This window comes from Taudactylus pleione, unplaced genomic scaffold (assembly GCF_031769625.1).
Source record: "Taudactylus pleione unplaced genomic scaffold, aTauple2 ptg003137l, whole genome shotgun sequence".
Classification (NCBI taxonomy): domain Eukaryota; kingdom Metazoa; phylum Chordata; class Amphibia; order Anura; family Myobatrachidae; genus Taudactylus; species Taudactylus pleione.
Window position 1 is genome coordinate 2,239,788 of NW_028287496.1, and position 243,793 is coordinate 2,483,580.

General features: G+C 53.7%; 1 protein-coding gene across 3 annotated transcripts; it reads left to right on the forward strand.

Annotated features, from left to right (window-relative positions):
- The first annotated feature begins 99,046 nt into the window (after window positions 1-99,046).
- INPP5F (inositol polyphosphate-5-phosphatase F) lies at window positions 99,047-243,531 on the forward strand. Of its 3 annotated transcripts, XM_088466446.1 has the most exons (20): window positions 99,047-99,265; window positions 131,760-131,840; window positions 158,485-158,621; window positions 172,878-173,006; window positions 197,449-197,616; window positions 205,292-205,348; window positions 210,320-210,518; window positions 211,392-211,571; window positions 213,944-214,011; window positions 214,097-214,221; window positions 218,996-219,073; window positions 219,177-219,297; window positions 223,415-223,543; window positions 225,509-225,626; window positions 226,707-226,905; window positions 230,939-231,010; window positions 238,077-238,150; window positions 239,206-239,334; window positions 239,708-239,795; window positions 241,552-243,531. In XM_088466446.1, exons 1-20 carry the CDS (start codon window positions 99,049-99,051, stop codon window positions 242,588-242,590), a joined length of 3,408 nt encoding a protein of 1,135 aa, XP_088322572.1. In that variant the 5' UTR covers window positions 99,047-99,048; the 3' UTR covers window positions 242,591-243,531. The 3 variants fall into 3 exon arrangements, with proteins under 3 accessions (XP_088322572.1, XP_088322574.1, XP_088322573.1); XM_088466448.1 differs by lacking the exons at window positions 99,047-99,265; window positions 131,760-131,840; window positions 158,485-158,621; ... (3 more) ...; window positions 210,320-210,518; window positions 211,392-211,571 and adding an exon at window positions 211,618-211,681; XM_088466447.1 differs by lacking the exons at window positions 99,047-99,265; window positions 131,760-131,840; window positions 158,485-158,621; ... (3 more) ...; window positions 210,320-210,518; window positions 211,392-211,571 and adding an exon at window positions 211,690-212,891.
- The last annotated feature ends 262 nt before the right edge of the window (window positions 243,532-243,793 follow it).

The window sequence follows — 243,793 nt, forward strand, 5'->3', positions numbered from 1 at the left end:
GCCCATGTTACATCTGTATCTCTGTATAGGAAGGTACAGATCACCTAGGCTTTATACAGGGCAGCCCATGTTACATCTGTATCTCTGTATAGGAAGGTACAGATCACCTAGGCTTTATACAGGGCAGCCCATGTTACATCTGTATCTCTGTATAGGAAGGTACAGATCACCTAGGCTTTATACAGGGCAGCCCATGTTACGTCTGTAGCTCTGTATAGGAAGGCACAGATCACCTAGGCTTTATACAGGGCATGTCATGTTACGTCTGTATCTCTGTATAGGAAGGCACAGATCACCTAGGCTTTATACAGGGCCGCTCATGTTACATCTGTATCTCTGTATAGGAAGGCACAGATCACCTAGGCTTTATACAGGGCAGCTCGTGTTACATCTGTATCTCTGTATAGGAAGGCACAGATCACCTAGGCTTTATACAGGGCAGCCCATGTTACGTCTGTAGCTCTGTATAGGAAGGCACAGATCACCTAGGCTTTATACAGGGCAGCCCATGTTACATCTGTATCTCTGTATAGGAAGGCACAGATCACCTAGGCTTTATACAGGGCAGCTCGTGTTACATCTGTATCTCTGTATAGGAAGGCACAGATCACCTAGGCTTTATACAGGGCAGCCCATGTTACGTCTGTAGCTCTGTATAGGAAGGCACAGATCACCTAGGCTTTATACAGGGCAGCCCATGTTACATCTGTATCTCTGTATAGGAAGGCACAGATCACCTAGGCTTTATACAGGGGAGCTCGTGTTACATCTGTATCTCTGTATAGTAAGGCACAGATCACCTAGGCTTTATACAGGGCAGCCCATGTTACGTCTGTAGCTCTGTATAGGAAGGCACAGATCACCTAGGCTTTATACAGGGCAGCCCATGTTACGTCTGTATCTCTGTATAGGAAGGCACAGATCACCTAGGCTTTATACAGGGCAGCTCGTGTTACATCTGTATCTCTGTATAGGAAGGCACAGATCACCTAGGCTTTATACAGGGCAGCCCATGTTACATCTGTACCTCTGTATAGGAAGGCACAGATCACCTAGGCTTTATACAGGGCAGCCCATGTTACATCTGTATCTCTCTATAGGAAGGCACAGATCACCTAGGCTTTATACAGAGCAGCCCATGTTACATCTGTATCTCTCTATAGGAAGGCACAGATCACCTAGGCTTTATACAGAGCAGCCCATGTTACATCTGTATCTCTCTATAGGAAGGCACAGATCACCTAGGCTTTATACAGAGCAGCCCATGTTACATCTGTATCTCTCTATAGGAAGGCACAGATCACCTAGGCTTCATACAGGGCAGCTCATGTTACGTCTGTATCTCTGTATAGGAAGGCACATATCACCTAGGCTTTATACAGGGCAGCTCATGTTACGTCTGTATCTCTGTATAGGAAGGCACAGATCACCTAGGCTTTATACAGGGCAGCCCATGTTACATCTGTATCTCTGTATAGGAAGGCACAGATCACCTAGGCTTTATACAGGGCAGCCCATGTTACGTCTGTAGCTCTGTATAGGAAGGCACAGATCACCTAGGCTTTATACAGGGCAGCCCATGTTACATCTGTATCTCTGTATAGGAAGGCACAGATCACCTAGGCTTTATACAGGGCAGCCCATGTTACATCTGTATCTCTCTATAGGAAGGCACAGATCACCTAGGCTTTATACAGGGCAGCCCATGTTACATCTGTATCTCTGTATAGGAAGGCACAGATCACCTAGGCTTCATACAGGGCAGCTCATGTTACATCTGTATCTCTGTATAGGAAGGCACATATCACCTAGGCTTCATATAGGGCAGCTCATGTTACATCTGTATCTCTGTATAGGAAGGCTTGGTACTGCTGCGGTTTAGCCAGTTATGCTCCATGCTTGGTACTGCTTCGCTTTAGCCGGTTACGCTCAATGCTTGGTACTGCTTCACTTTAGCCAGTTGCGCTCAATGCTTGGTACTGCTTCACTTTAGCCAGTTGCGCTCAATGCTTGGTACTGCTTCACTTTAGCCAGTTGCGCTCAATGCTTGGCACTGCTCCGCTTTAGCCGGTTACGCTCAATGCTTGGTACTGCTTCACTTTAGCCAGTTGCGCTCAATGCTTGGCACTGCTCCGCTTTAGCCGGTTACGCTCAATGCTTGGTACTGCTTCGCTTTAGCCAGTTGCGCTCAATGGTTGGTACTGCTTCACTTTAGCCAGTTGTGCTCAATGCTTGGCACTGCTCCGCTTTAGCCGGTTACGCTCAATGCTTGGTACTGCTTCACTTTAGCCAGTTGCGCTCAATGCTTGGCACTGCTCCGCTTTAGCCTGTTACGCTCAATGCTTGGTACTGCTTCACTTTAGCCAGTTGCGCTCAATGCTTGGCACTGCTCCGCTTTAGCCGGTTCCGCTCAATGCTTGGTACTGCTTCGCTTTAGCCTGTTACGCTCAATGCTTGGTACTGCTTCACTTTAGCCAGTTGCGCTCAATGCTTGGTACTGCTACGCTTTAGCCGGTTACGCTCAATGCTTGGTACTGCTGCACTATAGCCAGTTATGCTCAATGCTTGGTACTGCTGCGCTTTAGCCGGTTACGCTCAATGCTTGGTACTACTTCGCTTTAGCCGGTTACGTTCAATGCTTGGTACTGCTTCGCTTTAGCCGGCTACGCTCACTGCTTGGTACTGCTGCGCTTTAGCCGGTTACACTCAATGCTTGGTACTGCTGCGCTTTAGCTGGTTACTCTCAATGCTTGGTAGTGCTGCGCTTTAGCCGGTTACACTCAATGCTTGGTACTGCTGCGCTTTAGCTGGTTACTCTCAATGCTTGGTAGTGCTGCGCTTTAGCCAGTTATGCTCAATGCTTGATACTGCTGCGCTTTAGCTGGTTACTCTCAATGCTTGGCAGTGCTACGCTTTAGCCGGTTACATTCAATGCTTGGCACTGCTGCGCTTTAGCCGGTTACTCTCAATGCTTGGTACTGCTGCGCTTTATTTGGTTACGCTCAATGCTTGGTACTGCTGCGCTTTAGCCGGTTATGCTCAATGCTTGATACTGCTGCGCTTTAGCTGGTTACTCTCAATGCTTGGCAGTGCTACGCTTTAGCCGGTTACATTCAATGCTTGGCACTGCTGCGCTTTAGCCTGTTACGCTCAATGCTTGGTACTGCTGCGCTTTATTTGGTTACGCTCAATGCTTGGTACTGCTGCGCTTTAGCCGGTTATGCTCAATGCTTGGTACTGCTGCACTTTAGCCTGTTACGCTCAATGCTTGGTACTGCTGCGCTTTAGCCGGTTACGCTCAATGCTTGATACTGCTCCGCTTTAGCCGGTTACGCTCAATGCTTGGTACTGCTTCGCTTTAGCCAGTTGCGCTCAATGCTTGGTACTGCTTCACTTTAACCAGTTGCGCTCAATGCTTGGCACTGCTCCGCTTTAGCCGGTTACGCTCAATGCTTGGTACTGCTTCACTTTAGCCAGTTGCGCTCAATGCTTGGCACTGCTCCGCTTTAGCCTGTTACGCTCAATGCTTGGTACTGCTTCACTTTAGCCAGTTGCGCTCAATGCTTGGCACTGCTCCGCTTTAGCCGGTTCCGCTGAATGCTTGGTACTGCTTCGCTTTAGCCAGTTGCGCTCAATGCTTGGTACTGCTGCGCTTTATCCGGTTACGCTCAATGCTTGGTACTGCTTCGCTTTAGTGGGTTATGTTCAATGCTTGGTACTGCTTCGCTTTAGCCTGTTACGCTCAATGCTTGGTACTGCTTCACTTTAGCCAGTTGCGCTCAATGCTTGGTACTGCTACGCTTTAGCCGGTTACGCTCAATGCTTGGTACTGCTGCACTATAGCCAGTTATGCTCAATGCTTGGTACTGCTGCGCTTTAGCCGGTTACGCTCAATGCTTGGTACTAATTCGCTTTAGCCGGTTACGTTCAATGCTTGGTACTGCTTCGCTTTAGCCGGCTACGCTCACTGCTTGGTACTGCTGCGCTTTAGCCGGTTACACTCAATGCTTGGTACTGCTGCGCTTTAGCTGTTTACTCTCAATGCTTGGTAGTGCTGCGCTTTAGCCGGTTACGCTCAATGCTTGGTACTGCTGCGCTTTAGCTGGTTACTCTCAATGCTTGGTAGTGCTGCGCTTTAGCCGGTTATGCTCAATGCTTGATACTGCTGCGCTTTAGCTGGTTACTCTCAATGCTTGGCAGTGCTACGCTTTAGCCGGTTACATTCAATGCTTGGCACTGCTGCGCTTTAGCCGGTTACTCCAATGCTTGGTAGTGCTGCGCTTTAGCCGGTTACGCTCAATGCTTGGTTCTGCTGCGCTTTAGCCGGTTACGCTCAATGCTTGGTACTGCTGCGCTTTAGCCGGTTACGCTCAATGCTTGGTACTGCTGCACTTTAGCCTGTTACGCTCAATGCTTGGTACTGCTACGCTTTAGCCTGTTACGCTCAATACTTGGTACTGCTTCGCTTTAGCCTGTTACGCTCAATGCTTGGTACTGCTTCGCTTTAGCCGGTTACTCTCAATGCTTGGTACTGCTGCGCTTTAGCCGGTTACTCTCAATGCTTGGTACTGCTGCACTTTAGCCTGTTACGCTCAATGCTTGGTACTGCTGCGCTTTAGCCTGTTACGCTCAATGCTTGGTACTGCTTCGCTTTAGCCTGTTACGCTCAATGCTTGGTACTGCTTCGCTTTAGCCGGTTACTCTCAATGCTTGATACTGCTTCGCTTTAGCCTGTTACGCTCAATGCTTGGTACTGCTGCACTTTAGCCTGTTACGCTCAATGGTTGGTACTGCTACGCTTTAGCCTGTTACGCTCAATGCTTGGTACTGCTTCGCTTTAGCCTGTTACGCTCAATGCTTGGTACTGCTGCACTTTAGCCTGTTACGCTCAATGCTTGGTAGTGCTGCGCTTTAGCCTGTTACGCTCAATGCTTGGTACTGCTGCACTTTAGCCGGTTACGCTCAATGCTTGGTACTGCTGCGCTTTAGCCGGTTACGCTCAATGCTTGGTACTGCTGCGCTTTAGCCGGTAACGCTCAATGCTTGGTACTGCTGCGCTTTAGCCGGTTATGCTAAACGGGGGTAACGGGGGTGATGAGGTAAATGCAGTCATGTCGGAACCGTTTAAACGCTGTATCATGGACGTAAATAAATTAGTCATTGTGATCTCATTTGCAGCACGAGAGCGCTCAGCATGTCAGGAGAGGCGCAGTGTACGACACAGGTCAGACCTGACTTACAATCTGCGTCGCTGCCAAATCTGCATCCATGTTACTGATGTTGGCGCTGCTGTACGTTGTCAGACGGGTATGAGAAGGCAGTAGTGGGCGGGGCTATGCTCGGGTGCGCTTTGGAAGACATTAGTATATTTTCGGTAATGCGATCTATAACATATTATAGTTGTGACTGCATTAGCGTAAATCTGGGTATCAGGCCCCAGTGTCTGACCCTCGTCACTCTGCTAATAATAGCTCATGTCCGTCATTGCGGTGCTGGCGCTGTGCACAGTTGTAGTATAATACCTGATGAGGAAATGCGCTTTTACAAATCACACTACCACGTCTGATATGCAGATAATAACAATATCTCAGGACATGTTACAGTATGTATGTTATGTATGTTTGTATGTTATGTACAGTATGTTATGTATATTATGTATTTATGTAATGTATGGTTGTTTAGTATGTATGTGTTTGGTATGTATGTTTAGAATGTATATATGTTTAGAACGTATGGTATGTTATGCAGTTATGTATTTTATGTATGTAATGTATAGTATGTACAGTATGTTATGTCAGTATGGTATGTATGAGTGAGGTTTAGGCCAAATTTCAGAAGAAATATCGAAAATTCTGAAGGGTTCACAAACTTTCAAACACCACTGTATCTGTGTAACTGTATGTGTATGTATGTATACATGTATGTGACTGTATGTATATATGTATGACTGTATGTATATATGTGTGACTATGTGTGTGTGTATATATATATATGTGTGTGTGACTGTATGTATATATGTATGACTGTATGTATATATGTGTGACTATGTATGACTATGTGTGTGTGTATATATGTATATATATATATGTGTGTGTGACTGTATGTATATATGTATGACTGTATGTATATATGTGTGACTATGTATGACTATGTGTGTGTGTGTGTATATATGTATATATATATATGTGTGTGTGACTGTATGTATGTATGACTGCATTTATATGTGTATATATATATATGTGACTGTATGTATGTATATGGGTGACGCTATATATATATAAAAATGTGTGTGTGTGACTATGTATTTGTATATATGTGACTGTATGTAGGTATATGTGTTACTGTATATAAAGTGTGTGTATTTATATAATATATATCTATATGTGACTGTATGTATTTGTGACTATATGTGTGTGTGTATATATATATATATATATATATGTGTGTGTGTGTCTGTATATATATGTGACTATATGTATATATGTGTGACTGCATGTGTGTGTGTATATATATATATGTGACTCTATGTATGTGTATAAGTGCAGGACTATGTACAGCCATGGCCAAAAGTTCTGAGAATGACACAAGTATTGGTTTTATCGATTCCTACCTATCGATTCCTACCTATACACTCTAAAATAATTGTCGCTGTTTAGCGTTATGAGTCGCACAAGAAATAAATGCTTTCAGACTTTGAGTGTGGTTCCAAAGCACAAAAAGTTATTATTCAATATAAAAACAGATGGTTACACGCTGTGATCTAAATACAATTAGCGCAAATAAATTATACAGACCCAAGCTACAGTCGCTACATACGCAGGCGCTCTGGACCCAGATCCCGGCATCAAAGATGAAACCTCCATCGACATCAAAGCAAGTAGACTGGCATCCAGGTTTAGAGAGCCGACATATATACACTAGCAGAGATAGGCAATACAAAAGAACAGTTTGGCATGATTCCATTGGTTCTTCTTCTTGGTTCTTCTGTTACAGGATAGTTCATAGGTCAGTTCGTATGGACACAATCCAGCCTCCAACAGGCCTTTGTTTCCTTTTTCCCGCTGCATAATAAATCTAAGCTGGTTACATTACAGAGTACATTTTAATGTGTAACTCTCTATGGTCCATAGTTTGCAGACACATTTTGCGATCTCCTCACCGATGGTACCAGAAATCTGCAAAGACACAGTGGATCAGAACAACACCAAACACTGTCTGCTTATCATGTACTAAATCTTAGCTATCAAATAACATTTATTTCACAACATTAATAATACTGAATAAACCTTGAATATTACACCTTATTGCTAGGGGACCTTTTTATGTAAGTGTACAGTATGTAAGTATTGGGGTATTGAGAAAAGACGCTAGTTAGCATTGTGCGACTACGTGTTTATGGAGTACGCCATGGTACGTGTTTTGCAGGGTTGATCATTTCTTCATATGCTTTAGTGACTGTCTGTATTTATACGGTGAGGACTTTTAACTTCTTTCTATTGTCTGGGAATCGCACAACGCTAAATAATAGCATCGCCGTATGTATTTATAATGGGCGAGATTCATTAAAAATGGCGTTGGGCGGCCATTCGCAAAATGGCGTCTCATTGCCATTCGCAAAATGGCGTCATGCAGATTTAATTTTAAACCGATTCTGTCTCAGCAAATTATCCGGCTTTGACAGTTTTCACAAAGTTTGCGGCTTCAGTGTTTTTAGACCTTTTTGGCAGATGTTACTATGGTATAATGAAGTCAAATTACAGCATTTCATAATGTCAGAGGCTTTTGTTGACAATTACGTTAAGTTTATGTAAAGAGTCAATATTTGCAGTGTTGACTCTTCTTATTTAGACCTCTGCAATTTGCCCTGGCATGCTGTCATTCAACTTCTGGGCCACATACTGACTGATTGCCGCCCATTTGTTATGGAATGGGTATTATCTTTGGAGAATATAGTCCTGCAACAGCCTTGAGGGCTGGAACACTTGGCTAGCTGTGGCCATGGAGCAGCTTTGAGGGCTGGTAGGGTCTTAACTAGAGATCTGCGCTGACCCCCGTGTTTTGGTTTTGGATCTCCCATAGTTTTGGTTCTGGATTAGTTTTGCCAAAACCTTACCTCCTGTAATTTATTTTTCGGTTTTGGATCTGGATTTTTTCTTTAAAAAAAATCATAAAAACAGCTAAAATCACATAAGTGGGCCTGTTTTTGATACAACAGTATTATTAACATCAATAACATTTATTGCCACTGGTTTCCAGTCAATTTTGACCACCTCACAGCTCACTATATTGTTTTCATCCAGTTTAGGCCCAAAATGTGCACCAAGCTAGCTGGCTGACTAAGCTAAGTAGCAGCAGTGGGCGGCACAAATACATGGCAGTTCAACTTCCAACTTGACACATCAGGAAACACATTTTTTTATAATTCAAGAGAGGCCTGAGGGAGTTGGAGTATGTATGTAGTTGAAGGCAGAGCAGGGACAGGAAGGGTTGATTGGTAGTAAATTTCATTTCATTTTTTGATTCCGAAGAAAATTTATGAGGGAGAAGGGGAGGGGAGGAGGCATTTAAAAAAAAATATATTTGACACATTCACATCAGTCCTTGCCCCAGAAGAATCATTGAGCGCCATGCCTGCTGCTGGGAGAGGATTTTCGAATCCCAGAAGGGGACCAGGAAGACTTCTAGTAGTGCTTTCCACTTGAAAAAGCATTTCCCAACCTGTACAGGGACACTTAACCAGCACAGATATGTGGACAAGCGTAAGATCTATTATTTTAAGGCAGGGGTAACCAACCCTGGTCCTCGAGAGCTACCAACAGTGCATGTTTTCCAGGTCTCCTCACAGAATCACAAGTGTAATAATAAATAATTTACTCCACCTGTGGATCTTTCCAAATGTGTTTGTGAGTAATGAATACACCTGTGCACCAGCTAGGTGGTCTGGAAAACGTGAACTGTTAGTAGTTCTCAAGGACTGAGGTTGTTCTCAAGGACTGAGTAGTTCTCAAGGACTGGCTACCCCTGATTTAAGGCCTTAGGTTGTGTCCTTCTTGAGATTCCTGTGCCTGCTTCTGCGGCTAGGAGTGGATTTTCATCCCAGAAGGGGACCAGGAAGAGTGCTTTCCAAAAACATTTGATTTAAATAATCCTTTGCAAACCTTCCGTAAAGGCATTTCCCAACATGTACAGGGACATAAAAAAAAACATAGTTAGTTAGGGGCCTTCAAACTGCTGTTGTTCCCACTGTCCACTTAACCATGTCAGATATGTGAACAAGTGGAATAGAGCATTAAATGCAACATTTCAGATTTAAGTTTACGTTGTATCTTTCTTGGGAATTCTTGAGCGCCATGCCTGCTTGCTGGGAGTGGATTTTCATCCCAAAAGGGATGAAGACATTGTTTTTTCTTCCCAATGGGCACAGATCTGAAGAGAAAGAGATACGTGTAAATAACTACTAGCAGGAAAAAGAGGAATTTTGGGGGTATATTAATATATATACTAAAGTTTCTAAAAATGCAAAGTGTTCATGCTGTCCATAGCAACCAAAAAGATTGTAATTATCATTTCTCTATTGCAGTCTAGAAAATGATAAACAGGATCTGACTGGTTGTTATGGGCAACATGAACACTTATCATATTTAGAAACTTTAGTAAATATACCCCTTGGACGCCCTTACACAAAACTGCCTTTGCTTTACTTGAGCTGCCCACCTTCCAGTGCGTACTCAGAGTTTTCAACACAGCCGTGAACCTTGTCAGTGATCAGCCTGAGACTACTTCCCCAAAATGTGGAAAAGATGATGTCCATCAAAATGAACTACAAATTCTACGAGAAAGACCTTTACCGTCAATTACGTGCAAAAATTACAGCGGTACCTGTAATGGTGGATTCCAGTGGGGACAAATTAATATTGTGAAGAGGATGATGTATACATCACCCCAGATTATACCATCAACCAAGCCTATATCGTCATCCCATCCTGTGTTGTGTATAAATTACAGCTGCCCTCCCTGTTAGATTGGGGATTCATTGTCCACTTTAGTGGATGTGAGCTTCATTTTAGTCCATATCATCACCACAAGCCCTTACACATCTTCTGACCTGGCCTACAGGAGGAACAGCTGCACTCTGGATTACGGATGCATGGAGTTGCCCCTCTGCCTTGCTGAAATTCAGGTAGAGGGGTCATAGGTAGGGAGTAGGAACACTATAGTCAGAGAACGCAGTTTTAGCTGCTTTATTCAATTTTTTAAACCATATCCTCTATTTTCACCTTTGGAAATGTTTATGCAAATCTCAGCAGAGGCACGCACACAAAAAACACCCCAGATTGATTGGGAGGGAGGACACCCTAACGAGGCAGCAGCCTCTTGATAAACAACACAGGCAGCACAGCACCCCTGCACACCTATGTTGCTGATAAATGTGGCTAACGCGCACACACACATGAAAAAAACATTGATGGATTGAATTCATTTTTGGAGGAGAGCACCCGAACAAGGCAGCAGCCTCTTGATAAATGACACAGGCAGCACAGCACCCCTGCGCATCTATGTTACTGATTAACACGCAAACACAAAAAATAGTTTTTGTTTTTTTTCACACTGGTGGGGAAGCACCCCTTAACGAGGCAGCAGCCCCTTGATAAATGAGACACAGACAACAAGTTTAGGTGGGTTCAGTTCTCAGGGAATCGAACGTGCTCATCTTTACTTTTAACTAGTTGTGGCCCGAGGGCAGGAGAAGTTGATGTAGCCTTTGGCAGTCTTGAGGACTGGTAAGTCTTTGACTAGTCATGGCCCGAGGGCAGTGAGATAAGATGCAGCCTTTGGGCCATGCAGTAGCCTTGAGGGCTGGTAAGTTTCGGCTTGTTGTGACCTGTGAGCCGTAGGACAAGATGCGGCCTTTGGGCCATGTAGCAGTCTTGGCAAGCAGTGGCCTGTGGGCTGTAGAACAAGATGCGGCCTTTGGGCCGTGTAGCAGCCTTGTGGGCTGGTAAGCCTTCGCAAGCTGTGGCCTGTGGGCCATAGAACAAGATACGGACTTTGGGCCATGCAGCAGCCTTGGTGGCGGTGGTCTGATGAAGGACCTGTGCCACCAGGTTGACACAGGTGGTATTATGCTGGATTGTGTTCTTTGGATGCTGAGTTGTGGCCTATGCTGCCAGGCTGACACAAGCAGTGGTATGCTGGATTGTGTTCTTTGGATGCTGGATTGCAACCTGTGCCGCCGGGTTGACACAAGCAGCTAGATGCAGAAGTGTGCACTCTAGACACTGGCCCTGATTCAGAGCTGGATGCTCTGACAGAGCGCTCGCTCTGAATCAGGGCTGGGCTATATTTTTTGTTAGAACGGCCTCCTGGCCGCTCGCATAGCTGTGGGTGACCACCCACAGCTATAGCGAGCGGCCAGGAAGATGGTCGCGATGGTCAAGACCATCGCGACCTTCGGGCTTGCGATGAGACCCTTGTGGTAGGGACTCGTGGCCACAAGCCGCAGAGAGATTTCGGCTCTAACAGAGCCGAAATCTCTCCCACTGACGTCACTCGTGATGTCAGTGGGGCCGCCCCCAAACGGAGGCGTTCACATGGGAAAGCCTCCATCTGGGCAGCCACTCCCCCGCCCTGCCCACCAAAGGGGGCGTGCTGTCACTCAACATCGACAGCACGCCCCCTTTGGTACGAGACCCGGAGCGACGGATTGCCCGGGTCTCACGCATGCGCACGACGGAGCCGGCTCCGTCCAGAAAATGGTGGTTGTAGAGCTGCCCAGTACTTTAATCCCTGGAAAATGAACACAGCAGGAATGGCCTATTTCTATAAACACAACACTGTCAGCAACCCCTGTGCTCACCAGCCCATGTCTGATCCATCCCATGTCTAATACGTGGCCACATGAGCCACCAGAATACAGTTTAGGATGGGATGTATTCAGCATCCCGACAGTCAGGATACAGACGGTCACAATACAGATTGCGGAGGTAAGTCCCAATTTGCATCACCCTCTTTCAATTGGCCGACCACAGTATCTGGTCTCTCAGTTGGTATGGCCATCAATGGCTCACGGATGTAAAATACAGATGGTCCCATCGATGGTGAACTCCTTGTTCTGTAGCGTAGAACGTAACGATACTCCTCGTTTATGGAGTATAAATTAACTCTACTCTGTTGTATGAATGCCAGTCATTTCAAAGAGATGTACATTGGTGCGGTTTGGTTAATAGCCTTATGTGTAAAATTTGTAAATAGATCTATTTTATATTGAATACTGTAGAAAACGGTAACCAATGGAGGGGCTGACAGAGCGGGGCAGCAGAAGAACGTTTAGCGAGGAAGATCAGATTCACAGCTGTATTTAGTGTAGATTGTAGTGGTGAGAGTCTTTTATTAATTGTTTTGGATACTGTATATTAAGTTTGAGGTAGTGAGAAGACATCCAAGATGAAATGGCAGAAAGACATTCAGTAATTTGGACCAATACAGATGGTGACAAATCTGGGGAGGATAGATAGATTTGAGTATCATTCACATACAGATGATAGCAAAATCCGAAGGAGCTGATAAGTTTGCCAAGAGAGGCGGTATAGATTGAGAAAAGCGGTCGGAGCTTTGCCGTCTCCAACTGATAGAGGTAGCGAAGAGGAGGCAGATTCAGAGAAACAATCAGTGAATGAGCGATTAGATAAGTAGGATAAGAACCAGGATAGGGCTGTGTCCTCAAGACCAAATGATTGTACACTATCTATAGAAAAGTGATTGGACACCCCCGTGCAAGCGATATGGTGTGCTCCTGCAGCAGACACGTATACATGACGGTATAACGACAAGGCCAATGACGGACGACAATGCCACCTGTCCTGTTTCCAGGGCATCGCTGTACTGGTACATAGAAAATTCTGTAACCCAAATGGACTGGCCAGCTCGGGGTCCAGTTCTTAACCCCATTGAGTACCTCACAGATGAATTGGAGTGACGGGTGCATTCTAGGCCGACTCGACCTTCTTCAATGTCAAAATTGGTCACTGTACTTAACACGGAATAGTAAAACATACCGCCTGCTGCTGTCCAGGAACCTGTGTAAGTTTGCCAAGAAGGGTGTCTGCAGTAATCACTGCACGTGGTGACCTAGAGTACTGACATCAATAACCTCTCACTAATCTATTTGCTGTCAGTGTCCAATCACTTTTGTCTACATAGTGTAAGTTGCTTTACTTTCACTGTTCGGTCCAGTTCTTCACAACCCAGCCGGATGGGTTGTAAGTCACGAGACTGTGCGGCCATTCCATGATGTGAGGCTACCGTCTTATTCTTTTCCTGAAAGGTAGTTCTGACATAGCCCGGAGGTATGTTTTGGGTCATTATCTTTCTGTAGGAGGAACCCTTGATCAACTAAATGCTGACTCGTAATCCAACAAAAGAGCCCCAGACCTTCACACTTCTACCTCCATGTCTAAAAGATGGCATCACAGGGATTTATTTGCTAAGCGGCAGCTTTTCCTGGGGTTTAAGCCTGCAATTTAAAAGGGAAATTAATTTAATAGCAAAACATTTTTTTTAGTAACTAAACTCCACACTCTAAGGAACCTTACTTTCACCTATTCAGCTCCGTACAAAAACCCTGTGTGATGAGCATAACATTTAATCTTTTGATTCATTGTCCCACCTTCTCCCAGTCTTGCGTAGCCCACTGGTGGTGCCTCATGGCCCAGGTAGCCTCCTTATCATTACTGCAGGACAGCTGGAAGTTCTTATTTAATTTCTTGTTCCCTGAAAAACATGTTACTGACATGTACAGTATATGTTCTACAACCAGTGCAGTCAGCGGGAAATATGGAATCAGGACAATGGGCCTAATTCAGATTTGGGAAGAGAGTAAGAAATAGTAAGTAACTGTGACAATGCAAGGGGTGCAAATAATTTTTTTTTGCATTCAGGGTAAATACTGGCAGCTTTTGCTTGTAGCCCACAAATGCTGGACAGCCTTATTTTTACACTGCAATTTAGATGTCAGTTTGGACTCACCCCTCCTATATCTAAATTTCTCTGCACATTTTAAATCTGCTTCACCTGCAGTGTAACATGGTATTACCAAGAAGTAGGGATGTGCGCTGACCCCTGTGTTTTGGTTCTGTATCTCCTCGTGTTTTGGATCTGGATTTGGTTTTGCCAAAACCACCCATTGCGTGTTTTGGATCTGTATTTAAAAAAAAAAATAAAAAAATCATGAAAACCGCTAATATCACATAATTTGGGCTTTTTTTGTTCCTACAGTATTATTAACCTCAATAACATTAATTTCCACTCGTTTGCAGTTAATTTTGACCACCTCACATCTACAATATTGTTTTCATCCAGTTTAGGCTCACAATTTGCACCAAGATAGCTGGCTGACTAAGCTAAGCGGCAGCAGTGGGCGGCACAAACACATGGCAGTTCAACTTCCAACATGACACATAAACATGTTTTCATTAATTAAGAGGCCTGAGGGAGTTGGAGTATGTATGTAGTTGAAGGCAGGGACAGGAAGGGTTGATTGGTAGTAAATTAATTTTTTTTATTCCAAAGCAAATTTATGAGGGAGGTGAGGGGAGGCATGTACAAAAACTATTTAAATCATTCACATCAGTCCTTGCCCCAGAAGAATCCTTGAGCACTATGTCTGCTGCTGGGAGTGGATTTTCATCCCAGAAGGGGACCAGGAAGACTACTAGTAGTACTTTAAAAAACAATTGACTGTTAAACAATTCTTTGCAAGGAGCAAATATGACAGCAGCCACCCATTTGCACAGCGGATCACTGACGCCATATCATATATGCATGTATGGTGTAATGGTTAGCATTACTGCCTCACAGCACTGAGGTAGTTGCTTCGATACCCATTATGGCCCTAACTGTGTGGAGTTTGTGTATTCTCCCTGTGCTTGCATGGGTTTCCTCCGGGTGCTCCAGTTTCCTCCCACACTCCAAAAATACACTGGTAGGTTAATTGGCTCCTAACAAAAATTACCCCTAGTGTGTATGTGTGTTAGCATGTTGTAGGGAATATAGATTGTAAGCTCCACTGGGGCAGGGACGGATGTGAATGGCCAAATATTATCTATAAAGCGCTGCAGAATATGTGTGCGCTATATAAATAACTGGTAATAAATAAATAAAATGTGCATCTAATAATTCAGTGGGTTTTAGACAGTCAATTGAGGTCCTGTGTCCCCGCTACCAAATCCCATCAAGATTCCACTTCAATAGAAAAGCAATTCTCAGCCTGTACAAGTACATTAAGAAAGACTTAATTAGTGGCCTCCAGAATGTAGATGTACCCACTGTTCACTTTACCACAAATATGTGGACAAGCTGAACAGAGAAAACGCAAGATTTAAGTCATACGTTGTGTCTTTCTTCCCAACAAGCACGGATAAGAAGAGATGCTAAGAGCTGTTGGTAAGCAAATTGTCAGCTCAAGTGGCACATGATGCAGCGATGGCTCCTCCTTCAGTTTCTCCAGCAAGAGCATGTGCCAAGAAAAAATGAAACTTTCCCGAAAGACCCACTGGTGATGCAGATGAGTCAACACAACCAAGTTTTGACATCTGGTTGGGTCTAAAGGAATTGCCTACAATTAGTGAGAGCTCTACCACGATTCTATCTGATATGGTCACCATTCAAAGAATGACAGAGAGCAGCTAAGAAAGGACAAAGGGCCTGATTCAGAGCCGGACGCTCAGAACGAGCGCCCGCTCTGAATCAGGGCGTTTTTTTTTGTGTGCGTCCTCCTGGACACTCGCATAGCTGTGGGTTACCACCCACAGCTTATGTGAGCGTCCATGATGATGGTCGCGATGGTCAAGATCATCGCGACCATCGGGCTTGCGACGGGACCCTTGCAGTAGGGTCTCGTCTGCCACAAGCCCTGGAGTGTTTTTGGCTCTATCAGAGCGTTCCCATGGGAACGCCTCCATCTAGGCAGCCACGCCCCCGGCACACCCACCAAAGGGGGCGTGCTGTCACTCACCATTGACAGCACGCCCCCTTTGTAGCGAGACCCAGAGCGACGGATTGCCCGTCGCTATCCAGGTCTCGCACATGCGCACGACGGAGCAGCCTCCATCGTGCGCACTTGTACAACATCGACCCGCTTGTGAGCGGGTCTGAATCAGATCACTGTTTAGTTATGTGACCAAACATACTTAATCCTGAGTCAACATTGTGTTACCTTCAGTTTATCTAAGATATACACCATAAATAGTTGTTGTTGAGATCTCCAACATTCATAATTGAGGAAACAGTGCCCCTACAGTCTATTAATATTTATGTATATTTCCAAAAATGACCTGTATACCTGTTAAAATGCTTATGCAGAGGTTTTTCTTAGAGAGCAGCCTATATAAGCTGAAATTTGTCAGTATAGAATCAGCCTTTGCCATTCTCTCGATGTACAAGATTCCAGCTCCAAGGTATTGGAGGGGCTCCTGGGAATTAAACCATTTATGCCCTGAGTAGATAATCTGACAAGCAAGTTAAGGGTTCATAATTGACTTTTTCTTTTACTTTGTAATAAATATATTTTTAACTGATATTTGTGTGGCTTAACATCTTTGTATCCAAGAATCTTATCTCATTCGACCGAGAACACAACTGTTTCTTCCACTGGTGCCTGATTTACACAAACAACATCCTCATCAACGGCATCCTTATTAGCGTCAGCTACACAAATATCCTCCTCATCCTGGTGCACTTCCATAGAAGCATCCTCGATTTCTATGTCAGCATGTTCACTTGTGCTTACATCATGGGTCTCCAGCTGCTGTGGAACTACAGATCCCAGGATGCCCTGCCACTGTTTTAGCATGCCGTTATATCAAAACGGTGGCAGGGCATGCTGGGATGTGTAGTTCCACAGCAGCTGGAGAGCCAAAGGTTGAAGACCCCTGGCTTACATCATAAGAGGCAGAATCACCAGTCATAAATAAAGGCCAAGGCCTTAGCCTTTTCCTTGCCACTTCGTGTGGTGAAACTGGCATATTGCCAATTGTATATCTTTCTGCAGCTAACTTTCCCTTTGATGCTTTTCTTTACCACTATAAAAGATTGGTTCTTGATTTTATTTGCCCTGACTTACGCCCTGTATGCCATTGGGCATCGGCTTTAGTAGATAATTTAGTTAGACTAGTATCGTCATGACTGGTGGCACTGGCAGCAGCTCCAGCATTGGTATGCATCGACGAACGATGCGCGTTCCCACGTGACAGATAACGATCTCTGAAATCTGATGTTTGCAGTCAGATTTTAACGATTCCATTCATTTTAATACTGTCAGAAATCGTTCGTTGATGAAATCATTCAAATCGTTGTAAAAATCGTTCATCTAACAAATCTGACTGTGTATGCGCCATTAGTGTCAGAAGATTTTTCTTATGAAGAAAATAACCTACTGTACCAGGGCCGGATTTACCGCTTGGCAACCTAGGCGCCCGCCTAGGGCCCTGCGGGTCCCATGGGGCCCGCAGACAGGCCCCTGAAATCCGGCCCTGATCATCTGGCAAGCTCAGTTGCGGTGTCCGCTGCAATGAAGGTGGCCACACAGCAGCATTGACAGCGGCCAGCCATAACAAAGAAGTAGGGAGCGGTCCAGCACGCCTCTTCTCCTCCCCTATAGTCTCTTCTCCTCCTCCTACCTCATACTCTTTGCGGTGGGGCGGCCGGTGATGTCTGAGGGGTGGAGGCTTTACAGCCCGGGGGCTGCGTGGTCTGAGTGGGCTTAGGTGGTTCCTGAGCGGTGGGCTCCATCTCCGGTGCAGCTTGTTGCGGTTTGTGCTGCTGGTGCCAGCCGGCCTGTGATTCGAGTCCATGTCTGCCCCCTGGCTGCGATAGTTGGACTTGCGGTCATTCCTCGGCTGCCACTGCCCCAGATGTAAATATTTAGTCCCATTCCTCCGCATGCCCTAGTGACCGTCCCAGGCGTGAAAACCAGAGGAGAGGAGCGCTACAGCCTACAGTCAGACTGCGTGAAAGGTCAGTTCTTCCCTCACAGTTAACTCCTGCTGGGTGTGTGTTGTTCAGAGAGATATATAATCCTTCATTTCCACAGAGCCTAACAAAGGGTTGGCCCCAAACCGGCTTCATGCCTAGGGCCCCATGATGTCTAAATCCGGCTCTGCACTGCACAACCACTTACAGTGTCACAAGACTTTTTATGAATAAGAATAACACTGCGCTGTCACTTACAGTGATGTCATTATGTTTTATGTATAGCATGTTATTTAGCACTCTGTTGTGGTCTTGTAGTCAGCGTGTAGACTAATCATTTATGCACGATTGAGGAAAGAAGTGAAAAGCTGAATATTACACTGCGCTACCACTTAGTGTCACAAGATTTTTTATGAATAAGAATAAACACACTGCGCTATGACTTATAGTGTCACAATACGTGGACGATAAACTGCGGTCTGGCCGGTAGTGTCACTAAACAATAATAGCTTAGATAAGTTGCTAACGCACAGACACCCAAAAAAAACAGCACCCCTTTATAGACTGCAGCCCTAGCCCCTTGATTGACAGGACAACACAAAAGCAGCCCTTATGTATAACAGAGTAGGAGCCCCTTGACTGACAGGACAAGTGACACAGCAGCTGCAGCACCCACTGAAGCTCCATCCCCTTTATATACTGCAGCCCCAGCCCCTTTATGGACAACACAGCAGCAGCCTTCAGTCCCAGACTCCGACAGGACAAGTTGGACAACACACTGACACAGTGACAGCAACACGTCCGTTCAGTTCACCATCCACATCCGGAGTGAAAATGGTGCTGATCACCGGGACCTTTACAGAAACCAAAACCCGCGAGAATCGGACAGCAGGAGGATGACGTTTTGAGATCCGAGTCAGGCGGGAAAATCCGAGCCAGTCTTGTATTCAATTCGGAATTGCAATGTTTGGGTGGGTCTGGTTCTCTGAGAACTGGACCCGCTCATCTCTACCAAGAAGCACAGTTACTTGCTCTTTCTTGCTCTATTCCCATATCTAAATCAGGCCCATTATCTCCCAAATTAATTTAATCTGATCATAGACAATGTTTCTGTAAAAAGTTCTTGCCAAGGAAGCCAAAGCTGCCTGGTAACACCAACCCCCAGATACGCAGCTATGAGAAGTCATGCTCTTCCCACCTTATATACGCAGTGTTCCCGGTAACGCTTCCCACTCTCAGATACTCCACCTTCCACTCCCTCACCCAGATAAACACCACTGCCCAGTCATGCTGCCCTCATTCCTTATATGCCAAACCCCTTTCACACTCTCATATGGATATTCCACACTCTTTTCTTGAATACATACTTCAAAGCCACTATACACCCTTTTCTGATTATTCTGTGCTCTCCAGTCACGTTCCCTGTCCCCTGGGTACACCACCATCTCCTCCCCCTCCCAGATAAACAGCACTGCCCAGTCATGCTGCCCTTATTCCATATACTAGAGAGGGCATTGGAAACCAATTGTTAATGTGACTGGATGACATCACTCTGCCAGATCACAAATAATTTTGATGTCACTCCCTCTTGGAATATTAGAGATTCCCTCTTACCGTCAGTAATCACTTGTTACTGACTCTGCACACTGTGCAATGGACGTGTAACTTGCTGAACAACCAAGCTCTATCAGGACTTGGAACCACTTACTTGCACCCAGGCTCCTACACTGGCTGCTGGAACCAATTCTCCCAGGCTCCTATGTTGGCACCTGGAACCACTTACTTTTGGGTATGTGTGGACATGCTGCTGCAGCACTTCCTGGATACTGTTGGCTAATTTCCATTGGTCCAGTCTCTGCAGGGTAGCTGGCAGAGGGTTTTAGCTTGGTGACACTGGGCTCAATCCAGAACAGCCCGAGAACAGAACGGCGGTTTGCGCTAAGATGTTGGTCACAGGATACAAGCAGATGCGTCATCTTAAAGGCAGGAAGTTTATTGCTCAATGTCTGGAAAAAGACTTCTCCTTGCTGAAGGTACTTTGGGGATCACAGAATACAGATGTTACAGAAGTACAATCCTTCCTGATGTTCAGAAGATTCACACACTTTTGGGCTTGCAGGCCCCTTTTTATCCTGTTCTTGCATGCAATACCACAAGGGGTAAACGCACCCCGTGTCCCTTACCCAAATAAATGATTTCACAAAATATAAATACAACTTACACTTCAAAAAGCACTTACCAAATTTCCTCCTTCCTTTCATACATAGATCACCCAAACCAGTTTGTCTTAGACACAATTGATTTACATATAACAGTCTCTTAAAATTTAAATAAAACTCATAATTCAATTGCATTTCCCCTTTCATACATCTGACTCAGTTTGGCTTTATCACAATCATAATACCATCCATTAGCAGTAAACAAAGGTTTGGCCATCTCACACTAGGGGCTATATTGACTAAAGTGAGAGTTTTAGCAAAAGGTTTTTCCAGTTCTGTAATTCAAACGATGCTTAGGGCACGGAAGCCTGCCTCTGCCCGCATCTATTACAGAGTTTGGTATTTTTTTGGTCAATGGTGTTCCCATAGGAAGTATGATCCGAAGATATTCAGGATTTCCAGGGTACTGGCTTTTCTCCAGGCAGGATTAAACAAAGGTCTTACGCCTGGCCACTTTGAGAGTGCAAGTTTCTGCACTGTCAGTCTGGTTCCAGAAGAAGATTACTTCATTACCAGATGTTAGAAATTTTTTCCAAGGAGTTTTGTGAGTTCAGCCTCCTTTTTGTTCCACCGGTAGCACCGTGGGATTTGTCTTTGGTTCTTAAGGGACTACAAACTTCTCTATTTGAACCTTCGCAATGATAGATCCACAATCTTGTTCTCTGGTAGAAACACCCTTTATGCCCGAGAATCCAGAAACGCTCCCAGATGTACCATCTGCTGTGTTGGAGAAAGCGATGATTTCTTCCAATTGATTATCCAGCCATGCCGTTGTAGGCAGGCTATGGTCATTTGACGATGGTTTTGTAACATAAGTGGAGTCTGCGCCAATATCAGAAGGTCGACCAGATATAGCAAAATTCTGACTCTCTGATGCCTGATATAGGCCGTCATGACTGCCATTTTTCTGGTAAATACCCGGGGAGCTGTAGATAGGCCAAGGGCATAGCCTGCAATTCGTAATGTCGCTGAAGGACAGCAAACCGTAAAAATTGTTGGTAGGATGGTATAATAGGAACATGCAGATATGCATCCTGAATGTCCAGGGAAACCATGTAATCCTCCGCCTCCATTGCCAAAATAATTGACCGGAAAGTTTCCATACGAAACTTGGGTACATGGATAAAATTGTTGAGGGTTTTTAGATTTAGTATAGGACGATAAGCCCCATTTGGTAACTGAACCAGATTGGAATAACCCCTTCCTTGTTGAGACACAGGAACTGGGACTATTACCCCTGCCTGCAGCAGGGAGTGAATGGCTCCCTGAAAATCTAAGGCCTTGTCGGCATCAGATGGAGGAACTGTGCAAAAAAACCTTCTAATGGAGATGTCCCCTGCAAGTGAGGGCATATCCCTGAGAGACCGCTTCTCAGACCCAGCCATGTTGTTGACGCTAACAATACGCAAACTGAAGTCAGCCTCCCACCCTGGGATCCCCCCCCCAGGATGAGGCCCACTCCATGAGGATAAGGGCTTGTTGTCCGGCTCAGAAGCTGGACGTCTCGCCAGGCCAGACCCCTTAGTTTGTCGCTTAGACTTGCGAAAACTAGAGGAAGACGATTCTTTCGCTCGTCCCTGACGGAAAGACTGAAAGGAGACCTGCCTAGATTTAGCATTTGACCAAGATGGCAGACCTGCAGATTTTGAAGCCGCCAGAGTAGTGATTATATTATCCAACTCTGCTTCAAAAAGTTATTTTCCATAGAAAGCCAAGACGTCCAGCGCCTTCTTTAATCCTATATCAGCTTTCCAAGATCTTAACCAAAGGGCCCTGCGTACCACTATTGATGCTGCTGATGACCTAGAAGCTTATATTCCAGCATCCACAGCAGCTCCTCATAGATAGGAAGCTGTTTCCTGTATGTGGGATATATACATCATCTGTTCTCTGGTAGCATTTGGTAGAGAATCTTCCAATGCTCCTTTTCATTCTTCAACAGCTTTGGCTACTCAGGCTCCAGCCATAGCTGGACAAGCAACCAATCCAGATGCTGAAAATATTGCTTTAAGACATGGGTATGCAATCGGGAAGCCGGCAGACGTAAGCCCGACAGCCGGCTTCCCGACTGCTTTATCCCGGCGAGGGTTAAATGACATGCGTCTAATTCTAGACACCTGTCGTTTTACTGATGCTGGGAGACCGGCGCTCGGCATCCCGATCGAAGTGATGCCAGGCGCCGCTGCAGACAGCCGCGGGGGGGGAGGGTTAGGTTTAGGGCTCCCAGGGGGGACTTAGGGTTAGGCATCCCCCCAGGAGGTTAGGCTAGGGGGAGGGAGGGTTAGGCACCCCCCCGGGGGACTTAGGTTTAGGCGGCAGGGAAGGGGGGTTAGGTTTAGGCACTTAGAGGGGGGATTAGGGTTAGGTACCTCTAAGGAGGGTTAGTTAATACTTACCTGGGGACGATCGGGATTTTCAGTTGTGCCGGCCTGCCGCTGTCGGGATTTGAACCTCCGGACTTGTGTCCGGCAGTAATTCGTATGTATTCCAAGACATGATTCAATCTTTTTATCTGTGGAATCCTTCAGCGAAGATGCTAATGGAATAGGCAATGTACCATTAAATCTGATTAAATGTGTTACATGAGCATCCACAGTAGGAGGTACCTACCACTTAGTACATACAGAAGGTGGGAACGGATACAATGTTATTCCATTAGTCACATAAAATCGTTTATCAGGGTTACACAAGGTAACTCCATGCCTCATCCATAAGCTCAGTGAGCTGTTCAGATACAGGGAACTCCATTTTAACCACCTTCGGGTGGTGACTAGACATTGGAGCCTTCTTACTATGAGCTGGTTCATCATCCTGAATATCTAGGACTGATCTAACTGCCCCCACCAAAGAAGTCACATCCACCGTGGACGAATGATCCTCCTCCCCAGAACTAGGTACTGGAGAGGAACCCTGTGCATCACCTAATTCCCCTGATGATGCGTCTGAATCCATATGTTGGGCAGATTGATAGAAAGATAACTTGCGCTTAGGCACTTTGGTCACTACCGGTCTGTTATCAACATTAGATGGTGCCATACTCTGACTAGAATGGCCATAAACAGCCTTCCATGAAGGATGCAAAGAAGGTGCAAACATAGGATACTGTGGACACCCCATCCAAAGAGGCATCGTGGGAGCAGCCATACGATCCACAACCTTCATCATAACCTGGGACAAAGAGGAAACCCAAGATGGCTCTTGTCCAGGAACAGGTAAACTGGACTGGTGAGGTGGCTCTTTATAAACAGCCAATACACAAACCATCCTTTACCTCGTGAGGGGACACATAAGCCGTACATGATTTACATGGAACCAGCACAGTCTGCTCCCCCTCCTGTTTCCCTTTATCTTCAGACATGTTCAAAGTAAAGGTAATAATTGCAAAGTTATGCGACAGCCTTCACAAAATCTTAATGAATGTGAAGTACTCAGAAAGAAACCTCCACCCCATGACATCCGATGCAGTCCAGGTCGCAACATTGCTGCTAGCTAAGCTCAGCAGCGACCTGCCGAAATCACCAGCACAATTACTGATGTTACGGCCCGGCAGATGGAGCCGCAGTACGTGCGTCTTAATTCAGATGCTTGTTACTGCCAACTCAGGAAAACATAAAAGCTTAGGACTGCTCTAAGCAGTCCTCCTGTTACAAAGGTGCGTATTGATCCTGCTGCACCAAACGAACAACTGAAGTCCTATGGCTAGGGGTGGGGTATATATGGGGGAGGACCTGGGGCATTCTGGGAGCAGAAGCTTTAACTGATTGGTGCCTGGTCTTCCAACCATAATACCCCATAGTATCCCTGTGGATCCCTATGGACCCCAAAGAAATCCATACATTTACACACATGTTCCTCCAATTCTAGAACTGTGCACAGCGCATTAAATATAGATTTGCAGTACACATAATATGATAGTTAATATAAAAATAGTGCTACAACACAAGGAATTGACCCACTCGGTGCCACAGCCGCCATCTTGGCTATGTGGTCTGAGTCTTCGGCAACAGTTGGCTTTTTCCATTACCGGGATTGTGAAAATTACCACCATGACATGCTTATCCAATGCTTGATGAAGTCTATTTAACTGCGTACACTCGCAAGTTATGCTCACTAACCATAACCTCCCACCCTTAATGTTTTGGTAAGAAGTCCTCACCAAGGAAGCCATAACTTCCCAATTACACTCACTCCCAGATACACAGCGATTACCAGTCATGCTCTTCACACACCATATATGCTGTGATGCCCGGTCACATCCTCCCTTGGGTATGCCACCTTCCCCTCCCATGCCCGATTACAAATACTTTGCAATTTCTGTCATGCTCTCCTCCCCTCCCCTAGGTAATAAATGCTCCCAAATAATGCTTAACTCACATATGCTGTGTGCTCCTCAGTCATATTCCCCTATACACTGCCCCGTTCCACGGTGTCTCCCTTCCTGTATGTGCTCCTCCCAGTCACGTTCTCCCTTCCTGTATGTGCTCCTCCCAGTCACGCTCTCCCTTCCTGTATGTGCTCCTCCCAGTCATGCTCTCCCTTCCTGTATGTGCTCCTCCCAATCACGCTCTCCCTTCCTATGTGCTCTTCCCAGTCACGCTCTCCCTTCCTATGTGCTCCTCCCAGTCAGGTTCTCCCTTCCTGTATGTGCTCCTCCCAGTCACGCTCTCCCTTCCTGTATGTGCTCCTCCCAGTCACGCTCTCAATTCCTGTATGTGCTAATCCCAGTCACGCTCTCCCTTCCTGTATGAGCTCCTCCCAGTCACGCTCTCCCTTCCTGTATGTGCTCCGCCCAGTCACGCTCTCCCTTTCTGTATGTGCTCCTCCCAGTCACGCTCACCCTTCCTGTATGTGCTCCTCCCAGTCACGCTCTCCCTTCCTATGTGCTCCTCCCAGTCACGCTCTCCCTTCCTATGTGCTCCTCCCAGTCACGCTCTCCCTTCCTGTATGTGCTAATCCCAGTCACGCTCTCCCTTCCTGTATGAGCTCCTCCCAGTCACGCTCTCCCTTCCTATGTGCTCCTCCCAGTCACGCTCTCCCTTCCTGTATATGCACCGCCCAGTCACGCTCTCCCTTTCTGTATGTGCTCCTCCCAGTCACGCTCTCCCTTCCTGTATGTGCTCCTCCCAGTCACGCTCACCCTTCCTGTATGTGCTCCTCCCAGTCACGCTCTCCCTTCCTATGTGCTCCTCCCAGTCACGCTCTCCCTTCCTATGTGCTCCTCCCAGTCACGCTCTCCCTTCCTATGTGCTCCTCCCAGTCACGCTCTCCCTTCCTATGTGCTCCTCCCAGTCACGCTCTCCCTTCCTGTACGTTCTCCTCCCAGTCACGCTCTCCCTTCCTGTATGTGCTCCTCCCAGTCACGCTCTCCCTTCCTATGTGCTCCTCCCAGTCACGCTCTCCCTTCCTGTATGTGCTCCTCCGTCACGCTCTCCCTTCCTATGTGCTCCTCCCAGTCACGCTCTCCCTTCCTATGTGCTCCTCCCAGTCACGCTCTCCCTTCCTGTATGTGCTCCTCCCAGTCACGCTCTCCCTTCCTGTATGTGCTCCTCCCAGTCACGCTCTCCATTCCTATGTGCTCCTCCCAGTCACGCTCTCTCTTCCTGTATGTTCTCCTTCCAGTCACGTTCTCCCTTCCTGTATGTGCTCCTCCCAGTCAGGTTCTCCCTTCCTGTATGTGCTCCTCCCAGTCACGCTCTCCCTTTCTATGTGCTCCTCCCAGTCATGCTCTCCCTTCCTGTATGAGCTCCTCCCAGTCACGCTCTCCCTTCCTATGTGCTCCTCCCAGTCACGCTCTCCCTTCCTATGTGCTCCTCCCAGTCACGCTCTCCCTTCCTATGTGCTCCTCCCAGTCACGCTCACCCTTCCTGTACGAGCTCCTCCCAGTCACGCTCTCCCTTCCTGTACGTGCTCCTCCCAGTCACGCTCTCCCTTCCTGTATGTGCTCCTCCCAGTCACGCTCTCCCTTCCTGTATGTGCTCCTCCCAGCCACTCTCTCCCTTCCTGTATGTGCTCCTCCCAGTCACTCTCTCCCTTCCTGTATGTGCTCCTCCCAGTGACGCTCTCCCTTCCTGTATGTGCTCCTCTCAGTCACTCTCTCCCTTCCTGTATGTGCTCCTCCCAGTCACACTCTCTGTCAGGACTGCGACTATTTCAGTACATAAAGATAGACTACTTTTGCCAAAGTTCCATTGTGGTCGTTGGAGGAGCTATCCTGCTTGCTGGCATGCTTCTCATTCAGGGGAATAGAGTGTTAACGTGATCATCTGGTTCCCAGGTGTCGTCAGGTTGTGGGATTCCTATATTGCTCATTATTTCAAACCTGATTCCATTTGGGTCACATGTTCTGAACCTTCCTATAGATCACAGACCTCTAGTATAAAGCTTGTCACTGTCTCAGTGTCTGTGCAACGTTACTTTCAGGTCTTATCTTGGACTCCTGCCAGATCCCCGCTGTGCCTGTGGATTGCTGTGGACTTTGTTATATTCCAGATGAACTTCTGATGCCAGTTATCCGCTGCACTACAGAGCCCAGCATTCCTATTGTCTAAGTATTGCTTTTTGCTCCATCATTGTGATTTCATTATTTTGCTGCACTTTACCTGTTGTTTTTCTGTTCCTGTGGATATTGAACTCATCCTTGTTACAGTTGTCAACTGCACCGTTACAGTGTCATCTGCGCATCACGGGGCTGAACCCTGCTCCGTACTTTAGCCACACTACAGGGCCCAACCCTGCTACAATCTTCTCTGCATCACGGGGCTCAACCCCACTACAATCTTCTCCGCATCACGGGGCTCAAGTCCGCTTCAATCTTCTTCGCGTCACGGGGCTCAACCGCTCTACAATCTTCTCCACATCAAGGGGCTCAACCCTGCTACAATCCTTTCTGCATCACGGAGCTCAATCCGCTCCGAACTCTAGCCACGCTGCAGGGCTCAACCCTATCCTGGAATCTCATCTTACAGGGCTTAACCCTGCTCCGACTTCACTAATCCACAAGGCTCTCACTGCACTGCACGGCCCTGTCCCGGAACTATACTATTCTACAGGGGCCGCTCTGCTCCGGATTGCAATTACTACAGGGTTCTACCCTGGCAAAGGTCCTTAATGTCATCCTGAGGTGTTAGCCTCATTCTGGACTCGGGGTTCCCTACCACGTTAGTTCTTATATACTAAAGACTGCTTTTATATATTTGGGGATTCACTCCTATACATATTATTGCATATGTGAACCTCTGTGCTGTTTGAGACTTTATATGAGACCTTGCTGTTTATAATTCTTATGTGAATAAATTCTATTTTACTTTTATCCTGTGCTACTGAGTTTCATGGAAAGGTCATTCCTAAGACCACCCCAGTTTATTGTGCCTTGTAGGCCTGCCTCCCTCCAGGAGTCTCAAGTGTCGGCAGCCGTGACACTCTCCCTTCCTGTATGTGCTCCTCCCAGTCACGGTCTAGCCCTTTCCATTATGTGCTCCTTCCAGTCGCTCTCTCCCTTCCTGTATGTGCTCCTCCCAGTCACTCTCTCCCTTCCTGTATGTGCTCCTCCCAGTCACGCTCTTCCTTCCTGTATGTGCTCCTCCCAGTCACGCTCTCCCTTCCTGTATGTGCTCCTCCCAGTCACGCTCTCCCTTCCTCTATGTGCTCCTCCCAGTCACTCTCTCCCTTCCTGTATGTGCTCCTCCCAGTCACGCTCTTCCTTCCTGTATGTGCTCCTCCCAGTCACGCTCTCCCTTCCTGTATGTGCTCCTCCCAGTCACGCTCTCCCTTCCTGTATGTGCTCCTCCCAGTCACTCTCTCCCTTCCTGTATGTGCTCCTCCCAGTCACGCTCTCCCTTCCTGTATGTGCTCCTCCCAGTCACGCTCTCCCTTCCTGTATGTGCTCCTCCCAGTCACGCTCTCCCTTCCTGTATGTGCTCCTCCCAGTCACGCTCTCCCTTCCTGTATGTGCTCCTCCCAGTCACGCTCTCCCTTCCTGTATGTGCTCCTCCCAGTCACACTCTCTAACTTCTTTGTATTTGCTCCTCCCAGTGGTGATCTCTCCATTTTGAGCATCTTCTCCTTCCAGTCGCGCTCTCCACTGCCCCTGCATTGGCTCCTTCGAGCCACACACTTCTATCCTCACGTGTCTCAGCCAGTCGCACTCTCCCTCTTCTCTACATGTTCTCCACCTCCTCATTCTACCCATCTCCATATCTGCTTCTCCTTTTCCAAGTTGCACATTCCCCCTTTCCTTCATGTGCTCTGCTTCCTCCAAGTCATTCTCTTGCCGGTGCCTCCCCGCTCCCATACTTACCCCTCCCCTACAGAACCCTTGTCAAACTCCTCACTCTCACGTATAAAGCACTCTCCAAATCCACTGCTCCCTACATCTCTAACCTCATCTCTCCACACACTCCCTCCTGCCCATTCCAGTCAGCCAATGACCTCACCTTTCTTTCCCTCAGGGCAGGAGAGCCCAGCACCATGAGCACCTCCATCTTACTCCCACCATAGAGAAGAGCCCAGCACCATGAGCGCCTCCATCTCACTCCCACCATAGGGCAGGAGAGGCCCTCCCACCATAGGGCAGGAGAGGCCCAGCACCATGAGCACCTCCATCTCACTCCCACCATAGGGCAGAAGAGCCCAACACCATGAGCGCCTCCATCACACTCGCGCCATAGGGCAGGAGAGGCCCAGCACCATGAGCGCCTCCATCTCACTCCCACCATAGGGCAGGAGAAGCCAGCACCATGAGCGCCTCCATCTCACTCCCACCATAGGGCAGGAGAGGCCAGCACCATGAGCGCCTCCATCTCACTCCCACCATAGGGCAGGAGAGCCCAGCATTATGAGCACCTCCATCTCTCTCCCACCATAGGGCAGGAGAGGCCCAGCAACCCCATAGGGCAGGAGAGTCCCAGCACAATGAGTGCCTCCATCTCACTCGCACTATAGGGCAGAAGAGCCCAACACCATGAGCGCCTCCATCTCACTCGCACCATAGGGCAGGAGAGGCCCAGCACCATGAGCGCCTCCATCTCACTCCCACCATAGGGCAGGAGAGCCCAGCACCATGAGCGCCTCCATCTCTCTCCCACCATAGGGCAGGAGAGGCCCAGCAACCCCACCATAGGGCAGGAGAGGCCCAGCACCATGAACGCCTCCATCTCTCTCCCACCATAGGGCAGGAGAGGCCCAGCAACCCCACCATAGGGCAGGAGAGGCCCAGCACCATGAGCGCCTCCATCTCACTCGCACCATAGGGCAGAAGAGCAAAGAGCCCAACACCATGAGCGCCTCCATCTCACTCGCACCATAGGGCAGGAGAGGCCAGCACCATGAGCGCCTCCATCTCACTCTCACCATAGGGCAGGAGAGGCCAGCACCATGAGCGCCTCCATCTCACTCCCACCATAGGGCAGGAGAGGCCAGCACCATGAGCGCCTCCATCTCTCTCCCACCATAGGGCAGGAAAGGCCCAGCAAACCCACCATAGGGCAGGAGAGGTCCAGCACTGAGCGCTTCCATCTCACTCCCACCATAGGGCAGGAGAGGCCCAGCACCATGAGCGCCTCCATCTCTCACTCACCATTGGGCAGGAGAGGCCCAGCACCAAGAGCACCTCCATCTCACACCCACCATAAGGCAGGAGAGGCCAATCACCATGAGCACCTCCATCTCACTCGCACCATAGGGCAGGAGAGGCCAGCACCATGAGCGCCTCCATCTCACCCCCACCATAGGGCAGGAGAGGACCAGCAACAAGAGCACCTCCATCTCACCCGCACCATAGGGCAGGAGAGGCCAGCACCATGAGCGCCCCCATCTCACTTCCACCATAGGGTAGGAGAGGTCAGTACCATGAGCACCTCCATCTCACCTCAGCAGGGACGTGCAGTTTGGCCCTTTCCTGGCTCGCCATGTCATTGCCCCGCTTCCTCTGGCTGGCTTATATAAGCCCGCGTGAGAGAGCGGTTGGCAGTCCGTCAGCAGGGAAGCCAGCTCCCTGTACCCCCAGCACCGAGAGTGTGCACAGAGCCGTACGCTGGGGAAGCCGGCAGCAAGGGGAGGCCGGAGCTGAGCGCCAGGCACTACATGCGTTGCAGAACGCTGGGGGCCGGGAGAGTATGAGCGCCGGGCACTACATGCGCTGCAGAACGTTGGGGGCCGGGAGAGTAGCTGAACGCCGGGCACTACATGCGCTGCAGAACGTTGGGGGCCGGGAGAGTAGCTGAACGCCGGGCACTACATGCGCTGCAAAATGCTGGGGGCCGGGAGCGTAGCTGAACGCCGGGCACTACATGCGCTTCAGAATGCTGGGCGCCGGGAGCGTAGCTGAGCGCCGCTCACTACATGCGCAGCAGAATGCTGGGGTCGGGAGCGTAGCTGAGCGCCGGTCACTACATGCGCAGCAGAATGCTGGGGTCGGGAGCGTAGCTGAGCGCCGGTCACTACATGCACTGCAGAACGCTGGGAGCGTAGCTGAGCGCCGGTCACTACATGCGCTGCAGAACGCTGGGGGCCGGGAGCGTAGCTGAGCGCCGGTCACTACATGCGCTGCAGAACGCTGGGGGTTGGGAGCGTAGCTGAGCGCCGGTCACTACATGCGCTGCAGAACGCTGGGGGCCGGGAGCGTAGCTGAGCACCGGTCACTACATGCGCTGCAGAACGCTGGGGGCCGGGAGCGTAGCTGAGAGCCGGTCACTACATGCGCTGCAGAACGCTGGGGGCCGGGAGCGTAGCTGAGCGCCGGGGTCACTACATGCGCTGCAGAACGCAGGGGGCTGGGAGAGTAGCTGAGCGTCGGTCCCTACATGCGCTGCAGAACGCTGAGGGCCGGAAGCGTAGCTGAGCGCCGGTCACTACATGCGCTGCAGAACGCTGGGGGCCGGGAGAGTAGCTGAGCGCCGGGCACTACATGCGCTGCAGAATGCCGGGGGCCGGGCGCTACAGAACGCCGGGGGCTGGGAGCGTAGCTGAGCGCCGGTCACTACATGCGCTGCAGAACGCCGGGGGCTGGGAGCGTAGCTGAGCGCCGGTCACTACATGCGCTACAGAACGCCGGGGGCTGGGAGCGTAGCTGAGCGCCGGTCACTACATGCGTTGCAGAACGCTGGGGGTCGGGATCGTAGCTGAGCGCCGGTAACTACATGCACTGCAGAACGCTGGGGGCGTAGCTGAGCGCCGGCCACTACATGCGCTGCAGAACGCTGGGGGCCGGGAGCGTAGCTGAGTGCCGGTCACTACATGCGCTGCAGAACGCTGGGGGCCGGGAGAGTAGCTGAGCGCCGGTCACTACACGTGCTGCAGAACGCTGGGAGCGTAGCTGAGTGCCGGTCACTACATACGCTGCAGAACGATGGGAGCTGGGAGCGTAGCTGAGCGCCGGTCACTACATGCGCTGCAGAACGCTGGGGGCCGGGAGCGTAGCTGAGCGCCGGTCACTACATGCGCTGCAGAACGCTGGGGGCCGGGAGCGTAGCTGAGCGCCGGTCACTACATGCGCTGCAAAACGCTGGGGGCCGGGAGCGTAGCTGAGCGCCGGGCACTACATGCGCAGAACGCTGGGGGCCGGGCACTACATGCGCTGCAGAACGCAGGGGGCCGGTAGAGTAGCTGAGCGCCGGTCACTACATGCGCTGCAGAACGCCGGGGACCGGGAGCGTAGCTGAGCGTCGGTCACTACATGCGCTGCAGAACGCTGGGGGTCGGGATCGTAGCTGAGCGCCGGTAACTACATGCACTGCAGAACGCTGGGGGCGTAGCTGAGCGCCGGTCACTACATGCGCTGCAGAACGCTGGGGGCCGGGAGCGTAGCTGAGCGCCGGTCACTACATGCGCTGCAAAACGCTGGGGGCCGGGAGCATAGCTGAGCGCCGGTCACTACATGCGCAGAACGCTGGGGGCCGGGCACTACATGCGCTGCAGAACGCAGGGGGCCGGTAGAGTAGCTGAGCGCCGGTCACTACATGCGCTGCAGAACGCCGGGGGCCGGGAGCGTAGCTGAGCGCCGGTCACTACATGCGCTGCAGAACGCTGGGGGCCGGGAGCGTAGCTGAGCGCCGGTCACTACATGCGCTGCAGAACGCTGGGGGTTGGGAGCGTAGCTGAGCACCAGTCACTACATGCGCTGCAGAACGCTGGGGGCCGGGAGCGTAGCTGAGCGCCGGGCACTACATGCGCTGCAGAATGCCGGGGGCCGGGAGAGTAGCTGAGCGCCGGGCACTACATGCGCTGCAGAATGCCGGGCACTACATGCGCTGCAGAACGCCGGGGGCTACATGCGCTGCAGAACGCTGGGGGCCTGGAGCGTAGCTGAGCGCCGGGCACTACATGCGCTGCAGAATGCTGGGGGCCGGGCACTACATGCGCTGCAGAACGCAGGGGGCCGGGAGAGTAGCTGAGCGTCGGTCCCTACATGCGCTGCAGAACGCTGGGGGCCGGGAGCGTAGCTGAGCGCCGGTCCCTACATGCTCTGCAGAACGCTGGGGGCCGGGAGCGTAGCTGAGCGCCGGGGTCACTACATGCGCTGCAGAACGCTGGGGGCCGGGAGCGTAGCTGAGCGCCGGGGTCACTACATGCGCTGCAGAATGCCGGGGGCCAGGCGCTACATGCGCTGCAGAACGCTGGGGGCCGGGAGTGTAGCTGAGCGCCGGGCACTACATGCGCAGCAGAACGCTGGGGGCCGGGCACTACATGCGCTGCAGAACGCAGGGGGCCGGTAGAGTAGCTGAGCGCCGGTCACTACATGCGCTGCAGAACGCCCGGGGACCGGAAGCGTAGCTGAGCGCCGGTCACTACATGCGCTGCAGAACGCTGGGGGCCGGGAGCGTATCGGGAGCGTAGCTGAGCGCCGGTCACTACATGCGCTGCAGAACGCTGGGGGCCGGGAGAGTAGCTGAGTGCCGGTCACTACATGCGCTGCAGAACGCTGGGGGCCGGGAGAGTAGCTGAGCGCCGGTCACTACATGCGCTGCAGAACGCTGGGAGCGTAGCTGAGCGCCGGTCACTACATACGCTGCAGAACGCTGGGGGTTGGGAGCGTAGCTGAGCGCCGGTCACTACATGCGCTGCAGATCGCTGGGGGCCGGGAGCGTAGCTGAGCGCCGGTCACTACATGCGCTGCAGAACGCTGGGGGTTGGGAGCGTAGCTGAGCGCCGGTCACTACATGCGCTGCAGAACGCTGGGGGCCGGGAGCGCAGCTGAGCGCCGGGCACTACATGCACAGCAGAACGCTGGGGGCCGGGAGCGCAGCTGAGCGCCGGGCACTACATGCACAGCAGAACGCTGGGGGCCGGGCACTACATGCGCTGCAGAACGCTGGGGGCCGGGAGAGTAGCTGAGCGCCGGGCACTACATGCGCTGCAGAACGCTGGGGGCTGGGAGCGTAGCTGAGCGCCGGTCACTACATGCGCTGCAGAACGCCGGGGGCTGGGAGAGTAGCCGAGCGCCAGGCACTACATGCGCTGCAGAACGCTGGGGGCTGGGAGCGTAGCTGAGCGCTGGTCACTACATGCACTGCAGAACGCTGGGGGTTGGGAGCGTAGCTGAGTGCCGGTCACTACATGCGCTGCAGAACGCTGGGGGCCGGGAGAGTAGCTGAGCGCCGGGCACTACATGCGCTGCAGAATGCCGGGCACTACACGCGCTGCAGAACGCCGGGGGCTACATGCGCTGCAGAACGCTGGGGGCTGGGAGCATAGCTGAGCGCCGGTCACTACATGCGCTGCAGAACGCCGGGGGCTGGGAGAGTAGCCGAGCGCCAGGCACTACATGCACTGCAGAACGCTGGGGGTTGGGAGCGTAGCTGAGCGCCGGTCACTACATGCGCTGCAGAACGCTGGGGGCCGGGAGAGTAGCTGAGCGCCGGGCACTACATGCGCTGCAGAATGCCGGGCACTACATGCGCTGCAGAACGCTGGGGGCCGGGAGCGTAGCTGAGCGCCGGGCACTACATGCGCTGCAGAATGCTGGGGGTCGGGCACTACATGCGCTGCAGAACGCTGGGGGCCGGGAGCGTAGCTGAGCGCCGGGCACTACATGCGCTGCAGAATGCTGGGGGTCGGGCACTACATGCGCTGCAGAACGCAGGGGGCCGGGAGAGTAACTGAGCGTCGGTCCCTACATGCGCTGGAGAACGCTGGGGGCCGGGAGTGTAGCTGAGCACCAGTCACTACATGCGCTGCAGAACGCTGGGGGCCGGGAGCATAGCTGAGCGCCGGGCACTACATGCGCAGCAGAACGCTGGGGGCCAGGCACTACATGCGCTGCAGAACGCAGGGGGCCGGTAGAGTAGCTGAGCGCCGGTCACTACATGCGCTGCAGAACGCCGGGGACCGGGCACTACATGCGCTGCAGAACGCAGGGGGCCGGGAGCGTAGCTGAGCGCCGGTCACTACATGCGCTGCAGAACGCTGGGGGTTGGGAGCGTAGCTGAGCGCCGGTCACTACATGCGCTGCAGAACGCTGGGGGTTGGGAGCGTAGCTGAGCGCCGGTCACTACATGCGCTGCAGAACGCCGGGGGCTGGGAGAGTAGCCGAGCGCCAGGCACTACATGCGCTGCAGAACGCTGGGAGCGTAGCTGAGCGCTGGTCACTACATGCACTGCAGAACGCTGGGGGTTGGGAGCGTAGCTGAGCGCCGGTCACTACATGCGCTGCAGAACGCTGGGGGCCGGGAGTGTAGCTGAGCACCAGTCACTACATGCGCTGCAGAACGCTGGGGGCCGGGAGCATAGCTGAGCGCCGGGCACTACATGCGCAGCAGAACGCTGGGGGCCGGGCACTACATGCGCTGCAGAACGCAGGGGGCCGGTAGAGTAGCTGAGCGCCGGTCACTACATGCGCTGCAGAACGCTGGGGGCCGGGAGCGTAGCTGAGCGCCGGTCACTACATGCGCTGCAGAACGCTGGGGGCCGGGAGCGTAGCTGAGCGCCGGTCACTACATGCGCTGCAGAACGCCGGGGGCCGGGAGCGTAGCTGAGCGCCGGTCACTACATGCGCAGCAGAATGCTGGGGTCGGGAGAGTAGCTGAGCGCCGGTCACTACATGCGCTGCAGAACGCTGGGGGCCGGGAGAGTAGCTGAGCGCCGGTCACTACACGCGCTGCAGAACGCTGGGAGCGTAGCTGAGCGCCGGTCACTACATACGCTGCAGAACGCTGGGGGTTGGGAGCGTAGCTGAGCGCCGGGCACTACATGCGCTGCAGAATGCTGGGGGCCGGGCACTACATGCGCTGCAGAACGCAGGGGGCCGGGAGAGTAGCTGAGCGTCGGTCCCTACATGCGCTGCAGAACGCTGGGGGCCGGAAGCGTAGCTGAGCGCCGGTCACTACATGCGCTGCAGAACGCTGTGGGCCGGGAGAGTAGCTGAGCGCCGGGCACTACATGCGCTGCAGAATGCCGGGGGCCGGGCGCTACATGCGCTGCAGAACGCTGGGGGCCGGGAGTGTAGCTGAGCACCAGTCACTACATGCGCTGCAGAACGCTGGGGGCCGGGAGCGTAGCTGAGCGCCGGGCACTACATGCGCTGCAGAACGCTGGGGGCCGGGCACTACATGCGCTGCAGAACGCAGGGGGCCGGTAGAGTAGCTGAGCGCCGGTCACTACATTCGCTGCAGAACGCTGGGGGCCGGGAGCGTATCGGGAGCGTAGCTGAGCGCCGGTCACTACATGCGCTGCAGAACGCTGGGGGCCGGGAGAGTAGCTGAGTGCCGGTCACTACATGCGCTGCAGAACGCTGGGAGCGTAGCTGAGCGCCGGTCACTACATACGCTGCAGAACGCTGGGGGTTGGGAGCGTAGCTGAGCGCCGGTCACTACATGCGCTGCAGAACGCTGGGGGCCAGGAGCGTAGCTGAGCGCCGGTCACTACATGCGCTGCAGAACGCTGGGGGCCGGGAGCACAGCTGAGCGCCGGGCACTACATGCACAGCAGAACGCTGGGGGCCGGGCACTACATGCGCTGCAGAACGCTGGGGGCCGGGAGAGTAGCTGAGCGCCGGGCACTACATGCGCTGCAGAACGCTGGGGGCTGGGAGCGTAGCTGAGCGCCGGTCACTACATGCGCTGCAGAACGCCGGGGGCTGGGAGAGTAGCCGAGCGCCAGGCACTACATGCGCTGCAGAACGCTGGGGGCTGGGAGCGTAGCTGAGCGCTGGTCACTACATGCACTGCAGAACGCTGGGGGTTGGGAGCGTAGCTGAGTGCCGGTCACTACATGCGCTGCAGAACGCTGGGGGCCGGGAGAGTAGCTGAGCGCCAGGCACTACATGCGCTGCAGAACGCTGGGGGCTGGGAGCGTAGCTGAGCGCTGGTCACTACATGCACTGCAGAACGCTGGGGGTTGGGAGCGTAGCTGAGTGCCGGTCACTACATGCGCTGCAGAACGCTGGGGGCCGGGAGAGTAGCTGAGCGCCGGGCACTACATGCGCTGCAGAATGCCGGGCACTACATGCGCTGCAGAACGCCGGGGGCTACATGCGCTGCAGAACGCTGGGGGCCGGGAGAGTAGCTGAGCGCCGGGCACTACATGCGCTGCAGAATGCCGGGCACTACATGCGCTGCAGAACGCTGGGGGCCGGGAGCGTAGCTGAGCGCCGGGCACTACATGCGCTGCAGAATGCTGGGGGTCGGGCACTACATGCGCTGCAGAACGCTGGGGGCCGGGAGCGTAGCTGAGCGCCGGGCACTACATGCGCTGCAGAATGCTGGGGGTCGGGCACTACATGCGCTGCAGAACGCAGGGGGCCGGGAGAGTAACTGAGCGTCGGTCCCTACATGCGCTGGAGAACGCTGGGGGCCGGGAGTGTAGCTGAGCACCAGTCACTACATGCGCTGCAGAACGCTGGGGGCCGGGAGCATAGCTGAGCGCCGGGCACTACATGCGCAGAAGAACGCTGGGGGCCGGGCACTACATGCGCTGCAGAACGCAGGGGGCCGGTAGAGTAGCTGAGCGCCGGTCACTACATGCGCTGCAGAACGCCGGGGACCGGGCACTACATGCGCTGCAGAACGCAGGGGGCCGGGAGCGTAGCTGAGCGCCGGTCACTACATGCGCTGCAGAACGCTGGGGGTTGGGAGCGTAGCTGAGCGCCGGTCACTACATGCGCTGCAGAACGCTGGGGGTTGGGAGCGTAGCTGAGCGCCGGTCACTACATGCGCTGCAGAACGCTGGGGGCCGGGAGCGTAGCTGAGCGCCGGTCACTACATGCGCTGCAGAACGCTGGGGGCCGGGAGAGTAGCTGAGCGCCGGGCACTACATGCGCTGCAGAATGCCGGGGGCTACATGCGCTGCAGAACGCCGGGGGCTGGGAGAGTAGCCGAGCGCCAGGCACTACATGCGCTGCAGAACGCTGGGAGCGTAGCTGAGCGCTGGTCACTACATGCACTGCAGAACGCTGGGGGTTGGGAGCGTAGCTGAGCGCCGGTCACTACATGCGCTGCAGAACGCTGGGGGCCGGGAGTGTAGCTGAGCACCAGTCACTACATGCGCTGCAGAACGCTGGGGGCCGGGAGCATAGCTGAGCGCCGGGCACTACATGCGCAGCAGAACGCTGGGGGCCGGGCACTACATGCGCTGCAGAATGCAGGGGGCCGGTAGAGTAGCTGAGCGCCGGTCACTACATGCGCTGCAGAACGCTGGGGGCCGGGAGCGTAGCTGAGCGCCGGTCACTACATGCGCTGCAGAACGCTGGGGGCCGGGAGCGTAGCTGAGCGCCGGTCACTACATGCGCTGCAGAACGCCGGGGGCCGGGAGCGTAGCTGAGCGCCGGTCACTACATGCGCAGCAGAATGCTGGGGTCGGGAGAGTAGCTGAGCGCCGGTCACTACATGCGCTGCAGAACGCTGGGGGCCGGGAGAGTAGCTGAGCGCCGGTCACTACACGCGCTGCAGAACGCTGGGAGCGTAGCTGAGCGCCGGTCACTACATACGCTGCAGAACGCTGGGGGTTGGGAGCGTAGCTGAGCGCCGGGCACTACATGCGCTGCAGAATGCTGGGGGCCGGGCACTACATGCGCTGCAGAACGCAGGGGGCCGGGAGAGTAGCTGAGCGTCGGTCCCTACATGCGCTGCAGAACGCTGGGGGCCGGAAGCGTAGCTGAGCGCCGGTCACTACATGCGCTGCAGAACGCTGGGGGCCGGGAGAGTAGCTGAGCGCCGGGCACTACATGCGCTGCAGAATGCCGGGGGCCGGGCGCTACATGCGCTGCAGAACGCTGGGGGCCGGGAGTGTAGCTGAGCACCAGTCACTACATGCGCTGCAGAACGCTGGGGGTTGGGAGCGTAGCTGAGCGCCGGTCACTACATGCGCTGCAGAACGCCGGGGGCTGGGAGAGTAGCCGAGCGCCAGGCACTACATGCGCTGCAGAACGCTGGGAGCGTAGCTGAGCGCTGGTCACTACATGCACTGCAGAACGCTGGGGGTTGGGAGCGTAGCTGAGCGCCGGTCACTACATGCGCTGCAGAACGCTGGGGGCCGGGAGTGTAGCTGAGCACCAGTCACTACATGCGCTGCAGAACGCTGGGGGCCGGGAGCATAGCTGAGCGCCGGGCACTACATGCGCAGCAGAACGCTGGGGGCCGGGCACTACATGCGCTGCAGAACGCAGGGGGCCGGTAGAGTAGCTGAGCGCCGGTCACTACATGCGCTGCAGAACGCTGGGGGCCGGGAGCGTAGCTGAGCGCCGGTCACTACATGCGCTGCAGAACGCTGGGGGCCGGGAGCGTAGCTGAGCGCCGGTCACTACATGCGCTGCAGAACGCCGGGGGCCGGGAGCGTAGCTGAGCGCCGGTCACTACATGCGCAGCAGAATGCTGGGGTCGGGAGAGTAGCTGAGCGCCGGTCACTACATGCGCTGCAGAACGCTGGGGGCCGGGAGAGTAGCTGAGCGCCGGTCACTACACGCGCTGCAGAACGCTGGGAGCGTAGCTGAGCGCCGGTCACTACATACGCTGCAGAACGCTGGGGGTTGGGAGCGTAGCTGAGCGCCGGGCACTACATGCGCTGCAGAATGCTGGGGGCCGGGCACTACATGCGCTGCAGAACGCAGGGGGCCGGGAGAGTAGCTGAGCGTCGGTCCCTACATGCGCTGCAGAACGCTGGGGGCCGGAAGCGTAGCTGAGCGCCGGTCACTACATGCGCTGCAGAACGCTGGGGGCCGGGAGAGTAGCTGAGCGCCGGGCACTACATGCGCTGCAGAATGCCGGGGGCCGGGCGCTACATGCGCTGCAGAACGCTGGGGGCCGGGAGTGTAGCTGAGCACCAGTCACTACATGCGCTGCAGAACGCTGGGGGCCGGGAGCGTAGCTGAGCGCCGGGCACTACATGCGCTGCAGAACGCTGGGGGCCGGGCACTACATGCGCTGCAGAACGCAGGGGGCCGGTAGAGTAGCTGAGCGCCGGTCACTACATGCGCTGCAGAACGCCGGGGACCGGAAGCGTAGCTGAGCGCCGGTCACTACATTCGCTGCAGAACGCTGGGGGCCGGGAGCGTATCGGGAGCGTAGCTGAGCGCCGGTCACTACATGCGCTGCAGAACGCTGGGGGCCGGGAGAGTAGCTGAGTGCCGGTCACTACATGCGCTGCAGAACGCTGGGAGCGTAGCTGAGCGCCGGTCACTACATACGCTGCAGAACGCTGGGGGTTGGGAGGGTAGCTGAGCGCCGGTCACTACATGCGCTGCAGAACGCTGGGGGCCGGGAGCGTAGCTGAGTGCCGGTCACTACATGCGCTGCAGAACGCTGGGGGCCGGGAGCGCAGCTGAGCGCCGGGCACTACATGCACAGCAGAACGCTGGGGGCCGGGCACTACATGCGCTGCAGAACGCTGGGGGCCGGGAGAGTAGCTGAGCGCCGGGCACTACATGCGCTGCAGAACGCTGGGGGCTGGGAGCGTAGCTGAGCGCCGGTCACTACATGCGCTGCAGAACGCCGGGGGCTGGGAGAGTAGCCGAGCGCCAGGCACTACATGCGCTGCAGAACGCTGGGGGCTGGGAGCGTAGCTGAGCGCTGGTCACTACATGCACTGCAGAACGCTGGGGGTTGGGAGCGTAGCTGAGTGCCGGTCACTACATGCGCTGCAGAACGCTGGGGGCCGGGAGAGTAGCTGAGCGCCGGGCACTACATGCGCTGCAGAATGCCGGGCACTACATGCGCTGCAGAACGCCGGGGGCTACATGCGCTGCAGAACGCTGGGGGCTGGGAGCATAGCTGAGCGACGGTCACTACATGCGCTGCAGAACGCCGGGGGCTGGGAGAGTAGCCGAGCGCCAGGCACTACATGCACTGCAGAACGCTGGGGGTTGGGAGCGTAGCTGAGCGCCGGTCACTACATGCGCTGCAGAACGCTGGGGGCCGGGAGAGTAGCTGAGCGTCGGGCACTACATGCGCTGCAGAATGCCGGGCACTACATGCGCTGCAGAACGCTGGGGGCCGGGAGCGTAGCTGAGCGCCGGGCACTACATGCGCTGCAGAATGCTGGGGGTCGGGCACTACATGCGCTGCAGAACGCTGGGGGCCGGGAGCGTAGCTGAGCGCCGGGCACTACATGCGCTGCAGAATGCTGGGGGTCGGGCACTACATGCGCTGCAGAACGCAGGGGGCCGGGAGAGTAACTGAGCGTCGGTCCCTACATGCGCTGGAGAACGCTGGGGGCCGGGAGTGTAGCTGAGCACCAGTCACTACATGCGCTGCAGAACGCTGGGGGCCGGGAGCATAGCTGAGCGCCGGGCACTACATGCGCAGCAGAACGCTGGGGGCCGGGCACTACATGCGCTGCAGAACGCAGGGGGCCGGTAGAGTAGCTGAGCGCCGGTCACTACATGCGCTGCAGAACGCCGGGGACCGGGCACTACATGCGCTGCAGAACGCAGGGGGCCGGGAGCGTAGCTGAGCGCCGGTCACTACATGCGCTGCAGAACGCTGGGGGTTGGGAGCGTAGCTGAGCGCCGGTCACTACATGCGCTGCAGAACGCTGGGGGTTGGGAGCGTAGCTGAGCGCCGGTCACTACATGCGCTGCAGAACGCTGGGGGCCGGGAGCGTAGCTGAGCGCCGGTCACTACATGCGCTGCAGAACGCTGGGGGCCGGGAGAGTAGCTGAGCGCCGGGCACTACATGCGCTGCAGAATGCCGGGGGCTACATGCGCTGCAGAACGCCGGGGGCTGGGAGAGTAGCCGAGCGCCAGGCACTACATGCGCTGCAGAACGCTGGGAGCGTAGCTGAGCGCTGGTCACTACATGCACTGCAGAACGCTGGGGGCCGGGAGTGTAGCTGAGCACCAGTCACTACATGCGCTGCAGAACGCTGGGGGCCGGGAGCATAGCTGAGCGCCGGGCACTACATGCGCAGCAGAACGCTGGGGGCCGGGCACTACATGCGCTGCAGAACGCAGGGGGCCGGTAGAGTAGCTGAGCGCCGGTCACTACATGCGCTGCAGAACGCTGGGGGCCGGGAGCGTAGCTGAGCGCCGGTCACTACATGCGCTGCAGAACGCTGGGGGCAGGGAGCGTAGCTGAGCGCCGGTCACTACATGCGCTGCAGAACGCCGGGGGCCGGGAGCGTAGCTGAGCGCCGGTCACTACATGCGCAGCAGAATGCTGGGGTCGAGAGAGTAGCTGAGCGCCGGTCACTACATGCGCTGCAGAACGCTGGGGGCCGGGAGAGTAGCTGAGCGCCGGTCACTACACGCGCTGCAGAACGCTGGGAGCGTAGCTGAGCGCCGGTCACTACATACACTGCAGAACGCTGGGGGTTGGGAGCGTAGCTGAGCGCCGGGCACTACATGCGCTGCAGAATGCTGGGGGCCGGGCACTACATGCGCTGCAGAACGCAGGGGGCCGGGAGAGTAGCTGAGCGTCGGTCCCTACATGCGCTGCAGAACGCTGGGGGCCGGAAGCGTAGCTGAGCGCCGGTCACTACATGCGCTGCAGAACGCTGGGGGCCGGGAGAGTAGCTGAGCGCCGGGCACTACATGCGCTGCAGAATGCCGGGGGCCGGGCGCTACATGCGCTGCAGAACGCTGGGGGCCGGGAGTGTAGCTGAGCACCAGTCACTACATGCGCTGCAGAACGCTGGGGGCCGGGAGCGTAGCTGAGCGCCGGGCACTACATGCGCTGCAGAACGCTGGGGGCCGGGCACTACATGCGCTGCAGAACGCAGGGGGCCGGTAGAGTAGCTGAGCGCCGGTCACTACATGCGCTGCAGAACGCCGGGGACCGGAAGCGTAGCTGAGCGCCGGTCACTACATGCGCTGCAGAACGCTGGGGGCCGGGAGCGTATCGGGAGCGTAGCTGAGCGCCGGTCACTACATGCGCTGCAGAACGCTGGGGGCCGGGAGAGTAGCTGAGCGCCGGTCACTACATGCGCTGCAGAACGCTGGGGGCCGGGCACTACATGCGCTGCAGAACGCAGGGGGCCGGTAGAGTAGCTGAGCGCCGGTCACTACATGCGCTGCAGAACGCCGGGGACCGGGCACTACATGCGCTGCAGAACGCAGGGGGCCGGGAGCGTAGCTGAGCGCCGGTCACTACATACGCTGCAGAACGCTGGGAGCCGGGAGCGTAGCTGAGCGCCGGTCACTACATGCGCTGCAGAACGCTGGGGGCCGGGAGCGTAGCTGAGCGCCGGTCACTACATGCGCTGCAAAACGCTGGGGGCCGGGAGCGTAGCTGAGCGCCGGGCACTACATGCGCAGAACGCTGGGGGCCGGGCACTACATGCGCTGCAGAACGCAGGGGGCCGGTAGAGTAGCTGAGCGCCGGTCACTACATGCGCTGCAGAACGCCGGGGACCGGGAGCGTAGCTGAGCGTCGGTCACTACATGCGCTGCAGAACGCTGGGGGTCGGGATCGTAGCTGAGCGCCGGTAACTACATGCACTGCAGAACGCTGGGGGCGTAGCTGAGCGCCGGTCACTACATGCGCTGCAGAACGCTGGGGGCCGGGAGCGTAGCTGAGCGCCGGTCACTACATGCGCTGCAAAACGCTGGGGGCCGGGAGCATAGCTGAGCGCCGGTCACTACATGCGCAGAACGCTGGGGGCCGGGCACTACATGCGCTGCAGAACGCAGGGGGCCGGTAGAGTAGCTGAGCGCCGGTCACTACATGCGCTGCAGAACGCCGGGGGCCGGGAGCGTAGCTGAGCGCCGGTCACTACATGCGCTGCAGAACGCTGGGGGCCGGGAGCGTAGCTGAGCGCCGGTCACTACATGCGCTGCAGAACGCTGGGGGTTGGGAGCGTAGCTGAGCACCAGTCACTACATGCGCTGCAGAACGCTGGGGGCCGGGAGCGTAGCTGAGCGCCGGGCACTACATGCGCTGCAGAATGCCGGGGGCCGGGAGAGTAGCTGAGCGCCGGGCACTACATGCGCTGCAGAATGCCGGGCACTACATGCGCTGCAGAACGCCAGGGGCTACATGCGCTGCAGAACGCTGGGGGCCTGGAGCGTAGCTGAGCGCCGGGCACTACATGCGCTGCAGAATGCTGGGGGCCGGGCACTACATGCGCTGCAGAACGCAGGGGGCCGGGAGAGTAGCTGAGCGTCGGTCCCTACATGCGCTGCAGAACGCTGGGGGCCGGGAGCGTAGCTGAGCGCCGGTCCCTACATGCGCTGCAGAACGCTGGGGGCCGGGAGCGTAGCTGAGCGCCGGGGTCACTACATGCGCTGCAGAACGCTGGGGGCCGGGAGCGTAGCTGAGCGCCGGGGTCACTACATGCGCTGCAGAATGCCGGGGGCCAGGCGCTACATGCGCTGCAGAACGCTGGGGGCCGGGAGTGTAGCTGAGCGCCGGGCACTACATGCGGAACAGAACGCTGGGGGCCGGGCACTACATGCGCTGCAGAACGCAGGGGGCCGGTAGAGTAGCTGAGCGCCGGTCACTACATGCGCTGCAGAACGCCCGGGGACCGGAAGCGTAGCTGAGCGCCGGTCACTACATGCGCTGCAGAACGCTGGGGGCCGGGAGCGTATCGGGAGCGTAGCTGAGCGCCGGTCACTACATGCGCTGCAGAACGCTGGGGGCCGGGAGAGTAGCTGAGTGCCGGTCACTACATGCGCTGCAGAACGCTGGGGGCCGGGAGAGTAGCTGAGCGCCGGTCACTACATGCGCTGCAGAACGCTGGGAGCGTAGCTGAGCGCCGGTCACTACATACGCTGCAGAACGCTGGGGGTTGGGAGCGTAGCTGAGCGCCGGTCACTACATGCGCTGCAGAACGCTGGGGGCCGGGAGCGTAGCTGAGCGCCGGTCACTACATGCGCTGCAGAACGCTGGGGGTTGGGAGCGTAGCTGAGCGCCGGTCACTACATGCGCTGCAGAACGCTGGGGGCCGGGAGCGCAGCTGAGCGCCGGGCACTACATGCACAGCAGAACGCTGGGGGCCGGGAGCGCAGCTGAGCGCCGGGCACTACATGCACAGCAGAACGCTGGGGGCCGGGCACTACATGCGCTGCAGAACGCTGGGGGCCGGGAGAGTAGCTGAGCGCCGGGCACTACATGCGCTGCAGAACGCTGGGGGCTGGGAGCGTAGCTGAGCGCCGGTCACTACATGCGCTGCAGAACGCCGGGGGCTGGGAGAGTAGCCGAGCGCCAGGCACTACATGCGCTGCAGAACGCTGGGGGCTGGGAGCGTAGCTGAGCGCTGGTCACTACATGCACTGCAGAACGCTGGGGGTTGGGAGCGTAGCTGAGTGCCGGTCACTACATGCGCTGCAGAACGCTGGGGGCCGGGAGAGTAGCTGAGCGCCGGGCACTACATGCGCTGCAGAATGCCGGGCACTACATGCGCTGCAGAACGCCGGGGGCTACATGCGCTGCAGAACGCTGGGGGCTGGGAGCATAGCTGAGCGCCGGTCACTACATGCGCTGCAGAACGCCGGGGGCTGGGAGAGTAGCCGAGCGCCAGGCACTACATGCACTGCAGAACGCTGGGGGTTGGGAGCGTAGCTGAGCGCCGGTCACTACATGCGCTGCAGAACGCTGGGGGCCGGGAGAGTAGCTGAGCGCCGGGCACTACATGCGCTGCAGAATGCCGGGCACTACATGCGCTGCAGAACGCTGGGGGCCGGGAGCGTAGCTGAGCGCCGGGCACTACATGCGCTGCAGAATGCTGGGGGTCGGGCACTACATGCGCTGCAGAACGCTGGGGGCCGGGAGCGTAGCTGAGCGCCGGGCACTACATGCGCTGCAGAATGCTGGGGGTCGGGCACTACATGCGCTGCAGAACGCAGGGGGCCGGGAGAGTAACTGAGCGTCGGTCCCTACATGCGCTGGAGAACGCTGGGGGCCGGGAGTGTAGCTGAGCACCAGTCACTACATGCGCTGCAGAACGCTGGGGGCCGGGAGCATAGCTGAGCGCCGGGCACTACATGCGCAGCAGAACGCTGGGGGCCAGGCACTACATGCGCTGCAGAACGCAGGGGGCCGGTAGAGTAGCTGAGCGCCGGTCACTACATGCGCTGCAGAACGCCGGGGACCGGGCACTACATGCGCTGCAGAACGCAGGGGGCCGGGAGCGTAGCTGAGCGCCGGTCACTACATGCGCTGCAGAACGCTGGGGGTTGGGAGCGTAGCTGAGCGCCGGTCACTACATGCGCTGCAGAACGCTGGGGGTTGGGAGCGTAGCTGAGCGCCGGTCACTACATGCGCTGCAGAACGCCGGGGGCTGGGAGAGTAGCCGAGCGCCAGGCACTACATGCGCTGCAGAACGCTGGGAGCGTAGCTGAGCGCTGGTCACTACATGCACTGCAGAACGCTGGGGGTTGGGAGCGTAGCTGAGCGCCGGTCACTACATGCGCTGCAGAACGCTGGGGGCCGGGAGTGTAGCTCAGCACCAGTCACTACATGCGCTGCAGAACGCTGGGGGCCGGGAGCATAGCTGAGCGCCGGGCACTACATGCGCAGCAGAACGCTGGGGGCCGGGCACTACATGCGCTGCAGAACGCAGGGGGCCGGTAGAGTAGCTGAGCGCCGGTCACTACATGCGCTGCAGAACGCTGGGGGCCGGGAGCGTAGCTGAGCGCCGGTCACTACATGCGCTGCAGAACGCTGGGGGCCGGGAGCGTAGCTGAGCGCCGGTCACTACATGCGCTGCAGAACGCCGGGGGCCGGGAGCGTAGCTGAGCGCCGGTCACTACATGCGCAGCAGAATGCTGGGGTCGGGAGAGTAGCTGAGCGCCGGTCACTACATGCGCTGCAGAACGCTGGGGGCCGGGAGAGTAGCTGAGCGCCGGTCACTACACGCGCTGCAGAACGCTGGGAGCGTAGCTGAGCGCCGGTCACTACATACGCTGCAGAACGCTGGGGGTTGGGAGCGTAGCTGAGCGCCGGGCACTACATGCGCTGCAGAATGCTGGGGGCCGGGCACTACATGCGCTGCAGAACGCAGGGGGCCGGGAGAGTAGCTGAGCGTCGGTCCCTACATGCGCTGCAGAACGCTGGGGGCCGGAAGCGTAGCTGAGCGCCGGTCACTACATTCGCTGCAGAACGCTGGGGGCCGGGAGAGTAGCTGAGCGCCGGGCACTACATGCGCTGCAGAATGCCGGGGGCCGGGCGCTACATGCGCTGCAGAACGCTGGGGGCCGGGAGTGTAGCTGAGCACCAGTCACTACATGCGCTGCAGAACGCTGGGGGCCGGGAGCGTAGCTGAGCGCCGGGCACTACATGCGCTGCAGAACGCTGGGGGCCGGGCACTACATGCGCTGCAGAACGCAGGGGGCCGGTAGAGTAGCTGAGCGCCGGTCACTACATTCGCTGCAGAACGCTGGGGGCCGGGAGCGTATCGGGAGCGTAGCTGAGCGCCGGTCACTACATGCGCTGCAGAACGCTGGGGGCCGGGAGAGTAGCTGAGTGCCGGTCACTACATGCGCTGCAGAACGCTGGGAGCGTAGCTGAGCGCCGGTCACTACATACGCTGCAGAACGCTGGGGGTTGGGAGCGTAGCTGAGCGCCGGTCACTACATGCGCTGCAGAACGCTGGGGGCCGGGAGCGTAGCTGAGCGCCGGTCACTACATGCGCTGCAGAACGCTGGGGGCCGGGAGCGCAGCTGAGCGCCGGGCACTACATGCACAGCAGAACGCTGGGGGCCGGGCACTACATGCGCTGCAGAACGCTGGGGGCCGGGAGAGTAGCTGAGCGCCGGGCACTACATGCGCTGCAGAACGCTGGGGGCTGGGAGCGTAGCTGAGCGCCGGTCACTACATGCGCTGCAGAACGCCGGGGGCTGGGAGAGTAGCCGAGCGCCAGGCACTACATGCGCTGCAGAACGCTGGGGGCTGGGAGCGTAGCTGAGCGCTGGTCACTACATGCACTGCAGAACGCTGGGGGTTGGGAGCGTAGCTGAGTGCCGGTCACTACATGCGCTGCAGAACGCTGGGGGCCGGGAGAGTAGCTGAGCGCCAGGCACTACATGCGCTGCAGAACGCTGGGGGCTGGGAGCGTAGCTGAGCGCTGGTCACTACATGCACTGCAGAACGCTGGGGGTTGGGAGCGTAGCTGAGTGCCGGTCACTACATGCGCTGCAGAACGCTGGGGGCCGGGAGAGTAGCTGAGCGCCGGGCACTACATGCGCTGCAGAATGCCGGGCACTACATGCGCTGCAGAACGCCGGGGGCTACATGCGCTGCAGAACGCTGGGGGCTGGGAGCATAGCTGAGCGACGGTCACTACATGCGCTGCAGAACGCCGGGGGCTGGGAGAGTAGCCGAGCGCCAGGCACTACATGCACTGCAGAACGCTGGGGGTTGGGAGCGTAGCTGAGCGCCGGTCACTACATGCGCTGCAGAACGCTGGGGGCCGGGAGAGTAGCTGAGCGCCGGGCACTACATGCGCTGCAGAATGCCGGGCACTACATGCGCTGCAGAACGCTGGGGGCCGGGAGCGTAGCTGAGCGCCGGGCACTACATGCGCTGCAGAATGCTGGGGGTCGGGCACTACATGCGCTGCAGAACGCTGGGGGCCGGGAGCGTAGCTGAGCGCCGGGCACTACATGCGCTGCAGAATGCTGGGGGTCGGGCACTACATGCGCTGCAGAACGCAGGGGGCCGGGAGAGTAACTGAGCGTCGGTCCCTACATGCGCTGGAGAACGCTGGGGGCCGGGAGTGTAGCTGAGCACCAGTCACTACATGCGCTGCAGAACGCTGGGGGCCGGGAGCATAGCTGAGCGCCGGGCACTACATGCGCAGCAGAACGCTGGGGGCCGGGCACTACATGCGCTGCAGAACGCAGGGGGCCGGTAGAGTAGCTGAGCGCCGGTCACTACATGCGCTGCAGAACGCCGGGGACCGGGCACTACATGCGCTGCAGAACGCAGGGGGCCGGGAGCGTAGCTGAGCGCCGGTCACTACATGCGCTGCAGAACGCTGGGGGTTGGGAGCGTAGCTGAGCGCCGGTCACTACATGCGCTGCAGAACGCTGGGGGTTGGGAGCGTAGCTGAGCGCCGGTCACTACATGCGCTGCAGAACGCTGGGGGCCGGGAGCGTAGCTGAGCGCCGGTCACTACATGCGCTGCAGAACGCTGGGGGCCGGGAGAGTAGCTGAGCGCCGGGCACTACATGCGCTGCAGAATGCCGGGGGCTACATGCGCTGCAGAACGCCGGGGGCTGGGAGAGTAGCCGAGCGCCAGGCACTACATGCGCTGCAGAACGCTGGGAGCGTAGCTGAGCGCTGGTCACTACATGCACTGCAGAACGCTGGGGGTTGGGAGCGTAGCTGAGCGCCGGTCACTACATGCGCTGCAGAACGCTGGGGGCCGGGAGTGTAGCTGAGCACCAGTCACTACATGCGCTGCAGAACGCTGGGGGCCGGGAGCATAGCTGAGCGCCGGGCACTACATGCGCAGCAGAATGCTGGGGGCCGGGCACTACATGCGCTGCAGAACGCAGGGGGCCGGTAGAGTAGCTGAGCGCCGGTCACTACATGCGCTGCAGAACGCTGGGGGCCGGGAGCGTAGCTGAGCGCCGGTCACTACATGCGCTGCAGAACGCTGGGGGCCGGGAGCGTAGCTGAGCGCCGGTCACTACATGCGCTGCAGAACGCCGGGGGCCGGGAGCGTAGCTGAGCGCCGGTCACTACATGCGCAGCAGAATGCTGGGGTCGGGAGAGTAGCTGAGCGCCGGTCACTACATGCGCTGCAGAACGCTGGGGGCCGGGAGAGTAGCTGAGCGCCGGTCACTACACGCGCTGCAGAACGCTGGGAGCGTAGCTGAGCGCCGGTCACTACATACGCTGCAGAACGCTGGGGGTTGGGAGCGTAGCTGAGCGCCGGGCACTACATGCGCTGCAGAATGCTGGGGGCCGGGCACTACATGCGCTGCAGAACGCAGGGGGCCGGGAGAGTAGCTGAGCGTCGGTCCCTACATGCGCTGCAGAACGCTGGGGGCCGGAAGCGTAGCTGAGCGCCGGTCACTACATGCGCTGCAGAACGCTGGGGGCCGGGAGAGTAGCTGAGCGCCGGGCACTACATGCGCTGCAGAATGCCGGGGGCCGGGCGCTACATGCGCTGCAGAACGCTGGGGGCCGGGAGTGTAGCTGAGCACCAGTCACTACATGCGCTGCAGAACGCTGGGGGTTGGGAGCGTAGCTGAGCGCCGGTCACTACATGCGCTGCAGAACGCCGGGGGCTGGGAGAGTAGCCGAGCGCCAGGCACTACATGCGCTGCAGAACGCTGGGAGCGTAGCTGAGCGCTGGTCACTACATGCACTGCAGAACGCTGGGGGTTGGGAGCGTAGCTGAGCGCCGGTCACTACATGCGCTGCAGAACGCTGGGGGCCGGGAGTGTAGCTGAGCACCAGTCACTACATGCGCTGCAGAACGCTGGGGGCCGGGAGCATAGCTGAGCGCCGGGCACTACATGCGCAGCAGAACGCTGGGGGCCGGGCACTACATGCGCTGCAGAACGCAGGGGGCCGGTAGAGTAGCTGAGCGCCGGTCACTACATGCGCTGCAGAACGCTGGGGGCCGGGAGCGTAGCTGAGCGCCGGTCACTACATGCGCTGCAGAACGCTGGGGGCCGGGAGCGTAGCTGAGCGCCGGTCACTACATGCGCTGCAGAACGCCGGGGGCCGGGAGCGTAGCTGAGCGCCGGTCACTACATGCGCAGCAGAATGCTGGGGTCGGGAGAGTAGCTGAGCGCCGGTCACTACATGCGCTGCAGAACGCTGGGGGCCGGGAGAGTAGCTGAGCGCCGGTCACTACACGCGCTGCAGAACGCTGGGAGCGTAGCTGAGCGCCGGTCACTACATACGCTGCAGAACGCTGGGGGTTGGGAGCGTAGCTGAGCGCCGGGCACTACATGCGCTGCAGAATGCTGGGGGCCGGGCACTACATGCGCTGCAGAACGCAGGGGGCCGGGAGAGTAGCTGAGCGTCGGTCCCTACATGCGCTGCAGAACGCTGGGGGCCGGAAGCGTAGCTGAGCGCCGGTCACTACATGCGCTGCAGAACGCTGGGGGCCGGGAGAGTAGCTGAGCGCCGGGCACTACATGCGCTGCAGAATGCCGGGGGCCGGGCGCTACATGCGCTGCAGAACGCTGGGGGCCGGGAGTGTAGCTGAGCACCAGTCACTACATGCGCTGCAGAACGCTGGGGGCCGGGAGCGTAGCTGAGCGCCGGGCACTACATGCGCTGCAGAACGCTGGGGGCCGGGCACTACATGCGCTGCAGAACGCAGGGGGCCGGTAGAGTAGCTGAGCGCCGGTCACTACATGCGCTGCAGAACGCCGGGGACCGGAAGCGTAGCTGAGCGCCGGTCACTACATTCGCTGCAGAACGCTGGGGGCCGGGAGCGTATCGGGAGCGTAGCTGAGCGCCGGTCACTACATGCGCTGCAGAACGCTGGGGGCCGGGAGAGTAGCTGAGTGCCGGTCACTACATGCGCTGCAGAACGCTGGGAGCGTAGCTGAGCGCCGGTCACTACATACGCTGCAGAACGCTGGGGGTTGGGAGGGTAGCTGAGCGCCGGTCACTACATGCGCTGCAGAACGCTGGGGGCCGGGAGCGTAGCTGAGTGCCGGTCACTACATGCGCTGCAGAACGCTGGGGGCCGGGAGCGCAGCTGAGCGCCGGGCACTACATGCACAGCAGAACGCTGGGGGCCGGGCACTACATGCGCTGCAGAACGCTGGGGGCCGGGAGAGTAGCTGAGCGCCGGGCACTACATGCGCTGCAGAACGCTGGGGGCTGGGAGCGTAGCTGAGCGCCGGTCACTACATGCGCTGCAGAACGCCGGGGGCTGGGAGAGTAGCCGAGCGCCAGGCACTACATGCGCTGCAGAACGCTGGGGGCTGGGAGCGTAGCTGAGCGCTGGTCACTACATGCACTGCAGAACGCTGGGGGTTGGGAGCGTAGCTGAGTGCCGGTCACTACATGCGCTGCAGAACGCTGGGGGCCGGGAGAGTAGCTGAGCGCCGGGCACTACATGCGCTGCAGAATGCCGGGCACTACATGCGCTGCAGAACGCCGGGGGCTACATGCGCTGCAGAACGCTGGGGGCTGGGAGCATAGCTGAGCGACGGTCACTACATGCGCTGCAGAACGCCGGGGGCTGGGAGAGTAGCCGAGCGCCAGGCACTACATGCACTGCAGAACGCTGGGGGTTGGGAGCGTAGCTGAGCGCCGGTCACTACATGCGCTGCAGAACGCTGGGGGCCGGGAGAGTAGCTGAGCGTCGGGCACTACATGCGCTGCAGAATGCCGGGCACTACATGCGCTGCAGAACGCTGGGGGCCGGGTGCGTAGCTGAGCGCCGGGCACTACATGCGCTGCAGAATGCTGGGGGTCGGGCACTACATGCGCTGCAGAACGCTGGGGGCCGGGAGCGTAGCTGAGCGCCGGGCACTACATGCGCTGCAGAATGCTGGGGGTCGGGCACTACATGCGCTGCAGAACGCAGGGGGCCGGGAGAGTAACTGAGCGTCGGTCCCTACATGCGCTGGAGAACGCTGGGGGCCGGGAGTGTAGCTGAGCACCAGTCACTACATGCGCTGCAGAACGCTGGGGGCCGGGAGCATAGCTGAGCGCCGGGCACTACATGCGCAGCAGAACGCTGGGGGCCGGGCACTACATGCGCTGCAGAACGCAGGGGGCCGGTAGAGTAGCTGAGCGCCGGTCACTACATGCGCTGCAGAACGCCGGGGACCGGGCACTACATGCGCTGCAGAACGCAGGGGGCCGGGAGCGTAGCTGAGCGCCGGTCACTACATGCGCTGCAGAACGCTGGGGGTTGGGAGCGTAGCTGAGCGCCGGTCACTACATGCGCTGCAGAACGCTGGGGGTTGGGAGCGTAGCTGAGCGCCGGTCACTACATGCGCTGCAGAACGCTGGGGGCCGGGAGCGTAGCTGAGCGCCGGTCACTACATGCGCTGCAGAACGCTGGGGGCCGGGAGAGTAGCTGAGCGCCGGGCACTACATGCGCTGCAGAATGCCGGGGGCTACATGCGCTGCAGAACGCCGGGGGCTGGGAGAGTAGCCGAGCGCCAGGCACTACATGCGCTGCAGAACGCTGGGAGCGTAGCTGAGCGCTGGTCACTACATGCACTGCAGAACGCTGGGGGCCGGGAGTGTAGCTGAGCACCAGTCACTACATGCGCTGCAGAACGCTGGGGGCCGGGAGCATAGCTGAGCGCCGGGCACTACATGCGCAGCAGAACGCTGGGGGCCGGGCACTACATGCGCTGCAGAACGCAGGGGGCCGGTAGAGTAGCTGAGCGCCGGTCACTACATGCGCTGCAGAACGCTGGGGGCCGGGAGCGTAGCTGAGCGCCGGTCACTACATGCGCTGCAGAACGCTGGGGGCCGGGAGCGTAGCTGAGCGCCGGTCACTACATGCGCTGCAGAACGCCGGGGGCCGGGAGCGTAGCTGAGCGCCGGTCACTACATGCGCAGCAGAATGCTGGGGTCGAGAGAGTAGCTGAGCGCCGGTCACTACATGCGCTGCAGAACGCTGGGGGCCGGGAGAGTAGCTGAGCGCCGGTCACTACACGCGCTGCAGAACGCTGGGAGCGTAGCTGAGCGCCGGTCACTACATACACTGCAGAACGCTGGGGGTTGGGAGCGTAGCTGAGCGCCGGGCACTACATGCGCTGCAGAATGCTGGGGGCCGGGCACTACATGCGCTGCAGAACGCAGGGGGCCGGGAGAGTAGCTGAGCGTCGGTCCCTACATGCGCTGCAGAACGCTGGGGGCCGGAAGCGTAGCTGAGCGCCGGTCACTACATGCGCTGCAGAACGCTGGGGGCCGGGAGAGTAGCTGAGCGCCGGGCACTACATGCGCTGCAGAATGCCGGGGGCCGGGCGCTACATGCGCTGCAGAACGCTGGGGGCCGGGAGTGTAGCTGAGCACCAGTCACTACATGCGCTGCAGAACGCTGGGGGCCGGGAGCGTAGCTGAGCGCCGGGCACTACATGCGCTGCAGAACGCTGGGGGCCGGGCACTACATGCGCTGCAGAACGCAGGGGGCCGGTAGAGTAGCTGAGCGCCGGTCACTACATGCGCTGCAGAACGCCGGGGACCGGAAGCGTAGCTGAGCGCCGGTCACTACATGCGCTGCAGAACGCTGGGGGCCGGGAGCGTATCGGGAGCGTAGCTGAGCGCCGGTCACTACATGCGCTGCAGAACGCTGGGGGCCGGGAGAGTAGCTGAGCGCCGGTCACTACATGCGCTGCAGAACGCTGGGGGCCGGGCACTACATGCGCTGCAGAACGCAGGGGGCCGGTAGAGTAGCTGAGCGCCGGTCACTACATGCGCTGCAGAACGCCGGGGACCGGGCACTACATGCGCTGCAGAACGCAGGGGGCCGGGAGCGTAGCTGAGCGCCGGTCACTACATGCGCTGCAGAACGCTGGGGGTTGGGAGCGTAGCTGAGCGCCGGTCACTACATGCGCTGCAGAACGCTGGGGGTTGGGAGCGTAGCTGAGCGCCGGTCACTACATGCGCTGCAGAACGCTGGGGGCCGGGAGCGTAGCTGAGCGCCGGTCACTACATGCGCTGCAGAACGCTGGGGGCCGGGAGCGTAGCTGAGCGCCGGTCACTACATGCGCTGCAGAACGCTGGGGGTTGGGAGCGTAGCTGAGCGCCGGTCACTACATGCGCTGCAGAACGCTGGGGGCCGGGAGCGTAGCTGAGCGCCGGTCACTACATGCGCTGCAGAACGCTGGGGGCCGGGAGAGTAGCTGAGCGCCGGGCACTACATGCGCTGCAGAATGCCGGGGGCTACATGCGCTGCAGAACGCCGGGGGCTGGGAGAGTAGCCGAGCGCCAGGCACTACATGCGCTGCAGAACGCTGGGAGCGTAGCTGAGCGCTGGTCACTACACGCACTGCAGAACGCTGGGGGTTGGGAGTGTAGCTGAGCGCCGGTCACTACATGCGCTGCAGAACGCTGGGGGCCGGGAGTGTAGCTGAGCACCAGTCACTACATGCGCTGCAGAACGCTGGGGGCCGGGAGCATAGCTGAGCGCCGGGCACTACATGCGCAGCAGAACGCTGGGGGCCGGGCACTACATGCGCTGCAGAACGCAGGGGGCCGGTAGAGTAGCTGAGCGCCGGTCACTACATGCGCTGCAGAACGCTGGGGGCCGGGAGCGTAGCTGAGCGTCGGTCACTACATGCGCTGCAGAACGCTGGGGGCCGGGAGCGTAGCTGAGCGCCGGTCACTACATGCGCTGCAGAACGCCGGGGGCCGGGAGCGTAGCTGAGCGCCGGTCACTACATGCGCAGCAGAATGCTGGGGTCGGGAGAGTAGCTGAGCGCCGGTCACTACATGCGCTGCAGAACGCTGGGGGCCGGGAGAGTAGCTGAGCGCCGGTCACTACACGCGCTGCAGAACGCTGGGAGCGTAGCTGAGCGCCGGTCACTACATACGCTGCAGAACGCTGGGGGTTGGGAGCGTAGCTGAGCGCCGGGCACTACATGCGCTGCAGAATGCTGGGGGCCGGGCACTACATGCGCTGCAGAACGCAGGGGGCCGGGAGAGTAGCTGAGCGTCGGTCCCTACATGCGCTGCAGAACGCTGGGGGCCGGAAGCGTAGCTGAGCGCCGGTCACTACATGCGCTGCAGAACGCTGGGGGCCGGGAGAGTAGCTGAGCGCCGGGCACTACATGCGCTGCAGAATGCCGGGGGCCGGGCGCTACATGCGCTGCAGAACGCTGGGGGCCGGGAGTGTAGCTGAGCACCAGTCACTACATGCGCTGCAGAACGCTGGGGGCCGGGAGCGTAGCTGAGCGCCGGGCACTACATGCGCTGCAGAACGCTGGGGGCCGGGCACTACATGCGCTGCAGAACGCAGGGGGCCGGTAGAGTAGCTGAGCGCCGGTCACTACATGCGCTGCAGAACGCCGGGGACCGGAAGCGTAGCTGAGCGCCGGTCACTACATTCGCTGCAGAACGCTGGGGGCCGGGAGCGTATCGGGAGCGTAGCTGAGCGCCGGTCACTACATGCGCTGCAGAACGCTGGGGGCCGGGAGAGTAGCTGAGTGCCGGTCACTACATGCGCTGCAGAACGCTGGGAGCGTAGCTGAGCGCCGGTCACTACATACGCTGCAGAACGCTGGGGGTTGGGAGCGTAGCTGAGCGCCGGTCACTACATGTGCTGCAGAACGCTGGGGGCCGGGAGCGTAGCTGAGCGCCGGTCACTACATGCGCTGCAGAACGCTGGGGGCCGGGAGCGCAGCTGAGCGCCGGGCACTACATGCACAGCAGAACGCTGGGGGCCGGGCACTACATGCGCTGCAGAACGCTGGGGGCCGGGAGAGTAGCTGAGCGCCGGGCACTACATGCGCTGCAGAACACTGGGGGCTGGGAGCGTAGCTGAGCGCCGGTCACTACATGCGCTGCAGAACGCCGGGGGCTGGGAGAGTAGCCGAGCGCCAGGCACTACATGCGCTGCAGAACGCTGGGGGCTGGGAGCGTAGCTGAGCGCTGGTCACTACATGCACTGCAGAACGCTGGGGGTTGGGAGCGTAGCTGAGTGCCGGTCACTACATGCGCTGCAGAACGCTGGGGGCCGGGAGAGTAGCTGAGCGCCGGGCACTACATGCGCTGCAGAATGCCGGGCACTACATGCGCTGCAGAACGCCGGGGGCTACATGCGCTGCAGAACGCTGGGGGCTGGGAGCATAGCTGAGCGACGGTCACTACATGCGCTGCAGAACGCCGGGGGCTGGGAGAGTAGCCGAGCGCCAGGCACTACATGCACTGCAGAACGCTGGGGGTTGGGAGCGTAGCTGAGCGCCGGTCACTACATGCGCTGCAGAACGCTGGGGGCCGGGAGAGTAGCTGAGCGCCGGGCACTACATGCGCTGCAGAATGCCGGGCACTACATGCGCTGCAGAACGCTGGGGGCCGGGAGCGTAGCTGAGCGCCGGGCACTACATGCGCTGCAGAATGCTGGGGGTCGGGCACTACATGCGCTGCAGAACGCTGGGGGCCGGGAGCGTAGCTGAGCGCCGGGCACTACATGCGCTGCAGAATGCTGGGGGTCGGGCACTACATGCGCTGCAGAACGCAGGGGGCCGGGAGAGTAACTGAGCGTCGGTCCCTACATGCGCTGGAGAACGCTGGGGGCCGGGAGTGTAGCTGAGCACCAGTCACTACATGCGCTGCAGAACGCTGGGGGCCGGGAGCATAGCTGAGCGCCGGGCACTACATGCGCAGCAGAACGCTGGGGGCCGGGCACTACATGCGCTGCAGAACGCAGGGGGCCGGTAGAGTAGCTGAGCGCCGGTCACTACATGCGCTGCAGAACGCCGGGGACCGGGCACTACATGCGCTGCAGAACGCAGGGGGCCGGGAGCGTAGCTGAGCGCCGGTCACTACATGCGCTGCAGAACGCTGGGGGTTGGGAGCGTAGCTGAGCGCCGGTCACTACATGCGCTGCAGAACGCTGGGGGTTGGGAGCGTAGCTGAGCGCCGGTCACTACATGCGCTGCAGAACGCTGGGGGCCGGGAGCGTAGCTGAGCGCCGGTCACTACATGCGCTGCAGAACGCTGGGGGCCGGGAGAGTAGCTGAGCGCCGGGCACTACATGCGCTGCAGAATGCCGGGGGCTACATGCGCTGCAGAACGCCGGGGGCTGGGAGAGTAGCCGAGCGCCAGGCACTACATGCGCTGCAGAACGCTGGGAGCGTAGCTGAGCGCTGGTCACTACATGCACTGCAGAACGCTGGGGGTTGGGAGCGTAGCTGAGCGCCGGTCACTACATGCGCTGCAGAACGCTGGGGGCCGGGAGTGTAGCTGAGCACCAGTCACTACATGCGCTGCAGAACGCTGGGGGCCGGGAGCATAGCTGAGCGCCGGGCACTACATGCGCAGCAGAACGCTGGGGGCCGGGCACTACATGCGCTGCAGAACGCAGGGGGCCGGTAGAGTAGCTGAGCGCCGGTCACTACATGCGCTGCAGAACGCTGGGGGCCGGGAGCGTAGCTGAGCGCCGGTCACTACATGCGCTGCAGAACGCCGGGGGCCGGGAGCGTAGCTGAGCGCCGGTCACTACATGCGCTGCAGAACGCCGGGGGCCGGGAGCGTAGCTGAGCGCCGGTCACTACATGCGCAGCAGAATGCTGGGGTCGAGAGAGTAGCTGAGCGCCGGTCACTACATGCGCTGCAGAACGCTGGGGGCCGGGAGAGTAGCTGAGCGCCGGTCACTACACGCGCTGCAGAACGCTGGGAGCGTAGCTGAGCGCCGGTCACTACATACGCTGCAGAACGCTGGGGGTTGGGAGCGTAGCTGAGCGCCGGGCACTACATGCGCTGCAGAATTCTGGGGGCCGGGCACTACATGCGCTGCAGAACGCAGGGGGCCGGGAGAGTAGCTGAGCGTCGGTCCCTACATGCGCTGCAGAACGCTGGGGGCCGGAAGCGTAGCTGAGCGCCGGTCACTACATGCGCTGCAGAACGCTGGGGGCCGGGAGAGTAGCTGAGCGCCGGGCACTACATGCGCTGCAGAATGCCGGGGGCCGGGCGCTACATGCGCTGCAGAACGCTGGGGGCCGGGAGTGTAGCTGAGCACCAGTCACTACATGCGCTGCAGAACGCTGGGGGCCGGGAGCGTAGCTGAGCGCCGGGCACTACATGCGCTGCAGAACGCTGGGGGCCGGGCACTACATGCGCTGCAGAACGCAGGGGGCCGGTAGAGTAGCTGAGCGCCGGTCACTACATGCGCTGCAGAACGCCGGGGACCGGAAGCGTAGCTGAGCGCCGGTCACTACATGCGCTGCAGAACGCTGGGGGCCGGGAGCGTATCGGGAGCGTAGCTGAGCGCCGGTCACTACATGCGCTGCAGAACGCTGGGGGCCGGGAGAGTAGCTGAGCGCCGGTCACTACATGCGCTGCAGAACGCTGGGGGCCGGGCACTACATGCGCTGCAGAACGCAGGGGGCCGGTAGAGTAGCTGAGCGCCGGTCACTACATGCGCTGCAGAACGCCGGGGACCGGGCACTACATGCGCTGCAGAACGCAGGGGGCCGGGAGCGTAGCTGAGCGCCGGTCACTACATGCGCTGCAGAACACTGGGGGTTGGGAGCGTAGCTGAGCGCCGGTCACTACATGCGCTGCAGAACGCTGGGGGTTGGGAGCGTAGCTGAGCGCCGGTCACTACATGCGCTGCAGAACGCTGGGGGCCGGGAGCGTAGCTGAGCGCCGGTCACTACATGCGCTGCAGAACGCTGGGGGCCGGGAGCGTAGCTGAGCGCCGGTCACTACATGCGCTGCAGAACGCTGGGGGTTGGGAGCGTAGCTGAGCGCCGGTCACTACATGCGCTGCAGAACGCTGGGGGCCGGGAGCGTAGCTGAGCGCCGGTCACTACATGCGCTGCAGAACGCTGGGGGCCGGGAGAGTAGCCGAGCGCCAGGCACTACATGCGCTGCAGAACGCTGGGGGCTGGGAGCGTAGCTGAGCGCTGGTCACTACATGCACTGCAGAACGCTGGGGGTTGGGAGCGTAGCTGACTGCCGGTCACTACATGCGCTGCAGAACGCTGGGGGCCGGGAGAGTAGCTGAGCGCCGGGCACTACATGCGCTGCAGAATGCCGGGCACTACATGCGCTGCAGAACGCCGGGGGCTACATGCGCTGCAGAACGCTGGGGGCTGGGAGCATAGCTGAGCGCCGGTCACTACATGCGCTGCAGAACGCCGGGGGCTGGGAGAGTAGCCGAGCGCCAGGCACTACATGCACTGCAGAACGCTGGGGGTTGGGAGCGTAGCTGAGCGCCGGTCACTACATGCGCTGCAGAACGCTGGGGGCCGGGAGAGTAGCTGAGCGCCGGGCACTACATGCGCTGCAGAATGCCGGGCACTACATGCGCTGCAGAACGCTGGGGGCCGGGAGCGTAGCTGAGCGCCGGGCACTACATGCGCTGCAGAATGCTGGGGGTCGGGCACTACATGCGCTGCAGAACGCTGGGGGCCGGGAGCGTAGCTGAGCGCCGGGCACTACATGCGCTGCAGAATGCTGGGGGTCGGGCACTACATGCGCTGCAGAACGCAGGGGGCCGGGAGAGTAACTGAGCGTCGGTCCCTACATGCGCTGGAGAACGCTGGGGGCCGGGAGTGTAGCTGAGCACCAGTCACTACATGCGCTGCAGAACGCTGGGGGCCGGGAGCATAGCTGAGCGCCGGGCACTACATGCGCAGCAGAACGCTGGGGGCCGGGCACTACATGCGCTGCAGAACGCAGGGGGCCGGTAGAGTAGCTGAGCGCCGGTCACTACATGCGCTGCAGAACGCCGGGGACCGGGCACTACATGCGCTGCAGAACGCAGGGGGCCGGGAGCGTAGCTGAGCGCCGGTCACTACATGCGCTGCAGAACGCTGGGGGTTGGGAGCGTAGCTGAGCGCCGGTCACTACATGCGCTGCAGAACGCTGGGGGTTGGGAGCGTAGCTGAGCGCCGGTCACTACATGCGCTGCAGAACGCTGGGGGCCGGGAGCGTAGCTGAGCGCCGGTCACTACATGCGCTGCAGAACGCTGGGGGTTGGGAGCGTAGCTGAGCGCCGGTCACTACATGCGCTGCAGAACGCTGGGGGCCGGGAGCGTAGCTGAGCGCCGGTCACTACATGCGCTGCAGAACGCTGGGGGTTGGGAGCGTAGCTGAGCGCCGGTCACTACATGCGCTGCAGAACGCTGGGGGCCGGGAGCGTAGCTGAGCGCCGGTCACTACATGCGCTGCAGAACGCTGGGGGCCGGGAGAGTAGCTGAGCGCCGGGCACTACATGCGCTGCAGAATGCCGGGGGCTACATGCGCTGCAGAACGCCGGGGGCCGGGAGAGTAGCCGAGCGCCAGGCACTACATGCGCTGCAGAACGCTGGGGGCTGGGAGCGTAGCTGAGCGCTGGTCACTACATGCACTGCAGAACGCTGGGGGTTGGGAGCGTAGCTGAGCGCCGGTCACTACATGCGCTGCAGAACGCTGGGGGCCGGGAGTGTAGCTGAGCACCAGTCACTACATGCGCTGCAGAACGGTGGGGGCCGGGAGCTTAGCTGAGCGCCGGGCACTACATGCGCAGCAGAACGCTGGGGGCCGGGCACTACATGCGCTGCAGAACGCAGGGGGCCGGTAGAGTAGCTGAGCGCCGGTCACTACATGCGCTGCAGAACGCTGGGGGCCGGGAGCGTAGCTGAGCGCCGGTCACTACATGCGCTGCAGAACGCTGGGGGCCGGGAGCGTAGCTGAGCGCCGGTCACTACATGCACTGCAGAACGCCGGGGGCCGGGAGCGTAGCTGAGCGCCGGTCACTACATGCGCAGCAGAATGCTGGGGTCGGGAGAGTAGCTGAGCGCCGGTCACTACATGCGCTGCAGAACGCTGGGGGCCGGGAGAGTAGCTGAGCGCCGGTCACTACACGCGCTGCAGAACGCTGGGAGCGTAGCTGAGCGCCGGTCACTACATACGCTGCAGAACGCTGGGGGTTGGGAGCGTAGCTGAGCGCCGGGCACTACATGCGCTGCAGAATGCTGGGGGCCGGGCACTACATGCGCTGCAGAACGCAGGGGGCCGGGAGAGTAGCTGAGCGTCGGTCCCTACATGCGCTGCAGAACGCTGGGGGCCGGAAGCGTAGCTGAGCGCCGGTCACTACATGCGCTGCAGAACGCTGGGGGCCGGGAGAGTAGCTGAGCGCCGGGCACTACATGCGCTGCAGAATTCCGGGGGCCGGGCGCTACATGCGCTGCAGAACGCTGGGGGCCGGGAGTGTAGCTGAGCACCAGTCACTACATGCGCTGCAGAACGCTGGGGGCCGGGAGCGTAGCTGAGCGCCGGGCACTACATGTGCAGCAGAACGCTGGGGGCCGGGCACTACATGCGCTGCAGAACGCTGGGGACCGGGAGCGTAGCTGAGCGCCGGTCACTACATGCGCTGCAGAACGCCGGGGGCCGGGAGCGTAACTGAGCGCCGGTCACTACATGCGCTGCAGAACGCCGGGGGCCGGGAGCGTAGCTGAGCGCCGGTCACTACATGCGCAGCAGAATGCTGGGGTCGGGAGCGTAGCTGCGCCGGTCACTACATGTGCTGCAGAACGCCGGGGGCCGGGAGCGTAGCTGAGCGCCGGTCACTACATGCGCTGCAGAACGCCGGTCACTACATGCGCAGCAGAATGCTGGGGTCGGGAGCGTAGCTTCGCCGGTCACTACATGCGCTGCAGAACGCCGGGGGCCGGGAGCGTAGCTGAGCGCCGGTCACTACATGCGCTGCAGAACGCCGGTCACTACATGCGCAGCAGAACGCTGGGGGCCGGTCACTACATGCGCTGCAGAACGCCGTGGGCCGGGCACTACATGCGCAGCAGAACGCTGGGGGCCGGGCACTACATGCGCTGCAGAACGCTGGGGGTTGGGAGCGTAGCTGAGCGCCGGGCACTACATGCGCTGCAGAATGCTGGGGGCCGGGCACTACATGCGCTGCAGAACGCAGGGGGCCGGGAGAGTAGCTGAGCGTCGGTCCCTACATGCGCTGCAGAACGCTGGGGGCCGGAAGCGTAGCTGAGCGCCGGTCACTACATGCGCTGCAGAACGCTGGGGGCCGGGAGAGTAGCTGAGCGCCGGGCACTACATGCGCTGCAGAATGCCGGGGGCCGGGCGCTACATGCGCTGCAGAACGCTGGGGGCCGGGAGTGTAGCTGAGCACCAGTCACTACATGCGCTGCAGAACGCTGGGGGCCGGGAGCGTAGCTGAGCGCCGGGCACTACATGCGCAGCAGAACGCTGGGGGCCGGGCACTACATGCGCTGCAGAACGCTGGGGACCGGGAGCGTAGCTGAGCGCCGGTCACTACATGCGCTGCAGAACGCCGGGGGCCGGGAGCGTAACTGAGCGCCGGTCACTACATGCGCTGCAGAACGCCGGGGGCCGGGAGCGTAACTGAGCGCCGGTCACTACATGCGCTGCAGAACGCCGGGGGCCGGGAGCGTAGCTGAGCGCCGGTCACTACATGCGCAGCAGAATGCTGGGGTCGGGAGCGTAGCTGCGCCGGTCACTACATGCGCTGCAGAACGCCGGGGGCCGGGAGCGTAGCTGAGCGCCGGTCACTACATGCGCTGCAGAACGCCGGTCACTACATGCGCAGCAGAATGCTGGGGTCGGGAGCGTAGCTGCGCCGGTCACTACATGCGCTGCAGAACGCCGGGGGCCGGGAGCGTAGCTGAGCGCCGGTCACTACATGCGCTGCAGAACGCCGGTCACTACATGCGCAGCAGAATGCTGGGGTCGGGAGCGTAGCTGCGCCGGTCACTACATGCGCAGCAGAACGCTGGGGGCCGGTCACTACATGCGCTGCAGAACGCCGTGGGCCGGGCACTACATGCGCAGCAGAACGCTGGGGGCCGGGCACTACATGCGCTGCAGAACGCTGGGGGTTGGGAGCGTAGCTGAGCGCCGGGCACTACATGCGCTGCAGAATGCTGGGGGCCGGGCACTACATGCGCTGCAGAACGCAGGGGGCCGGGAGAGTAGCTGAGCGTCGGTCCCTACATGCGCTGCAGAACGCTGGGGGCCGGAAGCGTAGCTGAGCGCCGGTCACTACATGCGCTGCAGAACGCTGGGGGCCGGGAGAGTAGCTGAGCGCCGGGCACTACATGCGCTGCAGAATGCCGGGGGCCGGGCGCTACATGCGCTGCAGAACGCTGGGGGCCGGGAGTGTAGCTGAGCACCAGTCACTACATGCGCTGCAGAACGCTGGGGGCCGGGAGCGTAGCTGAGCGCCGGGCACTACATGCGCAGCAGAACGCTGGGGGCCGGGCACTACATGCGCTGCAGAACGCTGGGGACCGGGAGCGTAGCTGAGCGCCGGTCACTACATGCGCTGCAGAACGCCGGGGGCCGGGAGCGTAACTGAGCGCCGGTCACTACATGCGCTGCAGAACGCCGGGGGCCGGGAGCGTAGCTGAGCGCCGGTCACTACATGCGCAGCAGAACGCTGGGGGCCGGGCACTACATGCGCTGCAGAACGCTGGGGACCGGGAGCGTAGCTGAGCGCCGGTCACTACATGCGCTGCAGAACGCCGGGGGCCGGGAGCGTAACTGAGCGCCGGTCACTACATGCGCTGCAGAACGCCGGGGGCCGGGAGCGTAGCTGAGCGCCGGTCACTACATGCGCAGCAGAATGCTGGGGTCGGGAGCGTAGCTGCGCCGGTCACTACATGCGCTGCAGAACGCCGGGGGCCGGGAGCGTAGCTGAGCTCCGGTCACTACATGCGCTGCAGAACGCCGGTCACTACATGCGCAGCAGAATGCTGGGGTCGGGAGCGTAGCTGCGCCGGTCACTACATGCGCAGCAGAACGCTGGGGGCCGGTCACTACATGCGCTGCAGAACGCCGTGGGCCGGGCACTACATGCGCAGCAGAACGCTGGGGGCCGGGCACTACATGCGCTGCAGAACGCTGGGGGTTGGGAGCGTAGCTGAGCGCCGGGCACTACATGCGCTGCAGAATGCTGGGGGCCGGGCACTACATGCGCTGCAGAACGCAGGGGGCCGGGAGAGTAGCTGAGCGTCGGTCCCTACATGCGCTGCAGAACGCTGGGGGCCGGAAGCGTAGCTGAGCGCCGGTCACTACATGCGCTGCAGAACGCTGGGGGCCGGGAGAGTAGCTGAGCGCCGGGCACTACATGCGCTGCAGAATGCCGGGGGCCGGGCGCTACATGCGCTGCAGAACGCTGGGGGCCGGGAGTGTAGCTGAGCACCAGTCACTACATGCGCTGCAGAACGCTGGGGGCCGGGAGCGTAGCTGAGCGCCGGGCACTACATGCGCAGCAGAACGCTGGGGGCCGGGCACTACATGCGCTGCAGAACGCTGGGGACCGGGAGCGTAGCTGAGCGCCGGTCACTACATGCGCTGCAGAACGCCGGGGGCCGGGAGCGTAACTGAGCGCCGGTCACTACATGCGCTGCAGAACGCCGGGGGCCGGGAGCGTAGCTGAGCGCCGGTCACTACATGCGCAGCAGAACGCTGGGGGCCGGGCACTACATGCGCTGCAGAACGCTGGGGACCGGGAGCGTAGCTGAGCGCCGGTCACTACATGCGCTGCAGAACGCCGGGGGCCGGGAGCGTAACTGAGCGCCGGTCACTACATGCGCTGCAGAACGCCGGGGGCCGGGAGCGTAGCTGAGCGCTGGTCACTACATGCGCAGCAGAATGCTGGGGTCGGGAGCGTAGCTGCGCCGGTCACTACATGCGCTGCAGAACGCCGGGGGCCGGGAGCGTAGCTGAGCGCCGGTCACTACATGCGCTGCAGAACGCCGGTCACTACATGCGCAGCAGAATGCTGGGGTCGGGAGCGTAGCTGCGCCGGTCACTACATGTGCAGCAGAACGCTGGGGGCCGGTCACTACATGCGCTGCAGAACGCCGTGGGCCGGGCACTACATGCGCAGCAGAACGCTGGGGGCCGGGCACTACATGCGCAGCAGAACGCTGAGCGCCGGTCACTACATGCGCTGCAGAACGCCGTGGGCCGGGCACTACATGCGCAGCAGAACGCTGAGCGCCGGTCACTACATGCGCTGCAGAACGCTGGGGGCCGGGAGCGTAGCTGAGCGCCGGGCACTACATGCGCAGCAGAACGCTGGGGACCGGGAGCGTAGCTGAGCGCCGGTCACTACATGCGCTGCAGAACGCCGTGGGCCGGTCACTACATGCGCTGCAGAACGCTGGGGGCCGGGAGAGTAGCTGAGCGCCGGGCACTACATGCGCTGCAGAATGCCGGGGGCCGGGCGCTACATGCGCTGCAGAACGCTGGGGGCCGGGAGTGTAGCTGAGCACCAGTCACTACATGCGCTGCAGAACGCTGGGGGCCGGGAGCGTAGCTGAGCGCCGGGCACTACATGCGCAGCAGAACGCTGGGGGCTGGGCACTACATGCGCTGCAGAACGCTGGGGACCGGGAGCGTAGCTGAGCGCCGGTCACTACATGCGCTGCAGAACGCCGGGGGCCGGGAGCGTAACTGAGCGCCGGTCACTACATGCGCTGCAGAACGCCGGGGGCCGGGAGCGTAGCTGAGCGCCGGTCACTACATGCGCAGCAGAACGCTGGGGGCCGGGCACTACATGCGCTGCAGAACGCTGGGGACCGGGAGCGTAGCTGAGCGCCGGTCACTACATGCGCTGCAGAACGCCGGGGGCCGGGAGCGTAACTGAGCGCCGGTCACTACATGCGCTGCAGAACGCTGGGGGCCGGGAGCGTAGCTGAGCGCTGGTCACTACATGCGCAGCAGAATGCTGGGGTCGGGAGCGTAGCTGCGCCGGTCACTACATGCGCTGCAGAACGCCGGGGGCCGGGAGCGTAGCTGAGCGCCGGTCACTACATGCGCTGCAGAACGCCGGTCACTACATGCGCAGCAGAATGCTGGGGTCGGGAGCGTAGCTGCGCCGGTCACTACATGTGCAGCAGAATGCTGGGGGCCGGTCACTACATGCGCTACAGAACGCCGTGGGCCGGGCACTACATGCGCAGCAGAACGCTGGGGGCCGGGCACTACATGCGCAGCAGAACGCTGAGCGCCGGTCACTACATGCGCTGCAGAACGCCGTGGGCCGGGCACTACATGCGCAGCAGAACGCTGAGCGCCGGTCACTACATGCGCTGCAGAACGCTGGGGGCCGGGAGCGTAGCTGAGCGCCGGGCACTACATGCGCAGCAGAACGCTGGGGACCGGGAGCGTAGCTGAGCGCCGGTCACTACATGCGCTGCAGAACGCCGTGGGCCGGTCACTACATGCGCTGCAGAACGCTGGGGGCCGGGAGAGTAGCTGAGCGCCGGGCACTACATGCGCTGCAGAATGCCGGGGGCCGGGCGCTACATGCGCTGCAGAACGCTGGGGGCCGGGAGTGTAGCTGAGCACCTGTCACTACATGCGCTGCAGAACGCTGGGGGCCGGGAGCGTAGCTGAGCGCCGGGCACTACATGCGCAGCAGAACGCTGGGGGCCGGGCACTACATGCGCTGCAGAACGCTGGGGACCGGGAGCGTAGCTGAGCGCCGGTCACTACATGCGCTGCAGAACGCCGGGGGCCGGGAGCGTAACTGAGCGCCGGTCACTACATGCGCTGCAGAACGCCGGGGGCCGGGAGCGTAGCTGAGCGCCGGTCACTACATGCGCAGCAGAATGCTGGGGTCGGGAGCGTAGCTGCGCCGGTCACTACATGCGCTGCAGAACGCCGGGGGCCGGGAGCGTAGCTGAGCGCCGGTCACTACATGCGCTGCAGAACGCCGGTCACTACATGCGCAGCAGAATGCTGGGGTCGGGAGCGTAGCTTCGCCGGTCACTACATGCGCTGCAGAACGCCGGGGGCCGGGAGCGTAGCTGAGCGCCGGTCACTACATGCGCTGCAGAACGCCGGTCACTACATGCGCAGCAGAACGCTGGGGGCCGGTCACTACATGCGCTGCAGAACGCCGTGGGCCGGGCACTACATGCGCAGCAGAACGCTGGGGGCCGGGCACTACATGCGCTGCAGAACGCTGGGGGTTGGGAGCGTAGCTGAGCGCCGGGCACTACATGCGCTGCAGAATGCTGGGGGCCGGGCACTACATGCGCTGCAGAACGCAGGGGGCCGGGAGAGTAGCTGAGCGTCGGTCCCTACATGCGCTGCAGAACGCTGGGGGCCGGAAGCGTAGCTGAGCGCCGGTCACTACATGCGCTGCAGAACGCTGGGGGCCGGGAGAGTAGCTGAGCGCCGGGCACTACATGCGCTGCAGAATGCCGGGGGCCGGGCGCTACATGCGCTGCAGAACGCTGGGGGCCGGGAGTGTAGCTGAGCACCAGTCACTACATGCGCTGCAGAACGCTGGGGGCCGGGAGCGTAGCTGAGCGCCGGGCACTACATGCGCAGCAGAACGCTGGGGGCCGGGCACTACATGCGCTGCAGAACGCTGGGGACCGGGAGCGTAGCTGAGCGCCGGTCACTACATGCGCTGCAGAACGCCGGGGGCCGGGAGCGTAACTGAGCGCCGGTCACTACATGCGCTGCAGAACGCCGGGGGCCGGGAGCGTAGCTGAGCGCCGGTCACTACATGCGCAGCAGAATGCTGGGGTCGGGAGCGTAGCTGCGCCGGTCACTACATGCGCTGCAGAACGCCGGGGGCCGGGAGCGTAGCTGAGCGCCGGTCACTACATGCGCTGCAGAACGCCGGTCACTACATGCGCAGCAGAATGCTGGGGTCGGGAGCGTAGCTGCGCCGGTCACTACATGCGCTGCAGAACGCCGGGGGCCGGGAGCGTAGCTGAGCGCCGGTCACTACATGCGCTGCAGAACGCCGGTCACTACATGCGCAGCAGAATGCTGGGGTCGGGAGCGTAGCTGCGCCGGTCACTACATGCGCAGCAGAACGCTGGGGGCCGGTCACTACATGCGCTGCAGAACGCCGTGGGCCGGGCACTACATGCGCAGCAGAACGCTGGGGGCCGGGCACTACATGCGCTGCAGAACGCTGGGGGTTGGGAGCGTAGCTGAGCGCCGGGCACTACATGCGCTGCAGAATGCTGGGGGCCGGGCACTACATGCGCTGCAGAACGCAGGGGGCCGGGAGAGTAGCTGAGCGTCGGTCCCTACATGCGCTGCAGAACGCTGGGGGCCGGAAGCGTAGCTGAGCGCCGGTCACTACATGCGCTGCAGAACGCTGGGGGCCGGGAGAGTAGCTGAGCGCCGGGCACTACATGCGCTGCAGAATGCCGGGGGCCGGGCGCTACATGCGCTGCAGAACGCTGGGGGCCGGGAGTGTAGCTGAGCACCAGTCACTACATGCGCTGCAGAACGCTGGGGGCCGGGAGCGTAGCTGAGCGCCGGGCACTACATGCGCAGCAGAACGCTGGGGGCCGGGCACTACATGCGCTGCAGAACGCTGGGGACCGGGAGCGTAGCTGAGCGCCGGTCACTACATGCGCTGCAGAACGCCGGGGGCCGGGAGCGTAACTGAGCGCCGGTCACTACATGCGCTGCAGAACGCCGGGGGCCGGGAGCGTAGCTGAGCGCCGGTCACTACATGCGCAGCAGAACGCTGGGGGCCGGGCACTACATGCGCTGCAGAACGCTGGGGACCGGGAGCGTAGCTGAGCGCCGGTCACTACATGCGCTGCAGAACGCCGGGGGCCGGGAGCGTAACTGAGCGCCGGTCACTACATGCGCTGCAGAACGCCGGGGGCCGGGAGCGTAGCTGAGCGCCGGTCACTACATGCGCAGCAGAATGCTGGGGTCGGGAGCGTAGCTGCGCCGGTCACTACATGCGCTGCAGAACGCCGGGGGCCGGGAGCGTAGCTGAGCGCCGGTCACTACATGCGCTGCAGAACGCCGGTCACTACATGCGCAGCAGAATGCTGGGGTCGGGAGCGTAGCTGCGCCGGTCACTACATGCGCAGCAGAACGCTGGGGGCCGGTCACTACATGCGCTGCAGAACGCCGTGGGCCGGGCACTACATGCGCAGCAGAACGCTGGGGGCCGGGCACTACATGCGCTGCAGAACGCTGGGGGTTGGGAGCGTAGCTGAGCGCCGGGCACTACATGCGCTGCAGAATGCTGGGGGCCGGGCACTACATGCGCTGCAGAACGCAGGGGGCCGGGAGAGTAGCTGAGCGTCGGTCCCTACATGCGCTGCAGAACGCTGGGGGCCGGAAGCGTAGCTGAGCGCCGGTCACTACATGCGCTGCAGAACGCTGGGGGCCGGGAGAGTAGCTGAGCGCCGGGCACTACATGCGCTGCAGAATGCCGGGGGCCGGGCGCTACATGCGCTGCAGAACGCTGGGGGCCGGGAGTGTAGCTGAGCACCAGTCACTACATGCGCTGCAGAACGCTGGGGGCCGGGAGCGTAGCTGAGCGCCGGGCACTACATGCGCAGCAGAACGCTGGGGGCCGGGCACTACATGCGCTGCAGAACGCTGGGGACCGGGAGCGTAGCTGAGCGCCGGTCACTACATGCGCTGCAGAACGCCGGGGGCCGGGAGCGTAACTGAGCGCCGGTCACTACATGCGCTGCAGAACGCCGGGGGCCGGGAGCGTAGCTGAGCGCCGGTCACTACATGCGCAGCAGAACGCTGGGGGCCGGGCACTACATGCGCTGCAGAACGCTGGGGACCGGGAGCGTAGCTGAGCGCCGGTCACTACATGCGCTGCAGAACGCCGGGGGCCGGGAGCGTAACTGAGCGCCGGTCACTACATGCGCTGCAGAACGCCGGGGGCCGGGAGCGTAGCTGAGCGCTGGTCACTACATGCGCAGCAGAATGCTGGGGTCGGGAGCGTAGCTGCGCCGGTCACTACATGCGCTGCAGAACGCCGGGGGCCGGGAGCGTAGCTGAGCGCCGGTCACTACATGCGCTGCAGAACGCCGGTCACTACATGCGCAGCAGAATGCTGGGGTCGGGAGCGTAGCTGCGCCGGTCACTACATGTGCAGCAGAACGCTGGGGGCCGGTCACTACATGCGCTGCAGAACGCCGTGGGCCGGGCACTACATGCGCAGCAGAACGCTGGGGGCCGGGCACTACATGCGCAGCAGAACGCTGAGCGCCGGTCACTACATGCGCTGCAGAACGCCGTGGGCCGGGCACTACATGCGCAGCAGAACGCTGAGCGCCGGTCACTACATGCGCTGCAGAACGCTGGGGGCCGGGAGCGTAGCTGAGCGCCGGGCACTACATGCGCAGCAGAACGCTGGGGACCGGGAGCGTAGCTGAGCGCCGGTCACTACATGCGCTGCAGAACGCCGTGGGCCGGTCACTACATGCGCTGCAGAACGCTGGGGGCCGGGAGAGTAGCTGAGCGCCGGGCACTACATGCGCTGCAGAATGCCGGGGGCCGGGCGCTACATGCGCTGCAGAACGCTGGGGGCCGGGAGTGTAGCTGAGCACCAGTCACTACATGCGCTGCAGAACGCTGGGGGCCGGGAGCGTAGCTGAGCGCCGGGCACTACATGCGCAGCAGAACGCTGGGGGCTGGGCACTACATGCGCTGCAGAACGCTGGGGACCGGGAGCGTAGCTGAGCGCCGGTCACTACATGCGCTGCAGAACGCCGGGGGCCGGGAGCGTAACTGAGCGCCGGTCACTACATGCGCTGCAGAACGCCGGGGGCCGGGAGCGTAGCTGAGCGCCGGTCACTACATGCGCAGCAGAACGCTGGGGGCCGGGCACTACATGCGCTGCAGAACGCTGGGGACCGGGAGCGTAGCTGAGCGCCGGTCACTACATGCGCTGCAGAACGCCGGGGGCCGGGAGCGTAACTGAGCGCCGGTCACTACATGCGCTGCAGAACGCCGGGGGCCGGGAGCGTAGCTGAGCGCTGGTCACTACATGCGCAGCAGAATGCTGGGGTCGGGAGCGTAGCTGCGCCGGTCACTACATGCGCTGCAGAACGCCGGTCACTACATGCGCAGCAGAATGCTGGGGTCGGGAGCGTAGCTGCGCCGGTCACTACATGTGCAGCAGAACGCTGGGGGCCGGTCACTACATGCGCTACAGAACGCCGTGGGCCGGGCACTACATGCGCAGCAGAACGCTGGGGGCCGGGCACTACATGCGCAGCAGAACGCTGAGCGCCGGTCACTACATGCGCTGCAGAACGCCGTGGGCCGGGCACTACATGCGCAGCAGAACGCTGAGCGCCGGTCACTACATGCGCTGCAGAACGCTGGGGGCCGGGAGCGTAGCTGAGCGCCGGGCACTACATGCGCAGCAGAACGCTGGGGACCGGGAGCGTAGCTGAGCGCCGGTCACTACATGCGCTGCAGAACGCCGTGGGCCGGTCACTACATGCGCTGCAGAACGCTGGGGGCCGGGAGAGTAGCTGAGCGCCGGGCACTACATGCGCTGCAGAATGCCGGGGGCCGGGCGCTACATGCGCTGCAGAACGCTGGGGGCCGGGAGTGTAGCTGAGCACCAGTCACTACATGCGCTGCAGAACGCTGGGGGCCGGGAGCGTAGCTGAGCGCCGGGCACTACATGCGCAGCAGAACGCTGGGGGCTGGGCACTACATGCGCTGCAGAACGCTGGGGACCGGGAGCGTAGCTGAGCGCCGGTCACTACATGCGCTGCAGAACGCCGGGGGCCGGGAGCGTAACTGAGCGCCGGTCACTACATGCGCTGCAGAACGCCGGGGGCCGGGAGCGTAGCTGAGCGCCGGTCACTACATGCGCAGCAGAACGCTGGGGGCCGGGCACTACATGCGCTGCAGAACGCTGGGGACCGGGAGCGTAGCTGAGCGCCGGTCACTACATGCGCTGCAGAACGCCGGGGGCCGGGAGCGTAACTGAGCGCCGGTCACTACATGCGCTGCAGAACGCCGGGGGCCGGGAGCGTAGCTGAGCGCTGGTCACTACATGCGCAGCAGAATGCTGGGGTCGGGAGCGTAGCTGCGCCGGTCACTACATGCGCTGCAGAACGCCGGTCACTACATGCGCAGCAGAATGCTGGGGTCGGGAGCGTAGCTGCGCCGGTCACTACATGTGCAGCAGAACGCTGGGGGCCGGTCACTACATGCGCTACAGAACGCCGTGGGCCGGGCACTACATGCGCAGCAGAACGCTGGGGGCCAGGCACTACATGCGCAGCAGAACGCTGAGCGCCGGTCACTACATGCGCTGCAGAACGCCGTGGGCCGGGCACTACATGCGCAGCAGAACGCTGAGCGCCGGTCACTACATGCGCTGCAGAACGCTGGGGGCCGGGAGCGTAGCTGAGCGCCGGGCACTACATGCGCAGCAGAACGCTGGGGACCGGGAGCGTAGCTGAGCGCCGGTCACTACATGCGCTGCAGAACGCCGTGGGCCGGTCACTACATGCGCTGCAGAACGCTGGGGGCCGGGAGAGTAGCTGAGCGCCGGGCACTACATGCGCTGCAGAATGCCGGGGGCCGGGCGCTACATGCGCTGCAGAACGCTGGGGGCCGGGAGTGTAGCTGAGCACCAGTCACTACATGCGCTGCAGAACGCTGGGGGCCGGGAGCGTAGCTGAGCGCCGGGCACTACATGCGCAGCAGAACGCTGGGGGCCGGGCACTACATGCGCTGCAGAACGCTGGGGACCGGGAGCGTAGCTGAGCGCCGGTCACTACATGCGCTGCAGAACGCCGGGGGCCGGGAGCGTAACTGAGCGCCGGTCACTACATGCGCTGCAGAACGCCGGGGGCCGGGAGCGTAGCTGAGCGCCGGTCACTACATGCGCAGCAGAACGCTGGGGGCCGGGCACTACATGCGCTGCAGAACGCTGGGGACCGGGAGCGTAGCTGAGCGCCGGTCACTACATGCGCTGCAGAACGCCGGGGGCCGGGAGCGTAACTGAGCGCCGGTCACTACATGCGCTGCAGAACGCCGGGGGCCGGGAGCGTAGCTGAGCGCTGGTCACTACATGCGCAGCAGAATGCTGGGGTCGGGAGCGTAGCTGCGCCGGTCACTACATGCGCTGCAGAACGCCGGGGGCCGGGAGCGTAGCTGAGCGCCGGTCACTACATGCGCTGCAGAACGCCGGTCACTACATGCGCAGCAGAATGCTGGGGTCGGGAGCGTAGCTGCGCCGGTCACTACATGTGCAGCAGAACGCTGGGGGCCGGTCACTACATGCGCTGCAGAACGCCGTGGGCCGGGCACTACATGCGCAGCAGAACGCTGGGGGCCGGGCACTACATGCGCAGCAGAACGCTGAGCGCCGGTCACTACATGCGCTGCAGAACGCCGTGGGCCGGGCACTACATGCGCAGCAGAACGCTGAGCGCCGGTCACTACATGCGCTGCAGAACGCTGGGGGCCGGGAGCGTAGCTGAGCGCCGGGCACTACATGCGCAGCAGAACGCTGGGGACCGGGAGCGTAGCTGAGCGCCGGTCACTACATGCGCTGCAGAACGCCGTGGGCCGGGCACTACATGCGCAGCAGAACGCTGGGGGCCGGGCACTACATGCGCTGCAGAACGCCGTGGGCCGGGCACTACATGCGCAGCAGAACGCCGTGGGCCGGGCACTACATGCGCAGCAGAACGCTGAGCGCCGGTCACTACATGCGCTGCAGAACGCTGGGGGCCGGGAGCGTAGCTGAGCGCCGGGCACTACATGCGCAGCAGAACGCTGGGGACCGGGAGCGTAGCTGAGCGCCGGTCACTACATGCGCTGCAGAACGCCGTGGGCCGGGCACTACATGCGCAGCAGAACGCTGGGGGCCGGGCACTACATGCGCTGCAGAACGCCGTGGGCCGGGCACTACATGCGCAGCAGAACGCTGGGGGCCGGGCACTACATGCGCTGCAGAACGCCGTGGGCCGGGCACTACATGCGCTGCAGAACGCTGGGGGCCGGGAGCGTAGCTGAGCGCCGGGCACTACATGCGCAGCAGAACGCTGGGGACCGGGAGCGTAGCTGAGCGCCGGTCACTACATGCGCTGCAGAACGCCGTGGGCCGGGCACTACATGCGCAGCAGAACGCTGGGGGCCGGGCACTACATGCGCAGCAGAACGCCGTGGGCCGGGCACTACATGCGCAGCAGAACGCTGAGCGCCGGTCACTACATGCGCTGCAGAACGCTGGGGGCCGGGAGCGTAGCTGAGCGCCGGGCACTACATGCGCAGCAGAACGCTGGGGACCGGGAGCGTAGCTGAGCGCCGGTCACTACATGCGCTGCAGAACGCCGTGGGCCGGGCACTACATGCGCAGCAGAACGCTGGGGGCCGGGCACTACATGCGCTGCAGAACGCCGTGGGCCGGGCACTACATGCGCAGCAGAACGCTGGGGGCCGGGCACTACATGCGCTGCAGAACGCCGTGGGCCGGGCACTACATGCGCAGCAGAACGCTGGGGGCCGGGCACTACATGCGCTGCAGAACGCCGTGGGCCGGGCACTACATGCGCAGCAGAACGCTGGGGGCCGGGCACTACATGCGCTGCAGAACGCCGTGGGCCGGGCACTACATGCGCTGCAGAACGCTGGGGGCCGGGAGCGTAGCTGAGCGCCGGTCACTACATGCGCAGCAGAACGCTGGGGGCCGGGCACTACATGCGCTGCAGAACGCTGGGGACCGGGAGCGTAGCTGAGCGCCGGTCACTACATGCGCTGCAGAACGCCGGGGGCGTAACTGAGCGCCGGTCACTACATGCGCTGCAGAACGCCGGGGGCCGGGAGCGTAGCTGAGCGCCGGTCACTACATGCGCAGCAGAATGCTGGGGTCGGGAGCGTAGCTGCGCCGGTCACTACATGCGCTGCAGAACGCCGGGGGCCGGGAGCGTAGCTGAGCGCCGGTCACTACATGCGCTGCAGAACGCCGGTCACTACATGCGCAGCAGAATGCTGGGGTCGGGAGCGTAGCTGCGCCGGTCACTACATGTGCAGCAGAACGCTGGGGGCCGGTCACTACATGCGCTACAGAACGCCGTGGGCCGGGCACTACATGCGCAGCAGAACGCTGGGGGCCGGGCACTACATGCGCAGCAGAACGCTGAGCGCCGGTCACTACATGCGCTGCAGAACGCCGTGGGCCGGGCACTACATGCGCTGCAGAACGCCGGGGGCCGGGAGCGTAGCTGAGCGCCGGTCACTACATGCGCAGCAGAACGCTGGGGGCCGGGCACTACATGCGCTGCAGAACGCTGGGGACCGGGAGCGTAGCTGAGCGCCGGTCACTACATGCGCTGCAGAACGCCGGGGGCCGGGAGCGTAACTGAGCGCCGGTCACTACATGCGCTGCAGAACGCCGGGGGCCGGGAGCGTAGCTGAGCGCCGGTCACTACATGCGCAGCAGAATGCTGGGGTCGGGAGCGTAGCTGCGCCGGTCACTACATGCGCTGCAGAACGCCGGGGGCCGGGAGCGTAGCTGAGCTCCGGTCACTACATGCGCTGCAGAACGCCGGTCACTACATGCGCAGCAGAATGCTGGGGTCGGGAGCGTAGCTGCGCCGGTCACTACATGCGCAGCAGAACGCTGGGGGCCGGTCACTACATGCGCTGCAGAACGCCGTGGGCCGGGCACTACATGCGCAGCAGAACGCTGGGGGCCGGGCACTACATGCGCTGCAGAACGCTGGGGGTTGGGAGCGTAGCTGAGCGCCGGGCACTACATGCGCTGCAGAATGCTGGGGGCCGGGCACTACATGCGCTGCAGAACGCAGGGGGCCGGGAGAGTAGCTGAGCGTCGGTCCCTACATGCGCTGCAGAACGCTGGGGGCCGGAAGCGTAGCTGAGCGCCGGTCACTACATGCGCTGCAGAACGCTGGGGGCCGGGAGAGTAGCTGAGCGCCGGGCACTACATGCGCTGCAGAATGCCGGGGGCCGGGCGCTACATGCGCTGCAGAACGCTGGGGGCCGGGAGTGTAGCTGAGCACCAGTCACTACATGCGCTGCAGAACGCTGGGGGCCGGGAGCGTAGCTGAGCGCCGGGCACTACATGCGCAGCAGAACGCTGGGGGCCGGGCACTACATGCGCTGCAGAACGCTGGGGACCGGGAGCGTAGCTGAGCGCCGGTCACTACATGCGCTGCAGAACGCCGGGGGCCGGGAGCGTAACTGAGCGCCGGTCACTACATGCGCTGCAGAACGCCGGGGGCCGGGAGCGTAGCTGAGCGCCGGTCACTACATGCGCAGCAGAACGCTGGGGGCCGGGCACTACATGCGCTGCAGAACGCTGGGGACCGGGAGCGTAGCTGAGCGCCGGTCACTACATGCGCTGCAGAACGCCGGGGGCCGGGAGCGTAACTGAGCGCCGGTCACTACATGCGCTGCAGAACGCCGGGGGCCGGGAGCGTAGCTGAGCGCTGGTCACTACATGCGCAGCAGAATGCTGGGGTCGGGAGCGTAGCTGCGCCGGTCACTACATGCGCTGCAGAACGCCGGGGGCCGGGAGCGTAGCTGAGCGCCGGTCACTACATGCGCTGCAGAACGCCGGTCACTACATGCGCAGCAGAATGCTGGGGTCGGGAGCGTAGCTGCGCCGGTCACTACATGTGCAGCAGAACGCTGGGGGCCGGTCACTACATGCGCTGCAGAACGCCGTGGGCCGGGCACTACATGCGCAGCAGAACGCTGGGGGCCGGGCACTACATGCGCAGCAGAACGCTGAGCGCCGGTCACTACATGCGCTGCAGAACGCCGTGGGCCGGGCACTACATGCGCAGCAGAACGCTGAGCGCCGGTCACTACATGCGCTGCAGAACGCTGGGGGCCGGGAGCGTAGCTGAGCGCCGGGCACTACATGCGCAGCAGAACGCTGGGGACCGGGAGCGTAGCTGAGCGTCGGTCCCTACATGCGCTGCAGAACGCTGGGGGCCGGAAGCGTAGCTGAGCGCCGGTCACTACATGCGCTGCAGAACGCTGGGGGCCGGGAGAGTAGCTGAGCGCCGGGCACTACATGCGCTGCAGAATGCCGGGGGCCGGGCGCTACATGCGCTGCAGAACGCTGGGGGCCGGGAGTGTAGCTGAGCACCAGTCACTACATGCGCTGCAGAACGCTGGGGGCCGGGAGCGTAGCTGAGCGCCGGGCACTACATGCGCAGCAGAACGCTGGGGGCCGGGCACTACATGCGCTGCAGAACGCTGGGGACCGGGAGCGTAGCTGAGCGCCGGTCACTACATGCGCTGCAGAACGCCGGGGGCCGGGAGCGTAACTGAGCGCCGGTCACTACATGCGCTGCAGAACGCCGGGGGCCGGGAGCGTAGCTGAGCGCCGGTCACTACATGCGCAGCAGAACGCTGGGGGCCGGGCACTACATGCGCTGCAGAACGCTGGGGACCGGGAGCGTAGCTGAGCGCCGGTCACTACATGCGCTGCAGAACGCCGGGGGCCGGGAGCGTAACTGAGCGCCGGTCACTACATGCGCTGCAGAACGCCGGGGGCCGGGAGCGTAGCTGAGCGCTGGTCACTACATGCGCAGCAGAATGCTGGGGTCGGGAGCGTAGCTGCGCCGGTCACTACATGCGCTGCAGAACGCCGGGGGCCGGGAGCGTAGCTGAGCGCCGGTCACTACATGCGCTGCAGAACGCCGGTCACTACATGCGCAGCAGAATGCTGGGGTCGGGAGCGTAGCTGCGCCGGTCACTACATGTGCAGCAGAACGCTGGGGGCCGGTCACTACATGCGCTGCAGAACGCCGTGGGCCGGGCACTACATGCGCAGCAGAACGCTGGGGGCCGGGCACTACATGCGCAGCAGAACGCTGAGCGCCGGTCACTACATGCGCTGCAGAACGCCGTGGGCCGGGCACTACATGCGCAGCAGAACGCTGAGCGCCGGTCACTACATGCGCTGCAGAACGCTGGGGGCCGGGAGCGTAGCTGAGCGCCGGGCACTACATGCGCAGCAGAACGCTGGGGACCGGGAGCGTAGCTGAGCGCCGGTCACTACATGCGCTGCAGAACGCCGTGGGCCGGTCACTACATGCGCTGCAGAACGCTGGGGGCCGGGAGAGTAGCTGAGCGCCGGGCACTACATGCGCTGCAGAATGCCGGGGGCCGGGCGCTACATGCGCTGCAGAACGCTGGGGGCCGGGAGTGTAGCTGAGCACCAGTCACTACATGCGCTGCAGAACGCTGGGGGCCGGGAGCGTAGCTGAGCGCCGGGCACTACATGCGCAGCAGAACGCTGGGGGCTGGGCACTACATGCGCTGCAGAACGCTGGGGACCGGGAGCGTAGCTGAGCGCCGGTCACTACATGCGCTGCAGAACGCCGGGGGCCGGGAGCGTAACTGAGCGCCGGTCACTACATGCGCTGCAGAACGCCGGGGGCCGGGAGCGTAGCTGAGCGCCGGTCACTACATGCGCAGCAGAACGCTGGGGGCCGGGCACTACATGCGCTGCAGAACGCTGGGGACCGGGAGCGTAGCTGAGCGCCGGTCACTACATGCGCTGCAGAACGCCGGGGGCCGGGAGCGTAACTGAGCGCCGGTCACTACATGCGCTGCAGAACGCCGGGGGCCGGGAGCGTAGCTGAGCGCTGGTCACTACATGCGCAGCAGAATGCTGGGGTCGGGAGCGTAGCTGCGCCGGTCACTACATGCGCTGCAGAACGCCGGGGGCCGGGAGCGTAGCTGAGCGCCGGTCACTACATGCGCTGCAGAACGCCGGTCACTACATGCGCAGCAGAATGCTGGGGTCGGGAGCGTAGCTGCGCCGGTCACTACATGTGCAGCAGAATGCTGGGGGCCGGTCACTACATGCGCTACAGAACGCCGTGGGCCGGGCACTACATGCGCAGCAGAACGCTGGGGGCCGGGCACTACATGCGCAGCAGAACGCTGAGCGCCGGTCACTACATGCGCTGCAGAACGCCGTGGGCCGGGCACTACATGCGCAGCAGAACGCTGAGCGCCGGTCACTACATGCGCTGCAGAACGCTGGGGGCCGGGAGCGTAGCTGAGCGCCGGGCACTACATGCGCAGCAGAACGCTGGGGACCGGGAGCGTAGCTGAGCGCCGGTCACTACATGCGCTGCAGAACGCCGTGGGCCGGTCACTACATGCGCTGCAGAACGCTGGGGGCCGGGAGAGTAGCTGAGCGCCGGGCACTACATGCGCTGCAGAATGCCGGGGGCCGGGCGCTACATGCGCTGCAGAACGCTGGGGGCCGGGAGTGTAGCTGAGCACCAGTCACTACATGCGCTGCAGAACGCTGGGGGCCGGGAGCGTAGCTGAGCGCCGGGCACTACATGCGCAGCAGAACGCTGGGGGCCGGGCACTACATGCGCTGCAGAACGCTGGGGACCGGGAGCGTAGCTGAGCGCCGGTCACTACATGCGCTGCAGAACGCCGGGGGCCGGGAGCGTAACTGAGCGCCGGTCACTACATGCGCTGCAGAACGCCGGGGGCCGGGAGCGTAGCTGAGCGCCGGTCACTACATGCGCAGCAGAATGCTGGGGTCGGGAGCGTAGCTGCGCCGGTCACTACATGCGCTGCAGAACGCCGGGGGCCGGGAGCGTAGCTGAGCGCCGGTCACTACATGCGCTGCAGAACGCCGGTCACTACATGCGCAGCAGAATGCTGGGGTCGGGAGCGTAGCTTCGCCGGTCACTACATGCGCTGCAGAACGCCGGGGGCCGGGAGCGTAGCTGAGCGCCGGTCACTACATGCGCTGCAGAACGCCGGTCACTACATGCGCAGCAGAACGCTGGGGGCCGGTCACTACATGCGCTGCAGAACGCCGTGGGCCGGGCACTACATGCGCAGCAGAACGCTGGGGGCCGGGCACTACATGCGCTGCAGAACGCTGGGGGTTGGGAGCGTAGCTGAGCGCCGGGCACTACATGCGCTGCAGAATGCTGGGGGCCGGGCACTACATGCGCTGCAGAACGCAGGGGGCCGGGAGAGTAGCTGAGCGTCGGTCCCTACATGCGCTGCAGAACGCTGGGGGCCGGAAGCGTAGCTGAGCGCCGGTCACTACATGCGCTGCAGAACGCTGGGGGCCGGGAGAGTAGCTGAGCGCCGGGCACTACATGCGCTGCAGAATGCCGGGGGCCGGGCGCTACATGCGCTGCAGAACGCTGGGGGCCGGGAGTGTAGCTGAGCACCAGTCACTACATGCGCTGCAGAACGCTGGGGGCCGGGAGCGTAGCTGAGCGCCGGGCACTACATGCGCAGCAGAACGCTGGGGGCCGGGCACTACATGCGCTGCAGAACGCTGGGGACCGGGAGCGTAGCTGAGCGCCGGTCACTACATGCGCTGCAGAACGCCGGGGGCCGGGAGCGTAACTGAGCGCCGGTCACTACATGCGCTGCAGAACGCCGGGGGCCGGGAGCGTAGCTGAGCGCCGGTCACTACATGCGCAGCAGAATGCTGGGGTCGGGAGCGTAGCTGCGCCGGTCACTACATGCGCTGCAGAACGCCGGGGGCCGGGAGCGTAGCTGAGCGCCGGTCACTACATGCGCTGCAGAACGCCGGTCACTACATGCGCAGCAGAATGCTGGGGTCGGGAGCGTAGCTGCGCCGGTCACTACATGCGCTGCAGAACGCCGGGGGCCGGGAGCGTAGCTGAGCGCCGGTCACTACATGCGCTGCAGAACGCCGGTCACTACATGCGCAGCAGAATGCTGGGGTCGGGAGCGTAGCTGCGCCGGTCACTACATGCGCAGCAGAACGCTGGGGGCCGGTCACTACATGCGCTGCAGAACGCCGTGGGCCGGGCACTACATGCGCAGCAGAACGCTGGGGGCCGGGCACTACATGCGCTGCAGAACGCTGGGGGTTGGGAGCGTAGCTGAGCGCCGGGCACTACATGCGCTGCAGAATGCTGGGGGCCGGGCACTACATGCGCTGCAGAACGCAGGGGGCCGGGAGAGTAGCTGAGCGTCGGTCCCTACATGCGCTGCAGAACGCTGGGGGCCGGAAGCGTAGCTGAGCGCCGGTCACTACATGCGCTGCAGAACGCTGGGGGCCGGGAGAGTAGCTGAGCGCCGGGCACTACATGCGCTGCAGAATGCCGGGGGCCGGGCGCTACATGCGCTGCAGAACGCTGGGGGCCGGGAGTGTAGCTGAGCACCAGTCACTACATGCGCTGCAGAACGCTGGGGGCCGGGAGCGTAGCTGAGCACCGGGCACTACATGCGCAGCAGAACGCTGGGGGCCGGGCACTACATGCGCTGCAGAACGCTGGGGACCGGGAGCGTAGCTGAGCGCCGGTCACTACATGCGCTGCAGAACGCCGGGGGCCGGGAGCGTAACTGAGCGCCGGTCACTACATGCGCTGCAGAACGCCGGGGGCCGGGAGCGTAGCTGAGCGCCGGTCACTACATGCGCAGCAGAACGCTGGGGGCCGGGCACTACATGCGCTGCAGAACGCTGGGGACCGGGAGCGTAGCTGAGCGCCGGTCACTACATGCGCTGCAGAACGCCGGGGGCCGGGAGCGTAACTGAGCGCCGGTCACTACATGCGCTGCAGAACGCCGGGGGCCGGGAGCGTAGCTGAGCGCCGGTCACTACATGCGCAGCAGAATGCTGGGGTCGGGAGCGTAGCTGCGCCGGTCACTACATGCGCTGCAGAACGCCGGGGGCCGGGAGCGTAGCTGAGCGCCGGTCACTACATGCGCTGCAGAACGCCGGTCACTACATGCGCAGCAGAATGCTGGGGTCGGGAGCGTAGCTGCGCCGGTCACTACATGCGCAGCAGAACGCTGGGGGCCGGTCACTACATGCGCTGCAGAACGCCGTGGGCCGGGCACTACATGCGCAGCAGAACGCTGGGGGCCGGGCACTACATGCGCTGCAGAACGCTGGGGGTTGGGAGCGTAGCTGAGCGCCGGGCACTACATGCGCTGCAGAATGCTGGGGGCCGGGCACTACATGCGCTGCAGAACGCAGGGGGCCGGGAGAGTAGCTGAGCGTCGGTCCCTACATGCGCTGCAGAACGCTGGGGGCCGGAAGCGTAGCTGAGCGCCGGTCACTACATGCGCTGCAGAACGCTGGGGGCCGGGAGAGTAGCTGAGCGCCGGGCACTACATGCGCTGCAGAATGCCGGGGGCCGGGCGCTACATGCGCTGCAGAACGCTGGGGGCCGGGAGTGTAGCTGAGCACCAGTCACTACATGCGCTGCAGAACGCTGGGGGCCGGGAGCGTAGCTGAGCGCCGGGCACTACATGCGCAGCAGAACGCTGGGGGCCGGGCACTACATGCGCTGCAGAACGCTGGGGACCGGGAGCGTAGCTGAGCGCCGGTCACTACATGCGCTGCAGAACGCCGGGGGCCGGGAGCGTAACTGAGCGCCGGTCACTACATGCGCTGCAGAACGCCGGGGGCCGGGAGCGTAGCTGAGCGCCGGTCACTACATGCGCAGCAGAACGCTGGGGGCCGGGCACTACATGCGCTGCAGAACGCTGGGGACCGGGAGCGTAGCTGAGCGCCGGTCACTACATGCGCTGCAGAACGCCGGGGGCCGGGAGCGTAACTGAGCGCCGGTCACTACATGCGCTGCAGAACGCCGGGGGCCGGGAGCGTAGCTGAGCGCTGGTCACTACATGCGCAGCAGAATGCTGGGGTCGGGAGCGTAGCTGCGCCGGTCACTACATGCGCTGCAGAACGCCGGGGGCCGGGAGCGTAGCTGAGCGCCGGTCACTACATGCGCTGCAGAACGCCGGTCACTACATGCGCAGCAGAATGCTGGGGTCGGGAGCGTAGCTGCGCCGGTCACTACATGTGCAGCAGAACGCTGGGGGCCGGTCACTACATGCGCTGCAGAACGCCGTGGGCCGGGCACTACATGCGCAGCAGAACGCTGGGGGCCGGGCACTACATGCGCAGCAGAACGCTGAGCGCCGGTCACTACATGCGCTGCAGAACGCCGTGGGCCGGGCACTACATGCGCAGCAGAACGCTGAGCGCCGGTCACTACATGCGCTGCAGAACGCTGGGGGCCGGGAGCGTAGCTGAGCGCCGGGCACTACATGCGCAGCAGAACGCTGGGGACCGGGAGCGTAGCTGAGCGCCGGTCACTACATGCGCTGCAGAACGCCGTGGGCCGGCCACTACATGCGCTGCAGAACGCTGGGGGCCGGGAGAGTAGCTGAGCGCCGGGCACTACATGCGCTGCAGAATGCCGGGGGCCGGGCGCTACATGCGCTGCAGAACGCTGGGGGCCGGGAGTGTAGCTGAGCACCAGTCACTACATGCGCTGCAGAACGCTGGGGGCCGGGAGCGTAGCTGAGCGCCGGGCACTACATGCGCAGCAGAACGCTGGGGGCTGGGCACTACATGCGCTGCAGAACGCTGGGGACCGGGAGCGTAGCTGAGCGCCGGTCACTACATGCGCTGCAGAACGCCGGGGGCCGGGAGCGTAACTGAGCGCCGGTCACTACATGCGCTGCAGAACGCCGGGGGCCGGGAGCGTAGCTGAGCGCCGGTCACTACATGCGCAGCAGAACGCTGGGGGCCGGGCACTACATGCGCTGCAGAACGCTGGGGACCGGGAGCGTAGCTGAGCGCCGGTCACTACATGCGCTGCAGAACGCCGGGGGCCGGGAGCGTAACTGAGCGCCGGTCACTACATGCGCTGCAGAACGCCGGGGGCCGGGAGCGTAGCTGAGCGCTGGTCACTACATGCGCAGCAGAATGCTGGGGTCGGGAGCGTAGCTGCGCCGGTCACTACATGCGCTGCAGAACGCCGGGGGCCGGGAGCGTAGCTGAGCGCCGGTCACTACATGCGCTGCAGAACGCCGGTCACTACATGCGCAGCAGAATGCTGGGGTCGGGAGCGTAGCTGCGCCGGTCACTACATGTGCAGCAGAACGCTGGGGGCCGGTCACTACATGCGCTACAGAACGCCGTGGGCCGGGCACTACATGCGCAGCAGAACGCTGGGGGCCGGGCACTACATGCGCAGCAGAACGCTGAGCGCCGGTCACTACATGCGCTGCAGAACGCCGTGGGCCGGGCACTACATGCGCAGCAGAACGCTGAGCGCCGGTCACTACATGCGCTGCAGAACGCTGGGGGCCGGGAGCGTAGCTGAGCGCCGGGCACTACATGCGCAGCAGAACGCTGGGGACCGGGAGCGTAGCTGAGCGCCGGTCACTACATGCGCTGCAGAACGCCGTGGGCCGGTCACTACATGCGCTGCAGAACGCTGGGGGCCGGGAGAGTAGCTGAGCGCCGGGCACTACATGCGCTGCAGAATGCCGGGGGCCGGGCGCTACATGCGCTGCAGAACGCTGGGGGCCGGGAGTGTAGCTGAGCACCAGTCACTACATGCGCTGCAGAACGCTGGGGGCCGGGAGCGTAGCTGAGCGCCGGGCACTACATGCGCAGCAGAACGCTGGGGGCCGGGCACTACATGCGCTGCAGAACGCTGGGGACCGGGAGCGTAGCTGAGCGCCGGTCACTACATGCGCTGCAGAACGCCGGGGGCCGGGAGCGTAACTGAGCGCCGGTCACTACATGCGCTGCAGAACGCCGGGGGCCGGGAGCGTAGCTGAGCGCCGGTCACTACATGCGCAGCAGAACGCTGGGGGCCGGGCACTACATGCGCTGCAGAACGCTGGGGACCGGGAGCGTAGCTGAGCGCCGGTCACTACATGCGCTGCAGAACGCCGGGGGCCGGGAGCGTAACTGAGCGCCGGTCACTACATGCGCTGCAGAACGCCGGGGGCCGGGAGCGTAGCTGAGCGCTGGTCACTACATGCGCAGCAGAATGCTGGGGTCGGGAGCGTAGCTGCGCCGGTCACTACATGCGCTGCAGAACGCCGGGGGCCGGGAGCGTAGCTGAGCGCCGGTCACTACATGCGCTGCAGAACGCCGGTCACTACATGCGCAGCAGAATGCTGGGGTCGGGAGCGTAGCTGCGCCGGTCACTACATGTGCAGCAGAACGCTGGGGGCCGGTCACTACATGCGCTGCAGAACGCCGTGGGCCGGGCACTACATGCGCAGCAGAACGCTGGGGGCCGGGCACTACATGCGCAGCAGAACGCTGAGCGCCGGTCACTACATGCGCTGCAGAACGCCGTGGGCCGGGCACTACATGCGCAGCAGAACGCTGAGCGCCGGTCACTACATGCGCTGCAGAACGCTGGGGGCCGGGAGCGTAGCTGAGCGCCGGGCACTACATGCGCAGCAGAACGCTGGGGACCGGGAGCGTAGCTGAGCGCCGGTCACTACATGCGCTGCAGAACGCCGTGGGCCGGGCACTACATGCGCAGCAGAACGCTGGGGGCCGGGCACTACATGCGCTGCAGAACGCCGTGGGCCGGGCACTACATGCGCAGCAGAACGCTGGGGGCCGGGCACTACATGCGCTGCAGAACGCCGTGGGCCGGGCACTACATGCGCAGCAGAACGCTGGGGGCCGGGCACTACATGCGCTGCAGAACGCCGTGGGCCGGGCACTACATGCGCAGCAGAACGCTGGGGGCCGGGCACTACATGCGCTGCAGAACGCCGTGGGCCGGGCACTACATGCGCTGCAGAACGCTGGGGGCCGGGAGCGTAGCTGAGCGCCGGTCACTACATGCGCAGCAGAACGCTGGGGGCCGGGCACTACATGCACTGCAGAACGCTGGGGACCGGGAGCGTAGCTGAGCGCCGGTCACTACATGCGCTGCAGAACGCCGGGGGCGTAACTGAGCGCCGGTCACTACATGCGCTGCAGAACGCCGGGGGCCGGGAGCGTAGCTGAGCGCCGGTCACTACATGCGCAGCAGAATGCTGGGGTCGGGAGCGTAGCTGCGCCGGTCACTACATGCGCTGCAGAACGCCGGGGGCCGGGAGCGTAGCTGAGCGCCGGTCACTACATGCGCTGCAGAACGCCGGTCACTACATGCGCAGCAGAATGCTGGGGTCGGGAGCGTAGCTGCGCCGGTCACTACATGTGCAGCAGAACGCTGGGGGCCGGTCACTACATGCGCTACAGAACGCCGTGGGCCGGGCACTACATGCGCAGCAGAACGCTGGGGGCCGGGCACTACATGCGCAGCAGAACGCTGAGCGCCGGTCACTACATGCGCTGCAGAACGCCGTGGGCCGGGCACTACATGCGCAGCAGAACGCTGAGCGCCGGTCACTACATGCGCTGCAGAACGCTGGGGGCCGGGAGCGTAGCTGAGCGCCGGGCACTACATGCGCAGCAGAACGCTGGGGACCGGGAGCGTAGCTGAGCGCCGGTCACTACATGCGCTGCAGAACGCCGTGGGCCGGTCACTACATGCGCTGCAGAACGCTGGGGGCCGGGAGAGTAGCTGAGCGCCGGGCACTACATGCGCTGCAGAATGCCGGGGGCCGGGCGCTACATGCGCTGCAGAACGCTGGGGGCCGGGAGTGTAGCTGAGCACCAGTCACTACATGCGCTGCAGAACGCTGGGGGCCGGGAGCGTAGCTGAGCGCCGGGCACTACATGCGCAGCAGAACGCTGGGGGCCGGGCACTACATGCGCTGCAGAACGCTGGGGACCGGGAGCGTAGCTGAGCGCCGGTCACTACATGCGCTGCAGAACGCCGGGGGCCGGGCACTACATGCGCAGCAGAACGCTGAGCGCCGGTCACTACATGCGCTGCAGAACGCTGGGGGCCGGGAGCGTAGCTGAGCGCCGGGCACTACATGCGCAGCAGAACGCTGGGGACCGGGAGCGTAGCTGAGCGCCGGTCACTACATGCGCTGCAGAACGCCGTGGGCCGGTCACTACATGCGCTGCAGAACGCTGGGGGCCGGGAGAGTAGCTGAGCGCCGGGCACTACATGCGCTGCAGAATGCCGGGGGCCGGGCGCTACATGCGCTGCAGAACGCTGGGGGCCGGGAGTGTAGCTGAGCACCAGTCACTACATGCGCTGCAGAACGCTGGGGGCCGGGAGCGTAGCTGAGCGCCGGGCACTACATGCGCAGCAGAACGCTGGGGGCCGGGCACTACATGCGCTGCAGAACGCTGGGGGCCGGGAGCGTAGCTGAGCGCCGGGCACTACATGCGCAGCAGAACGCTGGGGACCGGGAGCGTAGCTGAGCGCCGGTCACTACATGCGCTGCAGAACGCCGTGGGCCGGGCACTACATGCGCAGCAGAACGCTGGGGGCCGGGCACTACATGCGCAGCAGAACGCCGTGGGCCGGGCACTACATGCGCAGTAGAACGCTGAGCGCCGGTCACTACATGCGCTGCAGAACGCTGGGGGCCGGGAGCGTAGCTGAGCGCCGGGCACTACATGCGCAGCAGAACGCTGGGGACCGGGAGCGTAGCTGAGCGCCGGTCACTACATGCGCTGCAGAACGCCGTGGGCCGGGCACTACATGCGCAGCAGAACGCTGGGGGCCGGGCACTACATGCGCTGCAGAACGCCGTGGGCCGGGCACTACATGCGCAGCAGAACGCTGGGGGCCGGGCACTACATGCGCTGCAGAACGCCGTGGGCCGGGCACTACATGCGCTGCAGAACGCTGGGGGCCGGGAGCGTAGCTGAGCGCCGGGCACTACATGCGCAGCAGAACGCTGGGGACCGGGAGCGTAGCTGAGCGCCGGTCACTACATGCGCTGCAGAACGCCGTGGGCCGGGCACTACATGCGCAGCAGAACGCTGGGGGCCGGGCACTACATGCGCAGCAGAACGCCGTGGGCCGGGCACTACATGCGCAGCAGAACGCTGAGCGCCGGTCACTACATGCGCTGCAGAACGCTGGGGGCCGGGAGCGTAGCTGAGCGCCGGGCACTACATGCGCAGCAGAACGCTGGGGACCGGGAGCGTAGCTGAGCGCCGGTCACTACATGCGCTGCAGAACGCCGTGGGCCGGGCACTACATGCGCAGCAGAACGCTGGGGGCCAGGCACTACATGCGCTGCAGAACGCCGTGGGCCGGGCACTACATGTGCAGCAGAACGCTGGGGGCCGGTCACTACATGCGCTGCAGAACGCCGTGGGCCGGGCACTACATGCGCAGCAGAACGCTGGGGGCCGGGCACTACATGCGCAGCAGAACGCTGAGCGCCGGTCACTACATGCGCTGCAGAACGCCGTGGGCCGGGCACTACATGCGCAGCAGAACGCTGAGCGCCGGTCACTACATGCGCTGCAGAACGCTGGGGGCCGGGAGCGTAGCTGAGCGCCGGGCACTACATGCGCAGCAGAACGCTGGGGACCGGGAGCGTAGCTGAGCGCCGGTCACTACATGCGCTGCAGAACGCCGTGGGCCGGGCACTACATGCGCAGCAGAACGCTGGGGGCCGGGCACTACATGCGCTGCAGAACGCCGTGGGCCGGGCACTACATGCGCAGCAGAACGCCGTGGGCCGGGCACTACATGCGCAGCAGAACGCTGAGCGCCGGTCACTACATGCGCTGCAGAACGCTGGGGGCCGGGAGCGTAGCTGAGCGCCGGGCACTACATGCGCAGCAGAACGCTGGGGACCGGGAGCGTAGCTGAGCGCCGGTCACTACATGCGCTGCAGAACGCCGTGGGCCGGGCACTACATGCGCAGCAGAACGCTGGGGGCCGGGCACTACATGCGCTGCAGAACGCCGTGGGCCGGGCACTACATGCGCAGCAGAACGCTGGGGGCCGGGCACTACATGCGCTGCAGAACGCCGTGGGCCGGGCACTACATGCGCTGCAGAACGCTGGGGGCCGGGAGCGTAGCTGAGCGCCGGGCACTACATGCGCAGCAGAACGCTGGGGACCGGGAGCGTAGCTGAGCGCCGGTCACTACATGCGCTGCAGAACGCCGTGGGCCGGGCACTACATGCGCAGCAGAACGCTGGGGGCCGGGCACTACATGCGCAGCAGAACGCCGTGGGCCGGGCACTACATGCGCAGCAGAACGCTGAGCGCCGGTCACTACATGCGCTGCAGAACGCTGGGGGCCGGGAGCGTAGCTGAGCGCCGGGCACTACATGCGCAGCAGAACGCTGGGGACCGGGAGCGTAGCTGAGCGCCGGTCACTACATGCGCTGCAGAACGCCGTGGGCCGGGCACTACATGCGCAGCAGAACGCTGGGGGCCGGGCACTACATGCGCTGCAGAACGCCGTGGGCCGGGCACTACATGCGCAGCAGAACGCTGGGGGCCAGGCACTACATGCGCTGCAGAACGCCGTGGGCCGGGCACTACATGCGCAGCAGAACGCTGGGGGCCGGGCACTACATGCGCTGCAGAACGCCGTGGGCCGGGCACTACATGCGCAGCAGAACGCTGGGGGCCGGGCGCTACATGCGCTGCAGAACGCCGTGGGCCGGGCACTACATGCGCTGCAGAACGCTGGGGGCCGGGAGCGTAGCTGAGCGCCGGTCACTACATGCGCAGCAGAACGCTGGGGGCCGGGCACTACATGCGCTGCAGAACGCTGGGGACCGGGAGCGTAGCTGAGCGCCGGTCACTACATGCGCTGCAGAACGCCGGGGGCCGGGAGCGTAACTGAGCGCCGGTCACTACATGCGCTGCAGAACGCCGGGGGCGTAGCTGAGCGCCGGTCACTACATGCGCAGCAGAATGCTGGGGTCGGGAGCGTAGCTGCGCCGGTCACTACATGCGCTGCAGAACGCCGGGGGCCGGGAGCGTAGCTGAGCGCCGGTCACTACATGCGCTGCAGAACGCCGGTCACTACATGCGCAGCAGAATGCTGGGGTCGGGAGCGTAGCTGCGCCGGTCACTACATGTGCAGCAGAACGCTGGGGGCCGGTCACTACATGCGCTACAGAACGCCGTGGGCCGGGCACTACATGCGCAGCAGAACGCTGGGGGCCGGGCACTACATGCGCAGCAGAACGCTGAGCGCCGGTCACTACATGCGCTGCAGAACGCCGTGGGCCGGGCACTACATGCGCAGCAGAACGCTGAGCGCCGGTCACTACATGCGCTGCAGAACGCTGGGGGCCGGGAGCGTAGCTGAGCGCCGGGCACTACATGCGCAGCAGAACGCTGGGGACCGGGAGCGTAGCTGAGCGCCGGTCACTACATGCGCTGCAGAACGCCGTGGGCCGGTCACTACATGCGCTGCAGAACGCTGGGGGCCGGGAGTGTAGCTGAGCACCAGTCACTACATGCGCTGCAGAACGCTGGGGGCCGGGAGCGTAGCTGAGCGCCGGGCACTACATGCGCAGCAGAACGCTGGGGGCCGGGCACTACATGCGCTGCAGAACGCTGGGGACCGGGAGCGTAGCTGAGCGCCGGTCACTACATGCGCTGCAGAACGCCGGGGGCCGGGAGCGTAACTGAGCGCCGGTCACTACATGCGCTGCAGAACGCCGGGGGCCGGGAGCGTAGCTGAGCGCCGGTCACTACATGCGCAGCAGAACGCTGGGGGCCGGGCACTACATGCGCTGCAGAACGCTGGGGACCGGGAGCGTAGCTGAGCGCCGGTCACTACATGCGCTGCAGAACGCCGGGGGCCGGGAGCGTAACTGAGCGCCGGTCACTACATGCGCTGCAGAACGCCGGGGGCCGGGAGCGTAGCTGAGCGCTGGTCACTACATGCGCTGCAGAACGCCAGTCACTACATGCGCAGCAGAATGCTGGGGTCGGGAGCGTAGCTGCGCCGGTCACTACATGTGCAGCAGAACGCTGGGGGCCGGTCACTACATGCGCTGCAGAACGCCGTGGGCCGGGCACTACATGCGCAGCAGAACGCTGGGGGCCGGGCACTACATGCGCAGCAGAACGCTGAGCGCCGGTCACTACATGCGCTGCAGAACGCCGTGGGCCGGGCACTACATGCGCAGCAGAACGCTGAGCGCCGGTCACTACATGCGCTGCAGAACGCTGGGGGCCGGGAGCGTAGCTGAGCGCCGGGCACTACATGCGCAGCAGAACGCTGGGGACCGGGAGCGTAGCTGAGCGCCGGTCACTACATGCGCTGCAGAACGCCGTGGGCCGGTCACTACATGCGCTGCAGAACGCTGGGGGCCGGGAGAGTAGCTGAGCGCCGGGCACTACATGCGCTGCAGAATGCCGGGGGCCGGGCGCTACATGCGCTGCAGAACGCTGGGGGCCGGGAGTGTAGCTGAGCACCAGTCACTACATGCGCTGCAGAACGCTGGGGGCCGGGAGCGTAGCTGAGCGCCGGGCACTACATGCGCAGCAGAACGCTGGGGGCTGGGCACTACATGCGCTGCAGAACGCTGGGGACCGGGAGCGTAGCTGAGCGCCGGTCACTACATGCGCTGCAGAACGCCGGGGGCCGGGAGCGTAACTGAGCGCCGGTCACTACATGCGCTGCAGAACGCCGGGGGCCGGGAGCGTAGCTGAGCGCCGGTCACTACATGCGCAGCAGAACGCTGGGGGCCGGGCACTACATGCGCTGCAGAACGCTGGGGACCGGGAGCGTAGCTGAGCGCCGGTCACTACATGCGCTGCAGAACGCCGGGGGCCGGGAGCGTAACTGAGCGCCGGTCACTACATGCGCTGCAGAACGCCGGGGGCCGGGAGCGTAGCTGAGCGCTGGTCACTACATGCGCAGCAGAATGCTGGGGTCGGGAGCGTAGCTGCGCCGGTCACTACATGCGCTGCAGAACGCCGGGGGCCGGGAGCGTAGCTGAGCGCCGGTCACTACATGCGCTGCAGAACGCCGGTCACTACATGCGCAGCAGAATGCTGGGGTCGGGAGCGTAGCTGCGCCGGTCACTACATGTGCAGCAGAACGCTGGGGGCCGGTCACTACATGCGCTACAGAACGCCGTGGGCCGGGCACTACATGCGCAGCAGAACGCTGGGGGCCGGGCACTACATGCGCAGCAGAACGCTGAGCGCCGGTCACTACATGCGCTGCAGAACGCCGTGGGCCGGGCACTACATGCGCAGCAGAACGCTGAGCGCCGGTCACTACATGCGCTGCAGAACGCTGGGGGCCGGGAGCGTAGCTGAGCGCCGGGCACTACATGCGCAGCAGAACGCTGGGGACCGGGAGCGTAGCTGAGCGCCGGTCACTACATGCGCTGCAGAACGCCGTGGGCCGGTCACTACATGCGCTGCAGAACGCTGGGGGCCGGGAGAGTAGCTGAGCGCCGGGCACTACATGCGCTGCAGAATGCCGGGGGCCGGGCGCTACATGCGCTGCAGAACGCTGGGGGCCGGGAGTGTAGCTGAGCACCAGTCACTACATGCGCTGCAGAACGCTGGGGGCCGGGAGCGTAGCTGAGCGCCGGGCACTACATGCGCAGCAGAACGCTGGGGGCCGGGCACTACATGCGCTGCAGAACGCTGGGGACCGGGAGCGTAGCTGAGCGCCGGTCACTACATGCGCTGCAGAACGCCGGGGGCCGGGAGCGTAACTGAGCGCCGGTCACTACATGCGCTGCAGAACGCCGGGGGCCGGGAGCGTAGCTGAGCGCCGGTCACTACATGCGCAGCAGAACGCTGGGGGCCGGGCACTACATGCGCTGCAGAACGCTGGGGACCGGGAGCGTAGCTGAGCGCCGGTCACTACATGCGCTGCAGAACGCCGGGGGCCGGGAGCGTAACTGAGCGCCGGTCACTACATGCGCTGCAGAACGCCGGGGGCCGGGAGCGTAGCTGAGCGCTGGTCACTACATGCGCAGCAGAATGCTGGGGTCGGGAGCGTAGCTGCGCCGGTCACTACATGCGCTGCAGAACGCCGGGGGCCGGGAGCGTAGCTGAGCGCCGGTCACTACATGCGCTGCAGAACGCCGGTCACTACATGCGCAGCAGAATGCTGGGGTCGGGAGCGTAGCTGCGCCGGTCACTACATGTGCAGCAGAACGCTGGGGGCCGGTCACTACATGCGCTGCAGAACGCCGTGGGCCGGGCACTACATGCGCAGCAGAACGCTGGGGGCCGGGCACTACATGCGCAGCAGAACGCTGAGCGCCGGTCACTACATGCGCTGCAGAACGCCGTGGGCCGGGCACTACATGCGCAGCAGAACGCTGAGCGCCGGTCACTACATGCGCTGCAGAACGCTGGGGGCCGGGAGCGTAGCTGAGCGCCGGGCACTACATGCGCAGCAGAACGCTGGGGACCGGGAGCGTAGCTGAGCGCCGGTCACTACATGCGCTGCAGAACGCCGTGGGCCGGGCACTACATGCGCAGCAGAACGCTGGGGGCCGGGCACTACATGCGCTGCAGAACGCCGTGGGCCGGGCACTACATGCGCAGCAGAACGCCGTGGGCCGGGCACTACATGCGCAGCAGAACGCTGAGCGCCGGTCACTACATGCGCTGCAGAACGCTGGGGGCCGGGAGCGTAGCTGAGCGCCGGGCACTACATGCGCAGCAGAACGCTGGGGACCGGGAGCGTAGCTGAGCGCCGGTCACTACATGCGCTGCAGAACGCCGTGGGCCGGGCACTACATGCGCAGCAGAACGCTGGGGGCCGGGCACTACATGCGCTGCAGAACGCCGTGGGCCGGGCACTACATGCGCAGCAGAACGCTGGGGGCCGGGCACTACATGCGCTGCAGAACGCCGTGGGCCGGGCACTACATGCGCTGCAGAACGCTGGGGGCCGGGAGCGTAGCTGAGCGCCGGGCACTACATGCGCAGCAGAACGCTGGGGACCGGGAGCGTAGCTGAGCGCCGGTCACTACATGCGCTGCAGAACGCCGTGGGCCGGGCACTACATGCGCAGCAGAACGCTGGGGGCCGGGCACTACATGCGCAGCAGAACGCCGTGGGCCGGGCACTACATGCGCAGCAGAACGCTGAGCGCCGGTCACTACATGCGCTGCAGAACGCTGGGGGCCGGGAGCGTAGCTGAGCGCCGGGCACTACATGCGCAGCAGAACGCTGGGGACCGGGAGCGTAGCTGAGCGCCGGTCACTACATGCGCTGCAGAACGCCGTGGGCCGGGCACTACATGCGCAGCAGAACGCTGGGGGCCGGGCACTACATGCGCTGCAGAACGCCGTGGGCCGGGCACTACATGCGCAGCAGAACGCTGGGGGCCGGGCACTACATGCGCTGCAGAACGCCGTGGGCCGGGCACTACATGCGCAGCAGAACGCTGGGGGCCGGGCACTACATGCGCTGCAGAACGCCGTGGGCCGGGCACTACATGCGCAGCAGAACGCTGGGGGCCGGGCACTACATGCGCTGCAGAACGCCGTGGGCCGGGCACTACATGCGCTGCAGAACGCTGGGGGCCGGGAGCGTAGCTGAGCGCCGGTCACTACATGCGCAGCAGAACGCTGGGGGCCGGGCACTACATGCGCTGCAGAACGCTGGGGACCGGGAGCGTAGCTGAGCGCCGGTCACTACATGCGCTGCAGAACGCCGGGGGCGTAACTGAGCGCCGGTCACTACATGCGCTGCAGAACGCCGGGGGCCGGGAGCGTAGCTGAGCGCCGGTCACTACATGCGCAGCAGAATGCTGGGGTCGGGAGCGTAGCTGCGCCGGTCACTACATGCGCTGCAGAACGCCGGGGGCCGGGAGCGTAGCTGAGCGCCGGTCACTACATGCGCTGCAGAACGCCGGTCACTACATGCGCAGCAGAATGCTGGGGTCGGGAGCGTAGCTGCGCCGGTCACTACATGTGCAGCAGAACGCTGGGGGCCGGTCACTACATGCGCTACAGAACGCCGTGGGCCGGGCACTACATGCGCAGCAGAACGCTGGGGGCCGGGCACTACATGCGCAGCAGAACGCTGAGCGCCGGTCACTACATGCGCTGCAGAACGCCGTGGGCCGGGCACTACATGCGCAGCAGAACGATGAGCGCCGGTCACTACATGCGCTGCAGAACGCTGGGGGCCGGGAGCGTAGCTGAGCGCCGGGCACTACATGCGCAGCAGAACGCTGGGGACTGGGAGCGTAGCTGAGCGCCGGTCACTACATGCGCTGCAGAACGCCGTGGGCCGGTCACTACATGCGCTGCAGAACGCTGGGGGCCGGGAGAGTAGCTGAGCGCCGGGCACTACATGCGCTGCAGAATGCCGGGGGCCGGGCGCTACATGCGCTGCAGAACGCTGGGGGCCGGGAGTGTAGCTGAGCACCAGTCACTACATGCGCTGCAGAACGCTGGGGGCCGGGAGCGTAGCTGAGCGCCGGGCACTACATGCGCAGCAGAACGCTGGGGGCCGGGCACTACATGCGCTGCAGAACGCTGGGGACCGGGAGCGTAGCTGAGCGCCGGTCACTACATGCGCTGCAGAACGCCGGGGGCCGGGAGCGTAGCTGAGCGCCGGGCACTACATGCGCAGCAGAACGCTGGGGACCGGGAGCGTAGCTGAGCGCCGGTCACTACATGCGCTGCAGAACGCCGTGGGCCGGGCACTACATGCGCAGCAGAACGCTGGGGGCCGGGCACTACATGCGCTGCAGAACGCCGTGGGCCGGGCACTACATGCGCAGCAGAACGCTGGGGGCCGGGCACTACATGCGCTGCAGAACGCCGTGGGCCGGGCACTACATGCGCTGCAGAACGCTGGGGGCCGGGAGCGTAGCTGAGCGCCGGGCACTACATGCGCAGCAGAACGCTGGGGACCGGGAGCGTAGCTGAGCGCCGGTCACTACATGCGCTGCAGAACGCCGTGGGCCGGGCACTACATGCGCAGCAGAACGCTGGGGGCCGGGCACTACATGCGCAGCAGAACGCCGTGGGCCGGGCACTACATGCGCAGCAGAACGCTGAGCGCCGGTCACTACATGCGCTGCAGAACGCTGGGGGCCGGGAGCGTAGCTGAGCGCCGGGCACTACATGCGCAGCAGAACGCTGGGGACCGGGAGCGTAGCTGAGCGCCGGTCACTACATGCGCTGCAGAACGCCGTGGGCCGGGCACTACATGCGCAGCAGAACGCTGGGGGCCGGGCACTACATGCGCAGCAGAACGCTGGGGGGCCGGGCACTACATGTGCAGCAGAACGCTGGGGGCCGGTCACTACATGCGCTGCAGAACGCCGTGGGCCGGGCACTACATGCGCAGCAGAACGCTGGGGGCCGGGCACTACATGCGCAGCAGAACGCTGAGCGCCGGTCACTACATGCGCTGCAGAACGCCGTGGGCCGGGCACTACATGCGCAGCAGAACGCTGAGCGCCGGTCACTACATGCGCTGCAGAACGCTGGGGGCCGGGAGCGTAGCTGAGCGCCGGGCACTACATGCGCAGCAGAACGCTGGGGACCGGGAGCGTAGCTGAGCGCCGGTCACTACATGCGCTGCAGAACGCCGTGGGCCGGGCACTACATGCGCAGCAGAACGCTGGGGGCCGGGCACTACATGCGCTGCAGAACGCCGTGGGCCGGGCACTACATGCGCAGCAGAACGCCGTGGGCCGGGCACTACATGCGCAGCAGAACGCTGAGCGCCGGTCACTACATGCGCTGCAGAACGCTGGGGGCCGGGAGCGTAGCTGAGCGCCGGGCACTACATGCGCAGCAGAACGCTGGGGACCGGGAGCGTAGCTGAGCGCCGGTCACTACATGCGCTGCAGAACGCCGTGGGCCGGGCACTACATGCGCAGCAGAACGCTGGGGGCCGGGCACTACATGCGCTGCAGAACGCCGTGGGCCGGGCACTACATGCGCAGCAGAACGCTGGGGGCCGGGCACTACATGCGCTGCAGAACGCCGTGGGCCGGGCACTACATGCGCAGCAGAACGCTGGGGGCCGGGCACTACATGCGCAGCAGAACGCCGTGGGCCGGGCACTACATGCGCAGCAGAACGCTGAGCGCCGGTCACTACATGCGCTGCAGAACGCTGGGGGCCGGGAGCGTAGCTGAGCGCCGGGCACTACATGCGCAGCAGAACGCTGGGGACCGGGAGCGTAGCTGAGCGCCGGTCACTACATGCGCTGCAGAACGCCGTGGGCCGGGCACTACATGCGCTGCAGAACGCCGTGGGCCGGGCACTACATGCGCAGCAGAACGCTGAGCGCCGGTCACTACATGCGCTGCAGAACGCTGGGGGCCGGGAGCGTAGCTGAGCACCGGGCACTACATGCGCAGCAGAACGCTGGGGACCGGGAGCGTAGCTGAGCGCCGGTCACTACATGCGCTGCAGAACGCCGTGGGCCGGGCACTACATGCGCAGCAGAACGCTGGGGGCCGGGCACTACATGCGCTGCAGAACGCCGTGGGCCGGGCACTACATGCGCAGCAGAACGCTGGGGGCCGGGCACTACATGCGCTGCAGAACGCCGTGGGCCGGGCACTACATGCGCTGCAGAACGCTGGGGGCCGGGAGCGTAGCTGAGCGCCGGGCACTACATGCGCAGCAGAACGCTGGGGACCGGGAGCGTAGCTGAGCGCCGGTCACTACATGCGCTGCAGAACGCCGTGGGCCGGGCACTACATGCGCAGCAGAACGCTGGGGGCCGGGCACTACATGCGCAGCAGAACGCCGTGGGCCGGGCACTACATGCGCAGCAGAACGCTGAGCGCCGGTCACTACATGCGCTGCAGAACGCTGGGGGCCGGGAGCGTAGCTGAGCGCCGGGCACTACATGCGCAGCAGAACGCTGGGGACCGGGAGCGTAGCTGAGCGCCGGTCACTACATGCGCTGCAGAACGCCGTGGGCCGGGCACTACATGCGCAGCAGAACGCTGGGGGCCGGGCACTACATGCGCTGCAGAACGCCGTGGGCCGGGCACTACATGCGCAGCAGAACGCTGGGGGCCGGGCACTACATGCGCAGCAGAACGCCGTGGGCCGGGCACTACATGCGCAGCAGAACGCTGAGCGCCGGTCACTACATGCGCTGCAGAACGCTGGGGGCCGGGAGCGTAGCTGAGCACCGGGCACTACATGCGCAGCAGAACGCTGGGGACCGGGAGCGTAGCTGAGCGCCGGTCACTACATGCGCTGCAGAACGCCGTGGGCCGGGCACTACATGCGCAGCAGAACGCTGGGGGCCGGGCACTACATGCGCTGCAGAACGCCGTGGGCCGGGCACTACATGCGCAGCAGAACGCTGGGGGCCGGGCACTACATGCGCTGCAGAACGCCGTGGGCCGGGCACTACATGCGCAGCAGAACGCTGGGGGCCGGGCACTACATGCGCTGCAGAACGCTGTGGGCCGGGCACTACATGCGCAGCAGAACGCTGGGGGCCGGGCACTACATGCGCAGCAGAACGCCGTGGGCCGGGCACTACATGCGCAGCAGAACGCTGAGCGCCGGTCACTACATGCGCTGCAGAACGCTGGGGGCCGGGAGCGTAGCTGAGCGCCGGGCACTACATGCGCAGCAGAACGCTGGGGACCGGGAGCGTAGCTGAGCGCCGGTCACTACATGCGCTGCAGAACGCCGTGGGCCGGGCACTACATGCGCAGCAGAACGCTGGGGGCCGGGCACTACATGCGCTGCAGAACGCCGTGGGCCGGGCACTACATGCGCAGCAGAACGCTGGGGGCCGGGCACTACATGCGCTGCAGAACGCCGTGGGCCGGGCACTACATGCGCAGCAGAACGCTGGGGGCCGGGCACTACATGCGCTGCAGAACGCCGTGGGCCGGGCACTACATGCGCTGCAGAACGCCGGGGGCCGGGAGCGTAGCTGAGCGCCGGTCACTACATGCGCTGCAGAACGCCGGTCATTACATGCGCTGCAGAACGCCGTGGGCCGGGAGCGTAGATCCCAGCACTAGCAGCCGGAGTGCATAAGAAGCGGTCCCACACACCGATGGTAGAGTTTGGTGGTGGCAGCATCGTTACACACACACGGCGCAGTGGGCGGAGTCAGTGACAGGCGATCACTGACGGTAAGCGGGAATCCCTGATACCCAAGATACATTGGGGATGAAAACCCCAATCTGTGATCGGGCGACAAGGGCTGAGGTGAAGACGCCGTATCAGTGCCTCCCCGGCCACTGACCTCACCTCAGCACCATGAGTGCCTCATTACCTCCCTCCCAGCACCGCCGCCTGCGGGCTATTCCGGGCGTTACAGCGGGACAGCGGCAGTTACAGCACCCGGACACAACGCGCTCCCTCAGGCGCTGCTGCCCCCTCTCCCACCCCCATCGGGCACCGGGCGATCTGACCCACGGCAGCCCCGCCCACAGGGTTATTGTAAGGCGTGGTCAACTTTTCCACCAATCGGCGACACTTAGGGGAGTAGATGAGGCGGAGGGGGCGGGTTAGGATCGTACCATGTCCTCATCCAGGGGGGCGGCGCCTCCAGGTCTCAGTGTGACAGGAGGGAGCCGGGAGCCGCCGCTGTCACCACACCCGCAGGACGGACGCTCCGGGAATGAGACCGTAATTCCGGCCATGGAGCTCTTCCAGGCCAAGGACCAGTACATCCTGCAGAGCGGGGACTCGGCGCTGTGGTGCAGCCGCCAGGACGGGGCCCTGACAGCCAGACCGGGTGAGACATACACGGAAATGGGCGCCCTGAGACTAGAGGGCAGGCTGGTAATACTGGGGGCATCCTGGGAGAGGGTGAGGGAGGGCAGGCTGGTAATACTGGGGGCACCCTGGGAGAGGGTGAGGGAGGGCAGGCTGGTAATACTGGGGGCACCCTGGGAGAGGGTGAGGGAGGGCAGGCTGGTAATACTGGGGGCACCCTGGGAGAGGGTGAGGGAGGGCAGGCTGGTAATACTGGGGGCACCCTGGGAGAGGGTGAGGGAGGGCAGGCTGGTAATACTGGGGGCACCCTGGGAGAGGGTGAGGGAGGGCAGGCTGGTAATACTCAGGGTATCCGGGGAGAGGGAGGGCAGGCTGGCAATACTGGGGGCACCCTGGGAGAGGGTGAGGGAGGGCAGGCTGGTAATACTCAGGGTATCCGGGGAGAGGGAGGGCAGGCTGGCAATACTGGGGGCACCCTGGGAGAGGGTGAGGGAGGGCAGGCTGGCAATACTGGGGGTACCCAGGGAGAGGGAGGGCAGGCTGGCAATACTGGGGGCACCCTGGGAGAGGGAGGGCAGGCTGGCAATACTCAGGGTATCCGGGGAGAGGGAGGGCAGGCTGGCAATACTGGGGGCACCCTGGGAGAGGGAGGGCAGGCTGGCAATACTGGGGGCACCCTGGGAGAGGGTGAGGGAGGGCAGGCTGGTAATACTGGGGGCACCCTGGGAGAGGGTGAGGGAGGGCAGGCTGGTAATACTGGGGGCACCCTGGGAGAGGGTGAGGGAGGGCAGGCTGGTAATACTGGGGGCACCCTGGGAGAGGGTGAGGGAGGGCAGGCTGGTAATACTGGGGGCACCCTGGGAGAGGGTGAGGGAGGGCAGGCTGGTAATACTCAGGGTATCCGGGGAGAGGGAGGGCAGGCTGGCAATACTGGGGGCATCCTGGGAGAGGGTGAGGGAGGGCAGGCTGGCAATACTGGGGGCACCCTGGGAGAGGGTGAGGGAGGGCAGGCTGGTAATACTCAGGGTATCCGGGGAGTGGGAGGGCAGGCTGGTAATACTGGTGGTACCCGGGGAGAGGGAGGGCAGGCTGGCAATACTGGGGGCACCCTGGGAGAGGGTGAGGGTAGGCTGGCAATACTGGGGGTACCCGGGGAGAGGGAGGGCAGCCTGGCAATACTCAGGGTGCCGGGGAGAGGGAGGGCAGGCTGGCAATACTGGGGGCACCCAGGGTGAGGGAGGGCAGCCTGGCAATACTGGGGGTACCCAGGGAGAGGGTGAGGGAGGGCAGCCTGGCAATACTGGGGTACCGGAGAGAGGGTGAGGGAGGGCAACCTGGCAATACTGGGGGGGGTACCGGAGAGAGGGTGAGGGAGGGCAGGCTGGCAATACTGGGGGGGTACCGGAGAGAGGGCAGGCTGGCAATACTGAGGTACCGGAGAGAGGGTGAGAGAGGGCAGCCTGACAATACTGGGGGTACCCAGGGAGAGGGTGAGGGAGGGCAGGCTGGCAATACTGGGGTACCGGAGAGAGGGTGAGAGAGGGCAGGTTGGCAATACTGGGGTACCCGGGGAGAGGGTGAGGGAGGGCAGGCTGACAATATGGGGGTACCTGGGGAGAGGTAGGGCAGCCTGGCAACACTGTTGTGGTTACATGGCAGATGATGTGGTAGTATTGGGTTATTACAAAGTAGTTGTTGTGGTAGTATTGGGGGTGCATAGTGGAAGTATTAGGGTTACATGGCAGATGATGTGGTAGTATTGGGGGTACTTAGTGGAAGTATTGGGGGTACATAGTGGAAGTAGGTGTAGAGAGAGTAAGTGGAAGGAGCAGATAGAGATTGTGCTGTGGGGTCTCTGGAGCCCCCGCTGTGATAATCCCAGCCCTATGCTGGTCCTGTGCTGGGTGTTGGGATGAATTGAGCAGAGATGCAGTAATGGCAGCAGGTGATCCGGTTACTCTGTATCAGGGAGATAGAGGCTGCAGAGGGTAAGATGTGTTTGGGGGATTGTACTTCAGGCTTTTGTACTGATATTATGTAAATTGTCCTAATGTCTATTACAGAGGCTCCCAAACACGGTCCTCAAGGCTCCCCAACGGTTCAGATCTTAGAGCATACTGGTCATCTCTCCTTCATTGTCAGGGGGACTCCCTGAGATAGCAGCAATCTCCCTGGTTCCCCCCATTATGTAGCTGTTATATTAATAGAAAAACAGAGATATATACATTCAAATGGGATCATTCGTATCATTTCCCTGCATTGGGTATAAGGCACAGTGATCCCTATGGCTACATGTATTAGTATCATTTCCCTGCATTGGGTATAAGGCACAGTGATCCCTATGGCTACATGTATTAGTATCATTTCCCTGCATTGGGTATAAGGCACAGTGATCCCTATGGCTACATGTATTAGTATCATTTCCCTGCATTGGGTATAAGGTACAATGATCCCTATGGCTACATGTATTAGTATCATTTCCCTGCATTGGGTATAAGGCACAGTGATCCCTATGGTTACATGTATTAGTATAATATCCCTGCATTGGGTATAAGGCACAATGATCCCTATGGCTACATGCATTAGTATCATTTCCCTGCATTGGGTATAAGGCACAGTGATCCCTATGGTTACATGTATTAGTATAATATCCCTGCATTGGGTATAAGGCACAGTGATCCCTATGGCTACATGTATTAGTATCATTTCCCTGCATTGGGTATAAGGCACAGTGATCCCTATGGCTACATGTATTAGTATCATTTCCCTGCATTGGGTATAAGGCACAGTGATCCCTATGGCTACATGTATTAGTATCATTTCCCTGCATTGGGTATAAGGCACAGTGATCCCTATGGCTACATGTATTAGTATCATTTCCCTGCATTGGGTATAAGGCACAGTGATCCCTATGGCTACATGTATTAGTATCATTTCCCTGCATTGGGTATAAGGCACAGTGATCCCTATGGCTACATGTATTAGTATCATTTCCCTGCATTGGGTATAAGGCACAATGATCCCTATGGCTACATGTATTAGTATCATTTCCCTGCATTGGGTATAAGGCACAGTGATCCCTATGGTTACATGCATTAGTATAATATCCCTGCATTGGGTATAAGGCACAATGATCCCTATGGCTACATGCATTAGTATCATTTCCCTGCATTGGGTATAAGGCACAGTGATCCCTATGGTTACATGTATTAGTATAATATCCCTGCATTGGGTATAAGGCACAGTGATCCCTATGGCTACATGTATTAGTATCATTTCCCTGCATTGGGTATAAGGCACAGTGATCCCTATGGCTACATGTATTAGTATCATTTCCCTGCATTGGGTATAAGGCACAGTGATCCCTATGGCTACATGTATTAGTATCATTTCCCTGCATTGGGTATAAGGCACAGTGATCCCTATGGCTACATGTATTAGTATCATTTCCCTGCATTGGGTATAAGGCACAATGATCCCTATGGCTACATGTATTAGTATCATTTCCCTGCATTGGGTATAAGGCACAGTGATCCCTATGGTTACATGTATTAGTATAATATCCCTGCATTGGGTATAAGGCACAATGATCCCTATGGCTACATGCATTAGTATCATTTCCCTGCATTGGGTATAAGGCACAGTGATCCCTATGGTTACATGTATTAGTATAATATCCCTGCATTGGGTATAAGGCACAGTGATCCCTATGGCTACATGTATTAGTATCATTTCCCTGCATTGGGTATAAGGCACAGTGATCCCTATGGCTACATGTATTAGTATCATTTCCCTGCATTGGGTATAAGGCACAGTGATCCCTATGGCTACATGTATTAGTATCATTTCCCTGCATTGGGTATAAGGCACAGTGATCCCTATGGCTACATGTATTAGTATCATTTCCCTGCATTGGGTATAAGGCACAGTGATCCCTATGGCTACATGTATTAGTATCATTTCCCTGCATTGGGTATAAGGCACAGTGATCCCTATGGCTACATGTATTAGTATCATTTCCCTGCATTGGGTATAAGGCACAATGGGGGAGATGTAAGAAGCCCAGAAACGGTATCAGCGCACGTTATGTGCGCTGATACCGCTTCGCCCCGATGTATGATCGGGGTCTGGGCGGTAAATGACAGAGGCGCTATGCGCCCCTGTCATTATCGGCGCTGCTATCTACAAGGTAGCAGCGCCGACAGCCTGGGCTATGTACGAACGGTCAGATCGTCTGACCGTTCGGCCCGCTGTAGCTGTCGTTATCGACAGCTACAGTTTGGCGCTAGCCTATCCCCACAGCAGGGACAGCGCTAGGCTGATGCGCTGTGGTCTCTTGCGGGTAGCGCCAGAGGGGGGAGTTAACGCTCCCCTTCTCCGGCCGATGAGATGTTCTTACATGTCATCGGTAGTGCTTCCTGCTTCGCCTCGGTAAAGAGGGGAAGCGTTATAGCGGCACGGTAAGTGCCACTATCATACATCTACCCCAATGATCCCTATGGCTACATGCATTAGTATAATTTCCTGCATTGGGTATAAGGCACAATGATCCCTATGGCTACATGTATTAGTATAATAACCCTGCATTGGGTATAAGGCACAGTGATCCCTATGGTTACATGTATTAGTATAATATCCCTGCATTGGGTATAAGGCACAGTGATCCCTATGGTTACATGTATTATCTGATAAGTATCAGAGTGTTTTCATCACCATGTAGATCTTACTAACTGCTTTAGGGCTCATTTTACATTTGGATATAAGTCAATATTAGGACACGCCTCTCAGATGTAGCAGTACACGCCTATCACATGTATGACACGCCTCTCAGATGTAGCAGTGCACGCCTATCACATGTATGACACGCCTCTCAGATGTAGTAGTGCACGCCTATCACATGTATGACACGCCTCTCAGATGTAGCAGTGCACGCCTATCACATGTATGACACGCCTCTCAGATGTAGCAGTACACGCCTATCACATGTATATCACGCCTCTCAGATGTAGCAGTACACGCCTATCACATGTATAACACGCCTCTCAGATGTAGTAGTGCACGCCCACTTTACCACAGTGCTCATAGGTGTCTCTGAAATGCTGTTTCAAAACTAGGCAAGTATGGTTTAGAGAGGTCCATGGATGAGCACAGGTGGTTAAATCAAATTGACTGAGGTACTAATTAAGTCACCTGTGCTCAGCCATGGAGATCTGTAATACCTGAGCTGTTGGGGAGCCGTGAGGGACGTTTTTGGGAACCTCTGGTCTGTTAGTAAATATGGATGATTAAATGACTGCGCTGATGATATTTCTCAGGGATCTTGTTGTGGGAATGCAGAGAGAGGTGTAGATAGGCCACAGACACTGTAGTAAGGGGAGCAGGGGTACTGATACACACACGGGGGTCCTCACCCTCCGCAATGTTACCTGGTATTTCTGGGACATTCTCTGCCAGTGATCTCAGTGATATGTGCATAGGAGCCACCAAACTCTTCCTGTCCTTGTCTGTATCATGTACACTCTGCACTCTGATTAGTAGCTGCCACATTGCTTACTATAGTGATATGAAATGAGGGCTGCAGACCAGTATCACATGTGCATATGGGGCTAATCTCCAGCCACGTGGGTGGGTGTCCTGGTGTCATCCCTGTGTAATCCGTATGTAAGAGGGGTGATCTGTGTGTGACGTCTCCATATGAAGCTCTGACTTCTGTCTTATGAGCAAGATGTTCCACCATAGCCAAACTGTATGGCCTATGTGCGCTGTATTGCCTATAGGTGACTAGGGAAGCGCATGGTCTGCCTAATGCATTCTATGTGCGCTGTGTGGCCTATAGGTGACTAGGTCCGCCTAATGCATTCTATGTACGCTGTATGGCCTATAGGTGACTAGGGAAGCACATGGTCCGCCTAATGCATTCTACGTGCGCTGTATGGCCTATAGGTGACTAGGTCCGCCTAATGCATTCTATGTACGCTGTATGGCCTATAGGTGACTAGGGAAGCACATGGTCCTCCTAATGCATTCTACGTGCGCTGTAAGGCCTATAGGTGACTAGGGAAGCACATGGTCCGCCTAATGCATTCTACGTGCGCTGTATGGCCTATAGGTGACTAGGTCCGCCTAATGCATTCTATGTACGCTGTATGGCCTATAGGTGACTAGGGAAGCACATGGTCCTCCTAATGCATTCTACGTGTGCTGTAAGGCCTATAGGTGACTAGGGAAGCGCATGGTCCGCCTAATGCATTCTATGTGCGCTGTATGGCCTATAGGTGACTAGGGAAGCGCATGGTCCGCCTAATGCATTCTACGTGCGCTGTATGGCCTATAGGTGACTAGGGAAGCGCATGGTCCTCCTAATGCATTCTATGTGCGCTGTATGGCCTATAGGTGACTAGGGATGCGCCTGGTCCCCCTAGTGCATTCTATGTGCGCTGTATTGCCTATAGTTGACTAGGGAAACGCATGGTCCCCCTAATGCATTCTATGTGCGCTGTATGTTCTTCTGTGTTTGAGTTGTATAATAATCTGTACGACTATCAGTGAGTGAATAATATGCAAATATGTTCTGCTGATGTCAGGGGTAAGCAACCTCCGGCTGCTGTGGAACTACACATCCCAGCATGCACTTCCAAAGTCTTCGCATGCCCTAACAGCAAAACTGTGACAGGGTGTGCTGGGATGTGTAGTTCCACAGCAGCTGGAGGGCCACAGGTTTCCTACCCTGTGCTATGTTTTGCTGTTATAGGGAGCTGTATTGTACAGTCAGGTGCATAAATATTGGGACATTGACAGAATTTTCATATTTTGGCCTCTATTCACCACCACAATGGCTTTGAAATGAAACAAACAAGATGTGATTTACCTGCAGACTTTCAGATTTCATTTGAGGGTAATTACATCCAAATCAGGTGAACGGTGTAGGAATTACAACAGTTTCTATATGTGCCTCCCACTTTTTAAGGGGCCAAAAGTAATGGGACTATCAACTCAAAAGCCATTTCATGGACAGGTGTGGGCTATTCCCTCATTATTTCATTATCAATTAAGCAGGTAAAAGGTCTGGAGTTGATTCTAGGTGTGACATTTGCATTTGGAATCAGTTGCTGTCGACTCTCAATATGAGATCCAAAGAGCTGTCACTATCAGTGAAGCCATCATTAGGCTGAAAAATCAAAACAAACCCATCAGAGAGATAGCAAAAACATTAGGTGTGGCCAAATCAACTGTTTGGAACATTCTTAAAAAGAAAGAACGAATCGGAGAGCTCAGCAACACCAAAAGACCCGGAAGACCACGGAAAACAACTGTGGTGGATGACAGAAGAATTATTTCCCTGGTGAAGAAAAACCCTTCACAACAATTGGCCAAATCAAGAACACTCTCCAGGAGGTAGGTGTATATGTGTCAAAGTCAACAATCAAGAGAAGACTTCACAAGAGTGAATATAGAGGGTTCACCGCAAGATGTAAACCATTGGTGAGCCACAAAAACAGGAAGACCAGATTAGAGTTTGCCAAACAACATCTAAAAAAGCCATTACAGTTCTGGAACAACATTCTATGGACAGATGAGACAAAGATCAACTTGTACCAGAGTGATGGGAAGAGAAGAGTATGGAGAAGGAAAGGAACTGCTCATGATCCAAAACATACCACCTCATCAGTGAAGCATAGTGATGGTGGTAGTGTCATGGCGTGGGCATGTATGGCTGCCAATGGAACTGGTTCCCTTGTATTTATTGATGATGTGACTGCTGACAAAAGCAGCAGAATGAATTCTGAAGTGTTTCGGGCAATATTATATGCTCATATTCAGTCAAATGCTTCAGAACTCATTGGACGGCGCTTCACAGTGCAGATGGACAGTGACCCGAAGCATACTGCAAAAGCAACCAAAGAGTTTTTTTAAGACTAAAAAGTGGAATGTTATGCAATGGCCAAGTCAATCCCCTGACCTGAATCCGATTGAGCATGCATTTCACTTGATGAAGACAAAACTGAAGGGAAAATGCCCCAAGAACAAACAGGAACTGAAGACATTTGCAGTAGAGGCCTGGCAGAGCATCACCAGGGATGAAACCCAGCGTCTGGTGATGTCTATGCGTTCCAGACTTCAGGCTGTAATTGCCGGCAAAGGATTTGCAACAAAGTATTAAAAAGTGAAAGTTAGATTTGGGATTGTTTAGTTTGTCCCATTACTTTTGGCCCCTTAAAAAGTGAGAGGCACATATAGAAACCGTTGTAATTCCTACACCGTTCACCTGATTTGGATGTAATTACCCTCAAATTAAATCTGAAAGTCTGCAGGTAAATCACATCTTGTTTGTTTAATTTCAAAGCCATTGTGGTGGTGACTAGAGGCCAAAATATGAATTTCTGTCAATGTCCCAATATTTGTGCACCTGACTGTAGATACTGTAGTACATTAGCCCAGGCATTGTGTATGTGACATTGCTGTTATAGGGAGCTGTATTATATGTCCCTGTAGTGTATTAGCCCAGGCATTGTGTATGTGACATTGCTGTTATAGGGAGCTGTATTATATGTCCCTGTAGTACATTAGCCCAGGCATTGTGTATGTGACATTGGTGTTATAGGGAGCTGTATTATATGTCCCTGTAGTCCATTAGCCCAGGCATTGTGTATGTGACATTGCTGTTATAGGGAGCTGTATTATATGTCCCTGTAGTGTATTAGCCCAGGCATTGTGTATGTGACATTGCTGTTATAGGGAGCTGTATTATATGTCCCTGTAGTACATTAGCCCAGGCATTGTGTATGTGACATTGCTGTTATAGGGAGCTGTATTATATGTCCCTGTAGTGCATTAGCCCAGGCATTGTGTATGTGACATTGCTGTTATAGGGAGCTGTATTATATGTCCCTGTAGTGCATTAGCCCAGGCATTGTGTATGTGACATTGCTGTTATAGGGAGCTGTATTATATGTCCCTGTAGTGCATTAGCCCAGGCATTGTGTATGTGACATTGCTGTTATAGGGAGCTGTATTATATGTCCCTGTAGTGCATTAGCCCAGGCATTGTGTATGTGACATTGCTGTTATAGGGAGCTGTATTATATGTCCCTGTAGTCCATTAGCCCAGGCATTGTGTATGTGACATTGCTGTTATAGGGAGCTGTATTATATGTCCCTGTAGTACATTAGCCCAGGCATTGTGTATGTGACATTGCTGTTATAGGGAGCTGTATTATATGTCCCTGTAGTGTATTAGCCCAGGCATTGTGTATGTGACATTGGTGTGATAGGGAGCTGTATTATATGTCCCTGTAGTACATTAGCCCAGGAATTGTGTATGTGACATTGCTGTGATAGGGAGCTGTATTATATGTCCCTGTAGTACATTAGCCCAGGCATTGTGTATGTGACATTGGTGTGATAGGGAGCTGTATTATATGTCCCTGTAGTCCATTAGCCCAGGCATTGTGTATGTGACATTGCTGTTATAGGGAGCTGTATTATATGTCCCTGTAGTCCATTAGCCCAGGCATTGTGTATGTGACATTGCTGTTATAGGGAGCTGTATTATATGTCCCTGTAGTGTATTAGCCCAGGCATTGTGTATGTGACATTGCTGTTATAGGGAGCTGTATTATATGTCCCTGTAGTGTATTAGCCCAGGCATTGTGTATGTGACATTGGTGTTATAGGGAGCTGTATTATATGTCCCTGTAGTGCATTAGCCCAGGCATTGTGTATGTGACATTGCTGTTATAGGGAGCTGTATTATATGTCCCTGTAGTACATTAGCCCAGGCATTGTGTATGTGACATTGGTGTTATAGGGAGCTGTATTATATGTCCCTGTAGTGCATTAGCCCAGGCATTGTGTATGTGACATTGCTGTTATAGGGAGCTGTATTATATGTCCCTGTAGTCCATTAGCCCAGGCATTGTGTATGTGACATTGCTGTTATAGGGAGCTGTATTATATGTCCCTGTAGTCCATTAGCCCAGGCATTGTGTATGTGACATTGCTGTTATAGGGAGCTGTATTATATGTCCCTGTAGTCCATTAGCCCAGGCATTGTGTATGTGACATTGCTGTTATAGGGAGCTGTATTATATGTCCTTATAGTGCATTAGCCCAGGCATTGTGTATGTGACATTGCTGTTATAGGGAGCTGTATTATATGTCCCTGTAGTACATTAGCCCAGGCATTGTGTATGTGACATTGCTGTTATAGGGAGCTGTATTATATGTCCCTGTAGTGCATTAGCCCAGGCATTGTGTATGTGACATTGGTGTTATAGGGAGCTGTATTATATGTCCCTGTAGTGCATTAGCCCAGGCATTGTGTATGTGACATTGCTGTTATAGGGAGCTGTATTATATGTCCCTGTAGTACATTAGCCCAGGCATTGTGTATGTGACATTGCTGTTATAGGGAGCTGTATTATATGTCCCTGTAGTGTATTAGCCCAGGCATTGTGTATGTGACATTGCTGTTATAGGGAGCTGTATTATATGTCCCTGTAGTACATTAGCCCAGGCATTGTGTATGTGACATTGCTGTTATAGGGAGCTGTATTATATGTCCCTGTAGTGTATTAGCCCAGGCATTGTGTATGTGACATTGGTGTTATAGGGAGCTGTATTATATGTCCCTGTAGTACATTAGCCCAGGCATTGTGTATGTGACATTGGTGTTATAGGGAGCTGTATTATATGTCCCTGTAGTACATTAGCCCAGGCATTGTGTATGTGACATTGCTGTTATAGGGAGCTGTATTATATGTCCCTGTAGTGTATTAGCCCAGGCATTGTGTATGTGACATTGCTGTTATAGGGAGCTGTATTATATGTCCCTGTAGTCCATTAGCCCAGGCATTGTGTATGTGACATTGCTGTTATAGGGAGCTGTATTATATGTCCCTGTAGTGCATTAGCCCAGGCATTGTGTATGTGACATTGCTGTTATAGGGAGCTGTATTATATGTCCCTGTAGTACATTAGCCCAGGCATTGTGTATGTGACATTGGTGTTATAGGGAGCTGTATTATATGTCCCTGTAGTACATTAGCCCAGGCATTGTGTATGTGACATTGCTGTTATAGGGAGCTGTATTATATGTCCCTGTAGTACATTAGCCCAGGCATTGTGTATGTGACATTGCTGTTATAGGGAGCTGTATTATATGTCCCTGTAGTGTATTAGCCCAGGCATTGTGTATGTGACATTGCTGTTATAGGGAGCTGTATTATATGTCCCTGTAGTGTATTAGCCCAGGCATTGTGTATGTGACATTGGTGTTATAGGGAGCTGTATTATATGTCCCTGTAGTACATTAGCCCAGGCATTGTGTATGTGACATTGCTGTTATAGGGAGCTGTATTATATGTCCCTGTAGTGCATTAGCCCAGGCATTGTGTATGTGACATTGCTGTTATAGGGAGCTGTATTATATGTCCCTGTAGTACATTAGCCCAGGCATTGTGTATGTGACATTGCTGTTATAGGGAGCTGTATTATATGTCCCTGTAGTGCATTAGCCCAGGCATTGTGTATGTGACATTGCTGTTACAGGAAGCTGTATTATATGTCCCTGTAGTCCATTAGCCCAGGCATTGTGTATGTGACATTGCTGTTATAGGGAGCTGTATTATATGTCCCTGTAGTGTATTAGCCCAGGCATTGTGTATGTGACATTGCTGTTATAGGGAGCTGTATTATATGTCCCTGTAGTGTATTAGCCCAGGCATTGTGTATGTGACATTGCTGTTACAGGGAGCTGTATTATATGTCCCTGTAGTACATTAGCCCAGGCATTGTGTATGTGACATTGGTGTTATAGGGAGCTGTATTATATGTCCCTGTAGTACATTAGCCCAGGCATTGTGTATGTGACATTGCTGTGAACGAGTGGTGATCTCCTGTAGTAACGCTGAACCTTCCCTGATGGGCAGTAACCAGACCGGCCAGGACATATAAATACAGGTGCCCCGGGTGCAGGTCATGTGTTTGCTGCACACAGCGGTCACTATGACTGAGTCCTGTATAATGCTGTCTGTTCTGAGCGTTTATTCTTGTGTAATTATGACGTGGATCCTGTTACTGTGCCTGTACTAGGAGAAGCAGTCATATGAGATAATACATTGTTAGAGCTGGAGGAGCCTTGTCAGGTCCTGGCCAGGAATTTGGCCCCCCCAGGTTACGGCCGCCTGTAACTTACAGCTATCTGGAGAGATTACTGGTATTTTAGGCCTTGTGGATCTGTCAGTGGAATCTTCCTGATAATGGGGGGGGGGCTCCAGCACATGGAATATATATCCCACTGAGTACGTGCCCCCATGCAGGACAGTGAGGCCGGTGCGTGACGTATTCATGAGCTGGAAATGTTGCACTGTGTGTTTATGGTGATTATTTGGCCACCGTTCGCCTCTCTGCCAGGCAATTGTCAGAGGTCATTGACTTCTGTGGTGTTTTATTAGCTGTCTGAGTGGAGCGTCAGTATCTGCTGTTCTCCAGTAATGCCCCGTGGAGCTGACAGTCTAAATTTTCTGACATGTAAGGATTGCAAACTCGGGGAGAAGACACAACCCGACCTGACGGCCTGGTCTCCCCGCTATTGATGCGTGGACCCCTCTCTGTGGCAGGAAGGGGACCCTTGATGTGTGGTTTCACCACAGAGGGCTGTTTATGGATTGTGTTTATGCCCCCGGGGGTAAAGGCCTGTTAAACGGACTCGCTATGCCTGGCATTCTGAATATTTGCTGTTTCCCGGCACGTCACGTTATTATCCTTCTGTTCACAGACGTGCCTTTAATAATTCAGTGTGACCTTCTGCCCGTTGTGCCGAGAGATATCACAGCGCCGTCAAGTGATGCCGGATCCTCGTGTCCTCATTAACATTAATGCCGATAGTCTCACCTTTGTGTCCCCATATTTTGCGGAATGTCTGGCTGGTTTATTGCCGGAAGGCATAATGTAAAGCACTTTGCTTCCATTCCTCGTGCGGGCGGTTCTGTCGTTCTGTACAACAGAATATTAATATTACATTTTCAATCTAATTTTATAAAGGCACAGAGGGTTTCAGGATGCAAGCTGTGACTGTCACCTGGGAGCTCCTCTGTAGGTGCCCACACACATACCGACTTGCTCCCAATCACCCGATGTCCACGATTTCCCCTGAACTCTCCCCAGGCAGTCGTGGTCACGATTTGGAGTTAAAAATGTCCAATCTGACTTAAGATCTATCTTACAGCCAGTGCATTGTATCCCAGATTGGCTACAGCACGGCAGGTCTGAAGATGCGAGGTACGACGAGCGGGGACGCGCATCGGCATCGTGATCAAGAGTAGAAACTTTTTTTTTTACCTGCTCTGTCGTCACGATTCATCGAAATCGGCCAAATTGGATGAAAAGTTGGTGTGTGTGTGGGCACCTTTACTCAAAGATAAGGGTCAGAATTTGCTCTTTCTTTTAAAACCTCCAAATTTGTCTTTTTTCATTTTAAAATATGAGACTATGGCAATATCCATGTGTCAGGCAGTACAAGCGCTCCGCCATAGCTGAATGATCCCTACGTCACCCCTCACATGACTGCGGAACAATGAGACTATGGCAATATCCATGTGTCAGGTAGTACAAGCCCTCCGCCATAGCTGAATGATCCCTACGTCACCCCTCACATGACTGCTGAACAATGAGACTATGGCAATATCCATGTGTCAGGCAGTACATGCCCTCCGCCATAGCTGAATGATCCCGACGTCACCTCTCACATGACTGCGGAACAATGAGACTATGGCAATATCCATGTGTCAGGCAGTACATGCCCTCCGCCTTAGCTGAATGATCCCGACGTCACCTCTCACATGACTGCGGAACAATGAGACTATGGCAATATCCATGTGTCAGGCAGTACATGCCCTCCGCCATAGCTGAATGATCCCGACGTCACCTCTCACATGACTGCGGAACAATGAGACTATGGCAATATCCATATGTCAGGCAGTACAAGCCCTCCGCAATAGCTGAATGATCCCTACGTCACCCCTCACATGACTGCTGAACAATGAGACTATGGCAATATCCATGTGTCAGGCAGTACAAGCCCTCCGCTATAGCTGAATGATCCCTACGTCACCTCTCACATGACTGCTGAACAATGAGACTATGGCAATATCCATGTGTCAGGCAGTACAAGCCCTCCGCCATATTTGAATGGTCCCGACGTCACCCCTCACATGACTGCTGAACAGTGAGACTATGGCAATATCCATGTGTCAGGCAGTACAAGCCCTCCGCAATAGCTGAATGATCCCGACGTCACCCCTCACATGACTGCGGAACAGTGAGACTATGGCAATATCCATGTGTCAGGCAGTACAAGCCCTCCGCAATAGCTGAATGATCCCGACGTCACCCCTCACATGACTGCGGAACAATGAGACTATGGCAATATCCATGTGTCAGGTAGTACAAGCCCTCCACCATAGCTGAATGATCCCGACGTCACCCCTCACATGACTGCGGAACAATGAGACTATGGCAATATCCATGTGTCAGGTAGTACAAGCCCTCCGCCATAGCTGAATGATCCCTACGTCACCCCTCACATGACTGCTGAACAATGAGACTATGGCAATATCCATGTGTCAGGCAGTACATGCCCTCCGCCATAGCTGAATGATCCCGACGTCACCTCTCACATGACTGCGGAACAATGAGACTATGGCAATATCCATGTGTCAGGCAGTACATGCCCTCCGCCTTAGCTGAATGATCCCGACGTCACCTCTCACATGACTGCGGAACAATGAGACTATGGCAATATCCATGTGTCAGGCAGTACATGCCCTCCGCCATAGCTGAATGATCCCGACGTCACCTCTCACATGACTGCGGAACAATGAGACTATGGCAATATCCATGTGTCAGGCAGTACAAGCGCTCCGTCATAGCTGAATGATCCCTACGTCACCCCTCACATGACTGCGGAACAATGAGACTATGGCAATATCCATGTGTCAGGCAGTACATGCCCTCCGCCATAGCTGAATGATCCCGACGTCACCTCTCACATGACTGCGGAACAATGAGACTATGGCAATATCCATGTGTCAGGCAGTACAAGCCCTCCGCAATAGCTGAATGATCCCTACGTCACCCCTCACATGACTGCTGAACAATGAGACTATGGCAATATCCATGTGTCAGGCAGTACAAGCCCTCCGCTATAGCTGAATGATCCCTACGTCACCTCTCACATGACTGCTGAACAATGAGACTATGGCAATATCCATGTGTCAGGCAGTACAAGCCCTCCGCCATATTTGAATGGTCCCGACGTCACCCCTCACATGACTGCTGAACAGTGAGACTATGGCAATATCCATGTGTCAGGCAGTACAAGCCCTCCGCCATATTTGAATGGTCCCGACGTCACCCCTCACATGACTGCGGAACAATTATAATACAGCTACAAGGACACATTCATTATATTATTCAATTATTTTAATTCTACGGTGCCACAAGGGTTCCCTGGCCCTCTATAAAGGGCCTGATTCAGGTTGGATCGCAACTGCTATTGCGTACGCTATCGGCCGAATGTTGCATTCTGCATATACATCGCAGAGCGAGAACCAACTACTGTGATCGCAGTGACTACGCAGACTCATCGCATAGTGATTGACAGGAAGTGCTGTTTGTGGGAGGTGACGGGGGGTGGTGGTTGGCGAAACGCAGGCGCGCCAGTGCATTTGAATGCCATTGCAGGGGCGTGCATAAATTTAGGCACTGTGATGGCATACACAGCCTGAGCTCTCACTGCGTACAAGAAGGTCGGCAATTCCTGATTTCAAATCCCAATCTCTTCCTAAAGGTAAGTATAAACTAATCAAATTTTACCCCCTAACCTCCCCCGCCCCCCACCCTTTCCCGCCGCCTAAAACGAAGTACCCGGGGGGGGGGTGCCTAACCCCCCGTCCCCTAGCCTCCCGTGGGTGGTACCTAACCCTAATTCCCCCCCCCCCCCCCGGGAGCCCTACACCTAACCCTAACGTGGCTGTCGGCGCCAGGCATCCCTCCGGTGTCGGTAAAGTTGCAGGCGTCTATATTTAGACGCCTGTCATTTAACCCTCACCGGGATTAAGTAGTCTGGAAGCCGGCGGTCGGCATTGCGTCTTCCAGCTTCCTGAGTAAGGTCAGAGCCTGTGTAAGTGTGTGTGAGGCTGTGATAGTACTCCATGTTACTGATGGTATCTCAGTTTTGTGTAGTCACTGTGTGTGATGAGGTTAGTAATTCCTGAGTAAGGTCAGAGCCTGTGTAAGCGTGTGTGAGGATTTGATGGTACTCCATTTTACTGATGGTATCTCAGTCTTGTGTAATCACTGTGTGTGATGAGGTTAGTAATTCCTGAGTAAGGTCAGAGCTGTGTAAGTGTGTGTGAGCATGTGATGGTACTCCATGTTACTGATGGTGTCTCAGTCTTGTGTAATCACTGTGTGTGATGAGGTTAGTAATTCCTGAGTAAGGTCAGAGCCTGTGTAAGTGTGTGTGAGGATGTGATGGTACTCCATGTTACTGATGGTTTCTCAGTCTTGTGTAGTCACTGTGTGTGATGAGGTTAGTAATTCCTGAGTAAGGTCAGAGCCTGTGTAAGTGTGTGTGAGGCTGTGATGGTACTCCATGTTACTGATGGTATCTCAGTTTTGTGTAGTCACTGTGTGTGATGAGGTTAGTAATTCCTGGGTAAGGTCAGAGCCTGTGTAAGTGTGTGTGAGGCTGTGATGGTACTCCATGTTACTGATGGTATCTCAGTCTTGTGTAATCACTGTGTGTGATGAGGTTAGTAATTCCTGAGTAAGGTCAGAGCCTGTGTTAGTGTGTGTGAGGATATGATGGTACTCCATGTTACTGATAGATTCTCAGTCTTGTGTAATCACTGTGTGTGATGAGGTTAGTAATTCCTGAGTAAGGTCAGAGCCTGTGTAAGTGTGTGAGGCTGTGATGGTACTCCATGTTACTGATGGTGTCTCAGTCTTGTGTAATCACTGTGTGTGATGAGGTTAGTAATTCCTGAGTAAGGTCAGAGCCTGTGTAAGTGTGTGAGGATGTGATGTACTCCATGTTACTGATGGTGTCTCAGTCTTGTGTAATCACTGTGTGTGGTGAGGTTAGTAATTCCTGAGTAAGGTCAGAGCCTGTGTAAGTGTGTGTGAGGCTGTGATGGTACTCCATGTTACTGATGGTATCTCAGTCTTGTGTAATCACTGTGTGTGATGAGGTTAGTAATTCCTGAGTAAGGTCAGAGCCTGTGTAAGTGTGTGTGAGGATGTGATGGTACTCCATGTTACTGATGGTGTCTCAGTCTTGTGTAATCACTGTGTGTGATGAGGTTAGTAATTCCTGAGTAAGGTAGGAGCCTGTGTAAGTGTGTGTGAGGCTGTGATGGTACTCCATGTTACTGATGGTATCTCAGTCTTGTGTAATCACTGTGTGTGATGAGGTTAGTAATTCCTGAGTAAGGTCAGAGCCTGTGTAAGTGTGTGTGAGGCTGTGATGGTACTCCATGTTACTGATAGATTCTCAGTCTTGTGTAATCACTGTGTGTGATGAGGTTAGTAATTCCTGAGTAAGGTCAGAGCCTGTGTAAGTGTGTGAGGCTGTGATGGTACTCCATGTTACTGATGGTGTCTCAGTCTTGTGTAATCACTGTGTGTGATGAGGTTAGTAATTCCTGAGTAAGGTCAGAGCCTGTGTAAGTGTGTGAGGATGTGATGTACTCCATGTTACTGATGGTGTCTCAGTCTTGTGTAATCACTGTGTGTGGTGAGGTTAGTAATTCCTGAGTAAGGTCAGAGCCTGTGTAAGTGTGTGTGAGGCTGTGATGGTACTCCATGTTACTGATGGTATCTCAGTCTTGTGTAATCACTGTGTGTGATGAGGTTAGTAATTCCTGAGTAAGGTCAGAGCCTGTGTAAGTGTGTGTGAGGATGTGATGGTACTCCATGTTACTGATGGTGTCTCAGTCTTGTGTAATCACTGTGTGTGATGAGGTTAGTAATTCCTGAGTAAGGTCAGAGCTGTGTAAGTGTGTGTGAGGCTGTGATGGTACTCCATGTTACTGATGGTCTCTCAGTCTTGTGTAGTCACTGTGTGTGATGAGGTTAGTAATTCCTGAGTAAGGTCAGAGCCTGTGTAAGTGTGTGTGAGGATGTGATGGTACTCCATGTTACTGATGGTATCTCAGTCTTGTGTAATCACTTTGTGTGATGAGATTAGTAATTCCTGAGTAAGGTCAGAGCCTGTGTAAGTGTGTGAGGATGTGATGGTACTCCATGTTACTGATGGTTTCTCAGTCTTGTGTAATCACTGTGTGTGATGAGGTTAGTAATTCCTGAGTAAGGTCAGAGCCTGTGTAAGTGTGTGTGAGGATGTGATGGTACTCCATGTTACTGATGGTATCTCAGTCTTGTGTAATCACTGTGTGTGATGAGATTAGTAATTCCTGAGTAAGGTCAGAGCCTGTGTAAGTGTGTGTGAGGATGTGATGGTACTCCATGTTACTGATGGTATCTCAGTCTTGTGTAATCACTGTGTGTGATGAGATTAGTAATTCCTGAGTAAGGTCAGAGCCTGTGTAAGTGTGTGAGGATGTGATGGTACTCCATGTTACTGATGGATTCTCAGTCTTGTGTAATCACTGCGTGTGATGAGGTTAGTAATTCCTGAGTAAGGTCAGAGCTGTGTAAGTGTGTGTGAGGATGTGATGGTACTCCATGTTACTGATGGTCTCTCAGTCTTGTGTAATCACTGTGTGTGATGAGGTTAGTAATTCCTGAGTATGGTCAGAGCCTGTGTAAGTGTGTGTGAGGCTGTGATGGTACTCCATGTTACTGATGGTATCTCAGTCTTGTGTAATCACTGTGTGTGATGAGATTAGTAATTCCTGAGTAAGGTCAGAGCCTGTGTAAGTGTGTGAGGATGTGATGGTACTCCATGTTACTGATGGTATCTCAGTCTTGTGTAATCACTGTGTGTGATGAGATTAGTAATTCCTGAGTAAGGTCAGAGCCTGTGTAAGTGTGTGTGAGGATGTGATGGTACTCCATGTTACTGATGGTGTCTCAGTCCTGTGTAATCACTGTGTGTGATGAGGTTAGTAATTCCTGAGTAAGGTCAGAGCCTGTGTAAGTGTGTGTGAGGCTGTGATGGTACTCCATGTTACTGATGGTTTCTCAGTCTTGTGTACTCACTGTGTGTGATGAGGTTAGTAATTCCAGAGTAAGGTCAGAGCCTGTGTAAGTGTGTGTGAGGATGTGATGTACTCCATGTTACTGTTGGTGTCTCAGTCTTGTGTAATCACTGTGTGTGATGAGGTTAGTAATTCCTGAGTAAGGTCAGAGCCTGTGTAAGTGTGTGTGAGGCTGTGATGGTACTCCATGTTACTGATGGTATCTCAGTCTTGTGTAATCACTGTGTGTGATGAGATTAGTAATTCCTGAGTAAGGTCAGAGCCTGTGTAAGTGTGTGTGAGGATGTGATGGTACTCCATGTTACTGATAGATTCTCAGTCTTGTGTAATCACTGTGTGTGATGAGGTTAGTAATTCCTGAGTAAGGTCAGAGCCTGTGTAAGTGTGTGAGGATGTGATGGTACTCCATGTTACTGATGGTGTCTCAGTCTTGTGTAATCACTGTGTGTGATGAGGTTAGTAATTCCTGAGTAAGGTCAGAGCCTGTGTAAGTGTGTGTGAGGATGTGATAGTATTCCATGTTACTGATGGTTTCTCAGTCTTGTGTAGTCACTGTGTGTGATGAGGTTAGTAATTCCTGAGTAAGGTCAGAGCCTGTGTAAGTGTGTGAGGATGTGATGTACTCCATGTTACTGATGGTGTCTCAGTCTTGTGTAATCACTGTGTGTGGTGAGGTTAGTAATTCCTGAGTAAGGTCAGAGCCTGTGTAAGTGTGTGTGAGGCTGTGATGGTACTCCATGTTACTGATGGTATCTCAGTCTTGTGTAATCACTGTGTGTGATGAGATTAGTAATTCCTGAGTAAGGTCAGAGCCTGTGTAAGTGTGTGAGGATGTGATGGTACTCCATGTTACTGATGGTATCTCAGTCTTGTGTAATCACTGTGTGTGATGAGATTAGTAATTCCTGAGTAAGGTCAGAGCCTGTGTTAGTGTGTGTGAGGATGTGATGGTACTCCATGTTACTGATGGTATCTCAGTCTTGTGTAATCACTGTGTGTGATGAGATTAGTAATTCCTGAGTAAGGTCAGAGCCTGTGTAAGTGTGTGAGGCTGTGATGGTACTCCATGTTACTGATGGTGTCTCAGTCTTGTGTAATCACTGTGTGTGGTGAGGTTAGTAATTCCTGAGTAAGGTCAGAGCCTGTGTAAGTGTGTGTGAGGCTGTGATGGTACTCCATGTTACTGATGGTATCTCAGTCTTGTGTAATCACTGTGTGTGATGAGATTAGTAATTCCTGAGTAAGGTCAGAGCCTGTGTAAGTGTGTGAGGATGTGATGGTACTCCATGTTACTGATGGTATCTCAGTCTTGTGTAATCACTGTGTGTGATGAGGTTAGTAATTCCTGAGTAAGGTCAGAGCCTGTGTAAGTGTGTGTGAGGATGTGATGGTACTCCATGTTACTGATGGTGTCTCAGTCTTGTGTAATCACTGTGTGTGATGAGGTTAGTAATTCCTGAGTAAGGTCAGAGCTGTGTAAGTGTGTGTGAGGATGTGATGGTACTCCATGTTACTGATGGTATCTCAGTCTTGTGTAATCACTGTGTGTGATGAGATTAGTAATTCCTGAGTAAGGTCAGAGCCTGTGTAAGTGTGTGTGAGGATGTGATGGTACTCCATGTTACTGATGGTATCTCAGTCTTGTGTAATCACTGTGTGTGATGAGATTAGTAATTCCTGAGTAAGGTCAGAGCCTGTGTAAGTGTGTGAGGATGTGATGGTACTCCATGTTACTGATGGTTTCTCAGTCTTGTGTAATCACTGTGTGTGATGAGGTTAGTAATTCCTGAGTAAGGTCAGAGCCTGTGTAAGTGTGTGTGAGGATGTGATGGTACTCCATGTTACTGATGGTATCTCAGTCTTGTGTAATCACTGTGTGTGATGAGATTAGTAATTCCTGAGTAAGGTCAGAGCCTGTGTAAGTGTGTGTGAGGATGTGATGGTACTCCATGTTACTGATGGTATCTCAGTCTTGTGTAATCACTGTGTGTGATGAGATTAGTAATTCCTGAGTAAGGTCAGAGCCTGTGTAAGTGTGTGAGGATGTGATGGTACTCCATGTTACTGATGGTATCTCAGTCTTGTGTAATCACTGTGTGTGATGAGGTTAGTAATTCCTGAGTAAGGTCAGAGCCTGTGTTAGTGTGTGTGAGGCTGTGATGGTACTCCATGTTACTGATGGTATCTCAGTCTTGTGTAATCACTGTGTGTGATGAGGTTAGTAATTCCTGAGTAAGGTCAGAGCCTGTGTAAGTGTGTGTGAGGCTGTGATGGTACTCCATGTTACTGATGGTATCTCAGTCTTGTGTAATCACTGTGTGTGATGAGATTAGTAATTCCTGAGTAAGGTCAGAGCCTGTGTAAGTGTGTGTGAGGCTGTGATGGTACTCCATGTTACTGATGGTATCTCAGTCTTGTGTAATCACTGTGTGTGATGAGGTTAGTAACTCCTGAGTAAGGTCAGAGCCTGTGTAAGTGTGCGTGAGGCTGTGATGGTACTCCATGTTACTGATGATCTCTCAGTCTTGTGTAATCACTGTGTGTGGTGAGGTTAGTAATTCCTGAGTAAGGTCAGAGCCTGTGTAAGTGTGTGTGAGGCTGTGATGGTACTCCATGTTACTGATGGTATCTCAGTCTTGTGTAATCACTGTGTGTGATGAGATTAGTAATTCCTGAGTAAGGTCAGAGCCTGTGTAAGTGTGTGAGGATGTGATGGTACTCCATGTTACTGATGGTATCTCAGTCTTGTGTAATCACTGTGTGTGATGAGGTTAGTAATTCCTGAGTAAGGTCAGAGCCTGTGTAAGTGTGTGTGAGGATGTGATGGTACTCCATGTTACTGATGGTATCTTAGTCTTGTGTAATCACTGCGTGTGATGAGGTTAGTAATTCCTGAGTGATGTCAGAGCCTGTGTAAGTGTGTGTGAGGCTGTGATGGTACTCCATGTTACTGATGGTATCTCAGTCTTGTGTAATCACTGTGTGTGATGTGGTTAGTAATTCCTGAGTAAGGTCAGAGCCTGTGTAAGTGTGTGTGAGGCTGTGATGGTACTCCATGTTACTGATGGTTTCTCAGTCTTGTGTAATCACTGCGTGTGATGAGGTTAGTAATTCCTGAGTAAGGTCAGAGCCTGTGTAAGTGTGTGTGAGGATGTGATGGTACTCCATGTTACTGGTGGTTTCTCAGTCTTGTGTAATCACTGCGTGTGATGAGGTTAGTAATTCCTGAGTAAGGTCAGAGCCTGTGTAAGTGTGTGTGAGGCTGTGATGGTACTCCATGTTACTGATGGTATCTCAGTCTTGTGTAATCACTGTGAGTGATGAGGTTAGTAATTCCTGAGTAAGGTCAGAGCCTGTGTAAGTGTGTGTGAGGATGTGATGGTACTCCATGTTACTGATGGTTTCTCAGTCTTGTGTAATCACTGTGTGTGATGAGGTTAGTAATTCCTGAGTAAGGTCAGAGCCTGTGTAAGTGTGTGTGAGGATGTGATGGTACTCCATGTTACTGATGGTCTCTCAGTCTTGTGTAATCACTGTGTGTGATGAGGTTAGTAATTCCTGAGTAAGGTCAGAGCCTGTGTAAGTGTGTGTGAGGATGTGATGGTACTCCATGTTACTGATGGTCTCTCAGTCTTGTGTAATCACTGTGTGTGATGTGGTTAGTAATTCCTGAGTAAGGTCAGAGCCTGTGTAAGTGTGTGTGAGGCTGTGATGGTACTCCATGTTACTGATGGTTTCTCAGTCTTGTGTAATCACTGCGTGTGATGAGGTTAGTAATTCCTGAGTAAGGTCAGAGCCTGTGTAAGTGTGTGTGAGGATGTGATGGTACTCCATGTTACTGGTGGTTTCTCAGTCTTGTGTAATCACTGCGTGTGATGAGGTTAGTAATTCCTGAGTAAGGTCAGAGCCTGTGTAAGTGTGTGTGAGGCTGTGATGGTACTCCATGTTACTGATGGTATCTCAGTCTTGTGTAATCACTGTGAGTGATGAGGTTAGTAATTCCTGAGTAAGGTCAGAGCCTGTGTAAGTGTGTGTGAGGCTGTGATGGTACTCCATGTTACTGATGGTATCTCAGTCTTGTGTAATCACTGTGTGTGATGAGGTTAGTAATTCCTGAGTAAGGTCAGAGCCTGTGTAAGTGTGTGTGAGGATGTGATGTACTCCATGTTACTGATGGTATCTCAGTCTTGTGTAATCACTGTGTGTGATGAGGTTAGTAATTCCTGAGTAAGGTCAGAGCCTGTGTAAGTGTGTGTGAGGCTGTGATGGTACTCCATGTTACTGATGGTCTCTCAGTCTTGTGTAATCACTGTGTGTGATGAGGTTAGTAATTCCTGAGTAAGGTCAGAGCCTGTGTAAGTGTGTGTGAGGCTGTGATAGTACTCCATGTTACTGATGGTCTCTCAGTCTTGTGTAATCACTGTGTGTGATGAGGTTAGTAATTCCTGAGTAAGGTCAGAGCCTGTGTAAGTGTGTGTTAGGATGTGACTGTACTCCATGTTACTGATGGTGTCTCAGTCTTGTGTAATCACTGCGTGTGATGAGGTTAGTAATTCCTGAGTAAGGTCAGAGATGTGTAAGTGTGTGTGAGGATGTGATGGTACTCCATGTTACTGATGGTCTCTCAGTCTTGTGTAATCACTGTGTGTGATGAGGTTAGTAATTCCTGAGTAAGGTCAGAGCCTGTGTAAGTGTGTGTGAGGCTGTGATGGTACTCCATGTTACTGATGGTCTCTCAGTCTTGTGTAATCACTGTGTGTGATGAGGTTAGTAATTCCTGAGTAAGGTCAGAGCCTGTGTAAGTGTGTGTGAGGCTGTGATAGTACTCCATGTTACTGATGGTCTCTCAGTCTTGTGTAATCACTGTGTATGATGAGGTTAGTAATTCCTGAGTAAGGTCATAGCCTGTGTAAGTGTGTGTGAGGATGTGATGGTACTCCATGTTACTGGTGGTTTCTCAGTCTTGTGTAATCACTGTGTGTGATGTGGTTAGTAATTCCTGAGTAAGGTCAGAGCCTGTGTAAGTGTGTGTGAGGCTGTGATGGTACTCCATGTTACTGATGGTGTCTCAGTCTTGTGTAATCACTGTGTGTGATGAGGTTAGTAATTCCAGAGTAAGGTCAGAGCCTGTGTAAGTGTGTGTGAGGATGTGATGGTACTCCATGTTACTGATGGTGTCTCAGTCTTGTGTAATCACTGTGTGTGATGAGGTTAGTAATTCCTGAGTAAGGTCAGAGCCTGTGTAAGTGTGTGTGAGGCTGTGATGGTACTCCATGTTACTGGTGGTTTCTCAGTCTTGTGTAATCACTGCGTGTGATGAGGTTAGTAATTCCTGAGTAAGGTCAGAGCCTGTGTAAGTGTGTGTTAGGATGTGACGGTACTCCATGTTACTGATGGTGTCTCAGTCTTGCACAGTACTATGGATGTGTGTAAGGTAAAGTGGTAAAGTAGGAGTCCTTATGTTGTGCTGCGACAGCATAGCGATTACAATGGATTAGCATATCATCACATTGAGACTGCGTGCGTAATCGCAGCCACGATCCAACCTGAACCAGGGCCAAAGGGCGCTGATCTGACAACATGCAGCATATGCACACAGAGGCACTTCCACATCTTTGCATAAATGCTTATTTATAATGTGCAGTTAGCATAATAATGAAGAGAATACACAGAGACTAGGTCCTGTACCCAGAGCTTGCAATCTACAGGGGAAATACTGACGGCACTGGTCCTATGTGCTTCCGTGGTCTGGGTCCAGTAGAGTGTGTGTGTGTGTGTGTGTGTGTGTGTATATATATATATATATATATCTGCTCACCGGCTGTCTCAGGAGGACACCCCCTAAAGCCAGCCGCACACACTTAACTGCGGATGGCTGTAGGGGCTGTACTCCTTTGACAGCCTGTGAGCATTCACTGTAAATGCTGGGCAGTGTGGCGCCGTGCCCGTCCCTTGCCCAGGGCTGTCTCTCATATGCGCCGTCCACACTGCTGTGGCCGGTAACAGCTGCCACTCTCTGGCCCAATGCAGTGTGACGGCCTGGACTGCTGGTCCCGGGAGGAGCGGGGGGGGGGGGGGCAGTTTTGAGCGGTGGAGATGTGCGCCGCAAATCAGTAAGAAGCTTCGCCGCCATTGGGATGTCAAATATTGTGCCGGCCGTGAGCCAATCACAGCTCGTTGATCGGCAGACAATCAGAAGAGGCCACTCCTGATTGGCTTACAGTCCGTGAGGTGTGGCCGGCTCGCGGCCAGCGCAATATTTGACATGCAGACCACTCTGTTTCTTACTGACAGCACTGCTCCCACTCGGGTCCCCGGCTCTCTCCAGGCTTTCTGAGGAAACGAGGAAGTCAGGTCCTGCTCTGTGCCCCTCCACCTAGTGCAGATAGCCTTCCCTGCCTCTGCCTCCATCCAGCCTTCCCTGCCTCTGCCTCCATCCAGCCTTCCCTGCCTCTGCCTCCATCCAGCCTTCCCTGCCTCTGCCTCCATCCAGCCTTCCCTGCCTCTGCCTCCATCCAGCCTTCCCTGCCTCTGCCTCCATCCAGCCTTCCCTGCCTCTGCCTCCATCCAGCCTTCCCTGCCCCCCCCTCAATCCAGCCTTCCCTGCCTCTGCCTCCATCCAGCCTTCCCTGCCCCCCCCTCAATCCAGCCTTCCCTGCCTCTGCCTCCCCTCTTCTCCAGCCAACTTTCCCTGTTCCCCATTAAGGTCCAGCCTTTCATACCACCACCCCAGCCTGCCCTGTGCCCTCCCAGTCCAGCTTTCCTAGCCCTGTGCCCCCCATGTCCATCCCTCCCTGCACTCTGTAGCCCCATTAAAGCCCGGGGGGGGGAACCACAATTTCTGATGGCAGCCTTAGTAGCCGCAGCCGGTAACAGCCGCAACCCCCTGCCGCTGGCCAACCGCGACAATCCCCCCCCCCCCAGAGCATGCATTGCGGCTGCTGGCTGATTAGACGCCACCCCCAATGGGCCATAGCTTGCACTGCTGCCGCAGTCCCCCCCTCCCCCCCATACGCAGTTCCACTCAGCTGGGTGATGTGTTGCTCCTTCACTTACCGCAGCCTAATATTATCTCACAATGAACTTGTGAAAGAACATACTTTAGTACATTGCTTTATACTAGTAGAGTATACAGAACACAACAGCGTATGCAGACAGCCGATTGTTGCGTACTGCGCATACACAGTAGTGCACAACAGCAGCTTTGTGATAAAGCAGACTACGGAATGCCATAGCAGAGTGAGTGCCAGGTAGTTGGCATTTGGGGGGGGGTCGGAAAAACGCAGGCGTGCCTGTCCTTTTAAACACAATTGCATGGGCTTGTATAAATTAGCCACTGCGACAGCATACACGGCTTGGTCATGGTCAGCTGACCGCCGGTCTCCCGAGTGAGTCCTGGGCCTCTTTAAGCAGGGTCTCTGCTCGGCTGTATCTGCTTGCTCCGGCAGTACTGTTCACTCAGACACCTGCTGCTTGAAAAAGCCGTGAAGTCACAGGCGCCATTTCATTTGGAGCACTCATCTGCCACTTGTTCCACACCAGAGCGCTTTGTTTCACTGGCTTGCCGGAGCACGCAGAGACCCTGCTTATAGAGGCCCAGCGTGGCCCAGGACTCACTCGGGAGACCGGGGGTCAGCTGACCATGACCGTCTGGAGCTGACTTCCAGGACCCTCCACTTACGGCTTGGCGGTTACATCGCATCCTTTAGCCGTTGGAAGCGCCACATTTAGACACACTAAAGAGGACTATACTGGAGGGAGTATTTCTCCTACACATCATTACATCAGTTATACTCCCAGGAAGGATTACCATCTCAGTGCATTTGCCTCTATTTACACAGCTGTGGAACTCATAGTATATCTCTTCTGTTACCATTAACACTGGAGACTTTGTTTCTATTTGAGACTATCATTTACCATCTAGTTTTGCCATCAGCATTATACCCCTTTCAGACATACAACCCGGGAAATTTCCTGCTCAGACCTGGGAATTTCTCCTGTGCAAATTCCCGGGTATTTGGTCGAGACCCCCCTTTCACACTACAGTGTCTACCCGGGAAATTCCCAGGTAGACCCCTTTCGGACAAGAGCAGGGTTTTTCTGCTTACCTGCCTCTTATCTGCCATCTGCTCCTCCTGGCCTATCCCCTCTCTGGCTGATGATGATGATGTCATCATTCAGCTGCCAAAAACCGGCCAATCGTAATGTTTTTTTTTTTTTTTAATTATAATTTTTTTTTTACATTTATTTTAATTCCCTGGTGGTCCAGCGGGAGTGCGGGTGGCCAGCTGTGGCACAACCGGCCGGTGCTTGGGGTGGTGAGCAGCAGCACTGAGTGTCCTATAGGATACTCTGCGCTGTCAGCTACATGCAAAAGCTGCTTGGTGCTGCCTGGGATTAGTAAATTCCCGGGTAGCACCATTCAGACAGAAGCAGGGTAATTTCCCGGGACGTAAGTCCCGGGAAAAACCCTGGTCGATTGCAGGGGCGGTTACCCGGGAACCTTTCACACAGACATGAGACCCGGGAATTTTGGCCGAGGCAGGCCAAAATCCCGGGAATCTCAGTATGTCTGAAAGGGGTATTACTGAGGTTTCATTACACGTTTTTTTTGCTATTAGCTATTACCACTTATCAAGCTCTCATACAACTGCTTTTATCATTGATTTTTATGTGTTATTATTTATTTAAATTATAGTTGCCTGTAGGTGAAGTTCCCCTTTAATTAGCCCAAGGTACCTGTGGTAGGGGAGCGTCATTGTAAGCGGACATGTGACATAAGTAAAGGATAATACAGATTGAGTCTCCCATATCCAAATATTCCAAAATACGTAATATTCCGATATACGGAATATTTTTAGCATGACTGAGATGGTGAAACATTTGCTTTTTGATGGTTCAATGTACACAGACTTTGTTTAAGGCACAAATTATTAAACCTATTATAGAAAATTACCTTCAGGCTGTGTGTATAAGATGTATATGAAACATTAATGAATTTCATGTGCACAAACTTTGAGCCACAAAATTATTGAAAATATTGTATAAAGTGATCTGCAGGCTGTGTGTATAAGGTGTATATAACACATAAATACAGTCTGTGTGTATAAGGTGTATATAACACATAAATACAGTCTGTGTGTATAAGGTGTATATAACACATAAATGCAGGCTGTGTGTATAAGGTGTATATAACACATAAATGCAGGCTGTGTGTATAAGGTGTATATAACACATAAATGCAGGCTGTGTGTATAAGGTGTATATAACACATAAATGCATTCTGTGTGTATAAGGTGTATATAATACATAAATGCTGGCTGTGTGTATAAGGTGTATATAATACATAAATGCTGGCTGTGTGTATAAGGTGTATATAACACATAAATGCATTCTGTGTGTATAAGGTGTATATAACACATAAATGCATTCTGTGTGTATAAGGTGTATATAACACATAAATGCAGGCTGTGTGTATAAGGTGTATATAATACATAAATGCATTCTGTGTGTATAAGGTGTATATAACACATAAATGCATTCTGTGTGTATAAGGTGTATATAACACATAAATGCAGGCTGTGTGTATAAGGTGTATATAACACATAAATGCAGGCTGTGTGTATAAGGTGTATATAACACATAAATGCAGGCTGTGTGTATAAGGTGTATATAACACATAAATGCAGGCTGTGTGTATAAGGTGTATATAATACATAAATGCATTCTGTGTATAAGGTGTATATAATACATAAATGCAGTCTGTGTGTATAAGGTGTATATAACACATAAATGCATTCTGTGTGTATAAGGTGTATATAATACATAAATGCATTCTGTGTGTATAAGGTGTATATAACACATAAATGGAGGCTGTGTGTATAAGGTGTATATAACACATAAATGCAGTCTGTGTGTATAAGGTGTATATAACACATAAATGCAGGCTGTGTGTATAAGGTGTATATAATACATAAATACATTCTGTGTGTATAAGGTGTATATAACACATAAATGCAGGCTGTGTGTATAAGGTGTATATAACACATAAATGCAGGCTGTGTGTATAAGGTGTATATAACACATAAATGCAGGCTGTGTGTATAAGGTGTATATAACACATAAATGGAGGCTGTGTGTATAAGGTGTATATAACACATAAATGCAGGCTGTGTGTATAAGGTGTATATAACACATAAATGCAGGCTGTGTGTATAAGGTGTATATAACACATAAATGCAGGCTGTGTGTATAAGGTGTATATAGCACATAAATGCATTCTGTGTGTATAAGGTGTATATAACACATAAATGCATTCTGTGTGTATAAGGTGTATATAACACATAAATGCAGGCTGTGTGTATAAGGTGTATATAATACATAAATGCATTCTGTGTGTATAAGGTGTATATAACACATAAATGGAGGCTGTGTGTATAAGGTGTATATAACACATAAATGCAGGCTGTGTGTATAAGGTGTATATAACACATAAATGCAGGCTGTGTATAAGGTGTATATAACACATAAATGCAGGCTGTGTGTATAAGGTGTATATAACACATAAATGCATTCTGTGTGTATAATGTGTATATAATACATAAATGCTGGCTGTGTGTATAAGGTGTATATAATACATAAATGCATTCTGTGTGTATAAGGTGTATATAACACATAAATGCAGGCTGTGTGTATAAGGTGTATATAATACATAAATGCATTCTGTGTGTATAAGGTGTATATAACACATAAATGCAGGCTGTGTGTATAAGGTGTATATAACACATAAATGGAGGCTGTGTGTATAAGGTGTATATAACACATAAATGGAGGCTGTGTGTATAAGGTGTATATAACACATAAATGCAGGCTGTGTGTATAAGGTGTATATAACACATAAATGCAGGCTGTGTGTATAAGGTGTATATAACACATAAATGCAGGCTGTGTGTATATTTGGATCCCATTCCCAAGATATCTCATTATGGTATGCAATTATTCCAAAATACTGAATATTTAGATATTCAAAATACCCCTGATCCCAAGCATTTTGGATATGGGAGACTCATCCTGTAATATGGCCGGCATGCTCAGTCTCCTGGCCTGTGATCACAGGTGACTGCTCAGAGAGTGGGTCAGCACACGCTGCATCTACAGTACCAGGAAAGATAATACATCCGTCATGTAGCAAAGCACCAACATATTTGTACTTCTCAGCTTTACTCCTATTCACTTGCTTTGGTCTCTCTCTCACCCCCTTGGTTAACCTCTCCTTCACTCCCTCCCTCCTCTTAAAACGGGACTTTCCTTGCGATTAAAGAATGTTGTAAAAGGCTAATTCCCAATAGCTATATGTATATCAGTGAGAACATTGTACTTAGTGTGTGGTCTGTAGGTTAGGAGTATGGACAGAAAGGAGACTCCATATTGCAAACAGACGTCGATGTATATATGAAGCTCTGTATACATATGTATTGCCAGTCTTCCCTCCGCTGGAAAGTGTATGTAATTGTTCTTTACACGACATAAACAACTGGTGATATACAATGACAGTTATGGCTGGAATGTGTTACCTGGGGTGGTGTTGGATGGTGGGTTGTAAGGGTGGAATAGGAGACAGTGATGCCGGGAATGTATAGAGGAGTTACCCTGGGCTGGTGTTGGATGTTGGGGTGTTAGGGTGGGATAGGAGACAGTGTTACTGGGAAGGTATAGAGGAGTTAGCCTGGGCTGGTGTTGGATGGTGGGGTGTTAGGGTGGGATAGGAGACAGTGTTACTGGGAAGGTATAGAGGAGTTAGCCTGGTGTGGTTTTGGATGGTGGGATAGGAGACAGTGATACTGGGAATGTATAGAGGAGTTACCCTTGGCTGGTGTTGGATGATGGTGGGATAGGAGACAGTGATACTGGGAATGTATAGAGGAGTTACCCCGGGCTGGTATTGGATGGTGGGGTGTTAGGGTGGGATAGGAGACAGTGATACTGGGAATGTATAGAAGAGTTACCCTGGGCTGGTATTGGATGGTTGGTTGTTAGGGTGGGATAGGAGACAGTGATGCCGGGAATGTATAGAGGAGTTACCCTGGGGTGGTGTTGATGGTTGGATAGGAGACAGTGATACTGGGAATGTACAGAGGAGTTACCCTTGGCTGGTGTTGGATGGTGGGATAGGAGACAGTGATACTGGGAATGTATAGAGGAGTTACCCCGGGCTGGTATTGGATGGTGGGGTGTTAGGGTGGGATAGGAGACAGTGTTACTGGAAATGTATAGAGGAGTCACCCTGGGCTGGTGTTGGATGTTGGGGTGTTAGGGTGGGATAGGAGACAGTGATACTGGGAATGTATACAGGAGTTACTGTGGGCTGGTGTTGGATGTTGGGGTGTTAGGGTGGGATAGGAGGCATTGATGCCGGGAATGTATACAGGAGTTACCCTGGGCTGGTGTTGGATGGTTGGGTGTTAGGGTGGGATAGGAGACAGTGTTACTGGGAATGTATAGAGGAGTTACCCGTGTTACGGTGGGATAGGAGACAGTGATGCCGGGAATATACAGCTGGTTTACGTTAGAATTTACCAAACCAATTTTCTTATGTTTTGTTGTGGCTGCATCACTTGACATCCACTATTGACTAAACCACAGAAAAATATATATTTTTTTAAAAACCTGCTGAGTGATAAAAGAACCCCCCCCTGTGTGTGTATTTATCTGGAAGCTGTGTCTGTAGGGCAGATTCATCTGTATGGCATTATCCCTCTGGAATATTAGAGAAGGTGCAGCCCGCGCTCGTTCACGCTTCATGTCCCCTAATCACATTACTGCTGATTTAGTAATGTGATGCCTGGAAATGTAATGAGTCTGGGGGGGGATGAGCGCCCTGTTCTGCGGCTGTATTTAATGCTGTAGTTTTCAATCTACAAGATCACAAATACTTTGTGGATTATGTGTTTATAGTTAATAGTGATTTTGTTTCTGTGTCCTTTCACTTTAGAATGAATAAGTGACATCTGTAGGGAGCCTCATGTCTCTGCTCATTTCCATTCATTACTGTGGGTGTGAGGCTCACTCGCTCTTCCTAGAATGAAATGTCAGCTCCTACGGAACGGCCCCCAAATTAACTTTCCAAATACCTTTCAGCATCTTCCAGCTGTAACATTCAGACAAATGGGTCTGACAGCCCCCCCCTGATCTATTCATATGCCGGCTGTCACACCTTCTATTACATCCTGATTCTGTGCAGGTCTGTTATTGTGTCTAATGTCCCATTGTGGTCTTGTTTCTCTACAGCCACCGACCTGCTTCTGGCCTGGAACCCCATCTGTCTGGGACTGGTGGAAGGAATTATAGGGAAAGTCCAGCTGCATGCCGGTAAGTGGGACCCAACGCGTTTCAGAACCTGCTACTTCCCATGTTGGTAATAACCCCAGCTTATAGGTCTGAGCTCCTCTGTGGCTCCAGCAGTCAGGTTTGGTGAGTGTGTTTGGCAGCTGGTTATAATGGCTCCAGCTCCTATGTTATATGGTGCTGCATCCGGCCAGCTAATGATTGTTCCATGGAGGCGACATCTAATAGCTACATAGAGTTAATGATGCATACGACTGGGTCTGTCAGGCCATTTACTACTATTTTCTTTACTGTAAAAGGACATTTTGTGGTTTTTAGTATGAGGATGTACCAGTGTAGTATAGGAGGGAGTAGGGCAGGTGTGAGGGTGTACCAGTGTAGTATAGGATGGAGTAGGGTAGGTGTGAGGGTGTACCAGTGTAGTATAGGAGGGAGTAGGGTGGGTGTGAGGGTGTACCAGTGTAGTATAGGAGGGAGTAGGGTGGGTGTGAGGGTGTACCAGTGTAGTATAGGAGGGAGTAGGGTGGGTGTGAGGGTGTACCAGTGTAGTATAGGATGGAGTAGGGTGGGTGTGAGGGTGTCCCAGTGTAGTATAGGAGGGAGTAGGGTGGGTGTGAGGGTGTACCAGTGTAGTATAGGATGGAGTAGGGTGGGTGTGAGGGTGTCCCAGTGTAGTATAGGATGGAGTAGGGTAGGTGTGAGGGGGTACCAGTGTAGTATAGGAGGGAGTAGGGTAGGTGTGAGGGGGTACCAGTGTAGTATAGGATGGAGTAGGGTAGGTGTGAGGGTGTACCAGTGTAGTATAGGAGGGAGTAGGGTAGGTGTGAGGGGGTACCAGTGTAGTATAGGAGGGAGTAGGGTGGGTGTGAGGGGGTACCAGTGTAGTATAGGAGGGAGTAGGGTGGGTGTGAGGGTGTCCCAGTGTAGTATAGGAGGGAGTAGGGTGGGTGTACCAGTGTAGTATAGGAGGGAGTAGGGTGGGTGTGAGGGTGTACCAGTGTAGTATAGGAGGGAGTAGGGTAGGTGTGAGGGGGTACCAGTGTAGTATAGGAGGGAGTAGGGTGGGTGTGAGGGTGTACCAGTGTAGTATAGGATGGAGTAGGGTGGGTGTGACGGTGTCCCAGTGTAGTATAGGATGGAGTAGGGTAGGTGTGAGGGGGTACCAGTGTAGTATAGGAGGGAGTAGGGTAGGTGTGAGGGTGTACCAGTGTAGTATAGGAGGGAGTAGGGTGGGTGTGAGGGGGTACCAGTGTAGTATAGGAGGGAGCAGGGTGGGTGTGAGGGTGTATTAGTGTAGTATAGGAGGGAGTAGGGTGGGTGTGAGGGTGTACCAGTGTAGTATAGGAGGGAGTAGGGTGGGTGTGAGGGTGTACCAGTGTAGTATAGGAGGGAGCAGGGTGGGTGTGAGGGTGTATTAGTGTAGTATAGGAGGGAGCAGGGTAGGTGTGAGGGTGTATTAGTGTAGTATAGGAGGGAGTAGGGTGGGTGTACCAGTGTAGTATAGGAGGGAGTAGGGTGGATGTGAGGGTGTATTAGTGTAGTATAGGAGGGAGTAGGGTAGGTGTGAGGATGTACCAGTGTAGTATAGGAGGGAGTAGGGTAGGTGTGAGGGTGTACCAGTGTAGTATAGGAGGGAGTAGGGTAGGTGTGAGGGGGTACCAGTGTAGTATAGGAGGGAGTATGGTGGGTGTGAGGGGGTACCAGTGTAGTATAGGAGGGAGTAGGGTGGGTGTGAGGGTGTATTAGTGTAGTATAGGATGGAGTAGGGTGGGTGTGAGGATGTACCAGTGTAGTATAGGAGGGAGTAGGGTGGGTGTGAGGGTGTACCAGTGTAGTATAGGAGGGAGTAGGGTGGGTGTGAGGGTGTACCAGTGTAGTATAGGAGGGAGTAGGGTAGGTGTGAGGGTGTACCAGTGTAGTATAGGAGGGAGTAGGGTAGGTGTGAGGGGGTACCAGTGTAGTATAGGAGGGAGTAGGGTGGGTGTGAGGGGGTACCAGTGTAGTATAGGAGGGAGTAGGGTGGGTGTGAGGGTGTATTAGTGTAGTATAGGATGGAGTAGGGTGGGTGTGAGGATGTACCAGTGTAGTATAGGAGGGAGTAGGGTGGGTGTGAGGGTGTACCAGTGTAGTATAGGAGGGAGTAGGGTGGGTGTGAGGGTGTACCAGTGTAGTATAGGAGGGAGTAGGGTAGGTGTGAGGGGGTACCAGTGTAGTATAGGAGGGAGTAGGGTGGGTGTGAGGGTGTACCAGTGTAGTATAGGAGGGAGTAGGGTGGGTGTGAGGGTGTATTAGTGTAGTATAGGAGGCAGTAGGGTAGGTGTGAGGGTGTATTAGTGTGAGTAATATAGGTGGCAGTAGTGAGAGTGTATCGGTGTGAGTAGTGTAGGTGGCAGTATTGAGGGTGTATCTGTGGCAGTAGTGAGGGTGTGTCGGTGTGTGAAGTAGTATAGGTGGCAGTAGTGAGGGTTTGTGTGAGTAGTGTAGGTGGCAGTAGTGAGGGTGTATCGGTGTGAGTAGTATAGGTGGCAGTAGTGAGGGTGCATCAGTGTGAGTAGTGTAGGTGGCAGTAGTGAGGGTGCATCAGTGTGAGAGGTATAGGTGGCAGTAGTGAGCGTGGATCAGTGTGAGTAGTATAGGTGGCAGTAGTGAGGGTGTATCGGTGTGAGTAGTATAGGTGGCAGTAGTGTGGGTGTATTAGTGTGAGTATACGTGGCAGTAGTGAGTGTATCGGTGTGAGTAATATAGTTGGCAGTAGTGAGGGTGTATCGGTGTGAGTGGTATAGGTGACAGTATTGAGGGTGTATCGGTGGCAGTAGTGAGGGTGCATCAGTGTGAGTAGTATAGGTGGCAGTAGTGAGGGTGTATCGGTGTGAGTAATATAGGTGGCAGTAGTGAGGATTTGTGTGAGTAGTATAGGTGGCAGTAGTGAGGGTGTATCGGTGTGAGTGGTATAGGTGACAGTATTGAGGGTGTATAGGTGGCAGTAGTGAGGGTGTGTCAGTGTGAGTAGTATAGGTGGCAGTAGTGAGGGTGCATCAGTGTGAGTAGTGTAGGTGGCAGTAGTGAGGGTGTATCGGTGTGAGTAGTATAGGTGACAGTAGTGAGGGTGCATCAGTGTGAGTAGTATAGGTGGCAGTAATGAGAGTGTATTGGTGTGAGTAGTATAGGTGGCAGTAGTGAGGGTGGATCAGTGTGAGTAGTATAGGTGGCAGTAGTGAGGGTGGATCAGTGTGAGTAGTATAGGTGGCAGTAGTGAGGGTGTGTCTGTGTGAGTAGTATAGGTGACAGTAGTGAGGATTTGTGTGAGTGGTATAGGTGTCAGTAGTGAGGGTGTATCAGTGTGAGTAATATAGGTGGCAGTAGTGAGGGTGTATAGGTGACAGTAGTGAGGGTGTATCAGTGTGAGTAGTATAGGTGGCAGTAGTGAGGGTGTATCGGTGTGAGTAGTATAGGTGGCAGTAGTGAGGGTGTATCGGTGTGAGTAGTATAGGTGGCAGTAGTGAGGGGATGGGTCTCAAGGACACGCCCTTTATCTGAGTGACATCGCCCCCTTTTCTGACAGGTGCCCTGCTCCCTGTTGTCTTCTAGAGTGAACACAAGTAACCTGCTTGTGACCGCATGGGCTTTTCCTCTTGAGTCCTTCACCTTGGGGTATAGGGGTTCCATTTTGCCGTTAGTAACTGCCTATTTCTACTGCAGGGTCCATAGGGCTCCACAGGAGACCTTGGGGTATAGGTTGATGACGTCAGTCGTCAAGCATCTCAATAGTTAAATATGTGCTCCCAGGCCATGGCACCTCAGTCGGGTCACTTCAAGATGGGCTGTGTTGACAAGCCAGAAAATAGATTTTTTTTTTTTTTTACTGCAGAGTGGTCAGCATGGGCTATCCAGTGGACGCCCATGCTGCCACTCCAACACCCGCCGGCGCTGAGACGCTGGCACTGCACTAGGGATCGCGGCGGGTGTCTGGGGGTTTTGGCTAGCAAAAGCCCCTAGACGCCCTGGACTGTGGCCGGACATCACGGGGGACATTCAGGTAAGCAGCGGGCGCCCGCTGATAACAGTTCATTTACTTCCCAGGGCAGGGGGGTCCCTGGAAAGAGGCTGCGTGTGGCACCAGTCACGGCGCCTGCTCTGTCACTAGACCACCAGGGATAGGGGGCCACAACATGTGGACGTAATACCACGCCAGGGGAGCTGGCCTTCCCTGTATGGCACAGCCGGACACTCCCCCGCTGCACTGCGCGCCTCTCCACAGTGGTTTGGCGGTTGCAGGCAGCTCTCCTTCCTCAGGTGCGCCCCCTGTGAGTCCTCCGGCGGCCATTTTAAAGTGCATAAAATGCTAGTCTCACAGGGAGCTGCGGAGTGATTCTGCTCAGGCTGATATCCCCTTTACCCTGCAACAGGTGCTTTGCTGGACAAAAGGAGGGAGAGATTATTGTGGGAGGATTGTGTACCCTGTGTACCAGAAATGCAGGATTACCTACTGGGCCCAGCTCTTCTCAAGAGCCGCCCTGAGCTTGTTTTGCACAAGCACTAACTACCCTGATGGGTCGGCTTGCTGCACCTCCTGGTTCCCCACATTTGGGGTACGCTCTGCAGGTTGCTATGCCATCTACGTCACAGGGGATTCCCCGACAGTTGGTTGTGCCTCATAATATGCCCTTACAACCTACTCCATACCACATACCTCCCAACATGACCCTCTCCAGGAGGGACACAATGCTCTGGTCCTGGACTTCCCTGGTAAGAGGTGGGGCTGCAGTACAATCCAAAATTCAAATAGTCACACCAACTGTCATGTCACACACTGCCAAACATCACTGGCTGGGGCTCACTGACAGTTGGTGTGACTCCCCTATTTGAAGTTTTGGACTGTACTGCAACCCCACCCCTGGAGCCTCCACCAATCATAAATTACCAGGGAAGTCCAGGACCCCAGAGCATTGTGTCCCTCCTGGAAAGGGTCATGTTGGGAGGTATGCTACCAGACTGAACTTGTTTGGGGTAACACTCTCTCCAATACGGTGCAAAACCTGACGGAGGTGTTACAGGGGGAGCCTTTCCAGCACTCTGCTAGGAAGGAGGTACTGTCTTCCCAGTCCATGTAGTATCAAGATGATGTGTCTACTGATGATGGGGAAATTCAGGACTTATCTGATACAGAGCTCCCTCAATAGGAGGCTGAGCCTAAGTCCAAAATTTATGTACACTGCCTCATTCGTGCAGTCCGTGTGGCTATGGATATTGGGGATGAGGATACCCCAGCAGCCAAATCCAAACATGCTTTCTTTAAGGAAGTGAAAAGTTCAGCGACGGCTTTTCCCCTGTCGGATCAGCTAGTTGAACATCTGGAAGAAGCCTGGAAAACTCCAGGCAGGAGGTTTCAACCGCAGGCCACTTATCCATTCGAGGAGAATGGGAAACTCCTCCTCAGGTGGATTCTCATATTACACGCCTTGTCAAAAGTGCGACACTCTCTATGCCGTCCATGTCATCATTAAAGGATGTTACGGACAGAAAAGTGGAGGTATGCCTACAGTCCATTTATTCCCTCTCGGGGTGGGGGGGGTCTCTAGGCCAGCTATGGCTATATTCTGGGTGACCGGGGCCATGGAACATTGGGCAAATGCCTTGGTAGCGTCCTTGCCTGTAGAGGCTACCAGTGAACAAATTGAACTGGTAGGTTTCCTCAGAAACGTGCCAGTTCATATGTGAATGAGGCTGCTTTGGATCTTAGTCTCCTAACATCTCGCATTTCATCGGCTGCAGTGTCAGCTAGACGCTCTCTTTGGTTGCGATCTTGGAGAGCGGATGCTGATTCCAAGAAAGGGTTAGAAGGTTTACCCTTTAATAGCCAGGTCTTATTTGGGTCAGATTTGGACAAACTCGTGGACACTTTGGCTGCTGCCAAGTCTACTTGTTTACCTTCGGCCCCAATGCCATCAGGATCTGGAACTCATTCCTTTCGGACTTTGCGTCCTCGGGGTAAGGCCATGGTTCAGTCCTTTCCCAGACCGTCAGGAACGAAGAAGGTCACAAAGCCCAAGAAGCAGGCTAGGAGTACCAGGCGTCCAGCTGCCAAGCCCGACGCTAAGCCGTCAGCCTGACGGGGCAGGCCTCTCCTTGGGGGACCCCAAGGTGGGAGGCCGACTTCTTCAGTTCGCCCAGTGTTGGTGGCATACCACAACAGACACTTGGGTAAGGGAAGCGGTCTCTCAAGGGTATGCCCTTTCCTTCCAATACAGACTACCCTATGGGACTTCAGACGAATCAGGAAAAGGCATTGGAACTGCAGAAAGTTATACGATCTATGCTCCTTCAGGGAGTTATAGTTCCGGTACCTACTCCCCAGAGGGGATTGGTCTATTATTCCACTCTTTTTGGTTCCAAAACTGAATGGTGCATACAGGCCTATCCTAAACCTCAAGTCCCTAAACAAGTTTCTTCAAGTGCCTCGGTTCAAAATGGAACCTGGGGATTTTATGGCGTCTCTGGACATTCAGGATGCCCCGATAGCTTCGGCTCACCAGAGGTACCTCAGGTTCTCAGTGTTGCAACAACACTTCCAGCTTCAGGCCCTGCCGTTTGGACTATACACAGCAACCAGGGTGTTCACCAAACTTATGGCAGTGATGGCGGCCCAACTGCGGCTGCAGGGGGTCCGTCTGTTGCCCTACCTGGACGACCTACTATTGAAAGCCAGGTCTCCGGAATTACTTCTACAGCATCTACAGCTGACAATAACAGTGCTACAAAGCCACGGTTGGTTGATCAACTGGAAGAAGTCCTCCCTGATGCCCTCTCAGAGAATGCCACATCTTGGGGCATTGTTGGATTCTTAACAACAGAGGATTTTCTTGACCAGGGACAAGATGACCTCGCTGCAGCAGCGGGTTCGCAGCTGCCTGCACAGTCGCCGGGTGTCGATTCACTCGGCAATACAGTTACTGGGCACCATGGTGTCGACCTTCGACATGGTGGAGTATGGCCAGTTCCATTCCCGGCCTCTACAGACATTGATCCTTTCCAGATGGGACGGATCTCCACGCCGGATACAAACCCAGACATTGGTACTGTCTCTGGAGGTACGTCTGTCTCTGACTTGGTGGCTCTGCACAAGTCACCTTACCAAGGGCTGCCCCTTTTGGATCTCGGAGTGGGTCTTTCTGACCCACTCCGGAGTGGATCTCGGAGTGGGTCCAACGGACGCCTGTCCCTGGGGTTGGGGTGCAGTGACGGGTTCACACCTCTTCCAGGGAAGGTGGACAATAGGAGTTTGTCCTTCCAATAAACATATTGGAACTCAGGGCGGTTCTAAGGGCTCTTCAGCAGGCAAAGCTCATACTTCACGGAAAACCTGTGCAAGTCCAGTCAGACAGTGCCACCACAGTGGCCTACATAAACCGCCAAGGAGGCGCTCGAAGTCAGGCGGCACTAATGGAAGTGTTTCGCATCCTGACTTGGGCAGAGGAAAATGTCCCAGCCATATCGGCAGTGTTTATCCCGGGAGTCCTGAACTGGGAAACGGACTTCCTAAGCAGTCACGATGTACACCCAGGTGAATGGTCACTTCACCAGGAAGTATTTCTGGTGAACAAGTGGGGTCTTCCCGAAGTAGATCTAATGGCATCTTGGCACAACCACAATTTGCCAAGGTGCGGCTCAAGAACAAGAGTCATGGGGGCTCTGCTGGTAGTTGCTCTGTCGGTCAAATGGACCTTCCAGTTCGCGTACCTGTTTCCTCCATTCTCCCTTCTGCCTCGGGTGATTCGGAAGTTCAAGCAAGAAGGAGGTATGCTACTGCTGGTAGCTCCAGCGTGGCCTAGACGTCACTGGTACACTGATCTTCGGAGTTTATTCATAGACGCTCCGATGCTGTTGCCTCAACGTCCGGACCTGTTGTCCCAAGGTCCTTGCCTCTACCCGGACTTGAGTCGTCTGTCTTTGACGGCGTGGCTCTTGAGACTGCCCTCTTGAATTCCAGGGGTTTTTCCAGCTCGGCGGGTGAACACCATGCTCCGAGCTCGCAAGCCTGCTTCTGCGAGAATTTATCACAGAGTGTGGCACACCTTCTTTGAATGGTGTCGCCCCAGGGGTTTGAACATTTGGATTATCCAGGATTTTGACTTTCCTACAGGCAGGCTTAGATCACGGTCTTTGCCTTGCTTCTCTGAAGGTGCAGGTTTCTGCCCTGTCAGTACTGTTTCACCGTAGGATTGCTACTCTTCCAGATGTACACACCTCTATGCAAGGTGTGCTTCACATTCAACCTCCCTTTATCCCACAGGTGGCTCCTTGGGATTTGACTGTGGTCCTTAGGGCTCAACTAGGACCGCCATTTGCACCACTGGGCTCAGTGGATTTAAAATGGCTCACAATTAAAACGGTTTCTTTTAGCCATTGCTTCGGCCAGAAGGGTGTCAGATTTGGGGGGTCTTTCATGTCGCCATCCCTTTCTGATTTTTCATAGGGACAGGGCGGTTCTGCGTACTCGCCCTGGTTTCCTACCTAAGGTGGTATCCAGCTTCCACATTAATGAGGAAATTGTAGTACCAGCTTTTAACCCCCCAGACCTTTCAGCTGGTGAGGCCTCTTTGGATGTGGTACGTGCTCTACAAACTTATGTGGACCGTACCAACTCTTTTCGGAAGTCAGACTCGTTTGTCCTTTTTGGTTTCCGAAAGAAAGGATGGCCTGCCACTAAGCAGACTTTGGCAGGCTGGATTCGCCTGGCAATTTCAGAGGCTTACCTTCGTGAGTGCCTTCCTGTACCGTCCTCTGTTAAGGCTCATTCTACTCGGTCTGTGGGTCCTTCGTGGGCAGCTCATCTTGGCGCCTCTGCTGTTCAGCTGTGCAAAGCGGCGACGTGGTCTACTGTCCATACATTCCTAAGGTATTATGCATTTGATACCTTTGCCTCTCTGGATGCTTCCTTCGGGCAGCGGATTCTCTTTTCTGCACAGGAGCGTCCCCACCCTTAAGGAGACTGCTTTGGGACATCCCCAAGGTCTCCTGTGGACCCTGTAGTAGAAAATAAGAGATATGGTAGGACCTTACTTTTGTTATCTCTCTTTCTACGAAGTCCATAGGGATCCACAGGACTCCTGCCCTGTCGCACCTGTGCTGCAGATGGGCTGTGTTCTGGTCACCGGTTTTCCGTCTCCTTCTGTATGTGAGAAAGTGATACTTGAGTGTTCCAGAATTTCTTCCTTCTCTCTTCTCCTCCTCCGGTCATTGGCTTGTTACGAAACTGAGGTGCCTTGGCCTGGGGTCGGGGTATAGAAGAGGAGCCCGGTGCATCCTGAGAGCACAAATTTAACTATTGAGGTGCTCGACGACAGACGTAATCAACCTATACCCCAAGGTCTCCTGTGGATCCCTATGGACTTAGTAGAAATAGAGATAACAAAGGTAAGGTCTTACCATATCTCTTATTTTTTTGACTCCTCCGTCTCCTTCTGCGCTATAAGAGTTCTAGTCTCTGCCACCCTCAGTAATGTACTCTAGGACCTGGAACGGCTTACTTCATGGTGTGTGTGGTAACGCTGCTGGTTGGTGATGGGGAATTCTCTGTGACCGTTTACTGTGGTCAAGACTACGTTGATGACTTTCGTATGGCGTTACCAAACCTTACCAAAAGATAGTGAGCAGAGGGAGAGCCCATCCCCTATGTCTGATTATTGGCCTCAGTCTCACTCTCGGGACTTCAGAATGACGATTGGCCGGCTGGGACTTCCTCCCTCCCTGCAGAGCAGGACCGCGCTCCTGCAGCGCTGCACACACCAGACAGCGCTTCGGCTGCTGCGCAGCAATAACTTGGACTACACGCATCTTTAGTAACATTTTCAACAGTTCACAGTAGTTGCACAGCGGTGACATGTAGTTACGGTGCTACTACAGACATCTTGGCCACGAGGGGACCGGCTTCCCGCCATACCGCCTCTCGCTTTCCTCAAGCTTACCAATAAAATGCCTCAGTCACCCAGGCCCAGATCCTGAGCCGGAAGCATATCTTCCCAGCATTGATCTGCCCGTTGATGGGCCACACGTTTCATGGAAAGGGGGGGGGGCGAGAACTGTCGTGTATGCCGGCATCCACGCTCTGCTGCGGACGGAAGTTGGACGCCTGCTTCAGACGGAGCGGGTGCAAGTCCTGGTTCTAATGGTGGCGGCTACGTTTGGCCATGACAGTCTTCCACCTCCTGCAGCTGAATGGAGGAGAATGTGACTCAGGCCCCAGGGTACAGGCGCCGATGAGCACGCCGAGCCGCGAATGGAAATACCAGTGCTGCTCTACGCTCTGGCTGTAAGACGATGGCACTTTAATGCTGTATTCACCCCAATGTCACTAGACAGACTCCAAATATAAACCAGAAATATGTCCAGGATGGAAATAACGTGACCGGGGTGATAAACTGCAGCTGGTGGTCTCCGGTTGTTATCTGTATTATTTCCTCTGGACGGAAATAGCCAGGGGGAGAGATCGGGGTGTAATGATGCAGCAGATACTCTCTCTGGGTTACTGTGTGCGGTGGAACCGTAGCTTGGTGGGGTGTTGGTAGCAGGGATTGGTAATTATACACTGGCCAGCCATAACATTAAAACCACCTGCCTCATATTGTGTAGGTCCCCCTCGTGCCACCAATTCACCTCTGACCCATGGAGGCATGAGCTTCACAAGACCTCTGAATGTGTCCTGTGGTATCTGGCACCCAGACATTAGCAGCAGATCCTGTGAGGTGTGAGGTGCGGCCTCCATGGCTCAGACTTGTTTGCCAGCACATCCCACAGATGCTTCATCGGACTGAGATCTGGGGAATATGGAGGCCATCACCGTCATCCCTTTGTCATGTTCCTCAGACCATTCCTGAGCAGTCTCTGCAGTGCGCCAGCCGGGCGCAATATCCTGCTGAGAGGCCAACGGCCATCGGAGATACAACACTGCCATGAACGGGAGCACTTGGGCTGCTGCACTGGTCACAGTAATATCCACATGAATGGCAGGACCCAAGGTTTCCCAGCAGCACATTGCTCAGAGCATCACACTGCCTCCGCCTGCTTACCTTCTTCCCATAGTGCATCCTGGTGCCTCCTCTTCCCCCCACACACCTGGCCGTACACATGAATGGCAGGACCCGAGGTTTCCCAGCAGCACATTGCTCAGAGCATCACACAGCCTCCGCCTGCTTACCTTCTTCCCATAGTACATCCCGGTGCCTCCTCTTCCCCCCACACACCTGGCCGTACACATGAATGGCAGGACCCAAGGTTTCCCAGCAGCACATTGCTCAGAGCATCACACAGCCTCCGCCTGCTTACCTTCTTCCCATAGTACATCCCGGTGCCTCCTCTTCCCCCCACACACCTGGCCGTACACATGAATGGCAGGACCCGAGGTTTCCCAGCAGCACATTGCTCAGAGCATCACACTGCCTCCGCCTGCTTACCTTCTTCCCATAGTGCATCCTGGTGCCTCTTCTTCCCCCCCCACACACCTGGCCGTACACATGAATGGCAGGACCCAAGGTTTCCCAGCAGCACATTGCTCAGAGCATCACACTGCCTCCGCCTGCTTACCTTCTTTCCATAGTGCATCCTGGTGCCTCCTCTTCCCCCCACACACCTGGCCGTACACATGAATGGCAGGACCCAAGGTTTCCCAGCAGCACATTGCTCAGAGCATCACACTGCCTCCGCCTGCTTACCTTCTTCCCATAGTGCATCCTGGTGCCATCTTGTCCCCCCACACACCTGGCCGTACACATGATGCTGGGTGAATAGATGCCATGTGCTTGGGTGGGAGCTCAGCACATCCATAAGTGATGGGTACCCCCTTAAGTGTGCCGCACAATGACACCCTGCCTTCCCCCTTCGCGGGAACACAAATTACTTTGCCTGCAGTGGTTTCATGTTATGGCTGTTCAGTATATGGTTATAATGACACAGTGATTGAGGATAGATGCTGTGGTGCAAGACTACGTTGATGACTTTCGTATGGCGAGAGGAGACGGTCCTGTCCTCCGTACTGTCTCTGATGGGTCCCTGTATGTGATGGGAGAGGAGAGCGTCCTGTCCTCCGTACTGTCTTTGATGGGTCCCTGTATGTGATGGGAGAGGAGACTGTCCTGTCTTCCGTACTGTCTCTGATGGGTCCCTGTATGTGATGGGAGTGGAGAGGGTCCTGTCCTCCGTACTGTCTCTGATGGGTCCCTGTATGTGATGAGAGAGGAGACTGTCCTGTCCTCCGTACTGTCTCTGATGGGTCCCTGTATGTGATGGGATCGGAGACTGTCCTGTCCTCCATACTGTCTCTGATGGGTCCCTGTATGTGATGGGAGAGGAGAGGGTCCTGTCCTCCGTACTGTCTCTGATGGGTCCCTGTATGTGATGGGAAAGGAGACTGTCCTGTCCTCCGTACTGTCTCTGATGGTCCCTGTATGTGATGGGAGAGGAGACTTTCCTGTCCTCCGTACTGTCTCTGATGGGTCCCTGTATGTGATGGGAGAGGAGAGGGTCCTCCGTACTGTCTCTGATGGGTCCCTGTATGTGATGGGAGAGGAGACGGTCCTGTCCTCCGTACTGTCTGATGGGTCCCTGTATGTGATGGGAGTGGAGAGGGTCCTGTCCTCCGTACTGTCTCTGATGGGTCCCTGAATGTGATGGGAGAGGAGAGGGTCCTCCGTACTGTCTCTGATGGGTCCCTGTATGTGATGGGAGAGGAGAGGGTCCTGTCCTCCGTACTGTCTCTGATGGGTCCCTGTATGTGATGGGAGAGGAGACGGTCGTGTCCTCCGTACTGTCTCTAATGGGTCCCTGTATGTGATGGGAGTGGAGAGGGTCCTGTCCTCCGTACTGTGGTTCTGATTCAGAGCTGCTCGTAAGCGGCCTCTCGTTCGCACAAGTGCGCATGCGTATGGGTTGTAATACGCATGCGCGAACCAATCATTGCGGTCGGAAATTGTGTGCTCGCAAAATAGCCAATGCCTGCTAATTTGAGTGACAGGATGAGGCGTTTGTGGGTGGTAACAGGGGAAGGTGCTTGAAAACGGGGAGTGGAGATCCGAACGCAGGCGTGTGAAACGGTCAAAACGGGCGTTTTAAGGGTGTGCATAATTAACAAATCAGCGTCATCGACCACGTCACTTGGTTGTTTCTTAGCCTGAACTGTTCGCGTGATTGCGGTAGGAAAATCCAACCACAAGCACTGCGAGCAGTTCAGACGCCTTTCGATGTACTCGATTAATCAAATAAATAGCGGAGATGACGTAGGATGCGAGCGGCCAGGGGGCGTCTGTACAAAATAGCGAGCGCATATTTCGTTCACTCGTTCAGACAGTGGCGTCAGCAGACCGCAAAGAGCGAGCGCTCAATTTAAATAGCCGGCCCCTTTTTCTGAACGAGCGAGCGCAAATAGCGTCCGGTTCTGAATCAGGTTCTGTCTGTGATACGGTCCCTGTATGTGACACGGGCGCTGATGTCTGTATATAATAACCTGTGGGGGGTGGACAGGTCTCTGTGATCTGTCAGGAAGGGGATCTGAGGGGGAGAGAATGAGTGAGGTTTGGCAGATTCACTGCTTGTGAGTGACTGAGCGCATACACGACGGGGGCTGCCGGAGGGGCCGTGTACAGGCGTCTTCTCATACACTGTCTCTCCTCTCAACGCACCAGGTCCCCGGCGGTACAAATATAACATTGCTAGACTGCACTGATCAATGTGAAGTGCGACGTTTGTACATCTGTGTGCGAATCTGTGTAAGAGGAGATATGAATCAGCGACCGCAGCTTTACCTTACGCCAGGTTCTGTTCTGCTTTATCTGCGACTTCGTACGCGTTCATAACTAATTCCTGTGCGGTGGAAGTCGCGGGCCAACGTCTGTAGTACACTGTGACTGGTGTTTCACTGCGTCTGCAATGCCAATAAGATGCAAAATGTAAAGAAGACGACAGCGCTCCCCTCGGGGCTGCCCACTCGCACTGGACCTCTCTGTATGGGGTATTGGGTCTGGGGTATGAGGACACATCTGTGTGATACAGAGCTATCTAAACGTGCTGGAATTAGTTGTACTAGTATATAAAGTGTAATATAGTAGGGGGGGGGATGCACTGTGCGGGTTCTGTTACCATGTGCTGGATGAACCGTGACCGTTTGGAAAGCGATTCCACATAACGGTATTGTGACCTGGTGGCCTCAGCCCGACTCCCGATCACGTGTTGGGGTTTTTGATCCCCACTGGGTCTTGGGGTATCAGGGATTTCCACTTACGGTCAGTGACCGCCTGTCACTGACTCCGCCCACTATGCAATGGGCGTGTATGTTGCGGCCACCACTGTGCTCCTTCAATCAGCGTTTCGAACCGCTTACGAACACCCAGGCTCCTACCGCCGGCACCTGGAACCGCTTCTTCTGCGTATGCGTTTACAAACTGCGGGCACACCTCCTGATTAGTGTCAGCTGATTCCCCCTGATCCCTCGCAATGGACCAGGCTCTGCACGGTAGCTGGCAGAGGGTTTGACCTTAGACGCTGAGCTTTCTCCAGGACAGCCGGAGAATGGAATAGCGTTTGGCGCAATTCTATTGGTTGGAGGATTGAGATGCAGCTGTAGTAAAGGCAAGATGTTTATTGCTTAATGACTTGAAAAAGACCCTTCTTTCAGTTTGAAGGGGATATCAGCATACATGAATCAAACAGCAATTCTTCTCCACACAGGGTATGCTGGGTTGTACATTTTTACCAGGCACGAAGCCTCCTTTTATGCCACTCCAATACACATTACCACAGGGGGTAAGTCCGTCCTGTGGTTTCCAACCCGTCATCCTAAGTGCATGTCCTGCCCACATGCACGTTTAACATTGTCCCCTATGGACAGTGGGGAGTGGTCACTTCCCTGTGCCCGAGCCTGTCCACAGAGCTCGGCACACCCTCGGCTCCGTCCCATCTGCAAGGGAAAGTTTTCCATCTATAACGGACTTCCAGGAATCTGCTAAGGGACCAAGCCTGCCACCTCTCCCTGAATCTGAGCTCCAGAGGTGGACAAGCAGGGTTTCCTAGCCACGGAGGGGGAAGCCCTTTTGAAGCTCCCTGAACACATGGCTGCCTTAGCCAGCTTCCTGTGCACCCCCTCATACCACTTCCAGGCATGAGGCTGCATAGGGGGACATTTTATTTCCCTGGAAGGGGCTGGGGGATCCAGCAGCCCACACAGAGTCCTGGATCCCCTGGGACTTCCAGGGAACAAGGTAAGTGCAATTTACTTTTAAATTATACACTTTAACTTAAACACATACATTAAATATATACATTGTGTTATTACATATACACCAAGCCCTTGCCCTCGTCAGGCTGTTACACACTGCAGCACTGTAGCACAGGACCTGCTGTCCTCCCTCAGCGCTGCACACACTATTTTGGATACATTTAGGTTTGTTTTTATACTTTACTGTGGCCAGCGCTGGGCTTCTGGGACTTTTTACTTCTGGTGGTACCGTGAGCTACTCTCCCGGTCCCCAGCGCACGTGCACCAGCCAGGCTCCCTTTCCGGTAGCCTGGGTTCAGTGCTGGGCGCTCTCAGCACCGGGGGTTACCAGGATCTTGCTGGCCTGGTCCCCCAAGTATACCAGCCCCCACTGCTTAGTTTCAGCCTCTGGGGCTGGTGGCACCACTGACTTTCAGTGCAGCGCACCGTTCTCCAGTAGATGGCACGCAGCCCCCCCTGCCAGGTTTCGCTGGGAGCCGACTTCTCCGGTCTCCCAATGTGTGGCCTCTCCTCTGTACAACGCACCAAGGTTTAACTGCCGGCCACGCTGCGCTGTGGAGCTGGGGCCCCAGGAGCGATGCTCCCGGTCCCCAGCGGTCAGCGCTTGCATCACCCAGGGGACCGACTACCCCGCCCCCCTGTGGGTCACTTAGCCCTGCAGTCCGGGACAAGCCTGTCCTGGCTGCAGCGGCATCCTGCTGCCTGGTAGTGCTTAGGGCGCCGGCCCCCAGCCCTGCACTGCGTTGCTTGGCTGCAGTAAGCACCTGGCACAGAGGGACCAGTGGTAATCCTGTGGAGCAGGGGTGCTGGGAGCCAGGCTCCTGGTCCCTAGCGTGGAGCCCTCACTGCTGCACCACCACAGCCGCCAGAGATGATCCGGGGTATCGCCACGGCCACCGGAGAAGGTCCGGGCCCGCGCACATCAAAACATAATTTCTTTAAACACTCTGCGCCTAGCGCCGGCAACACACATTTAATATGGGCGCCTATAACATTTTCAAAGATGGCGCCTAGCGCCGGTAATGCAATTAAATATGGCACCTAGCACCCATTGTACATTTTAAAAATGGCGCTGCAGCACTGGGGTTAGCCCCCTCAGTGGTGTGGTTGCCATCTTCCACGTGCAGCCAGGCTCAGGTCACAGGTATCATTTGGGCTGTGCGGGTACTTGAGGCTGAAGACTAGGAGGAGTCGGTCGTACTGTAGCTGTTTTGATTAGGGACATAAGGTGGCTTATTCCGGGCAGGGCGCTTACATGTCTCTTAGCTGTATGGGGGGGTATATGAATCCGCTGCTGAAATGCGATGCCCACAGGGGGGGATCTCTGCCCTTGGTGACCACTGTATTGCCAGGTGCCGGACTTCTGCTGGTGAGCTGGGATTACTGGACCTCATTCAGCGTTGGATGTTTCCAGTGGCAGATGACCCAACTTGGAGGGAGAGGACGTGCAGATGGTCAGCCCTTGGTGCCAAGTGGAAGCTGAGTAGGGCCACCGACTGCATCCTGGGAGCTGATCTATACAGCAGTGAAAAAGTGGAGACATTACCCATAGCAACCAACCAGCTACTATCATTTTAAAAAAATGTACATGATAAATACTACCTCAAAGCTGATTGATTGCTAGGGGCAACTTCTCCACTCCTTTCACTGCTTAATACCAACCCTTAGTTACGCATCTAAGACACGCCCAGTTTTGCAAATCTAGTGTGCAGCCACTTACTGTGATGTGTATGAGTTGTGTGCTGTGTTACAGTGACGCTGCCCCTCCTGTCATGGGGGGGAGGGAGGGAGCCGCATTTCCTACCTGTGTACAGTCTCCTCTCATTTTTGCACCAAACTCTGAGTGAATAGCAAAATGCAAATTGCGTCCAACTCCTGAGAATGGATGTGTGTGTCCCCCAGATCCCAGGCTGCACATGGCTGTGATTATCCCCTGTGATATGTACAGGTTCTGCAGCGGTGAGGCTGGCCTGGAGCGCATGTCCTCGGGGGGTCTCCTGTAGACCAATGTAATGATGTACTCAGTCCCTTGTATGTTTATGTTGCCTAGAACATACTGTAGAAGTGTTGTATTCAATGTGGTCTTACTAAACTGAATGTATATTTTTATCAGCCATAACCCCTGGCGTGTAAAGATGTTCCCTCATGCATGATCCTGAGCTAGAGAGAGCCCAGTAATCAGGCGCGGAGTATTTGATATTTAATCCTGGATACACTCTTTGCCCAAAGTAAATGACCTAATCTAACCATAACTGCAGCCTATCCCTAATCTAGCCATAACTGCAGCCTATCCCTAATCTAGCCATAACTGCAGCCTATCCCTAATCTAGCCATAACGGTAGCCTATCTCTAATCTAACCATAACTGCAGCCTATCCCTAATCTAACCATAACTGCAGCCTATCCCTAACCCTAATCTAACCATAACTGCAGCCTATCCCTAACCTAACCATAACTGCAGCCTATCCCTAACCGCAGCCTATCCCTAATCTAACCATAGCTGCAGCCTATCCCTAACCTAACCCTAACTGCAGCCTATCCCTAACCCTAATCTAACCATAACTGCAGCCTAACCCTAATCTAACCATAACTGCAGCCTATCCCTAACCCTAACCATAACTGCAGCCTATCCCTAACCCTAACCATAACTGCAGCCTATCCCTAACCCTAATCTAACCATAACTGCAGCCTATCCCTAATCTAACCTTAACTGCAGCCTATCCCTTACCCTAATCTAACCATAACTGCAGCCTATCCCTAATCTAACCTGAACTGCAGCCTATTCCTAACCCTAATCTAACCATAACTGCAGCCTATCCCTAACCCTAACTGCAGCCTATCCCTAATCTAACCTGAACTGCAGCCTATCCCTTACCCTAATCTAACCATAACTGCAGCCTATTCCTAATCTAACCTGAACTGCAGCCTATCCCTAACCCTAATCTAACCATAACTGCAGCCTATCCCTAACCCTAATCTAACCATAACTGCAGCCTATCCCTAACCTAACCATAACTGCAGCCTATCCCTAACCTAACCATAACTGCAGCCTATCCCTAACCGCAGCCTATCCCTAATCTAACCATAACTGCAGCCTATCCCTAACCTAACCATAGCTGCAGCCTATCCCTAACCTAACCCTAACTGCAGCCTATCCCTAACTGCAGCCTATCTCTAACCCTAATCTAACCATAACTGCAGCCTATCCCTAACTCTAACCATAACTGCAGCCTATCCCTAACCCTAATCTAACCATAACTGCAGCCTATCCCTAACCCTAATCTAACCATAACTGCAGCCTATCCCTAACCTAACCATAACTGCAGCCTATCCCTAACCTAACCATAACTGCAGCCTATCCCTAACCTAACCATAACTGCAGCCTATCCCTAACCGCAGCCTATCCCTAACCCTAATCTAACCATAACTGCAGCCTATCCCTAACCCTAACTGCAGCCTATCCCTAATCTAACCTGAACTGCAGCCTATCCCTTACCCTAATCTAACCATAACTGCAGCCTATTCCTAATCTAACCTGAACTGCAGCCTATCCCTAACCCTAATCTAACCATTACTGCAGCCTATCCCTAATCTAACCATAACTGCAGCCTATCCCTAACCTAACCATAACTGCAGCCTATCCCTAACCTAACCATAACTGCAGCCTATCCCTAATCTAACCATAACTGCAGCCTATCCCTAATCTAACCATAACTGCAGCCTATCCCTAGCCCTAATCTAACCATAACTGCAGCCTATCCCTAACCTAACCATAACTGCAGCCTATCCCTAACCGCAGCCTATCCCTAACCTAACCATAACTGCAGCCTATCCCTAACCTAACCATAACTGCAGCCTATCCCTAACCTAACCATAACTGCAGCCTATCCCTAACCTAACCATAGCTGCAGCCTATCCCTAACCTAACCCTAACTGCAGCCTATCCCTAACTGCAGCCTATCTCTAACCATAACTGCAGCCTATCCCTAACCCTAATCTAACCATAACTGCAGCCTATCCCTAACTCTAACCATAACTGCAGCCTATCCCTAACTCTAACCATAACTGCAGCCTATCCCTAACCTAACCATAACTGCAGCCTATCCCTAACCTAACCATAACTGCAGCCTATCCCTAACCGCAGCCTATCACTAATCTAACCATAGCTGCAGCCTATCCCTAACCCGAATCTGACCATAACTGCAGCCTATCCCTAACCCTAATCTAACCATAACTGCAGCCTATCCCTAACCCTAACCATAACTGCAGCCTATCCCTAACCCTAATCTAACCATAACTGCAGCCTATCCCTAACCTAACCATAACTGCAGCCTATCCCTAACCGCAGCCTATCCCTAATCTAACCATAGCTGCAGCCTATCCCTAACCTAACCCTAACTGCAGCCTATCCCTAACCCTAATCTAACCATAACTGCAGCCTATCCCTAACCCTAATCTAACCATAACTGCAGCCTATCCCTAACCCTAATCTAACCATAACTGCAGCCTATCCCTAACCCTAACCATAACTGCAGCCTATCCCTAACCCTAACCATAATTGCAGCCTATCCCTAACCCTAATCTAACCATAACTGCAGCCTATCCCTAACCCTAACTGCAGCCTATCCCTAATCTAACCTGTACTGCAGCCTATCCCTAACCCTAATCTAACCATAACTGCAGACTATCCCTAATCTAACCATAACTGCAGCCTATCCCTAACCTAACCATAACTGCAGCCTATCTCTAATCTAACCATAACTGCAGCCTATCCCTAATCTAACCTGAACTGCAGCCTATCCCTAACCCTAATCTAACCATAACTGCAGCCTATCTCTAATCTAACCATAACTGCAGCCTATTCCTAAGCTAACCTGAACTGCAGCCTATCCCTAACCCTAATCTAACCATAACTGCAGCCTATCCCTAATCTAACCATAACTGCAGCCTATCCCTAACCTAACCATAACTGCAGCCTATCCCTAACCCTAATCTAACCATAACTGCAGCCTATCCCTAACCTAACCATAACTGCAGCCTATCCCTAATCTAACCATAACTGCAGCCTTTCCCTTACCCTAATCTAACCATAACTGCAGCCTATCCCTAATCTAACCATAACTGCAGCCTATCCCTAACCTAACCATAACTGCAGCCTATCTCTAATCTAACCATAACTGCAGCCTATCCCTAATCTAACCTGAACTGCAGCCTATCCCTAATCTAACCATAACTGCAGCCTATTCCTAATCTAACCTGAACTGCAGCCTATCCCTAACCCTAATCTAACCATAACTGCAGCCTATCCCTAATCTAACCATAACTGCAGCCTATCCCTAACCTAACCATAACTGCAGCCTATCTCTAATCTAACCATAACTGCAGCCTATCCCTAATCTAACCTGAACTGCAGCCTATCCCTAACCCTAATCTAACCATAACTGCAGCCTATCTCTAATCTAACCATAACTGCAGCCTATTCCTAATCTAACCTGAACTGCAGCCTATCCCTAACCCTAATCTAACCATAACTGCAGCCTATCCCTAGTCTAACCATAACTGCAGCCTATCCCTATCCCTAACCTAACCATAACTGCAGCCTATCCCTAACCGCAGCCTATCCCTAATCTAACCATAACTGCAGCCTATCCCTTACCCTAAACTAACCATAACTGCAGCCTATCCCTAATCTAACCATAACTGCAGCCTATCCCTAACCTAACCATAACTGCAGCCTATCTCTAATCTAACCATAACTGCAGCCTATCTCTAATCTAACCATAACTGCAGCCTATCCCTAACCCTAATCTAACCATAACTGCAGCCTATCCCTATCCCTAATCTAACCTGAACTGCAGCACTTGGCAGATGGATTGGTATACAGGTTGAGTCTCCCATATCCAAAATGCTTAGGACCAGGGGTATTTTGGATTACGGAATATTCCGTATTTTGGAATATTTGCATTTCATAATGAAATATCTTGGGAATAGGACCCCAATACACACACTGCCTGCATTTATGTGTTATATACACCTTATACACACAGCCTGCATTTATGTGTTATATACACCTTATACACACAGCCTGCATTTATGTGTTATATACACCTTATACACACAGCCTGCATTTATGTGTTATATACACCTTATACACACAGCCTGCATTTATGTGTTATATACACCTTATACATACAGAATGCATTTATGTGTTATATACACCTTATACACACAGAATGTATTTGTGTTATATACACCTTATACACACAGCCTGCATTTATGTGTTATATACACCTTATACACACAGCCTGCATTTATGTGTTATATACACCTTATACACACAGAATGCATTTATGTGTTATATACACCTTATACACACAGCCTGCATTTATGTGTTATATACACCTTATACACACAGAATGCATTTATGTGTTATATACACCTTATACACACAGCCTGCATTTATGTGTTATATACACCTTATACACACAGAATGCATTTATGTATTATATACACCTTATACACACAGAATGCATTTATGTGTTATATACACCTTATACACACAGCCTGCATTTATGTGTTATATACACCTTATACACACAGCCTGCATTTATGTATTATATACACCTTATACACACAGCCTGCATTTATGTGTTATATACACCTTATACACACAGCCAGCATTTATGTGTTATATACACCTTATACACACAGAATGCATTTATGTGTTATATACACCTTATACACACAGCCTGCATTTATGTGTTATATACACCTTATACACACAGCCTGTATTTATGTATTATATACATCTTATACACACAGCCTGCATTTGTGTTATATACACCTTATACACACAGAATGTATTTATGTGTTATATACACCTTATACACACAGAATGCATTTATGTGTTATATACACCTTATACACACAGCCTGCATTTGTGTTATATACACCTTATACACACAGCCTGCATTTGTGTTATATACACCTTATACACAGCCTGCATTTATGTGTTATATACACCTTATACACACAGAATGTATTTATGTTCTATATATACAGAATGCATTTATGTATTATATACACCTTATACACACAGCCTGCATTTATGTGTTATATACACCTTATACACACAGCCTGCATTTATGTATTATATACACCTTATACACACAGCCTACATTTATGTATTATATACACCTTATACACACAGCCTACATTTATGTGTTATATACACCTTATACACACAGAATGCATTTATGTATTATATACACCTTATACACACAGCCTGCATTTATGTGTTATATACACCTTATACACACAGAATGCATTTATGTGTTATATACACCTTATACACACAGCCTGCATTTATGTGTTATATACACCTTATACACACAGAATGCATTTATGTGTTATATACACCTTATACACACAGCCTCCATTTATGTGTTATATACACCTTATACACACAGAATGCATTTATGTATTATATACACCTTATACACACAGCCTGCATTTATGTATTATATACACCTTATACACACAGCCTCCATTTATGTGTTATATACACCTTATACACACAGAATGCATTTATGTGTTATATACACCTTATACACACAGAATGCATTTATGTATTATATACACCTTATACACACAGCCTGCATTTATGTATTATATACACCTTATACACACAGCCTGCATTTATGTACTATATACACCTTATACACACAGAATGCATTTATGTGTTATATACACCTTATACACACAGAATGCATTTATGTATTATATACACCTTATACACACAGCCTGCATTTATGTGTTATATACACCTTATACACACAGCCTGCATTTATGTATTATATACACCTTATACACACAGCCTGCATTTATGTGTTATATACACCTTATACACACAGCCTGCATTTATGTATTATATACACCTTATACACACAGCCTGCATTTATGTATTATATACACCTTATACACACAGAATGCATTTATGTATTATATACACCTTATACACACAGAATGCATTTATGTGTTATATACACCTTATACACACAGCCTGCATTTATGTATTATATACACCTTATACACACAGCCTCCATTTATGTATTATATACACCTTATACACACAGAATGCATTTATGTATTATATACACCTTATACACACAGCCTGCATTTATGTGTTATATACACCTTATACACACAGAATGCATTTATGTGTTATATACACCTTATACACACAGCCTGCATTTATGTGTTATATACACCTTATACACACAGAATGCATTTATGTGTTATATACACCTTATACACACAGAATGCATTTATGTGTTATATACACCTTATACACACAGAATGTATTTATGTGCTATATACACCTTATACACACAGCCTGCATTTATGTGTTATATACACCTTATACACACAGAATGCATTTATGTGTTATATACACCTTATACACACAGAATGCATTTATGTGTTATATACACCTTATACACACAGAATGCATTTATGTGTTATATACACCTTATACACACAGAATGCATTTATGTGTTATATACACCTTATACACACAGCCTGTATTTATGTGTTATATACACCTTATACACACAGCCTGCATTTATGTGTTATATACACCTTATACACACAGCCTCCATTTATGTGTTATATACACCTTATACACACAGCCTGCATTTATGTGTTATATACACCTTATACACACAGCCTGCATTTATGTGTTATATACACCTTATACACACAGCCTGCATTTATGTGTTATATACACCTTATACACACAGCCTGCATTTATGTGTTATATACACCTTATACACACAGCCTGCATTTATGTGTTATATACACCTTATACACACAGAATGCATTTATGTGTTATATACACTTTATACACACAGAATGCATTTATGTGTTATATACACCTTATACACACAGAATGCATTTATGTGTTATATACACCTTATACACACAGCCTGCATTTATGTGTTATATACACCTTATACACACAGCCGGCATTTATGTGTTATATACACCTTATACACACAGAATGTATTTATGTTCTATATACACCTTATACACACAGCCTGCATTTATGTGTTATATACACCTTATACACACAGACTGCATTTATGTTCTATATACACCTTATACACACAGCCTGCATTTATGTTCTATATACACCTTATACACACAGCCTGCATTTATGTTCTATATACACCTTATACACACAGCCTACATTTATGTGTTATATACACCTTATACACACAGAATGTATTTATGTGTTATATACACCTTATACACACAGCCTGCATTTATGTGTTATATACACCTTATACACACAGCCTGCATTTATGTGTTATATACACCTTATACACACAGCCTGCATTTATGTGTTATATACACCTTATACACACAGAATGCATTTATGTGTTATATACACCTTATACACACAGCCTGCATTTATGTTCTATATACACCTTATACACACAGAATGCATTTATGTGTTATATACACCTTATATACACAGCCTGCATTTATGTGTTATATACACCTTATACACACAGCCTGCATTTATGTTCTATATACACCTTATACACACAGCCTACATTTATGTGTTATATACACCTTATACACACAGACTGCATTTATGTGTTATATACACCTTATACACAGAATGCATTTATGTGTTATATACACCTTATACACACAGCCTGCATTTATGTGTTATATACACCTTATACACACAGCCTGCATTTATGTGTTATATACACCTTATACACACAGCCTACATTTATGTGTTATATACACCTTATACACACAGAATGCATTTGTGTTATATACACCTTATACACACAGAATGTATTTATGTGCTATATACACCTTATACTCACAGAATGCATTTATGTGTTATATACACCTTATACACACAGAATGTATTTATGTGCTATATACACCTTATACTCACAGAATGCATTTATGTGTTATATACACCTTATACACACAGCCTGCATTTATGTGTTATATACACCTTATACACACAGCCTGCATTTATGTGTTATATACACCTTATACACACAGCCTACATTTATGTGTTATATACACCTTATACACACAGAATGCATTTGTGTTATATACACCTTATACACACAGAATGTATTTATGTGCTATATACACCTTATACTCACAGAATGCATTTATGTGTTATATACACCTTATACACACAGAATGCATTTATGTGTTATATACACCTTATACACACAGCCTGCATTTATGTGTTATATACACCTTATACACACAGCCTGCATTTATGTGTTATATACACCTTATACACACAGCCTGCATTTATGTGTTATATACACCTTATACACACAGAATGCATTTGTGTTATATACACCTTATACACACAGAATGTATTTATGTGTTATATACACCTTATACACACAGAATGTATTTATGTGCTATATACACCTTATACACACAGAATGCATTTATGTGCTATATACACCTTATACACACAGAATGCATTTATGTGTTATATACACCTTATACACACAGCCTGCATTTATGTGTTATATACACCTTATACACACAGCCTGCATTTATGTGTTATATACACCTTATACACACAGCCTGCATTTATGTGTTATATACACCTTATACACACAGCCTGCATTTATGTGTTATATACACCTTATACACACAGCCTGCATTTATGTGTTATATACACCTTATACACACAGCCTGCATTTATGTGTTATATACACCTTATACACACAGCCTGCAGGTCATTTTATACAATACTTTCAATAATTTTGTGGCTCAAGCAAAGTTTGTCTACATACATGAAATTCATTTAAGTTTCATATACACCTTATACACACAGCCTGAAGGTAATGTTATATAATAATTTTAATAAGTTTGTGTACATTGACCCATCAAAAATCAAAGGTTTCATTATCTCAGTCATGCCAAAATTATTCCGTATTTCGGAATATTCCGTATATCGCAATATTTGGATATAGGAGACTCAACCAGTATTTGCATGTGAAGTGCTGGGATGCAGCAGCCGCAGCTTTTTTCCTCGCCAAGCGCCATTTGCAACCTCGGTCACATATCAAATTAATCAGTGCAGTCTCCTGGTGCGTCGCATTGCGATTTAGACGCATTTTCGGCACACAGACTCATGACGCTAGCAGAGCTGCACAGGTCCTGACGACTCACTCACGCTAGGCATATCGCGCTGCGTGGCACATTGAGGCTAGATGAGTAAGGACACGCCTGTAGTTCCACATTGCTTTTCCGCAGGGCCTAAGAGGGAATGCTGATGGTGGTGTTAGTGGTTGGGGGAGGCCCCAGCTCAGTCCTAACTAATTCAGTGATTCATCTTCTGCAGACCTCCCCTGGTGGCTTCTCCTCATCCGCCAGAAGTCCCTGATTGGAGTCCTTCCTGATGGCCATGAGATCTATAAAGTCACTAAGATTGCGGTCATTCCCTTGTCTGCCGCAGAGCCGCAGGACCTGGAGCTGGAGGTAAGATGCGTGATATACAGACTGGGGGATATGTCGGGAGGTTCTAGTCATTCCTAGGTCCTTGGATTGAAGGTGAGCGTCGTAGGTGGACATTGTAGTGATCAGTTATATCTAGGACCTGAAGTTGTGGAAACGTGTGTGTGATATTTGGAGACCATTATATTTACTGATAATCTATTTAATTCCCCTGTTTTATATTACATCAGGGAGCAGCGTAAGACACAGGAGGATACACTGAACAGATATATCTGCAGATGATGGTCGTTCATACACACCGACCAACCATCATCTGTCTTCTGCCGCGGGTCCTGCTGGCCAGGGGGCATGTCTCCCTCCCTCCCCGCGGCCTCTGCTGTAAGTGTATGGGAGGTCGGCCGACCTCTCGTACACACTGCGCGATGCCCCATTATATCTGCAGACATATTGCTGGTACACACTGGCCGACGGGCACCCAATATATTGGCCGATCAATTGATCGCTAAGGGTTACAGCACAATTGATCGCTAAGGGTTAGAGCACATTTCTCCTTTGTACAACTTTTCATAGATGGTTCATGAGGTTCGTAGAGGAACCTTAAACGATAGAACGTGACTTTATAAAACATGTTCTCCAGCATTATTGCAGAATTGAGGCTCTGGATGTATAAATAACGCCCGACGCATTGGCGGCCCCAGTTGTACAGTGTACATAATGTTGTGCGTGAATTGGCCGAGCAGGTTGTCCTCTATTTGCAGATCCTTTATGGAGGACCTGGAAACGCCGCAGCGAGGAAGCGGTCGTCAGTATTTTCTGTTGTGCGCCATTGTTTCTCTCTGCGCTCCTGATGTCAGATTATCTAGTGTTCCCTCTAGCTCCGGCGGGAGGCTGGGCGCCGGAGCTAGAGAGGGCATGCCCGTGTGCGCGCCGAAGGCGCGCGCGTGGTCATCGGAAAAGGGGGCGTGTCTATAAGACGCGTCCCCTTTTCGTCACTCTTGGGGGCGTGCCCGGCACTTACGGACACGCCGGGCAGCCCCCAAGCCCTGCATACAGGGAGAATAGATGCCGGGCCGTCTATTCTCCGGCGGTGACAGGGTCACCGCATGTTTCTCCACCCGCGGGACACTGCGTCCCGCGGGTGAGAACGGCTCCCGCAGGCTGTGAGGGCAGGGCGCTTTTTGCCCTCCTCCTGGAGGGCAGGGTGCTTTTTGCCCTCCAGAAGGAGGGCAGGGCGCCGCGCCCCGCTAAAACAGCCTAGCGGGAACACTAATTATCTTTCTTCAGAGCGTATTAATGAATTCAGAGCAGATGATGTTCTGTCCTACTATCTCATTACATGGGGGGGGGGGGGGGGAATTTAATAAGCCGCGATAAAGTGATAAGTTTTTGGACGTAAATTATCACACCCATCACATGATAATTTCGTTTATTGTATCTGTGTGCGCTCCCGTTTTTGGCGCACGCCAAATGCAAGAGCCACTTTACGTCATTCACACAATAATTTTTGCTGGCTTAACCCTTAAGTGTAGGTGAAAATGGGGAAATCTGCCTGTCCCCGTCCCCCCAATCCCCAAAAAAAGCAAAGTGATATACAGATGTGTCCACATACATCTTACTTACCTGCGTGTTAAACAGCACTTCTAGTCGTGGCGTGACTGTGGTGCTGAGCGTCTTATTGTGCGACTCTTTACCTTCAAATGTGTCGTATTTGCATAGTGATGTGAATTGTGGGAACAAACAGCTGCTGATGATTACAGTGATATGTGACATGTCTATATTCTGTGTGTGTGACTGCGGGTGTATCTGCATGCCTATATTCTGTGTGTGTGACTGCGGGTGTATCTGCATGCCTATATTCTGTGTGTGTGACTGCGGGTGTTTCTGCATGCCTATATTCTGTGTGTGACTGCGGGTGTTTCTGCATGCCTATATTCTGTGTGTGACTGCGGGTGTATCTGCATGCCTATATTCTGTGTGTGACTCTGGGTGTATCTGCATGCCTATATTCTGTGTGTGGCTGCGGGTGTATCTGCATGCCTATATTCTGTGTGTGTGACTCTGGGTGTATCTGCATGCCTATATTCTGTGTGTGACTGCGGGTGTATCTGCATGCCTATATTCTGTGTGTGTGACTGCGGGTGTATCTACATGCCTATATTCTGTGTGTGACTGCGGGTGTATCTGCATGCCTATATTCTGTGTGTGACTGCGGGTGTATCTGCATGCCTATATTCTGTGTGGGTGTATCTGCATGCCTATATTCTGTGTGGGTGTATCTGCATGCCTATATTCTGTGTGTGACTGCGGGTGTATCTACATGCCTATATTCTGTGTGTGACTGCGGGTGTATCTGCATGCCTATATTCTGTGTGTGACTGCGGGTGTATCTGCATGCCTATATTCTGTGTGTGACTGCGGGTGTATCTGCATGCCTATATTCTGTGTGGGTGTATCTGCATGCCTATATTCTGTGTGGGTGTATCTGCATGCCTATATTCTGTGTGTGACTGTGGGTGTATCTGCATGCCTATATTCTGTGTGTGACTGACTGCGGGTGTATCTGCATGCCTGTATTCTGTGTGTGACTGCGGGTGTATCTGCATGCCTGTATTCTGTGTGTGTGTGACTGCGGGTGTATCTGCATGCCTATATTCTGTGTGGGTGTATCTGCATGCCTATATTCTGTGTGGGTGTATCTGCATGCCTATATTCTGTGCGGGTGTATCTGCATGCCTATATTCTGTGTGTGTGACTGCGGGTGTATCTGCATGCCTGTATTCTGTGTGTGTGACTGCGGGTGTATCTGCATGCCTGTATTCTGTGTGTGTGTGTGTGACTGCGGGTGTATCTGCATGGCTATATTCTGTGTGTGACTGCGGGTATATCTGCATGCCTATATTCTGTGTGTGTGACTGCGGGTATATCTGCATGCCTATATGCTGTGTGTGTGACTGCGGGTATATCTACTGCCTATATGCTGTGTGTGTGTGTGTGACTGCGGGTATATCTGCATGCCTGTATTCTGTGTGTGTGACTGTTACAATGTCAGCAGCTGCGATACTGTAACATAGTGTTTCAAATACAGATACACCCGCAGTCACACAGAACATAGACGTGCCGCACAGGGGCATTTCTAGAGAGGAGGGGGTCCATGTGCAGTCTCCTGACACCGGCCCCCTCCTCTCCGGCAGCTGGCAGCGCAGTGAGCTGTGCGCAGCCAGCGCCTGAGTTTTATAGACTCTGGGCACTAGAGTGTGCCCAGAGTCTATAGTGTATGTACAGGTCACCGGGAAAACGGGCGTGGCGGCCATTTTCCCTGTACTGCGCATGCGCAAACGACGGGAAAATGGCCGCCGCGCCCATTTTCCAGTTGTTTTACAGTGCCGGACCCCTGCGCCGACGTGGGACTCCGGAGAGGTAAGTAATATTATGGGTGCAGGGTGTGCGGTGCGGGGACCCCCTGGACCCAGGGGCCCTTTTTCCCTGCAAAACCTGCACCCATTATAGATACGCCCCTGATGCCGCATTTCATTTTACTCAATAGAAGCTGCTTGTGTGTCCTATTGGCAACGCTTTGCGAATAGTACGCATTTTAAGATAAAAGTCGCACAAAAAAATGCTCGGCGCTACCGAGATGCACGGCACTTACACACAAGATTTATGCACACGTCTGTATAATAACAGAACAGAAGTATATCAGGGGCCCTAATAAAAGCTCTTGGGGTTCTTTGTGTCATATAGCTATATTATATTTTTTTTGAAACAGTGAAATAATGTTAGAAAGGAGGTTGTTGTTGTTGTGTTTTGGAAAAATAAATATTCTACTTAAATTGGCAGAGAATAAAAATGTCTATAAGTATATATTTGTGTTATTTTCAAAATACGTCTCTAAAACCCACCTGCAATCTTAAAAACACCAGCCCCATTCATACAGCACCCCCATATACCTGTCCCCCTCATACAGCACCCCCATATACCTGTCCCCCTCATACAGCACCCCCATATACCTGTCCCATTCATACAGCACCCCCATATACCTGTCCCATTCATACAGCACCCCCATATACCTGTCCCATACATACAGCACCCCCATATACCTGTCCCATACATGCAGCACCCCCATATACCTGTCCCATCCATACAGCACCCCCATATACCTGTCCCATCCATACAGCACCCCCATATACCTGTCCCATCCATACCGCACCCCCATATACCTGTCCCATCCATACAGCACCCCCATATACCTGTCCCATTCATACAGCACCCCCATATACCTGTCCCATTCATACAGCACCCCATATACCTGTCCCAATCATACAGCACCCCCATATACCTGTCCCATACATACAGCACCCCCATATACCTGTCCCATTCATACAGAACCACCATATACCTGTCCCATTCATACAGCGCCCCCATATACATGTCCCTCTCATACACCACCCCCATATACCTGTCCCACATCAATTAGCCCATTTTCTTGCATTTTGCACTTTTTTCACACCAATAATGATGTCATTATTGGCCAAACTAAGCAAATAAAAACATTATTTTTGTCAAATTAGTAATTAAGGAGGGTGTCCCAGTAGCTCTAAACAAAGTCCTGACATTTTTATCTTTTTAAATTAGGGATTCTCCCCAACTTTTCACCCGCTCAGGAGGTTGTGATAACTAAGTCACGATAAATGCTATGGATAATTTGCAACCAAGTAAACCGCGTCTAATAGGATTGTGCGATTAAGCATTTAGTCGCTTTATAAGTCATTTATCACAAAAAAGCGGCTTATCGCTGCTAATTGAATCCCCCCCCAATAATCTCTTCCAGGCACGATAACCGGTACCTTTCAGCTTAATCTGACATTTGTTCAGGCGATGCTACCGGACACTGCTTTGTACATTTCAATTTCTATCGCAGACATCTCACCTTACTGCCAAATCACCTACTCCCCACTCACCTTACTGCCAAGCCCCTATTCCCCACTCACCTTACTACCAAACCCCTACTCCCCACTCGCCTTACTGCCAAGCCCCTACTCACCTTACTGCCAAATTACCTACTCCCCACTTACCTTACTGCCAAATTACCTACTCCCCCACCTTACTGCCAAATTACCTACTTCCCCCTCACCTTACTGCCAAGCCCCTTCTTCCCACTCACCTTACTGCCAAGCCCCCACTCACCTTACTGCCAAGCCCCCACTCACCTTACTGCCAAGCCCCCACTCACCTTACTGCCAAACCCCTACTCCCCACTCACCTTACTGCCAAGTCCCTACTCCCCACTCACCTTACTGCCAAGTCCCTACTCACCTTACTGCCAAGTCCCTACTCACCTTACTGCCAAATCACCTACTCCCCACTCACCTTACTGCCAAATTACCTACTCCCCACTCACCTTACTGCCAAATTACCTACTCCCCACTCACCTTACTGCCAAATTACCTACTCCCCACTCACCTTACTGCCAAATTACCTACTCCCCACTCACCTTACTGCCAAGCCCCTACTTCCCACTCACCTTACTGCCAAGTCCCCACTCACCTTACTGCAAAATCACCTACTCCCCACTCACCTTACTGCAAAATCACCTACTCCCCACTCACCTTACTGCCAGATTACCTACTCCCCACTCACCTTACTGCCAAGCCCCTATTCCCCACTCACCTTACTGCCAAGCCCCTATTCCCCACTCACCTTACTGCCAAACGCCTACTCCCCACTCACCTTACTGCCAAGCCCCTACTCCCCACTCACCTTACTGCCAAATCACCTACTCCCCACTCACCTTACTGCCAAGCCCTTACTCCCCACTCACCTTACTGCCAAGCCCCTACTTCCCACTCACCTTACTGCCAAGTCCCCACTCACCTTACTGCCAAGCCCCTACTCCCCACTCACCTTACTGCCAAGCCCCTACTCCCCACTCACCTTACTGCCAAGCCCCTACTCCCCGCTCACCTTACTGCCAAGCCCCTACTCCCCGCTCACCTTACTGCCAAATCACCTACTCCCCGCTCACCTTACTGCCAAATCACCTACTCCCCGCTCACCTTACTGCCAAGTCCCTACTCACCTTACTGCCAAGCCCCTACTCCCCGCTCACCTTACTGCCAAGTCCCTACTCGCCTTACTGCCAAGCCCCTACTCCCCTCTCACCTTACTGCCAAGTCCCTACTTCCCACTCACCTTACTGCCAAGCCCTTACTCCCCGCTCACCTTACTGCCAAATCACCTACTCCCCGCTCACCTTACTGCCAAGTCCCTACTCACCTTACTGCCAAGCCCCTACTCCCCGCTCACCTTACTGCCAAATCACCTACTCCCCGCTCACCTTACTGCCAAGTCCCTACTCACCTTACTGCCAAGCCCCTACTCCCCGCTCACCTTACTGCCAAGTCCCTACTCACCTTACTGCCAAGCCCCTACTCCCCGCTCACCTTACTGCCAAGCCCCTACTCACCTTACTGCCAAGCCCCTACTCCCACTTTAAATAATTAATGAAAGCTCTATGTTGTACTGCATAGGTAATGTGTAGATGTTTATGCAAAGCAATGTCAGTACCTATAGGGTGACAGGATATGAATAAAATAGGCCGTCACTGACTCTTTGTACTAGTTATATTCTTTATTGGTGGCATCTAATGTAGAATGTAATAATGTGCAGTGTAAAAAAATGTTAAAATGTATAATACAATAAATATTAAAAACCAAGGTATGTATTTAAAAACACGTTTTACTATTTTCTTCATGTTGCTACTAAAACATCAGTCCACGCAACAATGTATCAGTTACTCTAATAAAATATAAAACAAAAAAGATATATATATATTTTTTATAACTATTCATTTTTATCCTATATTTATAAGTGTTTGTGCAAATGTGTTTCGTTCTTGGATATCTTCTCCCGTCCCGATAATTCCCCAACTCTTTAGTCATGATCGATCTTCCTTATGGCTAAGAACTTCTGTCCCTTAGGGTTCTTCTGGTGATGCAAAAGGAAGTGATTAGAGGCACTGCGGGTTCTCACTCCCTTCCTTATATTATTCATGTCTTCTCCAATTCTCATTATCAACTTTCTTATTGTGCGGCCAATGTACATTCCAAAAGACATAGCACACCTTCCGTATTGCAACGTAGATGTTGTTTTATTTCACATGAAGTATGATGATTATAATGACCGTAAAGCCCCTGGTGGGGGAGAAAATGGGGAGTAGGATAACTGCGCACTGAGAATGGGTATGGTAATAGCGAGCTGCAGTAAATTAGAACAGCTGACTCTATAGATATGGGAATAGATAATTTGAATTATATGCTGCGCTCAGCTATACCTCGTGCCAAACTAAAGAACTGGTCCAATGTGGGCTAATTAAATTATTATAAAGGTAAATATGTTAAGAAAAAATGTTTTAATGGTAAAAGACATACACAAACTAGATATAAATCACTACATATAACAAACAAATAAGAATAGGTAGGGTATGGTAATGAGCAGAAATACCATATGATGCGAATATATGGAGGAGATTAATATCAAACAGCTGAACGTACAAATGATTATCTGGTAATAGTGACTATGATTAAGTATCAGAAATCAAATTGAGTCACTTCCAGAGGAATAATGATGCTTGCAAAATGGAAATGTAGGCAAAAAGTCTTGTGAATGGGGTTGTAAATGGTACCAGCGGCGTCCCGCTGATACCTGACAGTACTATAATGAAGCGCTGGTGGTGAGATGCCCGGGATGTACTTCTTGAGGAAGGGAGTACGGACTAGTCGGCAAGTAGGGGGTTAACTCCAACGGGCTACTAACAACCCTGGTGCAGGTACTGGCAGTACGCCTGATCCCAGACGCCTGCCAGAAATGCACTCCGGAGCAGCTGTTGCCGTTGGTGTGAGGGGATGTTATGGTCGGGCTCTCTGAAGCCAATAACCATACACCCCTACCACACCAGAGACTTGCCTTCCTTAACCTCACCGCTGTCCGCTCCTTCCTCCTGCCGGCTGTGCTGGCTTGTGATGCGTGTCTTCCCTTCTTCCTGTCTGGTTCTCCTGGTCTATCAGGAATATATGTCCAGATTGCATAATACACAAAAATCCATAAAACCCAAAATACCTTTTCAGTCGATCCAATATACAGAACTCTACTCTGAGGCATCCTTTGACAGCTCAGATTCAGAGGTATCGTTCTCAATTCATGAAGTAGATGACAATTTTGATTACGAACATCTAGCTAGACTTTCAATAGACAAGGTTGGAATAGTATTGACACCAATACTACTATACCAACCATTATCCAACACTTCCACTGCACCACCAGAAGTTACCAACTCACGAGAATGTGTTTCCCTACCAGGGTTTTTTTTTTAGAGGAACTCCTTTACAAAACTCCTCTTGCAACGAACAATACAAATCAACACACAGGAAAAAGAAAATTGGACATACAAGAAGGTGTTGTAGGGGGGGGAGAAAAAAAGCAAGGGTTTAACACAAACCACACCCCCTGCATCAGGACAGGGAATATTCAACTTGAGCAATACTACACTATCCAATGACTGTATTAGACTATTGGACAAAGGCTTAAAATTTGCTCCGACCAACAACATGAATAAATTTGAGACTTGTGTAGACTCACATAAGTTTACCAGGAAGCTCACACTCAAAAAATACTTTGCAACGACAATACCCAGCGAAATTAGAAATGCCAATATAGAATTTCCTAATAAATTAACAGAATTGAAACCACAAAGCACATTCTATCCCAGCCACATGAAAGGGACACATCTAGAGACTTTCACGAAACTAGTAGAAAAAGACATCAGTAATATCACCATCCATAATACAAAACATAAGAATTTGCCGAAAAAAGAACGTACAACATTGCAAGATTTGCAGGACACTTATTCTATTATCATAAAACCAGCAGACAAGGGGGGAGGCATCGTTGTCCTAAACAAATTCGATTATTTAGAAGAGGCACAAAGGATTCTAGGGGATAGTACAACTTATGAAATTTTAAGTCTAGATCCTACAGACAAATTTAAAAAGGAACTTGCTGACAACCTACAGATAGGTAGCTCAACTGGAGTATTAAGTAACCAGGAACGTAAATTCATTGAAACACCTCATCCCATTATTCCGGTATTTTACTACCTACCAAAAATACATAAAAACCCACTAAAACCACCAGGGAGACCAATGCTATCGGGAATAGGATCATTGACCTCCAACTTATCGGAGTACTTGGATAACATACTACAATCATATGTTTGCAGACAAACGGCATATTTAAAAGATACTACTCAGATTCTGAACATTCTCAAAGACATCCAATGGGAAGAACAACTATGGCTTGTGACGACAGACATTACTTCATTATATTCAATAATCGACCATACACAAGGTATTTCCAGCATTAGATACCATTTAGATAAAGACAATTCTTTTAACAGATGCACAATGAGATTTTATTATCGATAGTATTAATTTCATACTCAAACATAATTGCGTATGGTTAGACAATTAGTTTTATCTGCAATCCACAGGTACAGCGATGGGTACGAGATTTGCCCCAAGCTACGCCAACTTATTTGAGTTGGTGGGAGGACCTCAACATCTGGGGTCGATCTGAGCTTGGGGCAAATCTCGTACTCTGGAGAAGATACATCGACGATGTGTTTTTCATTTGGCGAGGAGATGAGCAATCATTGCTCAACTTTCTAGCTTTGATTAACAATAGCGACAATCATCTATGTTTCACTTCTAATTACAGTAAGACACGTTACATTTTTAGACCTCAACATATTTATAGAAGAGGGAACTGTACATACAAATACTTACAGGAAATCAGTGGATGTCAATAATTTCATCTTGTCAAGCAGCTGGCACCATCCACGTTGGCTAGAAAAGATACCAAAAGGATAGTTCCTCAGATTAAGGAGGAACTGTTCAAAATTTAAGATTTCCAGACACAATGACAGGAATTATCAATTAAATTTTTGGACAAACAATACGACAAACATACAGTAGAACGAGCATTCCAGGAAGCAGAACATTTAGAAAGAAATAGCTTACTCGATTATAAACATAAGAACCGGAAAGACATGGAAACACCATCATTCATTACGCAATACTCCAGGCAAGCGAAACAAATACAACAAATCATAAAAAGACGATGGCCGATCCTACTTGGGGATGATAATCTTGCAGACATTTTACCATTAAAACCAAAAATTGTGTACAGGAAAGCACCTGATTTGAAATACAAATTAGTACACAACCACATTCCACCAAAACAACTCATACAAACTACCATTGATAACAATACACCTAAATTAGGATTTTTCTATTGTGGTGGATGCATAGGATGTAAGAATATGGGACAAAGAACGACAAAACCCACCACCACATTAAAATCCAACAATACAGGAAAAGAATATCCAATAACAACAGAATCACATGCCACAGTAAGAATAATATATTTATTAGAATGTGGATGCGGTAAACAGTATATTGGGATGACAACAAGACCTTTGAGAATACGCATAGACGAACACATCAGGAAAGAAGTCGTAGAGCATAATCTTTCGAACCATTTCAAGCTCTGTCACAATAGCGACCCCAAAACACCTAGGAATCGAAGAAGTCACACCTAATTTGGAGAGGGGGTAATTATGAACACAAAATTAACACAAGGGAGCTGTTAGTATTCGTACCAACATGGGAGTGTGATTCCTTCTCTGTATATGTGTGCGGTCGTGTATGTGTGTTTATACATGTTGATATATATATGTGTGTGTGTGTATGTGTATGTATAATATATATATAATATTATACAGTTCTGTGTATGTATGTGCTTTCGCTCAATACAATAGACACATCGACTACTAATTATTGAGATATTTAGGTGTGTATGTATGTGTGTATATATGTATGTGTATGTATGTGTATATATATATATATATATATATATATATATTTCATTCTTCATTTTTATTTAATTTATTTTACTTTATTTCATTTATTATTTTGAATCTATTTATGCTTAATACCCTATTATTTACACCAATAACTTACTATTCTATTATTATTAGTCACCCTTTGCCGTTTTATTTCTTTCATTTACTTATTTATTTAATTCTATTATTTAATTGCGTGACCAAGATGCCAATGCATATAACCAGCTATGCACTTATAACATGCAGCTCAGCATTCAACCACCTGTAATACCCTGTTTTAATGAGGAATTAGAGTTAATTTGTTGACCAATCAGGGCATGCTGCATTTACATAGGACCACCCATGTAGAAGACCCCTCCTATATAATGCTGCAGGAAATGTACTCCTTTACCGGCACACAACTCCTTGAAAAAGGCCAAATGGGCTGAAACGCGTTGGAGACAAAAGAATCCACCACAGGACTATCACAAACCTTTATATTTTGGAGATCTTTATGAGGATTACTGCTGTCCATACAAACGGATCGAGCCGCGGCTCAATCACCCTCACGTGACCATACCCGGGAGAAGCTTACAGAGGAGAAGGGGCGGACACGTGACTAGACCAGGAGAACCATACAGGAAGAAGGGAAGACACGCATCACAAGCCGGCAGGAGGAAGGAGCGGACAGCGGTGAGGTTAAGGAAGGTAAGTCTCTGGTGTGGTAGGGGTGTATGGTTATTGGCTTCAGAGAGCCCGACCATAACATCCCCTCACACCAACGGCAACAGCTGCTCCGGAGTGCATTTCTGGCAGGCGTCTGGGATCAGGCGTACTGCCAGTACCTGCACCAGAGTTGTTAGTAGCCCGTTGGAGTTAACCCCCTACTTGCCGACTAGTTCGTACTCCCTTCCTCAAGAAGTACATCCCGGGCATCTCACCACCAGCGCTTCATTATAGTACTGTCAGGTATCAGCGGGACGCCGCTGGTACCATTTACAACCCCATTCACAAGACTTTTTGCCTACATTTCCATTTTGCAAGCATCATTATTCCTCTGGAAGTGACTCAATTTGATTTCTGATACTTAATCATAGTCACTATTACCAGATAATCATTTGTACGTTCAGCTGTTTGATATTGATCTCCTCCATATATTCGTATCATATGGTATTTCTGCTCATTACCATACCCTACCTAATCTTATTTGTTTGTTATATGTAGTGATTTATATCTAGTTTGTGTTTGTCTTTTACCATTAAAACATTTTTTCTTAACATATTTACCCTTATAATAATTTAATTAGCCCACATTGGACCAGTTCTTTAGTTTGGCACGAGGTATAGCTGAGCGCAGTATATAATTCAAATTATCTATTCCCTGGTGGGGGAGACCTAGCGCTCAGCGTGTGCTGATTACGCTCCTCTGATGTTCCTGCTTGTTATAATGACCGTGCAGCCCCTCAGTCACTGGTGGGGGAGACCTAGCGCTCAGCGTGTGCTGATTACTCTCCTCTGATGTTCCTGCTTGTTATAATGACCGTGCAGCCCCTCAGTCACTGGTGGGGGAGACCTAGCGCTCAGCGTGTGCTGATTACGCTCCTCTGATGTTCCTGCTTGTTATAATGACCGTGCAGCCCCTCAGTCACTGGTGGGGGAGACCTAGCGCTCAGCGTGTGCTGATTACTCTCCTCTGATGTTCCTGCTTGTTATAATGACCGTGCAGCCCCTCAGTCACTGGTGGGGGAGACCTAGCGCTCAGCGTGTGCTGATTACTATCCTCTGATGTTCCTGCTTGTTATAATGGCCGTGCAGCCCCTCAGTCACTGGTGGGGGAGACCTAGCGATCAGCGTGTGCTGATATAATGACCGTGCAGCCCCTCAGTCACTGGTGGGGGAGACCTAGCGCTCAGCGTGTGCTGATTACTCTCCTCTGATGTTCCTGCTTGTTATAATGACCGTGCAGCCCCTCAGTCACTGGTGGGGGAGACCTAGCGCTCAGCGTGTGCTGATATAATGACCGTGCAGCCCCTCAGTCACTGGTGGGGGAGACCTAGCGCTCAGCGTGTGCTGATTACTCTCCTCTGATGTTCCTGCTTGTTATAATGACCGTGCAGCCCCTCAGTCACTGGTGGGGGAGACCTAGCGCTCAGCGTGTGCTGATATAATGACCGTGCAGCCCCTCAGTCACTGGTGGGGGAGACCTAGCGCTCAGCGTGTGCTGATTACTCTCCTCTGATGTTCCTGCTTGTTATAATGACCGTGCAGCCCCTCAGTCACTGGTGGGGGAGACCTAGCGCTCAGCGTGTGCTGATTACGCTCCTCTGATGTTCCTGCTTGTTATAATGACCGTGCAGCCCCTCAGTCACTGGTGGGGGAGACCTAGCGCTCAGCGTGTGCTGATTACTATCCTCTGATGTTCCTGCTTGTTATAATGACCGTGCAGCCCCTCAGTCACTGGTGGGGGAGACCTAGCGCTCAGCGTGTGCTGATTACTCTCCTCTGATGTTCCTGCTTGTTATAATGACCGTGCAGCCCCTCAGTCACTGGTGGGGGAGACCTAGCGCTCAGCGTGTGCTGATATAATGACCGTGCAGCCCCTCAGTCACTGGTGGGGGAGACCTAGCGATCAGCGTGTGCTGATTACTCTCCTCTGATGTTCCTGCTTGTTATAATGACCGTGCAGCCCCTCAGTCACTGGTGGGGGAGACCTAGCGCTCAGCGTGTGCTGATTACGCTCCTCTGATGTTCCTGCTTGTTATAATGACCGTGCAGCCCCTCAGTCACTGGTGGGGGAGACCTAGCGCTCAGCATGTGCTGATATAATGACCGTGCAGCCCCTCAGTCACTGGTGGGGGAGACCTAGCGCTCAGCGTGTGCTGATTACTCTCCTCTGATGTTCCTGCTTGTTATAATGACCGTGCAGCCCCTCAGTCACTGGTAGGAGGGAGACCTAGCGCTCAGCGTGTGCTGATATAATGACCGTGCAGCCCCTCAGTCACTGGTGGGGGAGACCTAGCGCTCAGCGTGTGCTGATTACGCTCCTCTGATGTTCCTGCTTGTTATAATGACCGTGCAGCCCCTCAGTCACTGGTAGGAGGGAGACCTAGCGCTCAGCGTGTGCTGATTACTATCCTCTGATGTTCCTGTTTGTTATAATGACCGTGCAGCCCCTCAGTCACTGGTGGGGGAGACCTAGCGCTCAGCGTGTGCTGTTATAATGACCGTGCAGCCCCTCAGTCACTGGTGGGGGAGACCTAGCGCTCAGCGTGTGCGGATGGCTTTACGTTGATGGCCCTGCCTGTTGCGCTATTCTGTCTCTAACGTCTTCCTCTTCCTCCTCAGCTCTGTAGGAAGCACCATTTCGGCATCAACAAACCCGAGAAAATAACTCAGTCTCCTGACGACTCCAAGTTTCTCATGAAGACCCTGACTCAGATCAAATCCAACGTGTCTGCCCCCAATAAGAAGAAGGTAACAGTTCATCCTCTCAGCGTGCACTGCGGAGATCAGTAACATCTATAGGGAGAAATGAGAGGTCTGACGTATTGTGTGAGTGGGTTCCTGTGTACTGATAGAGGAGACCCCACTCTGTATGGTTGGGGTCTCTCTCACCCTGGGGCGTCAGCAGGTCCCTGATAAATCACATGTACTGGTGTGCCCGGCCCGAAGCTCAGCTCAAATGCCACATCTGCCCACCAACCAGGGGCCATGTCTGTGGATGCATCGTATCGGTCTAATGGTCATGTATAGTAATGTAGATACAGAAGGACGTGTACTTGGTGCTGTCAGACCTCTATGTATAACGTGCTGACCAGCATTAAGCCCAGTATAGCAGACTGTTAATCAGATTTCTTCCCAATATATGAGCTCTCAGCCTGCACCCACACTGGTATAACCCAGCAGACTGTCCAATCCTGGGTATGGTATTTCCCAGCTCCAGAGCTGGGTGTGCTCGCACCTTTGGGGAAGCATGATGCTATGAATTCATGTTTACCAGCCATGCTGTCTTTCAGTGACACTGCTGGGCTACCGTGTACGTACCTGATTGGTTCTTGTGCAATCCCGATGATTGGGTGTGAACATTGGAATCCTGCCCCCGTACATCTGAACATGGCCGCAGGATATTGGGAATTACTTTGCATTTCCCTTATTATAGATGTGTCCTCACACACGGAGGCTTGAGTTGCGCCAAACAGACCCTCACATTGCGCCAGGGGCTCGATTCAGACCCGCTCACAAGATGCGTTCGCACGCACCCAACATATGCAAATCTGGCAAAGACATGCGATCGCACGTTAAGGCATTACTGTAGCTCGCCTTCTATGTCTTAGCGTGCGATTGCTCTGTGTATGCAGACGCCCACCAGCTGAATTAAGATTCCCACTTGCGCACGTCATCTCCAGGAAGTGTATGCAACCATCGGTAACATCGAGTACATTCGGAAGCGATCGCAGCGCTTGTGGCAGACCATATCCTACCGCAAGCACTGCGAGTGATTCAGTGTGACTTATACAATGACGCTGCCTCTTAATTATGCACGCCACTGCAACGGCGTTAAGACGCTCAGGCACGCCTGTGTTCGCACCTCCTCTCCCCAATTTCTAGTGGTCCTGTCACCACCCACAAACAGCTTCTCCTGTCACTCACTCTGCCGGCCTGTCTATGCGCAGCGTGCAAACGCTTCCCGATCACTCGCACTGATTCGCGCACTGCGATGCGTACGCAGAAAGCAAAAATCGGCTGGCTGCGTGCAAACATAGCCTAGCGAGCGGGTCTGAATTGGGCCCCAGGTCCTGTGCGACTCAACCGCGCCAAGTATCTCTTTAGCTCAAAATGTACGTCTAATTCATAACTATAAAACTGGAAGCGAGAAAACTGCTGTGCTAGATTACGCTGACCGACGTGATGTGCGACATTGTGCGTCTGTCTGCGGCTGAGGCCCCTACTCAATCACCTTTTGTACTTTCCACCTAATTAGCCTGTTTGGGCCCCGAATTTGCGGCATGCACATCCCCGCGATTCGCCGTAATCAATTACAGAACAGGCGAAAACGCAAATAGGCGAATGCATAAGAAGCAGAAGGTACTGAATAGATTGGGGGAATCAGTCGACTCTCTGACACTGATAATCTCTGCAGATATGTACTATTAGCCCTAATAACGTACTTTGTGGCAAAAGCTTTCTAGAAGCATATTTGTAAAAGTGGTGAGTGACAGAAAAGAGTATTTTTTGGTGAAAATAAATAGTCCAGACAAATTTGGGGTACTTGGAAAAGAGTGCTGGCATATTCTCCTGTCTCTAAAGTGTGCCTGCTGCATGCACCTGCAATCCTAAAATCACCTGCCTCACCGTACAGCCCCCCAAGGAACCTATTCCGCAAGTTTTTATCCTTGTCCCCCCCCCCCCACACACTTTTTTTTCATTTTTGCCCCAAATATGACCTATCTTTTTTGGGGTGTTCTTTTTTTTGTGTGTGGCCGATTTGTCCTTTTTAGGGGGGGGGGGTGTCCAAAGGGTTCTGAATCAATTCCCCGCATTTGAACCCCAAAATAGAGATTTAGCACTTTTTTTTCCACCTGCCATTCAGTGACATAAAAGGCCAGAAATACTCCCGATAGCGCAATAAACATGTTTCTCAGCTGCCTCACAAGGAGAACAGAAGGGTATACACACCCCCCCCCCTTTTCAGTAGAAATGAAACCAATAAAAATCAATAATAGGCGCTTGATCTCAATGCAAATGTTAATTATCAATGGTATCTCATATCCCAACAATAACCCCTATATCATTGGGGATAGCAATACTGCAATAAATACAAATTTACAAACAGACCATTGGGTATTAAAACCAAGTCCATATAGAAGTTCTGTTGCGTTTCTCACCCTGCTTTGAAGCTGCGGTGGGCTAACTAGAAAAGCATAGACGTTCCCGGGCCTCAGAGCTCGGCACCACCGCAATTAGGTCTTTCAGGGCCAGAAGATAGGACTGGATATTACCGCCACAGGTCAGACGTCCATATCATCCGTTAGACGCGTTTCGGTGGTTCCTCCTTCCTCAGTACCGGAGCTGCCGTTCATTGTAGGAAATTTTCCGCCTGTTTCTGTGCATTTCAGTTTCTGCTTAGGTGAATACGTCCTGGAATTGAATTTGGAGATAAGACGCAAATAGGTTAAAAGCGTCAATAGGCGAAACTTTGTTGCAGATTACGGCTATTCGCGTCTAAATGAATCTGGCACACAGTATAAATCTGTATACACAGTGTTATATAGCGATCGGCCGCGGCTTCTCCTCACGCCGAGCTCAGTTGTGCTTCTGTGACGTTGTACGTGTGTAAGACAAACTCCTGTGCCGCAGCCCGGGGTCTCTCATACACAGAGTCTCTTTTTACTGCGTCTGCCAAGCGAATAAGATGCAACATATTAAGAAAAAGGCGGCTCGGAGCATCTCTAGGAGCGTCGCGTAAACGCTAGGTGTAAGGGGAAAACAGCGATATCTCACATTACAGGAAAACACATTGGGTCTCTGTACAGCCACACTACTATCACCAGGTCTAGTCACAGGAGAGGTAGCCGCCATACCTTCTGTATCCTTCTGCTGTGTATAATATACCGTTGGCACCTCCTGAGTGTAGGTGATTACACTATAGCTTCTCCTCCCGGTAGGCGTTGCCGAACGGCTTGGTAGGTGACTAAATCTCCTTCACGTGTCACTATGTGATAGTAGGCGTAACATGGGGAATCTGGGGAGCAGAGGGGCGACACTTGTACATGGACTACATTCACACGGTAGGAGAGATGAGGTGCAGGAAGAAATGATGGCGTCCACATCTCGTCATGGGTTCTGCATCCTGAGGACTGGTCTGATGTGATGGCGTCTTAGGAGGGATTGGTCACAGTACAAGGAGAAATTCTTCTGTTCTCCTGGAATTCAGAAAACCCATGAGTGACTGAAGCTGAGATATACGGTACAGAGGGAACGTCTGTCCCAAGACACATTCAGAGGACATCACTAGCCAGAAATATTACCCTAATAATAGAGTAGGAGAAATGACTAGTTATCTATTATTGCCCACTGCGTCAGGCGAGCCTCATGTCTTACCGCAAACACGCCTTACATGTACACAGGAACAGGTTCAGCCTGGGGTACAGGTATTAGTCCGTGTTGGTCCTCAGCCTGGGGTACAGGTATTAGTCCGTGTTGGTCCTCAGCCTGGGGTATAGGTATTAGTCCGTGTTGGTCCTCAGCCTGGGGTACAGGTATTAGTCCGTGTTGGTCCTCAGCCTGGGGTACAGGTATTACTCCGTGTTGGTCCTCAGCCTGGGGTACAGGTATTACTCCGTGTTGGTCCTCAGCCTGGGGTACAGGTATTAGTCCGTGTTGGTCCTCAGCCTGGGGTACAGGTATTACCGTGTTGGTCCTCAGCCTGGGGTACAGGTATTACTCCGTGTTGGTCCTCAGCCTGGGGTACAGGTATTAGTCCGAGTTGGTCCTCAGCCTGGGGTACAGGTATTAGTCCGAGTTGGTCCTTGCTGTTTAAATTGATGACTAGCTGATGTGCCCTGTTTAGATATTTACTATTTCCATTTCCTTCATCCCATTTTAACTTCTATGCTTAGTCCATCTTATGCCTCTGGGGTAAAGGAGCGCTGTAGTATCCATTTAAATAAATTTGAGTTTTTTTTAAACCTTGTTTTAATATGAATGAATTGAAGGTGGGCTATAAGACGTGTGTGTGATCGGATGGCTTCCAGCCCGGACTCCCAATCACAGGTTGGGGTTTTGATCCCACTTTGACCTTGGGTAGGTATCAGGGATTCCCGCTTACCGTCAGTGGCCGTCTATCACTGACTCCACCCACTGCGCCGTGGGCGTAACAATGCTGCCACCACCAAACTCTACCATCGGCGTTTGGAACTGCTTCTTAGGTACACTCAGGCTCCTTCCGCCGGCGCCTGGAACCGATCTGCTGCGTATGTGTCGACTAACTGCGGACACACCTCCCTGTTTGGTGTTGGCTGTTCCCACCTGATCCCTCGCAATGGACCAGGTTTGCACGGTAACGGGCAGAGGGCTTGAGTTTCGGGGGCGCCTGACTCAACCCACATCTGTTGGACAACGGAATAGCATTTGGTGCAATTCTGTTGGTCGCAGAGTTCATGTGCAGTTCGAACTAAGGAAAAAGATGTTTATTGCTCAAAGTCTTAAAAAAGACTCTCCCGTCGGATTGAAGGGGAATATCAGCATACAGTACAAGATGTTACAGCAGTTCTTCTACTCAAAGGATTTTCAAAGATGTCCAATTTTACCAGTCACGAAGACTTCTTTTATGCTACTCCAATACACATTACCACAGGAGGTAAGTCCGCCCTGCGTTCCTCTTAGCCAATCAGGCTATCTCACAAAACATGCATAAATACGTCTTACATTTCACAGAAATTAAATCAATTTCCTTGATACCACCCAAAATCTGTTGGCTTCCTAAAGCATAAATTGAGTTAGCATATACTGTCTATCAAAAGGTAAATATAATGCAAATTTCAAGGGCATTCGTCCTTTTACATATCTACAAGTAAGACCAGTTTTAGATTTCCCAGTTTTAATACCTTCCGGGTTCTTAGGAAGTTACACCCAATAGGAGCTCCTTAAAAAACAAACAAACTGTGTTTTTTCCACACTTGCTGGGCATTGTAAACAGAGACACAGAGGAGCCTTCCTAGCCCGCATGTCAATGACAGTGATGTCAACGAAGGGTTTGGTCACTACATCAGGATAATTAACATATCACTAGGAGGTGAGAGTGTCTCATTACCATTTGACTTAAATGTTACAGCCTTCTAAAACAAATCAACTTATACATTCCTTATAAGTGCATAGGCTAAACTTTTAAAAAGTAAATTTCCACAACTGCGCACAGCACATTGAATGAAATGTTCAAACACATTACTTATACATTCGCAGTACGTGGAGCACTGTGCCTAAAGTTCCTTTTAAAAATGGTGCCGCAGCATGAGGGTTAATCTCTTCAGTGCTGTGGCAGCCATTTTAATCACATGTGGTCGGCCTCCGGCCACAGTGTGTAAACCTTTTTTATTCTCTACTTAAGGATTTCTTTGTAAACCACATTGGTGGTTCTCTCCTCAGGGGCTGGGATCACCAGGCTGCTGTGTAAGCTCACATTGGTGGTACTCTCCTCGGGCTGGGATCACCAGGCTGCTGGGTGAGCTCACATTGGTGGTTCTCTCCTCGGGCTGGGATCACCAGGCTGCTGGGTGAGCTCACATTGGTGGTTCTCTCCTCAGGGGCTGGGATCACCAGGCTGCTGGATGAGCTCACATTGGTGGTTCTCTCCTCGGGCTGGGATTACCAGGCTGCTGGATGAGCTCACATTGGTGGTTCTCTCCTCAGGGGCTGGGATCACCAGGCTGCTGGATGAGCTCACATTGATGGTTCTCTCCTCGGGCTGGGATCACCAGGCTGCTGGGTGAGCTCACATTGGTGGTTCTCTCCTCGGGCTGGGATCACCAGGCTGCTGGTTGAGCTCACATTGGTGGTTCTCTCCTTGGGCTGGGATCACCAGGCTGCTGGGTGAGCTCACATTGGTGGTTCTCTCCTTGGGCTGGGATCACCAGGCTGCTGGTTGAGCTCACATTGGTGGTTCTCTCCTCAGGCTGGGATCACCAGGCTGCTGGGTGAGCTCACATTGGTGGTACTCTCCTCAGGGGCTGGGATCACCAGGCTGCTGGGTGAGCTCACATTGGTGGTTCTCTCCTCAGGGGCTGGGATCACCAGGCTGCTGGGTGACCTCACATTGGTGGTTCTCTCCTCGGGCTGGGATCACCAGGCTGCTGGGTGAGCTCACATTGGTGGTACTCTCCTCGGGCTGGGATTACCAGGCTGCTGGACGAGCTCACTCTGGCACAGGCCACGTAGAGCTTCCCATGTGAGAAGCAGTCCTCCCTCCAGTCACTCCCTACCACCTTCAGTGACTGCCCCTGAGACTTGTTGATGGTCATTGTAAAGCAGAGCTTGAGGGGGAACTGCAGACTCTTGAACTGGAAGGGGTGCTCTGATGGTATGCGTGGTATGAACACCTACACCCCCCCAAGCACAGCTGGCCTCGATGATGTTCCTGTGTGGGGGGCCTTTTCTTGCACTGCAGAGTTTGGGCAGGTTGAGGGTCCACAGTACCATCACTGGTACCCTCACACTGAGGAGAAGCTTGTGGGCTGAGAGTCCGGGAGGTTCGAGGGTGTTGAGGACCTCCTCAAGATTGTGGATTGCATTATCCATTTGCACTACCTAGTCCACAGACTTTTTTTTTACTCCATTTCTGCCCCGTCTAACGACTGAAGTAGAGTGTCATTAATGACGGTAGTGGTGTCGTTCTTGGGGGTCAGAATGACACGCTCGCACAGCCAGTCCATGGACCTTTTTTTTTTTTTTTTTTTTTTAAAGATTTCGGCAGTATCTGGATATATCCTGGCTGTGGGGTCTGCTAGGGTCTTCACTACTTACTGTGCCTAGGCCTGCAGGGATGGTCACCTTTCCCTCAGACGATTGATACTCTCAGTTCTTTGTGTTTAAGAAGCTCTTATTGGATTGCACTTCCTAAGAACTGGAGGTGATAAGACCAGGAAAGGCAAACTGGTTTTATGCATTGTTCCTTCTATGTGACAGAATTAATGCAATTTATCAGTTCCTGTGATAATAGGATTTTTGGGTACTTACCATTGAATCCTTTTCTCTGAGTCAGGCTGGGGGACACTGGACCATAGGTTGTAGGTGGGAAGGTGTGGATTTGGCACGAACACTGAAATCTATAACTCCTCCCCTCTACAACCCCTGACTTCAGTACAACTTCAAAAGTGCCTGGTAAGGAGAAGCAATACTCAGTGACACTGTCACTCCGAAAAATTAAAAATACAACCCAAAATCATAACTCGTACTCAATACCGCTGAGCGAGAGAGGAAACACTGTGTCCCCCAGCCTGACTCAGACAAAAGGATTCAACGGTAAGTACCCAAAAATCCTATTTTCTCTTTCGTCCGGGCTGGCGGACACTGGACCATGGGATGTTCAAAAGCTGCCCCCATTGGAGGGAACGCTCAGATTGCCCGACCGGAGAACTGTAAGCCCAAAATGGGCGTCCCCTGAGGCAAAAACATGAAACCTGTAGAACCGCACAAACGTGTGGACAGAGGACCAGGTAGCTGCGCGACAAACCTGTTCAGCCGAAGCCCCGTGACGCGTCACCCAGGAGGCTGCCACAGCCCTAGTGGAATGAACCAAAACCCTAGCTGGTGTCGGGTGCCCCGCCTCTGAGTAAGCCCTTGAAATCACTGAGCGGAGCTATTTTGCAATGGTCTGCTTTGTGGCTGGCCAGCCCCGTTTGTGGGCGTTGTAGAGAACCAATAGAGAGTCCGTCTTAGGTAAGATCGAAGTTCTGTCTAAATAAATGCGTAGGGCCCGGACAACAGTGATAGATCGTCCTGGTGACCTGAGGACTCTAAAGATGATAAAACAGGAAAAACAATCTCCTGGTTTTAGTGGAAAGATGAAACCACTTTCTGTTGAAAAGAAGGAACCGTCCTGAGCACAGCCCTATCGTCATGGAAAACAAGAAAAGGTGGTTTGCAGGACAAGGCACCCAACTCAGAGACCCACCGAGCTGAGGCAATGGCCATAAGAAAAAACACTTTCCACGTTACGAACCGAAGGTCCACGGATTCCACAGATTGAAGCCGTAAGCCGGCCTCCAGACCACCCTGCAGAAATGCTAAAAACCTTGGCAGGTGGAACTGGGCAGTATGTACTCCCCGCTGCTCATACCACACATTATAGGTTTTCCAAACCCTGTGGTAGTTCTGCGCGGAAACCTGCTTCCGCGCCCAGAGCATGGTCCTGATGACTGAAGGGGAAAAACCCCCGACATTCAAGAGTCCGTTCTCAACAACCAGGCCATTAACGCCAACTGAGGTAGGCCCTCGTGACAGAATGACCCCTGTAGCAGAAGGTCTGAATGCAGAGGCAGACTCCAACTCGGCCCTTCGGCTAGCCTGAGAACCGTGGCGAACCACGACCGGTGTGGCCAGTTTGGAGCCACTAGGATGACTGAAACCTACTGCTCCCTGGCTCGACGGAGTACTCTTGGTAATATGGGAATTGGAGGAAAAATGTAGGCCAGACGGAAGTTCTAGGGAACTGTCAAGGCATCCACTGCAAATGCCAAAGGATCTCTGGACCTTGCACAAAATCGAAGGACCTTGCAATTGTGGCGAGATGCCATCAGGTCCACCTCCAGCAGCCACCATCTCTGGACCAGCTTTTGGAAAACCTCCGGGTGGAAAGACCACTCCCCTGGCAGGAACGTAGTCCTGCTGAGGTAGTCTGTGCCTCCCACTTCTCCACCCCTGGTATAAAGACTGCTGAAATTGCCGGGAGGAACTTCTCCGCCCAAGAGAGAATGACACTTGCCTCTGCCATGGTAAGTGCGCTTTCTGTTCCGCCTTGTTGGTTTACATGTGCCACTGCCGTGGTGTTGTCTGATTCGATCCTCACTGTCGGCCCGCCAGGAGGGCCTGAGCCCCGCACAGTGCCTGATAAATGGCCCGGAGCTCCAGCATATTTATTGGGGAACCTATCTCTGATGACGACCAGGTCCCCTGGAGACAGAGGTTCTCCGTCACCGCTCCCCAACCTCTGAGACTTGCGTCTGTAGTGACAATAATCCAGTCAGGAGTCACCAGGGACCGACCCTGGAGAAGGTGATCGGTAATCAAGACACCAGCGAAGGGACTGACGAGTCCCGTCTGACAGAATCAGCAACTGAGAAGAAAGGTCGTCTGAGCGGCCCATCCAATTCCGGAGAATCCGTGAATGGAAGCGGCCGTACTGGATGGTCTCGAAGGCAGAGACCATCGTGCCTAGTAACCTCATGCAGATAGCACTTTCCAGACTAAGGCCTTCATTCAGAGGCGGCCGTACGGTCTACGACCGCACGGCCGCCTCGATGTTTGTCAAGTGCGCATGCGCACGAGGGAGCCGGCTCCTTCGTGTGCATGCGTGAGACCCGCTACGACCGACAGCACCGGTTGTAGCGGGTCTCTTTCCAAAGGGGGAGAGCTGTCGATGTTGATTGACAGCTCGCCCTGTTTGGAAGGCGGGCCGGGGGGGTGGCAGCCCAAACGGAGGCGTTCCCATGGGAACGCCTACCGTTTGGGGGAGGCACCACTGACATCACTCGTGATGTCAGTGGAGAGCTTCCTGCTCTGACAGCCAGAAGCTCTCCGGGGCTTACGACAAGTGAGACCCTACCCTAGGGTCTCGTCGTAAGCCCCTATGGTCGTTAGAGCTGTGGGTGTAACAGAGGCGGGCGGTCAGGATGCAAGCGGCCGCCCAGTTTCTGAGCGACCGCTTGCATCCTCCGACCTCCTCTGAATGAGGCCCTAAGTCCTGAAGGGCCCGGGCTTTGGGCTCGGGCAAGAAAACCCTTTCCATTGATAACGCGGTGAGTTCTAGGTTTACTTATCAAACCTTACTTGTTATAAAGGATAATGAAATAATTCACACAAATACAGATTCTAAAATAACTGACTATGATTTTACTTTTAGACAGCATTCTCATACATGGATTTTGCCAGTGCAGAGTTGCAACAAAAAAACATAACACAGGTTATTTTAGCAGCAGTAGGAATACTTGTAAAATAAATTTGTGACACCTAGTGCCAGTCATGCCAGTCAGCCAATGTCATACATACCCACCAGCACCCCCCAGACTCTCTATGTGCTCCCTCTCTCCTCTGTCCTCCGACTGCCCCCTCCCTCGTCCTCTCATGAACTTTATACTATACGTCCAGTTAACCCAAAGGGGGAATATTGATGTAATATTCGTACATGCTAGACACTAATTGGTTATATGTCTTAGCCAAAATATAATATGATGTCTTCTGCCTGTGTTCCCAAACTTCTTGTAGGCCAAGGCCATCTTGATTAGCCCTCTTTTGTTTATGAAATCTGAGACTTGTTGTCTACATACGCTGAAAACTGACATACTTTACACCTATAATTCCTACTGCTAGGACAAAATGGCTTCCAATTCTTATTGCTAACCACTAAACAAAATGGCTGTCTTTATTAGCTCTAACTTACACATATCTCCGCAGTTAATTACACCTGCATAGAAATACACTACTCTCTATATACTTATTAATACATAATATACTTTTAGATCAAACATTAAACAAAATGACTAGTGCAACCGGGACCCATCTATTTACTTTGGAGAGGGGAGGATAGGCCTCAATTCTCTCCAGGCCTGAGACCATTCAACAAATGAGACACAGCTGCACCTCACACAACTATACTAATACTGAATCTCCTCTTAAACTTATACAGGTTGAGTCTCCCATATCCAAATATTCCCAAATACGGAATATTCCGAATTACGGAATATTTTTTGTATGACTGATAATGTGAAACTTTTGCTTTCTGATGGTTCAATGTACACAAGCTTTTTTTAAAGCACAAAATCATTAAAATACAGTATACAATAACCTTCAGGCTGTGTGTATAAGGTGTATATGAAACATAAATGAATTTCATGTATGTACACAAACTTTTTTTGATGCTCAAAATTATTAAAAATATTGTATAAAATGACCTGCAGGCTGTGTGTATAAGGTGTATATAGAACATAAATGCAGGCTGTGTTTAGTTTTGGGTCCTATATCCAAGAAATGTCTTTATTGTATGCAAATATTCCAAAATACAGAATATTCCATTATCCAAAATAACCCTGGTCCCAAGCATTTTGGATATGTGAGACTCAACCTGTATATTCTACATTACAATATAAGGGAAAATAAAGGAACATAAGCATGCATATATTCGTGAATTGCTGAAGGAATATGTACGACCACATATTCCTGCGTTATCCGTTCCATCCTCATGAACCTTCGTCATAACCCCGAAGAAAGTTCATATCTATCATAAACTGCATCATCTGATTTCTTCTTAATGCATTGGAAAATCTTCTTGAAGCATTTCACTAATATATAGAAAATCAACAGCATTATCATGACAAAAAATATAAACGTTCCCAATATATGCATCATATTGCTTAACCCATTTCCAACCCATGCGATCTAGGTACTGGGGTTCGACCAGGTACTGGGGTTCGACCAGGTGACCAGCTGTCGGGAACTACACCCTCACGTTTATTCAGCAAATTTATTTTTAACCCGAGTAACTTCATTTAACCTTTATTTTATTTCTTATACATACATCACACATTCTTCTGGTGCAGAACACTTTAACCCATATACTGTTTGTAATGTGACACAATATCCAGAGTCACAGCTGTAAGGTAGTGTGAGCTGCATTTTAATTCAGTGTTTTATTGCTTGAAACTCTCTTACCACAATATCTGCGATATTGTTTATTAATAAGACCCATTCCAAAAGAATTCACCGGTAACCATCTATAAGCTCTATGCCCACACATATATAATATAACCCTTGTGGTAGTGTCATGGATTACTAGATAATGTGTTTAAAAAAAGCATTATAAGGAACATTACAACGGGCGCTCGTTTCATCCATGGTTTCTTCTTGCTTGTTACGTTCTGCGATACGATGACTGTTTTTTTTTATTGAACATTTCTTCTATTACAGTTTATTAATGCACTCACAAATTATTTTTATAAGGTTTTTGTGTATTTAATAATTTCTAAAAGATCCCCAAACAAGTTTAATTCTGTAAGGTCCTCTTTGTAAAATTGTGTTACAGATAATGGTTCCTAAATAAGTACAGGTTGAGTCTCCCATATCCAAAATGCTTGGGAACAGAGGTATTTTGGATAACGGAATATTCCGTATTTTGGAATAATTGCAAACCATAATGAGATATCTTGGGAATGGGACCCTAATATACACACAGAATGCATTTATGTGTTATATACACCTTATACACACAGCCTGCATTTATGTATTATATACACCTTATACACACAGCCTGCATTTATGTGTTATATACACCTTATACACACAGAATGCATTTATGTGTTATATACACCTTATACACACAGAATGTATTTATGTGTTATATACACCTTATACACACAGCCTGTATTTATGTATTATATACACCTTATACACACAGACTGCATTTATGTATTATATACACCTTATACACACAGCCTGCATTTATGTATTATATACACTTTATACACACAGCCTGCATTTATGTATTATATACACTTTATACACACAGCCTGCATTTATGTGTTATATATACCTTATACACACAGAATGCATTTATGTGTTATATATACCTTATACACACAGAATGCATTTATGTATTATATACACCTTATACACACAGCCTGCATTTATGTGTTATATATACCTTATACACACAGAATGCATTTATGTGTTATATACACCTTATACACACAGCCTGCATTTATGTGTTATATACACCTTATACACACAGCCTGTATTTATGTATTATATACACCTTATACACACAGCCTGCATTTATGTGCTATATACACCTTATACACACAGAATGCATTTATGTATTATATACACCTTATACACACAGAATGCATTTATGTGTTATATACACCTTATACACACAGCCTGCATTTATGTGTTATATACACCTTATACACACAGAATGCATTTATGTATTATATACACCTTATACACACAGAATGCATTTATGTATTATATACACCTTATACACACAGAATGCATTTATGTGTTATATACACCTTATACACACAGAATGCATTTATGTGTTATATACACCTTATACACACAGAATGCATTTATGTATTATATACACCTTATATACACAGAATGCATTTATGTGTTATATACACCTTATACACACAGAATGTATTTATGTGTTATATACACCTTATACACACAGAATGCATTTATGTGTTATATACACCTTATACACACAGAATGCATTTATGTTCTATATACACCTTATACACACAGAATGCATTTATGTGTTATATACACCTTATACACACAGAATGCATTTATGTGTTATATACACCTTATACACACAGCCGGCATTTATGTGTTATATACACCTTATACACACAGCCTGCATTTATGTGTTATATACACCTTATACACACAGCCTGCATTTATGTGTTATATACACCTTATATACACAGAATGCATTTATGTGTTATATACACCTTATACACACAGAATGTATTTATGTGTTATATACACCTTATACACACAGAATGTATTTATGTGTTATATACACCTTATACACACAGCCTGCATTTATGTATTATATACACCTTATACACACAGAATGTATTTATGTGTTATATACACCTTATACACACAGCCTGCATTTATGTGTTATATACACCTTATACACACAGCCTGCATTTATGTGTTATATACACCTTATACACACAGCCTGCATTTATGTATTATATACACCTTATACACACAGCCTGCATTTATGTGTTATATACACCTTATACACACAGCCTGCATTTATGTGTTATATACACCTTATACACACAGAATGTATTTATGTGTTATATACACCTTATACACACAGCCTGCATTTATGTGTTATATACACCTTATATACACAGCCTGCATTTATGTATTATATACACCTTATACACACAGCCTGCATTTATGTGTTATATACACCTTATACACACAGAATGCATTTATGTATTATATACACCTTATACACACAGCCTGCATTTATGTATTATATACACCTTATACACACAGAATGCATTTATGTGTTATATACACCTTATATACACAGCCTGCATTTATGTGTTATATACACCTTATATACACAGCCTGCATTTATGTATTATATACACCTTATACACACAGCCTGCATTTATGTGTTATATACACCTTATACACACAGAATGCATTTATGTATTATATACACCTTATACACACAGAATGCATTTATGTGTTATATACACCTTATACACACAGCCTGCATTTATGTGTTATATACACCTTATACACACAGCCTGCATTTATGTATTATATACACCTTATACACAGCCTGCATTTATGTGTTATATACACCTTATACACACAGAATGCATTTATGTGTTATATACACCTTATACACACAGAATGCATTTATGTATTATATACACCTTATACACACAGAATGTATTTATGTGTTATATACACCTTATACACACAGACTGCATTTATGTGTTATATACACCTTATACACACAGCCTGCATTTATGTATTATATACACCTTATACACACAGAATGCATTTATGTGTTATATACACCTTATACACACAGCCTGCATTTATGTGTTATATACACCTTATACACACAGAATGCATTTATGTATTATATACACCTTATATACACAGAATGCATTTATGTATTATATACACCTTATACACACAGAATGCATTTATGTATTATATACACCTTATACACACAGAATGTATTTATGTGTTATATACACCTTATACACACAGCCTGCATTTATGTATTATATACACCTTATACACACAGCCTGCATTTATGTGTTATATACACCTTATACACACAGCCTGCATTTATGTGTTATATACACCTTATACACACAGAATGCATTTATGTATTATATACACCTTATATACACAGAATGCATTTATGTATTATATACACCTTATACACACAGAATGCATTTATGTATTATATACACCTTATACACACAGAATGTATTTATGTGTTATATACACCTTATACACACAGAATGCATTTATGTATTATATACACCTTATATACACAGAATGCATTTATGTATTATATACACCTTATACACACAGCCTGAAGGTAATTTTATACGATATGTTTAATAATTTGTGCCTTAGACAAAGTTTGTGTACATTGAACCATCAAAAATCAAAGGTTTCATTATCTCAGTCATTACAAAATAATTCCGTATTTTGGAATATTTGGATATGGGAGACTCATCCTGTACCTTTGTGTTAATACACATGATGTTGTCCTGATCATACCTTGGGTACCTTGTTAATTTTAAACGTAGGGAACCTGTGACATTATAAGGTTGAAGTGTGTGAGTTCCACATAGTGAGTGACGTGTTGTTTGATTTGAGAGCAATGAGATGAACATTAGCACAACGTCCCCTGAATGACCATGGTGACTACATACCCAACAATCAGCTGGTAAGGGAAGAAGTGTCAGTGGGTATAGAGGCGCTGTCTCTGCACCATTCTATACCCCTTTTCTCTGAATTTAAAGCACAGAAGTTACAGATACACCTTGGAGTTGTGAGGCAAACCTCCACACCTTTACCTTACTGTACTGGTTCTTCTTTTCCCGATACTTCATCAGATGTATCTTCTACCTAGTACCAGTGTGAGTCCTAGTACCAGTGTGAGTCCTAGTACCAGTGTGAGTCCTTATTTACCTATATTTTCTTACTTTTATATATTTTCTTTTCAACCATTTTAAGAATTTCTCACCGTGGTCTTTTGACCATCCTCTGATCCGTACCTATACCTGGGAGTATGAGTAGTAAAATGAGTCTGTGCGTCTTTTATGACTCTTAATGTGATTAAAACCATATCCCTTATGATCATGAGTTTTACAATAGGAGTGGAGTCTACCAATATGACCCCGGCAGTACCACTAGGATAACTCTCCACACCGTCCTCGTTACCGTCCTCGTTACCGTCCTCGTTACCGTCCTCGTCCTCTCATGAGCTTTATACTATACTTAGTTAACCCAGAGGGAGAATATTGATGTAATATTCGTACATGCTAGACACTAATTGGTTATATGTCTTAGCCAAAATATAATATGATGTCTTCTGCCTGTGTTCCCAAACTTCTTGTAGGCCAAGGCCATCTTGATTAGCCCTCTTTTGTTTATAAAATCTGAGACTTGTTGTCTACATACGCTGAAAACTGACATACTTTACACCTATAATTCCTACTGCTAGGACAAAATGGCTTCCAATTCTTATTGCTAACCACCACTAAACAAAATGGCTGTCTTTATTAGCTCTAACTTATACATATCTCCGCAGTTAATTACACCTGCATAGAAATACACTACTCTCTATATACTTATTAATACATAATATACTTTTAGATCAAACATTAAACAAAATAAAGGAACATAAGCATGCATATATTCGTGAATTGCTGAAGGAATATGTACGACCACATATTCCTGCGTTATCACCAGTGCTGTGTCGCAGATCACCCCCAAAAACGTCAGACGTTGGCACGGCCTGAGGTGACTCTTCTCGAGATTCAGTATCCACCCATGAAGCTGTAACACCTGCACCGCGTGATCCAGGTGGAGCTGAAGTTGGGCAGCGGAATCCACCTTTACTAGTAAATCGTCCAAATAGGGAATCACCGTTGTTCCCTCGGAATGCAGTAAGCTTACCATTGCTGCCATGATGTTTGTGAAGACCCGCGGAGCTATAGCCAAACCGAACGGCAGATCCTGGAACTGGTAATGGGCTCTTCCAACCGCGAACCTGAGTAGAGACTGATACCACGCCCAAATCGGTATGTGGAGATGTGCATCTCTGATGTCGATAGACACCAGAAACTCGTTTGCCAACATACCCTGGATCACTGATCGGAGCGACTCCATGCGAAACCGATGCACCCACAGGCTGGCATTCAAGGCTCGTAGATTCAAAATCGGCCGATAAGTGCCGTTGTGTTTCTGGACTAGGAACAAGTTGGAGTAAAACCCCTGTTCCTGTTGAGACTGTGGAACAGGAACTATAACCCCTTCTGAGCAGAGGGAGCTGATAGCCTGGTGTAAGGCCAGTCTCTTCTCCGCCTCCCTGGGTAATGCTGTAGGGAAGAAACGTTGTGGCTGCTGCCCCCTTAGGTCGATCACATAACCTTGGGAGACAATGCCCCTTACCCAGGCATCTACTCCCGAAGCTACCCACCTGTCTCGGGAAAAAAAGGGGACTGCCCCCTACCTTCCCTGAGACTGGATGGGCTAAGATTCTGTCAGGTACTCGGCTTCTCAGATGCCCTAGCACCCGGGCGCCTGAATGTGCCGGAGAATCTACCCCGGGGGCAGAACCTCTACTGGGAAATGAGTCCTCTGGCCCCCTGACCTTTAATCGTTCCCCCTCAAAAGGAAGTGCTCCTGGCTCCAAGGCTTAGTACATAGACCCCATTATCTCTCTCCAAGGCTTAGTACATAGACCCCATTATCTCTCTCCAAGACTTGGTACATAGACCCCATTATCTCTCTCTCCAAGGGCCTGATTCAGAGCCGCTGGTAAGCGGCCGCTCGTTCGCTCCGAGCGATGTTTGCCCAACTGCGCATGCGTATGGATCGTAATACGCATGCGCGAACCAGTCAGTGCGGCTAAAAATCGTTTGTTCGCTAAATAGCGAATGCCTGCTATTTTGAGTGACAGAATGAGGCTTTTGTGAGTGGTAACGGGGGAAGGTGCTTGAAAACGGGGAGTGGAGATCAGAACGCAGGCGTGCTTAAAGGTCAAAACGGGCGTTTTATTGGTGTGCATAATTAATACAGCAGCGTCATTGACCACGTCACTGGGTTATTTTATAGCCAGAACTGCTCGCAAGATTGTGGTAGCAAAAACCAACCACAAGAATAGCGAGCAGTTCATATCCTGGTCGATGTACTCGATTAATCTAATAAATAGCGGACATGACGTAGGATGCGAGCGGCCAGGGGGCGTATTCTTTCAAAAAACGACCGCAAGTTTGTTCGCTCGTTCAGACATAGAGGCGTGAACAGACCGCAAAGAGCAAACGGTTCATTTGAATAGCCACCCCTATTTTCTGAACGAGTGAGCGCGAATAGCGACCGGCTCTGAATCAGGCCCCAAGGCTTAGTACATAGACCCCATTATCTCTCTCCAAGGCTTAGTACGTAGACCCCATTATCTCTCTCCAAGGCTTAGTACATAGACCCCATTATCTCTCTCCAAGGCTTAGTACATAGACCCCATTATCTCTTTCCAAGGCTTAGTACATAGACCCTATTATATCTCTCTCCAAGGCTTAGTACATAGACCCCATTATCTCTCTCTCCAAGGCTTAGTACATAGGGCCTGATTCAGAGACGGACGCTATTTGCGGACGGTCGTTCCAAAAAAGGGGCCGGCTATTTAAATTCAGCGCTCGCTCTTTGCGGTTTGTTGACGCCTCTATGTCTGAGCGAGCGAACGATAAATGCACTCGCTATTTTGTAAAGACGCCACTTTGCCGTTCGCATCCTACATCTCCGGTATTTATTAGATTAATCGGGAACATCGAAAGGCGTCTGAACTGCTCGCAGTGCTTGTGGTATTTTTTTCTTACCGCTATCACTGCGAGCAGTTCAGGCTAAAAGACAACCAAATGACGTGGTCGATGACGCTCCTTTACTAATTATGCACACCCATTAAACGCCCGTTTTTACCGTTTGGCACGCCTGCGTTCGGATCTCCACTCCCCCGTTTTCAAGCGCCTTCCCCTGTTACCACCCACAAACGGTACATTCTGTCACTCAAATTAGCAGCCCCTCGCTGTTTTGCGAGCGCACGATTTTCGACTGCAATGACTGGTTTGCGCATGCGCGTTACGTCCCATACGCATGCGCAGTTGTGCGAACATCGCTCAGAGCAAACGAGCGGCCGCTTACGAGCGGCTATGAATCAGGCCCATAGACCCCTGCTAGTTATACACGCTTCAAGTTACGCACTGCTAGTTACACACTGCTAGTTACACACACTGCTAGTTATACACGCTTCTAGTTACACACACACACTGCTAGTTATACACGCTTCTAGTTACACACACACTGCTAGTTATACACGCTTCTAGTTATGCACTGCTAGTTACACACACTGCTAGTTATACACGCTTCTAGTTATGCACTGCTAGTTACACACACTGCTAGTTATACACACTTCTAGTTACACACACACTGCTAGTTATACACGCTTCTAGTTATGCACTGCTAGTTACACACACTGCTAGTTACACACACTGCTAGTTACACACACTGCTAGTTACACACACTGCTAGTTACACACACTGCTAGTTACACACACTGCTAGTTACACACACTGCTAGTTATACACACTTCTAGTTACACACACACTGCTAGTTATACATGCTTCTAGTTACGCACTGCTAGTTACACACACTGCTAGTTACACACACTGCTAGTTACACACACTGCTAGTTACACACACTGCTAGTTACACACACTGCTAGTTACACACACTGCTAGTTATACACACTTCTAGTTACACACACACTGCTAGTTATACATGCTTCTAGTTACGCACTGCTAGTTACACACACTGCTAGTTACACACACTGCTAGTTACACACACTGCTAGTTACACACACTGCTAGTTACACACACACTGCTAGTTATACATGCTTCTAGTTACGCACTGCTAGTTACACACACTGCTAGTTACACACACTGCTAGTTACACACACTGCTAGTTACACACACTGCTAGTTACACACACTGCTAGTTATACACACTGCTAGTTATACACACTTCTAGTTATACACACTTCTAGTTACACACACTGCTAGTTATACACACTTCTAGTTATACACACTGCTAGTTATACACACTTCTAGTTATACACACTTCTAGTTACACACACTGCTAGTTATACACACTTCTAGTTACACACACTGCTAGTTATACACGCTTCTATTTACACACACACACTGCTAGTTATACACGCTTCAAGTTACACACACACACTGCTAGTTACACACACATTGCTAGTTATACACGCTTCTAGTTACGCACTGCTAGTTACACACACACTGCTAGTTATACACGCTTCTAGTTACACACACACACACTGCTAGTTATACACGCTTCTAGTTACGCACACACACTGCTAGTTATACACACACTGCTAGTTATACACACACTGCTAGTTATACACGCTTCTAGTTACGCACTGCTAGTTACACACACACTGCTAGTTATACACGCTTCTAGTTACACACACACACACTGCTAGTTATACACGCTTCTAGTTACGCACACACACTGCTAGTTATACACACACTGCTAGTTATACACGCTTCTAGTTACGCACACACACTGCTAGTTATACACGCTTCTAGTTACACACACACACACTGCTAGTTATACACGCTTCTAGTTACGCACACACACTGCTAGTTATACATACACTGCTAGTTATACTTACACTGCTAGTTATACATACACACTGCTAGTTACACACACACTGCTAGTTATACACGCTTCTAGTTACACACACACACACTGCTAGTTATACACGCTTCTAGTTACGCACACACACTGCTAGTTATACATACACTGCTAGTTATACATACGCTGCTAGTTATACATACGCTGCTAGTTATACATACGCTGCTAGTTATACATACGCTGCTAGTTATACATACGCTGCTAGTTGCACACACGCTAGTTACACACACTGCTAGTTTTACATACCCACACTTCTACACATACACACTGCTAGTTACACACACACACGTGCTGCTTCTTACACATATACACTGCTAGTTACACACAGACACACGCTTCTTACACATATACACTGCTAGTTACACACAGACACAAACGCTGCTTCTTACACATATACACTGCTAGTTACACACACAGACACGTGCTGCTTCTTACACATATACACTGCTAGTTACACACACACACTGCTATTAACACACATACACTGCTAGTTACACATACACACTGCTAGCTACACATACACACTGCTAGTTACACATACACACTGCTAGCTACACACACACACACTGTCCTTTGCATCTTTGGTGCCCAGGCTGCAGTGTTACATTTGCTGCATGGATATAACATTGCATGCAGACAGCCGTGTGTCCCCTGTCCATGTATGGTGTTATAGTTTGTAGGGGCGGCTGGATTCTCATAGCTGTAATGTATACATTCATGATGTCACTGCTCCTGTCCCGAGGGCTGGGTATACATGAAGTGTCCTGTACTGTTATTGCTGTATACTGTAGGTGTCCTCTCCAAGCCCTGGTGGGAGCTGGCGACGTGCCCCCGTTTTATGGAACGGACTCGGTCCCTGCCCCCAGGCGGCAGACTACGGCGTAGGGGGCACTGTGTGCGATCACGCAGAGCCCATTGTGCACATGTGCAGACCCTCCACCATTGGATTTGTACATAGGCCATCGAGTTTCTGTACAAATCTACATCAGACGTTTTCCTCTCATACAAAGACCACCGCTGTGTAGTGAGAGAGAGAACAAACCGTTCCTGCAGCTATAATATACAGAGACCAATATACAAATGATTACACTGTATCTGAGCTGCCCCCACAGGTAATCCTGTATTACCGCACACAGACCACTATAATATACAGAGAACAATATACAAATGATTACACTGTATCTGAGATGCCCCAACAGGTAATCCTGTATTACCGCACACAAACCGCTATAATATACAGAGAACAATATACTAATTATTACACTGTATCTGAGCTGCCCCAACAGGTAATCCTGTATTACCGCACACAAACCGCTATAATATACAGAGACCAATATACAAATGATTACACTGTATCTGAGCTGCCCCAACAGGTAATCCTGTATTACCGCACACAAACCGCTATAATATACAGAGAACAATATACTAATTATTACACTGTATCTGAGCTGCCCCAACAGGTAATCCTGTATTACCGCACACAAACCGCTATAATATACAGAGACCAATATACAAATGATTACACTGTATCTGAGCTGCCCCAACAGGTAATCCTGTATTACCGAACACAAACCGCTATAATATACAGATAACAATATACAAATGATTACACTGTATCTGAGCTGCCCCCACAGGTAATCCTGTATTACCGCACACAAACCGCTATAATATACAGAGACCAATATACAAATGATTACACTGTATCTGAGCTGCCCCCACAGGTAATCCTGTATTACCGCACACAAACCGCTATAATATACAGAGAACAATATACAAATGATTACACTGTATCTGGGCTGCCCCCACAGGTAATCCTGTATTACCGCACACAAACCGCTATAATATACAGAGAACAATATACAAATGATTACACTGTATCTGAGCTGCCCCCACAGGTAATCCTGTATTACTGCACACAAACCACTATAACAACATCATCACAAAAGGGGGCACATATATTGTAACACTAAAGACCAGATCATTTCTTTAAAGTCCTATATATTTATTATCCAAAAACCACCTCCCGTGGTAATGAGCACATAAAATGCAATAAGACCATACACGCAGGGGTTTAGTAATAGCTAATAACCAGCACCGCAGTTGGTTTATTCATTACCCAACGTCACCAGTCTTTCATTAATTATCCTAATTAGTGTTCAAAAATAGCTGTTGCTGGTGGAATCTACTAATCGCTGTACATACAGATGTGTCCTCTTACATCCTAATAAGAGCGCAATCATCGCGCCATGCGGCTACCCGCAACTGCATACGCTATGGTACGCCATGACGCGCACTGCAAATGCACGATGTATACCTATGGGGTTGCGGGTGTGAATGCAGTGCGTGTATCCGCTCTCGGGCGCACGCTTCGCGCCATTCATGGTGCGATTCGTTACGTACGCAGCAACGATGCAAGAGGACAATATCTGTATATTAGTAACTATAACATTGGCTTTTACAAAAAGAGGCTGGTCCAGTAATAGTGACGTGGGGCGGTTTTCCGCGTTACTCACTGTAAGCCACTTCCTCGGTACCTGTATTCTCCCAATGATAACGCAATCTTCAGCCAACTACCTCCGGCGCCTGGGGCAAAATCGGCAGTGGCTGAACGCTAGTCTCCAATGAATCCGTCTGTAACAGCAGCAATTAACAAGCGGCGAGAGCCGGCCCAGCCGTCAGCTGCGAAGGGCAGGTAGATGGTATGCTGGTCCGGCACTAGATCATATACAGTAACCGGCTGCACTTGCACACGGCGTATAGCTCCTGGTAATACGGCTGTGTGACATCACTCTGGGGACTTGGGGACCGTACATACTAACTCTGATCATTTCTCCGTCCGGTTACCCTGACTGTTTCCTCAGGGGGCAAAGCTTTAGGGAAACTCCTATTTTATATTTATACATGTACAACGATTAGTAGATTCCACCAAGCAGCAGCTATTTTTGAACACTAATTAGGATAATTAATGAAAGACTGGTGACGTTGGTTAATGAATAAACCAACTGCAGTGCTGGTTATTAGCTATTGTGTCCTATATGTCTTTAACGAAACCCCTGCGTGTATGGTTTTATTGATACTTTATGTGCTCATTACCACGGGAGGTCGTTTTTTGATAATAAACATTTAATAGTTAAGAAATGATCTGGTCTTTAGTGTTATATGTGTGTCCGTTTGTGATGATCTAATCACTGCTGCAAAGCGAGAACCTGTGCATTAAATACCACATATATACAGCCCTGTAAGCACCTCTTATATTTATGTATGTAGCTCCTACGTTCCTACGCCATGTAAGCTGCGAGCAGGACCCTCTTACCCCTCTCTCTGGTTACCCCGTCTGGTTTTAATGTTTTGTTCCCAATTGTATAGTGCAGAGGAATATGGTGACCTGGTAACATACATGAATGGTAACAATTTACGCTACTGGGAGTAATTTGTGTAGAGTTAGAAAGTTACATTCCGCAGTGAGACTGACTGTCCTCAGACGTCTGTAACGCCGGCAGCAGGGAGTAGCGTCCTCAGACGTCTGTAACGCCGGCAGCAGGGAGTAGCGTCCTCAGACGTCTGTAACGCCGGCAGCAGGGAGTAGCAGCCTCTGTAAGACCTGGGACAGTACAATGATGGCACCTGCTCATTACTCCTCCAGGTTCGGGAGAGCAAGGAAAAGGAGAGGCTGGAACGGAGGCTGCTGGATGAGCTGTTCAAGATGTTTATGGATTCCGATTCCTTCTACTACAGCTGGACCTATGACCTGACCAATTCTGTACAGAGACAGAGCGCCAGCGAGAAGAGTGGCCTCCCGCTGTGGAGACGGGTGAGTACCAGCCAGAGAATATAGTCACTGTGAGCGTTTGGGGGCCCCTGTCTGTAGGCACTGTGGGAGGTTGGGAGCCCCTGTGTGTAGGCACTGTGGGAGGTTGGGAGCCCCTGTCTGTAGGCAGTGTGGGAGGTTGGGAGCCCCTGTCTGTAGGCAGTGTGGGAGGTTGGGAGCCCCTGTCTGTAGGCAGTGTGGGAGGTTGGGAGCCCCTGTCTGTAGGCAGTGTGGGAGGTTGGGAGCCCCTGTCTGTAGGCAGTGTGGGAGGTTGGGAGCCCCTGTCTGTAGGCAGTGTGGGAGGTTGGGAGCCCCTGTCTGTAGGCAGTGTGGGAGGTTGGGAGCCCCTGTCTGTAGGCAGTGTGGGAGGTTGGGAGCCCCTGTCTGTAGGCAGTGTGGGAGGTTGGGAGCCCCTGTCTGTAGGCAGTGTGGGAGGTTGGGAGCACCTGTCTGTAGGCAGTGTGGGAGGTTGGGAGCCCCTGTCTGTAGGCAGTGTGGGAGGTTGGGAGCCCCTGTCTGTAGGCAGTGTGGGAGGTTGGGAGCCCCTGTCTGTAGGCAGTGTGGGAGGTTGGGAGCCCCTGTCTGTAGGCAGTGTGGGAGGTTGGGAGCCCCTGTCTGTAGGCAGTGTGGGAGGTTGGGAGCCCCTGTCTGTAGGCAGTGTGGGAGGTTGGGAATCCCTGTCTGTAGGCAGTGTGGGAGGTTGGGAGCCCCTGTCTGTAGGCAGTGTGGGAGGTTGGGAGCCCCTGTCTGTAGGCAGTGTGGGAGGTTGGGAATCCCTGTCTGTAGGCAGTGTGGGAGGTTGGGAGCCCCTGTCTGTAGGCAGTGTGGGAGGTTGGGAGCCCCTGTCTGTAGGCAGTGTGGGAGGTTGGGAGCCCCTGTCTGTAAGCAGTGTGGGAGGTCGGGGCCCCTGTCTGTAGGCAGTGTGGGAGGTTGGGGGCCCCTGTCTGTAGGCAGTGTGGGAGGTTGGGGGCCTCTGTCTGTAGGCAGTGTGGGAGGTTGGGAGCCCCTGTCTGTAGGCAGTGTGAGAGGTTGGGGGCCTCTGTCTGTAGGCAGTGTGGTAGGTTGGGAGCCCCTGTCTGTAGGCACTGTGGGAGGTTGGGAATCCCTGTCTGTAGGCAGTGTGGGAGGTTGGGAGCCCCTGTCTGTAGGCAGTGTGGGAGGTTGGGAGCCCCTGTCTGTAGGCAGTGTGGGAGGTTGGGAATCCCTGTCTGTAGGCAGTGTGGGAGGTTGGGAGCCCCTGTCTGTAGGCAGTGTGGGAGGTTGGGAGCCCCTGTCTGTAAGCAGTGTGGGAGGTCGGGGCCCCTGTCTGTAGGCAGTGTGGGAGGTTGGGGGCCCCTGTCTGTAGGCAGTGTGGGAGGTTGGGGGCCTCTGTCTGTAGGCATTGTGGGAGGTTGGGAGCCCCTGTCTGTAGGCAGTGTGAGAGGTTGGGGGCCTCTGTCTGTAGGCAGTGTGGTAGGTTGGGAGCCCCTGTCTGTAGGCAGTGTGGGAGGTTGGGACTCTGGTCTGTAGGCACTGTGGGTGGTTGGGTGCCCCTGTCTGTAGGCAGTGTGGGAGGTCGGGAGCCCCTGTCTGTAGGCAGTGTGGGAGGTTGGGAGCCCCTGTCTGTAGGCAGTGTGGGAGGTTGGGAGCCCCTGTCTGTAGGCAGTGTGGGAGGTTGGGAGCCCCTGTCTGTAGGCAGTGTGGGAGGTTGGGAGCCCCTGTCTGTAGGCAGTGTGGGAGGTTGGGAGCACCTGTCTGTAGGCAGTGTGGGAGGTTGGGAGCCCCTGTCTGTAGGCAGTGTGGGAGGTTGGGAGCCCCTGTCTGTAGGCAGTGTGGGAGGTTGGGAGCCCCTGTCTGTAGGCAGTGTGGGAGGTTGGGAGCCCCTGTCTGTAGGCAGTGTGGGAGGTTGGGAGCCCCTGTCTGTAGGCAGTGTGGGAGGTTGGGAGCCCCTGTCTGTAGGCAGTGTGGGAGGTTGGGAGCACCTGTCTGTAGGCAGTGTGGGAGGTTGGGAGCCCCTGTCTGTAGGCAGTGTGGGAGGTTGGGAGCCCCTGTCTGTAGGCAGTGTGGGAGGTTGGGAGCCCCTGTCTGTAGGCAGTGTGGGAGGTTGGGAGCCCCTGTCTGTAGGCAGTGTGGGAGGTTGGGAGCCCCTGTCTGTAGGCAGTGTGGGAGGTTGGGAGCCCCTGTCTGTAGGCAGTGTGGGAGGTTGGGAGCCCCTGTCTGTAGGCAGTGTGGGAGGTTGGGAGCCCCTGTCTGTAGGCAGTGTGGGAGGTTGGGAGCACCTGTCTGTAGGCAGTGTGGGAGGTTGGGAGCCCCTGTCTGTAGGCAGTGTGGGAGGTTGGGAGCCCCTGTCTGTAGGCAGTGTGGGAGGTTGGGAGCCCCTGTCTGTAGGCAGTGTGGGAGGTTGGGAGCCCCTGTCTGTAGGCAGTGTGGGAGGTTGGGAGCCCCTGTCTGTAGGCAGTGTGGGAGGTTGGGAATCCCTGTCTGTAGGCAGTGTGGGAGGTTGGGAGCCCCTGTCTGTAGGCAGTGTGGGAGGTTGGGAGCCCCTGTCTGTAGGCAGTGTGGGAGGTTGGGAATCCCTGTCTGTAGGCAGTGTGGGAGGTTGGGAGCCCCTGTCTGTAGGCAGTGTGGGAGGTTGGGAGCCCCTGTCTGTAGGCAGTGTGGGAGGTTGGGAGCCCCTGTCTGTAAGCAGTGTGGGAGGTCGGGGCCCCTGTCTGTAGGCAGTGTGGGAGGTTGGGGGCCCCTGTCTGTAGGCAGTGTGGGAGGTTGGGGGCCTCTGTCTGTAGGCAGTGTGGGAGGTTGGGAGCCCCTGTCTGTAGGCAGTGTGAGAGGTTGGGGGCCTCTGTCTGTAGGCAGTGTGGTAGGTTGGGAGCCCCTGTCTGTAGGCACTGTGGGAGGTTGGGAATCCCTGTCTGTAGGCAGTGTGGGAGGTTGGGAGCCCCTGTCTGTAGGCAGTGTGGGAGGTTGGGAGCCCCTGTCTGTAGGCAGTGTGGGAGGTTGGGAGCCCCTGTCTGTAGGCAGTGTGGGAGGTTGGGAGCCCCTGTCTGTAGGCAGTGTGGGAGGTTGGGAGCCCCTGTCTGTAGGCAGTGTGGGAGGTTGGGAGCCCCTGTCTGTAGGCAGTGTGGGAGGTTGGGAGCCCCTGTCTGTAGGCAGTGTGGGAGGTTGGGAGCCCCTGTCTGTAGGCAGTGTGGGAGGTTGGGAGCCCCTGTCTGTAGGCAGTGTGGGAGGTTGGGAGCCCCTGTCTGTAGGCAGTGTGGGAGGTTGGGAGCCCCTGTCTGTAGGCAGTGTGGGAGGTTGGGAGCCCCTGTCTGTAGGCAGTGTGGGAGGTTGGGAGCACCTGTCTGTAGGCAGTGTGGGAGGTTGGGAGCCCCTGTCTGTAGGCAGTGTGGGAGGTTGGGAGCCCCTGTCTGTAGGCAGTGTGGGAGGTTGGGAGCCCCTGTCTGTAGGCAGTGTGGGAGGTTGGGAGCCCCTGTCTGTAGGCAGTGTGGGAGGTTGGGAATCCCTGTCTGTAGGCAGTGTGGGAGGTTGGGAGCCCCTGTCTGTAGGCAGTGTGGGAGGTTGGGAGCCCCTGTCTGTAGGCAGTGTGGGAGGTTGGGAATCCCTGTCTGTAGGCAGTGTGGGAGGTTGGGAGCCCCTGTCTGTAGGCAGTGTGGGAGGTTGGGAGCCCCTGTCTGTAGGCAGTGTGGGAGGTTGGGAGCCCCTGTCTGTAAGCAGTGTGGGAGGTCGGGGCCCCTGTCTGTAGGCAGTGTGGGAGGTTGGGGGCCCCTGTCTGTAGGCAGTGTGGGAGGTTGGGGGCCTCTGTCTGTAGGCAGTGTGGGAGGTTGGGAGCCCCTGTCTGTAGGCAGTGTGAGAGGTTGGGGGCCTCTGTCTGTAGGCAGTGTGGTAGGTTGGGAGCCCCTGTCTGTAGGCACTGTGGGAGGTTGGGAATCCCTGTCTGTAGGCAGTGTGGGAGGTTGGGAGCCCCTGTCTGTAGGCAGTGTGGGAGGTTGGGAGCCCCTGTCTGTAGGCAGTGTGGGAGGTTGGGAATCCCTGTCTGTAGGCAGTGTGGGAGGTTGGGAGCCCCTGTCTGTAGGCAGTGTGGGAGGTTGGGAGCCCCTGTCTGTAAGCAGTGTGGGAGGTCGGGGCCCCTGTCTGTAGGCAGTGTGGGAGGTTGGGGGCCCCTGTCTGTAGGCAGTGTGGGAGGTTGGGGGCCTCTGTCTGTAGGCATTGTGGGAGGTTGGGAGCCCCTGTCTGTAGGCAGTGTGAGAGGTTGGGGGCCTCTGTCTGTAGGCAGTGTGGTAGGTTGGGAGCCCCTGTCTGTAGGCAGTGTGGGAGGTTGGGACTCTGGTCTGTAGGCACTGTGGGTGGTTGGGTGCCCCTGTCTGTAGGCAGTGTGGGAGGTCGGGAGCCCCTGTCTGTAGGCAGTGTGGGAGGTTGGGAGCCCCTGTCTGTAGGCAGTGTGGGAGGTTGGGAGCCCCTGTCTGTAGGCAGTGTGGGAGGTTGGGAGCCCCTGTCTGTAGGCAGTGTGGGAGGTTGGGAGCCCCTGTCTGTAGGCAGTGTGGGAGGTTGGGAGCACCTGTCTGTAGGCAGTGTGGGAGGTTGGGAGCCCCTGTCTGTAGGCAGTGTGGGAGGTTGGGAGCCCCTGTCTGTAGGCAGTGTGGGAGGTTGGGAGCCCCTGTCTGTAGGCAGTGTGGGAGGTTGGGAGCCCCTGTCTGTAGGCAGTGTGGGAGGTTGGGAGCCCCTGTCTGTAGGCAGTGTGGGAGGTTGGGAGCCCCTGTCTGTAGGCAGTGTGGGAGGTTGGGAGCCCCTGTCTGTAGGCAGTGTGGGAGGTTGGGAGCCCCTGTCTGTAGGCAGTGTGGGAGGTTGGGAGCCCCTGTCTGTAGGCAGTGTGGGAGGTTGGGAGCCCCTGTCTGTAGGCAGTGTGGGAGGTTGGGAGCCCCTGTCTGTAGGCAGTGTGGGAGGTTGGGAGCCCCTGTCTGTAGGCAGTGTGGGAGGTTGGGAGCCCCTGTCTGTAGGCAGTGTGGGAGGTTGGGAGCCCCTGTCTGTAGGCAGTGTGGGAGGTTGGGAGCCCCTGTCTGTAGGCAGTGTGGGAGGTTGGGAGCCCCTGTCTGTAGGCAGTGTGGGAGGTTGGGAGCCCCTGTCTGTAGGCAGTGTGGGAGGTTGGGAGCCCCTGTCTGTAGGCAGTGTGGGAGGTTGGGAGCCCCTGTCTGTAGGCAGTGTGGGAGGTTGGGAGCCCCTGTCTGTAGGCAGTGTGGGAGGTTGGGAGCCCCTGTCTGTAGGCAGTGTGGGAGGTTGGGAATCCCTGTCTGTAGGCAGTGTGGGAGGTTGGGAGCCCCTGTCTGTAGGCAGTGTGGGAGGTTGGGAGCCCCTGTCTGTAGGCAGTGTGGGAGGTTGGGAATCCCTGTCTGTAGGCAGTGTGGGAGGTTGGGAGCCCCTGTCTGTAGGCAGTGTGGGAGGTTGGGAGCCCCTGTCTGTAGGCAGTGTGGGAGGTTGGGAGCCCCTGTCTGTAAGCAGTGTGGGAGGTCGGGGCCCCTGTCTGTAGGCAGTGTGGGAGGTTGGGGGCCCCTGTCTGTAGGCAGTGTGGGAGGTTGGGGGCCTCTGTCTGTAGGCAGTGTGGGAGGTTGGGAGCCCCTGTCTGTAGGCAGTGTGAGAGGTTGGGGGCCTCTGTCTGTAGGCAGTGTGGTAGGTTGGGAGCCCCTGTCTGTAGGCACTGTGGGAGGTTGGGAATCCCTGTCTGTAGGCAGTGTGGGAGGTTGGGAGCCCCTGTCTGTAGGCAGTGTGGGAGGTTGGGAGCCCCTGTCTGTAGGCAGTGTGGGAGGTTGGGAATCCCTGTCTGTAGGCAGTGTGGGAGGTTGGGAGCCCCTGTCTGTAGGCAGTGTGGGAGGTTGGGAGCCCCTGTCTGTAAGCAGTGTGGGAGGTCGGGGCCCCTGTCTGTAGGCAGTGTGGGAGGTGGGGGCCCCTGTCTGTAGGCAGTGTGGGAGGTTGGGGGCCTCTGTCTGTAGGCATTGTGGGAGGTTGGGAGCCCCTGTCTGTAGGCAGTGTGAGAGGTTGGGGGCCTCTGTCTGTAGGCAGTGTGGTAGGTTGGGAGCCCCTGTCTGTAGGCAGTGTGGGAGGTTGGGACTCTGGTCTGTAGGCACTGTGGGTGGTTGGGTGCCCCTGTCTGTAGGCAGTGTGGGAGGTCGGGAGCCCCTGTCTGTAGGCAGTGTGGGAGGTTGGGAGCCCCTGTCTGTAGGCAGTGTGGGAGGTTGGGAGCCCCTGTCTGTAGGCAGTGTGGGAGGTTGGGAGCCCCTGTCTGTAGGCAGTGTGGGAGGTTGGGAGCCCCTGTCTGTAGGCAGTGTGGGAGGTTGGGAGCACCTGTCTGTAGGCAGTGTGGGAGGTTGGGAGCCCCTGTCTGTAGGCAGTGTGGGAGGTTGGGAGCCCCTGTCTGTAGGCAGTGTGGGAGGTTGGGAGCCCCTGTCTGTAGGCAGTGTGGGAGGTTGGGAGCCCCTGTCTGTAGGCAGTGTGGGAGGTTGGGAGCCCCTGTCTGTAGGCAGTGTGGGAGGTTGGGAGCCCCTGTCTGTAGGCAGTGTGGGAGGTTGGGAGCCCCTGTCTGTAGGCAGTGTGGGAGGTTGGGAGCCCCTGTCTGTAGGCAGTGTGGGAGGTTGGGAGCCCCTGTCTGTAGGCAGTGTGGGAGGTTGGGAGCCCCTGTCTGTAGGCAGTGTGGGAGGTTGGGAGCCCCTGTCTGTAGGCAGTGTGGGAGGTTGGGAATCCCTGTCTGTAGGCAGTGTGGGAGGTTGGGAGCCCCTGTCTGTAGGCAGTGTGGGAGGTTGGGAGCCCCTGTCTGTAGGCAGTGTGGGAGGTTGGGAATCCCTGTCTGTAGGCAGTGTGGGAGGTTGGGAGCCCCTGTCTGTAGGCAGTGTGGGAGGTTGGGAGCCCCTGTCTGTAGGCAGTGTGGGAGGTTGGGAGCCCCTGTCTGTAAGCAGTGTGGGAGGTCGGGGCCCCTGTCTGTAGGCAGTGTGGGAGGTTGGGGGCCCCTGTCTGTAGGCAGTGTGGGAGGTTGGGGGCCTCTGTCTGTAGGCAGTGTGGGAGGTTGGGAGCCCCTGTCTGTAGGCAGTGTGAGAGGTTGGGGGCCTCTGTCTGTAGGCAGTGTGGTAGGTTGGGAGCCCCTGTCTGTAGGCACTGTGGGAGGTTGGGAATCCCTGTCTGTAGGCAGTGTGGGAGGTTGGGAGCCCCTGTCTGTAGGCAGTGTGGGAGGTTGGGAGCCCCTGTCTGTAGGCAGTGTGGGAGGTTGGGAATCCCTGTCTGTAGGCAGTGTGGGAGGTTGGGAGCCCCTGTCTGTAGGCAGTGTGGGAGGTTGGGAGCCCCTGTCTGTAAGCAGTGTGGGAGGTCGGGGCCCCTGTCTGTAGGCAGTGTGGGAGGTTGGGGGCCCCTGTCTGTAGGCAGTGTGGGAGGTTGGGGGCCTCTGTCTGTAGGCATTGTGGGAGGTTGGGAGCCCCTGTCTGTAGGCAGTGTGAGAGGTTGGGGGCCTCTGTCTGTAGGCAGTGTGGTAGGTTGGGAGCCCCTGTCTGTAGGCAGTGTGGGAGGTTGGGACTCTGGTCTGTAGGCACTGTGGGTGGTTGGGGGCCCCTGTCTGTAGGCACTGTGGGAGGTCGGGGCCCCTGTCTGTAGGCACTGTGGGAGGTCGGGCCCCCGTTTATAGTCACTGTGATAAGACGGCTCCTCACTTGTGTTTTTCTCTTTTTAGGTAGACGAACGCTTTTTCTGGAACAGACATATGCTGCACGATCTCATTCAGCTTCAGGTGAGATTTGTGGGTGTAGGAATGGTGTGGTGCAGCGCACTATATACACAGAGTTACTGGGTACAGAGCACAGACACACATTTTGTGTATGGTTCTGCTGTACTGGTGAAACGCCACAAGATTATGCCAATTATTACTGATTAAGTTTCCGGAAGGAAGTGCTGGATTTAATCCATAGTGCCAAGGAGACTTGCTGAGCTGGTTGTCGTCGCTTTGGCATATCCTGTTGTACAGCATGTAACCCATGCGGACAGGTGGAATGATTAATGTGCGCACTCACTGGTGTTCTAGGAGCACATTTAGCGGAATCCTTTCATTCCATAAAGTAGGTGTTATAATACTTTACAGAACGACTGCTGGGGCGCGATACCGAAAATCCTCAGCGCTTTCACTAACTGGTCTCCATTAAATGGTCTCATAAAATCAGGATTGTACATGAAGTTCTGCTCCCACCTCTCAGTGACCTCGCTGGGAACAAAGGAAATGTGATCACAGTGTCACACACAGTTACACCTCTCCCATGTATGTTCCTGAATGTGTCACACACAGTTACACCTCTCCCATGTATGTTCCTGAATGTGTCACACAGTTACACCTCTCCCATGTATGTTCCTGAATGTGTCACACAGTTATACCTCTCCCATGTATGTTCCTGAATGTGTCACACACAGTTACACCTCTCCCATGTATGTTCCTGAATGTGTCACACAGTTACACCTCTCCCATGTATGTTCCTGACTGTGTCACACATAGTTACACCTCTCCCATGTATGTTCCTGAATGTATCACACACAGTTACACCTCTCCCATGTATGTTCCTGAATGTGTCACACATAGTTACACCTCTCCCATGTATGTTCCTGAATGTGTCACACATAGTTACACCTCTCCCATGTATGTTCCTGAATGTGTCACACAGTTATACCTCTCCCATGTATGTTCCTGAATGTGTCACACAGTTATACCTCTCCCATGTATGTTCCTGAATGTGTCACACATAGTTATACCTCTCCCATGTATGGTCCTGAATGTGTCACACACAGTTACACCTCTCCCATGTATGTTCCTGACTGTGTCACACAGTTATACCTCTCCCATGTATGGTCCTGAATGTGACACACACAGTTATACCTCTCCCATGTATGGTCCTTAATGACGTTACAGCTTGTGCTTTAGGATTACTGGTCCCTTTGCTGTAACCAGCTCCTGTGGGCCGGGGGATACTAGATTACTTGTCCCTTAGCTGTAACCAGCTCCTGTGGGCCGGGGGATACTAGATTACTGGTCCCTTAGCTGTAACCAGCTCCTGTGGGCCGGGGGATACTAGATTACCGGTCCCTTAGCTGTAACCAGCTCCTGTGGGCCGGGGGATACTAGATTACCGGTCCCTTAGCTGTAACCAGCTCCTGTGGGCCGGGGGATACTAGATTACCGGTCCCTTAGCTGTAACCAGCTCCTGTGGGCCGGGGGATACTAGATTACTGGTCCCATAGCTGTAACCAGCTCCTGTGGGCCGGGGGATACTAGATTACCGGTCCCATAGCTGTAACCAGCTCTTGTGGGCCGGGGGATACTAGATTACCGGTCCCTTAGCTGTAACCAGCTCCTGTGGGCCGGGGGATACTAGATTACCGGTCCCTTAGCTGTAACCAGCTCCTGTGGGCCGGGGGATACTTGATTACCGGTCCCTTAGCTGTAACCAGCTCCTGTGGGCCGGGGGATACTAGATTACTGGTCCCTTAGCTGTAACCAGCTCCTGTGGCCGGGGGATACTAGATTACCGGTCCCTTAGCTGTAACCAGCTCCTGTGGGCCGGGGGATACTAGATTATTGGTCCCTTAGCTGTAACCAGCTCCTGTGGGCCGGGGGATACTAGATTATTGGTCCCTTAGCTGTAACCAGCTCCTGTGGGCCGGGGGATACTAGATTATTGGTCCCTTAGCTGTAACCAGCTCCTGTGGGCCGGGGGATACTAGATTATTGGTCCCTTAGCTGTAACCAGCTCCTGTGGGCCGGGGGATACTAGATTACCGGTCCCTTAGCTGTAACCAGCTCCTGTGGGCCGGGGGATACTAGATTACTGGTCCCTTAGCTGTAACCAGCTCCTGTGGGCCGGGGGATACTAGATTACCGGTCCCATAGCTGTAACCAGCTCCTGTGGGCCGGGGGATACTAGATTACCGGTCCCATAGCTGTAACCAGCTCCTGTGGGCCGGGGGATACTAGATTACCGGTCCCATAGCTGTAACCAGCTCTTGTGGGCCGGGGGATACTAGATTACCGGTCCCTTAGCTGTAACCAGCTCCTGTGGGCCGGGGGATACTAGATTACTGGTCCCTTAGCTGTAACCAGCTCCTGTGGGCCGGGGGATACTAGATTACCGGTCCCATAGCTGTAACCAGCTCCTGTGGGCCGGGGGATACTAGATTACCGGTCCCATAGCTGTAACCAGCTCCTGTGGGCCGGGGGATACTAGATTACCGGTCCCATAGCTGTAACCAGCTCTTGTGGGCCGGGGGATACTAGATTACCGGTCCCATAGCTGTAACCAGCTCCTGTGGGCCGGGGGATACTAGATTACCGGTCCCATAGCTGTAACCAGCTCCTGTGGGCCGGGGGATACTAGATTACCGGTCCCATAGCTGTAACCAGCTCCTGTGGGCCGGGGGATACTAGATTACCGGTCCCTTAGCTGTAACCAGCTCCTGTGGGCCGGGGGATACTAGATTACCGGTCCCTTAGCTGTAACCAGCTCCTGTGGGCCGGGGGATACTAGATTACCGGTCCCTTAGCTGTAACCAGCTCCTGTGGGCCGGGGAATACTAGATTACCGGTCCCTTAGCTGTAACCAGCTCCTGTGGGCCGGGGAATACTAGATTACCGGTCCCTTAGCTGTAACCAGCTCCTGTGGGCCGGGGGATACTAGATTACCGCTCCCTTAGCTGTAACCAGCTCCTGTGGGCCGGGGGATACTAGATTACCGCTCCCTTAGCTGTAACCAGCTCCTGTGGGCCGGGGGATACTAGATTACCGCTCCCTTAGCTGTAACCAGCTCCTGTGGGCCGGGGGATACTAGATTACCGCTCCCTTAGCTGTAACCAGCTCCTGTGGGCCGGGGGATACTAGATTACCGCTCCCTTAGCTGTAACCAGCTCCTGTGGGCCGGGGGATACTAGATTACCGCTCCCTTAGCTGTAACCAGCTCCTGTGGGCCGGGGGATACTAGATTACCGCTCCCTTAGCTGTAACCAGCTCCTGTGGGCCGGGGGATACTAGATTACCGCTCCCTTAGCTGTAACCAGCTCCTGTGGGCCGGGGGATACTAGATTACCGCTCCCTTAGCTGTAACCAGCTCCTGTGGGCCGGGGGATACTAGATTACCGCTCCCTTAGCTGTAACCAGCTCCTGTGGGCCGGGGGATACTAGATTACCGCTCCCTTAGCTGTAACCAGCTCCTGTGGGCCGGGGGATACTAGATTACCGCTCCCTTAGCTGTAACCAGCTCCTGTGGGCCGGGGGATACTAGATTACCGCTCCCTTAGCTGTAACCAGCTCCTGTGGGCCGGGGGATACTAGATTACCGCTCCCTTAGCTGTAACCAGCTCCTGTGGGCCGGGGGATACTAGATTACCGCTCCCTTAGCTGTAACCAGCTCCTGTGGGCCGGGGGATACTAGATTACCGCTCCCTTAGCTGTAACCAGCTCCTGTGGGCCGGGGGATACTAGATTACCGCTCCCTTAGCTGTAACCAGCTCCTGTGGGCCGGGGGATACTAGATTACCGCTCCCTTAGCTGTAACCAGCTCCTGTGGGCCGGGGGATACTAGATTACCGCTCCCTTAGCTGTAACCAGCTCCTGTGGGCCGGGGGATACTAGATTACCGCTCCCTTAGCTGTAACCAGCTCCTGTGGGCCGGGGGATACTAGATTACCGCTCCCTTAGCTGTAACCAGCTCCTGTGGGCCGGGGGATACTAGATTACCGCTCCCTTAGCTGTAACCAGCTCCTGTGGGCCGGGGGATACTAGATTACCGCTCCCTTAGCTGTAACCAGCTCCTGTGGGCCGGGGGATACTAGATTACCGCTCCCTTAGCTGTAACCAGCTCCTGTGGGCCGGGGGATACTAGATTACCGCTCCCTTAGCTGTAACCAGCTCCTGTGGGCCGGGGGATACTAGATTACCGCTCCCTTAGCTGTAACCAGCTCCTGTGGGCCGGGGGATACTAGATTACCGCTCCCTTAGCTGTAACCAGCTCCTGTGGGCCGGGGGATACTAGATTACCGCTCCCTTAGCTGTAACCAGCTCCTGTGGGCCGGGGGATACTAGATTACCGCTCCCTTAGCTGTAACCAGCTCCTGTGGGCCGGGGGATACTAGATTACCGCTCCCTTAGCTGTAACCAGCTCCTGTGGGCCGGGGGATACTAGATTACCGGTCCCTTAGCTGTAACCAGCTCCTGTGGGCCGGGGGATACTTGATTACCGGTCCCTTAGCTGTAACCAGCTCCTGTGGGCCGGGGGATACTTGATTACCGGTCCCTTAGCTGTAACCAGCTCCTGTGGGCCGGGGGATACTAGATTACCGGTCCCTTAGCTGTAACCAGCTCCTGTGGGCCGGGGGATACTAGATTACCGGTCCCTTAGCTGTAACCAGCTCCTGTGGGCCGGGGGATACTAGATTACCGGTCCCTTAGCTGTAACCAGCTCCTGTGGGCCGGGGGTACTAGATTACTTGTCCCTTAGCTGTAACCAGCTCCTGTGGGCCGGGGGATACTATGGCAGAGCCTCGTTCTGTCTCCGTCAGTTCAGTTTATATACATTATATTATAATAATATTCCTGTGCTGCGATATGATCTGACGTCACCCAGTTCCTTAGTGTGTTCCCTTATGACATCATTCCGTAATACCTTACACCCTGGTATATAGCGTGTGCCATAGTTCCTATAGCGTGTGCCCTGTCCTTGTTCCACAGGATCACCATGGGGGAAACTGGATCCTGCCCATTATTCAGGGGTTTGTACAGATTGAGGAGCTTGTGGTAAACTATAATGAGTCTTCAGATGATGAGAAGAGCAGTCCAGAGACCCCTCCTCAAGAACCCACATGTGTGGATGATGTGCACCCCCGATTCCTGGTTGCTTTAATCTCGCGGAGGAGTCGACATCGAGCAGGTGAGTCCTGAGCTGGAGGCCAGTCTCTGGGGCAGTGTCTCTTTGTGGCTGCGGTATCTGTCTGTGGGGCGGCGGTGTTTGTGTAGTGTCATCGGTGGGGGGGGCGGTGTTTGTGTAGTGTCATCGGTGGGGGGGGCGGTGTCTGTGGAGGGTCACCGGTGGGGGGGCTGTGCTTGTGTAGTGTCACCGGTGGGGGGGCGGTGTCTGTGGAGGGTCACCGGTGGGGGGGCGGTGTCTGTGGAGTGTATATGTGTGGTAGTGGCATATGTGTGTGTGTGTATGTGTATATATATATATATATATATATATATATATATATATATATATATATATATGTGTGGTAGTGTTGTATTGGTGTGGTAGTGTTGTATTGGTGTGGTAGTGTTGTATTGGTGTGGTAGTGGTGTGTATATGTGTGGTAGTGTTGTGTGTGTGTGTAGTGTGGTAGTGGTGTGTATATGTGTGGTAGTGTTGTATGTGTGTGTAGTGTGGTAGTGGTGTGTGTATGTGTGGTAGTATTGTATGTGTGTGTAGTGTGGTAGTGTTGTGTGTAGTGTGGTAGTGTTGTATGTGTGGTAGTGTGTGTATGTGTGGTAGTGTGTGTGTGTGTGTAGTGTGGTAGTGGTGTGTAGTGTGGTAGTGGTGTGTGTATGTGTGGTAGTGTTGTGTGTGTGTGGTAGTGGTGTGTGTATGTGTAGTATGTGTGGTAGTGGTGTGTAGTGTGGTAATGTTGGTATGGGACGGAGCACAGGCTGCCTCTGGGTAGTTGCTGACGTTCTCAGTGGCGCCGCCTGTGCGCAGTAACAGGAGCCGCCATTGTCACGTAGCGCACACCGTGTAATAGAACTATTCCCTGTCTTTGCCTTTTCCTAGGCATGAGGTATAAACGCCGCGGGGTAGATAAAAATGGACACGTTGCAAACTATGTGGAGACAGAACAATTTATCCATGTGCACAACCACACCTTGTCCTTCGTGCAGAGCCGGGGCTCCGTCCCTGTGTTCTGGAGTCAGGCCGGCTATCGGTACAACCCACGTCCTCGGCTGGATAAAGGTGAGATGACCGGGGGTATATTAGTATATAGTGTTTGTTTCTGTACAGCATTGCCGTGTTCTGGAGTCAGGCCGGTTATCGGTACAACCCACGTCCTCGGCTGGATAAAGGTGAGATGACCGGGGGTATATTAGTACATAGTGTGTGTTTCTGTACAGCATTGCCGTGTTCTGGAGTCAGGCCGGCTATCGGTACAAGCCACGTCCTCGGCTGGATAAAGGTGAGATGACCGGGGGTATATTAGTATATAGGGTGTGTTTCTGTACAGCATTGCCGTGTTCTGGAGTCAGGCCGGCTATCGGTACAAGCCACGTCCTCGGCTGGATAAAGGTGAGATGACCGGGGGTATATTAGTATATAGTGTGTGTTTCTGTACAGCATTGCCATGTTCTGGAGTCAGGCCGGCTATCGGTACAAGCCACGTCCTCGGCTGGATAAAGGTGAGATGACCGGGGGTATATTAGTATATAGGGTGTGTTTCTGTACAGCATTGCCGTGTTCTGGAGTCAGGCCGGCTATCGGTACAAGCCACGTCCTCGGCTGGATAAAGGTGAGATGACCGGGGGTATATTAGTACATAGTGTGTGTTTCTGTACAGCATTGCCGTGTTCTGGAGTCAGGCCGGCTATCGGTACAAGCCACGTCCTCGGCTGGATAAAGGTGAGATGACCGGGGGTATATTAGTACATAGTGTGTGTTTCTGTACAGCATTGCCGTGTTCTGGAGTCAGGCCGGCTATCGGTACAAGCCACGTCCTCGGCTGGATAAAGGTGAGATGACCGGGGGTATATTAGTATATAGTGTGTGTTTCTGTACAGCATTGCCGTGTTCTGGAGTCAGGCCGGCTATCGGTACAAGCCACGTCCTCGACTGGATAAAGGTGAGATTACCGGGGGTATATTAGTATATAGTGTGTGTTTCTGTACAGCATTGCCGTGTTCTGGAGTCAGGCCGGCTATCGGTACAAGCCACGTCCTCGGCTGGATAAAGGTGAGATGACCGGGGGTATATTAGTATATAGTGTGTGTTTCTGTACAGCATTGCCGTGTTCTGGAGTCAGGCCGGTTATCGGTACAACCCACGTCCCCGGCTGGATAAAGGTGAGATGACCGGGGGTATATTAGTATATAGTGTGTGTTTCTGTACAGCATTGCCGTGTTCTGGAGTCAGGCCGGCTATCGGTACAAGCCACGTCCTCGGCTGGATAAAGGTGAGATGACCGGGGGTATATTAGTATATAGTGTGTGTTTCTGTACAGCATTGCCGTGTTCTGGAGTCAGGCCGGCTATCGGTACAAGCCACGTCCTCGGCTGGATAAAGGTGAGATGACCGGGGGTATATTAGTATATAGTGTGTGTTTCTGTACAGCATTGCCGTGTTCTACATTATTATCTATCATTTCAGTACCCGAATCATCGGTGTATGTAAATCCCATTTACACACTATGGCCGGTATCCATGTTTTTTTTCGTGATATCTAATTAAACCCCGTCTTTCCGTCCGCAAATTTTCTGTTTTTCTCACGAAAACACATAGGAATCGCGAAAAGTCACGGACCTCTTTATTTTTACTGCCGCTATCGGGAGAAAAATGGCTTCTTTTCACGGCTATGGTTTTGCCTGTGTGACGCAGGTGAAACAAAATCCCTGATAAGTTCCGGCATCGGGGCTGATTGGATACCGGCCTATATCACCCGTACGCCCATCACATACCAACAAAAACAATCCCCGATCCTCATACCAGCCTGGTGACCCCCACACATCATACCAGGCATGACCCTGCTTTGTGTGACACACACGCCTCCCATGTAGTAGCAATGATGCGTGTCAGAGGGCAGGACCCCGCAGGTTATTGGCAGGCCATGGTCCGCCATAGGGGCACAGGTGATGGCGTCTTCATTATCCTGCTGTACTATGACTGAGACGACTCTAGCGCTGGACGTATTTTTTGCGTCTTTTTTGACGAGCATGCGTTGAAGTCAGAACTCGATGCTGATTAATATAAGTGACGTATATCTGTGTGTGATCTGACTCTGTATAAGAAGTGCTATAATGTACTGTAGCGGCTGAAGCTTATTTCATTCCAAGGGTGGTTCATGTACAGTCGTATATCAAATTAATAAGCACAGTCTCCCGCTGCGTCCTATTTGCATCGTGTGTTTTGGGGAAAAAGTCACCCAACGCTAGCAGAGTAGCGCAGGACCTGGGGGCTCACTCACGCCTGGAAAGTCGATCTGCGTATTGAGACTTGATGTGGTAGGAAGCATCTGTATACTGAGCCTGTAGAGCAGTATACGGGCGTGCGATGTGCTGGTGTATAGACAGTGTTACTGGTCACAGCTTACAGTATACATTGTGCATTTGCTTTATCCAGGCGAGACAGAAACCAACCCGTACTTCTGCTTACATTTTACCCAGGAGCTGGAAGTGTACAAGAAGCAGGTGAGTAACCATCCGGTGTGACTCCCTTTTGTCCCAGCTTAGTGCCACCCCCTCTCACCAGTCTCCTCCTCCTTGGCGTTTGCAGGTTCTTCTTAATCTGGTGGACCAGACCGGCCGGGAAAAGATAATTGGGGATGCGTACCTGAAGCAGGTCTTAATGTTTAACTGTCCGAACCTCACATACGTGACCTTTGACTTTCACGAGCACTGGTAAGGTGTCCGAGGGGCCTTTGTCACTGACCTCGCATATGTTGTGTGACCACTGCCTGTGTGCTGCTCACTGGTGGCCCAACGGCTGGTTCTGGCGTTACCCCCGCGGTACAGTACTCACCTGCCGCTGCGCTCAGCATTGTCCCCACTGTGAGGATTGCGCCATTAGTGCTGCATCCAGTGCCTGTGACATTACTTGTCCCTTGAGCCCTATCTTATTATGTTTCATTTGTAAGGCGCCGTATATAGTCCGCAGCGCCGTCCAGGGGGCGAGAACATTTATTAGTATTAAACAACAAAGAATAATACATAAATCCACCCAGCAAAATTATACAATGACCAATCATCTGCTATAAACAGGTCCAGCTACTGACCAGACCTCAGTCACTGCCCAGGAGCACGTGAGACGGGTGCAGGGTTATATGGAGGGAGTACACAAGGGTGGCGCTAAGTGGGGAGTATGGATGGGGCAGTATATAGTTCACAGCCTAGAAGTAGAGCAGCAGAACTGTAAGAGCAGAGAGTGAGGAGGGGAAGGGGAGGAGGCAGAGGAGGGGGATGAAGGTGGCTATAGGGGGTTAGAGCGGTGCCTAGAAGTAGAGCAGCAGAACTGTAAGAGCAGAGAGTGAGGAGGGGGAGGAGGCAGAGGAGGGGGATGAAGGTGGCTATAGGGGGTTATAGCGGTGCCTAGAAGTAGAGCAGCAGAACTGTAAGAGCAGAGAGTGAGGAGGGGAGGGGAAGGGAAGGAGGCAGAGGAGGGGGATGAAGGTGGCTATAGGGGGTTAGAGCGGTGCCTAGAAGTTGAGCAGCAGAACTGTAAGAGCAGAGAGTGAGGAGGGGAAGGGGAGGAGGCAGAGGAGGGGGATGAAGGTGGCTATAGGGGGTTATAGCGGTGCCTAGAAGTAGAGCAGCAGAACTGTAAGAGCAGAGAGTGAGGAGGGGAAGGGGAGGAGGCAGAGGAGGGGGATGAAGGTGGCTATAGGGGGTTATAGCGGTGCCTAGAAGTAGAGCAGCAGAACTGTAAGAGCAGAGAGTGAGGAGGGGAAGGGGAGGAGGCAGAGGAGGGGGATGAAGGTGGCTATAGGGGGTTATAGCGGTGCCTAGAAGTAGAGCAGCAGAACTGTAAGAGCAGAGAGTGAGGAGGGGGAGGAGGCAGAGGAGGGGGATGAAGGTGACTATAGGGGGTTAGAGCGGTGCCTAGAAGTAGAGCAGCAGAGAGTGAGGAGGGGAAGGGGAGGAGGCAGGTGAGGGGGATGAAGGTGGCTATAGGGGGTTAGAGCGGTGCCTAGAAGTAGAGCAGCAGAGAGTGAGGAGGGGAAGGGGAGGGGGATGAAGGTGACTATAGGGGGTTAGAGCGGTGCCTAGAAGTAGAACAGCAGAACTGTAAGAGCAGAGAGTGAGGAGGGGAAGGGGAGGAGGCAGAGGAGTGGGATGAAGGTGGCTATAGGGGGTTAGAGCGGTGCCTAGAAGTAGAGCAGCAGATCTGTAAGAGCAGAGAGTGAGGAGGGGAAGGGGAGGAGGCAGAGGAGGGGGATGAAGGTGATTATAGGGGGTTATAGCGGTGCCTAGAAGTAGAGCAGCAGAGCTGTAAGAGCAGAGAGTGAGGAGGGGAGGGGAAGGGAAGGAGGCAGAGGAGGGGGCTGAAGGTGACTATAGGGGGTTAGAGCTGTGCCTAGAAGTAGAGCAGCAGAACTGTAAGAGCAGAGAGTGAGGAGGGGAAGGGGAGGAGGCAGAGGAGGGGGATGAAGGTGGCTATAGGGGGTTAGAGCGGTGCCTAGAAGTAGAGCAGCAGAACTGTAAGAGCAGAGAGTGAGGAGGGGAAGGGGAGGAGGCAGAGGAGGGGGATGAAGGTGACTATAGGGGGTTAGAGCGGTGCCTAGAAGTAGAGCAGCAGAGAGTGAGGAGGGGAAGGGGAGGAGGCAGAGGAGGGGGATGAAGGTGGCTATAGGGGGTTAGAGCGGTGCCTAGAAGTAGGGCTGCAGAGCTGTAATAGCAGAGAGTGAGGAGGGGGATGAAGGTGACTATAGGGGGTTAGAGCGGTGCCTAGAAGTAGAGCAGCAGAACTGTAAGAGCAGAGAGTGAGGAGGGGAAGGGGAGGAGGCAGGTGAGGGGGATGAAGGTGGCTATAGGGGGTTAGAGCGGTGCCTAGAAGTAGAGCAGCAGAGCTGTAAGAGCAGAGAGTGAGGAGGGGAAGGGGAGGGGGATGAAGGTGACTATAGGGGGTTAGAGCGGTGCCTAGAAGTAGAGCAGCAGAGCTGTTAGTGCAGAGAATGAGGAGGGGGAGGAGGCAGAGAAAGGGGATGATGGTGACTACAGGGGGTTAGAGCGGTGCCTAGAAGTAGAGCAGCAGAACTGTAAGAGCAGAGAGTGAGGAGGGGAAGGGGAGGAGGCAGGTGAGGGGGATGAAGGTAGCTATAGGGGGTTAGAGCGGTGCCTAGAAGTAGAGCAGCAGAACTGTAACAGCAGAGAGTGAGGAGGGGAAGGGGAGGAGGCAGAGGAGGGGGATGAAGGTGGCTATAGGGGGTTAGAGCGGTGCCTAGAAGTAGAGCAGCAGAGCTGTAAGAGCAGAGAATGAGGAGGGGAAGGGGAGGAGGCAGAGGAGGGGGATGAAGGTGGCTATAGGGGGTTAGAGCGGTGCCTAGAAGTAGAGCAGCAGAGCTGTAAGAGCAGAGAGTGAGGAGGGGGAGGGGAGGAGGCAGAGGAGGGGGATGAAGGTGGCTATAGGGGGTTAGAGCGGTGCCTAGAAGTAGAGCAGCAGAGCTGTAAGAGCAGAGAGTGAGGAGGGGAAGGGGAGGAGGCAGAGGAGGGGGAGGAAGGTGACTATAGGGGGTTAGAGCGGTGCCTAGAAGTAGAGCAGCAGAACTGTAAGAGCAGAGAGTGAGGAGGGGGAGGGGAGGAGGCAGAGGAGGGGGATGAAGGTGGCTATAGGGGGTTAGAGCGGTGCCTAGAAGTAGAGCAGCAGAACTGTAAGAGCAGAGAGGGAGGAGGCAGAGGAGGGGGATGAAGGTGGCTATAGGGGGTTAGAGCGGTGCCTAGAAGTAGAGCAGCAGAACTGTAAGAGCAGAGAGTGAGGAGGGGGAGGAGGCAGAGAAAGGGGATGATGGTGACTACAGGGGGTTAGAGCGGTGCCTAGAAGTAGAGCAGCAGAACTGTAACAGCAGAGAGTGAGGAGGGGAAGGGGAGGAGGCAGAGGAGGGGGATGAAGGTGGCTATAGGGGGTTAGAGCGGTGCCTAGAAGTAGAGCAGCAGAGCTGTAAGAGCAGAGAATGAGGAGGGGAAGGGGAGGAGGCAGAGGAGGGGGATGAAGGTGGCTATAGGGGGTTAGAGCGGTGCCTAGAAGTAGAGCAGCAGAGCTGTAAGAGCAGAGAGTGAGGAGGGGGAGGGGAGGAGGCAGAGGAGGGGGATGAAGGTGGCTATAGGGGGTTAGAGCGGTGCCTAGAAGTAGAGCAGCAGAACTGTAAGAGCAGAGAGGGAGGAGGCAGAGGAGGGGGATGAAGGTGACTATAGGGGGTTAGAGCGGTGCCTAGAAGTAGAGCAGCAGAACTGTAAGAGCAGAGAGTGAGGAGGGGAAGGGGAGGAGGCAGAGGAGAGGGATGAAGGTGACTATAGGGGGTTAGAGCGGTGCCTAGAAGTAGAGCAGCAGAACTGTAAGAGCAGAGAGTGAGGAGGGGGAGGAGGCAGAGGAGGGGGATGAAGGTGGCTATAGGGGGTTAGAGCGGTGCCTAGAAGTAGAGCAGCAGAACTGTAAGAGCAGAGAGTGAGGAGGGGGAGGAGGCAGAGGAGGGGGATGAAGGTGGCTATAGGGGGTTAGAGCGGTGCCTAGAAGTAGAGCAGCAGAGCTGTAAGAGCAGAGAGTGAGGAGGGGAAGGGGAGGAGGCAGAGGAGGGGGAGGAAGGTGACTATAGGGGGTTAGAGCGGTGCCTAGAAGTAGAGCAGCAGAACTGTAAGAGCAGAGAGTGAGGAGGGGAAGGGGAGGAGGCAGAGGAGGGGGATGAAGGTGGCTATAGGGGGTTAGAGCGGTGCCTTGTAAGTAGGGCTGCAGAGCTGTTAGAGTAGAGAGTGGAGTAGGTGGTATGAAATGTGGACAGCATAAGGGGGACTTAGTCGTTGGGTGCGGTGTGCCGTGGTTGGGGTGTAATAGTTTAGGCCTTACATACTATACACGCACCAGTTGTAGTCTGCTTATATCAGGGTTATGTGGACACTTGTTACCCATTGCTGCTGAAGACGTGGATTGGTAATGGTTGATTTGTGCAGTATCTGATTGGCTACTGAGCACTTCATATAGTAATGAGCCCAAATCACCGTGTATTATGTCCTCTGTAATGGTAACTCCTCTCCTCCCATCATTCAGTGTCTCCCAGTGTATAAGGTGGGTGTATCGGAGACTGTAATGGGTTCCGGGACTGGTCCTATATAAACTAAGGACCTGAGTTACTTTACAGATATCCATGTCCCGTCTTTCATGCGGTTTATGTACAGAAAAGGAAGCGATAATGGAGGCGGTGATCTGTGTGTAGTGTATTTTCCTTATTGTCCTACCATAAGGTCCTGGAATCTCTGCTGAGCACTATTAGTACTGTGTGGCTTTCCTGCTGTTGTCCTCTCAGCGGCTTCTGTGTATAGAACTAGTGTAGTTACATGCTGGTAGGGAATATTACGCTGTCGTGCTTGTGTCTGGCAGATCAGGCGCCTCTGTTCCTCAGTGTGGGTGGGTAATTGGGGAAAGGCTGAATACCTGTAATATAAGTCTCTGTATCTTCTGTATTCGCAGCCGCGGGATGAAGTTTGAGAACGTCCAGACTCTGACTGATGCCATCAGTGATATAGTTATGGACATGAAGTGGTGCTGGTAGGTAACAGAGAGGAAGCTCCTGAGACAGCGGAGAACGAGAGAGACGGCTGCTCACATAGTAATAATAGTAATAATAATAATAATAATAATATTATACTAGGGTGGATCAGGCTGGTGTGATCTGTAAGCAGGACGGGATCTTCAGAGTAAACTGCATGGACTGTCTGGACAGGACAAACGTTGTCCAAGCCGCCATAGCTCGAGTGGTGATGGAGCAGCAGGTAATTCTGCCAAATCTGGCTTACCTCACCCCAGCACCGTATTCCCTGATTTACTATCACTGCACTGATCTGACCTGCCCTTCCCTGTACGCCATCTCTTCCCGACCATACGCCATCTCTGTCCTTCCCCCTGTACCCCATCTCTACCCCCCATATGCCATCTCTGTCTGTCCCCCTGTACGCCATCTCTTCCCGACCATACGCCATCTCTGTCTGTCCCCTAGTACGCCATCTTGTCCTCCCCCCTGTACACCACCTCTGCCTGCCCCCCCTGACCTGCCTTTCCCTGTATGCCCCCCTGACCTGCCTGCCCCCCCTTATCTGTCTTTCCCTGTATCCCTTCTCTGCCTGCCCCCCCCTGATCTGTCTTTCCCTGTATCCCTTCTCTGCCTGCCCCCTGATCTGCCTTTCCCTGTATGCCCCCCTGACCTGCCTGCCCCCCCTGACCTGCCTTTCCCTGTATCCCTTCTCTGCCTGCCCCCCTGATCTGCCTTTCCCTGTATCCCTTCTCTGCCTGCCCCCCCTGACCTGCCTTTCCCTGTATCCCTTCTCTGCCTGCCTCCCTGATCTGCCTTTCCCTGTATCCCTTCTCTGCCAGCCCCCTGATCTGCCTTTCCCTGTATCCCTTCTCTGCCTGCCCCCCCTGATCTGTCTTTCCCTGTATCCCTTCTCTGCCTGCCCCCCCTGATCTGTCTTTCCCTGTATCCCTTTTCTGCCTGCCCCCCTGATCTGCCTTTCCCTCTATCCCTTCTCTGTCTGCCCCTCTGACCTGCCTTTCCCTGTATCCCTTCTCTGCCTGCCTCCCTGATCTGCCTTTCCCTGTATCCCTTCTCTGCCTGCCCCCCTGATCTGCCTTTCCCTGTGTCCCTTCTCTGCCTGCCCCCCCTGATCTGCCTTTCCCTGTATCCCTTCTCTGCCTGCCCCCCCTGACCTGCCTTTCCCTGTATCCCTTCTCTGCCTGCCCCCCCTGACCTGCCTTTCCCTGTATCCCTTCTCTGCCTGCCCCCCCTGACCTGCCTTTCCCTGTATCCCTTCTCTGCCTGCCCCCCCTGACCTGCCTTTCCCTGTATCCCTTCTCTGCCTGCCCCCCCTGACCTGCCTTTCCCTGTATCCCTTCTCTGCCTGCCCCCCCTGACCTGCCTTTCCCTGTATCCCTTCTCTGCCTGCCCCCCCTGATCTGCCTTTCCCTCTATCCCTTCTCTGCCTGCCCCCCCTGATCTGCCTTTCCCTCTATCCCTTCTCTGCCTGCCCCCCCTGATCTGTCTTTCCCTCTATCCCTTCTCTGCCTGCCCCCCTGATCTGCCTTTCCCTGTATCCCTTCTCTGCCTGCCCCCTGATCTGCCTTTCCCTGTATGCCCCCCTGACCTGCCTGCCCCCCCTGACCTGCCTTTCCCTGTATCCCTTCTCTGCCTGCCCCCCTGATCTGCCTTTCCCTGTATCCCTTCTCTGCCTGCCCCCCCTGACCTGCCTTTCCCTGTATCCCTTCTCTGCCTGCCTCCCTGATCTGCCTTTCCCTGTATCCCTTCTCTGCCAGCCCCCTGATCTGCCTTTCCCTGTATCCCTTCTCTGCCTGCCCCCCCTGATCTGTCTTTCCCTGTATCCCTTCTCTGCCTGCCCCCCCTGATCTGTCTTTCCCTGTATCCCTTTTCTGCCTGCCCCCCTGATCTGCCTTTCCCTCTATCCCTTCTCTGTCTGCCCCTCTGACCTGCCTTTCCCTGTATCCCTTCTCTGCCTGCCTCCCTGATCTGCCTTTCCCTGTATCCCTTCTCTGCCTGCCCCCCTGATCTGCCTTTCCCTGTGTCCCTTCTCTGCCTGCCCCCCCTGATCTGCCTTTCCCTGTGTCCCTTCTCTGCCTGCCCCCCCTGATCTGCCTTTCCCTGTGTCCCTTCTCTGCCTGCCCCCCCTGACCTGCCTTTCCCTGTGTCCCTTCTCTGCCTGCCCCCCCTGACCTGCCTTTCCCTGTATCCCTTCTCTGCCTGCCCCCCCTGACCTGCCTTTCCCTGTATCCCTTCTCTGCCTGCCCCCCCTGACCTGCCTTTCCCTGTATCCCTTCTCTGCCTGCCCCCCCTGACCTGCCTTTCCCTGTATCCCTTCTCTGCCTGCCCCCCCTGACCTGCCTTTCCCTGTATCCCTTCTCTGCCTGCCCCCCCTGACCTGCCTTTCCCTGTATCCCTTCTCTGCCTGCCCCCCCTGATCTGCCTTTCCCTCTATCCCTTCTCTGCCTGCCCCCCCTGATCTGCCTTTCCCTCTATCCCTTCTCTGCCTGCCCCCCCTGATCTGTCTTTCCCTCTATCCCTTCTCTGCCTGCCCTTCTGATCTGTCTTTCCCTCTATCCCTTCTCTGCCTGCCCCCCTGATCTGCCTTTCCCTGTATCCCTTCTCTGCCTGCCCCCCTGACCTGCCTTTCCCTCTATCCCTTCTCTGTCTGCCCCTCTGACCTGCCTTTCCCTGTATCCCTTCTCTGCCTGCCCCCCTGATCTGCCTTTCCCTCTATCCCTTCTCTGCCTGCCCCCCTGATCTGTCTTTCCCTCTATCCCTTCTCTGCCTGCCCCCCTGTACGCCTTCTCTTCCTGACCTGCCTTTCCATGTTCTCCTCTTATTACCCCCCTATCCTGCCTTTCCCTGCCTCCCCCCTGAACTGCCTTCTCTGTTCCTGTCACCTGACCTGCAATTCCCCCTTCCTCTTCCTAGTCACCTGACCCAGTCCCCCTTCTCTCTGCCACTTCCTCATGTGACCTGCATCCCCCCAGGTACTGCATTCTCTGCTCCTGTCACACTGCCTTTTCTATACACATGACCAGGCACCCCGCTGCTGCTGTTCAGTCACCTGATCTGCCCCCCCTACCTTCTCTGCTCCTGTCAGTCACCTGCCTGGTTACCTGCCCCCCCACCTACCTTCTCTGCTCCTGTCAGTTACCTGCCCCCCCACCTACCTTCTCTGCTCCCGTCAGTCACCTGCCTGGTTACCTGACCTGTCACCCCTACCTTCTCTGCTCCTGTCAGTCACCTGCCTGGTTACCTGCCCCCCCCCCACCTACCTTCTCTGCTCCTGTCAGTCACCTGCCTGGTCACCTGACCCCCCCCCCCACCTTCTCTGTTCCTGTCAGTCACCTGACCTGTCACCCCTACCTTCTCTGCTTCTGTCAGTCACCTGCCTGGTTACCTGCCTCCCCCCACCTACCTTCTCTGCTCCTGTCATTCACCTGCCTGGTCACCTGACCCCCCCCCCCCCTACCTTCTCTGCTCCTGTCAGTCACCTGCCTGATTACCTGACCGCCCCCCCCCCCCCTACCTTCTCTGCTCCTGTCAGTCACCTGCCTGGTTACCTGCCCCCCCCCCCCCCCACCTTCTCTGCTCCTGTCAGTCACCTGCCTGGTTACCTGACCTGCCCCCCCACCTTCTCTGCTCCTGTCAGTCACCTGCCTGGTTACCTGCCCCCCCCCCCCCCCTACCCTCTCTGCTCCTGTCAGACACCTGCCTGGTTACCTGCCCCCCCCCCCCCCACCTTCTCTGCTCCTGTCAGTCACCTGCCTGGTTACCTGCCCCCCCCACACCTTCTCTGCTCCTGTCAGTCACCTGCCTGGTTACCTGCCCCCCTCCCCCACACCTTCTCTGCTCCTGTCAGTCACCTGCCTGGTTACCTGACCTGTTTCTGTACTGCAATAGGGCATAGTAGGGATCCTTAACAACACTGACCAGGCTGATAATAATGTTACTCACAGTACCTAGAACTTCCTGCTTTCTCTCATGTTGTGGGACCTACAGAAGTGTCCTCATACATCTAGCCTCCTTGTGTGATAAACAGCCCTTCTAATCGCGTCATGCCATGGCGTCACTCGGTAGCGCTGAGCTGCTTGTGCTAACTATTCGCATCGGTGTGCGAATAAGACGCATTTGAAGGTAAAGTCACACAAAAAGACGCTCTGCGCTACAGTCACACAGAGCTACCGCGTTGTGTAGCGCACGGAGGACAGATGTATGTGGGCACATGTGTATATTAAGGAACGTGGGAGCAGGGCGTCCTTGGGTTATGATGGTGTTGTGAGACCCTCTATAATGAATATAACTGACCAGGATGCACTTTATATGACGTCTGATCTACAGGTTTCTCTTTTCAGCTGAAGAAACTGGGTGTGATGCCACCGGAACAGCTGCTGCCCATGAAATGCTACAGACTGTACCAAGTAATGTGGGCAAACAATGGCGACTCCATCAGCAGGCAGTACGCGGGGACAGCGGCTCTAAAGGTCTCAGCGCCCACATTCCTGCCGCTAGGCATAACTACAGCCATGGGCAAAAGTTATGAGAATGACACAAGTATTGGTTATCACAAAGTTTTCTGCTTCAGTGTTATTAGACCTTTGTGTCAGATGTTACTATGGTATACTGAGGTAACATTACAGCATTACATAAGTGTCAGGTGTTATTATGGTATACTGAGGTAACATTACAGCATTACATAAGTGTCAGATGTTACTATGGTATACTGAGGTAACATTACAGCATTAGATAAGTGTCAGATGTTACTATGGTATACTGAGGTAACATTACAAAAGTGTCAGATAGTACTATGGTATACTGAGGTAACATTACAGCATTACATAAGTGTCAGATGTTACTATGGTATACTGAGGTAACATTACAGCATTAGATAAGTGTCAGATGTTACTATGGTATACTGAGGTAACATTACAGCATTAGATAAGTGTCAGATGTTACTATGGTATACTGAGGTAACATTACAGCATTACATAAGTGTCAGATGGTACTATGGTATACTGAGGTAACATTACAGAATTACATAAGTGTCAGGTGTTACTATGGTATACTGAGGTAACATTACAGCATTAGATAAGTGTCAGATGTTACTATGGTATACTGAGGTAACATTACAGCATTACATAAGTGTCAGATGGTACTATGGTATACTGAGGTAACATTACAGAATTACATAAGTGTCAGGTGTTACTATGGTATACTGAGGTAACATTACAGCATTACATAAGTGTCAGGTGTTATTATGGTATACTGAGGTAACATTACATAAGTGTCAGGTGTTACTATGGTATACTGAGGTAACATTACAGCATTAGATAAGTGTCAGATGTTACTATGGTATACTGAGGTAACATTACAGCATTACATAAGTGTCAGATGGTACTATGGTATACTGAGGTAACATTACAGAATTACATAAGTGTCAGGTGTTACTATGGTATACTGAGGTAACATTACAGCATTACATAAGTGTCAGATGTTACTATGGTATACTGAGGTAACATTACAGCATTACATAAGTGTCAGATGTTACTATGGTATACTGAGGTAACATTACATAAGTGTCAGAGGTTACTATGGTATACTGAGGTAACATTACATAAGTGTCAGAGGTTACTATGGTATACTGAGGTAACATTACAGCATTACATAAGTGTCAGATGTTACTATGGTATACTGAGGTAACATTACATAAGTGTCAGAGGTTACTATGGTATAGTGAGGTAACATTACATAAGTGTCAGATGTTACTATGGTATACTGAGGTAACATTACAGCATTACATAACACTTGTGTAACGCTGTAATGTTACCTCAGTATACCATAGTAACATCTGACACTTATATAATGCTGTAATGTTACCTCACTATACCATAGTAACATCTGACACTTATGTAATGCTGTAATGTTACGTCAGTATACCATAGTAACATCTGACACTTATGTAATGCTGTAATGTTATGTCAGTATACCATAGTAACATCTGACACTTATGTAATGCTGTAATGTTATGTCAGTATACCATAGTAACATCTGATAAAAAGGTCTAATAACACTGAAGTAGAAAACTTTGTGATAACCAATACTCTGCCTGCCTCCTGCACTGTTACTAAGTGCACTGGTTCTGTGCTTTTCTGCAGCCATGTTTTATTGCTTTGGTCGCTCTGGGAGAGGTGTGAGGCATTGCTGCTGTATTGGCATCGGGAATAAGATGGATGATAATACATGATGGGAGAGAAATTGATTTAGTATAAGTTGCTGGAGAGTATGGTGAAGCCTTTATCAGCGTGGTGCTAGCACAGGTGCACTCTGCCCCCTAGTGGCAGCTCGTAATAATAACCAGCTATTCCCGCAGCCCCTATAAGTATCTCTCAGTAAATCTCTTCCTCCGCGCTTCTCGCTGCCCTGACCTCTGACTCTTTATCACCGTACAGGGGGACTTCACCCGGACCGGGGAGAGGAAGCTGGCCGGGGTGATGAAAGACGGTGTAAACTCCGCAAACCGATACTACCTTAACCGGTTCAAGGATGCATACCGGCAGGCGGTGATCGGTAAGAGGAGGCATTGGGCATGTATGAGGAGGGGGTCACCGCCATAACACAAATAATATCATTTCCCGACCTTTCCCAGATACCTCATGGAGTTTGCATGTGGATGAGCGGTTCGGTTCTGGCTCTTATTGGCTGTCCGGCTCCCACGTTTCCGATTACCAATAAGATAAATCCGAACTTGCGCTAATTTGGCTAAAATCACAGAGTAAATTCAAACCATTCTCCTCTACTTCTCATGCATTAAATATAGAAGTTCAGTGAGATACATTATAAACATACAACTTTTACTGTTAAAGAGGAACTTTTACAAAAAAATTATTGTATAACTTTTTTTTATTTCCAGATAGATACAAATAAATTCTGTGGCACTTTACACCATGTTGTTTTCATTAATCCAGAATAACGATGTGAGCAGGGTAGGGGGATGGTTCCAGTAAGCGGGTCACAGGCTATTTGTACATAACTATCTGCCCCCAGGGTCAGGTGGTCTCTACGTATAGCGATCCGTTTCCTTTGTATGTGAGAGGTAGTAGGGCTGCTCTTTGGTGGCACTTTAACACTTTATTTAGCACTTTAACACCTTCAAATTATTATTATTATTTTCTCTTATTGTATATATTTATATTTATTTGTTTTCTTAGCATTTGTAACCTTTCACCTATATCACCCATTAGCACATAGTATGTGTTTTATTCTGATCAACACATACTAACACTTTAGTCTCTGACTGGTGTGCTTCCCTGGGGTGGCTGGCCTTCGCTGGCTTTTTTGGGGTTCTGCACCCCAGACAATGACCAAGTGATAGGGACCTCCAGTATCAGAGACGCCGTGACGCGGCCTGGGGGCTTAGCCATATCTTTGCAAATACTGTATATGCAACTGAGGTCTCTGAATTATCTCCACCTGTAGTTATTCATATCTTATTGCTGATCTCATACTGAGAGCTGGGGGATGACTTTGTGCTGTTCCTTATATAGAATAACCCCTCCATTACATGCACCTGAGGGATATTACTGACGTGATTGAGCAGCTACCAACATGTACTGACGCCCCCTTATGCTGTAGTCCTTTCTCTTGCAGACCTGATGCAGGGGGTCCCTGTGACCGAGGATCTTTATTCCATTTTCACTAAGGAGAAGGAGCACGAAGCTTTACACCGTCAGAGCCAGAGGAACCACCAGGAGCTCATCAGTCAGCTCCTCCAGAACTACATGCAGATGTTACTACCAGACAATGAGAAGTTCCATGGCGGATGGGCCCTTATAGACTGCGACCCCAGGTCTGTAATCACATATGGGGGGGGGGCGTTATGCACAATGTTACATAAATATTTATGCAGCAGTAACCTGCCTGATTCCTAGTTGTCCTATTTATTAGCCACTTACATGCGTAGGACTTGTCTCCTGTAGCACAGTAAGGGACTAACCATGTGTGTGGGGAAGAGATTCTGCTCTCACTCCTGCTGTCAGGTCAGGCTGTGCTGGTGATCATAGTGCTGTCAGGTCAGGCTGTGCTGGTGATCATAGTGCTGTCAGGTCAGGCTGTGCTGGTGATCATAGTGCTGTCAGGTCAGGCTGTGCTGGTGATCATAGTGCTGTCAGGTCAGGCTGTGCTGGTGATCATAGTGCTGTCAGGTCAGGCTGTGCTGGTGATCATAGTGCTGTCAGGTCAGGCTGTGCTGGTGATCATAGTGCTGTCAGGTCAGGCTGTGCAGGTGATCATAGTGCTGTCAGGTCAGGCTGTGCCGGTGATCATAGTGCTGTCAGGTCAGGCTGTGCCGGTGATCATAGTGCTCTCAGGTCAGGCTGTGCTGGTGATCATAGTGCTGTCAGGTCAGGCTGTGCAGGTGATCATAGTGCTGTCAGGTCAGGCTGTGCCGGTGATCATAGTGCTGTCAGGTCAGGCTGTGCCGGTGATCATAGTGCTCTCAGGTCAGGCTGTGCTGGTGATCATAGTGCTGTCAGGTCAGGCTGTGCCGGTGATCATAGTGCTGTCAGGTCAGGCTGTGCCGGTGATCATAGTGCTGTCAGGTCAGGCTGTGCCGGTGATCATAGTGCTGTCAGGTCAGGCTGTGCTGGTGATCATAGTGCTGTCAGGTCAGGCTGTGCAGGTGATCATAGTGCTGTCAGGTCAGGCTGTGCCGGTGATCATAGTGCTGTCAGGTCAGGCTGTGCCGGTGATCATAGTGCTCTCAGGTCAGGCTGTGCCGGTGATCATAGTGCTGTCAGGTCAGGCTGTGCTGGTGATCATAGTGCTGTCAGGTCAGGCTGTGCCGGTGATCATAGTGCTGTCAGGTCAGGCTGTGCCGGTGATCATAGTGCTGTCAGGTCAGGCTGTGCCGGTGATCATAGTGCTCTCAGGTCAGGCTGTGCCGGTGATCATAGTGCTGTCAGGTCAGGCTGTGCCGGTGATCATAGTGCTGTCAGGTCAGGCTGTGCCGGTGATCATAGTGCTGTCAGGTCAGGCTGTGCCGGTGATCATAGTGCTGTCAGGTCAGGCTGTGCCGGTGATCATAGTGCTGTCAGGTCAGGCTGTGCCGGTGATCATAGTGCTGTCAGGTCAGGCTGTGCCGGTGATCATAGTGCTGTCAGGTCAGGCTGTGCCGGTGATCATAGTGCTGTCAGGTCAGGCTGTGCTGGTGATCATAGTGCTGTCAGGTCAGGCTGTGCTGGTGATCATAGTGCTGTCAGGTCAGGCTGTGCCGGTGATCATAGTGCTGTCAGGTCAGGCTGTGCTGGTGATCATAGTGCTGTCAGGTCAGGCTGTGCTGGTGATCATAGTGCTCTCAGGTCAGGCTGTGCTGGTGATCATAGTGCTGTCAGGTCAGGCTGTGCCGGTGATCATAGTGCTGTCAGGTCAGGCTGTGCCGGTGATCATAGTGCTGTCAGGTCAGGCTGTGCCGGTGATCATAGTGCTGTCAGGTCAGGCTGTGCCGGTGATCATAGTGCTGTCAGGTCAGGCTGTGCTGGTGATCATAGTGCTGTCAGGTCAGGCTGTGCCGGTGATCATAGTGCTCTCAGGTCAGGCTGTGCCGGTGATCATAGTGCTGTCAGGTCAGGCTGTGCTGGTGATCATAGTGCTGTCAGGTCAGGCTGTGCCTGTGATCATAGTGCTGTCAGGTCAGGCTGTGCCGGTGATCATAGTGCTGTCAGGTCAGGCTGTGCCGGTGATCATAGTGCTGTCAGGTCAGGCTGTGCTGGTGATCATAGTGCTGTCAGGTCAGGCTGTGCCGGTGATCATAGTGCTCTCAGGTCAGGCTGTGCCGGTGATCATAGTGCTGTCAGGTCAGGCTGTGCCTGTGATCATAGTGCTGTCAGGTCAGGCTGTGCCGGTGATCATAGTGCTCTCAGGTCAGGCTGTGCCGGTGATCATAGTGCTCTCAGGTCAGGCTGTGCCGGTGATCATAGGTTGGAGCTTGGGTCAGACAGAAATGCTTGGCTAGTCCGCTGTATAGAGGGAAGGAGGGAGCTGTGAGACTCGGGGAGGAAGAGATGGCTTTTATACCAGACAATTATTATACTGCTGGACGGCATCTTAAGGATTATGAAGTTGCTGGTTGCTGTGGGTGGGGCAATTGATGCTGGACAAGCCGGCCAATCAGAGAGCTGAACTCTGTTAGATTAGTGTTAGTGATGGCCAATGAGAAATGGATGTTTGTGTAACTATTGTTTGGCACCCTGACTTTAAATTAGGGATTTGCAGGCTCGGATAGGTTCGAGTTTGCACGTTGAGTTCGGATTTTTCCCTCCAAAAAAACGGAACTCAGAACAAAAGTCCAGGAATGATGACGTTCGTCCATGTAAGATGACGTTTTGCCTCTTTCTGAGTTCCGTTTTTTTGGAGGGAAAAACTCGAACCTATCCGAGCCTGCACATCCCTACATTAAATGTTACCGGAAATCCTCTTCCGGGATTTGGTGGTTAATGATTAAAACCCCGGATAGATGATGCATCACCTGCTTATTGCATATCTGTGACATAAGTGACAGGCAGGTGACCACCCAGGCTTCTCTCTGATTGGCTGCAGTGCTCTGTAGGGCCCATCAGTCTCCCTACTGTAGTGTGACCAGGCTGCCCTAGCCGCCTGCTGGACGCCCCCTGCATTACATGTAACTGGTCCTCGTCCCACTATTGCCGGTGATCATAGTGCAGCCACAGTCTGTGCCGGTGATCATAGTGCTGCCACAGTCTGTGCCGGTGATCATAGTGCTGCCACAGTCTGTGTCGGTGATCATAGTGCTGCCACAGTCTGTGCCGGTTATCATAGTGCTGCCACAGTCTGTGCCGGTGATCATAGTGCAGCCACAGTCTGTGCCGGTGATCATAGTGCTGCCACAGTCTGTGCCGGTGATCATAGTGCTGCCACAGTCTGTGCCGGTGATCATAGTGCAGCCACAGTCTGTGCCGGTGATCATAGTGCAGCCACAGTCTGTGCCGGTGATCATAGTGCTGCCACAGTCTGTGCCGGTGATCATAGTGCAGCCACAGTCTGTGCCGGTGATCATAGTGCAGCCACAGTCTGTGCCGGTGATCATAGTGCAGCCACAGTCTGTGCCGGTGATCATAGTGCTGCCACAGTCTGTGCCGGTGATCATAGTGCTGCCACAGTCTGTGCCGGTGATCATAGTGCTGCCACAGTCTGTGCCGGTGATCATAGTGCTGCCACAGTCTGTGCCGGTGATCATAGTGCTGCCACAGTCTGTGCCGGTGATCATAGTGCTGCCACAGTCTGTGCCGGTGATCATAGTGCTGCCACAGTCTGTGCCGGTGATCATAGTGCAGCCACAGTCTGTGCCGGTGATCATAGTGCAGCCACAGTCTGTGCCGGTGATCATAGTGCAGCCACAGTCTGTGCCGGTGATCATAGTGCTGCCACAGTCTGTGCCGGTGATCATAGTGCTGCCACAGTCTGTGCCGGTGATCATAGTGCTGCCACAGTCTGTGCCGGTGATCATAGTGCTGCCACAGTCTGTGCCGGTGATCATAGTGCTGCCACAGTCTGTGCCGGTGATCATAGTGCTGCCACAGTCTGGTGATGAGAGACCATTAGCACTGTTCCATCCTTGTAACCAGGTTTATGCTGATCATGGTTTCCCTGGTAAGAAGAGGACACTGCCCTCTAGTGGGAGATCTGGCAATTACTGGGCAGACTGTTGCACCTCGCCATGACCCCTCCCCTGGCGTCGCAGACTGAGAAGTGGGTGGTACTCACATAATCTAATGTCTTGTTCCTTGTGCTGTGCGGGTCTATTACAGGTCAGATGAGAGGCGCTGAGGCATTTCTGTAATCACTGTGTCTGTCTGTCTTTCTAGTCTCATCGATGCCACTCATAAAGATGTCGATGTCTTGCTGCTGCTGTCCAACTGTGCGTATTACGTTGCCTAGTAAGTGACTCCTCTCCTCCCGTTACTTATAATCACCGCTATTATAGGACTCCTTTCCTCCAGTTACATATAATCACCGCTATTATATGACTCCTGTCCTCCAGTTACTTATAATCACCGCTATTATATGACTCCTGTCCTCCAGTTACTTATAATCACCGCTATTATATGACTCCTTTCCTCCAGTTACTTATAATCACCGCTATTATGACTCCTTTCCTCCAGTTACTTATAATAACCGCTATTATATGACTCCTGTCCTCCAGTTACTTATAATCACCGCTATTATATGACTCCTGTCCTCCAGTTACTTATAATCACCGCTATTATATGACTCCTGTCCTCCAGTTACTTATAATCACCGCTATTATATGACTCCTGTCCTCCAGTTACTTATAATCACCGCTATTATATGACTCCTTTCCTCCAGTTACTTATAATCACCGTTATTATATGACTCCTTTCCTCCAGTTACTTACAATCACCGCTATTATATGACTCCTGTCCTCCAGTTACTTATCATCACCGCTATTATATGACTCCTGTCCTCCAGTTACTTATAACCACCGCTATTATATGACTCTTGTCCTCCGGTTATATCTAATCACCGTTATTATATGACTCCTGTTCTCTGGTTGCATATAATCACTGTTTATTTTTATTATATGACTCCTGTCCTCCGGTTACTGTATAATCACCGGTATTATATGACTCTTGTCCTCCGGTTATATCTAATCACCGTTATTATAGGACTCCTGTCCTCTGGTTGCATATAATCACAGTTTATTTTTATTATATGACTCCTGTCGTCCGGTTACTGTATAATCACCGGTATTATATGACTCTTGTCCTCCGGTTATATCTAATCACCGTTATTATAGGACTCCTGTCCTCTGGTTGCATATAATCACTGTTTATTTTTATTATATGACTCCTGTCCTCCGGTTACTGTATAATCACCGGTATTATATGACTCCTGTCCTCCGGTTACTGTATAATCAGTGTTATTATGACTCCTGTCCTCTGGTTACTGTATAATCACTTTTCTACTTCAGGGTCCATAGGGGGTCCACAGGGTTGACCTTGGGGTATAGGTTGGGAACCAAATCCGGGCACCACGCAGTTAAAGCTTTTAGCTCCCAGGATGCACTTGGGTCCACTCTCCCTATAACCCCGCCCCCCAGCCAGAGGCACCTCAGTTTAAGTTGGTGCCCGGCCGGAGTCGGGTCACCGTTACTGCAGGGGGGCTGCTTAGCAGCCTCTAAGCTTAAAAGAGTTTTGTTTTATTATTTTTTTACTATTCAGAGCGGCAGCATCAGACTGTCCAATGGACGTCTGAGCTGCCGCTCCTACACCCCGCCGGCGCTGCGACGCCAGTACAGATCTGGGGATCGCAGCGGGACCCCAGAGTCTGTACTAGCCGGGCTCTGGAGGAATCCCTGGGCTGCTGCCGGATCGACGGGGACAGGTAAGTCGCGTGGTCACCGCTTGCGGTGACCCGCGTGTACATGCAGCCTTATGCCTCCGGTCTCTGGGGACAGACCGGAGGCGCTAGCGGTGGCGGCGGGCTCCCCCTCCATGGAGGCATACCCCGCGTGTCCACAGCCCACCAGGGATTATAGCGGCAGCGGGAGCCGGCATCCCGGGGGGTTAATTGCTAGCCAGGGGAGGAAGCCTTCCCTGTCTAGCGGCTCCTCCCCTCAGCTCAGCGCGCCTTTCAATAATACAGTCTGGCGTCGCTGAGCTGCTTCCTCCGCGGGCCACGCTTCTTCTGAGGTCTCCAGCGGCCATTTTCTCTCTGTGGTGCTGCAGAACTCTTAGGATGTCAGTGAGCCCAGTCCCCCTGCGTACCTGGCCATTTTGGGTGAGTGTACACAGCGCTATAGCCTTCCCAGACACTGAATCTGGGCAGTTGAATGTAGCGACATTGTGCAGTATATTATATGTCATGCTTATGTATGTATATATATTTTTCTGCATTGTATGTGACTTATGCTAGTGCTGACTGTCTGCTTTTTCTCTCACCTGTCAGTGTATATCTATCCCTTTTCTTTATCTGCCCTAATACAGGTGTACCTGGGGTGGTTCTGAGACCTCACATATATATATTTGTTAATATCTGTGAGGTTTGTCACATACTGTTGCGTGCTGCACGTTGCCATATTTTAGATGGAACTGTGAGTTGCGTACGCTGATAATGGGTTCCTGCAGCTAATCTTAGCGTCAGTCAGGACCGGTATGGCGCTGCTTAATATTTCCGTCAAGATAGTCAGATATATCTGACCAGGAGATTGCACACGATACTGCACCCATTATTGCTATCCTGCAAGTCATAGCCTGCAGGAATTAGTGCGGAGGACTTTAACTCAGAAAGGTTTACGTATGCGGCACCATCTGGTGCCGGGCCCCTTGCACGACCCCCTTAAAGGGCGTTGTTTCTCAGGATCCTCTCCTTTGAGGATCGCCGGGCGGGCCCCATTGTCGTCACTCGCTTGGAGTTACTTCACCATACTGCCCTTTTGAACTCGGGGTATCTCGCAATTTCTTGCAATTTACCCCTGTGTCACAGACTATCGCTCCCTGCCGGGGTTTTTCACAGTACATGAATTACCTCCGATACCACATCGGTCTGTCATTCCCCTTGCAGGGATTACCACAACGGCCACCCTGGTGGATGTCGTTTTATACGAAATACTAATTGGCGTGATATACGCCCTGTGGTTACTGACCAGTGGCTCTGCCGTGAACTGGATGGTATATTCGGCTCTTTCCCTCTCACATGGGGGGGAGCCGATCTCAAGTATTATTATCCCTGCTTTGGGGCTGGTAGCCAGGCTCATTCTGGATATAGAGAATGTCGATCCTGCACCTGTATCATACATCTCCCGTTTTCTGCCCAGCGGGTGGATCTCATAGCGGGAGTCTGGCTGTCCCCAGATACGAGGAGTCACAAAGGCCTCCTGTTTCCCATTCCCTGAGGGTCCTCACAAGTAATGGAAATCCCCTTCTGGGATGGATTTGTATGTTAATCATCGGGTTACAGGCATTAATACGCCTCCCATCCCGGCCTGGACGGATTTTACGGATCCGTAGGTGGTAACTTTGCCTGAAATCAATGTACTCGTTTTCAGGGCCTGTTGCCCGTCCTACCATGGCCATCGCATGGTGATGCTTTTGTGACGTTTTTCCCCTCCAACACGTCTGAGGTTCAAATATCTTTTTGCCGCTCACAAAATATGCAGTGGTCATATGTGGGATTACCTCATGGGATGCCGGTCTTCTAACTTTCAGGGTTTCGGCGGCATCTGTATCCGCCGCAGTACCCTATGGCTGCGTTATGGGAAAGCAGAGGTGCACACTCCTTCCAGGGGGAAGTTCTTGTTTGGTCCTGACCTTGACAAGATCGTTGCATCATTGGCAGTATCACTAATGGGGAGATACCGTCTTTAGCTACTCCCACTACATTCGGACTAACTCTGTTAAGTCTTTTTGTCCTCAGGGTCAGCCTAAAGGCCTGTTTTTTCCTAGGCTGTCGGCCTCCACGGGGGCCACCATATCCAGTACCGAGCAGTCCTGGACTTCCGGACGACCCTGTTTCTACACCTGAGGATATACCCTCAGCCTGACGGGACAGGTCTACATCTGGGGAATTTCCAGAGTGAGGTACTGATTCTCAACGGCCTCTCATTGCTCATGCAGCCTCCTCACAGGCATTGGTACACGGGCCCTTCTTCAGAACTGATCAGGGCCTTACAATCCCAGAAAGCTATACAGTCTTTGTGGTAAGCAGAGCTATTTCGGCCAACCTCACTATCTCAGTGAGGGACTGGTTGTTCTACTTTCTTTTTGGGGCGGTGACCGACTGGTCCTCCTTTGCCTATACTCTGTCTCAAATCCCTGAATCAGATTCCAACGGTGCCTTGACTCAGGTGGAATCGTCCATGCTCCATCATCCGATGTTTGGAACCTGGGGATTTTATGGTATATCCGAGTATTCAGGATACGTACCTACGGGTACATACAGAGCCCTCTCATCAGCATGGGTTCAGGTTTGCTGTGCCACAGCAACACTTGTAAGTTTCGGGCTCTGCCTTTTGGGGCTGTCCTCAACTCCACCGGGGTTTACCAGCTTTATGGATTTTCTGACAGTTCACCTGTTCAGTGTATCCGAATGCTCCTTTCTCTGGACGGTCTCCTACTTTTAGCAGGATCACCAAGGTACTTTACCGCCAGGTCAGGATAACCGGGGCTTCTTCTCGTCACAGAAAAGTCCTCCCTGCATCCCTCACAGGGTTTTCTTCATCTGGGAGCACTGCTGGATTCTCAGAATCTGAGAATTTTTCTGGCGTAAGACAAGATCTCCACTCTTCAACTTCGAGGGTGCGGATATCTACGCAGTCGACATATGTCATTACTCTTTGTGATGCGCGGTCTACCAGAGTGTCTACCTTTTGGTAGGGTGGAATGTGCTCAGTTCCATTCCAGGCCTTGCCATAATTGACTCCCCTCCAGATGGATCGAGTTTTTTCCATCGGATCACTGTTCGAACGATGATACTTTCTACGGAGGCGAGTTGGTCTCTGTCCGGGTGGCTATGGCCATCTCGTCCAGGGTGTTCTTTGCTAAAGACAGTGTCTGGTCCGCATTCATTTCGGGGCAGTTGGACGTCTGTCGCTTCTGCCCTGCCACTTACCTTGTTGATACTTTAAGCTGTCTTGGACTTTCACTCTGGCCTAACCCATTTGTCACGGTTAACCTGAATAGGTTCAGTCCGACAGTGTCACAACAGTGGCTTCCATCTAGGCAACACTGGTAGTTGGGTGGCAATGTTAGGAATGTCACCCATTCTGACATAGTCCAAGGGTCTTCTCCTGGCCAACTCTGCGGTGTTTATTCCCGGAGCTCTCCATTGGGAAGCGGGCTTCCTCAGCCGTCACGGCGTGCATCCCGGGGACTAGTCTCTTCTCCAAGAGAGGTTTCAACTCCTGGTGAGCAGAGGGGGCCTCCCTGAGGGGATTGATCCCCATGGCCTTCTGACTCGATCACACATTACCGGTGTTACAGTCCAGCTCTAGGAGTACTGAAGCTACCTTCAGTGACTCTTTGTCAGTGAAGTGGTCCTTCCACTTTGTGTACCTGTGTCCTCCGGTCTCCCTTCTTCCTCGAGGTCTTTGGAAGTTTAATTCGAGACGGAGGGGCTTTCCTTCTGGGGGCTCCAGGTCGTCCCAGACATCACTGGTACTAAGATTTTCGGAGTCTCCTCCTCGATGCTCCGTTCCTACTGCTTCACTATCTGGACCTGTTGTCTCAGGGTCCTTGTTTTTCCCTGGATCTGGATCGCTTGTCTTTAACTGCGCCCCTACTGTGGTCCTCGGGCTTCCCTGGCTCTGTCTTCATTGAGATGTTTAGAGCAGATAGGCCAGACTTTGCTGGGATCTGCCACGGACTGTGGCATACATAATTCTTATGGTATCGTACCTGTCGATACGATCCTCCGGTGTCCAGGATTTCCAGATATTCTGGCATTCCTTCCAGCTGGCTTGGGTTTCACCCTTGGCCTGGCCTTCCTGACAGTGCGGATCTCTACACTGTCGGTATGGTTAAGATATGGAATTGCTCCGCTCTGGTATCCAGTTCATCCTTTGGAGTGTTTTCTGGATTATGTCTCCACTTATCCTCCCTAGGGACTCCTGGGGAGTTAGTAGTGGTTCTTTGTTCCCTCCGGGGACAGTCCATGGAACCGCTGGTTGTGATAGCCATTACATGGTCTATTGTTTAAGCTCTCTCTCTCTCTCTCTCTCTCTCTCAGGGTGTTTAAATCAACCAGGAGAGTGTCTGAATGGGGAGCGTTCTCATGTGGCTCCCTCTTCTGGAGGGCATCATGTCAGGGTGTGAGTTGCTCTCGCCCTGTGTTTCTTCTTAAAGTGGTTTTTAGGTTCCATATTATTCTGGAACTTATGGTATGGCCATTCAGTTCCCAGTCCTCTCGGCTGTTGTGGCCTCATGGACTGTGGTCCGGCCTCTTTGGCTTTATGTGATCCGTTCAAGTTCCTTATGGTAAGCGGACTCCTTATTGGTGGTCTGCGGTTTCTGGTTTTAACAGGAAACGATGGCCGGCCTATAATGAAATGTTGACTGGATGGCCTCGTATGTCTTCCTCAGGGGCCTACCCATGGGTGGGCATTTCTGTCGTTGAGGCTTGTTTTTTTCTCGGGCCGTGTAACCCTCGTGGGCGGCTCGTCGTGGCGCCTCGGCTGTTTTGCCTTACTAGGTGTCCACGTGGTCTTCTGTCCATACCTTTTTAAGGTTCTAGGCATTGGTTTCCTTTGCCTCTCAGGATGCTTCCTTTTTGGCGACGGATTCTCCTCTCAGCACAGGAGCGTCCCCACCCTTGGTTGAACTGCTTTGGGACATCCCCAAGGTCAACCCTGTGGACCCCCTATGGACCCTGAAGTAGAAAACAAGAGATATGGTAAGAACTTACCTTTGTTATCTCTGTTTCTACGAAGTCCATAGGGTCCACAGGGCGCCCGCCCTGACGCACCTGGCTTCATATGGGCTGTGTTACTGGTCACCGGCTTCCCGTCTCCTTTTCTGTGAGTATGGTTCTAGAGTGTTCCAGTTTTCTCTCTCTTTTTCTCTCCTCCTCCGGCCTTTGGCTACTTACAATCTGAGGTGCCTCTGGCTGGGGGGCGGGGTTATAGGGAGAGTGGACCCAAGTGCATCCTGGGAGCTAAAAGCTTTAACTGCGTGGTGCCCGGATTTGGTTCCCAACCTATACCCCAAGGTCAACCCTGTGGACCCTATGGACTTCGTAGAAACAGAGATAACAAAGGTAAGTTCTTACCATATCTCTTGTTATTATATGACTCCTGTCCTCTGGTTACATATAATCACTGTCATGACTCCTGTCCTCCGGTTACTGTATAATCATTGTTATTATATGACTCCTGTCCTCTGGTTACATATAATCACTGTCATGACTCCTGTCCTCCGGTTACTGTATAATCACCGTCCTTGCCCATCCTGAACCTCCCCAGTGCTCAGACTGCCTGTTCTCTTCCAGCTATGACGATGAGGTGGATAAAGTGAATCAGTACCAGCGGCTGAGTCTGGATGACTTGGAGAAGATTGAGATTGGTGAGTTTTGTGATGCTGAACATGGAGAGAACTAGAGATAGAAATACATTCCCTACGTTCCCTACTGCTTCCTGATATTCAGCCTCTCCGATGTAGCCCATCATGGCATGTCCCCCTCTGAGGGATACAGGTGTCCACTTCTTTCCATCTCCTTCTGTGGCTTCCATCCCTTACACTGGATCCAACTATCCAACAGATCCTGTAATCCACCGATCATTATTCCCTCCACTGACATCTCTCCTTCACCCCTCGGTCTCCATCTCAGTCTGTCTGCGAACCTGCTTCTCCTCCGCCCAGTCCCTGCAGTGGCTCAGTCTGACCTGATCCCTGCAGAGCCTCAATGATCTCCTCCCAGTGCCTCACCATACTGTGCCTCTCATACCTCACTCCATCATACACTGTCCCGACATTTCCTTTAAGGTGCTTCTTTATAGTAGATGAATCCCTTTGTCCCTGAATCCCTGTGCCTGGCATCTCGCCCCATTTATGGGACCTGTCCATTCTGTAGCTCCTCACCAGCCTTTGTGTGCTTGATTGTGTAACCTTTCATGCTGAAGTCCTGTACCACTTGTTCAGCGCTGTAGGATATATCTGGCACGTAATATATAAATCTAAGCTCCCCCATTTATTCAGTATTTGTGTCCTCACTGCGGTGTCCACTTGGATCCGTGGTCAGTAGACGACATGAGGAGTCCATAGGAGGAAATGTACCATACAGAACGTGACCTGTTAGACCTCCTTCCCATGTGGTCTTCTGCTGAAGTGACAGAGATGGAACAGAGCTAATCGTGACACGGGAGAGACCGTTCCACACACCTCATGGGTTAGGGGCCCAGGAAAAGCGTAGCACCTGGGCAGGTGGTGACTGTTATCCTTCATGTATCTGTACATTGAGAGGATCATGATAAAATAAATAACAGGCGGTAAGGATGGCCCTGTCCTGCTGGGCTTACAATCTAAGCGGCTCACATGCTGTAGGGATCCTGGGGAAGATATAGCGCATACAGTGGAGTCTCTTCTTCAGCTGTGATCTGTATTCGCCTCCTCTCACACAGGTCCTGAACCAACTTTCTTTGGGAAGCCCAAATTCTCCTGCATGCGGCTGCACTACAAGTACAAGGAGATCAGTGGCTACTTCCACACACTAAGGGCAGTGACGAGGAACCCCGAGGAGGATGGAAAAGGTAAAGGGACACAGACTGGGCGGTGGGCACCCTGGACATTTATATTGTAGTCACCACTGATCCCACTTGTTTCCCACTATATACTTGGGCTGGCACAGTGCCCAGAAGTAGCTGCTGTTGTACTACCTCACCCGGGGGCTAGAGAAAGCCGGGCGAGGTGTCCAGCTGTAAGTTCCTCTATATTACTACACCCTCTGGCACACTGCAATACCGAATATTAATTACCCACTATCTGTCCATCTCATTCTCCGTTCTGACACAGTGATGTAGCAGCCAAGAAGCAAAATCCCCCTGGGTGACTCCTTACTGTCCCTGTATTATGGAGCGTCACAGTGGATTTGCGTGGTCTCATAGTGGATTGTTTGATTTGTAGATACGCTGCTCTGTATAGCGGAGATGCTGCGAATCACCAGACAAGCCATAGGCTCAGACATTCCTGTCATCGAGAAGAAGCTGGAGAGGTGAGGATGTCAGCGTTGTACTGTCACTGAATATCTATCTGAACAGAGCGCCTCCTACTGGCAGAATCATGAATTTATGTAACTGGGGACTGAGCTGGGTTTATATTAGTCACTTATGTAAATGGCCGTTATCGTTACCGTACAATGATGACGGAAACACTGGAACTATCCTTGTATGGTTTGTAGTGTATCCGCCATCGTATTAGCCAGTGTGAGGATACCGGGTGACCTGGGTATCCTGGGGTTCAGGGATCACACAGTGGAGCAGGTTATAATGAAGGCAAGATGATCTTTATTCATAAAGACACAGAAATCCAGCAAACAGTAAGCAGGGTTATATCATTACAGTCCACTCAGAGTTCAGCAAGGTCTTTTCCAGCTGCTATATATCTCCTCCCTACCTGGCCAGCAATGACAGCTGTATCAGGGCACACAGAGCTGCGTTATCTCTCCTCCCTACCTGGTCAGCAATGGCAGCTGTAGCAGGGCACACAGAGCTGCTATACATCTAAAGATACTGAGAGGGGACCACACCCCAACCTCCAGAGTCACACTGCACTCACACACTTCCCACAATTCCCCATGCTGCACCACCCTACTTTCCTCTCACACAGAGCTGCTATTTATCTCCTCCCTACCTGGCCAGCATTGACAGCTGTAGCAGAGCACACAGAGCTGCTATATATCTTCTCCCTACCTGGCCAGCAATGACAGCTGTAGCAGGGCACACAGAGCTGCCCTATCTCTCCTCCCTACCTGGCCAGCAATGGCAACTGTAGCAGGGCACACACAGCTGCTGTATATCTCCTCCCTACCTGGCCAGCATTGACAGCTGTAGCAGAGCACACAGAGCTGCTATATATCTCCTCCCTAATTGGCCAGCAATGGCAGCTGTAGAATGGCACACAGAGCTGCTGTATATCTCCTCACTACCTGGCCAGCAATGGCAGCTGTATCAGGGCACACAGAGCTGCTGTATATCTCCTCTCTACCTGGCCAACAATGGCAGCTGTAGCAGGGCACACAGAGCTGCCCTATCTCTCCTCCCTACCTGGCCAGCAATGGCAACTGTAGCAGGGCACACAGAGCTGCGTTATCTCTCCTCCCTACCTGGCCAGCAATGGCAGCTGTAGCAGGGCACACAGAGCTGCTGTATATCTCCTCTCTACCTGGCCAACAATGGCAGCTGTAGCAGGGCACACAGAGCTGCTGTATATCTCCTCTCTACCTGGCCAGCAATGGCAGCTGCAGCAGGACACACAGCGCTGCTATATATCTAAATACACTGAGAGGGGACAACACCCCCAACCTCCAGAGTCACACTGTAGTCACACACTTCCCCACAATTCCCCTTGTTGCACCACCATACTTCCCTCCCTCTCTCTCATTGGTGGGCCCTGGTGTCAGTCTTTCCAGAGAGTAAGGAGGAGGGCTTTGTAACAGGAACACGCCCTTGCTGTCTGCTGCTGACAAACTTCCTGTGTGAGACATGCAGACTGAGGGCTTCAATTTAAGAACACAGATATGGGACATGGGGTTAACTCTTTTCAACATGCAGGCAAGTCCTAGAAGTCCTTTTCCCTTGCCTAGTAACAATGTCTATACGGGACACTTATTGCAGCATAATCCATAACACTGGCTGTGAGAGTATAGACATTGTTACTATTAATGTGCAGCATTCATTGTGTACGTTCTCTGAATTACACCCAGGTCTGTCCCTCCTGATAATAACAGCCTTATTTTGGAAACCTTTCAGGAAGAGCAGCAAGCCTCACGAGGAGATAATGGGGATACGTTCCAAAGGCCAGAAATTGGGGATAAACAGTATGGGCCTGGCCCAGAGCAAGAACTTCCTGATGAGCAAATTCTCATCTCTTAACCAGAAAGTCAAACAAACCAACATCGGGAGTTTACGCAAGTTGGGAACCTTGAACAAAGCGGAGGTGAAAGGCTTCCTGAAGCCCAACCTGCAAGTCAGTCTGTGGAAGTCCGATAGCAGTCTGGAAAACACCGGTACGGAGGGCAAAGGTCATTTGGAATCAGACTTGGACCTTTCCTCAGACAGTGACTCCTTCCATTCTGATGATTACATTCCAAAGTCCGACGACGATGGGCAGGTGACCAGCTCGCTGGAGAACATTGGCCAAGTGGATTATGTTCTGCCGAGCTGTGGAATAATCGCCTCTGTTCCTCGCTTGGGAAGCCGCTCCCAGTCGGTCAGTAGTGCCGAGATGAATCTTCACATTCCCACTGAGATCCATGTCACCCAGTGTGAGACATCCCCAGAACAGAATGCCCTCATAGATTTTGGAACCCCCATTGATGCCTACTGCCACCAGTTTGTTCAGGATGCCCAGACCAAAGATGGCCTTGTTAAGAGTGAAAATGAGGCACAGATGAACGATGTGTCATTGAGCAATAATTCCCACAACACATCTAGCACTGAGCTGGAGACTGAAGCAGAACAATGCAACCGGCCTTCTCAGCTTGAAGTCTCTCTTGGTGACGCCGGCTCCTGTTTGTTATCCGTAGACCAAGCTTCGACATCTGGACGATCAAGCCCGGGATCAGGCTCGGCGGACAGCAGTAGCAGCCGAGTAGTCTCGCCATTCGCCAAGATCCGTAGCTCGGTGGTCCAGGTGGCCAATATTACTCATGCCGGACTGGCTCAAGGGATCAACTTTGCTGTGGCGAAAGTGCAAAAGTCTCCAGAACCCGAAACGGTACCAGCAGCACCACAGAGCGATTTCAAAGAAATGTTCACTCAATGTCAGACCCGTATCATACAGATCTGATTTGGCCTAAGGCCAGATTCCTAGACAAGAATAGCAAAGACGCGCAGAAATTCTTCCATTCCGCCTCTGCTGGAGAACACTGTATGACCGGTCCTGTAGACCTCCCTCCGAGGCATTGGCATCAATTGTTTACAGTTTTTGTTTTTTGTTTCATTTTTTTAAGATCTCTATTTTTCCAGGCTGGGTATTTTGGGCATTCATTACTGATTTACATCATTCGTGGCAGAGACGGTTTCTTTTGCCACAACTGTGGGATTTTTCTTTTGATAGGGAAAACGCTGTATTTTAGTTTGTATCATTATTTATTTTTTAGATTCTTTTATTATAAGTCATGCGCTGGTTCTGGTTACACACAATGACATTACTGACACTTTTTAATTTGCACAGTCTTCCCCTTTGCCTTAAAGAAAGTATTACAGTGACCTGTATCCCCCTCGTCACCAGCTTACTGACGCGTTATAAACGGAGACATTACACTGGAAGCAATAGAGAGAATAATAGCGTTTATAGTGGACGCCCCCTTACACCATCTGTTTTACTAATCCCTTCCTAAGAATGCGGCATTGGCGGTTGTGACCGCGCCGTTTCTGATGTTGTTTAGTAGGGTACATATAGCGGGACCTCTGCTGGTAGTGATCCATGAAAGACGCGGCGCGGCATCTCTTCTATGACAGTGAGAGCAGGGAAACGTGCCGAGACCCTGCCACCAATGTACCATCGTTCAGCGAGAGACCTGTATTAGACTACTACGCTCACCCTGTGTTACCCTCCCAGTATTTATACTTGTGTACATGGTGACGTGTTCCGTGTCTCTGGCACAACTTCATTTAAATATTTATTAGGATTATTCCGGTTATTGTCCATCTCTATTTGTAGTGTTTTAAAATATATATATAATATGTGTAAAAAAGGGACTTATTTTAATTAAAAAAAAGGTACAAGACTGAGTTTTACTGTCTGATCTCTCTGCTGTCTTATTCACATGTTATACCATCGCGGCTTTGATCTCTCACGGATCGCAATTGTGAAATTATGCGAATGACTCAGGAACGCAGACTGCCGGTCACTCACTCTGCGAGGGAATCCTTTGTGTGCGCATAATCGCAATTCTATCACTGTACACACAAGCGCAATGGCAAACAATCGATCAATCTGCGCAAATATCGGCAATATGTCCACATCTTAATCAGACCTACAGTATTG

Bases quoted from the DNA above. Each gene is read 5' to 3' on its own strand.
- INPP5F (XM_088466446.1), top strand. From the start codon at position 99,049: ATGTCCTCATCCAGGGGGGCGGCGCCTCCAGGTCTCAGTGTGACAGGA. The intron at 219,074-219,176 runs GTAGGTAACAGA...ATATTATACTAG, and splicing joins ATGGACATGAAGTGGTGCTG to GGTGGATCAGGCTGGTGTGA. The intron at 225,627-226,706 runs GTAAGAGGAGGC...TTTCTCTTGCAG, and splicing joins ATACCGGCAGGCGGTGATCG to ACCTGATGCAGGGGGTCCCT.